At 41.7% G+C, this 288,358-nt stretch overlaps 2 protein-coding genes and 1 non-coding gene across 8 annotated transcripts; 1 reads left to right on the forward strand and 2 right to left on the reverse strand.

The window, feature by feature from the left end:
* The first annotated feature begins 32,182 nt into the window (after positions 1-32,182).
* SERTAD2 (SERTA domain containing 2) lies at positions 32,183-165,326 on the forward strand. 4 transcript variants are annotated; one of them, XM_056124889.1, is made up of 3 exons: positions 32,183-32,426; positions 136,347-136,522; positions 163,565-165,326. In XM_056124889.1, the coding sequence occupies exons 2-3, from the start codon at positions 136,503-136,505 to the stop codon at positions 164,529-164,531; spliced, it is 987 nt and encodes a 328-aa protein (XP_055980864.1). In that variant the 5' UTR covers positions 32,183-32,426; positions 136,347-136,502; the 3' UTR covers positions 164,532-165,326. The 4 variants fall into 4 exon arrangements, with proteins under 4 accessions (XP_055980864.1, XP_055980890.1, XP_055980874.1 ...); XM_056124899.1 differs by lacking the exon at positions 32,183-32,426 and adding an exon at positions 36,526-36,580; XM_056124915.1 differs by lacking the exon at positions 136,347-136,522.
* A 34,677-nt stretch (positions 165,327-200,003) lies between these two features.
* Positions 200,004-271,841, reverse strand: AFTPH (aftiphilin). 3 transcript variants are annotated; one of them, XM_056124877.1, is made up of 10 exons: positions 271,591-271,841; positions 249,679-251,636; positions 234,062-234,213; positions 231,621-231,747; positions 231,154-231,210; positions 226,806-226,928; positions 220,712-220,772; positions 219,117-219,200; positions 215,107-215,230; positions 200,004-200,886 (listed from the first exon to the last, which is right to left on the reverse strand). In XM_056124877.1, the coding sequence occupies exons 2-10, from the start codon at positions 251,602-251,604 to the stop codon at positions 200,742-200,744; spliced, it is 2,799 nt and encodes a 932-aa protein (XP_055980852.1). In that variant the 5' UTR covers positions 251,605-251,636; positions 271,591-271,841; the 3' UTR covers positions 200,004-200,741. The 3 variants fall into 3 exon arrangements, with proteins under 3 accessions (XP_055980852.1, XP_055980851.1, XP_055980853.1); XM_056124876.1 differs by having other exon boundaries at positions 219,117-219,290; XM_056124878.1 differs by lacking the exon at positions 219,117-219,200.
* Positions 271,842-277,063: 5,222 nt separating this feature from the next.
* LOC130038185 (U6 spliceosomal RNA) lies at positions 277,064-277,170 on the reverse strand. Its single transcript, XR_008794611.1, has one exon. It is a non-coding gene; the product is annotated as a U6 spliceosomal RNA (small nuclear RNA).
* Between the last annotated feature and the right edge of the window lie 11,188 nt (positions 277,171-288,358).

A 288,358-nucleotide genomic window follows, 5' to 3' on the forward strand; every position in this document is an offset into this window, starting at 1 on the left:
CGATGGTGCTGAATCCTTTGCGGAACCCTGCTTGCTCACATGGTTGTCCTTCATCTAGTGTTCTGCCAATCCTATTCAGGATGACTCGAGTGAACAACTTGTAGATGACAGACAATAGGCAGATCGGGCGATAGTTGCCAATGTCATGGATGTCTCCCTTCTTGAACAGAAGTACGGTCCTGCTGGTTTTCCATTGAGATGGAACCTTGCATTCGACCAAGACCATTCATGGTAACTCACAGTTCCAGAAGGCAGAATCTAAACGATGGACATGGGAGTCTCCCGGTGGACGATTCCACAACGAAATAGACCACATCATATTCAATCGACGGTTTTGCCTGACTGATGTCGCTGTTGTCCCAAAATTTCGAACGGGATCGGACCACCGTCTCCTTCGTGCAAAATTCTACTTCACAGAGCGGGGAGAAAGGGCTGCAAAGTTCAAAAAGAGAACTCCCAGAACGACCACCAACTGGGAACTCTTTGGTACTATTGCGGCAACATGGGAAGATGCCATTGTTGACAACATTGACGAGGAATACGATCGACTGGTTCAGTACCTCCATGAATGTGCGAGGAACGCCAAGAGAGAGATAGCCACAAAAAGTCGCCTATCTTCGAAAACTCTTGAGCTAATTCGCCAGCGTGGTTTGGCGCATGCCTCAGGCAACCGCAAGCTAACGTCCGAGCTTGCAAAGCAGTGCAGAGATGCGATCAAGGAAGACCTCAAAGAGAGAAGAGCAGAAGTACTGGTAGATGCGGCAGAAGCCGGGAAAAGTATTCGTAACGCCCGCCTGTCCTTCGCCAACTATAAGACCAAGATGACTGCCCTCCGACGTCCTGATGGATCCATCACATCCTCCAGAACGGCAATGGAGAAGATTATCCATGACTTCTACTCAAATCTCTTCGATAGCCATGTCCACTTGCCGACATACCAAATTCCACAGGATGGGTATGTCGTTCCCAACGTTCTCCCCTCCGAAATCCGACACGCCATTTCGTCAGTAAAGAAGCAAACAGCACCCGGCCCAGACAAGGTCAGACCTGAACACCTGAAGAACCTGTCGTCAGTACTCATCAATACACTGGCTCAGCTCTTCACTCGCTACCTGTCTGAATGCTGTAATAAGCAATAGAAATTAAATTAATTAGTGCCTGCTAATGGCTTGGGGCATGGATGGGAAACTAGAGACATTGGTGGAGGTAAGGCACATTGGTGGTGGGACTGGTATTGGAATATTGAATACCTGAAACAACTGTATTGTGAGAAACTTTGTAAATCATGGTATTTTAATAAAAGTTAATTTTTTTGGAAGAATTTTTAAAAAAGACTCTTTCCTTGTATCCCGTTCAATCTCCTGTGCACTGCCAGGAATGATCCCTGAGCACTGATCCAGATACCCTCCAAACAGAAAAATAAAACAAAATACAAAAATCAGATACTGGGGATGTAACTCAGTGGTAGAACATTTGTCTTACATATGTGATACCCAGGGTTTGATCCCTAGAATTACCAAAATAATAGCACTGTAGCACTGTGCCATCATTCATTCATTTGCTCAAGTAGGCACCAGTAATGTCTCCATTGTGAGACTTGTTGTTACTGATTGTTACTGTTTTTGGCATACTCCACGGGGAGCTTGCCAGGCTCTGCCAGAGATTACATTGCCAAAATAATAAAGAAGGAAAATAACCAGATTCTAAAAGGAAAGGGCTTCACCCCCCTCCTCCCCAGAACTGGACTTGGTCAAAAACTTGAACTGGACTAACAGAACCAAGTACTAAGTCTTGGTTGTGACATCTAGTATGTCTACGATACTAGCAAATGCCTATATGTATTTGCACACACATACACACACAACTGCAGAGCTTAAAAACAGACAAGAGAGCATAGTGTAAAGTTATAACCAGGTCAAAGCCATTTAAAGCAAGCGACTAGGTTATTCAACATCTACTTGCAAAGATTAATCTAATCTAAGAGATGCTTGCAGCATGGAGAAGCAAAATGACAAAGCAATAAACCATACAGCACAACAACAATTCAGTTCCCCAATCTATAACAGCTAAAATAAACACCTCACACCAGTACACTGCCAACTGTTTCTTCTAAATTAAAGAACAGAAGAAATGATTCCATTAATTGATGCTTCAATGGCTAGCTAAATATTTATACACCCCACAAGCACTGTACTCAAAATTTACAGTAGCAAAGCAGCCTGCAGCCACCAAAATATTGATTGAGTCATAAAAACTCAAGGTTATTAGCCCAAATATCTTCTTGCTTTGTGTAAAAACTAATTGCAAGGCCAGGGAATGCAATTTCTGAGACAATTACCAGGAATGGGGGCTTTAATGACTTAGTCTTAATGTTTTGCATAAATAAATAGTAGTTGCCTAATTCAGGACACTGCATGAGTTTCCTTCCACAGCTCAGAGTTAATCAAACACATTTCTCACCATGAACCCAGGTGATCCTTTACCTAAAGCTAGACCTATGCGTGCCCTAAATTCGACGTTTGTGTTCCTGAAGTAGTTCACATCCCCAGGCCAATCTCTGATGATGCACTATCAAATATAATGCCGTGTGAATAAAAACAAACGTCAACAGAGAACAAAATGTTTCTTGTTACCAAGCTTGGTATGGTCATTTGCTGCTTTGGACTCTGTTAGCTTTGGGGTTCGCTAGGGAAGGTGTCAGGGGAGACAGTAGGGGTTGTATGGCATGCTTCTTGCCAGAAGCCAAGCAACACTTTCCTCACATATGTGAGGACGTGGCCTCACTAGCCATTGCAGTGCAAAATGGACAAGGAGATTGAACCTAGACGCAAACTTTCCTCCCGGAGGAGGGGGACTTCAGGGATCACAGGTTGTTGAAGGAGCAACACAGGTCAACTGGGACCTCTGGGGCAAACTTGGGTAGTGCCATCCAACAGCCAAGATTAGGCAGTTCCAGACAGAGCAGCCGAGGGTCCAGGAAGACAAGGTATGACAACTTCTAATCCTGGAGTTGATGGTGTTCAGAAATCTAAGGAGGCAATCATCTGCAGTGAAGAGGTGAAAGATAGGAAGGATTTGCAGCCAGGTAGAGGCCCAGTTGATCAGCATACGACATAAAGTCTGATGCTTTAGTTAGGGTATAAGCAGGGTATAACTGCTATAACAAAGATGCCCACTATAACAAGGCTTAAATGATGGGGATTTTATTCTTCTCATGCCATCCCGGTAAACAGGAAGGAAATTCATGGCTCCATAAGGTTATCTAGGGACCCAGAACCCATCCCCTGCTTCAGAGTTAACATCTCTGTATCTGAGATTATTATTCCAGTTGTCCAGACTTGTTGGTCACAGCTGAGCTATCAGAACCAGGTTGGAGTTGCAGCCTGTGAAAAGGAGTAAAAATAAAACAAAGGGCAAGAAACTTGATATTGAAACTCAAGAGCAGAAGTTACACATGACACTTCAATGGGCGAATAATTGACCACTCATTGGCCTAGCCAGTTACTCCCAATTATAAAAGAAAGTGGGAAATGTAGTCTGTGTGGTCATATATTCTGCTAAAATCTGGGAAGGAAGTTGTGTCTGTTTCCTGTGGCTGCTTTTTGTGACTTAAAACTGTTCTTACAGTTCTGGGAACCAGATGTCTAAAATCACTATCACTGGGCAGGAATCAAGGTGTTGTGGTAACTACTTCCTCCTGGAGGCTCTGGAGGCTTTCAATGACTGTTGGCCTTTCTTCCTTTGCATCAGGGCTGCAATCTCTGCCCGTTGTCACATCTCTCTCCTCTCCTCTGTGGGACGTCTCCCTCTATTTCCTCTACTCCCTCAAAGACATGTCATCAAACACATGGATTTTTTTTTGAAGACCCATCCAGATAGCTGCAATCCTTAATCATATAAGCAAAAATGTTTTTTTAAAACGATGTTTCATTTATAGGTTTTGTACATTAGAACCTGATTAAAGGAAATATCCTATTGCTGAAGTATTCTATTGTGGAAGATAAAACAGACTCTGAAACACCCAGCAATCTGAATTGGAAAACAATCAGAATTGGATCAATTCTGAAAGCCTTACCAAGAACCACAGAATTTCAAAGTACCAGTCCTTCTGATTCACTTCACTGGATTCTAGATCAGATGGATCCTGGATAGGATCAAGCCCTGGCTGGGCAACCAGGTGGAATGCTGTGACCATGGGGAACACCAAGTCAAGAAGCACACAGCCAGCCACTGTGGGCCAAGTCACCCACAGTGAGGAAACTCCATGAGTGGTACCTAAGGACAAGTGTGAGGTTCTTGTGACTAGCAAATCCTGGTTGTAAGTAACATCTTGAAACAGATGGGATATCAAGGATATCTCTCCCCAATCTACATCAAAACCTCTCCTCACCACCCACCTCCTGAACTACCCCAATAGTTCAGATGACTATTAAAAAATGTGAGATTCCTTTTTACTCAATTACAACAGTTCTATACCCCAGAATTTACCACAGTCAACAGTTTAATCCTTCGTGAATTTTCTTCATAGTTTAATGAATTATTTCATGCCCCCTCCCCCTTTTCCCTTCCTTTGGTGGTGGTTCTTGCAATGACCAGGGATCATAGTCTTTTGGTGGCAGTACTCACACACTTTAGCAGTGGTGCTTACACATGTTTGCTTGTGAAGCATCAGAGATGGTGCCCATTTGCTGTGATGTTGAGCATCACACCCAATATTGTCCCCCAGATTACACTAACATGCAGGACAGGGACAGGAATCAATCCCAATCCCAAGGCCTCATGTGCGCTCTACCTTAGTGTTAGCCATCCCTGGAGTGTCTGGCTAATGCCTCTTTAAGTGATCACACACACACACAATCACACACACATTTACACACACACAAACAGGGAAAGATAGCAGCTTCTTCTTACATAAATGGAATTGTGCTCTACATGTGTTTTATTTTTTTCACTTAATGGTATATCATTGATATTATTGCTCATCGTACTAATAACACATGTTTTCTTTTTCATTTTAATTTCATGTCACAGTCACAACAACTTCATTAGGTAGCTACTGTCATTTTCCTCTCTAAAAGATGACAGATAGCCACAGGGAGTTTCAGTCACTTGCCCAGTGGGTGAGTGACAGAGCTAGGACTTGAACTCCATTTCTGCCTGCACCCCTCATGGGAGCACCTTTCTGCTCCCGACTCCCTGAGCAGCCTGCCAGGCAGCTCCTCCACTGGGGACCTTGTCAGCTGTTGCAGCAGGCACGCTCAACTTTTGCATCACCATCTCTTCGTCTTCCCTGGAAACCAAGTGGTCTCCCTGGTTACTGGGCTGCTGGCGGGCTCAGAGAGCACGTGGCTTCTGCAGCCCCAGTTGGTTTGTGCTGGGAGGGAGCCCTTGGTTCCATCCCAGGGATTGCACCTGCCCTGCTCCTTGGCTAACGGCCTCTCTGTCGTTGAACATGTCCTCTTAAGCCCGAGTGTATGTGGCCTAGCCTTGGGTGCTTCTTTTCAGATTCCCCCGCTTTGCCTGGAATCTTCTGTCTGAAAAGCTCCAGTCACGAATGGACTCATCCTCCCAAAGTCTCCAAGTGGGCACTGTACGGCTCCACTGCCCAGCAAATAGAAAGGCTTTGTAAGAGGCAGCAGCTAGCACCAACCTTTTCCAGGATCTCCCTGCTGGCCCAGAGCAGGCAGCAGAGGCCTGGCACCAGGGAGACCTCTGCCCCCCACTGGGTCATCACCATGGTGACAGATGCCATGGAGGGGCAGCTCCCTCTCCTGTCTGTTTTCATTCCCCAGGTCTCCTTCTAGGGGACTCATTCTCCTCCCTCCATCCCTTGCGTACACTTTTGTGCAGAGGCTAGATTGCCAGTACTGCAAGTAGGGCTCTTGCCTTATACACGGCTGACCCAGATTGGATTTCCTGCTCCATATGTGGGGCCCCGAGCACCATCAAGAGTGATTCCTGAGTGCAGAGCCAGGAACAAGCTCTGAGCATTGCTGGGTACGGCCCCAAAACAAACAAACAAACAAAAAAGGGCAATCTTGTACACAAAAGGTGAAAGTGGCTGGAGGGTGGCCCCTGGCCCTTGGTTTTCAGTCTCCACTGAGAACAGGATTTGGCTGTGAGGCTGAGCAGAGCAGCACGGATCATAAACACAGACCCAGACTCTGGTGGCTGTCAATAGGGCTGGGGACGCTGTTACAGAGAATTCTAAGCTGGTGAGTCTGCTCCAGGACCTTTGGAAGTGAAAGGCAGGACAGAGTGACTCATGCTGGGGTGCCAGGATGGAAGACCCAGCTGGCTGAGCGCTCCCTTAGTACACTCCTGCCCAGCTCATGGCTCCGTCCAGCTGAGAGCTGCCTCCTTGCACTTTTCATTCTTTGCCTAAGTTGCAACAGGAATTCCTTAGGCCCCACAGACTTGAGGGCAGAAAAAGCAAATAAAACCAGGTTGGGAGCCAAGAGGAGAGCTCAAAGGTCTGGTTGCTTCACATGAAAGAGGCCTAGAGGTGATTCCTGGGCACTACAGAGTGCCTGGGAGTGCCTCAGAGAGTGACCTCTGAAACAGAGCCTGGAGTAAGCTCTGTGCACCACCCCGAGGGGATGGCCCCCAAACCAAAGAAAACAAATCAGAGAAAGCAAGAGGTGCATCACAGCACAGGTCATGGAAACAACATGGTCTCAGGATAAAACTGAGGTCCCAGATGGCTCCCCCCCAGGCGCTTAGGACCCTTTCATTGGCTCCATCTAGACCTGCAGAACCCAAATCTCTGGACTGTGTGTATTGTGTGTGTGTGCGTGTGTTTGTGTTTGTGTGTGTGTATTTTGAGGGGGAGTGTGGCTGGGCTTTGGGCTACACGCAGCTGTGTTCAAGACTTACTCCTGGCTCTGCACTCAAAGATTTCTCCTGGAAGTGCTCAGGGGACCATATGTATTGCCTGGGATCAAACTGGAGTCAGCCAAATGCAAGGCAAGTGCCTAGCCACTGTACTCTCTGACCCCACTTCCCTGTTTACAGATGAGAAACCTGAGGCAGATGGAGGCTAGAGTGTGCCAATATACTTTCTGATTGTATGAAGTTTTAAGAAAGAGGATGGAGATAGGGAGCACACTTGTTTTCCAGCCTGATTGGCATCATCAGTAGAAATTGGTTGCCAGCTCTTGAAATGAGGAACACTGCCATTGAGAAGCAGATTTAGGGAAGGAAATACTGGGTTCTTCCTTGGGTTTGAAACATACAGTTCCTCAAGCCCATCTTCTTAATGTTTTCTTTTAAAGAAGTCACTGTGGTGCCATTTAAACTTTCTTATCAGAAAGGGTTACCATGAAAAATATCCAGGAGGTGGTGGTGGTGGTGGTGGTGGTGGTAGTGGTGGTGGTGGTGGTAGTGTGTGTGTGTGTGTGTGTGTGTGTGTGTGTGTGTTTGGGGTGGTGGGGGAGTTAGTCATAAGGGTTCATGAATAAGGGTTATTTTCAGGACTCCTGGGTTCAGCATATGTTTTGGGATTGTTATCCCTGAACTATGAAAGATAAAGCCTTTGTTTTTCATTAGTAGCCACTACCTCAGAGCATTAAGTTCTTTTGTTTTGCATGTAAAGTCACTTCTTTGGAAAAGGACTCTTGACCCAGGAGACCAGAATGAATCAAGTAAATATGTATTTAGACAGTTTCTAAAAATCAGTAGTTTAACCCAGGAGACCAGACAGGTTTCTGTCTCCTAGGTAAATAGCAATTAAATAGTGTATTAAAATGAATTTAATGTACACAATTGGCCCATGGGGTAATTATGTATTTTAGGAATATTTTAAAACATGTGTTCTGCCTCCCTCAGCACTGTTTCAATCCATCAAGTAATTGTATACTTAGAACATGTGTTCTGCATAGTAAGAGTCATTTTATAAACCTCCTGTTAAAGGGAGCCAAACTAAAAGGCATCAGCTACAGCCCATTTTTCAGAAGTGTTTATGCCAACCAAACATAGACAATGGAAAGCAGAACCTTCGAGACAAGCCATCCTCCTTGAAGAAACCGTGCCTGCCTATCTGCAGAAATACAAGGTGATTTTCACTGCCAAGAGCAATGAAAATTGGGGTTCCCCCGGATACCTTCTCTAGTTAGTCAAGATGCTAAAGAAGAGAAGGGTGAGGTGAATGGGCATGGATTCTAACCCCAAGAGAGGAATTCACACATTCCCTGGAGAGAATCAAAACCACGTGCCGTCTTGGCTGGCGGGCAGTCAGGAGAAGCGGTGGGCCAAGGCCAGCTTGGCGAAAAGTGTGGTGCTCGTCAGAGTACTGCACCCGAGGGCAGCTGAGTTGGGCACTGGGAGGGGGCAGAGTAGAACAGGAGTGGTGGAATCCCCTCAAACCTCGTGCCAAAAGGCTCTCCTTGACCCCCCAAGGTAGGCTTGCATGTGAGCTGAGGCTTCTGGGCAATCTAGCCAGACCCCGATTCTCAAAGAGCAACAGAACCAGCATTTTCTGTGCCTGGAATTTTACTCAGTCCTGAATATTTGTAAAGTAGGTTTGCATGTCAACTTTCAGGATGTAAGGGAGCAAGTATGCATTACACGTGCTTTTTGCCTAGTCTCACTGTCTAACTAACTCTGAGTCATCAAATAGAAGGAATCGAGGGATTAAAGATGTCAATGTAACTCAGGAATAAGGCGCATCCTCACATATGGTAGGCACTGAACTCAATTCCAGCGTGCGTGCACGCACACATACACACACACACACACACACACACACACACACACACACACGGAAACAAGGCTTCTTCTAAACTCAGTGGACTTAGTAGAAAAGGGAAGTTAGAAACTTTCTGGGCTAGGGTAACACCAACTGTATCTCAAAGACGCACAGATCTACATAGGCAGGGAGAAGATGCCAGTTAGAAGGACTGAATGGTAGGCAGGTGAAGAATAAAGCTATCCTGGGTGAGTACTAAATACACGAGGCAAAACAGAGAGGAGAGCAAAAAGTAATGATAATGAAAGTAGGCAAACAGGAAGCTGGAATAATAACAAAGAGGAGCCAAACAAAAGTAATCACTGGAGGGGAAATTTGGGGGCTGGGGGTGGGGGGGAAGGAGTGGAAAAGGAAAACTTTAAGAGGGAAAGTCAGGCAATGTCAAAGTATGGAGGTGATCCATCATCCCCTTGCTTTTAAGTTTACCGTGGTAGAGAAAATATTTGCTCTCCATCTATAAAGAGGAGAATTTGTTCTGCCAGGAAAGATGACAGCACCCTCTTGTTTTAATTGTGTTATTATAACAGCTCGGAGCAGTGGCTATTATCTGGGAACTGGGGAATTCTTTGGACGTTGTTTTTGGACCTGGTCCTAATCAGTTTTAAAGTATGACACAGATGCATTCTTCCAATGTTTAACATCTAAAGTCATTGATGCTGCTGGATGAGGAAGGATATGAGCTGCATGAAATGCCTGAGTGGGTCTTGGCATGGCCTGGCAGCCTGAAGAAATCACTGTGTCCTCAGACTCTGCAGCAGGTACAGCTGCCAAGGAGCCTTGGGCTTTATAATGAGTCACATATTCATCATTGGCAGTGTTGGAGCTTCACTGAATAGGGGCTCCTGACCACACTTTATCACCCAATAGTCCTCATTTACTGAGCACACACTACATGCAAGCTCCATCTGAGCTGCTTATCATTCATCAATCCTGATGAATACAACATATCTAAGAATTAGACTTTATCTGTGCTATTTCATGAAGTGGGGGAACCCCTAAGGGGCTTTATTCTCCAGTGCAGCATGCACAGGTCCTGTGACTGTGTTCATATGCTCATTCTTTATCAGGGGAGAGTCACAGCCAGCAGTATTGGGGAGCTGCTCCCATTGGGGGACGGTGTGTTTTGGGGGGTTTGAACACAGAAGAGGATGGACTTCTGCATACAAGCATATGCTCCAGCCTCTTGAGCTAAATCTCTGATTCCCCTTTGCACTCATTCTCTACAGGATGCCCAGAGTCACCCATCCAGACTGTATTCCTATTGGGTATGAATGGGTCAGTCCACAGTGGGCAAGTCAGAGCTAAAAAGTGGCCAAGGTGATAGATGTGGTGCAGCTTATATGCTTATGAAAGCATGAAGCTATACTTAAATGGTATTGTTTTACGAAGCCAGGATAATCAACAGCATTTAAAAAAAAATCCCTGAAGGATCAGGTTTAGGACTTTAAAAAAGTAGTGCCCCCAGATCATCTACCAGTGATCCAACACCTGCCAGTTATTCAAGGGGGACCTGAAGGAAATCTGAATGTCCAAGGAGTGCATGGCTTATACAGGAAGCGAGTTTTAAGAAACTGGTCAACCACTGTGTATTGCACGTTTATTCAACTATGTGCTGCATAGGCCCTTCCTAGGTCTTGGGATAGAGCAGAGAAGAAAGCATCTCTCTGCTCTTGTGGATTGCACAGCCTCATGGGGCAGCCAGAGAGGGAAAGAGATTAATCCCTAGGATTAATCTAGAGCAAGAAGTCTTCAGAGGTCATGAGAAGACACTAGAAGGCATGGGGTTCAGGAGAAAGACTATTCTAATATTTATTTATTTGGGCTGGAACAATAGCACCATGGGTAGGGCTTTGCCTTGTAAGTGGTCGACCCGGGTTTGATTCCTCCATCCCTCTCAGAGAGCCCGGCAAGCTACCGAGAGTATCCTGCCCGCACAGCAGAGCCTGGCAAGCTACCCATGGCGTATTCGATATGCCAAAAACAGTAACAACAAGTTCTCATAATGGTGACGTTACTGGTGCCCACTCGAGCAAATCGATGAAAAATGGGAGGACAGTGCTACAGTGCTATTTATTTATTTGGTTTGGGACCATAACTGGCAATGCTCAAGGGTTATTCCTGGCTCTGAGCTTAGGAATTATTTCTGGAGGGGCTTGAGGGACCACATGGGATGCTGGGGAACAATCCTAGATTGGGCGCATGCAAGGCAAGTGCCCTATGTGCTATATTATCTCACCAGCACCTCATTCTAATTTTAAAAGCAGACTAATCACCATATTAAAAACCCAAAGTGGTTTCTCTAGTTATTAGGAGGGTGAGAACTGATACCAAGAGACCAGACAGGAGACTCTAGAAGTTTCCACATCTGCAATCCTCTTCCCATCTAACCCATCACTAAGATTTAATGACTCTTATCCATGTTGCCTCCTCACCACTCTGTTTTGGGACTAACTGATTACAAGACCTCACCACCTTGCAGCAGAAGCATTGTCAAGAACCTTGGAAAAGTCTCTTTGTTCCCCTGAGGCTTTCTTCATATCACCGCCAGAGTCTCTGACATAGCTCAGGCTCTGTTGCTTTCCCAACTAGACACTGGGGAGATAGAAACAAGGTGAGAAGAAGATCTGTGCCTTCAAGAAACTCATAAACCAGAGTGAGACACTCAGACGTAAGGACCCATGCCACTGGGAGCATGTGCCAATAACAAGGAGGGTATCACCTCCGCCTTTTCCTTGGTGGGAAAAATCAAAATAATGGTGGTGGGAAGGTGTAATGGTGGTGGGATTGGTGGTGAAATGGTGAATGTAACCAATTAATGTGAACGACCTTATGAAAATAAAATTTAAAAATTAAAATTAAAAAAGATAACGAAAGCGACAGATACAGAATGATCGCTCTCATATGTGAGACTTACAGATAACACAGCAAGATAACAATAATGGTCAAAGGCAACATAATGGGTGAACTGATCCACACAATTGAGTTGTGGGGATAAAAAGGAAGGGTGTTGGAGCCCTTGAGAAAGGGATAGGGGTACATTGGTGGTAGATACGGTGTTGGAATTATGTCTATGAGAAATTGTTATTAATAGTACTGTAAACAAAACAACAAATATACAGAGAGTTCCTCGATCCCTGATGCTCCTGATCCCACAAACATGCTGCCTCCCCTCTAGCAACATCCTCAAAAAGTGGCATATCTATCATAACCTCTGAGCCTACACTGACGCCCTAAATTCATAGCTTCAATTAGCATTCACTCTGTTTCTTCTAGTAAGTGCACTTATGCAAAGCATGGGTATGCCATTCTCTGAGACTGTAGAATAGTTTCACATTTTCTAGTGAGTCTATTTCTGTCAGGTAGAGCTGGGCAGTCTCCAGCTGGGAAAGTTTGAAAGTATGGATAAGAAGAACTGGAAGTACGGCAGACTGACATAGGCCAATGCAGGTACCACACTGAGAGGAGGCACCACTGTCAGACCTCACCGGCCACAGCTAAAAATCAGAACAAAAACCCAGAGTCAAGGAGTCATCCTCCAATGCTGTAACCCAAGAACTAACTCTATGGCCTTCAAGTTACAATGAGGCAATCCCCAAACTTGAGAAAAATAGTTCATTGAGGTTGGACATTCTGGATCAAAGTGCGGTGGGCATGAGGGTAGAGCCAGGAGGTGCCTGAACAAGAGTTTAAGATGAGAGAGGGGAAGGCAAAAATACAGAGGCTTGACCTGCACTTTGTGCTTTGTGCTAAGTGTGCCCTGACCAGAAGGTTACCCAGCATTATCAAGAGAGAATAATATGAATGTCTTCCATGTTCCAAGTCGCTCTCTTCCTCCTGCGCAGCTTGGGTGCCAGGTCATTTGTCATGTTGACTTCTCGACCTAGGTACACATAGAATATCACGTTTCACTCAAATGAGTGGAATATCACGTTTCACTCAAATGAGAGAAGAATCCGGAGTTCCGACTTCCGTCAACAATCAAGAATCAGGGACGTTGTCTCGTTTGCCAAGGCATCAAAAATCAGATGGGCTGGTCATGTAATGAGATTTAAAGACGACCGCTGGACTAGAGCTGTTACCAAATGGATTCCACGGGATGTCAAAAGACCGCGTGGCCGCCCACCTACCAGATGGTCAGACTTCTTCATCAAGATCATGAATGATCGGTTTGAGGCTCTTCATGTTCCCAGAGCGAACAGATGCCATTGGGCTACACTAGCACGCGACAGGGACAAATGGAGATGTTACTGGCGCCCGCTCGAGCAAATTGATGACTAACGGGAAGTTAAGTGATTAAGTGATTAAGTGTCTTCGAGTAAGGGCTGGCCAATAGGATGCCCCAATAATCCAGGCCTGCCCCACACCACCATTTGGTCACATGAATGAATATCTCAGTAAAATTTATAAAAGTTATATGTATCTCTATCCCCCGATATACACATATATACTTTCTCACCTCTCTCTTACCTGTGCTTTTCTATCTTGTAAGGTCATCAATTAAAAAATAGGCTAAGCAGGTCTGTGAAACTCAAAATAGCTAATTTTACCACTATACATATAAAACTGTGGTTTAAGACCTTTTTCTGGGAATATTAAAATAACAATAATGGCAAAAATATGAACTTGTAATTTTCTGTGAATTTCAATTAACACTATGAAAGCACCATCCTCTATGACATTAATGATCAAGAATTAACTATAGTAGAACAAGAATAATGAAATACAACTACAGATATAAATATAGACACCTAGGCAGATGTTTCACACTTCACATAAAAGAGGTCTTGGAAATAAAATTATTTATTGTTTTGAGTTATCTTATGATGGCCAAAATGGCATTTTATATTGTTGAAATTTATAAATATTCAAGTAGCCTAAATTTAAAAAAAAATTTAAACAAGTCATTTTTTTAATAATAAAGAGAGGTGAGTAAGTATAGAAAACAAAAGTGGAAAACTTAATTATGCACATTATCTGTTTAAACCAAAATAAAGAAAAGATTTTACTTGTTAATTGCTAGCTAAAATTTCAAAATTTTAGCTAGATTAGCCACACTGTGGCCTCATCTTTCTAAATTCTTGTTCTTTACCAGGCCCAAATGACTAACTCTTATATTATATTGGTCATAAGGAAAAAAAAAACTGATTCATTTCCAAAACCAGGTCACGACAAAAACTGTTTAAAAGTCAATTTTTATAATTTAATGATGGATTTCCTTGCAGTTCACCAAAACACCAGCTCTTGACCTATTTACTTCTCTCATTTAGATGTAATAAAGCTATAAAGAATAATGAATTTATTAAATGAGAGTTCTTTTTTTGAAAAAAAGTTCATGATTATTCTAACCGGATCCCACAGTTCAAAAGTCCATTTAGCACAGCATTCGTTAATTTTTCCATATAAAAGTATTGACATTCATGGATCAAGGTGTGTGACTCAGTGGAAGATAACTTGCCTTGCAAACATAGTGCCAAGAGTTCAAACCCTGGCACTGTCCCACATGCCAAGTGTGGCCCTAGTACTACCACCACCACCTTGTGATCCTTGGTGACATGACAGAAGCCTGTGATCTCTGATGACCTGCCACCAAGGTGTTAACACCCAGAAAACATCATAAATAAGTGTGTGAAAGCCTCCTCATCACCATAACAACAGTAACAACCACAAAGGGGAGGGAAGAAAGCAGTTAAATATAGACATTAGAAGGGCTGGAGCAATAGCACAGCGGGTAGGGCGTTTGCCTTGCACACTGATGACCCAGGTTCAATTCCCAGCATCCCATATGATCACTCAAGCACTGCCAGGAGTAATTCCTGAGTGCAGAGCCCTGAGCATCGCTGGGTGTGACCCAAAAAGAAAAAAAAAGAGTAAACATTAGAGTTCATGGGACCTTAGAAATAGACTCATCTGCATCAGAGATTGGGGCAACCCAAATCTTTAGACTCCCTCCGATGTAGGGCCCTTGCTCAAGGCTCCCCCGACTTATACTAGGCAGCTGCTCCCCACTTGGTCTCCTCCCACTATGGCTTGCTTAGGCTGCTGCATTTTTCCTGGGTTGCTCCTCGCCTCTTCTTCAGAGGCTGCCCCTGTGCCTGTTTCTGGGACTAGATCAGCCCTTTTGCTGCTGAAAAGAGCCAATTCCCAAAGGGCAAAGAGCTCCCCAAAACCAGGATGGCAAATTCTAGAGAGCACAGCTTCCTGTCCTTTCAGGAAAGGAAGTTGTGCTCTTTCAGGTTTTCCTGAGAAAAACCTACATTAAGCTCCATATGCAAGGGGACTGTTTCAGGGTCCCTCCCTAAATCTAAACCAGGGCCCCCACGAGGCATACAAGGAGTGGCACCTCAGTTCAATTTCCCCTTAGGATGAGTTCCCAGGTCCTGGCTGTGGGGACAGCTTTTATTGCAGAGGAGATTATAGAGTTGGCTTCAGAGCCAGACTGATGTCCTGGTCCCTACCAATCACTCACCCACCTTGTAGCCTTGGGCACAATAGTTTTTAGCTGCCCTTTTGGCCTTAGTTCTCTTTTGTGTAAGGTAGGTAGTAATAGCTAGTTGCAAGTTTTGTTAACATTAAATGAGATATAGTGTTAGAATGCAGGAGAGTGCCTAGCTGAAAATAAATTTCAGTACATGATGTGATTGCATTAGAACCTTAACCCTGGTGGCTAGGTCTGACCTTTGGGCCCCCTGAGCCTAATAAATATTTTTAAGGCCAATAAGATTGTTCATGACCTCTTACTTGTTCCTGATTCACCTTCAATCCTCCCAGGCTTGAGGAAAGGCTGTTTGGTAACTCAAAAATGCAAGCAGAGTCAGGAGAAACTCTTTCCTCTGTAACTGGTACTGAAAAAGGCAAACTAGCTTATAACTCTCTATCCACTCTCCTCAGTCCAATAGTCATTCTCCTTCTCTGGTTGCTGGTTGATATTTGCTTCCCAGTTAATGGTTGTGTTGTGTCCATTTCTCAGGTCACCTGCAGAGAAATGTGATTGGTGCCATGTTCTGGCTCCACTCAACCTGAGGGTCAGCCTGGCAAACTATCTCCTGGTAAAAGCAACTCTTCAGTTAGGGGAGAAAGACTTTTGGTTCAAAGTTTAACTATTTGTTTACCTGGATTTTCTCTTTCAGGTTCCAAGACTCGATGCTCTTTCAGATTTGTGATTGATAGTTGTTGTCCTTTGCATTCCAGACCAGACACAGAGAAAAGTGCAAAGTGGGCAGGTACTCCACAGAGGGAACTGAGTGCGAGGACCCAGAAGACTGGATGTGCTGACTTCCAGTTACTGAGTGATTTGCAATTTGCTTTCAGACAAGTTGGGGGTCATCAAACCCACATTCAGAATTCTAATTTGGGAAAAAAAATTTTTTTATCCTGCAAGTCTTTTTATTGTAAACAAACAGACCTTACAGAGCTTTGTGATTTCTGCAGCTCAGATGGCTTGACCTATATATAAACATAAAAATCCCAGCTAGCCCACACTCCCTGAAAGTGGAAAGAACTACAATACATTCCCCTGAGACAAAGATGCCATGAAATCTTCTTGGTTTTTCCCTTGAGGCTTTTCGGGGACAGAACTGAAGGTGATGTGAAGAAATCCTCACTCAGATGTGGTGACTGGTAAGAGAAAAAGCAAAGAAGAACTGGAGGAAGCCTATGATGAGAGAAATTCAAATAAAATTCACACATAGGAAAAGGAACCTATGGAGGGGCCACTCCCAAGGGAGAAAAGAGCGCATGAGCATGCCCGCATTCAAAGAAAAGGTGCAAAGGGGACAAGATTGTGTATGTGGGAAAGGGAGAGAGGAAGAAGAAAGGAATGGAAGAAGGGAAGAACGAGAAGTGGAGAAGGGAGGGGGGAGGATGGGAGGGGGGGACAAAGCTGGAAGAACAGGCAGAGTAAGATATAGGGTGGGGAATCCCAGAACAATCTGTTTACAAAAAGACAGGCCTATGGAAATTCCGCAGAGTGAGTTTAGAGATTGAGATCTGAAATAGAAAATGACCCCAATACACACACACTCCGCGTGTGCACGCTCTGTGCATGTCACCGACTGCTGCTGTTCTGTCTCCCCTAGGGGCAACTCTCCCGGGTCTTCAATAGACACTTGGAGATTTTAGGTTTCAAAAGACCTTTTTTCAAACTCTTCCACGTGGCCTCCTTCTGTGCACGGAGTTGGTGGGGGGCGGGCGGCCGGAGACCCGCGGGACTCCGACCCCCCCCAACTCCCCCCCCCCCCCGCCCTCCCGCCTCCCGCATTGTCTGTGAGCGAAGGGAGTCCGGGGGTTCCCGGGCGCGCTCGCTCGAGGTTATTGTTCTCCTTCGCCCGCGGGGAGGAGGAGGGGTGCAACGGGGTGGGACGAGGCCACGGGGGCGCGCGTGCTGCCACCCGGGCCCGGGACGCCTTGTCCTTGGCGCCCCGCCGCTCCGCTGAGTGGGTCCAGCACCATCTGAGGCTGGGCTGGCTGCTGCCGCACGTCCCGGCCCCCGGGAGCTCGGAACCCGGAGCCCCGACCTCCACTCCCCGCTCCCCCGGGAGGCCGGGCCCGGCGCGGGCAGGAAGCCGCGGGCGTCCCGGGGCTGCGCGGGCGCTCCCAGCTTGGGGAGGGGCGAGGTGACGCACCCTGCGGGCATTAGAACACTTCACCTTCTATTTATAGCGGCTCTCTGACCGCAGACCCGCTGGCCCGCGCCCGCCGTCTCGGCAGGCAGTGCCCGGAGCCCAGAGCCCGGGGCGCAGTGATAAGGAAGCATCCACGGCCTGCGAGCCTCGGGGATGCCGAGGGCTTAGGGCCCGTCGGACCCGCGAGCTCCGGCCCGGGGAACTGGTCTCTTGTGAGTTCATAGACTATTCCCGAGAATTTGCCCCAAATGGCTAAAGATGCATACTCACTGAACTCAGGGACGGGTGTTTCTAGCTGGATGCCTGTATTGGCTGACAGAAACAAAAACAAAACAGCAAGGATTTATTTGGAGAGGAGCATATAAAGGAGGCCAAAAAAAAAAATGCACATTTCAAACAAAAGCTAAGTTTGTCTTCGGGTTTTGTTTTATTTTTAATTGTGGCTTTCCGGTTGTGACTTTATGCTTTTAGATGTACACTATTCATGTAATTATAGGTGATTAAAATAATTCTTACCTAGTCACATTAACATTTACAGTAATTAAAACAGGGAATTTTTAAACTGTAATTTATTTTCTCATAATTTGGCTGTTTGTGCTGCAGTCAACGCTAAAAAGGAAGCCTGATGATTATCTTTCATCTTGGTTTCTATTCAGTTTCACTTTCTAAACTTCAGAGTCCCCCAAGGAGACTTTAGATTAATCAAGACAGAGGGGGCGTGGGGGGGGAGTAAGAGAAAGATAGAGATAGATAGATAGATAGATAGACAGAGATTTCCCATACCTCCCCCCCATTCATACCCACACACATGCATGGCCCTCCCGTTGATCGTCGATTTGCTCGAGCGGGCCCAGTAACGTCTCCATTGGAGACTTTGTTGTTACTGTATCTGGCATATCAAATACTCTCGGTAGCTTGCTGGGCTCTCCGAGAGGGGCAGAGGAATCGAACTCGGGTCGGCCATGTTGGCCGCTTGTAAGGCGAACGCCCTACCCACTGTGCTATCGCTCCAGCCCATGCATAGCCTTCTATATTTTCAACCTATCAACGGCAAACTTTGTAGAGTATTTCCTGGAGAATGAGCCTGCACCAATAGCTAACAGTCATCCAAACTACAGCTTACCTCTAGACTCACTGGGTTTTGGTTTTGGTTTGATTCTAGCTTTGGAGTCACACATCAGGGATGCTCAAGGACTATTCCCAGGAGGTGCCCATGGGCTCTTGGCACTGCTTTGGGGTTCATATAGTGCTAGGAATTGAACCTGAGGTTCCTGCATGCAAAACGCTGAACTCTTCACTGCCTGTTAAACTGTCTTCTTGCCTCCAAGTTCATGCTTGGTATTGTACCTTCTATGGCTTTAAATGCATACAGAATGACAAAGATTGTTCTTTAAAACATACAAAGTAATTTTACTGCACTGAAAAACCTTTGTGGGGCTGAAGCGATAGCACAACTGGTAGGGCATTTACCTTGCACGTGGCAGACCCGGGTTCAAGTCCCAGCATCCAATATGGTTCCCTGAGCACTGCCAGGAGTAATTCCTGAGTGCATGAGCCAGGAGATGCACAGGTGTGACCCAAAAAGCAAAACAAAACAAAACAAAAAATACCTTTGTGTTCTGTGTAGGCCTGTTTTCTGTGCATTGTGTAGGCCTGTTTTTTAAAGTCTAGCTAACTCCCCGTATAGAATTACCATACAGGTAATTCTAAGACCACAAAATGCAAGCCAAAGTAATATATAACATGCCATTCTTGCTACAGTTGGTCTATAAAGTAATAGTATTATAACATGTTTTTTCTCTGGGGAGTACTTTGCCCCAGTACTATATACATAGTACTGTAGCACTGTGCTCCCATTGTTCATCAATTTGCTCAAGTGAGTACCAGTAACGTCTCCATTGTGAGACTTGTTGTTACTGTTGGCATATCGAATACATCATGGGGAGTTTATATACATACATATATATATATATATATATATATATATATATGGGGCTGGAGCGATAGCACAGTGGTAGGGTGTTTGCCTTGCACGCAGCCAACATGGCCGACCCGAGTTCAATTCCTCCACCCCTCTCGGAGAGCCCGGCAAGCTACCGAGAGTATTTCGCCTGCACGGCAGAGCCTGGCAAGCTCCCCGTGACGTATTCGATATGCCAAACACAGTAACAACAAAAATCTCCAATGAAGACGTTATTGGGCCCACTCAAGCAAATCGATGAACAACGGGAGGACAGTGATACAGTGACAATGATATATATATATATATATGTATATATATGTGTGTGTGTGTGTGTGTGTGTATTAAGAAAGTTAAGGAACAGCTACAATAACAATTATTACATGCATCCTAAAATACTCGATCACTCATTGGATGGTTCAACTCCCCCTGAAAGACAATTTGGCAGTAGCCACCATATTGTAAAATGCACATACCCTTGGACTCACCAGTTCCCTTCTTGGGAGTTTATGTTACAAATGCAAAACACATGTGAATTTTTTGATTATTGAAGAGTTTGCACTAACAGCTAAAAACAACACAAATGTCTGCATTCTAGATAAGCTATTATATAGCCTCGAAGAGTATTAATGCAGTGCTTTTCTGTACTGTTTGGGAAGTTTCTCCAAATCTACCTTGAAGTGAAAAAAGGCACAAAACAGTATATAATACTATCATTTATATTATAAAATGTATGCATGTATTGATATATATTCTTAAGCTATATTTATACCATATATGTGTATATAAAATAATTTTAAGACACTGCTAACAGTGCTTCCTAGGACGTATCTAGAACGCTAAGGTTGAAGAGAGCTTATTTTCATATCTATCCTATTGAATCTTTGAATTTTGTTCCATCAGCATGGATTAAATTAACTAGAAATACCATTACATTTCTCTGTAAATTTGCACACATGGGAAAGATCTCTCGCTCTTAACTTATTGAAGTTCTATATTGGGGATTATTGACATTTTAGAGAAGTTTATTGTGATGAAAGAAATCCACAAAGCTAAGCTAAGCTTTTCTTCTTGGCGTTCTTTTAACTTCACTCTACCTAATCTATGAATCATCAGAGAAACGTTTTGCCCAGTGGTTGCTGGAATTCTGTTACCAGCATTTTGAAAGAAGGCACTTTTGTTTATTATTTTTTCCCTTTGTCTCTGGGAGTTATAAATGGGAGCCATGGCAGAGTTAAAGATTACTGAGTAACTATTAAAAAAGTACTATGTTTTTATGATGTATCCATTTTATTTTGTGCCTGACTTCCACTGAAAGTGAAAGCCTTGTGATCAGAGTTCTTGTTTCCTACAATGACTTCTCTACTAAAACTTAAGAGGTTATATTTTAGAGTATTCCAGTAGGATAGCATGCACAGGGAGCTTTTAAAAGTCAAACAAAACCAGAGGCATTTGGGGTAGCTAAATCACATATAGACCCAAAATGTTAGCAATGGAGGACTCTCTGAAGAGTAGGGAGGATTATACACAGCTTAATAAGCAGGTTCTCCTAACTTTTGTTTTCCCATCATCCAATGTTTTCTGGGGTATGGTCGCATGTGGCACAATAGCAGGGGTAAAGGGTAAAGGTCGCATGTGGCACAAAAGCAGGACGCAGAGATCCCTTTTCAGTGACATAATTGTATTTAGACCCTCTGGTCCATTTCCAGTCCAGAGCATCATTATATCACCTATGACAGGCAGCCTGGACTTTCTTTTTTAAAAAATATTATCTCTTTTATTGTTCTTTTTAATGTTGTTATCACTATTCTTGGTGATGATTGCTATTTTTCTTCCATTTTTAAAAAATTTTTATTAGTGAGACACCATGAAGTACAGTTGTAGGCTTACGAATTTTTGTGCTTGGGTTTCAATTATACATTGATCAAGTACCCATCCCTTCACCAGTGCTCATTCCCCACCACCATGGATCCCAGTATCCCTCCCACCCCCCCATCTCCCCCATCCTACCCTGCCTCTGTGGCAGGGCATTCCCTTTTTGAAGAGTTTGCACTAACAGCTAAAAACAACACAAATGTCTGCATTCTAGATAAACTACTTTTCTCTCTTTTTGGGTGTTATGGTTTGCAAAAGAGACAGCCTGGACTTTCATCTGTTCTGTCCAAGAAGTGTCACAGATGTGCTACCCTTACAGTCACACAGGGACCCCACTCACTGGCTGGACTCTCCTTTTGCATTTAAAGTTTGCACTTTGGGGCAAACTTATTTCTCTTATCAAATTCATGTCTTATAGTTAAGTCTGATTGGGCTCTGATACATATAAGCACAGGAGAGAAGCATATGTGCTTTCTGTTTTCTGTTCCTGCTGTTTCATGAGCATGATTTCTAGGTACTTCTGCTCTTCTCTCTTTGAGGTCTTCCTTGATCGCATCTCTGCACTGCTTTGCGAGCTCGGACGTTAGCTTGCGGTTGCCTGAGGCATGCGCCAAACCACGCTGGCGAATTAGCTCAAGAGTTTTCGAAGATAGGCGATTTTTTGTGGCTATCTCTCTCTTGGCGTTCCTCGCACATTCATGGAGGTGCTGAACCAGTCGATCGTATTCCTCGTCAATGTTGTCAACAATGGCATCTTCCCATGTTGCCGCAATAGTACCAAAGAGTTCCCAGTTGGGGACTGGGAACATCAGCCAAGCAGCACAAATGCTGGCCGACTTTGACCGTGAGTGTGGAAAGGTAGGACTACAGCTGAATCTTACGAAGACAATGTTTATGAGAAACAGCCTCGTTCCTGACGCCCCATTCGCTCTCAATGGAACGACCATCTCCGAATGCAACAGCTATGTGTACCTAGGTCGAGAGGTCAACATGACAAATGACCTGGCACCCGAGCTGCGCAGGAGGAAGAGAGCGGCTTGGAACGCCTTCAAGAACGTCGAAGAAATAGCTAAGAGGACGAAGAACCTCCGGCTCCGGGCACATCTCTTTGATTCCACTGTTCTTCCTGCATTAACATATGCCTCAGAGACCTGGGCCCTACGCAAACAAGATGAGAACGCTATTCAGGTCTCCCAAAGAAGAATAGAAAGAGCTATGCTTGGAATATCACGTTTCACTCAAATGAGAGAACGAATCCGGAGTTCTGACATCCGTCGACGATCAAGAATCAGAGACGCTGTCTCATTTGCCAAGGTGTCGAAAATCAGATGGGCTGGTCACATAATGAGATTTAAAGACGACCGCTGGACTAGAGCTGTTACTGACTGGATTCCACGGGATGTCAAAAGACCGCGTGGCCGCCCACCTACCAGATGGTCAGACTTCTTCGTCAAGATCATGAACGATCGGTTTGAGGCTCTTCATGTTCCCGGAGCGAACAGATGCCATTGGGCTACACTAGCACCCGACAGGGACAAATGGAGATGTTACTGGCGCCCGCTCAAGCAAATCGATGACTAACGGGAAGTTAAGTGATTAAGTGATTTCTAGGTATCTCTGCGTTTGAGAACCTCGCCAGTAGTTTGTCCTCTCTGCTTGAGGATGTGGAGCAGTGAACGTGCTGAGTGATCATGCCTCCCATTTAGGCCTGGTTTCGAACACAGGAACGGTCAATGGCATTCTAAAAACACAGGTAGCTCTGGAAGCATTTCTATCCTTTCTTACTCTTGATACTTCCTTATATCAACCGACCGCAGATGGGAAAGTGAAGACACAAGGGAAAGGATTATAGCATACATACAGTTCCTTTTTCTTTTAGTGCTCCCTGCAGATTGCCACCTTGAAGCATAATGTTGGTGGCAGGTGCACATATCTAGAAGGGAAATAAAAGTTATTGAGTTTTTTTGGGTGGTGCCCCCTCCTGCTATTCTGTAAAAATGAATTACATATTCCATACGCAAGTTATGGAATATGAGTGATTTAAGTGATGGCATATAAGTTAAATACTCATACTTGTATTAAAATGGACCTTGCATAAAATTTTAAAAAATGAATGCTACATTTAGAGCAAATAATTTCAATTATTTTTGCTTCCTTGGATGACATTAAGTAACAGTAATGGCACAAATTCCAGTAACACAAGTTGAGAGAGGATACTTCTTATAAAAGGGGGAAACTTTATATTCAGTGATAAGATCAGCAGTTTACTGTGGGTCCCACAAATGTTTCCTAATCCTTGGCTTTTGTTGCCTTGTAGCTTATGAAAACTCAGGCCTTTATTACTGTTGTCTCTACTATGAATCTATTTTGAGAACTGGAAGTCAAGAGCTGACTCTTCTTTATTTATAAAATATCCATACCCCAAGGGAATGGAGAGGAGTATAGAAAAGCAGGGAATGGGGCAATGTCTTTTAAAATACTACTCCTTATACTAGATATGAAATCAGAGCAAAACCTAGCAATTGTGAAATCCTTAAAGATAAGGACTTGCTAGCTTTCCCCTTGTTTACCAGGGTGCTTTGCGAGAGTAGATATTACTTAGCCAGTTTTTTTTCCCCATTAAATTTCAAATGCTCTTTCATCATGCTGTTCCAGTTCTCAACAACACCTTCAGAAGCTTCCTGTGGCCTTATCTCATGAGTTAAAATTGTTTTGTTGTGGTTTTGGGGACACACCTGGCAGTGCTTAGGGCTCACTCCTGCCTCTGTGCTCAGGGATCACTCCTGGTGGTGCTGGAGTTGGGGAACCATTTCTAGTGCCAGGTTGAATGCAGGCTGACACAGGCAAGGCAAGCACCTACCCTTTGGATCTTGCTGGCCCTGATCTGAATCTCTTTAAGAGTCATTTAAAGTTCTGTATTCAGGGCTCAATCTCCTTTTCCAAAGACATCTCCCTTGATGCCCTAGAACTCACTAATTGTTGGAGAAATGTGGAATGGTTGGATTATACAGCTCCCAGAAGTTACTGAAACTACATATGGTGAAATCCTTAGACATTTTAGCATTAAATTTGTGAAACAAGGGCAGGCTAACACAGATGGCCTTTAAGGTAGCTAGTGATGAGTGTCATACACCCTCTCTGAGAATCATAAAATATGTAAGCCTGAGAACAATCATCTCTGCAACATCACATTCCAGCTTTCACAGAACTTAGGGATCCAAATCCTGGCAGTGAGCTACAGCAGCTGTTGTTGCTCAGACCAATAGAAAGGTGTGCAGGCTTGGGGTCTCCTGGTCTGCCCTATTGGCACATCTTACCAGGACTCAGGCAAGCTCCTGTAATGTGGAAGTTTGAAGCTCATAAAATCATATTCATTACTAAAAGTCAGAATTTTTAGCATGTTAGGGAAGAGTAAGGAAAGTTGGGCAGAACACAGGCTTTTAAGACTATATAATCCACATAGGAACTATTCTCAGTATACCTTTGTGGGAAACAAAAGCATATGCAAGGTGTGCGCTGGTAGAACATCCATAATCTAACAGGGCTGGGAGAAACTTCAAATATTATCACAATTCATTTTCTTCCTTAGGTTTAGATAACTTAAATCTCTATAGTTAATTACTTATTATCTTTATTTAACTTCTCCCTGTTAGTCAACATTAATTGTTTTTGTCCGTTTAAGTGAGGGGATCGAATCTCAGGCTTCTCATTTGTGACACAAGGATCTCTACCATGGTGCTCCATCCCCAGGGTTCTGTCACAATCCCAAGTTGGAGTCAAATTTAAAAGGACTTTGTATGCAGTTATGTTCGGATATTTTCAACTTAGAAATGGGAAGTGATGTGTATCAGAGTGGGGAGACTTTGCTGTGCGTCTCTGCTGCTCCAGAACCAGAATTTCTCCCCACCTAGCCTGAAAAGAAAACTTACAACCAGATGTAAGTATAATAAATATGTAGGGGGAGGGGGGAATAATTCATGGAGCAAGAGTTGCATGGAGCAGGAGACTGACCGCTGATGCATTGTATTAGATATTGGGGGTCTACAGAAAGGGAGTCAGTTTTCACCTGAGTGAAAACCTGCTACAACTTCCTATGAAAACTGGAAGAAAATATTTGAGTGAGAAGAGAGTTGTAACAGAACCTTTCTTCTCCTTCCCTCAAAATGAACCCATTAGAGCAGAAATGAAAACCACATTGATGCATACTGTAATGAAAGACATTCCGAGGCTGGGGGGCTTATGTGATTCTGTTCTGATTTTCACCTTTTTTCCCCTTGTAAAACATCGAAAAGATGTATTCATGTTGCAAGATGTAGCCTTCAAGCATTAGTTCCCAAAGCTGGACATTATTCTAAAACAGCAACTACCTTATTTCTTCGTGGCACTGCTGATGGATATACATTGTAGTGGCCTCCAATATGCTGTTTCCTCAGGTGAACACCCAAAATCCTGCCCTCTATGGCACAGGGCAGAGTTTCATAGGAGGTCAAATACCAGGAGTTTGAACTGCTGAGTCACCAGGAAAGACAGTTCATGTTTCATTGAGTATCACTAGATAATCCCCAAATAATTATACTAGGATTTTTTTGCAGGACTGTGAAGACTGAGAGTTCACACTTCCATCCTACCCAACACTTAGTATTATCCAATAGTCACAGTTTTGCTTATTTAATGGATATTAAAAAAGTGACTTTCTGATAGGAATTTATCTCATAAGTAAGGTTGTGAATATTTTTGTCTACTTAATAGTCTCTCCAGGTTCCATTTTGTAATATGCCAGTTTATTTTCTTTGTGTATTTTCCTGTTGTATTTCCTGTGTTATTTTATTCAATAATTTTCAGGAATTCCTAGGATATTCTAGATATTAATCTCTTGCTGGCATTACCTTTGGAAAAAGCTCTCAATCTATCAACTCTCTTGTCTGTTTATTTCTTGTTTGAACAGAAATCCAACTATTTTTTGGTTTGAGGACAACACCCAGCTGTGCTCAGGTCTTACTTATAGCTTCATGCTCAGGAATCACCATTGTCAAGCACTTTAAACCTTGTACTCTCTCTCTGGTCTCAGAAATGATAGTCAAATTCATCATTCTTTTGGTCTTATAGATTATTCTTTCAGTCTTATTTGAGAAGTCTTTTCCTAGCCTAAGATTACAAAATTATTCTATTTTTAATTTCTATTCACTTTTTAATTTTCCATTTTCTTTTAAAAGTATTAAAAAATCCATCAAGAGCTCATTTTTCATATGATATCAGGTATAGGCACGTCATTTTTTCCCCTTGATGAAGTAATTTCCCCAACAAACTTCTGTGTCAGGTTGGAGTCTTATGGAGTTTTGTTCTCAAGCTTTTGTGCCCCCCCACCCCATAGAGTTACATACTTATGCCCTTTGCCATGTGATTTTATAGCACTTTCCACTATTGATGTTGGACTTAATCTCGGGAACTTTTTTTAAACCAATAACTGAGAATGTTAGAATATATGTCGACTCAGGAACATCCATTGATATTTGAATGATTTGACTTCATCTCTTGAGCTTCTGTCATGGCCATAATAAGACATGTGGTAAGATATGAACTTAACCGGTGTATTGGTGCCAAGATCTGCTGAATTCAGTGGAGTTCATTCAAGTCTGGACAAGCCTAGATGTGATCAGCTCAAATGTTCACACACAGACTTACAAGGGAGAAAAAAACAAAGGCTGCTCTAAGCCACTGATATATTGGGGATATTTTTACATACTAGGGTTATGCAACCACAGTTGACTACCTCAGCATTCCCATATACATGTGTGATGTTACCTTATCATGTACCATATTCTCAAAGATAAGTAAGTTTCTTCTGTTCTATCCCACTGTTCAATATATTGGTTACTGTAACATCTAACATGTTATCATATCTAATATGTTACTAATTGGTAAGATAGATAATCTTCCCCTTTCTGATTTCATTTTTTTAAAAAAACTTGGGTATGCAGGAATTTAGTCTTCTGTGGGTATTTTCAAGATATTTAGATTCTTAAATCCTTAGCCAAGTTTGAATGGATAAGTCATATTGAGCTTATGAGTAAACTTAAGAGATTGTTGACAACTTAATATTACATCATTCTGTCCACAAACATAATGAATACCCCATATGAGTTTTCTTTGAAGTTTTTTGTTTGTTTGTTTTGGAGACACACTCAGCCATGCTCAGGGCTTACTCCTACCTCTGGGCACAGGTATCACTCTTGTTGGGTCTTGGGAAACCATATGGGATGTCAAGGATTAAACCCAGGTTAGCTGCATGCAAAGCAAGCACCTACCTATTGTATGATCACTCTGGTCCCTCCTTTGAAGTCTTTTAATAGAATTAATCTTTCATATCCATATTGCTTCATGTTAGTTTCTGAAGACTTTAAGTTTTGTTGCTACTGGAAATAGTATCTTTTCTCCTTGATTCGATTCCTCCGCCCCTCTCGGAGAGCCCGGCAAGCTACCGAGAGTATCTTGCCAGCACGGCAGAGCCTGGCAAGCTCCCCGCGACGTATTCGATATGCCAGACACAGTAACAACAAAGACTCCAATGGAGACTTGTTACTGAGCCCGCTCGAGCAAATCGAAGATCAACGGGAGGACCTTTACTTACTTTACTCCTTGATTGTCAGTGTTATCACGTAGTACTTTTGACTTTTACTAATTTATTTTGTATTTAGTAATATGTTGTATCAATTTTATTTAGGTTTACCTTTAAGTAACAATGACCACATACACACACATCCTAATATAACAGTAGCACAAAAAAAAAGTTGTTTTTTATAGAATAAAATCTAGGTAGCTACTTCAGGTACTGGGATATTGCTCTGTCTTATCCTCCTGTCTTATTGCTCTACCATATGTGTCCTCCATACGTAAGGTCTACTCATGGTCTAAAATGATTGAAGAAATGTCAACCATCATTTTTCATTTTAGATAGCAGGAAAGGGTTAGGCCCATCTTACCCTTAAGAATGTATTACACCAATTCTGCTTTTATCTTTTGTTTTGTTTTGTTTTGGGGCCATATATGGCAATGCTCAGGAATTATTCCTGGCTTTGCACTCAGAAATCACTCCTGGTAGTGCTTGGGAGAACCATATAGGATGCTGGGAATTGAACCCTAGTGGACTACATGCAAGGAAAGCTCCCTATCTGCTGTACTATCCCTCCAGCCCTCAATTCTTCTTTTAATCATTGCCTAGAAAGTGACAATGCTCTGTAAAGAGGAAAATCTAGCAAATGTCTTTATTGTGGTTGGCCAGGTACCTTCTTGTTTAAAGAAAAAGTGAAAGAAGAGAAATGTAGAAACACATGCTGTTCACTTTATTTTTCTTATTATTTTTGAATAGCTTATTATTTCTACTGAGTGTTACATGTGATTATTCGGTTTTATCTCTTTCTGTTTATTTCTTCCTAAGTTGTTATACATATATAAATATATATATATATATATATATGTATGTATTTTCTTCAGTGTCAGGAGTTGAGTCAAGGATCATACACATACAAGGCTTTACCATGGTATAACCTCCCCAGCTCCTAAATTCTTAATTTCATCTTTCTTTTACAAATCTTATTCATTTACAGAACTTACGGTATTATGTTAAGCATGATGCCTGTAGACAAGAAAGGGAAGTGATTACAAAAACGAGAAATGGAAAATATAAGAGAAAAGACATACGTGTGGGGGAAAGAGAAAAAGAAGGAATAAATCAGGACACTCAATTTTTCAAAAGAAATGAACAAACAGGAGCCCTCAAATTAAATATTTGATATGTTAATATGTATTCAAGCCACCTAAAATATCTGTTTGGAAAAAAAGCCCATGTCTAGTTTCAGCCTCCAGAAACCATGATTCAATAGAACTGAGAGGCGACGTGAAAATCTGGGTGGGTCTTAGGGAACCATTTAAGAACTACTGGAAGAGGGAGTGCACAGACTTTGAAAATGACACATGGTAGAGATTGGAGATATGCCAATAAAAACTAACAAGGCTCAACTTCTGCCACAAGATGCTAACCCTGGGTATTTGGAGGTGTTCTAAAAGATGCAAGTCTATATCTAGGTGCAAAATCTTTTCTGCTATTAGGGCCCTCCTCAGTAAGTGAGCTAACACTCACCTTTGAGTGAGCCATAAAGTGACCTCACAGTGGAATGAGAGCTTTCCAAGATGGATCAGATACATCTATAATGTAGCACAATAATCCTCCTTGTAATAGAGCTGATTTTCCCCAGATAAGAAATCTAGTTTGGGACTGTAGTGATAGTACAGTGGGTAGGGTGTTTGCCTTGCATGTGACTGACCCAGGTTGGATTCCCAGCATCCCATATGGTCCCCTGAGCACCGCCAGAAGTAATTCCTGAGTCCAAAGCCAGGAATAATCTCTGTGCATCGCCAGGTGTGACCCAAAAAGAAAAAAAATCTAGTTTGTTTGGAAATTACTTTTTGTCTTTTTGTTTTTAGTCACACCCAGAGGTGCTCAGAGCTTACTCCTGGATCTGGATTCAGGTATCACTGCAGGTTGGGATGGGAGGTGGGGTGTTTTTCTTTCAAGTCCTACTACTGTACTGTCTCTCCAGCTCCTAGTTTGTATAAATTATCACAGGATCACCTGGCTTAAGTTGTTCACCTCCTGCAGATCACCATGTCATGGAGGCAGGACTCTGAGCTTGCACTGCCAAATTCAGAATGGAAGTTTGAAAACACCAAGGGGTAATATATGCACAAGCTGGGTGCTTAAAGGAAATCTGCAGTTCAGCCTGTTTTCGTAGGTGGACCCAGGACTGCAGGCTGAAATATCAGAACTGGGCTAACTGAGAAAGGGAAGTGATAAGCGATGTTAGACTGTGTGTCACACAAAGGCTACGGAAAACAACCCCTGTCCTAAAGATAGTACATTAAGGGGAAATCTCAGTATGACTAGTGTTCACTTCTCACTTAGTATTGCTCCTCTGAATTCCAGAGCGTCTACAGGCTTCAATCCTGTAATTATGGGGGGGGGGGGGGGAAATTATGTTGTTACTTCTATATGAACCTTAGGTTACTACAGTTTACACTTCTGTAGAGAATGGATATTGGGTATTCCAAGTGGGTTTGAGATTGTCTTTTTGCAAGGATGCGATATACAATTTGGCTTTCTTTGGTTTCTTGATAGGAAGCAATTGTGGTCAATTTCAGACTAGGTGCAGAAATCCACTTTGTGGAAAAGAGGGTTGAGTTTTGCCTGAATCTATGCTTTTGTAGGTGACTGCAGTTATTTCCAAGTACATGAGAAGGATCTGCTAGATCAGAAGGCATGGCTTCAGGGACTGAGTAGCAAGTGGATCAAATGGTGAGCGCTCCGGAGCTTTGCAGTCAGGGTACAAGGTGAGTAGAGAGAGCAAAGAGATTATTAGAATGGAGGGGAGAGGGGGTTGGAGGCGTATATAGGTATTACAAAAGCAAAGCCAACTGCTTCGCTCATGCCAGGTTAAGAAGTGCCTTTTCCAGAAACTCAATAAAGAAATGGTATGTATTCAGGAGCTGTTTCAACCTGTCCACACCCTACACCGATTTCCTCGGAAAACAGACTAGCAGGGAGGCGAATGCCACCGCCAAGCCTCAGGTCTCTGGCATTTTCAGCTCTCTCACATCCCAGAGCACAGCTCCACGAGCTGTCTCCGCGTGCGGGCACTGCATGGACCTGGGGCAAAGTTTTGATCTGACCCGCTCCGAATCTGGTGGTTCCTGAGGAGGAGTGGGGTGAGTTTCAGGGACTCCCTGGCAGCTCCAGGCAGAGGCTGAGCAGCGGCCGCTACCGCCGCAGCCCCAGCCTGCAAGCTGAGTGAGGAGCCAGCCTCCGCCGCCGCCTCCTCCTGCAGGCACGGAGTCGGCAGCACAGCCAGTCCCTATCGCTGTCACGCCGCCAAGCAGCGCGGCCTCTCTGCCGGCCACCCCAGCCCCCCGCCCCTTGAGCGCACGGTCCCAGCCCTCACACTGTTATTTGCATGACTGACCCAAACCGGGCGGAGGGAGGACACGGCGGCCCGAGGGAGGGGAGGGCGTTGGCCCGCCCACCTCCTCCCTCTGGCTTGCTGCGGCACTTTCTCCTCCTCATTGGTCGCTTGCCTACGTCCATCATCTCCATGAGGCTGTCGGATTGGTAGAAGGCGCACTTCTGGAGCGAGGAAGGCAGAGTGACTCCGCCGGTCTCTCGCGCTTCATCTTTTCCCTCCACCCCCCACTTCAACGTCCACCCACCTCTCCCCACCCCCCCACTCCACTTCCCCCGCCCCGTTCGCGGCAGTGTCCTTAGAAGACTCATTGGGCCAGGGGGGAAGCCACCCGCTTATGGAGTCGCTCCGTCATTGGCCGACGCCCACGCCCATCCGAGCGGCGGGTTCTGCCATTGGGTACCGGGGCTCCGTTCCCCGCCCCCCAACGCCTGGCCCTCCCCATCGCCACCTCCCCTCCCAGCTCTTCCACTGCCCGCTTTCCCCGCCCGTCCCCGCCGCATCTACCCTGTCCAGTTGGGCGGGGACTGCCGTACGACTCTGTAAAGTCTGTGAGTCACTGCACAACCCATCAATCCAATTAAATGTCTTGAGCGAGCCGAGCAGGCGGTGCTGCCGCCGCCGCCGATCGCCCCGCCGCGGCCGCCCCAGTTCGCAGCGCCCCTCTGATCCATGGCTGTCTGTCTGTACTTGTTACAGTGTAACCTCCTCCTCCTCCTCCACCTCCTCCTCCTCTTCTTTCTCCTCCAGAGCCGCTGCAACTTCCCCTCAGCCAGCCGCCTCTGCTTGGGGACTGCAAAGGCATGGGATAGACCCAGAGCCACTTCTCTCGATCACCCCTCCAGCCCTCGTCCGTTTTCCCCCGCTTTCAATTAAAGTCTGTTCCTCCCTCCTAGTCGTTTTAGAGGTTTGTTGGTCAGTCTAGTACCTTACCCGCATTTCATTTTTTCCTGCCTGGGGCAGGGGGTGGGGGTGTCGCAGGCACCGGGGATTTATTTGGGGGGAGACTGTTGCCCACTTCCCCCTACCAATTTCTCCCCCTCCCTTTTCGGCGGTGACTTGATTTCCCCGCTCCTTTCCACTCCCACTCCTCGAACTCACCGTCCTGCACTCGAGTGACGCACCGACACCCCCCGCCCACAGCCCAGACGTTCCCTCCCTTGCTGCCACCCCGACCCGTCTTGGAGCTGGACCGGGTGCCGACTCGCAGAAGGGTGAGTACCGTGTTGGGTTTTATTTTATTTTATTTTGTTTTTTGGAGGGGAGTGGGATTCTGGGAAAATGTTGTAGCTGGTCCACTTTGGGAAGGGCAAGGGATCACTGGGCTGAAGGGTCCTGGTCCGGCGTGGATTTGAGGTGGCGACCGCCTCCCTCCCTCGTTCCTTCTTCCCCCGCCCCTCGACTCCTTATTCTCCAGGCTTGCTGTATTTCTAGGTATTGCCTGCCTTCCACCATCGGGGCATTATACTGCTGATATAATAACTGGTAATGGAACGCTTTCTGCCTTTGGGATGCATAGTGAGTGTTCCTAGTCAGCGAAGGGATTTGATAGGCTCAATGACCTGCGAAAAGTGTAAAACGGCTAATGGGTACATAATTCCTCCAAATCTGAGTCAAACTTTTATTCAATAAAGGCAAATTTGGATGTGTGGCAATAGGGCAAAGGGAGAGAGGTTGCCTAAAATGGCATGACTTTATGTATATGTAAATTTTAAAATAGCTTTATGGGTTCCCTTTTGGAGAAAAAAAAGTGAATTAATTCAGTATTAAAGTGGAGGTCACGAAGTCTTCGAACCTGTTGGAGGAAAGCAAGATAAAATGGAAATCCAGCTTGACACTTCATCTTTCCCTTACCTCAGTCAAGCATGAATTACAAAACATTTTTTTTTATGTCCCAGACACAGAGGGTATGTTAAGGATAAGTATAAATTGTTTTCCTTTGCTATGCGTCTTTGTATACTTGATTGCTCTCAAACAGTATTATGCTATATAGCATTCCATAAAAAATTGATTTGGTTTCTTGGTTGTCAGAAGCTCAGAAGTGCACATCCCTGTTCCTGTATGCTTTAGGAGAATCTTGTCTTTTGCATCTTTGATATTTGAGATAAAAGTATAAATTAGGAGACATAGCTGCTCTTGAATAGATTTCTGAAGTCACTTTTGAGAATTCAGCCTACTTAAAATGGGATGATTCTTTCTGAATCAGGTTCTGGGCTGGTTGTCCACACGATTCCAATTAGGCCAAACCAAACATGTTTTGAAATAATAAAGTACAGGAAAGACCTCTTAGTAGTTCATTCTCTCCTTTCCTTTCAGACTAACCAGAATAAGTTGTTACTAAATTTAATTTTAAAGAATAGATTGTTCCTGTACTGAAATCTGCCAAGTGTCTACAGAAAGATTTCTTTTTAAAGAACAGAAATGTGTTTATGATCTTCTCAAAGTAGTAAAGTTGACTCAACTGTAAATGCTATGGTAAGGAAATGCTTGGCCTAAGCCCCCAGAATTTGCAGAGTGTTTCGGGAAGAAACACTTACACAAGGTTTTTGTTTTTGAGTGATCTAATACGTTTTATCATGAGGCTCTTTGCATAAGTGTAAGACGGAAACATTTGGTTGCCCTAGAGTTTGAATCTTGCTGTGTCCCTTGATGACTGCCCCATCTTGGGCAAGTTTCCAACCTCCCCTATGCTGGTTTTCTCCTGGATATGGGAAGGTTTCTCCTCAAAGAGTTGCCTTGAAGATCAGTGTGAGAGTGCCTCACTGATCACAGAGCACTGGGGTGTCAGTGACCCGTGTCACCAAAGAACCAGGAGAGAAGGTCAGGTGTGGTAGTGAAAGGCGCCTCCAGAATGAAACACTGAGTTCTAGTCCATGCGGTTACTCCTGTCGTCATTGTGATTTTTGGTCAAGTTAACTTCAGATTCCTCATCTGTAAAGTGGAAATAACAGAAGTACCTGTTTCATAGAATTATTGTGAAGTTGGAATTTGTTAAAATATGCGATGATCATGGTGAGTGTTTGGTATATCCTTTCCACAGTAATTCTGTGTTAACCTCATAGGTCTTGAAGCATGGGTAATTATATTTTTTTAGAAGCAAGATTTTTGTAAGGATAATAAAGGACTCAAGGTCAGAGAGATAAGTACAGTGCACATGACCTATCCAGGTTTAATTCTCCAGCACCCTGATTCAGTTCCATGAGCCCCATCAGGAGTGATCCCTGAGTGCTGAGCCAGGAATAAGCTCTGAGCACTGCCCCGGTATGGCACAAAGCAAAAATAAGAAAAAAGAATTCTTGCTACCAATAAAATAAATAAATGTATTCTTATCAATATGCATAATTTATTGGATTTATACATTCATGAGTCTTTATGAAAATTAGTTATTGGTTGAGTTGATCTTTCCATTTAAACTTGCATAATAGAATATACATACCTCTATTATGATTATATTTATTACTCATTTGCTATTACTAGTGATTTTCTTCCTACTAAATTTAAAGCTCTTGAGGATAGGAATAGAGTTTCATTTATAATTTAACCTCCAGTAACATGTATATTACCTGGTGCATGAAACTTAATGAAAATAACTAAATATTATTCTTCTGAAGTTTATGAGTAGCCAAATGGTGTGATAAGTGACATTGTAGAGAATACTGTTATATTGAATCAATTTTTCACTTTCTCAATTATTTTACAGTAAATTGGGTGTAAATGAAGGCAATTTTTATAATACAGTTTTCATTTTAAAAAACATTTTTTAATTTTGAAGATAAAACAAAGTAGTATGATAAATTTTATCTTCCTGTATACCTATTATGTTTATGTTTTTTCTTATGTTTTTACTTGTTATGTTTATCTTTTTATTTTGACATTCTGACTTCTAAATTCCTGTCACTAGGTAGACATTATTAAAATAAAATGCATCATTTTACTAAGGATCAACGTTTTATTTCTCCTTCCATTCAAGACTAAAGCTGCTTCTTCTGAAGAGTCTTAATAAACAGACTTTGAAATAGCAATGTTAAATATTATTATAAGAGTCATAGGGGCCAGAGAGATAGCACAGAAGGTATGGTTCAATCCCTGGTATTACCTAAGGTTCCCAGAGTATTGCTAAGAGTGTTTCCAGAGTACTTCTGGGGATCGTCCACAAACAAACAAAAAACAAAAAAGAAGAATCACAAAATAGTTATATATAATAAGTAAATGAAACCCTTAAAATTTAAATTTTGTGACACATTTAATATGTATTAGAAATTGGGGAATATATATATATATATTTAATAGCAAAATTGGTGGGGCCCACTACCTGCTTCATTTCTAAAACAAGTTTTTCTGGCTGGAGCAATAGCACAGTGGGCAGGGCATTTGCCTTGCACGCGGCCGACCCAGGTTCTATTCCCAGCATCCCATATGGTCCCCCAAGCACTACCAGGAGTAATTTCTGAGTGCATGAGCCAGGAGTAACTCCTGTGCATTGCCGGGTGTGAACCCCCCCAAAAAAGAAAAAGCACAAAAAAATATATAAAAAAACAACCATTTTTTCCCCTGTTACTGAAATGCATTTTAGTTACTGTGTCCTCTGAAATTATAAAATCAGTAAGAAAATCTGAATACTGAAATACTCAGAAATTTGGAAGTGTTACATAACACTATTAGAACTTGTCAAAATGTAAGATATCTGTTACAATATGGACAATTTTATTGACTTAATTCTTTTCAGAATTAAATCATCAGCTACCCAATTTAGTTGAATATAGTTTGATTGGCTCAAGCAAATTAGCTTAGAAATCATAACTTTTTGGTCATATGCTTTTAAAGCAGTCTAATATGAAATTTTTTAAAAAAAAGTAACAGGCACTTAGAAACTACTCACAAGTATCTGGTCTGCAAGACAAGACAGAAGATCTTTTCTTTTTCTCTTGGCATATATTAGCATGACATTGTTACTATAGCTCCTATATCTTTGATTTAACTTCTGTGTGTGAAGATATTCAGGGGTTTAATAATATTTTATGGATGTATTTGGTATTGACAACTTTTTAAAAAGAGGTGTATCTGGTGACTCACATGGAAAGAAGTGGAAAGAGGGAGAGAATTATCTGTGGGGCTTTTGGTTTGTCTTCTGACACTAGGACGCTGGGTAACTATAGTTGTTTGTGATCAAAGGGAGAGAAAATAATATACACATTATCTGTTGGCATCAGCTTAGAATTAAGGTCTTGGGAGTTACAGAATGAGAGATGCTACTGATTGACGTGTGACCTTGAGCATTACACTTCACCTCCCTGACTCCGTGCTCTTCTTTCAGTAGGAAAAGGGAAGGCGGTTACCCTGCCCTCATTCACAGAGGACATTGTTAGGGGTAAGTTGTAAGTGCTTTTATAAAGCATTAGAGAAGACAGAGGCAAGCAATACAAAGTAAACATGAGTATTAGCAATGGATGTTTATCATTATTTTAAAATTGTGTTCCTTTGAATCTTTTTATCTATAGGGCATTTTTGCTTTTGACTTAATTTGAAGATATTCTTTATTGGCATATTCACAAAAATGTATTGAGGTGCTACTTAAAGAATGAAAGAACTCTGGTATAATTAAATGAGATTTTAAATGACAACTTTGAGTTTTGATACATCCTGGCTTATAGATGAGCTTGATGTAAAAACAAACGTTATTGTCTAGGAGATAATCTATCTCATTGAGTTTAAGTTTGTGAAACTTGTACTTAATGTTGCCAAAAAATTGTTCAAACAAGTCAGATTCCACTAGAAATATATTCAAAGACAAAAAATTAATTGTTTTATTTACTTTCAAATTTCAGAAGTATTACTTGGTAGGGCTGGAGCGATAGCACAGCGGTAGGGCATTTGCCCTGCGTGCAGCCTGCCCGGCTGAGCCTGGTTCGATTCCTCCGCCCTTCTCGGAGAGCCTGGCAAGCTACTGAGAGTATCTCGCCTGCACGGCAAAGCCTGGCAAGCTACCCGTGACGTATTCAATATGCCAAACACAGCAACAACAAGTCTCATGATGGAGACGTTACTGGACCTGCTCGAGCAAATTGATGAACAACAGGACCATGACGGTGATTACTTGGTAATCAGACACCTCCTAGCACTCATTTATTGTGTACCTTAAAATGTAGTGAGATGTGTACATTTCATTACATAATGGTTTGGAGGATTTTATTTATTCCATCTGTTCTTTTATTTAGAAAGGTTAGTAGAGACAGGTGTGGGAAGTCTATAGTTTAAGCGACTAACGTTTTACCCTATTCCCTAAAAGTGAGCTATGGGTCAGAAGCCCAGAGTTAGCACAGTGTTTTTCTTTGAATTCAGTAGTATTAGTATATGTTTTTTTGTTATTAGTGTAAGAGTTGCCACAACCTCATATTAGCACTTTTTAATGTGGAAATGAAATTCTGTTGTACTCAGACCAAATAAAACAAATGGGATAAAGAAATATTATTTTTTCCCACTGATATTAAGGACAGTGACCAGTGATCCATAAATGTTAGGTTTCTGAGTCAGAAGCAACTTAATATATATTTGTGTGTGTGTATGTGTGTAAATACCTATTTACATACATATTGACCTTTTCTTCATACTGTTCCAACATCCCTGTAATGGTCACTTAGAAGAATCAAATTTATTCTTTGCTTTTGAATTGATGTTTATACTGTTTTATGTGGTGGGTGGTTTGTATAACTCCTTAGGACTGAATGTTCACTTTGAATATATTAAATAAAGTGACCCAACAGTTCAGCTTGTATTTATTTTTTTTTGTTTTTATGACTCCCCTCTTCTACACTTATTAGTGTTCGGAGTATTTCCATATGAGTCAGTCTTCTAAAAATTTTATTCCAAGCATAATCTTATTTTGTCTTTATTTTACATTGTCTTCTTTATCCTTGATCACAGTAGATTCTTTTTCTCTCTTCTGCACTTGCCTCTGTCTTGAGACTGTACTATAGTTTGCCTTTATTCTACTCTGCTTTTATGAGGCTGAGGCAGAGACCTTCAATACTGAAACCTTGCTTGATCTTAAATGATGAACTTCTGTGACCATCTTTACACAAAACTCAAGAGGCCCGTTGATGAAGTTTGAACCTATGTGAAGTGATGCAAAAGGGGAAATTGCGATGTTTATATTTACTGCTTTTCCATTCATTTCTTTCACTAGGGGTGAAAGCTACCCAGTATTTTTTTTTTTTGCCATATTAGCCTTGTTGTGCCCTGCTCTGCTAGCTGAGGAGGCTGATTCAGCAATGACCATCACCACTTGACCATACTGAGGGTGTCTGTCCTGAGAGCCTCTCTAAGGAGAGGCTCTGTTGTTTGGCTTTGTTTTGTTTTTAACACCTTAAAAACCAGACAGAACATCAGACCATGTCCACTGTGAGGTTTTCTCGGGTTCACCATTGTTGAATGATTAATGGTTCCCAGTGAAGTAACCATCAGCTTTATTGTCCCTCCATGGCTTCCACTCAAATGAAATGTATCCCATTGAGTCAACTTTTGTTTCGATTTTAAGGGTTCTTTTCACCCAGAAAATCAAAGGCTAAAAAATGAATATGTATTTTTAAACAAAAAGATTTACATAAAAATCCTCTGAGTAAAAGTTTTCCAAAGGACCGAATTCATTGATTTGGAGAGGATGTTTCTCTCCATCCCCAGCATAACAAAATATATAATTTTAAAAATAGTTTCTCTAAATACCTGGCATTATTCAGGCACCAGTAGTAGAAAACATTTCAATTTGATTAATCAAAGTGAATCTTTCTCTTGATCTATAAATAACCAGTATGTTGTTACTTTTTGTTTAAACAATCCAAATGCAAGGATTCGATAAACTGTATTTTGGAGTTGATTAAGAGATTTTCCAGAAATTGTACTTTATTAGATCTCTGTCTCATGAAAGAAGACCAATTTTTATCTCATACATCATATCCCATTCCTTGTTTCCAATGCATCCACTCACTTGTTCCTTTTGTTTATTCAACAGATATTTATTGAACTTTTACTATGTTCTGCTCTTACTGGGTATATGTATTGAGGCAGTGAAGAAAAATGGCAAATATTCCTGTTCTTGCAGAAGTGGCCTTCCAAAATATTGTGGTGTAGAGAACTTATTTTTCTATCACTTGAAGTCATACTGTAACTAAACATTGTGTGAAAGAAGGTGAAGTTTCTTCTTTGTGCCCTATGGCTTTCTATAAAAGGAATCTTAATTCCTAAGGGGAAAATTCATTTTAAATGGACAATTTTCATTAGAATTTGAGATGAAATATTAAAAACTTAAAGTGCTGGATGTTTTCACCATAAATCATGAAACCATCCTCATTTATAAAGCTCTGGAAAACTTACAGTGTAAATCTTACAGTGAACTTTCCTTTCTAGCTTTTCTTTATACTTTTTAAGTTGTTTTTTCCTCTCTGTTGTCTTTGTGACAGTGCTTGAAAAAAAAAGTGTAATACTGAAAATTGCACAATGAAAATGTAGTCATTTCAGCTAAATTGCACAATTAACAAGAAAATCTGAAGTTTGCTTTTGTCTATCATATATAAAGAACTTTTTGGTATCTGATTGTAAAAACTAGTTTCTGAACCAAACTTTCAGTATATGTTTCTAACTCAGATATTAAAGTTTTTAATAATATTTAAGTATTTTGCCCTATAAATAGGAGTAACATGGTATTATGTAATGATTTTCATTAATTATTTTTAATCACAAATATTTAATAGGTGTCCAAAGTATTTGGCTTTATCAGAAACTAATAAGACATGTCACTTGTCCATGATAGTGTTCACAGTATAATTGAGAGAACAAAAGATCCTGCACATATAAATGAAATGTTTTATATTAAGCGATCTGGGATTTAACTTGCTGGGAAGTCTGGTATAGGCCTCTACAGAAAGCTTAGGCCTAAGGCAATTGGACTTGCCTTCTGGAGGTGCTGGGAGCCTTTTTTAGAACTACCTTCTTTTTTAGTTGGACAAAGATTATCGGGCCTTCTTTGGGCCTTAGGCTCTCAGAGCAGAATGGTGCACTTTCTGGCTACTAAACCTGCTCAGCAAGAAAAAGAAGGGAAAGGGAATGGAGTACACTTCCCAGCCATTTCTGTGCACATCCGCTCTCCTCACGGGAAACAGAAATTGCATCTGTAAATAGAATATGTGGACACACCATGGATATGGTTTAAGTTTCTGAAGACAAGCATCATCCATTAATTGGGGAAACTTGCCTGGTGCGTCATGTAGAAAACTGTGGACAAGGGGATATCTCTGGAAAAAAACAAACAAAAACACTAAGAAGGGCAGAAAGAAGTGTTGAGAGGGGATTTTGACAGTTCTAGATACTTAGGCCTTCTTTCCTCAAATTTGCCTGAAAAGACTCAGACCCTGAGAAGGCCATGTCCTGGGCTAAATAAACCAAATTTAGAGAGTCTGTATAAGTTGCAATATGTCAGTATAACCTTTCCAAAATGTTTTGCTTTGAAATTCCTGATGTGTGTCTTTGAATCATCAGACATAAGAGTTTGTAACTCTGACTTTTTGTTTTCCTATCTCTGAATATTTGCAAACATTAAAAAGCTCTTTGTTTTAAGAATATATTTGTTCATTTATACCTAAACGTTAGGTAGAATAACACTCTATATACTATATATCCAAAGCCACAAGTGCTTATTTTATCTGTGGATGAAAGCATTAAAAATTCTTGTGTATAAACTTTATTGTTGTTGTTTTGGATTTGGAAACCACATCCATCAGTGCTCAGGGACCCCTCCTGGCTCTGTGCTCAGAGGTCATGCCTATCAGTGCTCTAGAAACCATAAGCAGTGCCAGGATTAGAACCATAGCCCTGGCCTCAGTCGCATATTAGGCAAATGCCTTTACCTTTATACAATCTCTGGCACAGTAGTTATTTTCTAAAATTTTGTTTAATTTTGTTTTGGGGTCATTTTCAGCTGTGTTCAGAGCTCACTACTGGCTTTGCACTTGGGAGCCATATGGGGTGCTGGGGATTGAACCTGGGTCATCCAAGCAAGGCAAGCAACTTCTACCTGCTTTAGTATCTCTCGGGTCCCCAGTTTATTTTGAACAGAATTTTCTATCAAGAGTTTCTTTTCCTGGAAACTTTTTCTGTGCTATAATCTCACATAACTACATGATTTGAAAGGCCACCCAGGATACCTCTGTTTGTTCATTATTTTGATTACTGTGATAGATATATGTCAAAACAGAAAAATTTATATTTAAAGTCTATGCTTTTCTTTTTCATCAAAATAATTTCTCTTAAAAATTGTCTTAGATTATGATATTTTTCAAAATAAAATCCCTGTTTAAAAGACTTATATTTTAAGGTTTATTTTTATTTCTTTATTTTCTTCTGTCTCTCATTTATTGACCTCTGTTCCATACCTCAGACACTTTTTGTTGTTGTTGTTGTTGTTCTTTTTTTAAAAAAAATTTATTGAATCACTGTGAGATAGTTACAAGCTTTCATATTTGGGTTACAGTCACACAATGATCAAACACCCATCCCTCCACCAGTGCACATTCCCCACCACCAATATCCCCGGTATACCCCCCCTTTGCCACCCTGCCCCTGCCTCCATGGCAGACAATATTCCCCATACTCTCTCTCTACTTTTGGGCATTATAGTATGCAATACAGACACTGAGAGGTTATCATGTTTGGTCCTTTATCTACTTTCTGTGCACATCTCCGACCGGTTCCTCAAGCCATGATTTTCTTAGTGATCCCGTCTCTATTCCAGCTGCCTTTTCCCCTTTGCTCATGAGGCAGGCTTCCGGCTATGGAGCAGTCTTCCTGTCCCATGTATCTACTATCCTTAGGTGTCAGCCTCATGTTATGTTGTTTTATACTCCACAAATGAGTGCAGTCCTTCTATGTCTGTCCCTCACTTTCTGACTCATTTCACTTAGCATGATACTCTCCATTTCTATCCATTTATAAGCAAAGTTCATGACTTCATCTCTCCTGACAGCTACATAGTATTCTATTGTGTAGATGTACCAAAGTTTCTTTAATCAGCTCAGACACATTTTAAGAAAGCCAAATAGGACTCAGGAGGCCAAGTGCAATATAGGACCTTGTGACTGGGGAGATAGCTCAAAGGGCTGGAGTGCATCTTTGCATGTCAGAGACCTGGGTTCAGTCCCTAATATTGCATGATTCTCCAGGTCCTCTGGGATTGACCCCCTGAGCTAGGAGTAGTTCTAGTACACTGCCAGTTGTGCGCCCTCTCCATACCCTCAGCCCCTACTCCCCCAAAATAGGATCTTGAGCATTTTTCTTCCATATGTAAATCTTACTTGAGTTATTCTAAATTATTTGCACAAACTTGAATGTGGAGAATTGGAGTTGCATAATTTTTCAAGGAATACTCCTTTCCTTATAGTTAATGGATTATGACTCATCTTTGGCATGGAGCAAAGAACACAACTGAGTAAAACTTCAATGGCTCTATGCATCTTCCCAAATAGTGCACCCTTTATTTTTGAAAAGAAAAAATTGTGTGTATGTGTGTATGTGTGTGTGTGTGTGTTTCTGATGCTTGAACTCATGGCCACACACATGTGAGGCAAGTATATACCACTGAATCGCATTCCCAACAGCTTCTTTGTAATTTAGATGTTCTCATGTTGGATCATATATGCTGTGAGTAGGTCTTTCAGTGAAGAACTGAGTCTGCTGCATTCCTTCAGGTTAATTGACTTTGAGCATAGGACAGAAGGCCCCAAAAGGGTCTGTAAAGGTAATGTTGTAGTATTAATTGAATATTTTTCATGCCATCCAATTTATGTTTCAGGGAAATACCTTTATTGTTGAAATTAATTCTGAAGTTTAAAACACTCATTTTTTTCATGAAAAAAAATTTCGAAGTTATCATTCTAGGATTGGGACTCAGGGTATTAATGAGTTGTGATTTTTATAGTTTAAGCTATTTCTGCCATCCCTGTGGGATTCACTGGAATTTCACATGCCCAGGATGCAACCTAAGGCTGGAGGGGGAAGGGCCCTGGACCCAGTATTTTTCGAAAGTTCCTACATTATTATAGCAAACAGCCACCTTGTGTAGAGCTGTCTCCCACACCATTTCAACCTCACACTCAAACTTTCTCTTATAAACCTTTTCCAACACAAAGTAGACTTGAAAGAATAATTTGGCAAACACCTATATTTCCTCTGTTTAGATTTGGTAATCATGAACTTATGCCATATTTTCTTGATGATTCTCTCTTCCTCTCTTTCTGTCTGTATAATACTTTTTAATACCATGTGAAAGTAAATTTCACACAATGTAATTCTTCACCATTAAATACTGATGCATATGTCTTCTGAAAATGTGGGCATTCTTCTCCATTTCTACAATTCCACGAATCACACCCCAGAAAATGAATAACTTGAATGCTATCCAAAGCTCTATTCGGCTTCTTAAAGTCATAGGAATTAATATTCTACTGAAAATTTGGGGGCTGGAAATGTAGAACAGCGGGTAGGTCACTAGCCTTGCACGTGGCCTACCTGGATTTGATCTCTGGCATCTCATATGGTTCCCCCGAGCACCACCAGGAGTAATTCCTGAGTGAAGAGCCAGGAGTAACCCCTGAGTATCGCCAGATGTGGCCCAACCCTCCTCCCCACCAATTAAAAATAATATATATATGCTACTGAAAATTAGATGTGTATGAAGAATTTTATTTTATTTCTGTAGAATTTTATTTCCATAGAAAATAAAATTCTGGGATTTTTTTTTTAAGCAACATTATGTTTCTACAGTGTTTGCAAAACATGACTTCAAACATTTTAAGAGGAAAGGAGAGGTGAGGTCCTTTGTAGCTGTAACATCATGTGACCATATCACAAGGACAGACCTTTAAGGGCAAGGAGAGAGTTCCAGGGTAGGCACATGTGAGCATGGGCAAGGTCCTGACATGAGTTCTCAGCACTGAATACAAGTTCCCACCACCAGTGGGTGTGGTGCTGATCAAGGAGGGTGAGGGAGAGGAGGAGGGGGTGGTGGAGAAGGTTGGGGAGGACATGGGTGGGGAAGGCAGAGAGGGGGATTAGGAAATGCCTTTAGCTTCATAGTAAATGTAGGAGCAGGTCCGCCTGAGGGTTACCAGTTCTGTAGCTCTGGCTTTTCTGCTTTGTCTGTCTTGCTGGACTCCTTACTGCCTCTGGTATATATATATATATATATATATATATATATATATATATATACACACACACACACACACACATATATATATTATGGCATAGATAAATATGTGGAATGTATACATATATAGCATTATATGTATATATATATACACATAAATTCCAGCTTTACTTTCTGTTACTCCAAAGCCCGTGAAGAGAACAACAGTGCTATGTATTTATCAAGATTTAGATCAGATGTGAACAAAAGTCTGTTTAATTTCATGACTGATAAAAACACTTCCTCCATTTTTTTAGAAAGAAATGCTTCATGACCTGTGACCAGGTCATCAAAATAAAATGCCGTGTTTGAAATATAGTATCTTATTTTTACAGGATAGGACAGATCTTTGATATTTTGAAGGAAATTAGGCTTGCCATGTAGTTTAATTGCTCTGATTTCTCGAGAACTTTCTTTGTAAAGAACTGTATGGAGTTTGCTAGCAGCTCTTTTTTGGACTGTTTGCTCTTTAATCCTGTCATACTTAGGTGAGAAAGTCCTTTTCCTGGATGTTTTCGAGTGTATCTTAATGCCAGAGGGTCTTTGTTCAGGCATGCCCTTTTCAAAATGTGTACAGGAGGATTGTCATATTTTTTCCTTATGGGATTTCTAAAGCATTCCTGAGACACCTGTGAGGTTCTCTGGTATTGTCACAGCGCATTCACAGGGCAAGATGTTTGGCCTGTTTCTGAATTTTCTTCTGAAGCAGTAACTTGTTCTTGTTTGTTTGGGGGCCACACCTGGCTGTGCTCAGGACACACTCCTGACTCTGTGCTCAGGGGTAACTCTAGGAGTGCTTCGATTGGACCAGTGCAGTGCCAAGGACTGAACCAGGCTTTATCTCTCCAGCCAAAAGGGGCTCTCTCTCAAAGTAGAACTGTGAGTCCCTCTTGTTTGTTAATTTTTTGTTTTGGGACCACATCTGACTGTGCTCAGGTCTTACTCCTGGCTCTGTGTAAAGTGGCTCTGGTGGTGTGAAGGAAGATGGGGGTCAGCTTATGTGATGCCAGAGATTGAACCTGAGTCCCCTGCATGCAAGGCAAGTTCCCTATCCATTGTAGGGAACTATATCTGCGGCCCTTGTGGATCCTTCTTGATCTCTCTAAGTAGAATATTTTATTTCTGTCAGCCTCCATGATAAAGCAACATAAGATAAAAAAAAAAGAAAAATCTGTATTCCCTCATGATTTGGAGTATGTTGAACCGTGTCTTGTCTTGGATTTTTTTTTACTTTAAAAATCGGTGCTTTAATTTTTAGATTTAGTCTTGATGACACATCTATTGATGTAGCAACCTCTATGACTACTCATCAGATTTTTAAGATTTCATCCAAAGTGGAAAGTTTCAGCATGTATCATGTATGGTTTGAGGCAGAGGGATACTTTTTAAAGGCATTATGTGTTTGTTAATGTTTCTTCTATGTCTTGAGTGTTCTCTGAAGGTTAATTGATGAAGCGGCACAATGAAAGCCGAACCCTGAAATAAATTATAATTTTATTAAAGGAAATTGCGAGTATAATTTTAGTTAAAAGTCTAATTTTAGTTATCTTGAAAACAAAGTTTGCAGTTTGCATTGTTTTAAGTGCTATTGGTTGATTTTAAGCGTGATGTGATTATAACTGATATGAAACTTGAATATGATCATATGTGAAGCTTCTTTTGTTGGGAAAGATTTTAATTTTAGTGTCAGGAAGGAGCATTTTGTGAACAAAATTACCTTTAGCTATATAACAAACACTTTCACTGTTTGCCTCAGGTTTGCTACCAGGAATTCCAGCAAAAATAAACAAAAATGAAATGGCTATTGTTTCCCAATACTAGCTTTTAAATTTTTATTTCTATGATACTTTTTTTAAAAAATGGAAAGAGAGGGCTGGAAGATACTGTAGCTGGTAGAGTGCTTGCCTAGCACTGGCCAGCCTGGGTTTTGATACTTGGCACCCCATATGGTCCTTCAAGCCCCACCAGGAGTGATCCCTGAGTGCAGAGACAGGAGTAAGCCCAAGCATTGCCAGGTGTAGCCAAAAAAGAGATCTAAATCATCATCATCATCATCATCATCATCATCATGCAAATACCAAGATTCAAAACCTCAAAATGAAATTTTAGGGGAGGACCAGGGCCAGTGTTGGAATTTTATATTACATGTATGAGGTTTTGGGTTTAGTTCCTGGAGTGAAATAAGGGGATAGGGACATCCAAGAGTAGTTCATTGGTAGAGCATCTGCCTTACAGGCCTGAGATCTGAGTTCAGTCCCCAGTGCAGCCCCACATGCTGAATGTGATCTGAGCAGTAGTATATCAGTCAATGCTACACAACAACCAAGTGTGCATGCCCTGCGGCCAAGTATCTTGTGACCCTCCAGTCATTGCAACAGTCACAACAACAAAGGGAAGGGGGGGGGAATAAATAAAATTTAATTTCCTGACTATTATTCTAATACTGACTTTGCTATGATGTGAAGAGTCCTTAATAGGAAACAGTTGTTCATAGTTATCGAGTAGCCATGCAATTGAGTTAGAAGGGGCCAGCGTGGGTCCAACTTTGACTTCTTTTTCATCTTTTTATCAAGAAAAATTTCAGTTGATTTTCTCCTGACTTTTCCAAGAAATGGTGTGTTGGAGAGCAGCATATCCTCCTCCTCTTATCATTCAGGACTCAGCCTCCAACAGCGTCCTGGCCAGAGCTTTGTCTTTTGTCTCTTTGCTTTTGTGGTGGTACTGTTGGTGTCAGGGGTCGCACACTTGGTTGCCGTGCACCAGAATTGCACCCAGCAGTGCCAGCGATTTGCACTTAGCAATTTGGGATGATGATAGGGATCCAGCTCAGGGACTGACACATGCAAAACAGGTGCCCTACCACAGAGCTGAACCCTCAGGCCATTCTTGATTCTCTCATTTCTCTTGTTCTGCCAGAAATTTCTCATGGGCCTCGGCCTAAAGTTGTGGAATGGATTGTAAAGGCAAAATGCTTTTGTCATAGGCCATTTATTTTCATTTTTCAGAGATTTTTTATTTTTGCTGAAAATTGCAGCATAACCAAGGAAAACATACTTACCAGCTTTGAAAAATATATTTACAGTAACGTAAAATTATTTGGAAAAGAGATTATACTTACTGAATGGTTCTGTTATTATTTTTGCAAGACCTAAATACCTTGGGGAAATTTCTGGGCCATGAATCCAATCCGTCATTTCAAGCATTTTGTCAGTTTGTCCATCTTTGCATGGTATATGACTGAGACAGGAAGCATTGGGATACTTACTGGATAACTTAAGCTTCCAGAAGTAATTAAAGAAAATTTTTGTAGGGGTCTAAGTGACCCCTACCCTCAAGTGGTAGAACACATTAAAAAAAATTTTGCAAAGCACATAAACAAAGGGTAGTTTGAAGGTATTATTAGAATTATATAATGATTAAAATTTATTGTCATAAAATTTTTCAATCATTAATTTTACCAGGAACCAAGTCATAATTTCCAGTTTATCATAAAAATGATGTGCAACAAGGGCTCGCCTATTTTCTCAGCACCTCATTTCACGCACTATGACTAAGAATAGAGACTGTCAAGTGGTAGGTGACATGTGTCATTCATGACACGGACCATGGATATTTGGTGTTCTGTTTTACTTATGCATTGTAAAAACAATTTGATAAAAATGTGTTTCATTTTGGGAAAGGAAGCGCATCCCCAGCTATTCTTAGGGCTTACTCTGTGCTCAGGGATCTATAGTACCAGAGACTGAACTTGGGTGAGTTTTGTGCAAAGCAAACACCATCATTAATCTCCATGCTATCTGCCTGGAAGTAGAGACACCAATACGGAAGTGTTTCTACTTGGGCTAATTTATGATTGCTAATAGAGCGTGAGCTAAAGCACTTGACTATTTTTCTGATTGGCTCTCTCAATGTCTACATAGGTAGATGGCAAAGGATCTCGGCTGGGGGTGATGGAGAACTGGTGATGCTTGTTGCCCCCATTCCCCACTTCATATTTTGTTTATCTGTGTAATTTGTTCATCATTTTGTGTGGCTTCTCATATTTGTTGTGGTGACCTAGGTTTATAAAATTGTGACTTTTATATTTAAGTAGCTATGTGAATATGTAAGAATCTTTTGAACTAAGTAGTTTCCCTGTTTCCTAAAATGAAGTGGGAAGGTTTTCTTTGTGTTTCTGCTTCATCCTATAGCACATGTCTACTTAACAGGCATCACTGATGTGAGAATTACTCCTTTAGAAGCTTTCAGATTTCTTCTACAATTCAAGTAGCTGACATTGCAGCTAGAAGTATTCCTCCTTCTCACCTTAGGAACACAAACTGAGGATGGCTTTGAAATATTTATCTTTTCACTTTTTAATAATACTGGATACTGACTGGTATTAGGGGAAACTCAGTATATTATGATGTGATGGAAGGTTATTTTTCCTAATTAAAACTATAAATCATTATGATGATTTTAACTAGAAAAAAATTTGTGAAGAAGAGAAGTTCTTTCCATATCAGTTTGTTTCTGAAATGGAATTGAGTTTTCTTTCATAAGGTAGGCCTTTGAAATCAAAATGATTCAGTAGTCACCTATGAGCGTTAGTATAATGAGTTCTTGGAACTCTTTGTGCACCCAAGGAGGCAGTTTATGGAGTAACTTCCAAGCCAGCAAGCATATTGTGACTTTTCAAAAGCATGTACTGTAGAGCAGATGATGTTTTGGTATCCTGGAGTGTAGCAGTTAAGCCATGAGGTGTAAAGTGGAAACTCAGGCTCTTGGTCAATCTGGTTCTGTCTGCTCATCACTGTGCATTTCTTACTGCCTTACTCTGCCAGTTTGATACCTAGGAACAGTAACAAAAATAAAGTCCAAATAGTTGATTTTTTAGTTTTCAGTAAATTTTAGGGTGGAAAATTATGTCCAAGAATTAACATAAATTTGGCTTCTCTCACTATTATTCTTGCCAATTGCATTGTCTGAAAAGTTGATGACTGCTTTTCTTTACATAATGTTTTATTCCCTTTCAAAGTAAAGTTCATGCATGATACCCCACCTACTCTCTTCTGTATTCTTCAGTAAAATTTCTGCATTTCTAAAAAAATCCCTCTTTGACTACTAGATTTTCTATGTGCCGCCATTATTTTACCATTGTTTGCATCATCACTAGAAAATCTTGCTCACTTGTGTTTTCAGGTGTTTTTGTTTTGTTGTGTTTGTTGTTTTTGTTTATCACTTGAAGGAAAAAACTGGTGACAGCCACTTTTGGGATACAACCTAAAATCGTGTCCATATTGTTCCACAAGGTTTTCTGGCATCTTTTTGAGCATTCCTGTTAAGGAGGAGTCCAAGGATGGCTCTTCAGGTTTCGTCATGCATGTAAGAATGTGACCAATGTTATTTGCTGTAACTGGCCCTGAAAAAGTTGAACTCATGCCATATTTTTCATGCTACTGTTATGTCTATAAAATGAAGCAAGTGCTAATAACACTTCCTACTTGTTTAGCGTGTTTTCTTCCCCAGCTCTCAAAAAAGTTGGCCAATATCAGGCTGCATTGCCAACCCATGTTTTCATTATTTTCTAATTCCTATAAATTTATGTTGCATATGACTTTCACTTGTTAATTTTTTCTTATGTTTTCTTAACAATTTCTTACAAAAATATTTGCTATTATCACATCCCCATTTTTTGGGCTACTGAGAATAAAGGTTATCTTGACTAAGCCTTTGACCTAAGATTATCAGCTGCAGAGTCAAAGCCAGAACTCAAGATTCTTCTTCCATTTAATTTTATTACCGCGTCACAGTTTTTTCTTCCTTTTCAGCTGTACTTTCAAGACTCAAGAAAATATATTTCCAGGTACCAAAAATATTTCTCACGTCTCTTCCTCAGTGTTCCAGCATTAGGATTTACACTAGATTTATTGTCTGGAATAAAGTTTCAGTGCCAGTTATAAACATGATCTATCCCCGTATTATTCCTGATTTGACTGCTATCCCAGAAGGTGATGGATAGTTGAAGAAAGAGTATAATGAATGCAGCCCCTATTTTCTTTTTTGCCCTTCTAAATTTGATTTAAGACAAGGTTGCTTTCTGCCAGGAAATTTCATGAATGGGCATATGTTAATATGTCTCCCCCCTCCCTTTATAGTAATAAACTTAAAATAACTCTCCGAAGTAGATTCAGTTTAGAGTAGGTTAATACTTGAGTGAGGACTTCCTGAGCTTATAAGACAAGGCAGCCCCGCCGCCCTGAAAACGCAGCCGCCCCTGTAAACGTGGTTGCTGCAGTCCGCATCTATTTCGGGATTTGAAACCTACCTTCCGCAATTCTTTTTCCTAAAGAAGGTTGGTAGAACTTGAGAAGGAGTCTGTGAAAACGAGAATTGGACGGTTGTGCCTGATGACCGCTTTTAAAAAAGCAAAAGCAAACTCAAGCAGAGGGTTCAACTTGCTAGAGTGGCGGGTTTTATTAATTAATTAATTTATTTTCCCTTCCAGAGAAAACCAAAATGAAAGTTGCATTTTGATCAGTTTGGACTCATCTTCTCTGTGCCACCTTAAGACCCAAAGCCTCTGTGGGGTGCCCTCACCCAGCAGTTTCCTTGTCTGGATGCTCTGGCACGTGAACCGTGGCGCGCGCACACACGCCACACATAAAGAGTTCATTCTTGCTGCCCGCGCGGCCCAAGGAGGCCAGTCGGCCCCTGCCGTCTTCTGCTCCGTGGAAATTGGCAGCCTTTCTTCCCCTGTAAACAACAGCCTGACGTCAGCCCGTGCAGCAGTGATAGCAGACCCACTTTAGAGATCCGCTGTGGGCAGAGCTGTGGAGGGCCTGTCACTAGCTTTGATCCGCTTTAGCCACACTTGCATAAATGCAATGCAGAGACAACTCTCGCTACACTCAGAAACACCCGGGTAGCCCTTGAAAAGGGCTTTAAACGTGCTTGTCCTTGAATTTGCACATATTATGCTAACAGGAAGCTGTGTGAGGAGCAGGAGGAGTGTTGTGGTTATTCCTATCTTAGAAATGAGCCGAACTCAAGTCCAGAGAATTAAAAAAGTTCTTAGTAAGTGGTGGGTGGAATGACTGAAATTCAGGCCTTCTGAACACTGCTTTGTCCCTCCTTCCGCCACCCTCCTGCCTGAGCCCTGTATTAAATAACTTCTTTGGAATAGTAATTGTTAATTGTTCTATTCTGTTACTTCCTTTCCTCTCTAAAATGTGTGGGATGATGATTTATGAGCGGTACCCCCCCCACACACTCCCCGCCCCTCAAGTGAAGACATCTGTGCATTAAAATCAGGAACTCCTAGACAAAGGTAACTCACTCCCTTGCCTCAGAGACAGCCTTCGAAAAATCTAGCATAAGTCTATACTCACCAGATTAATTAGAAAGATTTATAAACCAGACGATCCTGTTCTTCATTTGGCTTCTGAAAGCTTTGGAAAACAGAGAGGATAGATGACCGTAATTCTTTTGTTAACTGCAAGAGACAAAACCAACATGAAAGTGTCCTTCTGTTAGTTAGAAATCAGAATTTAAGTGGGATGGATGAAAGAGCAGACCCCCTGGTTGAAATGTAGCTGATTTGTTATATGAAACAGTTGTTGTTCTCATGCACTCCTCTCCCTTTTGAGTTTATTTTCAAGTAATTATAAAAAGTGAGAGAGAAAAATTACCTTGTCAGATTTATAGCTGCACATGTAGCTTGGTAATATGTCAGTTTGTAGATAACCCTAGGTTTTCTGTTGGTGATTCTAGTGAATTTTGCAGGGTGAGCAGTAAAAATGGGCAGAAAGGGTGTTTATAAACATGGGCATTCGGTGCAGTTTCTTGAACCTTAACTTCTGTGCTGAATGAAAGTCCTCACTCCAGCCATCTTCCGAGTTTGAAGTGTATGTTTAGGAGATGCAAAGGCACATCGAATTGAAAAATAAAAACTGCCTTTCAAAAGATGCACTTTAGCTCACAAATTAATTTTAAGTAAAACTGGAAAGTTGCAGGCTGGAGAGATTGTACAAGGGTAGAACGCTTGCCTTGCATGCAACCAATCCAGGTTTAGTTGCCTGCGTCACATTTGGTTCCCTGAGCCCCACCAGGAGTGTTTCCTGAGTGCAGCTGGGTGTGGTCCACTTTCTCCCAAAAAGACCAGAAACAACAACAAAACCTCAAAAGCTGAAAACCCAGAGTTAAAGCTATTAAACACCTTCAGTAAGCTAGCCCTATTTTAGTCATTGACTAAAATAGACACAAGGAAATGTGCATTTGGGGTAAAAGAAATGTATTTCTTGAGTAACTTAAATGAAGCAAAAGAGCAGCTTATTTTGTACTTTATTTCACCAAATTAATGGCAAAAACAAACAAACCAAAAGACTTTGTTCTCTTTAAAGACAGCTTACCCATCTTTAAAGTCATTTGGGCGATGTCCATAAAATCTGCTTCAGCACCAACACACAATCATCACCACCTTCTCACCATCTTCCTTTCTCTGAGACTGACAAAGAGAAAGGAGCCAGTCACACTGCAGTGACAGAGTCTGGAGTGTGCTGTGGAGAGCGGCCCTCCCCAGCTTAGCGGGGGCCTCCCCAGCACTGTCCCTAGGGGAAACCCACGCCTGCTTCTGACAGGGCTGGCCTTCCTGACATGCTGTAAGTTAAAACCAAAAAAAAAAAAAAAACCCTTAAAAAAATACCCCGAGAAAACCCTCCTTCTAAAGTGGCCCATCTTTCATTTTACAGCAGCAGAAATCCTCTTCAACAGCAAGAGGCCCTGTGCAGTTGTAAACAAACAGTAGTAAGGGCAGAGGACAGATGTTAGATAACTGAATGGAGCCTGGACTGGACCTATGGGAGCGCCAAGCTGGGCTTAGATTTGTTAAATTAAGTAATCACCTTTGCTGCCTGCTCCATAGTGGGTACACTGTGGACCAGAAAACAAAGCAGAATTTAAATTTTAATCTTTCATAAGAGCTGTTTTCACATGGATACTTCAGTGTTTGTTGGGGGAAAAAAATCAGTTTGGCGAATCTGTGGTATTGCAAAGAATACTACCACCTGGGATTGCACAGCACTATTGCAGTTTTCTAAGCCCTCTAGGAGGTTAGAAAAGGCTCCTCTTCTAATGAACTCTGACCTCTATCTAATGCCAGGCACAAAAGTCAGGTCAAAGTGGATTAAAGACCTCAACATCAGACATGAATCCATAAGGTACATAGAGGAAAATGTAGGCAGAACCCTCCATGACATTGAAGCTAAAAGCATCTTTAAGGATGAAACAGCAGTGACCATGCAAGTGGAAGCAAACATAAACAAATGGAACTACATCAAACTAAGAAGCTTCTGCACATCAAAAGAAATAGTTACCAAAATACAGAAAGAACCCACAGAATGGGAAAGAATATTTACCCAATACCCATCTGATAAGGGATTTATATCCAGGATGTACAAGATAGTAGTAGAATTGTACAAGAAAAAAATCTCCAACCCCATCAAAAATGGGGAGAAGAAATGAACAGAAGTTTCCTCAAAAAATAAATACAAATGGCGAAAAGGCACATAAAAAAATGTTCCACATCGCTAGCCATCAGGGAGATGCAAATCAAAACAACACTGAGATGTCATCTCATACCACAGAGACTGGCACACATTCAAAAGAACAAAAGCAACCAGTGCTGGCGTGGATGTGGGGGAAAAAGGACGCTCTTTCACTGTTGGTGGGAATGCCTACTGGTCCAGCCTTTCTGGAAAACAATATGGACAGTTCTTCAAAAACTAGAAATTGAGCTTCCATATGACCCCGTAATACCACTTCTGGGGATATATCCTGAGGATGCAAATAAGCACAATAGAAATAACATCTGTACCTATATGTTCATTGCAGCACTGTTCACAATAGCCAAAATCTGGAAACAACCCAAGTGCCTGAGAATAGATGACTGGTTAAACAAACTTTGGTACATTTACACAATGGAATACTATGCAGCTGTTAGGAGAAATGAAGTCATGAAATTTGCTTATAAATGGATAGACATGGAGAGTATTGTGCTAAGTGAAATGAGTCAGAGGGACAGATATAGAAGGACTGCACTCATTTGTGGAGTATAGAATAACAACATGAGGCTGACACCCAAAGACAGTAGATACAAGGGCCAGGAGGATTTCCCGATAGCTGGAAGCCTGACTCATGAGTGGAGGGGAGAAAGCAGATGGAATAGAGAAGGGATCACCAAGAAAAATGATGGCCGGAGGAATCAGTCGGGATGGGAGATGTGTGCCGAAAAGTAGATAATGGACCAAACATGATGACCTCTCAGTGTCTGTATTGCAAACCTTGATGCCCAAAAGTAGAGAGAGAGTATGGGGAATATTGTCTGCCATGAGGCTGTGGGAGGATGGGGAGAGGGGTATACTGGGAAGATTGGTGGTGGGGAATGTGCACTGGTGGAGGGATGGGTGTTTGATCATTGTGCGATTGTAACCCAAACATGAAAGCTTGTAACTTTCTCACGGTGATTCAATAAAATTTAAAAAAAAAAGCCTCCTGTTTCTCACCTGCTGCCTTCATCAGCTCCTGAGGTTGTGGCCTTTGCTTTATTAATGAGGGAACTGAATACTAAGAGTTTACGGCTTGTCAAAGGGGACATGGCTAGCTAGCAAGCAGTCGAGCCAAGGCTGGACTTTCCTGCCTTTTGACTCTTGCTTCAGTATTTCCTTCACTGTGCTCGGAACAAGCACTTTGAGAGCATCCAGCTGCTTGGGCTTCCCCATCTCTCACTCTTCTGTCTGCACAGAAAACCACAGTCAGCAAGTTCACCATAGTGACCAGTTCATGTTGCTTACTTACAGTAAGAGCATTTCTGACATCAAAGTGCAGCTCCTTGATTGACCCAGAAGTTAGTAATCAAATAAAAACAAAGAGCCTTGCGGCCTGAGAGATGGCTGCTCGAAGAACTGGAGCGCATGCTTAGCATGTGGAAGACCTGGCTCCATTCCTGGGCACTGTGTGGCTCCCTGAGCATTGAGCTGAGAGTAGCCCCTGGGGCACTACTGGTTGTATCCCCTTAACACCCCCCCTCCACACACACATACACACACACACACGTGAAGAACCTTGTCATTTCTTCTTAGGATCTTGCTGGTAGTATAGGATAAACCAAACTATAGAGACCATTCACTTTTGGGATTAGAGGTTCCACACCTGACAGTGCTCAGGGCTTATTTCTGGCTCTGTGCTTAGGGATCATTCCTGGCAGGGTTTGGGGGATCGTATTGGTGCTGGGGATCAAATCCAGGTCAGCTGCATGTAAGGCAGCACCGTGCCCACTATACTATAGCTCCATCCCGAGACCATTCACTTTTAATATATATTTTCCAAATATATAAAGCCCTTCAGAAGTAAAGTGAAACTCCAGTTAAAATAGCATTTCAGGAGCTAATTTGACTTGAGCTTCTAGCAAATGTTCCTGGGCGTTTCCCCTGCTTGCAGCCCTGTGCTGGAGCCAGCCCTGTGGGAGGTGAAGATCTAAGGACGGAAGGTACAACGCACCCAGTGCTCGGTGTCACAGACTTGAGACGGAGCATGCCACAGATGGACTCAGGAATAACTCAGATTTGGTCTTAGTTTTCTGAAAACATTTATTAAGATGCCCTTTCTTACAGTTTTCATAGGACCAGATTGCATAAACATGCCAACTCTGACCACCTTGGAAACTTTTCAGAATCATTCTCTTCATTCCTGAGAAGTATAAAGAATAAAAAGCAAATTAGAAACAGATCAAGCTTTTAATGTTAACAAATAAAACTGAGATATCTGGGCCAGAGGGTTAGGGGTGTAGCTCTGCAGTAAAGCTTATGCCTTGCATGTGTGAGGCCCTGGGTTTGACCCTTGTTGAAGGGAAGAAGGGAGGCAAAAAAGGAAAGGAGAAAGGAAGGAAGGTAGTAAGAGAGGGAGGAAATTTTGACTGAGAAAAATAATTTATTATTGCTTGTTATAAAAGTGTTGCTAATAACTTTAATGCTTGGTGTACATTTTCAAAGACCTGATGGCAAGCAAGTTACAGGCTTATTAGCTTTCCATGAGTGCGCTGAGAACTTGATTGAGGGCCTTTCTGGAATTCCTGATAACTTGGGTGGTTTCCAAGACAAGCCAAATTGACAAGGAATGCAGAATTGATCAGAAGAGTTACAAGTTCCACTGTATAAAAGAGATCACTTTGCCAACCATAACACTCACAAGAATGCCTTTATAGAGCTAAATTGGACCACAATTAAACTTGTCTTTCTCAGTCATCCCTTCCAAAGCTGAATGAACTACATTGTGTAAACAAGTCTGCTTGTGCAATTTGCTGCATGAAATGTTCAGGTATGTACAAAGGCAGTTGGATTATAAATTTCACTGGCAGGCCATCCTCCAATAAGGTAGATTTAGAGAAAATCAATATCATATTCTTTGACAAGGGAAAAGGAATTTCTCTTTCACATAAAATCTGTGTTCAGTTTTCCAGTCTCCTGGCCCCATTAGCACTCACCCCTGTCTTTTCCAGCTTGGGCTCCTTTGGCCCAAACTTCTCTTCATTCTCTCATGCTTCTGTCTGTCCAAGTCCTTGAACCACACTCAATTGATAATAAACAGTGATTCTGCTCTCCCTCTGCCTCTAAATCCTAAGAACTTGATAGAATGATTTTTGGTTCATATTTTAAAAAAAATTATCACATCCCTCATTGACTAAGGTCTGCACAATGGCTTTTTTTTACCATAATGTACCCCACAGACTTCAAATTAGGCCAAAAACATAGGTAAAATATTTTAAGTGTTGTAATAAGAACTTTCCTAAAGAGGCTTTGTGGATCCTACCTCTTTTTACTAGATACACCCAGCAATACCCTTTATTTCATTATTGTTGTCAAGACCAAGATGGAATTTAAGTCACAATCTTTTTATATCTATGCCTTTTTATGAATTATATCACTTTTTTACTCCTAGATTATAAATGATGAGGGTTTGGGTGGGTGGGTAGTTTAATAGATTTCAGGGCAAGAATTTTATTCATTGGAATTTAATTTGTAAATTTATTGTTATAATCCCCCATGACTTGAGGCAAAAAAAAAGGCATTATGTGTCTAATTATTTGACTAAAAGTGTTAGAAAACTATTAACTGAAGACTCACTGACTGATAGAGTTTATGAAAAGTTTAGGCTCTCTAAATTGGAAAAGGCAGTATTGCAGTTGGTCTGAAGGTGGCTGGAACACTCTTTTATGCCTGTCTTGTTATGTATCTTCATGTCCTTTCTTCTCAGGGCAGACCGTTTTTTGCTATGTTACTGGAAACATGGCTACTGATTGTTAATTTTATGCCACTGAAAATTTGTGTGGGTGTTAAGTTAAAAAATTACAGGCCTGGGTCAGGAAGATGACTCAAAGGACTGGAGTGCGTGTTTTGCATGTGAGAGCCTTGGATTTTATCCCCATCAACCACATGATCTCCTAAGCACTGCACTGGGAGTAGCCATCAGCACCATTGGATATGACTATGTACAAAACAAAACCACAACAACAATACAGGCAAATAAATCATTGAACTAGTAATGGTTTCATTTCTGTCTCTGAATGTCTCAGCTAGTTTTAGAATGTCAGGGACAATGTAGAAACACAATGACATGTATGTTTACCCATTTGACTATATGGGGGTGGATGAATATTTCTCAGGAAAGGAGATGATTACTGGAAGAAAAATCCCCTACTGTGTATGCTTGCTACATGTCAAAGTTGTAATTCTAGGACTAGGAAATGTAGGAAATATATTTTATATTGAGGTATACATGTACATACACGTTTAATTAAAATATTTTTCAACCGAAAGCAGCACTTAGGTGCAAGTCATTTTAATATTTTCTATTAGTTTTCTTTTTAAGAACATTATATATAGTCCACCTAATTAATTTTTGTGACTCATTAATGGATAATGGTCTATAGTTTGAAAAGCACTTAGCTAGACCTTAAAAGTAGCAGGCAAGTGCAAACAGATTTTGGGGTATGGATATTTGAAGAAATAACTCTTGCTGAAGAAATAACTTACATTCTCTAGAAAGGTGATAAATAATGTAATGTGATTGTTCTTTCCAGTTCCCATGAGGTTATGACACCACTTTTCCTATTGAGAAATATTTTGGAACCTGATCATCTTAGTTTTCTGATATCTTCTCAGCCCTTTGTGAAGTAGAACAAGTACATTATGCAATCAGCTGTATATTCCCTTCTGTTTTGGACTTACCTTTTGGTGATAAATACTGAGATTTTGTGGCACTAGAAAATTTCCCGAAGTTCTTTCAGTTCTCTCTTAAAACATCAGCATGATTTCTTTGAAGCCTTTATTGTGGCAGCATGAAGGCCAGTTTTCCTAATCATTGTAATGCTATAAAGGGATGGATGATATTTTTATTTATTTTATTTAAGAGTTGAAGAACTAAGCTCTCTAACTCTGTGTGTGTGTGTGTGTGTGTGTGTGTGTGTGTGTGTTTTGGGGCTAATTTGGCGATGAGGTGCTGAGAGACCAGATGCAGTGTTGAGGTTGGCAGTGTGCAAGGTGAGTGCCTTCTCACCTCTACTACAGTCCCCAGCTTTGAATCTTCTGTTAAAACCTTTGAATCTCCAGCTTCTGTCTCTTCAGATGAATAGAGATACAGATGGAAACTTTACAACAGTAGTTCAGAATGACTCCTAAGTGACACCTATAAAAATTCAAAAAAGAGTGCTGAAAATTTTGGTGAGCTCTCAAAAGTGTATGGAGATCATAAATGATTGATAAGCATGGAGTACCGTGGATCTCACTGTGAAATGCAAAATAATTCAACTTTTAGAATAATATATTTGAGAATAGACAGGGTTAAGAATAGGGAGAGATTTAAAAATTAAAAGCAAGGGGGCTGGACTGATAGTACAGCAGGTAGGGCATTTGTCTTGCATATGACCAACCCAGGTTTCATCCCCAGCACCCCATATGGTTCCCCAAGCCCACCAGAAGTGATCTCTGAGCACAGAGCCAGTAGTAAGCCCTGAGCACTGCCAGAAACAAAAGGGAAAAAAGAGAGAGAGAGAAATAAATTGTGCTGATCATAAAAAGGAAAAACTAGATGAATTTGGCTAGTATTTATAACCTTCTATTTACTTTAAAGATTGGGAAAAATAAGTAGAAGGGAAGAAACCAGGATTCATATTGAGACTATATTTAAAAATTCTCAAAAGTCTCAAAAGATTCATATTGAGACTATATATAAAGAACTACTAGTGGAAGTATAAATTGGTAGAACAAAGCTAGAAAAGGGTTTGTCACTGTCTAGTAAGACTGAAGATCAGATATCCTGTGACCTGGAGTTTTGGATTTATTGATACCTTAGAGCAACAGTGTCTCAAACCTTCTGATCTCTCTCTGTACTTGATGAGCCTAACTTTTTAAAAAATTATTGAGGATCTCAAAGAACTTTTATGTGGACTATATCTGTTGACAACTGCCTTGTTAACAAAGAATTTTAAATATGTATTAAATTACTATGCATAAAGAACTTTCTATGAAAAAAACTAAAATAATGAAAACAGTAAAACTGGTGGGAAGAGTAGCATTGCTTTTCTTTACAGTTTTGCAAATCTGTTCAGTGTCCAGCTTAATAGGAAACAGATGGATTCACATATCTTCTTTTGTATTCATTCTGTTGTGGTATGTTGTTTTGGTAGAAGTATATAAAGAAAATGTGACTTAACACAGACATGTAGATGGAAAAGGAGGAATATTTTAATAGCATATCAAATAATTATATTCTTCTCTGATAATTGAACTAAAACTTGACAAATGGTAGTTTCTTAAAGGTTCTGAAATCTGAAATAGCATCAATAAACTTTTTTATTATTTACTCTATTAAAATCCTTTTTACTTGCTTTTTGTTTGGGGCCACACCTGAAAGTGTTCTGGGCTTACTCCTGGGAGTGTGCTCAGGAATCATTCCTGGTGGTGTTCAGGGAACCATATGTGGTGCTGGGGGTTAAACCTTTGTTGGCTGCATGCAAGGCATTTACCCACTGTATTATCTCTCTGGTTCCCTTATTAAAATCTTCTTGTTTACCTTTTATGTTGAAAATATTTTTATGAGTACATGAGAGCGTTCCATCTTATGTTGATTATTAGAGAAATACAGGTTTGATGAGTTCAGACTTTTCCATTTTTTGGTGTATTTCATTCTACAATATGTATTCTTTTATACCACATTCTTTAACTTCACTACTGATCTCAGCAGAAAAGTGTTTAAGAATTGGGAAGCTGTCTATCTTATAGTGGCAGGAACATGTTTTCCAAAATTCTTATTTTTACTCAAATCCCAGATTTCATTACTGGCACCCAAACTGCCGGTTGCTTTTTTGGGAAGAGATGGGCTTCCTTGTCTGTCAAAGACCTAAGTTTATTGACTCCTAGTTAAAATGGTGACCGGGGTAAGCAGCTGTCCTTAACTCAAACTCCTTAAAAAGGAGCACCTCTCCCAGCAAGCTTCATAAGTTGGCATGGGGAAGAATTTTGTGCTGAGTATTTTCTCCCATGTCCTCACATGGAGTATCAGAAAGACATGGACTCAAGAGTAGAGATTTATTGACTTAAAAAGTGAGCCTTTTTTGTTCTTCACACCCTACCAAGGTCACGAGTTGCCCCCCACGAGAGGCTCTCCAGCACGGTCATGGCTCCAGAGGCAAAAGGACTTAACCCAGAGCCTGGCAGCTTGCGGCAGAAAAGTGATGGACCATGCATTAAACTATGGCACCATGCCTCTCCAGGAGGGAAAGGGTGTTGTTCCCTTCCGCCTACCAACACCACCACCACCCCGCCCCCCCCCCCCCCACCAGCAACAAGGTGGCCACCGCCTCAGAGCATATTGGAAAGCCAGGTATGAGCCGGTGGTGACAGGGCTAATGCAGTCTCATGGGAAGGGGGACGGTACCGGCTTGTCCTTCACGCCCTGCCGAGGTCACGAGTTGCCCCCCACCAGTGGCTCTCCAGTACAACCATAACACCAGACACACAGAAACCCATCTCGTAATTATCTGGCTCTTTGCAAAAATCCAAAATCATTAAACATCAAATTAAATTAAACAAAAATAAAAAAAAATTATATGATTCTCATAACCAGCTATAGAAAACAAAGTATTTCACAATGCCTTTTCAGCAATTCTGATGGTTGGGGGGGGGGGGAAGTTCTAAACAATAATGGTGCATCTTTTGTCGAAATAATGAATATAATCAACGTAGAGAAGAATTAAGTAGAAATCATCTGCCTCACAGGCATTGGGAGGGCTGGGAGGGGGGTATATTGGGGTTCTTGGTGGTGAAATGTGAGTACTGGTGAAGGGAAAGGTGTTTGATCATTGTATGACCGAGACTTAAACCCGAAAGCTTTGTAACTTTTCCCACAGTGATTCAATAAATAAATATAAGAAGGAAAAAAAGTGAGCCTTTTTATGGATTTACCAAGAATTTTCAAACATGAACCTGCCACCCCCCCTCTCTTTTTAGTGTCTGGAGACAATGAATCCATGCCTGCACACGTTTGGTCATCCATGTCATCATGAACCATTTCAAATTTTTCATTGTTTTCCTTCCTCAGTAGATAAAGACATGGATAAGGCAGTGAAAAGTAGGAGGAGAAAACTTTTTTTAATTCTAAACTTGATTTTGCACCTATAGAAGTCTCTTTGAGACTTCAGAATAAGGAAAAGGAGCAAAATGAAAAGTGACTATGCGTCCTTACACAAGGGAAGAGTAAAGCCACTTCTATTTTTCTTTGCAATTTTAAGTCATAAAATGTTGGTGACGTTTTTAATGAAATAATAGGTGCATATGTGATTTGGGTGTTAGTGAGGCTACTTTTTTTGTGGTGATGCAAGGGCACTTTAGCTTAAGTTGTCTCAACTTACCTCAATCACACTGAATTTAGTACAGGAGGCAATAATGGTTCCCTTTCAGAAATAAAAAACTGAGGCAGGAACAGAAGCCACCAATCAATAATTCAGTAACAGAGTTTAGACTCGTGTGGGGATTTGCTTTTCCCAAAAAGCTAGATCAGTTGTGAGGAATTCACAGTACCCATCCAAACCCGGCTTTCTTTGTCCCAGCCTCAGTGGTCTGCTTGCTGCAAGCTGAGCTTCCCCACATGGATCAGGGGTGTTAGTGCCATTTACTGTGCTGTTTGCCCTCTGACAAGAATACCAAATACGCCACAAATAAAATTTGAATTTTGTTCATTAGAGAGTAAGTCCACCGAGGTGTTCAGTCTGTGCTACTAATTGTCGCCTTCGACATGAAACCACCAGCCCCAAGCAAGAGGAGTGTTTATTCTCCATTTATTAGTTGTCAGAGTAACTGGGAAATGGTGAAGGTGGGTCTCCCAACAAGACTTTCCTGTCTTATTGTTTGGCAGATATTCACATACTTTGGGTTTTTGTGTATAAGAGCATATGCACTAAGACAAAAGAAATCCCTCAGGTTGGTTGCAGGAGATTAAGCGAAGATTGCCTGGGCTTGGGAGGATACAAGGATTGGCATATTCATAGAATTATTCCTGATTCAAACATGAAAAGTGGCTAAGATGCTCTAGTAGCAAAATGAGGTAATTAGAAAGTAGATTAATTTTCTTAGGTTTTTTGGTTTGTTCAGGCTAATCTTTTTTTTTTTCCTCTGCAGGGGATGGGGGGTGGAGACATACCCTGGTAATGCTCAGGGGTTATTCCTGGTTCTGCATTCAGGAATCACTCCTGGGTGCTCAGGGGACCATATGAGATGCCAGGGATTGAACCTGGGTTGGCCATATGCAAGACAAGCACCCTACCTGCTGTACTATGTCTCTGGCCCCTAATCAATATTTACTTTTTAAAATTGAATCTCTGAGATACACAGTTTCAAAGTTGTTCATGATTGGGTTTCAGTCATACAGTGTTCCAATACCCTTCTCTTCATGAAGTGTACGTTTCCTACTGTCCCCAGTTTCCCTCCCTCCACAACCCTCCCCTGAGTCTGCCTCTACAGTAGATACTTTTCTTCTCTCGCTCTCTCTTTCTCTCTTCCTTCTTTTGGGCATTATGGTTTGTAATACAGGTAACTGAAAGGTTGTGTATATCCCTTTACCTCTTTTCAAGCACTCAGTTCTTGTCCAGAATGATCATTTCCAACTATCATTGTCATGGTGGACTGTCCCTTCTCTATCCTCACTGCCCTCTGCCCCCAACTTGTGACTAGCTAGTCCTTTAATTTTAAAAGTAATATTTACTCTGGTTAAGTGTTAGTTGAAATTCTATCAGGATTCCACTAATAAGACACAGCCCTTTATCCAAGCCTTTCACAAGTGAAATACAACAAGTCCATGGAACAGATCAACAAGGTCCACTTCTCCTGTAGCAGTTCAGATAGGGCAGACTAATGATAAGCAACCCCTGCCCGTGGCTGCTTTGGCCCGGTTCCCTTCTCACTAACCCCAGATGCTGTTGTCAGGAGAGGTGAGAGGCCTCTGTCAGCACTGCTAGAATGTCTGGGAGTCCCAGGGCAGTGGACCCCAAGGACAGACCCCCTCTGGTCATACCCAGCCTCACCTACTCACTACCAGAAGCCCTTTTTTTATTCATCCTTGCAAGTGCCAAGAGCAGAGCAACACATGTCAGTCAGCAAGAGTCCTAACCATGCAGTCAGGAAGATGAGTCTGCAGACTCCTTATACTACTTGGCCAGCTGGGCTAGAGTTCAATTCTCAGGCCCAGTGATGCGGTGCTGTTCATGTGGTGCTAGAGGTCATCAGGGCAACCCCAAAATGCCCAGGGGACCATGCACATACTTTCCTGACCTCTGAACTCTCTCCCGCAGTCCTGTTTGAATGACTTATATGACTTGTGTTTTACTCTCAATATTTAATTGCACTCTACTCTGTGAAAGACCTGACTTTGGGGCTGAGGAAGGATAGTAGGGAACCTTTAGTATGATGGTGCTAGGGAGCAGGACATGTCAAGGTGAGAAAGGCAGGAGATTTTAGTACATCCTAAGGTCCTGGGAAATGGGGAGGAGGGGAACTAGAGTATGAGAGTGCGTGTTTTCTTCCTTCAGAAAAAAAAAGGGAGAGTTCTGCTTTCCCTTTATTGCCTTACATGTGCTTTGTTGTTAGGATCACAAGCTTGGGTGGGGTTTGCTTAACTGCACCGAATAGCCTCACATTCAGCTACCTGAAGAGCTGCACCAAAGCACTTCTGGCTGGTCCTGCCCAGTTCCTCAGATCTGAGCCCAGCAGCACTCAGGTCATTGGAAGCACTTGAGCTATGTGTGGGTTAAGTAAGTCAGCTATGTAGTGTGAAGGCTGGACCAGACACCTGCCATTTCCAAGTTCTAACTAAATGGAAACTTCTTTGGGGATGTATAGGGATATATAACCCAGACCCTTGTATGTGTGAAGCATGTGCTCTAACAGCAAGTGGGAACTTTACATGCAGGCACATACACACAAGAACATACATGTGCAATCTTAACTTCACCAAAATTTCTTTTTGCTGAATCAATAGTCCTATGGTATAAATGCCATGTCAATGCTTTTTAAGTGGAGAAATGAGCTTTATCCACAAATACCTATAAATGCTTCCCCAATATCATGAATGCCATAATAGAAGTATATTTTGTTTTGAGGCCAAACCCCAGAGTGCTCAGGGCTTACTCCTGGTTTTGTGCTCAGGGATCACTTCCTAACCTCTGTGCTATCTCTCTGACACAAATAATAGAGCTATGAATTAGAATGATAGTTCAGAGAAAGGACAAAGGATCTCACTGGTGCTCGCAGGTAAGGCTTTTGGGGAAAGTATCATTTGAACTGAACCATTAAGGATGGATAGTTCAGATTTTGGATTAAGAGGATGAAAGGGAGAAAAGGCATTTCAGAGAGAGGGCATGTTGTGAGCAAACACTTGGGGATGGAAAAACCCAAGGCATATCTAGAAACAATAGAGGGACCAGCTGGGAGAGAGTGGAAGTTCCTGTTGAGGAATTGGGCAAGTTAATGCAGGTTGTGAAGAGGAGGGTGTTGTGGATAGAGCTGTCTTTTAGTAAGCTGAACCGACGGTACACTGAGGACAGAGAACTGGAAGCGGATGTGTTTTCACAGACATATGTCTTTTCTGAAGAAAGGAGGCTATGTGAAGGAGTGAGGGAATAGTTCGCATTGAACAATGAACAATGGTGGTGGGATGACATGAAGAGAATGGGAAATGGAAGGCTGGGCAGGCGGCTGGCTGGGGGGAGAGGAAGCTTGTTCTTTCAGGGCGCCTGGTGCTCAGTGTTTGCACCGCACACTGGGAGCCCATTTCAAGGCACTGTTTGGCTTTTTCCTGGAAATGCAAAGGTGTAGGGGAAAAAACTAGAAAACTTTTTGAAAACTACCTTAACCCCTGAGAATTTTTTCCCCCTTCTGAATAGAGTATTGGAAAAATTGTTTAGGATTAGGTGTTTCTGTTGCAACCCACTCATAACTGCTGGTTCCTCCCAAATTGCTTCTCAAAACCTGGCAGTAGAAAGATTTCTCTGGAAAACCATCTGCAGTTCTCACTTCTCCGAATCTCGTTCTCCCTTTGTCAGGCATTCGTTATCTAATGACCCGGATAAAATGAACTCTTTGGGAGAATCTGAGTGCACTTCCACTTATGAGACAGAAAAATACTTTATTTAGAAATAAGAAGGATTTTGTTGTGAACCAATCCATGTGGACTGCAGAGTTCTCTTATCTGCAAATTAAGGAAGGAGGGTGGGAATGCCACCACCTCTGGATTTGCCTGCATGAGCCCTGGACTCAGAATTTTCAGGATATAGCAATTTGTATTATTCTGTTAGTATAAATATTAAGAATGAATAGAACGGCTACTGTCAGTGCTGTGTTAGAAATGATACTAATTAGGCAAAACCACATATGGTAGAAGTTATAATCATAGGGATTAGGATGGAAAGTAACTTTCTTGTTGGAAGTTTCCTCCTCTGAAGATGGAAAAAAATGATATAGCATAAAGACAGAAAAAATTAAAAGTTTGTATTTAAGGAAGAAAGCCAATTACAACCATCAAACTACAGTTGTTACTCTAGACATTGCCTCAATCCATTTATGTATATTTCATGTAGGTATAAATAATATCTACAAATAAAAATGAACAATGTAAGTATGTATTTTGGAATATACTTTTAAAATAAAAAATTATAGTCGATGCCATTTTTATAATTGAGATTTTTAGTATTAAAAGTATTCTGCATGGAGCCAGAGAAATAGTACCATGGTTAAGTTGCTTGCCTTGGTCATGGCCGTCCCAGGTTCAATCTTGGACATCACATATGGTTCCTTAAGCATGACCAGGAGTAATTCCTGAGTTCAGAGCCAGGAGTGCACTCCCTCAAAAAAAAAAAAAAAAGAACTAATAAAACTTTTTTTTTTTGCTTTTTGGGTCACACCCAGCAATGCACAGGGGTTACTCCTGGCTCTGCACTCAGGAATTACGCCCAGTGATTGGTGCTCAGGGGACCATATTGGATGCTGGGAATCGAACCCGGGTTGGCCGCATGCAGGCAAACGCCCTACCCGCTGTGCTATTGCTCCAGCCCCAATAAAAAATTTTTAAATAATAATAGGCCCTCCCGTTGATCATCGATTTGCTCGAGCGGGCCCAGTAACGTCTCCATTGGAGATTTTGTTGTTAATGTGTTTGGCATATCGAATACATCACGGGTGGCTTGCTAGGCTCTGCCGTGTGGGCGAGATACTCTCGGTAGCTTGCCGGGCTCTCCGAGAGGGGCAGAGGAATTGAACTCGGGTCGGCCATGTTGGCTGCGTGCAAGGCAAACGCCCTACCGCTGTGCTCCAAAAATTTTTTTAAAATAAAATATTCTATGTTTACAACTAATAATTTATCATGAGGTTTCCTAATATGAAATGTTTTTTTTAAGACCCTGCATTGTGCATCTTCTGTATGTGGTTGTTGTTTGTTTGGCTTCTAATCCATTATTTCTCTAGATTTCATGGGGTAGATTTATTTAGTCAAAGGGAATGATATCTTTATGATCTTTGTCTTAATTCCTTTCTGAAAATGGGTATTTTTTTTGTATCTACTCTACATCAGAAACAAATACTTTATTTTACTGAAATTTTAATTTAATATTTTGGAGGGTAAACATAGTGGTGCTAAGGGGTGAGTATTCAAGTGCTCAGGGGCCACTCCTGGCAGAACTTGGGGAACTATATGCAGGGATCAAACTCAGGGTTGCCCGTAGGTAAGGCAAGTGTTTTACTTATTGTACTATCTCACCGGCCTCTGATTTTAGTTTTCAATCTCAAATTGACAGACAGGCCACAGAGATACCTCAAGAGGCTGAGCACGTGCTTTGAATATGGGAGTCTGGGTTCAGTCCCCATCATGCATGGTCTCCTAGCACTGCAAGGAGCATCCAGAGCTGGGAGCAATCTTCAAGCTCTGTGGCCCACTATCCCCCAACCTAAAATCACATTGACTTGTTGCCTAAAACTTATTATTTCATGAATACATTTCTAATGGCAGTTATAAGGATTGGAGAGATAGTACAGTGGATAGGGTGCTTGCCTGAAACAGCGAATCTGGGTTCGATCCCTGGCATCCCATGTGGTTCCCCTAACTCTGCCAGAATAATACCTGAGTGTAGAGCTAGGAATAACCTCTGGGCATGGTCGAGTGTGCCCCCCCAAAAAACTGCATTGGCAATATAAATTTGAAACATTTAATTTATGAATTTATATTGAAATTATTAAGAAGTACTCTTTATCCTATAAATCTCAAATATTGTCCTTTATTTAATATTGATAGTTCACATAATATTTTAAAAAACTATAAATCCCTTAAAATTCTTTTCTTCTTAATGTGCTTGGTAAATTAAATTATGTTTACATACCTAGAATGCCTCAAGGTTTACCTTTAAAAATCATGCATATACATGCATATTTCTTTTGTTAATTTAGAAAAGGAACAACTCCATTTTTATTTGAGCTATTATATATAGATCTGGAATATTAAGATAAATTTTATCTGCAAGATGCAGTCATTTTGTGTTCAGGTGGATCTTTTCCCAAGGACTTATTTTATGTATAGCTAGCTGTGTCAGGACTAAAATAAGTTTTGTGGCTTAGAATAGTCTTACCCATGGGTCTCTGCCATGCTTTTCTTTACCTCCAGTTCATCTTATTTACTTATTACTCTCATTTTAATTTTCCTAAAACACTGCTGGCTGAAAAACCTAACCAAAAGCCTTAGTTGACATCCTATTCCTAGACGAAGTGAGTATTATAAACTTTTCACCTTGGCATTTAAAACCTATGATAAAACATGCCTTTGCAGGCTCACAAGAACCTGCCTGGGAGATGAACGTGCTGCTGAACTTCCTCGCCTTTTTCTCTTCTTTTCCTTTTTCTCTTCTTTTCTTTTCTCTTTCTTTTTTTTGAGGGGAAAATATATATATTTCTTATTTTACTTTGTATATATATATATTTAGGGGGAAAAGAAGGGGTGAGTTTAGGCCACATTCAGCTATACTTAGGACTTGCTCCTGACTCTGTGCTCAGGGTCACACCTAGCAGTCCTTGGGTAGCTTGAATCACGGTTGACTGCATGCAGGGCAAAAGCTTTACCTGCTGTACTGTCTCTGCAGCCCCAGATACCCACCCAGAACCCCTCCAGGAAGGGATAACATCCTCTTAAGTCCCCCCCCTCACTTTCTCTCTCTCTCTTTCTGTGTCTCTGTCTCCCTCTCTCCCTCTCCTGCTCTCTCTCATCCTTCTCACTTTCCTTTCCTTTCCTCTCTTTCTCCCTCTCCCTTTCTTCCTCTCTCCTTCTCTCCCTCTCTCCCCTGTAAAGGGTGACAAACTTTGACTCTGTAAAGGACAAGCTCACATCCTGCTTTTTGTTTTTCTTTTGCTTTTTTGGGTCACACTCTTATTCCATACTGATTTGGGGCTAATATGATGCTCAGGAGTTACTCCTGGCTCTGCACTTTGGGGGACCTGGCATGCTTGGGGGACCATATGGGATGCTAGGGATTGAAACCGGGTCAGCCACATGCAAGGCAAATGCCCTACTCACTGTACTGTTGTTCAGGCACCTCATCCTGCTTTGGCCACTCATACTCAGTGATTTCTGGTCAGGGAACGAGGCTCCCTGAACATAGATTTTATCTGAAATGACTGAAACATTATCTAGTGAGAGTAATTGCAATTATGCATACAAGGATTGGTGTAGGATAAGCGTTGAGCAATTATCAGCTGCTACAATTTTATAGTAATTGTGTAATAAAAGTCATCAGCTTTGCATTCAAGCTAATGTGGGCTCAGATCACAACACTGTTCCTTCGTGCTCTAGTCTAGATCTTCTCAGATTACCTCAGTCTATGCTCTTCTGCCTCCTCGTCAGCAAACAGGGCTAAGGGTGCCTCCCTTCTATCAATAAAATATAAAATACTAGACAGTGCTATATAGGAGGCACAAAATTACACCAAATGGTTATTTGTCAGGTACCATTCTAAGATTTTTTGTTCTAAAGACTCTTCTAAAAGGCCCTTTTAGATACCACCATTATCATTGTTTTACAGACAGTTAAGTGGCTTGTTCAGGTTCACACAACTAGAAGTTGTGGATTAGAACTCAGCCCTTTTATTCCAGTGCCCGCTATAACCCACACGCAATACCTCTTCACGTTACTGTACTGCATTATCATCGACTCTCTAGCACTATTCTCCCACCTCTAGCAACCCTAGATCCTTGGAGGAAAGTGAGTAATTTTTCTTTATATCCCTTGCAGCACCTAAGTGCTTCATCAGTAGAAAATACTCAATATATGTTTTGTTGAGCCTAAAAATACTGATTTGGGGCCAGTATGATGGCTCAAAGGGCTATAGTAGACACTCTCCATGTGGGAGGTGCAGGTTCAATTCCTAGTTCCGCATGCTCCCAAGACCTCTACAGGTAGTGACCCCCAAACCAGGAGTAGCCCCTGAACATCATCACCGGGTGTAACTCAAAAAAGAAGAATAAGTAAGAAAGAAACTAAAATAAAACCAAACCCAACCAAACAATGTCATTTTTTTCCCCCTTTTTGGGTCACACCTGGCAATGCACAGGGATTACTCCTGGCTCATGCGCTCAGGAATTACTCATGGCATTGCTTGGGGGACCATATGGAATGCTGAGAATCGAACCTGGGTCGGCCGTGTGCAAGGCAAACTCCCTACCCACTGTGCTATTGCTACAGCCCTAAATTTTTTAATTACTCATTTCTTGCATCTCGACACCAGTAAAGTCCTCTTAATCGTATGTAGCTGTTGTCTGGCAGACCAGCTTCCAGCTGCAAGTCAGAGGACTTGAGTTTTTCTACTTTACTGCTTTCTCAGCCTCTTCCCTTCTGAACTTTAAAGTCTGTATTATGGGGGGGGAGGGGCGGGGAGTGTGGTTTAGTGACAAAGTCACTTTTGGATATGAATCCAATCCCTGGTAAAACACGTCCACACATGCATGCACACACAGACACACAGACAAACACACACACAATCTAATAAAGTTTGTGTCCCAAGGAAGGAGCGATGGGAAGATGGATCAGAAGGTTTGGGCAGAACTCTCTGGAGCATGAGGCACTGGGTTGAGTGTGCTTGAAGGAAACAGGGAAGGCTAAGAGAGGAAACAACTGTGTAAGGGTTAGACAGACTTAACCACTATCCGTAGTGTCCTTCCCCTATGACAGCACCAGGAAGAAGTTTCTTTTTTTCATTGATCCTGTGCTCATTTGTTTCAGACACCTTACATTTATTTCCCAAAAAATGTGATACCTATTTTGATTGGCTGTTTTGAAGTAACTCTATGAGATTGTTTTCTTCTCTGCTTTCTTTCCCATTCAATTTGCATAATGAAGATATATATTACATTCACTTTTCAATGAATACATACAAATTATGAACTTACAGGGCTAGAGGTAAAGTATAGCAGGTAGGGGACTTGCCTTGCACATGGGTGACCTGAATTTGATCCCCAGTATTATATACTTCCTCAAGCCCCATCAGTAATGAACCCTGAGCACAGAACCAGGAGTAACCTCTGAGCATGTCTCGGGACTCAAAAACCACCACCACCACCACCACCAACAACAACAAAAACATAAATTTTGAACTTACATATATAAGCACCCATCTTATTTCTTTGAGTTTTATTTTATTACAGGTATGGTTCTTTGACTTGTTTAAAAACGAATGGAACAGGATGGGAGATGTGTGCTGAAAGTAGATAAAGGACCAAACATGATAACCTCTCAGGGTCTGTATTGCAAACCATAATACCCAAAAGTAGTGAGAGAGTAGGGGGGAAATTGTCTGCCATAGAGGCAGGAAGAGGGGTGGGATTGGGGAGAGGGTATACTAGGGACATTGGTGGTGGAAAATGCACTGGTGGAGGGATGAGTGTTTAATCATTATATGGCCGAAACTCAAACATGAAAACTTTGTAAGTGATGCTCACAGTGATTCAATAAAAAAATACTAGTGGAAATGAAAGAAAAGGAGCTTTGTGTACTTTTGAAAAAAATTAACATTAGGCATTTATTATAATGCATTTTTAGGACCTAAGTATTCCTTTGTCCAGGATCCATATGGATGTTTGTCTGAAAAGTAAGAGCAAATAGAAGAAAGAGTTTGACTGGGAATTTTGAGGTGGTGTTCTCATAAGCACTGATTTTCACTGTGCCACTGAAGTTCCATCTCTGAAAACAAAGCTGGCTTTGGACTGTGGACTACTGTTTATGGCATTTGGTTGTTCTATATGCCTTAGTTTTCCACATGCCTTGCCAAATTGGTTTCCTGACCATGACCTTGTAGTTCAGCATTTCCCCTTCCCTCCACCCGTTTCCTGCCTTTACTTTTGATCATCAGGGCTTTTTTCCCCCTACATGAATCTCATGGTAGTAATGCAGTAGTCAGACTCATGGCCACGAGACCCCACCCTTCGTCTCTTGAAATTCTTTTCATAAAAGTGCATTTTACAGATTTCTGCTCAATAACTGTAATATAGAGCTTTCACACAATTGAAAGTCTTCTGTTTTTAACAGCAGATTTTGGGAAAGAAAAACATTTTTTCTTCATAAATTCTGGCATCAACATTGCTATTAAGGAGCGCTTTCAGCTCTTACCTGTGTGCACGAGTCGCACATCCTGTTCAGCCCTTCCAGTTTCCCCTCATCGCCAGTTTCATATCTCTGTGTACTCCTAGGCCATCATTCAGCCTGTCTTCTGTGGACCTCATTGTGCATATAAACTTGCTTCAGCTAAATTCTTTTTAGCAGGCAAGAGACATACCTAGTGGTACTCAGGTCCCACTCCTGATGGTGCTCACATGCAGAGCCGGGATTTTTTTTTTAATTTTTATTAGTGAAACACCAGGAGGTACAGTTGTGGACATTACAAGTTTTTGTGCTTCAGTTTCAGTTATACACTGTCCACTGTCCACTGTCACTGTCACTGTCCTCCCGTTGTTCATTGATTTGCTCAAGCGGGCCCACATCCCTCCACCAGTGCCAATTCTCCACCACCAATGATCCCAGTATTCCTCCCCCCCCATCCCCCCATCCCACCCTCCCTCTGTGGCAGGGCATTCCCTTTTGTTCTCTCTCTGCTTTTGGTTGCTGAGGTTTGCAAAAGAGGTATTGAGTGGAAGTCATGTTCAGTCTATAGTCTACTTTCAGCATGCATCTCCCATCTTGGGAGGATCCTCACAACACCCTTTACTTGGTGTTCCCTTCTCTATCTGAGCTGCCTTTTCCCCTAGCATGTGTAGCTGTCCTTCAAGCCATGGAGTGAACCTCCTGGTACTTATCTCGACAATTCTTGGATGTTAGTCTCCTATCTTGTTTTTTTATATTCCCCAGATGAATGCAATATTTCTATGTCTGTCCCTCTCTTTCTGACTCATTTCACTTAGCGTGATACTTTCCACGTAGTACCACTTGTATGTAAATTTCATGACTTCATCTTTTCTAACAGTTGCATAGTAGTCCATTGTATAGATGTACCAAAGTTTCTTTAACCAGTCATCTGTTCTCGGGCACTCGAGTTTTTTCCAGATTTTGGCTATTTTGAATAGTGCAGCAATGAACATAGAAGTGCAGATGTCATTTCAACTATACTTTTTGGTCTCTCCAGGATATATTCCCAGGAGTGGTATTGCTGGGTCAAATGGGAGCTCAATTTCTAATTTTTTGAGAATCGTCCATACTGTTTTCCAAAAGTAGAGCCGGGATTTCAACCAGGGTCACAGCCACAGCTGCATGCTAGGAAAGGACTTAACCTTTGTTAAATCTCTCTTAACACTCATTCACTCTCTTGTAGTACTATTAAAGCTGGTAAGAGGAAACAATAAGATGGCCAATGTGTAAAATGCAGCGTTCAATAGCTTTTCTCTATTTCATAAGGGATCACTTCGAACATATAATGAAATAAAACCCTAATCACCACAGCAATTAAAACTAGAAAATAGCCAAGAAAAAAATTTTAATAATTCTTGTGACAATAAAGTGTTTTTTGCTAAAGAACTAAATGTGTAGGGAAACATTCCTAGATAGAAAAATGCCAATTTTTTGTGATGATTTATCATTTTGATGCAATTTCAAAGTTTTAATGAAATTTTTCAATAGTATTTGATAAATTGGTCCCAATTGAATGAAGAGGAAAGGAATAATTTTATGATATACATGTACATATTCCTAAGCTTGAGTAATTACAGCATTATGACATTGGCACAGGAGCACAACAGAATCTAGAAAAAGAAAGAGAATCATTTAATTCATGATTTTAAAAAAAGAAACAAAGAAATACTGAAAAACCAACATTAAGACCAGAGGGATGAGGATAGTCAGTTCAGCAAATTAGTGAGTGAGGGCAAAGAGAATCAAGGCCCCTGGGTGAAGAAGCAAGAAAAGTGTATCTCCTGAAGCAAGAAATTCCCGAGTCTCTGGGGTGAAGGAATCAGGCAGTAGAAGAGGTGATATTAAGGAGATAATCAAGGGCCCTAAGTATGTTCTTCCAAAGACTTTGGATCTTTTATTTTAGTGCATTATTCATTCCCAGGATTGTACTGATATTCTCATATACTTTCTCCTAATTTTTCAGAGCCTGGCAAGCGCCCCGTGACGTATTCGATATGCCAAACACAGTAACAACAAAGTCTCCAATGGAGACGTTACTGGACCCGCTCGAGCAAATCGATGATCAACGGGAGGGCCTTTACTTTACTTACTTTACTTTTTTGATTTCATTTACACATTTTTTTCTGAAATGTATACCCATCTATTATATGAGGGTATAATTTCCATTTTTGCCAATTAAATACCCAATTATCCTAACTTCATTGATTGAGTCTTCACTCTTGGATGTTTGATGTTATTTTAAATGTCATCAAATAGAAATTTTTTTTCTGGTTTTGTTTCTGGATTATTCTCTTCCTTGAATCTATTCCTCTACCATGTACAATGTACCACTGTAAAGAGTCCTGACGCAGCTATGTAACACGACAGGATTTGCATCTATGGAGCAGTCACACCGGCCAGTTAGGTAGGATTCTGTTCCCAGTAAAATTCAGACAAAAGAGATTCACAGCTAGAGTGGAACTGGGGAGTCAGGGTAGTTGTTCAGCTTGCTTGGAACCTTGGTAGGGGGCAAATGAGGATGACGCCCAGGTTTCTGGCCTGGGAAACGGAATGGTTACTGCTAAGATTTTTCACTGGGAAGGAAGAAAAGCAGCAAGACTGAGGAGAGGCAAGTGAAGAGGCTGAGTTCAGTCTAGGACATAACGAATTTAAAATACCCATAAGACTTCTCAGAAGAGAAGCAGAGGTAGGCATTTGAATTTGTAAATCTGAATCTCATTAAAGATCTGGGTTGAGAAATACTTAGGCAGCATCAGGAGATAGCCCACAATCGGTGGTGTGGGAGTAGATGAGAATGTGCAGGGAGAGCTTGGAAGTGAGCAGGTGAGGTCGGCATCCTCAGCAGTACCCTGGGCCAGGGCAGCAGCCAAAAGGAACTGAGGCTGAGTGAGTGGCCATAGAAGTAGAAGGAGATTGAGATATTGGAGTTATTTTGGAAGTCAGGTAGAAGAAAGAATTTTCCCCCCTGGGGGATTGCAAGGGACAGGGGGTGGTTCCCAAACAGTGCTCAGAGAATGGGAACAGGGCTATCCTGGTGATTCTTGGCCACTGGGGCTGATAGATTTAATCCCAGTAGAGAGTATCTTAGAATTGGGGCCCAGGAATTGCTCAGTTGGTCGAGTACTTGCTTTGCAAGATTGGGACCATCTGTTAGATCCCTTGCTCCACCCCAACTGTGTCATGATGTTGCTGTTGGATTCTCTGTTGCCACAGCAAGAGTGTGATTTGCGACACACAGCCCAACCAGGTGTGTATGAGCACTGCATCTGAGTGTGTGTATATGTGTGTGTGTGAGAGAGAAAGAGAGAGACAGAGAGAGAAGAGAGAGAAGGCAAGAGAGAGAGAGCACTGTATCTAGGTATAGAAGAAAATTGTATCTAAGTGTGTATGAGCACTGCATCTAAGTATATAAGAAAACCACATCCAAGTGTGTACAGTCCTTCAGCTACAGAGGAAAGTGAAGACCTGGAAGACTTCTGTGAATTTGGCTAGGAGGCCCTTTCTAATGATGACATGGTTGGAAGGAGTGGCAGTATGGAAACTTGGAGTTGAGCAGTGACTCGGAAGAGGAAAAAGTGAATGTAGGTAACTTGTTGAGAGGTTGTCGGCAAAGAGGAGAGAGATAGCAGTACTGAAATTGTGAAGTTCAACAGTTTTCTAAGTTTCTCTTTTGAAAACAGGCAAGGCTTTGATATACTTAATGCTGGTGGGAAGAGCCCAGAAGAAGGAAAGAAAATAAATGATAGGACTTGTTGGACGTCCAGGATGACTGTAAACAAATATCCCAGAGGGAGTTGCAGACAGAGAAAGAGGGTGTGTGATTTTGTAGGTTGGTGACCAAATTAAGAGAGTCTAATGGTTTCTATTTTCTCTGTGAAGTAAGACGCAAAAGTTTCTGCTGTGAGCATGCTGTGATAGCGTGATTTGGGATTGTTAGAAAACTTAAAATAAAGAGATGAGAGGAAATGATTCCCAGCAAAGATGATATTATGGTGACTAAGAGTTTGAAGTAGAAGTTAATAAATAGACAGGGTCATAGAGGTGCGATTCTCAACCCTTGCTGCATTGTAGAAGCGTCCGGAGAGCTTGATGTGCATCCCCAGGTCTCTGCTAACCCAAAGGCAATTAAGTTGTTATCTGCATCTGGGTCCCTACTATCAGTATTCTCTCTCGTGGTTATCATTTGTGGACCAGGATTGGGGGGGGGGGGTAAGTAGGTGGTGATGTGTGGGGGGAGGCATGGGGAAGAGAAAGAGAAAGAGTGATTGAGAAGTGATTGAACTTGACAACCAGGTCATTAGTGGCTTCTGAGAGAGTAATTTCAGCAGAGTGGTGAGACTAGATTCCAATTTGTAGCAGGAGGGACTGGATGAGGATACAGAGTTTTGTGGCGAAAGTAAAATAAATGGAGAGAATTGATAATTCTTGATCCTCATCTTTTTATAAAGTAAATGGTGCCAGCTACTAACCATGAGTGGGGTATGGATCTATTTGAGATTCTGTGGAGAGTGGGGGATTGGGGGATGTTACCGAACAGATGCTTTGAGGAATATGAGACTACAAAACCGCAGTAATGGCCTAGATGAGCATAAATTGAATTCCACAATTATCTGGCCTCTATTACTCACTGTTACTGAAGTAACACATAAAGTGCTGATGTGTAGAGTGGAGCTGCACTGCAACTAGGGCAGAAGATGGGCCTTGAAGGGAAAAATTTTGTTTGATCAAAATTGCACGTGTAAGTTGTAAGAAAGGCACCTGGTAGGGATCAACCTCTCATTTTTCCGGTAGCTTCTTTAGTCCAGCAGCAATGGATCCATCGTGGATCCTTCAATTCAGCACCAAAGAAAAAAGTTGACTTGCATACAAGCAATGTTATATGAAAAATGTGACTCTCTGCACTCCCTGCACCTCAGCTTTATTAAATACTCTCATTAAATAGATGTGCTCCAGTTGTTAAGAAAGACACAGCTACTGAAATTGACTGAGGATCTGAAAGAATTTGTTTCCTTTCTCTGTCCTGTGCATATGATGAATGAAAGAGGGTTTGTCTGTATTACATAATTGATGTTTTCCCTTTTTATGCTTGGGGAAGGACTCTCAAGCAATGCTCAGGAGGCAGTGGGCTGAGTAGTTCAGTGCTTGGGCTGAGCAGTGCGGACAGCTTCCAGAGTTACCCCACAGTGATGCTACAGCCCACCAAGGCCACCTGGAAATTTTACTCAGTGCTGCGCCTGCAAGGCATGGCACCCTGGCCATTGAACTATTTCAACACTCCAGTCTTACTTTCCTTTTCCTCGGGGAGAGTGGTTTGTAGGTCACACCTGGCTGTGCTCAGGGCTCACTCTTGGTGGAAATCACGGAACCATTTGTGATGTCAGAGATTGAACCAGGATCAAGTGCATGCAAAAAAAATGCCCTACCTACACCCTATTTTCCTTTTTTTCAGATTGAGTGAACAGTGGCTGCATATTAGCAAATCAAATGCATGATGATGCATTGTTTTTATTTCTTGCTTATCCCGTGTTATGTTTTACAGTGTTTACTAAATGGTTAAGAACCTCTGCCCTAACCCAAACATTCTGAGTGCAAATTACATTACTGTTACTCACAATATATGTAACCTTGGTCAGGCCACTTAATTCCCTTTTTTGTTAGATTTCCCATCTGAAAAGTCATTATGAAAATATTATCTCCCTCTTGCAAATCAAAACAACAATGAGATATCATCTCACACCACAGAGACTGGCACACTTTCAAAAGCACAAAAGCAACCAGTGCTGGTGTGGATGTGGGGGAAAAGGGATGCTCTTTCACTGTTGGTGGGAAATCCTACTGGTCCAGCCTTTCTGGAAAACAATATGGACAGTCCTTCAAAAACTAGAAATTGAGCTTCCATATAATCCCATAATACTACTTCTGGGAATATATCCTGAGAGTGTAATAAAGCACAATAGAAATAACATCTGTACCTATATGTTCATGGAAGCACAGTCCACAATAGTCAAAATCTGGAAACAACTCAAGTGCCTGAGAATAGATGACTGGTTAAAGAAACTTTGGTACATTTACACAATGGAATACTATGCAGTTGTTAGGAGAAATTAAGTCATGAAATTTTCTTATAAGTGGATAGACATGGAGAGTATTATGAGTATTATGCTAAGTGAAATAAGTCAGAAAGAGAGGGACAGATATAGGAGGATTGCACTCATTTGTAGAGTATAAAATAACATAACATGAGACTGACATCCAAGTCCAGTAGATACAAGGGCCAGGCCAGGAAGATTGCTCCATAGTTGGAAGGGGGGGGGCGGGGGAGGGAGAGGGGAGAAGGCAGCTGGGATAGAGAAGGGATCACTAAGAAAATGGTGGTTGGAGGAATTGTTCGGGATGGGAAATGTGTGGTGAAAGTAGATAAAGGACCAAACTTGATAACCTCTCAGTATCTGTATTACAAACCAAAATGCCCAAAAGTAGAGAGAGAGTATGGGGAATATTGTCTGCCAGGGAGGCAGTGGGAGGGTGAGAAAGTGGTGAGGGTGGCATCCTGAGGATATTGGTGATGGGGAATTTGCACTGGTGGAGGGATGGGTGTTTGATCATTGTGTGATTGTAACTCAAACATGAAAGCTTGTAACTATATCTTACAGTGATTCAATAAAATAAATAAATTGATTTTAAAAAGAAGAAAATATTATCTTCCTCATGGGAATCATTTAGCATTAGTTGTTGTAAGTTGTCACAAGCGCAGTGCTCGGGGGAAGTCATTCCCAGCAGGCTCAGAGCAGCATGTAGTATCAGGTCTCTAGCATCATCTGTGTACCCCAGCCCTTTAAACTGTCTTCCCTGAACACACACCGACTCTGAAGTGAAAGTTCTTTCACATGTACAAGTTGCTTCACAAGTATTACTAGAACTTAGGCTATGGCCCAGTGGATAGTTTTTGACTTTCAAATCAAGAACCAAGTAAAAGAGCTGCCATCATAGTTTGGACTTTGATTACCAATAAAAAGGTGCTGACGACTTTTAACTAATTGAACATTCCCTCAAAGGGTCTCTCTTCTTTCAAGGCACAAAAATCATGGTCTTTGCAACTAAGATAAATGAGAACAATGTTAGGATATCATAGATTTGTAGTGATGTGAATTTTATAGATTTTTACCAAACCCAACAGTGCTGGTAGATAGACTCTTAGAAGGTGAAATGCTTGATGAATTGCCCAACTTTTAAGCCTCATAATTTTTACAAAATCAGAAATTTATTTTTTTTCAATAAATTTCCATTTGGAAGAGATAATGAAGTCTGATGAGATGTTAATGAAATTAGAGGATGGCCAGTAAGAAACTGTGAGTTAAAAGAAAGAAGCTTTATTTTGGTGACATAAAGATGGGAAAAAGTATGTTGGAAATAAGAAAATTTTCAGTTGTAAACTTTTCATATGGTTGAATTTTTGTAATCATTCATTTCAAGTCTGTATTATCAGTGCCATAAACTTCTCATTGTTATATAGTTGAAGTTTATGTGTCAAGTTTGCAGAGATCTTTTTTTAAAAATAAAACCTGTAACTGAAGAACAGATTCACTTTTAGAGAATGTCTATTTTTTAAAAAATAGCACATTTTGGCTTGGAAAATATAATTAAATTAAACCTTTGAGCTCTTTGAAACAATTGTACTGTGTAGCAATATGAATAACATTTACTTAAGAGTTTTAAAGTGACTCAAAGAATTAAAATTTATTATTCATCACTTTTTAAAAGTCAGAACCATAATGAGTTGAATTATAGATGCCTTAAAACTTAAATTTAGCTTTAGCAGTTCCATGACTATTCCACCACATTAGAGTACTAGAATCATTTGTGCCCCATAAACATGTAATAACTAATATTTATTGAGAAGTCTCTGTGTCAGAAATTGTTCTAAGTGCATTATAGGTATTAACTCATTTAATCACTATAGCTCTATGAATTGGATCTTAAGATTTCATAGCTGGCATGTGAAGAGCTAAGATTTATACTCCTACTATCCAATTCTAGGATCTTAACTGCTATGTGTACTATCTATATTTGAACACATAAATTCTGAGATGAATTTTAACATGCTTGAATTCCCCAGATTGCTTAATTTTTAAAGTGGGGGAGAGTTCACAGTATTAACTGGATTTTTTGTACAAGTTTGGATACCTCTTAGAGAGCTTTATATTTCAAACAAAGAATTCCTGAGAAGTTAGGCATTATGGAATATTATGGGCTATGAAAATAAGACTTTCAGAGATGCTGGTTATATTATACTGTAGTAGACTGACAGTTGTGTTGTATTACCTCTTCCTGGTATCAATCTTGCCTCCCATAGTCCATGCCAAGCATTTCATTTACTACTTTTTACATTGATTACATGTCTGAGGATTTGGGGATAAGTAGTAAGGGGATATGCCTGAGTTTGCAGCAAATCAGAGATACCCTAGTGGTGCTGGACAGAAGCACTGCATTGCATTTTGGAAATGTTTTCAAATATAGTTTTCCTTACTAATGCCCTATGAAAAACTGATATGCTTTGTTCCTTCCTTCATAGTTTCCTTGCTTTTTTGGTGTTCATTCAAAAGACCATCATTTATAAGATGAAACACTGTCTGTTCTTTTGTTTGTTTGTTTTTGAGCCACACCCAGGTATACTGAGGGCTTCCTCCTGGCTCTGCACTCAGAGATCATTCCTGACAAGAATTTATATCTAACAGGGCTTGGGAGCCATACGGAGTGCCGGGGACTGAACCTGGTCAGCTGCGTGTAAGGCAAACACCCATACCTGCTGTACAACTTCTCCAGTCCCCACTTGCTGTTTTTGGTATGCGTCGCCTACACCAGCCTGAATCTTTCCCCTGGGTCTTACATCTCCAAATGAAAAAGAGGATTTTATTCCCTCCTAATTCAGTTTGGTAAGTTTATAGGCTTATGGTGCCACAGTGGGAAGATGAAGATTCTCTCATGTCTTTTCTGTTTCCTATTGAATTTAATTCTTTTGGAAATTATACTAATTCTGTAATTTGCATAATGTATGTTATTTGTGTAAGAGAGCCAAATCACAAAAGTCTAAACCCAAACTTTCCTTATGCCCTCGACTTATCCACTGGTATAATTTTAATAAACTTGTATTTTTATCTGGGGTGGAGAGTTTGGGGCCACCTCTACAGTGGAATCACTACTGGTTGTGTGCTCAGAGATCATTCCTGGCAGTACAGGGTGAGTGACCACCTATGGTGCTGAGTATTGAATAAGGGTCAGCTGCCTGCAAGACAAGTGCCTTAATCTCTGTAGTATCTCTATAGCCCTCAGACTTCCCAATAAATAATCTTTTAGAGGGGTCCTGTCACATGAGATAGATAGAAATAATTTTATTTAACAAAGTTATAGTACAGGTAGGCTGGAGTATAGCAGGTAGGGCATTTGCCTTGCACGTGGCCGATGCTGGGTTCGATTCCCAGCATCCCATATGGTCCCCCGAGCACTGCCAGGAGTAATTCCTGAGTGCTGAGCCAAGAGTGACCCCTATGCAATGCCAGGTGTGATCCAAAAAAGAAAAAATATTATACTACAAATGCTTTTTCTCTTTGTTATTTTAATTAGCTATTTCTGTCAAAATATAGATTTTTTTAATGGCAGCTTACTATTTCAATGTGAATAGACATGTAAGACATACTGGTTTTGGGTTTTTTTTGGAGGGGAGAATCACACCCAACGATACACAGGGGTTACTCCTGGCTCATGCACTCAGGAATTACTCCTGGCGGTACTCGAGGGACCATATGCAATACTAGGAATCGAACCTGGGTCGGCCGCTTGCTAAGGCAAACACCCTACCTTCTGTGCTATCGCTCTAACCCCAAGACATACTGTTTTCATGTGTCCTTTTGGAAGCATTATACTGCTGGAAATAACACTTTCACTTACACCCGTGCCCAGTTTTTAATTTTTTTAAATGTAGGATAATTTATAAGTAAGGCCCTGCTGAATCTATTAGATAATATATTAAAACATTTGATAATGCCCCAAATTTGCTCTCCAATAACTGTGTCTATAACTGTGTGTGCTTCTACTAACAATTCATGAGGAGTTCTCTTTTATTGTATTCAGTTTATCCTTTCCAAGGTAAAGGTAAAGGTAAAGGCCGGGCGTTCGCCTTACAAGCGGCCAACATGGCTGACCCGAGTTCGATTCCTCCGCCCCTCTCGGAGAGCCCGGCAAGCTACCGAGAGTATTCGATATGCCAGACACAGTAACAACAAAGTCTCCAATGGAGACATTACTGGGCCCGCTCGAGCAAATCGACGATCAACGGGAGGGCCTTTACCTTTACCTTATCCTTTCCAAAATGGATTCACTTACTTTAGAAAAATATCTGAGTGCCTGCAGTATAACAGGGAATGCTAGGGATTCAGTACTAAGGATAGAACTGGCATTTGCCCCCAAAATGTGCTGTTTGGGAGTACAAGTTACCTTTCTGAGTTTTAAAAATCACTATTACTCTCATTTGAATACATTTAATATATATTGACTGGTATTCTTTCATGAATTGAGTATTCACTTATTTTTCTGTAATTTATATTTCCTGATTTCATTATTATTTTCAGAGTGTGACATAGTTGGATGTTTCTGGAGAGATTTTTGTCTACCAAGAGATCATAAAACTGTTTCCCCACTGGACTAGCCAAGGTTTAGTATTGCAAAAGCAGAAACTGACTCTTTCTGCCTAAGCTACAAATGGTGTCAGGTGCTCACAGAATTGCCAGGAACACCAGAACCAAGGATTCTAGAAGAACTGGGTGACCTACCGTAGAGTCGGCCCACGTGACAGAGGTGGGCTGGGCAAGACTATTCTCCCTGTCCCTAAACCTGCTGCTGCTTGGGTAAAAGCATAAGAGGGAAAGAGCATCTTCTTTTACTTTTTTTTTTTAATCATCGTCCCTGTGCAGTTTTCATTTTTAGGTAAGTTGTCCTCATGTGGCAGTGAGATTGCCAAAAGAGATAGTTTTAACTATCTCGTAACATCTTTAGCAGAAGGAGGACACTTCTTCCCCAGTTGTCTGTACAAAAGTCTTGGTGTTGGATCTCACCGGCCTATCTTGGGGCATGTCTGTGAACCAAGCCCTGAAGCAAGGGGGATGCAGGGCCTTGATTGGCGGGGCCTGTCCCTGGTGTGCCATCCCTACCACTTAAAGTAGAGTCAACTAGACTGAGTAAAAAAGGGATGGTGGACAGCACCCAAAAGGAGAGAGCGAATAAAAGAGAATGCCCTGCCACAGAGGCGGGGTGGGATGGGAGGGATACTGGGATCATTGGTGGTAGAGAATGGGCACTGGTGGAGGGAGTACTCGATCATTGTATAACTGAAACCCAAGCACAAAAATTTGTAAGTCTACAACTGTACCTCATGGTGTTTCACTAATAAAAATTAAAATAAAAAAGGGGTGGTGGTCCTCGGAAAAGTGGGGGGTACTGTTGTAGAAGAGAAGGAATAGATGCACAAAAGCAACAGATGTCCTTTGTAATGGCATATGGCATTTTGAATAATGCTGGGTTCTGAATTCTTCCAATAGTGCAAAATGCCAGTTTGTAATTTATTGTTTCAGAAAATGAAAATGTCTTTTTATTAAATCAGTTTTTTTTCACAGTACATCAGTCACTAGGGAGAGGAAATATTAAAATCCTAATAAGGAAAGATTTCATCCTTCATTTTTGAACCAATTATATTGAATGAAAAAAGTATTGAAGAATAAATAGTCTCCTCATTTATAGTGTATACATATATGTTATTTGCGTGGTTTTTAAATATACACAATTCATAAGTGGGAGATATGTACACTTTACTGAAAACCCCTGTTTTACTGAAATCTAATATAGTGTTATGAACATGTTTATGGAGTTCCAGATAGAAGCTTATGCTAGGAAAGGAAGAAGTATGCCCTCAAGCACATGGCATGAAAAGTCACTGCTTTGTTTAACAAGACATTAGTGCTGTGCCATTCAGTACCGTTTTCCCTTTTGAGTCCATGTTTGCTGTGTGTTTTCTCCTATAGATGCTGGTAACAAGCCAAAAAAGAGCAAGAAACAGTGAAACAAGAAAGGACAGTAAAACAAACCTGGGTTTTGGAATCAGTCAAACTTGGATTTCAGTCTGATTTTTACATGATGTCATTTTGACTATAGCCTCCACATCTGAAAAATGATGTAATACCTCATGAGTTTACTGACTAAATTATGTCATTCTGTAACAATAGTAGCTATTATTTTTGCTAAAATTTTTAATTATTATGTAGGGGTAAAGAAACTTTTAAAAAATCAGTCATGGACCTATCCCCTGGTCACCGGCATGTGGGTAAAGGGACCGCAACTCAAGAGCTGCTGATCCCACCTCAGCAAGTTGGTGTCCTAATGAATGGGCAAGTGGAGAGCTGTCAGGGAGACACCTGCCGCCAAGTAGGGACCCAGAGGCTGACCTCACCTCTGGCGGTCCCAAGCTGGCCTTGATGTGGGGAGTGGACTTCCCATCCTGGGTCCATGTCAATAATAAAGATTTTTGTTGCAGAAAAAAACCAAAACAGTCATTGCAATCAGCATATACAACACACAGTTGTATATATGAAAGAAATATGGTAAATTTCAAATATATGCTTGTGTTTTCTTTTAATATCTGCAGTTTGGGTACAGTTGTAAGATTTTGTGGGGGAACAGGTTGATTTACCAAAGATGAGCTGTGACATGCTGGTTTGGATTATTCCACTGTTCACGGATCTGTGAAAAATATTGCCTGTCCTCTATACTTTCAGGTATAGGAAAGAGTAGCAGAGCCTGGTCGTTGCATTATGGCTTAGCACCCTAGGAATCAAATGAATTATCTGTGTGCCAAGCCCAATCTAGCCTGCAGTGTTTGAACTCTGGGTCACAGTTTAATTTGAGTAACAATTTCACTTATTGATGCTCATGTTGTTTTGGCACTTTGCAATGGAATGATTTATACAAAGCCTTTATCCTTTGGGCAGAGTATGCATTTGTTGTCTAACTAGAATTTAGCATAGAATAATTTTATGACAGACCACATTTGGCATGCCTAGTTATTCGGGGAATTTTCAAAGAACCGTAGTGGGACTTTTTAGTCACACATCCTCTCTGTTCTTAGTCATCCATTCCTTTTATGGTAGTCATTAGCAAATATCTCTCAACCTCTTCTATAATGGTTAACAGCCAGTGTAAGCTCTCGGTCGTGTTGGCTGTTTTGAGCTCTGTGTACTTAATTATGAGACAGTCAGCATATACTTGTGAAAACATAAAGGAAATGTTGGTATAGCCTCCACATGTTTTATTTTTACAGAACCACTGTCATTAAGATACACATAGAACTATTTCAAAATTACTAATTAAAATACTTTTCTCAAAAACTAATTTAGGAATGATATTCCCCCCCACACACTTGTATCACCTTTGTAAGTGTTGTTGCTTACTTTCAGAATTAATGTACAAGAGAATTGAAAGTGTGATTCAAGGTCTTGCTGTAATGCACAGGAAAAGTGATATTGGGACAATCAGAAATCCCTTTTACATTTACATGACCCTGATGACCTGTTCAAATTCCATTGTTGCACAGTTGCATTGTACCTTCCCCTAATCCCTAGAAAATCTAATTCTTTGATTAGCACTTATTCCCTTTAGCTTTTAAAAAATTGTTGGCTATGCTTTTATTGTAAGAGCATACCAGAAGCTGAGCTTGTCACCTTTTACTTTGTTTTTTTGTAAAGAAAGTAACACTTTCCCCAAAATACGTTAACTTTCCACAACTTTCTTCTTCTTACCCTCCCTCTACCTTCTCCCCACATTCATGGCCATGTTTCTTCGAACTTAATTCAGTTAGGTTCCCTGTGACTTTAATTGAATGTGTGACCTGTAAACAACAAGGTAGTCGTTAATGAGGGTAAGGCAACCATTTGGGAAAGTGTGGGCAGATGAGTCAGATAGTAAGTAGATAGGTCCTTTCTCTAGGGAGTCTTTCCTGTGTGGCCTTCTAAGTGTCCTGCAGGCTTCTGATTCAGCACATCCTGAGTTAGATATCTCCCCCCACCCCAGCTCCTGACTTCCCTTCCTAAATGCGCTACCTCCTGTTATAGCCTCTGTCTCCCTGTCCTTCTGTCACATCTCAACTGGAACCCCGTTGCCCTCTGACGGTCTGCATCCAGATCCCGTCTGTGGTGGGGGCCAAGCGTCCTTCAGTCTTCATGGGGCTACTTCAGCGACCACCAGTTGCATCTGTCCCTATAGTATGCTGGAAAGACACCTTTTTCCTTCTGCCTTGATATAAAAATGTTGGGAAATAGTGCTCTGTTGGATACACTTCCAAAAATACTGCTGAAAAATGGCCCCAAATGACTTCTGATTTCTTCCTCTTTTTTTTGGGGGGGGGAGGCGGAGATTTGGATCATATCCACGAGTACTCAGGGTCTGTTCCTGACTTTGAACACCCACCCACCCACCCACCCACCCCACTCCCAGTTCTGCTCAGAGGGATATACATGGTGCCAAGGATTGAATTGGGTTTTGCCACATGCAAGGCAAATGCCTTACCCCTTGGACTCTCTCTCTCCTGTCCCTGATTTCTTCTCTAAAGCCCTCAGGTTTCCTAAACACATGTTGACACTTTATATTTTTTGTTATTTCCCCTCCCCTCCCCCATGTTGTTGTTGCTTATTGCTCTTTTGATGACTGAGTCCACAGGCTCTTCATGGTGCTTGCTGGGGTTTGCACCGCTATTTGCAGCACTCCCACGTTGTACCAGTGGTGCTGGGGGAGGGGGTCACAGATCAGTGACGGCAACTGCATGCGTTCTCATAGGGATTGCACTTCATTTTTTTATTCTAGGGGTCACACCCGGTGATGCTCAGGGCTTCCTTCTCACTCTGTGCTCAGGGGTCAGCCCTGGTGGTGCGCGAGTGAGATTATGTGGTGCTAGAGTCTTGTTGCACTATTTCTCTGGACCCGATTGCACTCTTTTGAGTTGGAGTATTCACACATGTGCTGGATGTAGAAGTCACTCGGAGTCACACTCCTGGTGAAGGGACTTGCACATTTTTCAGTTTTGTTGTCTGCTGGGGGTTGCATACTTCATTTGCGGTGTTCTCAAACACTTGGCAGTATGCCACAGAGCGAACACTGACACATTGCCCGTGGGTCACAGCCTCACAGCACCTCAGTTGGTGCATGTGGACGGGCACCAGGGATCAAATGGGTAGCTTCCTGCTTATGAGGCTTCTGCTGATAAGGCAGGAGCTTTGGCTAACGAACCATCTCCAGGCCCCCTACTTTAATATTTTACTCCCCAAATTTACTCATTTTGTAGTCGTCCTTCCCTGCTTCTGCCAGGTGAGAAAAAAAATTATCCTTTAAACCCAATCCAAGAGTTTTCTCTCCCATTTAGCAAAATTAATTTTTGTTACTCCAGAATTTCTACTTTCATTACTTTGACCACAGGGCTGTAGTGAGTGAGTAGATCTCTATGGGCTCCAACCCAGCTGTATGGCAGCTGTGTGACTTGGGTGATTATGAAACTATCAGATACTCAGTTGGCTTCTTTGCACAATGGACATAATAATAGCTCATGGGGTGGCTGTGAGGATTAAGCAACAAATTAAACTATCCAGTGCTTGAGTAATTATATTCTTACAATGATTATTTGAACTTCTCAAATACTATTACATTGCGCCTTGCTGTGAGTCCTTTTCTGAGTTATAGATTTCTTGGAGGAAAGTGTCTATGTCTTATTTTGTCCAAGATCCCTGATTAGGCTTGCCAGCATTATTATTATCATTGTAGTGATGAAGGTGCTAGTTAGATGCCTTATGGATCTCCCTGTGTGTGTCAGTCATGGCTCTAATAACTTGTTTAACAACATCTCCAGCATAGGTTTGTTGAGGGTCTTATGTCCTAACAGCAACCCAAGTGGCTGGTTAAATGGGTACAAGAGATAATGACAAAACTGAGGCACGGTGAGATTAAAGTAACTTGTCCAAAGTTGCAAAGCCAGTAAGAGGAAGAACCAGAATTTGAACCCCACAGCCTGACTACTGAGTATGTTTTCTTAACTAGCAGCTAGGCTCCCTTAATAGGCACAAAGAAATATCTGTTGAGGGAGTCTCAGATGAACAGGTGTGTGAGATCAACAGTGCTTGGATAATCATATTCAGTGATATATGGGCAAGAAACAGAAGCATTAGACATTTGACATTGGAGGGGGAATGGAGAGATATTATAGTAGGCACCATGCTTGCCTTGCATGTGGTTGACCTGATAGTTTAATTTGGGTTCTATCCCCAGCACCCCATATGGTCCCCCAAGCCCTGCCAGGACAGGAGTAATCCCTGAGTGCAGAGCCAAGGGGAAACCTGATCGCTGCTGGGTGTTGCCCCCTATCCCCTTCCCAAAAGACCGAAAGAGAGAGAGAGAAAAGGAGAAGAAAAAAGTTTGGTCTTGGTGCCACAACCATTTGTGCTTAAAGGAGGTTGGGTTTGTGAGATGACTCCTGTCTAGTAACTCAGGGGGACTGTGCACTGCTAAGAATCTAACCCTGGCCTTCTTTGTGCAAGGCATGTTTCTCCAAACTATCCTAAATGAATTACTTGTATGAAAAAGCATCACTAAATAGTGGTAACACTGCACGGAAGGTGGAATGATAGTGATCACACTTGCTGGGTCTTTGCAGATGTGTCCTGAGTTAGAATGCTTCTGAGTTGTAAACACTGACTTTGTACCTCAGATGAGCTCACTCTTAACCTCTTAAAATATATCATAATGAAGACTTCCGTTTCCACATGATGAAGTAATTGGTATTGGTCTTGCCCTCCTACCACAAATAACTAGAAAGCAAAAGTATGAAAGAAGAGTTTCCAACACTGGACAGTAGGATTGTGATCTCTAGGGGAAGGAAGGCAGGGTAAACCCTGAGACATCCTAGAGTCCTGAGTGGAAACATTGCTACTCCAGCTCTAGCCAAAGTGAGAACTGGAAGCCTAGATTTCTGTGAGGCTGAAGAGATTGTAATTGGTGAGTCAAAGTATCAGAGTAAGCAAGAGAAAGCTTTACATATGCGTCGGGTGCCCAGAGTTCTGCTAAGTACATAGCTCTGCGTGTCTAGGGTGAAACCCCACAAGACTCGGTCCCAGATCATCATCCATTTGGTGATTCTCCAGAATACTCACACAATATGGCTTGTCAACTTGTTCTTAAACCCCATCGCAGTGAAAGAACACAAAGGGAAACACAGCAGAGGATAAAATCCATGGGGTGAAGTCTGAAAACAACCCGGTGTGAGCTTATAAGCATCCTCTCTGGGGGCAGGCTGGGAGAAGACACACTTTATTTACTCAGCAATGATCTGTGGTAGCCTTTGTGGATGTTGTCAACTAAGGAAGCTCATCAGAGACTTAGGACCATGGTTTTGAATGGGAGCTAATCACATAGGCACATTCTCTCTGCCATACGCTAAGATCTGAGGCTTTCATAAAGATGTTCAACATATTCATATTATCAGTTTTGGGTCTGGGTTGTGCAGTGCTACCAGCAGGTCAAACTATATCCTAGGGGCAAGTACATCAACAGCCTGATGGCGCCTTCCGGCTTTCTGATACCCCAAAATTGCCACTGACTGGAATCCAACAACTTGGGACCAAGTTTCCCAAGAAATTAAATGGCTAAAAGTTAAGTATGTGGGATCTATGCCCACAAACCACCTCCATACAAGCTCATTTATCGGTGTTGCTTCAGAGACCCATAAATAAATCTTGAGAGAGATCGAAAGCAACAGTTAATCTTGGACCCACACAAAGTTGAACAGACCAGGGTAAATCAGAGGGGAGCACATCAGCCTGGTGCCTACCCAAGCAGAGCCCCCAGCAGTCACTTGCTTCCACAATCCAAAATCATTGCCATGCCCCTGGCTGGACTCCAGTCTCAGGACGGACCTCACTGGGATATAATCAGAAAATTTGGGTATGCAAGTTTTGTGACTGAAACCTCCAGGTTTTCTCAGGGTCAGGATGGGCTACCTTCCCCCACCTCTCTTCTGAAAGCCTTGGCAGTCATGTCCACACCCCAAAGCTGACACTAAGTTAAAATAAAAAAAAAAAACTACCTTCCCAATAAAAGTACTGAATGCCCTGAACAAACACGATGACCTCTTAGTACCTGTATTGAAAACTATAATGCAAAAAAGGAGAGAGAGAAAGAAAAGTGCCTGCCATAGAGGTGGTCTGGGGGGCAGGGGAGGTTTTGGAGATGGTGGGAAGGAAATGGGGGCATTGGTGGTGGGACAGTACACTGGTGGAGGGATAGGTGTTGGATCATTTTACGACTGAAACCCAGTCATGAACAACTTTGCAATGGTCTATCTGACAGATATTCAATCAAAAATTTGAAAAAACAAAACAAAGTTTTAGGCACTGTGCATCATCTCTTATGAGTTAGGGTGTTGGAACATTTCCAGAATCCAGGCTCCCAGATGCCAGACAGGGACTTACCTTTAAACAAGATTTTTAGGGACTAGAGAAAGATTACATAGGAAGTAGGACACTTGCTTTGCACATAACTTCAGTTCGATCTTTGGTACCTTGAGCACAGCTAGGAGTGATCCCTGAATACTCCTGGGTGTGGCTCCCAAAAAAGAACAAATAAAACAGACTTTCAAAAGATGGCAGTCAGGCCTGCTATGTTAGCTTTTTTCTACACACTGGGCAAAAAAAAAAAAAAACTTGGAGAGACTTGTAAGCTCAAGATTCACAGACCTCGTATTGAGGCCTAATAGTGTTTGAATCTGAGCAGTCAGAGTGACATTCAGTATATATGCAATAAATGCTTTAGAAACAGGGCTGACTCAGCCCTAGACTAGAAGATAACCCTAGAGGAGTACTTCTCCACCAACGGGGCTTTTATTTCTCCATGGACTATCTACAAATGACTGGAGACATTCTGTTCTGTTACAATAGGGAGATACTACTAGCATCTAATAGGTAGAAACCCACTAGATAGGTTCTGAACAACCTGAAATTCATAGGACAGACACCTTCACTCCCAACCAAGAGCTACATATATCCAAATGTCAGTAGAAGTGGAATTATGTAGTAGGCCATAATTTTTGGCTCAAGGCATAGTCTCAATACATTTCATTTTATTATTTTCCCCTTCCTTTGTGGTTGTTGTGATGACCAGGGGTCACATGTGCATGGTTATGGTACTCACTGGGAGGTCACATGTCTGATTGCAATGCTTTGCCCAGTTGGTGGTGCTCCCTGAGGTCACATACTTGGAGCTGTAGTGTTTGTACAGGTGCTCCCCAGGGGTCACACATCATTTAGAGTTGCAGGGCTCCTGGGGAGTTGCACACGTTAGTTTCGGTACTTGCTCACACCTGGATGTGCGTTGGCATTTCCATGTCCTGTGGTAGCACTGGGAGCCCAGATAAGAAGAGCTGCAAGGGCTGTGCAGTTTCCATGCAAGAGGCACCACAAGGGGCTTCTGGTTTCATGCTTGCTGGGTGGGCCCTCCATACATTAAATGGCTCAAATTATGAAGGGGAGAATATTTTTCTCTGACCACAATCTAGACATCAGCCACAAAAAAATATATTTAGGAAATTTTCCAAACATTTGAAAATTTATACTTTAAAAACATTGAAATGTTTTGGAAAAGAAAACACGGGAAGAAATAGAAAATCCTTTGAAATGCATGATACGGAATCACGGTATAACAAAGTTTGTGAGATGCTGTTAAAGCTGTGCATGAGGGAAATTTGTAGTTTTAAAATCTGTCACTGTCACTGTCCTCCCATTGTTCATTGATTTGCTCGAGTGGGCCCTTAAAATATACTGAAAAAAATGGGTAGGGGGACAAGAGATAATACATTAGGGAGGGTGCAGGCCTAACATCCCTGAGCATTGCTCTGGAGGAATGAGGAGGGAAGCCCTACAGGCCCTCAGCACAGTCAGAGTGACCTGGGTGATTCCCCAGGAGTGCAGGGCAAGCCATATCCACTCGCAGGCCCTTGTAGTCAACTGCTGGCCCAGTTACTGAGAATTGCCAGTGGGAACCCCAGGCTTCCTGAGCACTACTTGAGTGTCCTCACCCAATCCACTGGCTGCAAATCAATGATTTAAGTTTCTACCTGGAGAAACTAGGAAAAGAATAAATTAACTTCAAACTGAGTAGAATGAAGGAACTTAAAAAAAATCAATCAAGAAAATAGAAAACGCATACAAAACATTTGGTTCTTTTCAAAAACAGTAAAATTGATTAAATACTTCTGAAGGCCAGAGAGGTAGTATAGCGGGCAAGGTGTTTGCCTTGATTGTGACTGACCTGGGTTCCCATATGGTCTCCTGAATCTGCCAGAAGTGATTCACGAGTGCAGAGCCAGGAGTAACCCTTAAGCATTGAGGGGTGTGGCTCCAAAAGCATAAATAAATATATGTTCTGAACCTGATTTCTTTTTTATAGCATAAAGGTATAATCTTGGGAGTTGTTGAGAGCACAGCAGGCAGGATGCGTGCCTTGCACACGACCGACCTGGATTTGATCCCCAGCATTGCATATGGTCCCCCAGGTACTGCTAGGAGCAGTCACTGAGCATAAATCAAGGACTAAGCCCTGGGTACAGTTGGGTGTTGCCCAGACCACACCCTTCCCCTCCCCCCACCAACACACAAAATCACAATCTAGGACCCAAGCAAGCACCATAACTTGTTTGCCTCATTTAAGAGTATGACCCCTTCAGACCTATGCAAACATTGCAGCTAAAAGGAGTTCAGATCTCCTCGAGCACCACTGGTGAATGTGTGAGCACAACAGCCAGACATGTGTGCAGCAAATCTTGGCCATCACAATAACCTATGGGGAGTGGGGAATTATAATAGCAGCAACAAAATACAATCTCTGGTTGTCCTCTGGTCCTCCAAGGCCTGCCATGAGTTATCCCTGAGCACCTCCAGATGTGGCCCAAAAACCAAAGTCTGGAGGCTGGAGAGATAGTATAGCAGGTGAGGCACTTGTTTTGCGCATGGCTGACCCAGGGTTTGACCCCTGTCATCCCATGTGGTCCCCACTCAAACTCACCAGGAGTAATACCTGAGTGTGGAGCCAGAATTAAGCCCTGAACACTGCTGGGTGTGGCCAAAACAAAAAAAAAAAATCTTACAGTTCAGTTGCCCTTATTTTTAAATACATTGCCTTGTTTTGAGCACTGAGCTGAAATAAACTGTGTTTGAACAAGCTCATTTGAAGTTTAGTTATAATCAATTATATTTTGGTACAAATATTTCAGAAAGGTTCCTTGAAAAAATAATTGTTGTGGAGCTTAGTATTTGGGAGAAGCCCCTCGGAAACTCCATATTCAATAAATTGTCTTCAGTTTTTAACAGAACCAAGTATGAAAGCAGGTGGTGGAAATTGAGCTGAAGAGCAATAATATATATTCTAGGAAAAAGCTGAAAATCACTTGTTGGACACTTGTAAACTTTGTGTGCAAGAAACACATTCTCAGAGTGCACATTTCTATGGAGTGTTACTGATTTATCACCACTGTATGTAAGCAAATACATTTTAGGAAAAAAATGTTCATAAAACAAACCACCAACATATCAAATGATATTGTACAAACTTAATACTTGATCTCTTTTGTTATCAAATCTATTCGGTATTTGGAATGTTTTGCACAGTGATGACATTCCAATGAAATGAGATAAATATGTAAGATGTAAACTTGTTCTAAATGAAAATTATCTGTTAGTTTTATCCAGATTGTAAAATAATAACTACTTAATTGTACTGTTCAGCAACTATGGAATGCCACCCCAAGGAAAAGACAAAATCCCCTTATTGGTATATTTAATAGATTTCTATCCTTTCTCAGTTAGCCACTATCTGATTATTATATTCATGGATTATGCAGGTTTTCTGTTTTTGATTGTACGTTCTTAGAATTTAATAACATAACTAAGCCCCCTCATTTCTCTCTGTCTCTGTCTCTGTCTCTCTGTCTCTATCTCTCTTCATCTTTTAAAATACTTCACAGTTCTAAACCTACTTGATACAGGAGGAAATATTGTGAGACCAAACCAGCAGCACCATTTGTTGAAGAGAGTATCTTTACTCCCTTTCGTACTTTCAGCTCCTTGTCAAAAATTAGCTGACTATATCTGTAGAAGGTTGTCCTTGGATGTTCTATTCTGATCCATTGGTTAGAGGGTCTGTCCGTAGAACAATTACATGCCATTTTGATCTCTTTACAGTATAGCTTAAAGTTAGGTAATGAGATACCCACCCCCGCCCCCAAACCTCAGAGTCAACAACACTGAAATCCTGGTTCTCAAACTTTAATAACCAAACTTAACTGAAAAGGTACCTGTCAGGATGGTAGGCTGGGGGCTTGTGGAGTGTGGGGGCAAGGGGGTGGAGGGTGAAGGCTAGGAGAGAGAACCTGGGAACACTGGTAGAAGGAAGTTGACACTGGTGGGTGGATCAGAGATGGAACATTGTATGTCAAAAACACAACTATGAATAACTTTGTAACCCACCGTGCTTTAATAATTAAAAAAAAGAAAACAGAACTAGTATCTAGACCTAGAAACAAAACAAAACAAAACCAGTCAGTTCTGCTGTATTCTAAAGGTGTGTTCTTTTTAATGTTTCTTTGGGGACTGGAGAGATAACTCGGGGCTCAGTGCATGCATGGCATGTGGGAAGTCTTGGTTCAATCTCCAGCACCTCATGTGCCACCCCCGTCCCCCACAGCCCCCTGCCCACAGAACTGAGAACGGTCCCTGAGCACAGAGCAGAGAGAAACCCCTCAGCACCACCAGGTGTGACCAAGGAAACAAAACTAAAAATAAAAGATTTCTTCATATAGGGAGTGGAGTGTGGGGGCAAGGGGGTGGAGGGGTGGCATAAGATAAGGGAATATGATGAAAAAACTAAAGTGAGGATTTTTGAGTTATAGGAGGAATTTCATATCAAATTGTAATCACTAGCTTCATTGAGACAACTTCTAGTTTGTATATGCATGTGCACTTGCTTCTCAAGAAGAGTTTCTTTCTGCTTTTGGCAATTTTCCTTTTGAATTATGAATTTTCACCCCAGGCAAAAGATTGAGTTGACAAACTGGGTGGATTCAAAGGAAAATTTTATAAGAATTCCTTTTCTGTGAGAATTGTGATGGTTTGACTAGATAAGGTATGGTGCTCAGAGTTGAGAGACTTTTGCTGGCCCAGAGAAGAGCCAGTTTTAAAGACAGGAGTATCATTCTTACTGCTGGTTATACAGTTTCAGCTACCAACAATTCTCTAAGTGCTGTGAATCCCAGGGATTAAGTGAGACAGAATCAGTCAGACCCGTTATTGCTCGGAGTTATTTGCACTCTTGTTTTCTATATGTGTATCCTTTATTTTTTTAGTTTGCTATATTTGACAGCTGTGTATTCCTAGTATTTTTATAGTTCAAAATAGAATGTGCTATAGCTGTAACTTTGTATTTTCCGTAATTTTCTCTCTAACTTTCTAAGTAGGAGGGTTTGTTTTTGTTTGTGGTTATGTTTCTAAAATAGTGGGAAATAAACACCAAGCAAAGTTAATTCTAAGATTTATTGTTGTTGAGGGAGAATTGTAAAGCCATTATAAATTACGAGAGGCATATAAAATGAATTGACCATTTGCTTTTCTTTTTTATTTGCTATAATAACTATTTCCCTGTTGTGAGTTCAAGTTTTATACTAGTGGTTTTCTCTTTCCTAGTATTTATTCCTAAACACTTTTTAGGTGATGAAATACTTGATCATTTCTTCTCAGAACTGGATCTTCACTATTTTTTTTAAATAAGGACATGGTTTTCTCTAAAATTAGAAGAGAAGAGATTATATAGCAGCTAAGGCACTTGCCTTGTTCATGACTGACCATTTCCAGCACTCCATATAGTCCCCAGAGCACTGCCAGGAGTGATCCCCGAGTGCAGAGCCAGGAGCAAGCCCAGAGTAGCCCCAGGGTATGGCCTAAAATCAAAACCAAACAAAAAAAAAGACCTTAGCTATTTTTATAAGGTTTATTCAGTAGTAACATTTTTTAAAAGATTGAGATGGTAATTGTGAAATATATAAAGTTTCCTAAAATTAATGACTTTATTGTAATGGGCAGTCACGAATTATTTGTTTGATTATTTGAATCAATTTTTATGTTCACATTTAATTCAGAACTGTGAAATAGCAGATTGTAGGAGTCCCCAGAAAAAAAGGATCCATTAATGCCAGGAGACTAAAGACAAAGATCACATGTTCCCACTGGTTTTGTAATTCTGCAGAATGTGACAAAAATAAACCATTCCTGATTGGGTGACATTGCATAAGAGAAGTGTGTGCTGTTCATTCAGCCAGCTTGTTTACTCTCTCTCTAGTCCTGGGATGTGAGGGTAAACACCAGAAAGGTGCTTGTGCCTTGCAGGTTCCCCGAGATGGCCATGCCTTCATGCAGAGGCTGCCATTCCTTCTCTGCTCCTCATCTCTCTTCGCCTTGTGATTCAAACCAGGTCTCAGAACTTTCTTGGTGATATTCTCTTACACCATTGGTTTGGTGCTCATATCCTAGTATAGGAGCTATGTGTATAATTACTTAAGTTCCCCTCCTCCCCAAACTGTCCGGGAATGACTTTTTCATTAGAATGTTGGATGTGATTGGCCCCTCTCGGCACTCAGTGCTGTCCTGCTTTGTGGGTCAGTCTCTCAGCCTGCCCGGGATACTGGACAGAGGTGCCACACCAAAGAGTGCTAGTGCTTTTTGGAGATGTTTGGGTGTGGAGCAGCTACAAGAAAGGAATGTGACCATGAGCACATTCTGTAGCATGCCATAGGTCTATAGCAATGGAAACGGTGTCATTTAAGAATAAAGAATGAAAAGAAATTGAGAAATTTTAGCCAGTTTTCTGAAGGAGAATGAGCTTTGAAAAAATTCCTGCAGGTAAGCTTTTTTAATCTTTGATAAGAATAATCACTTGATCACTTGATACCCCGTTACTCATCGATTTACTTGAGCATGTGCCAGTAGCGTCTTCGTTCATCCCTGTTGCGTGCTAGCATAGCCCAATGGCATTTGCTCGTTCTAGGAACATGCAGAGCCTCAAACCGATCGTTCAGGGTCTTGACGAAGAAGTCTGACCATCTTGTAGGTCAGCATCCATGCGATCTTTTGACATCCTATGGAATCCAGTCAGTAATGGCTCTAGTCCAGCGGTCGTCTTTAAACCTCATTACGTGTCCAGCCCATCTGATTTTTGATACCTTGGCAAATGAGACAGCGTCCCTGATTCTTGAGTGTTGACGGAGATCAGAACTTCGGATTCTATCTCTCATTTGAGTGAAGCGTGATAACCCAAGCATAGCTCTTTCAATTCCTCTTTGAGAGACCCGAATCGTGTTCTCATCCTGTTTTCTTAGGGCCCAGGTCTCTGACGCATTTGTTAATGCAGGAAGAACAGTGGAATCGAAGAGATGTGCTCGGAGCTGGAGGTTCTTTGTCCTCTTAGTTATTTCTTCAATGCTCTTGAAGGCATTCCAAACCGCTCTCTTCCTCCTGCGTAACTCAGGTGCCAGGTCATTCATCATGTTGATTTCTCGACCTAGGTATATATAACTGTTGCATTCGGAGATGGTGGTTCTGTTGAGAGAGAATGGAACATCAGGAACAAGACTGTTTCTCATGAACATTGTTTTTGTGAGATTCAGTTGTAATCCAACCTTCCCACACTCACGGTCGAAGTCGGTTAGCATTTGTGCCACTTGGCTGATGTTTGGTGTTATTAGAACGATGTCATCAGCAAAGCAGAGGTGGTGTAGTTGCCGACCATCTATCTTCACTCCCATTCTTTCCCATTCCAGTCGTCGCATGATGTTCTCGAGGGTGGCGCTGAAGAGTTTTGGTGAAACTGATTGGCTAGGGCTTTGATGACCACTTCTGTCTCAACAGAATCAAAGGCCTTCTTTAAATCGATGAACATTAGACAGAGCGGCATCTTGAACTTCTGAGAAACCTCAATGGTTGATGGTGCTGAATCCTTTTCAGAACCTGGCTTGTTCGCATGGTTGTCCTTTATCTAGTGTTCTGTCAATCCTATTCAGGATGACTCAAGTGAACAGTTTGTAGATGACAGACAATAGGCAGATTGGGAGATAGTTGCCAATGTCATGGGTATCTCCCTTCTTGTATAGTAGTACGGTCTTGCTGGTTTTCCATTGGGACGGAACCTTGCATTCAGACAGGTAGCGTGTGAAGAGCCGAGCCAGTGTATTGATGAGTACTGACGGCAGGTGAGTACTTCAGGTGTTCAGGTCTGACCTTGTCTGGGCCAGGTGCTCTTTGTTTCTTCACCGACGATATGGCGTGTTGGATTTCGGATAATAAGGATAATAGGGTTTGTAAAATTCTGTTCTTCCTACTCTTATTTCCCATTCTGGCCTCACAACACCAGTAGTAATAGTAGTTGGCTATACAATTCTGTGAATAAGTAAAATCCATTGAATTAAGTACTTGGTCTGGGTAGGTTGTATCTTGCAAAAATAAAATTGGTTGCTCTCTGTGCAAGGGTCTATTGCAGAAAGGAGAAATTTCCAAGATACAAATATTTAAATTACCAACATTTAAATAGCTCCAAATCTGAACATTTAGAAATGCACTTCTTGTTACTGGTATCTTTCACATAAGTATCACTTGTATCACTTGTCACTTGTCATCCCGTCAATCGTCGATTTGCTCGAGCAGGCGCCAGTAACATTTCCATTTATCCCTGTCCCATGTTAGTGTAGCCCAATGGCATCTGCTCACTCCAAGAACACAAAGAGCCTCAAACCGCTTGTTCAGGGTTTTGACGAAGAAGTCTGACCATCTCGTAGGTGGGCGGCCACGCGTCCTTTTGCCGTCCCGTGGAATCCTGTCGGTAACAGCTCTAGTCCAGCGGTCGTCTCTAAATCGCATTACATATCTGGCCCATCTGATTTTCGACACCTTGGCAAACAAGACAGCGTCCCTGATTTTTTATCATCAACAGCTGTCAGAACTCCGGATTTCTTCTCTCATTTGAGTGAAGCATGATACTCCAAGCATAGCTCTTTCGATTCCTCTTTGGGATACCCGAATAGCGTTCTCGTCCTGTTTTCTTAGGGCCCAGATCTCTGAGGCGTATGTTAGTGCAGAAAGAACAGTAGAGTCGAAAAGATGTGCCCGGAGCTGGGGGTTCTTCATCTTCTTAACAACTTCTTTGTCGCTCTTGCGGCGCTCCACAAATGTATAGCATTTTATAATTCCACAGTTAAAATTCAATTCTATTATAATCAAAATACTAGTTGATTTTGGTGAGAGAATAAGAAATCTTCATACCTATTTAATAGATTTTTGCTTCGAATTAATTACTTGAGTACTTTTAAAGACTGCCTTAGTAGTGTACAAATTTTATAGCTCAAAACCAAAGTTATTTTCATTCTCTGGACAATGTGTCCCTTTCATGCTCACATAAGCAGCACCTCCAAGTTTCTAGTATGTATAAAAGCAGCCAAGCCATGACATGAATTTTATCTATGCCTTTTTTGAAATTATGATCTCTTATCATTGATATTTATTGTTTGTAATAGCTGTATTAGTTATTTACTGCTGCATAAAAACTACCCCAAAGCATAACAGCTTAAAACAACAAACATTCATCTTTTCTGCGCCTGTGATGAGGAATCTGGCTGCAGACTGGCCAAGTGCTGCTCGTCAGTGTCAGGCAGGGAGGGAGTCGCTCTTCCAGCAGGCTTGCCTAGGGAAAGAATCCCTGCCTGGCTCACCCACACCCTGTGGGCACGAATGGGTCCTGAATGGGTCCTCACAGTCTGTGGTGCTGTGGTGAGGAGTCAAGGCCTCGCTGCCTCATGAACTGTTAAATGTTAGGACTTTAGATAAAGGTCCCCTCCAGGGGGTCCTCAGCAGGAAGCGGTGGCTTATGTATGAGCAGTCAAGTCAGAGAAGATGGCGTGGTGGAAGCCACAGGCTTTTTACCAGCCCAAGTTGGAAGCTGACATTCCAGTACACTTGCTGCATCAGTTGTTAGAAGTGTCACTAAGTCAGCCAGTCCTCCAGGGAAGGGAATTTCACAAGGCCGTGAATGCCAGGCAGCAGGAATCAGTAGGGAGGATGTCAGAGTCTGTCACCACAACAGTCTTCTCAGAGTGTCACACGTGCTCTTGTTTTTTTTTTTTTTGACTCAAAATTACTGTTTTTACTAAGAATGTTAGGGTGTCTCTTGAAAACATTAGTGATCCTCAAAAGTGATATAAAGGACAGAGGTACATTACATATGCTAGACCGATCACTCACCCGCCCACGGCACCACTGGCCCCTGTGATCTAGCACCTTGGTCTAGGAGGGCTCCACATGCCTCAGACAGATGCAACAAAGAAATGTGAGTGGGGTGAAGATGGACACTGCCCAGCCAGGTGGCCTCGCTCTCACCTCTGCTCAGGTTCCATGGACCAGCACACAGTCATTAGGCCACATCCAACTACATAGCAGGCGAGGGATTTAGCTTTGGGTTGGGCAGTCATGGGTTCAATTGAAAATTCTATTACTGGAGAAAGGGAGACCATAGATGCAGGAGAAGGGAACTTAGTAGCCTCTGCCCAAAGCTTTTAACATCACTGAATTAGATATCACTCGGTCATGCACGAACACGTTCTGCTCAGAGGTGAGTGAAAAATCATGTCCGCCTCAGAGCCTATTACTATTAACTTAGACAGATTCTTATTAGCTTCATTGTAGGGCTTTTCAAGCACTGCAGACTTGGAGGAAGTGTAGTGACAGCTTGACAGCTGCAAAACTTGAGAGCAGAGTGTCTAGTAACAAATATGAATGTGCAAAAGGCCAAGGCAGAAACTAAGCGAGAAGTTCTGAGGAATTTGATACAGGGGCAGATAGACCTGTGAACTTCAGTGGCCCGAAGGCTCATTTTAATGACATTATCACATAGTAAAATACTTGGATTTCACGACGATGATCTAGAACCTTCCGGTGTGGTTAAAAGAAAAGAAACAACTTTGGCACTCTGAAAGAGGTTAAGCTTCATCAGTTACCTAGAAAATTCATTCTATAAAATGATTCTGTCAAATAAAGGCAGGGCCACTCTATGTCTTTAATTACTATCACATGAATTATACAAGAAAATTCCTTCTGCATTCCATTACTAGTATCTAGAATGATATATTATCTTAGAGGGCTTGGCATTAGTAATTTCTTTGTTTTTAAAGAAAGTGTTTATATTCATCAGTCGCCGGGTAGCCTTCAAATTATAAACAGAGAAATTACTCCCCATCTTTACCCCACCAGTCTGTGAAGAGAACAGAACTTCTCAGCAATGATATCTTTAACTGTTGCTACCTGGAGGGTTGGGGGGAGATCAGGGGGGAGAGGTGAGAGTGGTGGAAGGGATACTGGGAACATTGGTGGTAAAGAATGGGCACTGGTAGAGGGATGGGTACTTAAATATTGTATGACTAAAATGTAATTACACAAGTTTGTAAGTCTGTAACTGTATCTCATAGTGATTCATTAAAATAAAATTCAAAAAAAAGAGAGAGAGAGAGAACAAAAGTTTCTGTCTCTGTCTAGAGGAGAATTACCAGAATAGGACTGTCAAAGAGTTTTCCAATTCTCTTATTTTTTAAGTTGCCTAGTATTACAGTTCTAATATATTATACTTAGATATTCTTACTTCTTTCTTGATCTAGCAAAAACTTACTCCTTCAAGACCCTGGTTCATTTAAAAATAAGTTGTACTATATATGAAAATCATGGTCGCTGTGTGGAAGAGCTAACAAATTAGACCATGAAAACTTAAATGTGTTCTCTATGAGCAACTATATTTAAAGACAAAAAGAAATTATTGTCTTGGAGAAAATATTTGCAAACCATACAGCAGACAGAGGACTAGCACTTAGAATACATAAAGAACAATTAAAAAAAAAGAACAATCGAAATTGTTGAATTTTTTTTACTGTTGGAGTTTAAAAAAAAAAGAAGGCAAACAGTCCAATTTTCAAATGTGCAAAAGATATAAAGCAACATTTTACCAAAGATGATATTCAGTGGCAAAAAAATATTCAATAGCGGTAGATTATGGAAATGCTGATTAGAAACACGGTGAGATCCACACACCCATTAGAATGGCTAAGATGAAAATTAGCACCCCCCCACCACCACCAAATATTGACAGAGGTGCCAGGAATCTGGGTCGCAGAAACATGGCTGCTGGGAGTCGAACTATCGTTGATGTTTTGGAAAACAGCTTGGAATATTCTTTAGAAATCAAACCTGCCACAACTGCGTGACCCAGAAATTCCACACCCGGTCATTTTATCCCAGAAAAATAAAACCTTAAGTTCATACCAAAAATATATATATAAATGTTTCTAGCAGCTTTGTCATAGCCCCATAAAAAAAATAAAAATCCTTAATTGAGTATCTGATTAACCTGTAGCGTATACAGCTCTATTCAGTAATAAAAAGGAACTAATGATAAGTGATGCTGGATGAATTATGCTGAGTGGAAAATAATCCTAGAAGTTTGCATCCTGCATGGTGTGTATATGTTTTATATATAATATAATAAACATATATACTGCTTGATATGGTATACATATAGTGAATATACCTATAAATATGTCATAGATAAATATAAATATTTTTCAGAGTGACAAAATTCAACACATTTTACCAGAGATGATATTCAATTCCAAAAGGATACTCAATATCAATAGATTATGGAAATGCCAATTAATGGAACCAGATTAGTGGAGACCAGATAATGAAAGCCAATAATGGAGACCAGATTAATGACTTTCAGGGATAAAGGAAGGTGAGGAGGAATGGTACAACCTGGCTTGACATTTTTTTAAAGGTTCATTTCTCCCACTGTGTTGTGTGTGGAAAGTAAAGAAACAAGGTAAAAAGGGGAAGAGTTCTTCAGAAGTTATTTCTACTCTAGGCAAGAAGAGATGGTGATCTGGACTGAAGAGGTGTACGAATATATAGAATTTTCTCTTTTTATTTAGATTTTAATTTTAAAGACAGAGCCAACAAAGTTTGTTGCCAGATTGGATAGTGAAGCGTGGTAGAAATAGGACTCAATGATGATCATTTCAAGACCTTGTTGCTGAGACGTTGGACAAATGTGGTTGTCATAAACTGAGATGCAAAACATGCAGGAGGTGCAGCTGTGGAGGTGAAAGTGAAGAATGCATGTTGGATGTGACCCATCCAAGTGGCAGTGCAGTTCAGAGAAGAGATAGGCAGAGTACAGGTATGGATTGGCAAGGTGTCAGCAGTTATATGATCATTAAAGTCATGAAAATGAGTTGTGAGCTCTGGTGGAAAAGTGCAGTGACCTTTAGAGACAGCCCCAAATAGAGGAAGAGGAACCCTCTGAGGGAGGTCAGGAAAGTGTGGCCCATGAGGAAGAGAGCAAAGGTTCAACACTCTGGAAGCCAAGTCAAGAAAGTGTTTCCTGGAGGAATAATTAGCTATGTAGGTGGAGTTCGAGAACTGACCACCGAGTATAGCAATGTGGAGGCCTCTAGACATCAGAGGGAAAGATGTTCAGTCACTAACCATTTCTACGGCTTGTTACGAGAACAAAACTAAGGTTTAAAAGATTGATTGGTTTTTAAAAACTTATTTTCATGCCTCGAAAATTTATAGAATTGCCATATGATCCAGAAACTCTAATATATGCACCCCAAAACATTGAAAGCAGAAAAATCAAAGGCGCTATATTCATAGCATTCACTGTGTGTTATTGACTATAGTCAGGTGACAAAAGCAACCCAGTTGTCCATCAGCACATGACAGGACTAACAAAATGTGGTATATAAATACAACAGGACATTATTCATCCTTAAAAAGAAGTGAAATTCTAATACCTGCTGTTGCATAGGGGAACCTGGAAAACAGTAAGTGAAACAAGCCAGATACAAAAGAACAAAGATTGTATTACTTCACTTATATAAGGTACCTAAAATAGATTCATAAAGGCAGAATGTAGATTACAGGTCACCAGAGGCTGGGAGCAGGAAGAGAGGAGAGTTACTATTGAATGGATAAAGAGTTTCTGTTGGAAACTTTTTCATCTAAGTTCTGTAAGTGTTGTTGTAAGTGAATGTTGGTGCATCTTGCACAATTGTGGATGCACTTCATGCTTCTGAACTGTGCATTTTTTAAAAGATTAGAGTGGTAAATGCAAATACTTTAGTAAAAAGAAAGTGTAGGATGCAAGTAGAGCACTGTCTAAAGGGAATATCACTTGATCACTTGATCCCCCATTATTCATCGAATTACTCGAGCGGGTGCAAGTAACGTCTCCATTCATCCCTCTTGCGTGCTAGCGTAGCCCAATGACATCTGTTCGTTCTAGGAACATGAAGAGCCTCAAACCGATCATTCAGGGTCTTGACAAAGAAGACTGACCATCTTGTAGGTGATATATATATACATTAATATATACATGTATATATATGTGTATATATAAAATCAATGAGGCAAAAGGAAAGCTTTTTTTCCTTTTACTTATTTCTAATCTGAGCACTAAACATGTTTTAGACCTTATCTGTGACTTGGAGTCTTCTGTAGATCCATAAATCCATGTTTGTTATATTCCTTTCTTCATGGCTCAAGCCTTAGTCATTGAATATAAAGAAGGTGATAGGCCCTTATAAAGATCATTGTAATCACAGGTCAGAGGAAAAGTTAATTGTTAGAGTGACCCAACTAATTTTTTTTCTCTGAAGCTGAAAATTGAACACAGAGCCGCGTTACATCCTGGACTTCTGACTAATTACTGTTCTTTAAAAAAAAAGTTCATATTTAAAATTATATAGAGAGCGATAGCGTAGGGGGTAGCATGTTTGCCTTGTATCCAGCCGGCCTGGGTTCGATTCCTCCGCCCCCCTCAGACAGCCCTGCAAGCTACCAAGAGCATCCCACCCACACAGCAAAGCCTGGCAAGCTCCCTGTGGCATATTTAATATGCCAAAAACAGTAACAACAAGTCTCACAATGGAGACATTACTGGTGCCTGCTGGAGCAAATCAATGAACAACGGGAAGACAGGGCTACAGTGCTAAATATTATATATATGTAACACAAAATACAAGTGTGAATATAATGCATTCACATAAAGAGATAGGTAATAGATAGATCCCCCTCGAGAAAACTTTTCTCTCTTACTCATAATGATACTTAAAAATAAGCATTCTTTGGGCCCAGAGAAGTAGTGGAGCAGCTTGGAGTACCTGCCTTACAAACAGAGCCCTGGCATCCCACATGCGCTCATTCAGAGCCAGCAGTTCTGCTGTCTGTGATCTCCCCAACGAATGGTTTCTGGCCACAGTGCAGCCAGGCGACCAGTGAGCACCACAGAAAGGAATGAGACTCCTGGTGAGCACTGAAGCTCGAATGATGTACGCAAGTGTGATGTCAGGCACACGCCAGGCCAGGCCACAACTCAGAGTGTGAGCCCCGGGAGCTCATAGGCAGGCTCCACAGCTAATGGCGTGCAAAGCCCATGAGCCCCGCAGCTGAGTGTGCAAGCGTCACAACCTGATGTGCGAGCCCTGTCAGGTCCCACAGATAGTCTTGTTTGCAAGTCCCCGTTGCCACCCTGACAACATTGACGAAAAAAGGAAGGGGGAGAAGAGAGGGAATAATATTATAGTTTTATAATAAAATAGTTTTATAATAATTATTATTTTATAACATAATAGTTGTGTAAAACCCGCAATTCTTGATCACTTAGCAGAGCTGATAGGGAGAAAATCTTGAGCGCTGGAAGGTTTTGTGGCACGGCGTACTTAATAACCGTGACAACTCAAGAATGTGAAGCAGGCTCGCCTCCCTGTCTGGGATCTGTCGGCACCAGTGTGTCTCTCCTGGCAAGCCTCTAAATGTACTACTTCAGCCAAAATTGTGTTAATGATGGTCTACCAAATTTTAACAGGGTATTTTAAGACTCGATATTCTCAGGATGGGGAAAAAAAGAAAAAAGAAAAAAGACCTTCCCCCAATCCTTTCAGGAGCTGCCACTCTGAAATATGTGGCAAATTTTTAAAAAGAATCCTAAAATTGCTTTACCGCCTTGATGAAACAAAGACTAGTGTGTCGGTGTGGCTGCAGGGAGCTGTGCGCTGCTTTGTCGGATTTCAGAGGTGAATTTAGATGGCTGGAAGATAGATGGGTGCCAGATGCAGTTTGACATAGATTCAGGCAGCTGCTCCTGGACTGGGTTTCATTAGCTGGTAAGTGCGCCAGCAGAAGCAGCAGAGCAGAGCCCCAAATGCCAAAATGACAGTGAGATCAGTGGAACAATACAATATTCACTAAGTGATTTTAATCTTGGAGATTCAGTGTCACCCAATCAGTTTCCAGGTTTTAAAAAGGAATTCATAGGAAGCTGTTAGAAAGCCCAAGTTTTTGTCCTTTGGGGTGAAAAAGAAAAAGAAAAGAAGTTCAACTTTGCAAACTGTCTTACTAGTTTTGAAACAAAGATGTAACCCCGTTTGGGTCATGTACAATAAAAAATCACATTAACCTCAACACACACACACCACAGCAAAAGAATGATATTCATGGTTGTAACTAAATCATCCTTAATAAATGGTGGAGTTTTTTTTAAAAAAAAATCTTTGTTAAAATGAAAGTAGTTTTTATATTTAAACTTTTTTTTTTCAGTATTTTGGCTTTTTTTTTTCTTTTTAGGTCACTCCCAGTGGTGCACAGGGTTACTCCTGGCTTCTGCACTCAGGAATTACTCCTGGTGTGCGCAGGAGACCATATAGTATGCTGGATTGAACCCGGATCAGCCATGTGCAAGGCAAACGCCCTCCCTCCCTCCCCCTACACCCCACCCCCACTGTGCCTTTTTTTTTTTTTTTGCAGCATCAAGGATCAAACCCAGGGTCTCAGATGTGAGTTACAGCCTTTATCACTAAGCCACACCCCCAGTTCTGGGCTGAAAGTCTAGGATGAGCTTCCCAGTCTCCTTTCAGTTTTAATGCTGCACACACACACCCCACTCCCACCCCCGCAACACACACAGCCACACCCATTCTTCGAAGAAAATGATGTGGTCAAACAGAAAAAGTATATGTTTTTATTCCTGAGACTATGACCTGCATAGCTGTCATATTGATATGTGTCCAATTGCATAATTGTGATTTTTGTTTGTTTTGGGGCCACACCCAACTGTACTCAGGGCTAACTCCTGGTTCAGTGCTCAGGGCTCACTCCTAGCAGGCTCAGGGGACCATATGCAGTGCCAGGAATTTGGGTCAGCTGTGTTCAAGGCAAGCCCCTTACTTAACCTCTTTTACTGTCCCTCCAGATGGTAGAGGACACGTCTCACATGAGTGAAGGCCAGGGTCCGATCTCTGGCACCACAAAACAAAACCAGAAACACTCACCTCCTTCCCCCTGATAAACAAACTTAAAAATAATTCTAGGGCCTGGAGAGATAGCACAGTGGGTAGGGCGTTTGCCTTGCACGCGGCCAACCCGGGTTCGACTCCCAGCATCCCATATGATCCCCTGAGCACTGCCAGGAGTGACTCCTGAGTGCAGAGCCAGGAGTGACTGCTGTGCATCGCCAGGAGTGACTCAAAAAGAAAAAAAAATAATAGTTCTAAAAATAATATCACTTGAATTATTTGTGGGATCACAAGTCATTACAAAACTGATTCCCCATACTTGATTTCAGCTCACAGGTTTTTTATTTTGCTGAGAAAGGGAGCCTTTTTAATTTTATTGGAATTGTACTAAACCTATCTTTGCTTTTCTGAAATGTATTATGGCCTTACCCTCAGTGATGCAACTGCTTCATGTGGCATGGTTCTTTAAAATTAGAATTAACACAAATAAATAATTGATTGAGCATGTGCATATATTTGAAAGCAGTAAATCTAACCAGTCTCTGCTTTTCTCTCATAATTGCTCTGGGGCATTACAGAGAATCTTTTTTCCTCAAGTGAATGTGCACTCTGCTCTCTTAACAATGGGACATGTATCTGTGCTTCGAGAAAAGTAGCTTCCATGGTGCTTTATTATTCTTGCTAAGTAATAATACTCCTTTTAAAAAATGTCTACAGAATGGTAAAAGACTTAGAATTAATTTCTGATTGAGTTAGAAGTGTTCAGGAGCAAATTATAATTTTAATTAATGGCTACATGATACTGTTCTGAGTTTCAATATATTGTGGGCTTAAGTGTTTTACATGCATGTTCTCAGAAGTTTAATTTTCCTGGGACAAAGCTATCATCTGAAACTGAGGTTTGAATTAAATGTTTTCAGTGATATGATTTCAACTGTCTAACTCTTGGGAAGTTGCTTCATTGTGATTGAAGCTCTGCCTCTCACCCCTTGCCCTTCTTTTCCTCTTCCTTCCTCTTTGGGCCTGGCACTGACTATTTGTCTATGTTGACCTCAGATCTGGTTGGTTTGTTTATTCTGTTTTGTTTTGTTATGTATACTATCCACAAGGGCTATGATTCAAACCTCTTTGATAAGGCGTGAGTAGCGTGGCTTAATGAGTCTGTTTGATTTTTCATACTCAGTTTTAGTGCCTCTAACCGGACTCATTACATTTCATGAACAACATTTAAAAGCTGAACCAGCCTTTCTGAGTCTCTCACATTGTAAGGAGGAGAAAATGAAATAGCATGCGTAATATGTTTAGCACAGTATTTGACCAAGGGCTCAGTCTCTGGTCCTGCATTCCACATTTCTTTCCATAAGTTTTCTTTGAATAGTTTCTCGTTGAGTCTACTGAACTCTGTAAGATGTGTAGGGAGCATATGAAGCCCCTCAGAGAAAAGTACCATGGTTAAATCCAAAATGTTATTGTGGTTATCACTATTAATTACCAACCAGTACAAAGCCACATCAGTTTTTAATCCTTTGACTTTTTTTTAATCATTTGACATTTTAATTCACTTTTTCCCACCATGAAATAAATTTAAGCTGTAATCTCTTAACCACTCTCTGACAGATTCTATTAATTATCTATACTATGCCTATACCCGTCTTTCTTTCCTGTTTTTCTTTTTTCTTCTCTTTTCTTTTTATTTGATGGCAAAATGCATGTAACATTTATTATCTTTGCAGTTTTTAAGTGTACAGCTTAGTGTATAAATACATTCATATTGTTTTGTGAACATCGTCGTATCATCATCATCCATTCTCCCAGATCTTCATTATATAAACCAAAACCTCTATTCCCAATAAACAGCTGTTGCTTCCCTCACATGAGGCTCACACTCTCGCACTGAGACATCCCTTATACGTTTGTCTTTATGATTTTGTCTATTCCAAGTCCCTCTTGTAAGTAGAATCACAAAGTATCTTTTGCGATTGGCTTATTTCCCTTAATGTTCTTGAGGTTCTTCTGTGCTGTAACTTACTGCTGTTTCTTTCCTTTTTATGTCTGAACAAAAGTCTGTTGTACTCTTAATCTAAAGTTATGTTATTTTCCCCTTTCCCTTTTTTGTTGTTGTTAATGTTAGTCCTAACAGGGTGTTTTTGGTGTCTGCTTGAGAGGTTTTTTTTTTACATACATGATCATACCATCTGCAAACAGATGATTTTACTTCTTGCCCAATTAGAGTGCCTTTTATTAACACTTTCTTATTGTTCCTACTAAACCTTGCAGGTAGTGTTAGATACAAGTGCTGTAAGTGAGCATTCTTGCCTTGATCCAGATCTGAGAGGAAAAGGTTTTAACTATTAAGTGTGATATTTGCTGAGTTTTTCATATGTGGCCTTTGTTATGGTAGATTCTTGCTATTCCTTGTTGAATATTTGTATCATGAAATGGTACAATTTTTTTTGTAGTACTTTTTCTGCATCAGTTGAGATGGGTCTGTGAGCTTTTCCCATTCATTCTGGTGATACTTCACTGATTTCTTTTCTTTTTTTTTTTCATGTAGGAGTACTGCTATTTATTCAGCCACTGATTAGCTGGTTGAATTGGGCATGAACTCTACCTTACTTTTTTTTTTCATAATTTTATTTATTTATTTTTCTTCTTATATTTATTGAATCACTGTGGGAAAAGTTACAAAGCTTTCAGGTTTAAGTCTCAGTCATACAATGATCAAACACCTTTCCCTTCACCAGTACTCATTTTTCACCACCAAGAACCCCAATATACCCCCCTCCCAGCCCTCCCAATGCCTGTGAGGCAGATGATTTCTACTTAACTTTTCTCTACATTGATTACATTCATTATTTTAACAAAAGATGCATCATTATTGTTTAGAATTCCCTGCCCCCCCCCAACAATCAGAATTGCTGAAAAGGCATTGTGAAATACTTTGTTTTCTATACCTGGTATGAGAATCATATAATGTCATATAATGATTTTGGATTTCTGCAAAGAGCCAGATAATTATGAGATTGGTTTCTGTCTGTCTGGTATTGTGGCTGTGCTGGGGGGCAACTCGTGACCTCTGTAAGGCGTGAAGTACGAGCTGGTACCGCCCCCCTTTCCATGAGACTGCAGTTGCCCCATCACCGCCGGCTCATACCTGGCTTTCCAATAAGCTCTGAGGCGGTGGCCACCTTGTATGCAGTTCAGATGCATTTCTGCCTCTGGGTTTTGAGATTTGTTTCTGAGTTTCTGGGATCATGGTCGTTAATCAGTTTAATCAGGAGCCAGAGAGGCCGTTTGTAGGCGGCGACTTGAGGTCTCGTTGGGATGGGGAGGAAAGGGCCGGTTTCAACCCCATCTGGTGAGGCCTTGCGTGTCTTGTCACTGCGGGCCCAAACCTGACTGTCCTGTGGCCTCTGGAGGATGGTAGTCACCAGGCCACCAGGGGGAACAGGCCAAGGCACGAAACCTTTTCATTCCCACCTGGAGTGGCCCAGTTCCAGTAATCTACTGCAGGAACAGGACGCATTTCTGCCAAAAGCCTTTGGGTTCCGAGATTCGTTTCTGAGTCTTCGGGATCATGGCCATTAAGCAGTTTGATCAGGAACCAGAGAGGCCATGCCTCCAACTATATATCTGAGCCAGAGGTGGTTTGTGGGTGTGTCTCCCACATACCTAACTTTTGGCAGTTTACTTTCTTGGTAAACTTTTCCCCAAGTTTTTGGGGTCTGACCAAAGGCACAGCAGCAATTTGGGGGTATCTGAAAGTCTGACGGTGCCATCAGGCTGCTGATGCACTCGCCTCACAGGTACAGATTGACCTGCTGGTGGCACCATACCCCCCATCGATTTATTTTCACATGTTAAATAATCTGTATATTCCAATAATAAATCCCACTTGATCATGGTGCCTAATCCTTGTATTTGTAGAGGGGTCTCCCCATTGGTGCACGGTACCACACTGGCTACACCTGATGGTGTGTGTGTGTACGTGTGTGTGTGAGTGTGTGTGAGTGTGTGTGTATTCGCAGGGACCAATCACAGGGCCTCACACATGCAAGGCAAACACTCTTCTAGTGAGCTACATTTCTATCATATCCTTTTACTGTGCTGCTGAACTGTTAGCTAGTATTTTGTTCAGGAGTTTGCATCAGTGTTCACAAGGGATATTGATCTAGAATCTTCTCTTTTTTGTAGTGACTTTGGCTTTGGTGTAAGGGTAATGATAGCTTCATGGAGTGAGTAAGGATATATAATTCCTTTTGAAAAGGTTTGCAAAGAATGGATATTAGTTGTACTCATTGCTCTTTCCATCTCCATTTGAATCCACACATGAAGAATGAAGTTGGAGATTTTTTGTTGTTGTTGATTTTTTTTTAATCACTTCATTCAAATCGTAGTAAAACACCCATTCTACTAGCTTGCTAGCTTGCTTGCTTGCTTGCTTTCTCTCTGTCTCTCTCTCTCTCTCTCTCACTCTTTCATTCTTTCTTTCCCTTCAATAAACTAGAAACCTTAGTAAGTTTGTTGTTTCTGGGATCTTTGCATTTTCTCTAGGTCTTCAGTGTGCTGGAGAGATTGTTCATCTATTTTAGTGTTTCCCAAAGTGAGTGATACCACCTCAGGGGTCACGGAAACAATCCAAGTCATCAGTAGTAGCTTCAGGTGCAGTTGGAGGGCGCTTTCTGTTTGTTTGATTTAAGAAGGGAGATTTTTAGGGGGTGCTGAGTGATTTTTTTTTTCTGAAAAAGGGATGGTAACCAAGTTTGGGAACTTCTGATCTAGCTAAGGTTTTGGTATTTTGGAACTAACGTTTGGCTTAGTTAGATTTCTCTGGTTTTTTTTTTTTCTACTATTTTCTTTATCTCTCTTCTTTATCTCTGTTCTATTGTCTTTCTGCTAACTTTGGGTTTTGTTTCCTTTTTTCCTCTAATTCCACAAATTATAAGGGCCAGGAACATGGCTCCATAGTAGGGTTTGTGCTTCATATATGAGAGGCTTTCATTGGAAAAAATAAAGAAAATAATTATTTAAATCATAAAGTCAAATTGACTTGAAATTTTTTTTCCCCTAACGTAATCTTAGACAACAAATTTCCCATCTAAGCCCTTTCTTTTACTGTGTACCACATATTTTTGTGTGGTATGTTGTATTTTCATTTATATTCGTCCCTCTATGGTTAAAATTTTTTCCTTACAATGTCTTCATTGATTTGTTGATTATTTAATTTTGTTGCTTATTTTCCACAGCTTTAGAAATTTACCTTTTTTTTTAATTGTTGATTTTTAACTTTTTTATGTTTTTGTCTGGAGCGATAACACAGTGGGTAGGGTGTTTGTCTTGCACACAGCTGACCTGGGTTTGACTCCTCCCTCCCCCTCGGAGAGCCTGGCAAGCTACTGAGAGTATCCCGCCCGCACGGCATAGCCTGGCAAGCTCTCTGTGGCGTATTCAATATGCCAAAAACAGTAACAACAAGTCTCACACTGAAGACGTTATTGGTGCCCGCTTGAGCAAATCGATGAACAACCGAAGGACAGTGCTACAGTACAGTGCTATGTTTTGGTCAAAGGTACTTGTAAGGTATCTCCCTTCTATCATAGTACTATTTATTTTTCCTTTATGCCTTAAAGTTTTAATTCCAAAATTTCTGTTTTCTTTTGTGTTGAATTAATTTTGGGGGTAGTAAAATGCTTAAATTCCCTTCTCAATTTCTTTGGTGCGTATTCTATAGCTATTTTCTTTGTGGTTACCATGGGGACTGGATTTAACATTCTAAAGTTATAACACTCTAATTTGAATTTAGACCAGCCTAACTTCAGGAACATGCAACACTGCTCGTATATATCTATATCTCAAACCACTTTGTTGCAGTCACAAAATTATATCTTTATATTTTGTGCATCCTAAAACAAATTATAATACTTTCAAGTTAACTTATCTCCTGAATTGAGTATAAAGTAAAATTTAGAATTGCTAATAATTACAAATCAAAGTTAGAGTAATAATAGCTTTTATACTCATTCTTTTTAAAATGTATTAGTCTTTTATATCATGTAGAAAATTATAATTATCATTGTATTTACGTTATTGAGATCTTTATTTCTTTATTGGCTTTCAATTATTGTTCATATTATTTCCTTCTTTACCTCTCAGGACTATGGAGGACTTTTCTTTCAGAGCCTAGTGGTCCTGAATTTCCTTGGCCTTTGTCTCTTTTTTAAAATTGTTACATCTATTTTGAACCCTCAAGCTTTTATTATATTTTAATAGTAATGTCTCCAATATAGCATTATTCCAAAATGATTATTATAATTAATCACCAGTTAGTTTGCAACAAAACTTTAACATTGTAAATGCATTTTGGAATCTAATAGAATATAATTAGAAATAAACACCAATAGTCCTTCAGTGTAGTTTTATGAAAATAATTAGAAAAAGGTTTTCTACAACTCTGATTGGAAGATTTTACCAAGTTTTTTTTAATATCTGCATTTAAATTGAAATTTTTTAATTTACTTGTTATTGATTTACAGTAGTAGGAAATTATTGGAATTTGGCTTCAGACTTCTGGATGTGTGTAGTTTCTCCTTTTCCGTTGCCAAAACTCCAGGGCTGGCCCCGCACTGAAAACTCTCTGCTTCCTGCCTTCCCTTGCCCCCCTCCTTCTGGTGGTTATGTATTTTTCAGAGCACCTAGGAATTCACTTTGTTGGTCTTTTTCCTCCATTCATTACCTTCAGTAATTCATATTCCACATATGATTATTCAATAATTATCTTGTATTCCCTAACTTATTTCTTATAGCATAATGCTATACTATAGCATTTCTTACAGAATCTCAAATTTCATACATTTTGGTCCCAGGAGACACATTATTATGCCACAGTAGTATTCCTCTGAATATCTATACCACAGCTTCTTGATTCAGTCATCTGTTCATCAGCATTTGAACTGATTCCATGTTTTGACTATTGTGAATAAGAGGATAAACAGAGGATGGAGATACCATTTGAATCAGTGTTCAGTACCTAACTTGGATTAAATTTTTTTCCTCTCTTTTTTTTCTCACTTTCTCTTGCTCTTTTTCTCTCACCCTTTCTTATTATCCCTTCTCTCCCTCCCTACTTCTTTCCTTTTCTTTCTTTTCTTTTATTCTCCATACTGTGTTCCATAGCAGATGCGTCATTTTACATTCCCAACAACAGTGTTCCAGAATTTTTCTTCACACCTTTAATCATTGTTTTCAGTATTTTTGATGTATGCCATTCTTATAAGTATAGGTGATATTTCATTGTGGTTTTGATTTGCACTTCTCTAAAAACAAATGATGTTAAGAATTTTGGGGGGTCTATTGTCTATCTGTATGTTTTCATGGGAGAATGTCTATTCACGTCTTTCCCCATTATTTAGTTGTATTGCCTTTTTTGTTGTGGTGGTGGAGGTATATGAGTTCTCTCTGTATTTTGGTTCTTAATCTCTTGTCAGATGTATGATATTTAATACATTCTCCCAAGTTTTAGTTTGCCTTTTTGGTTTTGTGGTAGTTTCTTTTGTTATGTAAAATATTTTTAATTTCATGTAGTCCCATTTGTTGTTTTTTGTTTATTTTATTTCCCCTGCCATCGAAGGTGACTTTCCAAATACATCTCTGATGTTGAGATCCTTAAATGTTTCACCTGTGGTTTCTCTAAGATAACTAAGTTTTCATTTCATTTTGAGTTCATTTTTTTGGTATATGTTGTTAGTGATCAAATTTCATCCTTTTGTATAGGTTTCCAGTTGACCTAACAGATTTGCTGCAATTTGTTTTTTCTGTGTTATGAACCAACCACTCCTTTATTGTAGATTAATTAAATGTCTATATATTTATGGATTTATTCCTGGATTCTTTATCCTATCTCATTGGTTTATATGCCTGTTATTGTTCCAAGACCATACTATTTTAATTATCATTACTCTGTATTATAATTTGAGTTCAGATTGCATGATACCTGCCTTTATCTTCTTTTTTCTCAGAATTGTTTAGACTATTCAGGATCTTTTGTGACTCCAGACAAAGTTTAGAATCTTCGTTCTATTTTTTTGAAAAATGCCATTTTTAAATGAGGATAGCTTTTTGTAAATAAATTTTTAAAATATTTTTTAAGTAAAATGACTATTTTATCAATATTTAGTCTTCCAGTCTGTGAGCACACAATATCTTTCCATTTCCTTTTTTGTCTCTTATCTTTTAGTAATGTCTTACAATTTGCAACATTTAAGTCTTTGACCTCCTTTGTTAGGTTTTTGCTCAGGTATTTTCGGAATGCAGTTGTACATAGAATTATTAATTTTCCTTTTCTCTCAGACATTGTGTATAGGGAGCCATTGATTTGTGTATGTTGATATTGTATGCTGTCACTTTATTGAACTCTTTAGTTCCAGTATTTTTTTGGTATGTCTTTAGGATTTTCTATATATTATCATGTCATGCTCAAATAACTAGTTTTGATTTTCCATTTTTGATTTGGATTCCTTTCATGACTTTTACTTTCCTAAGTGTTCTTGTAAGGATCTCTAGATCTTTACTTACCAGTAGTGGTAAAAGCAATTATCCTTATCTAGTTCCAGATGTTGAGAAATTGCAACTTAAAGTCACTTGCCTGAGGTCAAATAACCCACACAAGTTGCAGCTTGCCCCAGGACTATTTGGCTCTAAAATTAGTGCTCTCAGTCATACCACAAAAGGTTGACCACTGTTGGTATGTTTATTTACATGTTGAATAATCTCAAACTCTTTTGTGACTTGATTTCTTTTAGAAGAACTCATTGTGAAGACTTTCCCACTGTTTATGCAGAAAAGAGGATTTCTGACTAAGGGTCTATGTAAGGCCTTTATATAATCCCCGCTCCTTATTTGTTTATTTACTTCTGTTTCCTGGCATGTGCTGTCGGGTAGAAAGGTGGCTTGGGGTGGATAAATAAGCTTTGATGCAGTTAAATGCAGTAGGCGGTGGGATCAGGAGCACATAAATGCACATCACATTTGGTGCATCTTTTCATCCAATAGACAGTTCTCTGAGCTGCATGTCAGTGACAGCTTATAAATCATGGCATTTTCAACTCTGTACATGTCATCAGCATGTGGACTGAAATTGCACAGAAGCAGCAGAATCCACCAGAAATTTAAAAAATACATGTAAAGTAGACCAGTGGAAATAACTTTATATAGCAAACAAATCACTTGTGGAATTTTGAAGTTTTTGTTTTTAGAACTAATAATTTTGCTTGCCAACTCATTATGTTTTGTGTATTTATTTCAGTGTTTAAGATTCTGTAATAAAATGTCACTGACTTAAAGCTGTGTATAAGAAATTGTTCAGTGTGTGGGCATAGTGAGGAGTAAAAGATAAGATTCACTTTTAAAAAATAGCTGAAGGACCTGGAGGGATGGCTCAGAGGGTTAGAATGCCTATGTGTTGGAAGTGTTAGGTCTTGAGTTGAATTCCTGGTTCTGCCACATATGCTGAGTGCGATCCCAGAAAGTTGTTCTCCTATTTATGATTAAAGCAGCTTCTGGCCACACCGCTAAATTTCATCCAGAAATTTCATCTTCTGTTGAGCCCATGTGTGAGCACCACTGCAAACACCAGCGAGCACTGCACCCTTGGTAAATTGCACAACATCTAAGTGGGTGTGAGCCTCAGTGAGCATGTGTGCAAGCACAGCAGCTGGAATGAAACTGTTGGTGAACACACAGCCAGGCATATGTGCAGTCCCTGGTCATCACAGTAACAGCAACAATGATGGAGTGACGGGGGCGGGGGGAGGGAAAGACAAAGATACTAATAAATAATGTTAGAAATGTTATAGTTAATACTGCTGCATAAACAAGTAGTTAAATAGGTCAGTTGCCCATACTTAAAATTCCCACTTTTAGAAATGTGCTTTGGCAGCATAGATGAAGTGATGAAGTAACATAAATTTAAACATGTAAGCTGTATCTTTATTTTGAAGGACAGAGGTGTATGGCCATACCTAGCCATGCTCAGGGGTCACTCCTGGCTCTGTGCACAGGGGACCATATTTGTACCAGGGACAAGAACCAGGGTTGTGGCCACTACAGCCACATGAAAGGCAATTGCCTCACCTCCTATACTCTCCTTCACACGCAAAAATTGTCTTCTATTAGAGAATCTGGTTACTAGCCAGGGTTTTGTTGCATGATCATTGTGGCAGCTTATGGAAATTTTCTCTGAACCTCAGCTCCTCAAATGAAAAACAGAATTATAGAAAGGGAAGATAGCTCAGAGGCAGTGTATATGAGGCCTGTGTTCAATTCCTAGCACCACATGAGCTATGAAGTACTGCACTGTGGGTATGGCCCTGCTGAACCCCATCACACATGACCCTAGTAACCAGGCCTGCACTACTGGCTAAGCATCACTTGTAGTGACCTCCTGACCCTCTCAACAGTGCTGGGGAGACCCTATTAAAAAATAGTAGCTGGTTCTTAGGGCTCTAAGAAGGAACAAGCCACTTAGAGGAGGAGAGTAATGTTAATATATTTCATAATGTGTAGATAAGTAATTATACTGATTTAAAGGGGTGCTGTTGTTATCGCATGTTCCCCAGCTGGCAGATCTACACCATCCTTCATCCAGGAAGATGGCAGTATCAATTTTGGTTTCCCAGACAGCACTGATTTATTGGCCGCTTACAACGTATAGGACTTTTTTCACATCAGCAGAAGTTACATATAGATTTACAGCAGCTACAGTTTATATACTAACCTACTGTCTATCAGCATACAGGCATTCTCCCCAAGTACCTTTTATAGTAAAAACTATATAATTTGGGGGCTAGAGGAAGAGCTCAATGGGCTAAACTCATGATTTTCCTGAAGGAAGCACAGGTTCAGGCCTGGCACCACATGGGCCCTTGAGCACCACTGGGAGTGGTCAAAAATAAAGAATTTTTTAAAAAGTTTAATCGTTTTAAATTTTTTCCCTTAAGTATTCAAATTTGTTTAGCATTGAGCTTGTTCAACAAAAATCTCTTCCTACATCATTATTGTGGTTATACTTCATTTGTCCACAGGGAGATCCTCTTCATCATAAAGCAGGGTCATTTTGATTACTGAGCTATGCTGATAGTCATTGATGGTACTTAAATAGCTTATCACCAGTTATAAAATGCTTCTCTACATACTCATGTAATGCTTTCTTCATCCTCACATTGTTAGACAATGGCAGGAATTATTTTATATTTTACAGTAAGAAAATTAAGGTATGGTTGGACATTATTCAGTGGGTTTTAGACAGAGATTGTGGTTGAATCTTCCAGGAAGATGTGTTCATTTATGCATGTACACAATTGCATGTATATCTGGATATTCCAATTCCATCATTGTGGGGACAGGACCCAGATAAGTATATTTTTTGGGGAAATACCAAACAATTCTAACACATATAGCTTGCCCTAACCTCATAGTGTCTAGCCCTCCCTCTTTCACTTCTGCTCCCATTGAAAACCAATGGGTTAAGATTTTCATTATAACCAATGAGTTTTAATTTAAGATACATTCACTGGCAGGTTGCAGGGCAGCCAGTGAATAGTGACTTTGAACTTCACAATGATTTTCAGTAGCTCCATAATCACCTAATGTGATCAGAATAATATCATCTCTCATCTCTGTTTTGCTTTACACAGTAAAAAAAAACTGTAAGTGTGATTAAATTAAGGATCTTGAGATGAAGATGCTACCTTGGATTATTTTGGCTGGGACTTATTTAATCTCAGAAATCTTTACAAGAGGGAAGAGAGGTCAAAGGCAGAAGAAGGAGATGGAGCAACATAAGTAGAGTTATGTTAAATGGATCAACATAAGTAGAGTTATTCAAGACACAGAGTGGTGTGTCTTGAAGCTAGGAGGAAGGGGTCACAAGCCGAGGAATGCAGGTGGCCTCTGGAAAGCTGGAAAAGATCAGGCTATCTTGAGGCCTCTGGACAGAAGGTAGTCCTGTCAACACAACAGCTGTAAACTTCTAAATTCCAGAACTGTAAGAGAATAAATTTGTCTCATTTTTACCCAGTAAGTTTTTTATAGCAGTGTTAGTAAATAAATACTAGGGGGAAGTATAAAATGCCCCTCCCAGTCAAAATTTTTTTTCACTTTTTTTTTAAGTGTACAAAAGAGCAGAAACTTTTGATAAAGTTTCAGGATTAAAATTGATTATGTAACAAAGTTTTAATATTAACATCAATAGATCTAGAAAATGAATTTATGTAAACATTGTTATATCTGATTACAGAGTTGGTAAGTCCTGTCTAAGAATTTATTAAGCTTTTTGTTGCTTCAGGTGATGTCCTGCTATATGGCCGCATAGTCCAGACACTTCCAGACCTATGATCTGGGCCAAAGATGTGGATGGTGGTTAGAGCTGCTGGATCCTCCAAAAGGATCGGGGGGTGGGGGAGAGGCTATCCACCCTGACTCTGAAAACAGTACCAGAGTTCTAAGCCTGGGCACTGGTACCTGAGATTATTGAGATTGGTTTCTCTGCAAAGAATATTCGTGAAATGGTGGAGTTGAGCCCTTGGTGTAGCTATAGTTGTACAGATGGCTACAGAGCCTTCGTTTGGCACATATTTGGCCTGCCTGCCTCCCATGGGCACTCCAGGGTTTTCAACAGCATGGAAATTACTACACAGTAATTTTGTGAGGTTTAGCTGCTTAATGTGCTTCTCCTTGGAGATTTAGTTAGGATTTGGTTGAGGAGGACCAGTGCGTGAGTTGACATGGTAGCATACACAGATGGTCAGTTGGTTTAGGGTTCAAGCATGTGTGTCCCTGAGTGATACAAGTCCTGTGCTCCTTGAATCTGTATGCCCCAGAGTTACATATGTACCCAGAAGCCATTGATTTCTCTTGAAGTCTAGAAGTGGGTAGTTGTAGCATCTGTTGTTCTCACTAGCTCGTCAGTTCCGGGATGTCATCAATGACTGACCCTCTACTTTGACCCCTACCTGGCACCATCAGTGTATTAGCGTTCTTTCACTAGGCAAGACACCCACCGCAGCTTCAGATGTGGTGTTCTTACACGACCAGGAATTGAAAGAGAGCTCTCCCAGCACATCTACATATACAAATCTGCATAAAGACCCTCTGTTTTCAAATCAAAATTCTTTCCTATGGCTCCCTACAGACACCCCTTACTCCCGAAGGATCGGGACTACATCATCTGGTCACTTCCAGCAATGGAAAGGAATTCCACATGTTTGCAGAACATTCCCGTGCTCTCCAACTCCTGAGAAACCCTCTAAGCCTACTCCAACTGTGTCCTGCCTCCTCCAAGATGATCCTCCATTACTTGCCAAGTCCTTGTACCATTTCCAGTTTCCTTATATCTCCAAGATACTGCCAACAGAACTGAGAATTGAGGTTGCCAAGAAGCAAGGAAGGCGAACAGGATCTCAGGACACAGTTGAGGGATATTGTCATTCTGGTAGTGAGTGGGGTATAATAGCATTGTAAGCAAAAATAATAATATGAATACTGTTGCAAACCATACTCCTACAATAAGGAATTGAAGATTAAAAATAAATTACCTCACATACACTTTGGAGGGAAAAAATGTATTCTCTCATTTAATCTTTACAACGCCATGGAGTGGGGGTCATAGTTCCCCATTTTTTGCAATTAAGAATCAGATTAATGGGTCAATGGGATAGTATAGTGCTTAAGACTTTTGCCTTACATTTGGCCAACCCTGGTTCGATCCTTCTCACTGCATATGGTCTCCTGAGCACAGAGCCAGGAGTAAACACTGAGCACAGCTGGTATAGCCCAAACATCGCCTGCCCCCCACAACCCCTGCCAAAAAAAAAAGAATAAAAATTCAGAATCCTGTCCAAGATTCATAGGTGAAAAACATACAAATGCCAAATCTGCTTGAACAATAGCATTAATTTTTTTTTCTTTCTTGGGTCACACCCAGCGATGCACAGGAGTTACTCCTGGTTCATGCACTCAGAAATCTCTCCTGGCAGTGCTCAGGGGACCATATGGGATGCTGGGAATTGAACCTGGGTCTGCCACGTGCAAGGCAAACGCCCTATCCGCTGTGCTATTGCTCCAGCCCCGATAGCGTTCATTCTTAACCATTACCCCAAGTCAATGGTTCTCTGTTGTTTGGGTCTAGCAGCATATTTTCAGGTATTAGAATTTGAAGCTCACTTAAAAACTAAAAACTAAAAAGTCACACTAAAAACAAACAGAGCAAAAAAAAAAAAAAGCAGGCATCATTATAACTCATCCATCCCCATTGCAGGGTTTTGTGAGAGTAGTGACATGACTTTTGTTCTAATAGTGCCACTGGCCACTAGATTGAGAATACACATCTAAGAATCAAGAATTTTGTGCTAATCGTAGACCACCCAACTCCACAGTCACTGTGCCTGCTTATGAGGCCCTCCACTGCCTGCCTGTCCCTTCCTGTCCCTCCACCCCCATCCATGCCTCCCTTGCAGATTGACTTCTGAGCTCACAGGAGACTCCTCTGTCAGGGCCCACTTGCTTTTTCTACCTTGGTCTTTATTCAAAGGTCACATCATCAGTGAGGCATTTCTTAATTCTTTCCAAAGTCATCCCCCCAGCCCTTCCCCACAGCATACACATGCAGAGTCAATGGCTCATATCTCATCCTCCTTCCCTGTTTTATTTACCCCCAAGCAACTTAATTTCCAGTACATCATGTATTGTATTCATTTATTCTAGTCTCTCTCCTTCCCCTCACTAAGATACCAGTGTTGAGAGAACAGGGATTTCTGTAACTTATTTTCACAACTACTTTCCCAGCTCCTAGAACCTCAGACACAGGAGGCATTCAATCTACACTGTTGAATGAGTATCTTCTTTATGCACAGATCTGATTAGTTCTTGGGGGTAAATTCCTAGAGATGAAGTGACCACATTGCAGGATATGGACATCTTAAAAGGATCTTGAGACACATGACCAAGCCCTGCCTTCCCAAATGGAATCCCTAATACTTCCATCAGTGACTGTAACACAGCCAGTCCATTGTGCCCGCATTGTTACCCATTTAAATGCTTCAGTAGCCAGCTTAGTATTTGGTGATTCTTTTTAATTTATTTTGCTCTAATTGGGTAAATTTGTACTTGGCTTTTCATGCAAGTCTTCTTTGGTCATCATCAGCTGTGTCTTCTGCCCATTTTCCTAATTTAGTCTTAGGATTTCAAATTTAGGTTACTAGGTCTTTGTTATCTATGTGGCAAATATTTTTCTTAAATTATCATTTTTTTAAAAATTTTGCTTGTGGTCTTGATGTATAATTTTTCAGCATACTCTATTGTAACCTTATGGTTCTTTTGCTCTATGTTTTGAAAGGAGTAATCTATCTATGAAACCAGTTATTCATCTGTCTCTTTTGTTTGTTTGTTTGTTTGTTTTTAAATAAAATTGTTTAGGGGCGGGAAAGATAGTATAGCAGGTAGAACACTTGCCTTGCTTGCACCAACTCAGGTTCAATCCCCAGCACCCCATATGGTCCCCCAAGATTCTTCAGAAGTAATCCCCCAGTGCAGAACCCTGAATGCCTCCAGGTGTGCTTCCCTTCAAAAAATTAAATTTTATTCTTTATCTAATCTCACATATCATGTCTTTTGTGTGATACAAGAATCTAGTGACTCTTTTAACTTTTAAGAAATTAACTATTGGGACTGGAGAGACAGCACAGTGACCAACCTGGGTTCAATTCCTGGCACCCCATATGCCACGAACCCCAAACTTTCCAGAAATAATTCCTGAGAGGACTTGATGCTCAGGGCTGTTCCTGGCTCTGTGCTTATGGGTCACTCATGGCATGTTTGGGGGGACCATATGTGGGGTCAGGGATTGAATCCAGGTCTTCTACTTGCAAAACAACCATGTTATCCCATGTACTCTCTTTCCAGAACCTTTAGTTCTCTTTTGATAGATCCTAGTTCTGTAAATTATTATGACTTCTAATATGTTTTAATATCTTTGATTAAAGTGTTTTTTACTCTATTTATTGGTTATTAAAGTAAATTTCAGGATAACTCTGACAAGTTCAGGAATGGACGTAGACTTAATGTCCTAAAATAAAAATTAGACTGTGCCACACTGTCACTGTCACTGTCCTCCGATTGTTCATCAATTTGCTCAAGCGGTCCCAGTTACACTGTGAGACTTGTTACTATGTTTGGCATATCGAATTTGTCATGGGTAGCTTGCCAGGTTTTGCTGTGGGGGTGAGATACTCTCAGTAGCTTGCTGGGCTCTCCGAGAGGGGCGGAGGAATCGAACTCAGGTTGGCCTAGTCGGCCGTGTGCAAGGCAAACGCCCTACCCACTGTGCTATCACTCCCAAGAAAATATTTTCCTTCCTGCACACTGATTTCAGAATACCATGGTTCCAGACCACATCTTCTGGCACCCCAGGCCTTCCTTGACCTGCCCTAACCAACACTGTAGTATTCTGGAATATTCTCCCTGCCTGCCATTGTCACTCAGATCTATACCCTTGCTCTACTCCACTTCTTACCTCTATATTTTTGTCTGCTCCTCTGTCTGAATTAAGTCCCCTTAACTAACCTTCCCCCGCCCCCTAAAATGTATTACCACTTCCCTGACTCCTTTCACTGGCTGGGCTCTGTGGACAGTAGTGTGTGTCCTTTGTCACCAGCCCCGTCTCTAGCACCACAATGTGTCACACAGTGTGTTAGTCCTCCCTGTAATCTCTATGGAGCATCTCTTGTCCCTTTTGAATTTCCAGACCTAATGGGCTACTGCAATAGGTGGCACGTGACCAGATGAGAAGAGGCCAGTGGAGACTGGAAGTAGGGAGGTAGATTTTTACAATGAATAAAATATAACTAGTGTTTAGGGCAGTTCCAGGAGAAATGGAAACATTGGATAGAAATGGAGTGCTTGCTTCAGCAGCACATATATTTAAATTGAATAGAAATGGAACAAAAGTTGAAAGTGAGTGTAAAGAAGAAGGACAATGCTTTTATTTTTTTTTTTAATTTTTATTAGTGAAACACCACGAGGTACAGTTGTAGACTTACAAATTTTTGTGCTTGGGTTTCAGTCATACAATGATCAAGTACCCATCCCTCCACCAGTGCCCATTCTCCACCACCAATGATCCCAGTATCCCTCCCACCTACCCCCACCTTGCCTCTGTGACAGGGCATTTCCCTTTTGTTCTCGCTCTCCTTTTGGGTATTGTGGTTTGCAATAGAGGTATTGAGTGACAATCATGTTCAGACTATAGTCTACTTTCAGCAAGCATCTCCCATCCTGGGCGGATCCTCCCAACACCCTTTACTTGGTGTTCCCTTCTCCATCTGAGTTGTCTTTTCCCCCAGCATGTGCAGCTGGCCTCCAAGCCATGGACCCAACCTCCTGATACTTGTCTCAACTATTCTTGGGTGTTAGTTTCCTATTCTGTTACTTTGTATTCCACAGATGAAGAGGGACAATACTTTTAATCTTATAATGTGGATACCAGTCTGGTTGTTGATCCCTTCCCCATACTGAGGCAGTGGCAGAGCAGGGATGTTTAAGGAGGGTATGATCCAAACAAGTTTAAGTAGGCCAAGAGTGGAGATACCTTTATGTTACCCAGCAGAAATGTCTCATAGTAATGGGATAGAAGTAGACTAATTATACACTTTTGTTGTTTAAACCAGAGCCCTTTTGAGATTGAAACAAGGTGCTATTAATAATTATGCCAGGACAACCAGCACAAACTAGGAATGGCCCTGACAAACCGGAATACATGGTCTCTATATATAAAGGTCAGATATGAAGCTCAAAGAGAAAGGCCTGGAATGTGGTTAATAAATTGTGAATTGTTAGCATATAGATTCTCTATGTGGGTGAGGATACCTAGGGAGAGTTTATAGAATGTCAAGGGAAGAGGAAGCAAAATAATAGGAAATACTAATATTTAGACAGTGATTATCAAGTGTCAAAATGTTTTTAAAACACTTAGGATACCCCAAATTTTCCTGAAGATTCTAATATCCAAACCACCCACACACCATTCACCTTCTTAAGCCTCTCAGGTCCCAGTTTGCAAGAAAATGTGATTTTTTTTTTTTAGGTTGAGAATCATAAGTTTTTATGGTAGGTAGAGGAAGAGGCCAGCAAAGCAAACTACAAACTACAAAGTGACCAGAAAAATAAGAGGCAGGAGACAGTAATTTGACCAAAGTTACTTGAAGAGATGACCAGAGAATTGAGAAGTACAGGAAACAAGGAACTGAGAAGAGAAGTATCCACGGACCTTTGGCATTTAGAGGGCATCAGGGCTTTTTTTCTGGGGGCAGTCATATAACTTATGCAGAAGTCGGAGGAAAAAAGGAAGGACCAAAAGTGTTGGCAATGGGTGAAAACAGTAGTGACCACTAGCTCTCCTGCAGCACTGAACGTGAAGAAGAATCATTTCTTGCTTTAAAAGTGAAGCAGAGCTCACTGAGCCTGTAATTTATTTAGTACAGGAAGGAGCCAGTAGAGAGCAGAAGGCTGAGAAAGGGAGCACTGCCAGTCTGCGGTCCTGGGTAGGCTCTCAGGCTTGGCCCTGTTGCTATGTCAGGAGTACTTGTGCTGTGGTCTGTTAATGTCACCAGCCTGTTCCTATAGAGTCACTTTCTTTGACTTTAGAAAGCAACATTCAGGTATCTTCCTTCTTGACTATGTTAGGGATCTAGATTCCCTCTCCTACCCCCGCCTTTTTTTTCTTTATAAAATCTCAAGAGGGAGCCTTTGTCTTCAAGTCACATTGATTTGCTGCAGTGTTGATAACCCATCCGTCTACACTGATGGGTTGACAGGGTGTGTCTTTATTGATAGACTTACTAATGCACACTGCCGAGGAATGTATTCCTTTAGAAAATTTATGTGCATGTGTTTATGTGACATTGGATCTATTCAAAGAAAACCTTTGTTTTAAACTGAAAATTGGTTTGTTTGTTTGTTTGTTTGATCCTGGAGTAGCTCCACTAAGAAAAAGATGTTAAGATTTGAAATAGTGGTCTGTTTTCTGATCTACGACCTCCTTGTTAGAAGTTAGTTGTACAGTTCACTTTCTCAGAGAGAAGCAAGCAAGGACAGCAGCAAAGGGAAAAGAAATGTTTAATTGCAAAGGCTCAAACAGGCTCTGAAAAGTAAAGATTTCAGGCTTAAATGTGCTTGGAACAAAAGACCGTTGTGAACTGTGTACAAGAGTTGGTGAGAGTTTGTATTCTGCCCCTTTTTTCTGTGGGAGTTATTTCCTGTTGTTGACTAGAGTTCTTTATTTAGAACCACCTAGCTTCAGAATGCCTGCCAGTGTGCACTAAAGTGTGTATTTAAACACAAACTTATTGGAAGACAATCTCTTTTAAAAAACCATACTACAGATGCCCCGAGACAACTCCACTGATTCCCAGAAAGACAAGGGGACACCAGGGCTTTATGCCTGTGACCCCTGTGTTTAGCGACACAGAATGAGAAAGACCCAAGATGCTCTGGTTGTGGCAGTTCGGTGGTCACCAGAACGCCCAGTGAAAGATACTTCATGGGGAGAGTGTGTTTCCATTTGCTCTTTTTACCTTTTCTTTTTTTTTTTTTTAAGATTTTTACCTTTTGGTGCTTAGATGAGTTATTTGGCAAATGCAGTAACAAGCAGTCATCCTATCCTGTGAGGAAGTTTTTAGCCATCCTAGTTATCAAAGTTAGCCAGGTAAGTGAGAAGTAGACCCCTGCACACAGACTTTCAAGCAGTTCTTCTCTTGCAGTTGTCTTGTCAGCCAGCCTTCCTGTTAAGAATTTGAGGCTACTTGGCTTGGCGTTGTCCTTGAGTTTTACAGTCTGCTTCCCCCCCCTGCCCTCCCCCCCCCCCCCCGCCCTTCCTTTGATGTTGCAACCCTGTGAGGATGGCCAGCCTGGTGGTGGTGCTCCAGCACATTTGGCTGCCTTGCAGAGGAGAGTTCACACACCTGGTTGTGGAACATGGGAGGTGGTGCTTATGTGACACCAGGAATCATGATAGCAAAGCCTGGGCTGCACTTGAGGAATGTGGGACAGCAGCGTGAATTGAACCTGGGACCTCAGAGGCTCTAGGCAGGCGCACGCAGGCCAAGCGCACTTCCCTGGGCCATGCCTGGGCTCTGCCCGTCTATTATCAAGAGGTATGGAGATGAAGGATGCTATCCAAAGGGGTGAGAAGTAGAGGTTGTTTACTGACATGATGAGGAATCAGTAAAAGCATGAGCTACAAACGTTATTCAGTGTTTTTATTAATAGATAGTGAAAATACAGGGAAAACCCTATGACATTCCACTTCATGGAGACCGTATATAAGAATCAAAAGATGTACTTTTACCTTAATAAAATCTAAAACAATAAATTTAGTTTATTACCGAAATTTGTTTGTTTGTGTTTAAAAAATAAACACTGTAGGAATGGAAAGGGAGAGATTGCACAGTTGCTGGAAAATGTTTTTGACTCTAGGAAGCCTGGGTCCCTAGCACTGCATGCCCCAAGAAGCACTGGAAACATTCCCCAGATCAGCATCAAGCCAGGAGTAGCCGCTGAGCACTGCCAGGTGTGACTCCCCCCAAAAAGAAAAAAAATAACTAAACAGTATAGATAAAATAGAAGTCATTTTTCTCTTCCTAATTTTATTACACTCTCCCTTTTTCACTAGAGGTAGCCACTTTCCTAGATATTTTCCTCTGATTTATTTTTATAATGCATACATAGATATTTTTAAACAATACATACTAATGTTTTAAAATAACTTAATGTGATATTATACCTACATGTTACAGCTTGCTTTATTTTACTCAACAGTAAGGTTTTTTGTCTCTTTGTTTTGAGGCTACACCTGGCAATACTCAAGGGCTCTCCTGGCTCTTCACTCAGGAATTACTCCTGGCAGTGCTTGGGGGACCATATGGGATGCTGGGGATCGAACCCGGTTTGGCTGTGTGCAGTGCAAGTGCCCAACTTGCTGTATTATCTCCCTCCAGCCCCTCAACAAGTTATTTTGATACCATGTTGATGCATAGTGTCTTTACTACTTTTTAACTACCATAGCTTTCAAGTGTATCCGTTAATTCTCATCCTAATGAACATTAGGGTGTTTTCCATTTTTGCTTCTTCCAACAGTTCTGCCTCAAACATTCTTCTGTGTCTCCATAGGGATAAAAACAAACAAAATTTTCTGTAGATTCTGGACTTAGCCCTTCTCATCCAGAAGTCTTCCCGAGAATTCAGCCTCAGTACCCTAAAGTATCCTGCCGTATGGAATGAATTAACTTCTATCGTCTAAATCTAGAATTTCGAGCTTGTGCTGGGGCTGGAGACTGATACCTGCTTCTAAGTGATTGTACCAATCTTTTCCTGACTCTTGAGTCCAATTGAGGGGCTTGAAATCAGCTTCAGGCATTGGGGCCGGAGTATTTACATCACAGACATCACACTTTCCCCATCCCCCAGCCATTTGTTAAACATTTACCAGTACACCTCTGCTTCTAACTTTATGCTTCCTTAGGAAAACTGAGGAAATAGGCACTTAACTTATTGTCTGTTAAGCTGATTATTCAACCCTAAAGCCCCAGTTGATAAAGACTAGATGTATATGGGGGAAACATATTTCTTTTTTAACTATTTATTTATTTATTTATTTATTTATTATTTTTGTGGGCCGCACTGCAGTGCTCAGGGCTTAGTCCCTTGCTTCTGCGTTCAGGGATCACTTCTGACGGGACTCCGGGAACCATATGGGATGCTGGAAATCAAACCTGGGTCGGCTACGTGCAAGGCAAGCACTCTACTCACTGTACTATCACTCTGGCCCCAGGGACAAACTATCTTTATAGTTTGCATATGTCTTATTACTAATGAGATGATATATTTTGTGGGAAGAGAGTAACACCCACCAGTGCTCCGGGCTTACTTCTGCTCTGTGTTCAGGGATCACTCCTGACAGTGCTCAGGGGACCATATGTGGTGCTGGGGATCAAACCTGGGTCATCAGTGCTCAAGGCCAACCAGCTGTATTATCTCTTCGGCCTTGAGTATCTTTTCATATATCTGTTGAATACTTGAGTTTCATATTTCACCCATTTTCTATTGGTTTTTTTCCTTTTTAATATAAATTAATATATTTTAAATTTTAAAACTGGGCCCAGAAAAACAGTGCTTAGCTTGCCTTGCATATGTCAGTCCCAGGTTTTATCCCCGGCATCCTATATGATTCCCTGAGCACTGCAAGGTGTAATTCCTGAGTTCAGAATCAGGAGTAAGCCCTAAGTACCACCAGATTATGGCCAAAAAAAAATTAATTAATCAAAAGATTTCTCTCCCCTTTTTGTTGTCGTCCTTGTTGCAGTGACATATTTGGTTTTTATAGTCCCTGGGTTCACACCCTTAGACTCTGTATACTTGCAGAACAGTTGTGGCACTGAGGATTGTACTTGTTTATGGAGCTTGATTCAGGGATCGAATTTGCAGTCTCATGCCTGCAAAGCAGGTGCTGTGTCATTGAACATATCCCTCAGCCCAATTTGTATTTTTTCTATTTATTTTAATTTTTAAAAGTATTTTCCCTTGCCGGTCTCTTTTATTGATACTTTTGTGATGACAGGGGTCACATACATGCTTGGTTGTGGCTGCTTGCAGGGGCCACACTCCTTATCACAGAGCTCGAACACATTTGGTTGCAATGCCCAGACACAGTGGGACGGGGCTTATTGTGTGTGAACAGCCCTGAGGATCAAACTCAGGCCCTTGTGCTTGCAAGGAGACGCTTGCCACTAAGTTATCCCCCAGGACCTTTTTATCTTTTAAAAATTGACTCAGGAGCCAGAATGATAGTACAGCAAGTAGAGTGTTTGCCTTGTGCAACAGACCTTGGTGTGATCCCCAGCATCCCATATGGTCCCCCGAGCACTGCCAAGCATGATTCCTGAGTGCAGAGACAGGAGTAACCCGTGAGCATCACTAAACCAAAACCTGAAAAACCTAAAAAAATTAAAAATAAAAAGATTAAAATTGACTCAAAGGACTGGAGATGTAGCTCAATGGTATAGAGTGAATGCTGTACATGTATGAAGCCCCTGGCTACCCCCCCAAAATAAATAAGTGATTAACAGTTGTTTTTAATTAATTTTAAACACTAACTTTTATCGATCACATGAAGTACTTGTATCATTGGAGCTTCCAGTTACTTTATCTTGTTCATAATATATTTTGTTTAAAGATGCTTAATTTTTAATGTATTCAAAGTTCCTGAGCTTATTGTTTCTGCCTTGAGGGTGTCCTGTTTCTTAACTCTTAAAGGGTTTCAACAGGAAATACAATTCCCCTCAAATGATTCAACAAGAGACTTTATTTAATAAAGGGACTTTTTACAGAAATGTGACAAGAGTTGAGTCATAGAAGACCAAGAGGAGTAGGAAGCTGTTACTATCCTTAGGTCTGAAGAGGAAAGGGGAGGAAATGGTGTTGCCAGAATCCAGGAGGGTTGGTACCCTGGAGGAGCCACCTAGCAGGAGCTGTGACTGTGGAGAGGTGTGGGGACAGCCCTGACGGGGCGGAAGGAGCAGGAAAGAGATACCCGGCTTCTCTTTCCTGGCTGCTTTCTGAGCCCTGCCTTTTGCTGAATCCACCTGGAAGCTAGTTGGCAACAGACCTTGGTCCCCAGGGTTCAAGATTTCAAGACACAGAGCAAAGTAGAATCAAGTAGACAATGATTCTTCAGAGACAATGATCGCAGATTCCTTAGCCTAAGGCCATAAACATATCTTATGTTTTCTCCTCTTTGTTTTCACATATTTAGTTCTTAGTCCACCTAAAGAGACTAAATGTATTTTGGAACAAAATTAGGTACCTATTTTTTTTTCTTCATGAAAGCACCAGGTAATCCTTAACTATTTCTTGGCTATTTATTCTGTTCTTTGCTGTGGTTCCATAGTCTCACTTCTGTCATAGTTAGTGCTTCCATCGATGTGTGGGTCTATTTCTGTACTCAGTTCTGTTCTCCTGGTCTGTTTATCTGATGCCAGTATCACTCTGTCTTAATTTTTAGAACCTTTTTTGGTTTGTTTTGTGGGGCCAAGGATGGAACACAGGGTCTAAAACACGTAAGACAGGATCTTTACATATCATCTCCCTCCCCAATACTTTGATTTTATTGATATCTGATAAAATAAATCCACATCTTGTTCTTTAAATTTAATGCAGCTGTCTTTGTCCTTAGCTGCTCCAGATGAAATGCTGGATTGCTTACTAAGTTCCATGGTGGGAAAATGCATAGGGATTTAAACTAGAATTATATTTATTTATTAATGAGTTCAAGAAAGAATTGGTATTTACATGGGATTAACATTATTTTCATGTACAAAAAAATATTCTTTTCCCTAATGGTATGACTCCTCTTAACTCTGTTTTTTTCATCTGATGAGTTTTTGGAAAGGTTTCTCATTTTCTCACTTTTCATTTTTGGCAGTAATATGAAAATAGTAATTCTGGAGCCTTTATCTTTATAGTTGTTTGGCTTTTTTTTAATCACTAAAACTAAAACCATAAGGTCTTATTAGTGTCAAACCAGAATGGATTGAAAATGAATGTCTGATTGATTAAAAATGTTATTGTTCTGCTGGAGAGATAGTACAGTGGGTAAGGCACGTGCCTTGATTGCGGCTGACCTGGGTTCTACGCATGGCACCACATTTGGTCTCCTAATTACCTCCAGGAATGATTCCTGAGCCCAGAGCCAGGAGTGAGCCTTGAGCACAGCTGGGTATAGCCCAAAAACAAAATAAAAAATAGACAGATCTATTTAGATAGATACATTTTTAAACATTGTTGTAATATGGGCTTTAGTTTCTTAAAGGAAGTTAAAGGAAATTCGAATGGTGTTGAAGTTGCCAATATTATTTCTACAAAAGTCATTTGCCTTCAACCCTAGTATGGACTGTGTTACACTCAAGAGTAATAAGGTCAAATAAAACAGGTAGTCAAAGTGTTCGGGAGCCTGGCACTTTCTAAGCAAGAACCTTTTTAATTTGATATGACTCTATCACATATGTTTTAAAAGAATCCTTTTTAGGAATGATTAAATGCATGTATTGTTTGAACAAACTCCTAGAGTAGATTGTACATTTATTTGTAACAGAACAGAATGGCTGTGGGCGTAGATGCTATAGATGATTTCTCGTGGTATTTGCTGCCATCCACTCTCCTTTCTAAATTTGGTGTTACAGATTCGACTTCTGTTTTTAAAAAGGGAAGTTGCATATAGCTCATTCACACTATTATTTTATCCTTACAGCCAGTTTTCCTGATAATTGTCCATTTAAGGAGTTACATATGATCCAGACAGTACTTCTTAAAGAAAACAGTTTTGAAACAAATACTACTAAGTAACATTAAATCTTTTGTTTGATATTTTAAAAAGCAACTGAGCTATTACACACACACACACACACACATATATATTTATATAAGTATCATGTGGCATTGTTTGAGATGTTTCCCTTTGTTTCTTTCTACTTCACCTCAGTATGCGTTTCTCAAATTTTCAATGCTTTTTAACGTTAAAATAATTTTAAACCAAAGGACTAGTCTTATTGGACAGTTGGGTGATTTTGGAAAAGTCTGTTTATTCTGATAAATGGTCTTTGAGAACAATTTTACATATTTTCTTTAAAAAAGACATGAGGGCTGGTGCCTTAGTACAGTGGGGAGAGTGCTTGCCTTGTGTGTGGCCAGGAGTGATCCCTGAGCTCAGAGACAGGAATAAGCCTTGAGCACTGCTAGATGTGGCCCCCAAAACAAAACAGCAGCAATGAAAAGGTGGCCATTCAAGGTAGCCAAATGTCGATTTCTTTTTAGTTGTATATTATGTTTACATTTAAACAGTATTCTGTGTCCATATTTATTTTTTTAAAGGTAACACATAACCTAATCTTAGAGTGTTTCCTGACTATAAAGCTTTGACTTTTTTTAACTTCTCAGAGTAAAGTTTTCATAGTTGAGACTTTGTAAAATTGTTTAGATTTATATTATTTACACTCTAAAAATAACCTGACTTCTCTTCAAAGATTTTTTACTCAAAGGTAATTTAAAGGTACATAATTATACATAATTTGTAAAGCATATATGATAAAATAAAATTTAGTCTAAGCAGTCTTAGAAATTTGCTTTTTAAATATTAAAAAAGAGCTGGTTGTAGAGTAATATTTGATAAATTATTTTTCTTGTCATCATTTTTGCAAGTTTTCCTGAGAATTGATATTGGTAAATGCTATGCCTAACAAGTTTTTATTTTTGTGTTCAATCACTAAGAAACCATAGTAAGCGGTTGGAGTGATAGCACAGCAGGTAGGGTGTTTGCCTTGCACGCGGCCAACCCGGGTTTGATTCCCAGCATCCTATATGGTCCCCTGAGCACTTCCAGGAGTGATTCCTGGGTGCAGAGCCAGGAGTAACCCCTGAGTATCGCTGGGCTTGACCCAAAAAGCAAAGAAAAACAAAAAAACTATAGTAATAAATGGACATTTGAACTATTCAGATAATCACTTAAAATTTTGGATAGGGGCCTGGAGCAATAGCACAGTGGGTAGGGCGTTTTCCTTGCACATGGCTGACCCGGGTTCAATTTCCAGCATCCCATATGGTCCCCCGAGCACCGTCAGGAGTAATTTCTGAGTACATGAGCCAGGAGTATGCCCTGCGCAATGCTGGGTATAACCCAAAAAGGAAAAAAAAATTTAGATAGGCAAGTCTTTTTTTTTTCTTTTGAAATACCTGTAAGCACCAAGTAATGGGCCAGAGAGATGACTCAAAGGGGACACTTTGCCTGCAGAGGGCCCACTTTCAGCCCCAGCACCGCATGGACCTTAGAGCACCTCCAGAAGAAGCCCTGTACATTGTGCCAGGTGTTTTCCCTCCCACCCCCAATAACTAAGCACCAAATACTTGTGAAATATGATTTAACTATTCTTTAAGTACGAAGAGGAAATCTTCACAAAGTGCAGAATGTTGGATAAGGGCAATAATTTGTTTATCTGCAGGGCTGTTCCCTCAAGGGTAAGTCTGTATAGATTTACTCTTAACAGTAGGTATTTTGTGAGTGCTCATTAGCCCTTTTAATTATGTTAAATTCAAATGGCATTTAGAAATGCAAAAAGAAGCAGTTATAATTACAGTGCTGGATCACTCACAGTGATCCCTCTAATTATTGAGAGCTCCCAGATACTGTGCTTGAACAATGTATGTGTTTAATGTGTTGTGGTTATTTATATGGGTGTATACATACACACCTACTTTAATGGAAAGGTAGAGGATATCTTTAGCAGGAAGGACAAACTTTTAAGTTTGTAATGCTGTCATATATTCTTTAGCAGTCCGTAATGTATTCATTCATTCCTTCATCAGAATATTTACCAAAAAGCTACTATGTCAGGTACTGTTCTAGAGAGCAAAGATAGAGTGGTCTCGAAGAACGATTATGTTATGAGTTATATTGGAATAAGTAAGAGGTTAAGCTTACTATTATTTTTGTTAGTGGGTGTCGGTTATTAATCCTGTGGATTAAAATGCACTAACAGTACTCGGTTTGAGGCCCTTCATGTTCCCGGAGCGAACAGATGCCATTGGGCTACACTAGCACGTGACAGGGACAAATGGAGACGTTACTGGCGCCTGCTCGAGCAAATCGATGACTAACGGGAAGTTAAGTGATTAAGTGATTAAGTGAACAGTACTAGGGAGATAGTACAGTGGATAGGAATGCTTGCCTTGCATGCAGCCAACCTGCGTTCAGTCTCCTCAGATGGTTCCCTAAGCTCCACCAGGAATAATCCCTGTATGTGAACCCCGAAGTAAGCCCTGACCACTGCCAGATATGACCCCAAAACAAAAAAAAAAATGTGGTGGCAGCAAGCAGGGTTGGAAATACAGTTGTTGTTCCTGGTGGACAGTTTAAGCAATGTGGTCCAGGATCCTTGTGCAGTGGCACTGCCCTGGTGGTCTCTATACAGTGGCTGTGTTTCCTGTCTGTAAACTTGGCTAGAGCTCTTCCTGGCACCACACAAAATCTCATTGAAGTAAAACACCTTACAACTTCAAGGTCTTCTTTGTCCCTAGGAGTCCTCTTGATCAAGTGAGGAGTACAGTGTGAGAACCTTCTCTGGACCTTTCTCGCTTCCTCAGGAAGACTAGAAAAGTAACACCTGTCCTGCGTGTTGGGAAGCTCAAACCAGCGAAACCATATGAAAAAGTCCTGCAAGCTCTCCTGCTTCCATGCACATGTTAGAAACAGGGTAAGGCATAAGGCAAACTTCTCAATGGGTGACTTGAGCCCTAACGGGAGAAATACAAATAAGACTGCTCAAATGTGTCTTCTGGATATAAAGAAATAATCTAAAGAAAATATCCTATTGACATAGCATATTATATTATTTGTATATCTAGCCCTTTCGTTTAGAAATGTGATGTTGTCTTTGTATTCCTCCAATCTGAGCCCTAAAATGACATCCATGAAAATAGTTCCCAATGCAGTCACTGTTTATAGACTCCTGCCTCTGGAAATGGGCTACAGAAATCTTGGAGCACACATCTCCTTTGCCCGGTGTGGAAGCAGGCTCTGTGATGGCAGACATCTGATGCAACCTCATTACTGGGTATGATGAAGAAGCTGGAACCAAAATCTCCTGGCCAACAACCTCTGTACTCTTGTAAGCAGAATCAGTGCAAACCCTAAATTGTGATAATGGAAATGAGATATGATATGGGTACAAGGGTTAAGGCCTTTACCTTGCATGTGGCCAGCCCCATTTTGGTCCTGAGCACTGCATATGGTCCTCGGGGCGCTGCCAGTGGTCAGATCCAGAAATAACCCTTGAACACTGCTGGGTCTGCCCTTCCCCTCAGCTTAAAAAACACAAGAACAAAACCTCAAAACCAAATCTGTGACATAGCATATTAAGAAACTAAAAACGTCATCAATTAATTATAGTTGGGTGATTTATTTGCACGGGATCTTTAAACCCCTTTTACTCAGATTTTCCCTCTTCCTAGGTGGTTGGCAGGGACAAGGTAAGTCTGGGAGCTGATTCCTAACATTTATTGGCGTTTTCTGTGCAAGCTAGGAGTGCAGAGTATGAACTCCCCACGAAGGGGGAGTTGGTTTCTAGACAGGAAGTAGAGCCGACAAGCAAAGCTTGGTAATGCTGTGTGGAGACATGGGGACAAGGGGTGTGGGATCGCTGGCTCAGGAGGCGCAGCTATCTGGAGGGAACGATAGCACTGCAGTTGTGGCCAGGAGAAGTCTTCACTCTTCAGGCTGAAGAGAGGGTGGAAGCAAGGGCTGGCGTCTCTCCGGAGGGCTGCTTCCAATTGGACCTCCCAACTTGAGGATTTTAACAAAACGTTGGCACATGGACTAGGAAGGAAACGCGTGTCCAACAGAAGCCGTCTTCTTTCGTACTGGCTAGAAGGGACTAATCAGAACTGCTAGGGAGAAAAGTGGCTTTAGAAGCATGCTCATCAACTATTATCCAATGTTTCTTTCAATTTAGGATTTAGTCAGAATTTTGAAAGAGAAAAATGCCTCTCACACAGAAGGTTGTCTGTCCCTCAAACACTGATGGGGTGGTTATTAACATAGAAGTCCACTGACGGTAAGGAAAGCTTGCAAAAACAGCCCCTTACTGGAATTGAAGTTCTGTGCCTTTGAATTGTGACTGCGGGGTGCTGTGGGGAATTGCTTTATAAAATAAATGGGAAACATTATGAAAAAGAGTTGGCATCGATGACAGGGAAGTTTTAACTGGTGGTAACTAAAAGTTCTAAACCTGTTTGTGTCATTTTTTGTGAGAGCAGTTCCTTTTCCAAATAATCAAACCTTGTATCAACGATAATCAATGAGATGTTACATTCAGAACTTTATTTTGAAGTAATAGCTTTTGGTTATTAGTGAATGAGAGAGAAGTGTTTTAGGATATCAGTATTTTTTAATTAAAAGATGATTTAATCCAATAGACTAGATACATTGTGTTTCATAACTAATTTTTTTTGTTTGTCTTTTATTTAGTCTTTTTTAAATGGTTTTTGGACCACAAACTGGCTATGCTCAGGATCTTACTCCCAGCTCTGTACTTAGGATCATTCCTGGCAGGTTCAGGATAAAAGAAATACATAATGAAAATTTCTAAAGTCTTTTCCATTGATATAGCCAGTTTGTCCTTGTGTCATTTCTTTGTTTTTGCTAGCTAAGTACTAAAAGTAGCCTTCAATTAGTGCAGTCACCTAATAGTTTGCAAGATACAAGGGCACTGAAATGTTCAAGAGAAGCACTGAAGTCCAGACTGTTACTCTAAACAAAAATGCAGTGTGAAAAAGTAAGTTCCTGAAATTGAATTATTTTTTTAAATTTACTTTTACTCTTTTGAGCCTCACAAGCATTACTGGGTGGGGGTGGGGAGACTCCTGATAGCTTTTGGCCTCCCTGACTGTGCCTAATGGTTCAGGAAATATATCAGGTCCGGAGCTGAGGCCCAGTGGTGCAGGGGCCAAGAAGAGATATACTGACTGATGTCTGGGGATGCCTAGGGAGCCATCCTCTACAGGGGATCAAACTCAGGACCTCGCACATGCCAGGATACCTTCCATCACTTTAAACTATCTCTCCAGCCCATGAGTCTATTTAAAAAATACGATCATACTTCTGTACTTAGAAATTCAATGTTTCTTTTCTCCCTAAACATATACAATCCTGAGAGTAAAACGGAAATGATTTGCCCAACTTATTACCTAATATGTGAATATAAGAGGGAGAAACTCAGGACCTTAGAGATGGTGCAGGGGTTAGGCACTTGCCCTGCATGCGGCTAACCCAGTTCAATCCCCAGCAATGAATATGTTCCTCACAGCACCTCCAGGAATGATTTCTAGTGATTCCTAAGCACAGAGCCAGGAGTGAGTCGTGAGCCAGACGTAGCCCAAAATCAGAAAGTAGGGTTATATTTAATGGGCTTTTAAATGTCCCAAAGAATGATAGAGTTAAAAAAGAAACTTTGGGGGCTGGAGCGATAGCACAGCGGGTAGGGCGTTTGCCTTGCACGCAGCCAACATGGCCGATACAGGTTCGATTCCCAGCATCCCATATGGTCCCCCAAGCACCGCCAGGAGTGATTCCTGAGTGCATGAGCATCGCCGGGTGTGACCCAAAAAGCAATAAATAAATAACTAAATAAATAAATAAAAAAGAAACTTTGATACTGTACAAATGATTAATGTTTTGTTGAATCAAGAATTTTTAAATTTTAACTTTAAAACCCTGCTCCCAGAAGAGAACAGCACAAAGTCTCCTGCCTCCGCACCTAGCTGTCCTCACCAGGACCCCTTGGAGGAGGGTGGGTTGAGTTTCCCTCGCCACCCCGAGCAAAGCCCCAGCAGCTGACCTCCAGTTCCAGCCACAGCCATGCTTAGGACCACTCTCCACATGTTTGAATGAGTCTCACGCATGAAGGAACAGGCAGATGAACCCAGGTGTGCAAGACCTGGGGCATAGATCTCCAAGCCTCCTCGGATTGGGACTGGGGCCTCCTCCACCCAGATCCCCCACCTTCCAGTATGTAGGCTTTATACCCACCAACTGCCTCCGCCATGTAATCCCATCAATGGCCAAGACCCAGAGACTATAAAACCCTGCTCTCAGAAGCGCGCGGCCGTATTTGTGGCCGCATGACATCTTATTATCTAGTTCTTACTCTAGAGAACATGGCAGACTACCAAAAGTATCCTGCCCACACAGCAGAGTCTGGCAAATTCCCCGTGGCATATTCAGTATGCCCAAAACCAGTAACAATAATGGGTCTCATTCTCCTGACCCTGAAAGAGCCTCGAAAGTGGCACTTTTTAAAATCTCAGGGCGGGGCTGGAGCGATAGCACAGCAGTAGGGCGTTTGCCTTGCACGCAGCCAACATGGCCGACACAGGTTCGATTCCCAGTATCCCATATGGTCCCCCGAGCACCGCCAGGAGTGATTCCTGAGTGCATGAGCCAGGAGTAATCCCTGAGCATCGCCGGGCGTGACCCAAAAGCAAAAATAAATAAATAAATAAAAAATAAAATCTCAGGGCTAGGACGAAGGAGACATTATTGGGGCCTGCTCGAGGCAATTGATGAACAACAGGATGACAGTGATACAGTGATTTGTTTTTTTAGTTTTGTAGCCACAACCAGTTGTGCTCAGGGCTTGCTTCTTATTTTATTTAAAACAATTTTTAATGAATCATCATGAGATAGTTACAGATTTACAAACTTTCGTGATCACATTTCAGTCATACAATGATCAAGTACTCATCCCTCCACCAGTGCCCATTCTCCACCACCAGTGTTCCCAGTATCCCTCTCGTCACCCCTCCATCCCCCACCCCTGCCTCTGTGGCAGGCACATTCCCTTTTACTCTTTCTCTTCTTTTGGGTGTTCATTTGATCACTTGACATCCCGTTACTTATCGATTTACTTGAGTGGGTGCCAGTAACATCTCCATTCATCCCTGTCATGTGCTAGTGTAGCCCAATGGCATCTACTTGTTCTAGGAACACGAAGAGCCTCAAACCGATCATTCAGGGTCTGACCATCTCATAGGTGGGCAGCCACACGGTCTTTTGATGTCCCGTGGAATCCAGTCGGTAATGGCTCTAGTCCAGCGGTTGTCTCCAGATCTCATTACATGTCCAGCCCATCTGATTTTCGATGCGTTGGCAAACGAGACAGTGTCCCTGATTCATGATCATCAATGGAGGTCGGAGGTTGAACTCCCGATTCTTTCTTTCGTTTGAGTGAAACGTGATTCTCCAAAGCATAGCTCTTTCAATTCCTCTTTGGGAGACCCAAATAGCGTTCTCATCCTGTTTTCATAGTGCCCAGGTCTCTGAGTCGTATGTTAATGCAGGAAGAACAGTGGAATGGAAGAGATATGCCCGAAGCCGGAGGTTCTTCTTCCTCTTAGCTATTTCTTCAATGCTCTTGAAGGCGTTCCAAGTCTCTCTCTTCCTCCTGCGCAACTCAGGTGCCGATCATTCATCATGTTGACTTCTCGACGTAGGTACACATAACTGTTGCATTCGGAGATGGTATTTCCGTTGAGAGCAAATGGAACCTCAGGAACAAGACTGTTTCTCATAAACATTGTCTTCATGAGATTCAGCTGTAGTCCGACCTTTCCACACTCACGGTCGAAGTTGGCCAGCATTTGTGCCGCTTGGCTAATGTTTGGTGTTATTAGAATGATGTCATCAGCAAAGTGGAGGTGGTGTAGTTGCTGACAGTCAATCTTCACTCCCGTTCCTTCCCATTCCAGTCGTTGCATGATGTTCTCGAGAGTAGCACTGAAGAGTTTTGGTGAAACGGTATCACCCTGCGAAACCCCTCTCTTGACATTGATGATCACTTCTAGTGTTAGGTAGTCCACTACCTCCACTACCCAGCCGCCACGCTCCAGGACGCTTTCCAGATGCTCAGGCCGAAACTCATGCACGAGTGAAGCCCCACAGAACAAGATAAGCGAAACTCTGAGACCTTGGACTCCAGGCTCAACGGACCCAGGGACAGAGATCCTCTGCCTGCTCCCACCAACCACAGGTGAAGAAGGGATTAAAACCCGGAGCCCCACCCTACCCTGCCCTGTCTGCTTCCACCAACCACCAGCGACCCAGGGATTGGATTACGCACAGAAGACCCACCCTACCGGTACCAGATAAAAACCTCACCAGCAGACCTTCACTACCTCCACTATCCAGCCAACTCCACACTCCAGGACGCTTTCCAGACTCTGGAGCCAAGACTCACGCAGGAGTGAAGCCCCACAGAACAAGATAAGCAGAACTTTGAGACCTTGGACTCCAGGCTCAACGGACCCGGGGACAGAGATCCTCTGCCTGCTCCTACCAACCACAGGTGACGAAGGGATTAAAACCAGGATCCCCTCTCTTTTGGGTGTTATGGTTTGCAATACGGGTACTAAGTGGCCATCATGTTCGGTCCATAGTCTACTTACTTTCAGCACACATCTCTCATTTCAGGGATTCCTTCTGGCTCTCTGCTCAGGGATCACTCCTAAAGGTACTGTGAAGTCCATATGTGGTGCCAGGGATCAAATCTGGGTCTGCTGTTTGGAAGACAAGTCCCTTACCTGCTGTGCTATCTTCTCCCACCCCAGAGAATCAACACTTTTCAAGCATTATGCCATTTTATTCTGAAGGGAGTTGACTTCAAACAGCTACAGAGAGCCCTTTCCTGTCACATTGGCATTGGATTCCCAGAGCCTGGCAGGAATTGCAAGTCCTGGACTGTGGGGAACTGTGCCTGGGGGCTGTGGGGGAGGGCAGTTAACCACCTGGTGTTGGACCACATTCGCAGCTGTTGTAGCTACTACATCATGCTTCAACTTCTTGGTAAAAGATGCCAGAATCTAGAAGTTAGGGTAGTAGGGATTGTCGGATAAGATGTTATGACATTCAAAAAATAGTGTAGCAAGGTGAAAACCATTTCACACTGCAACTCAGGATGCTCTCCTGAGAATGAAGACTTGCACTGTGCGTGCACAGAATGCATGCGTTAGCAGAATAGCATGTACTTGTCACTTTGATCTTAGCTCTTTTGTCCAGGAACACTGCTTTTGGTAATCCATTTGCCAGAAAATACCCAAGTGTCACAGAATTTCTTCAAGTCTCGCTTACTGCTGACTTCAGTTCATGAATAGCATTTAAAATTCATTTAAAATTCAACAGGCCCTCTGGCCTCTGCTCCAGAGATATCACAGAAAGAGATTATTATAGCTTCTGTTTCAATGACTTTTCCTTAAAATGAGCAAAGTAAAAGTGAGTGGATGGTTAGGAAACTGTTAGTGTTTGGTGTCTCTAAAAGGAAGAACTCTGGAAATGAAAATATCCTTACCCCCATGGCAAAATGTTTGAATGCTGGGCCACCCAGACTTAACTGAGTGGGACCTGAGTAGGGCTACTCCTTGGTATAAAATTTTGAATGCTTTATGATGAAACTTTCCATAAATACCCACAAGTAAATAGTTTTTGTCATATGATCATATATAAACAGGAAAAAAAAACCTGAATAAGGTTTTAAATCTACTTAGTTCTTAAAAAGAGAAGAAAAACTTTTTCCTGCTTGCCTTAAAGATAAGACATTGTCTTTTTTACCAACACTTTAGCTCAGATTCAATTTCAGTAAAGTCATCAATTTGATTGATAACAAATCATTACAGAACATTTTGAATGGGACTAAACTTGTCTTGATGTTAACGACTTACAATCACCTTTATGTTATGTCTTAAGCTTTAATATCTTTACATACAACTAATATAGTGGGTCCCTAAACGTCCAAAGTGGTCTATGATGGTATTTATTGGTGACATATGTATGTATTTATGTATATATATATATATATATATATATATATAGGCTTTGGGGCACACTATATTAGTTGTAGTGTCCAAGGCTTACTCCTGGCTCCCCAGTGCCCAGGAATCACTCCTGGCTGACCTGGAGACCATGTAGGGTGCTGAGAATCGAACCTGGGTAGACCTATTGGGGGAAAATGCCCTAGCCACTGTACTATCACTCAGCGCCCCTCGGACAGCCCACATTTTAAGGTGTCTGAATTATGTTTTGTATTAGCTTTATGCAGAATGTACGTATAACCTTTAAAGCATTTATTCATGTTCCAGGAGAGCTGTTTGCCCAGGGTTTGAAATTTTGATACATTTATGAGTATACCCAATGTCACCCGACCAATAGAAATTCCCTGCGGAACATATCTAAATCGTTCAAAGCAGAATCTTTCTTAAGGATGGAGTAGTTGGGAAGGGCTATCAAGATGAAACGTATGGCCATAGGATGGTGCCTCTGGTCCCCCCCTGAGTTTCCAAGACCGGCATGCTTACCTGCAAAGGACTCTGCCAGACTCTGCGGGTGGCCGCGGAGAGTGGGGGATCCCCCTTGTAACAGGAAGGGTGCCTGGCAGCTCGGCTTCGCCCAGCTCTCAAAGTACTGGGGACTCGTGCCCCATTGAGAGGCCATCGCGCGCTTGGGGATGAGGGGTGGGTGGCTTTTTTTTTTCAATGTCCCTGTCCCCACACGGAGCTCTCATCCTGCCGGCCTGACGTCTCTGCAGTCTCTCGTGCATCCCGGGATGGGGGGCACCGGGGTGTGTGCCCGCGGCGGCCGCCCCCGCCCTCCTCGGGCGCCCACCTCGAGAGCCCGGCGAGCAGCGTGGACTCCACGCCTCGGGGTCGGATTTTTGCCCCTGGCTGCCTCCACCCCCACCCCCGCGGGACCCTGCCCGCCCTCGCTGACCGGCCCCAAGTTGCCGAATTGCTTAGATGCCTGTCATATTTGCGGTCGCGCGACTCAGCGGGCCGTGCGCGCACTGCACTCGCCGCCGCCTTTGTCACTTGGGCGCCCCGTCATTTGCATGAGTGTTTTCTCGAGTGTGAGGGGCTTTAGGCGTGGGTCGTTGTGGTTCCCCGCCGGCCGAAGTCAGTCTCTCTCTCTCTCTCTCTCTCTCTCTCTCTCTCTCTCTCTGTGTCTCTGTCTCTCAGTCTCTCTCTCTGTCTCTGTCTCCTCCTCTTTTGAAGCCTCCCCTTCGGAGAAAATAAAGGGCGCGCCGGCCCGAGCAGGAGCCGTGGGCGGCGCTGCCACCCGGCGTCTCGGCGCTCCGCCTGCCCCTTCCTGCTCCTGGGGCGGCCGGGGCCCCGCTCGGCATTTATCGAGCCTCCTGGGACCGCCGGGGGAGGGGGCGGGGCCGGCCGGCGGGGCGGGGCGGGGCCGGGGCGGGGCCTCCGGAGCCCGGAGCCGGGAGCTCGCGGGAGGCTCGCTGGCCGCACGTCACTCCTGCACGGCGGGTGCTGGAGCACGAGCTGCCGCTCGCTCGGTCAGGGCGCCCCCTCCGCCCGCCTCCTCCCGCTTCCTCCTCTGCTGCCTGCCGTCGCCGCCGCCGCCTCCTCCTCCACCATTGTATAATGCTCCGAGCGCGCAGGCAGAGGACGGCGGAGTCTTAGCTTCGGTCTCGCCCCCGGCCGGCTCCCCGGCGCCACCCTCGGGCCGCCCCCCCCCCCCCCCCGGAGCGGGGGATTCCGCATGGAGCGGGAGTAGCTTGAGGAGTGGGCAGAAAACCCCTCCGGATGCGTTAGTTCTCAGGTGGAGCTGCATGTGGTAAGTTCTGCGGGTGCCGGACCGGAGGGGGATCCTCGGATGCGCGGGGCTCTCGATGGATGGAGGGCGGCGCTGGGAGCGGGCCAGGGCCAGGGGGGGAGCCCGGAGAGGCGGAGGAGGGGCCCGGGCGGCCGGGAGGGTTGCGGGCGCCGCGGCGAGAGGGACCTGGGCTGGAGCAGGTACCCGGAGGAGCGCGCCCCGGTCGCCCCGGGCGAGGGCTGGGGACCCCCCCGGTGTACGCCGGCAGCTCCGCGGGGGGAAGGGCCGGGGCCGGGCAGTCACGGACCGGGGTCAGGAGGGGGTCGGGAGCTAAAGCGAGCCCAGCGGCGGGGCGGAGGGAGCTCGGAGCTGTCGCTTTACAGCTGGGATGTGTGTGTGTGTGTGTGTGTGTGTGTGTGTGTGTGTGTGTGTGTCTGCGTGCTGTGGTTGTTGTGTTGTTGTGAACGTGCGAGACTCTTCCTCCCCCCCCCCCCAAAAAAAAAAGCTGGGATTGCTGGCGCGAAGGCTGCTTCGCTTCTGAGTGCCGTGGCTCGGTTTGCATCCAACTTGCTACGGTGTGTTTGTGTGGGTTTCTCCGTGTTTTGCGCCTAAAAGCACCTCTCTCCACCCTCCTTTCGCTCACGCCCCGGCGGATTGATTTTGGACGCCTCTGTCTATGAAACTTCACGTCTCGTCGGTTTTTAAGTTAGAAATCTACAAGTCATCTTCGTGGTGACCGCCTAGGACTGAGAGGGAGGGGGGCTGAGGGGAACCAGCTGTCCCAAGCCCTGGACTTTGTACCGGCAAGACAGAGGGTGCAGTCAGAGGGCCATTTATTTCATCAAGAGAAAAAAAATTTTTTTTCACAAAATCTTCTCTTTTTCTTTTTTTCTTTCTTTCTTTTTTTCTTCTCGGCCATTAGTTATCATACCTTTAGCTGGAATAGGAAGTATTAGATTGAGAGTTTTTGCTCTTTTAAGTTTGTTTCTCAAGTTCTCCCTCCCCAAAAGCGGTCAAGACGTAGTTTGGCTTAGAATACCTTGCTTTCAAGCTGGGGCGTTTCGGCATTATTTCAGGAGGTGGAAAGTAAGTTTTTCACCGGCATTTGTACCGGGAAAGGCCGCCATCAGCAGGGTACTAGCCAGCAGCCTCGAACTGTCTAATGCAGCTTTTATTTGAATCGAATCCGGCCAGCCCGGGTTGTTCTTAAGGAAGAGAGCAAATGTTTTCAGCCCTTGTTCATGAAATTATGGTGGTCTTTTTTTTAAATATATATATATATATATATATATATATATATATATTAAGAAATGCCCATAACATGTGTAACAAGCCTGGAAGTTGTAGTAGCCAGTTGGTTCCGGGAGGCCTTCAGGGAACCGAGGCACCTTTTAGAATTGGAGACCAGGCTCCTTCCCAGTAAAGGGGGCTCCTGGCTCACGCCAGCCCTGAGGTGGAGCCCACCTGAGAGCCCCTGGGTTGTTTTGCTAATGGGGGTGGGGGAGGGGTGGGAATAGTTGCTCAGCTAACCAGAAGGCTTGTCTCAGCCCAGAGCTCCTCCTATTCCTCCCCCTTTTTATAGCAGTCTATTCTGATTTGAGCGCGCTTAGGGTGTGTAGTGAGGATGAAAATACCCATCCTAAGATCCCGGCTTCGGGCATAAGCAGGAATAGCTTGTTGGTCGATCTCTTTGTTTCACCAGTTTCTTGGTGTGTGTGAGGGGGGGAGAGGGGGCAGACAAAATGTCAGAACATTTTCCTTTTGCTTCCTTGATATGCTTAGAGGCATTAGATGTCAATGTGAAATTGTTTATGTGGTCCATAGGGTTCGGAGCTGCTTAAAGTAAGTTTTTCTTCGTTCTCCTCCTTCTCCTAATTAAAAGGTGCATAACCCTGTTGGTCTACAAGAAGAAATCTTATGAAAGGGAATTACAGCCTTTTTTTTTCTTTGTTTTTAAATAAACAACACGCAGTTCCAGTCCTCATTTTATTACAAGTGGAAGAGATGCCTCAAATTTTATGCCCACTAAGTGTATGGCAAGGAGTGTCCTAGGGAACAGTTTTATTGTCAAGCAAGTGTCATGACTTCTTAGGTAACAGCTGCTCCGGCCAGGCCAGTTTCCCTTGACCAAGACAGAGATACTAATTCAGATTTAGGAAATCTCCATATTCTCTTTGCTGAATTGTCCCCCTTGGAAAGCTTTTAAAATTCAGTTGTGAAACTGAAATACACATTTTACCCAGTTTGAATGCTCTGAATTAATGAGCACAGTAAGCTAAAATAAATTTTGATATTTAAAAACTCACTTCAATTTGTATAGCGACGGGTAACTTTGGCTAACCACTGTTCTCAATAGTGTTCCATTGGCAGATGTTAACAATAGTATTTTAGAAAGACTAGGAACACCCAAAACAAAAGATGAGGGGCTGAACTGGAGAGATAGTACATGGTTTTAGATACTTGCTTGCATGCATTCCACCCTGATTCAATCCCCAGCACTGCAAACAGTTCCCTGAGCACCAGCAAGGAGTAATCCCTGAGCTCAGAGTCAGGAGTAAGTTCTGAGTACCACCAAGTGTGGCCCCAACAACCCCACCACCACCAAAGGGAATGAGAGGAGGTTGAAGACACATACAGCTACATCATTTTTAAAAGTAGCATATTACAGATCATCAGTATCAAACTGCACTACACATTTATCTGTAGTCAATATACTTTACACTTCAGTGATTAAGAAAGGTAATAGCTTCCACAGAAACTTTGAAAGGTTTCTTTTGCAGTGGTTTCTTCCTAAACACTAATAAAAGCATAAAGCCTTATTTTCTTTTTCCTTTATATTAAAAAAATTAAAGAACACTTGGCCAACATTAAATACAGATTTAAAAGGTGACTAGGTAAGTAAAGGGTCTGGGAATGTGAATTTTAATTCACTTGTAGCATATCTTAAAAGTTTTTTCCTACAAGAATTTCATGTTTACTGTTATGGCATACTCTTTAAGAGATGACTGGCATCAAAATTGTTTCTTGCAACAGGAAGGACGGGGGTGGGGGGGTGGGGGGGTGTCTCTGTTGACTGAGTTCAAAGATCAGGTGTTTGCTAAAGGTACCTGAGGACAAACTGCAGTGTGAGTGAAAATGGTTTTGTGCTAAGGGAGCAGTCACCCTGGTGGTCTACATAGTGATAGCTTTCAGCAGGGCAGAGCATGGCAGCCTTATGGGTTGAGGCCTGGACGTGTGCGCAGACCATCAATTTCTCACCTTCTGTTAATAGTTACTACTCAAACAGTTGATGGAAACCTGTCTCACCAGTAGTCTGGACGTCCTTAAGAAGTGTCCGCTTTTAATGCACTTTGGATATTCTCAAAAGATACAGCTTCTAAGGAAAATTAGGCTGCTTTTAGAAAATTGTCTCTGATGGCCAGTGCTATGGCTTGAAGAGGCCGACTCATGCCCCCTGTTCAGTTAGATGCTGGAAACCCCAGTGGCCTGCTCTGTCCCCTGCATCCTTCATCACGGGCCACAGCATCTTTCTTCATGAGCTCTGGGTAGCAATTGTTCTTTCTATGAATATGTGAATGAATAGCATGTATCAAGCAAATAAGACGACACTTCTGTTCCTGGTGATAAGTTGTTGACTTTTTTGGTACTGTTTTGTTGTTTCTCTGTTGATGATCATGGACAAACAAAACCTGCTTGGTGTTCTCTACTTTTTTTTTTAAAATACAAGTACTTTTTTTTTTTAAGTAAAAGTACAAAAATTTCAAGGCAAAAGCATCAGTTATCTTTGAAAATATCTGATTCCTAATGGGATTAAACAAAGAATTGTCATTTGAGCCATGATACAAACTCCCTTCTAGAAATGCCGTGCTCTTTGTGGGTCTGAGGGAGGGTCCTCACCGAGGAGTTCCCTGCTGTTCTCCTGAAATCTTCTGCCTGCATCTGAATTAAACTGAAAATACCTGCTAGGAATCACTGACACAGAAGCACCCCGTGGTTCTCAGCCTAGAATCCCCAGGCCTCCTAAACTGTATCTGCACCCCTTTGCCGCTTTCGGTTCAGAAGGGAGCTGGCCTCTGCCCCCACCCCTCCCCATCCTGGCCTGTCTTGTGTCCAGAGTGAGCCCCGCCTCTGAGCGTGCACAGGGCAGGAGCATGAGTGTGCCCTGAATGGAGTGCGCAAGGCGGATGCGTGGGGTGGGGGCTGGAGGGAGGAGAGTGGCCGGCAGACCAACTGCTACAGCAGGTCTGACTAGTTTGAGGTGCCCAAAGGCAGCTTTGTTTCTCTAGTAACTCCAGGTAGCAGCAAACCTAAGTTCTTAAAAAACCAGCTCAGATCTGCATTACTGTCTTTTTTGCAAGAGCCTGTAACTCTGTGGGGTCACTACTTAATAGTTCTAGGCTTTTCCCCCTCTCACCTTCAAACGCAGTTCATAGAACAGTGGGGGCAGGGGTGGAATGGAGTGGGGGGGGGGGGGCGGAGGGAAACCCTGAACCTGGTAATGTTGTGCTTCTTATTAAGGGGAGAAGGGATCCTGGCTCTTAAGGTCATTGCCTCCACGCACACATGCAGCCGGATACACATTCACAGTACACTGTGTGAGCTTGTGGAACTAAAGTTTAAAGTGTTCCTTGAATATGCTGCAGCGCAAGAAAATACTGGTAATGAAATGTCACTGGCCATAAATCAACCTTTAGACTCTGGCTCGGCTCAACTCTGCTCTGGCTGGTTGCTTATCGTTCCTCGCCACACAGCTCCTGGGGCTTCCAGCAGGCCGGTCTGTGGGACTACCCCACCCTTGCGTTTCCAAGTGTTGCCCGAGTTAAACTCAGGGAATCTGAAAGTCCCAAGGTCATCTGGAACCAGGACAGGTTCGCGTAGAATTCCAGCTCGCCTGTGAGATAGTGAGGGGGCAAGCAAGTCCTCCTCCCGGAGTGGTTATCCCCTTTAATAATAATACAAGATACAGATTTGCTTTTCAGATGTCTTTCCTTTTGGAGGAGGAAACCTCCGAGTATGTGTGTGCTTCTGTCTTCCCTGCTGTCATAGAAAACCGATCTGGCTGAGGAACTGGAGTGCCGTGTTCTGCGGCCGAGGAAGAAATGTTTGCATGGCCTCCCTCCCGCTCTGCCTGTCAGGGCCTGGTGCTGGTCTTTCCCGGGTGATTTCTCAACTTTGTTTTTTAATCTTTTTTTTTTGAAGTAGCTTTGCTATGCCCAGAAGTGTAAAATAAAAAGGATTCTACCTGGTGAAGATTGTTAGCTGTTCACCAGTTGGCTTACAAATTGAGAATATGAGTGCCTCAAATGTCTCCTTCTTGCTTACTGCTAAGCACTCCTGAAGTGAGGTGGGGGGACTGGAAGGGCATTCCCCTAAGGAGGGTGGGAGATCAGAGAACTGAAGTATTGAGACGATTCCTTAAAAATAAATATACATTATATTCAGCGGGATGCCCTGATTATTTTTATTGTATTTGACTAAATGATTCTGCGGAACATGTTACGGGTCATTAATTACCAATCTGCAGAAGTCTTTGGAAAGAAATACATTTTATCTCAAAATAGCCCCAAGTAATTATTTTGTAAAAAAATTAATGGATACTAAGGCTGGGGCTTAGCTCAGCAGTAGAGCACTTGCCTTACAGACGTGAGGCTGTGAGGCTGGGGGCGTTCTGTCCCTCCCAGCAAAAAAGACCAACCAAACCAAACCAAACCAAAAAAAAAAAAAAGTCTCCTATATTTACAAAGTATCATTTGCTGCTGTCAAGTTTAGTTTGTACCCTCATGTCCTTTTTTCAGCTTTGTGACTTAATCAAGTATATGATACAAAGTCTAAATTATCTTGGTTAAATCTTTCACTATCTGGCTGTAAGTCTAGAGTAACTGAAATAAATATTCCAAACACCGCTTACATGGGACAGGTATTTACATAGAATAGATCCTCTCCTAAGTACATTTTTTTTTCTCATCCTTTACATCCAGATTTTACCATCACATGACATAGTATAGAAATTTGATAGTTTTTTTTTAAGAGATCCAACTTTAGGCCATCCAAATTATGCTGTTTAATTTTACTCAGTAAGTAAATACGTAAATAGAGAAATGACATTTCTCTGGTTTACTGCCTTAAAGTGCATATGGCAGTTAAAGATGTTCTGTATTTATGAGGAATATTTTATAGCATGTCTTGTCTTCAGTGATTTTTCACAGTAATAATGGATTCCAAGTTTTGAAAGCAAAGATTAAAAACTAATTATAACTTTTAATAAACACTTCCATAAAAACACTTCCTGATGTAGCATACTTCATTTGTAATTTGTTTTATTCAGTGGCAAGTAGTTGGCTGGCAAACCAAGAAATCTTTAATCAAAACAAAAAACTAAGATGGTTTTATTGTTCCTAGAATTAAAAAAAAAATAAGATTTACCTGTTTTACTGTTTCTGCTATATATACCTGATAACCCTCTTGAGAAACCACGATAGAACTATCGCCTACGTTTGGCAGATCATTTGCTTTCTACCTTAAGTCTTTCCCCCTGACATTGTTTATTAAGGGTCTCTAGTGTGAGGGGAAAAACAAGATATCTTTGGGGAAAAGATGCTGCTGGAGAATTGAAACCAGAATCCCATCCAAGCAATTATAAATCCAGGAGAAAGAAAAAAATAGTTTCATTATGCACGGGAATGGGGGTAGGGCAAGGCTGCTTACTGCCTTTACAGGCACTTAATCTTAAGGGAAAGAAACTCACATCTAAGAACAACTTCCCTTAATGAGGCTTTAGAGTCAGCATGCTACACATGCGTGTCTGGCACCAAATATTTGTAAAGTAGCTTCATGATCAAAATGATTATGATAATAGATTATTTACAAAAACATACATTCATGCTATCATATTTTGAATAACAAGATCCACAATCATAGTTCATGTTTTATGAAGATTACCAAATTGACATCAGACAGTCGGCGCTTGTGATTTGAAAAAACTTCTGCCCACTGTAAAGAACTGACTTCAAGGGAGGAGCGAGTGCCCAGTGGACTGAGCACAGGCACTGAATACAGGAGGTCCAGATCCGATACCCCACATTGCATGGTCACCCAGACCCACTACAGCTGGGCCCCCAAAGCACCAAGCTGGAAGTAGCCCCTGAGTACTTACTAGGTATACATCTCCCCTCTGAGCCCCCCAATTAAATAAAAAACATTAGTATTTTTTATTATCTCTGAAAAGTTAACTGTGTAACATTTTACAATCAAATTAATCTACCTGGATATAATTTATGAAGTTTTCCCAAGTAACTGCCTGAAGTGGTAAAGGTGGGATAATTTTCTTATTGAGAAACAGCAGGAGAGTAGTCAAAGAGGTAGTATAAGGAGTAATAAGGTACTTACTTTATGCAGCTGACCACAGTTCCTTCCTCACACCACATAATGAACACAGCACTGTCAGGAGTAACCCATGATGCCTGCTGGGTGTCACTTCTCCCCCTCAAAAGAAACGGGCTTGAGGGTCTGGCTCAGAAATAAGAACCCGGGTTTGATCTTTTAGGTAATAAAAGACAAACAATAAGGTTATCGAAGATTTTTTTTAATGTGGTAACGTCCTTAATACTAATCCTAAAATTAACTGCGTGTATGGGTCTTCACTCTAGGACCACTGTTAGAAATTATGAACTCTTGGATTCTCAAAAGTCTACATTTTATGACTGGTTTATTACGTATTTAGTCCCAGTATTCTCGCTTCAGAAATCCTCTGGATTTTAACCATGACGTGTGAAAGCTGTCAGTGTTCTACTTGAACCAGCCTGAAACCGTGACATAGTCTTGTTTCTTTTGGTCATGATGAGGCTCTCAGCTTGCCTTAGCAATGCCCTGTGGAGACGTGAATTTGTGAACAATCTTGGAAATGTGTCTAAGCTGAGAGATCTATAGGTAGAAATTGCAGTGCGAAGTCTGACTTGAGCGCCTCATTGCTCTGCTGCGCCCCCACGTGGCAGATGTGGAGGTCTGTCTTTCACAATTCATCAGCAGTTAGATTTGTACTGGGCTTATGTGTTTACAGAGTACTGAATAGTTAGGGACTACCCTCGCAAGCCAGTAGTTAGCACTGATGGATGAATCATTTATTGTGTTGGTTTTCTTTTTAATATTTAGAATTTTTAAATATATATGGATGGGCTGTGTTGTGTTTTGCCTTTTTCTTATGGAAAATTCCAGACATACTCAGTAGTAAAGAGAAGAGTAAAAGGTACCTCCTCAGACTTCTCATTCCAGCTTTAGCTAGCAACACCGTCTGGTCAGTCTTGCTTCATCTACGTGGTCAGTTTTTCTCTGGAGTCCCTTAAATCAAATTCCAGGAACCATATCATAGGTTTCTGTATATTTTGTCCATTTCTGTTCAACTTAAGTTCAGACACCCTGTAATTCTACTCACTCTTTCACTTTAAGTGCTCAGTGCTTTTAGGCAAGACTCCTTAGGCAAAAGAAAAGATCTGTCAGCATATTCCTTGTCTTTGCCCGAAGATTAAGTGCTGTCCCCTAACTTTACAAGTTAGGTTTAAGCCTTAAATTTACAGCTGGCAGAGCAGCCAATGAGAGAGGATTTTTAGACCCACTTACCCTACTTAACAGTTACACTCTAAAAAGCCTATTTTTCTTTCCAGATGCTTATTAACAAGGCCATAATTTGTTCCAAAGAAATTATTTACTTGAAACATTCTCTCCTGTCTTTGACTGTGTTTCGGCTACTAAATGCAGTTTTAGCCAGACTTGTAAAACTTCCCCTTCCCCCCTACCCCGGCTCCGAGGAAAGGTTCTCCCTGACCTACCCACAGTGTCAGATTATTTTAAAAATCTTCAGTGTTGAAAGAAGAGAACAAGAAGTAGTGAGTTAACAGGCACCAGGGCTTCAGTCATACCTGTGATAGGAGTGAGGGGTATAGCCAGATATTCAACAGAACTGGAAAAAAAATGAGAACTGAGTGGTAACCACTGAAGCTTTGAAATGTGTCTGTCAGGTTGGGGTTGGCGGGTTCTGGGAACACTGGGTGGGGGGGGGAGTTAACACGGTGGAGGGATTGGTGTTGAATTATTGTATGCCTTAAGCGCAATTATCAGTAACTTTGTAAATCATCACTCTTGAGTAAAAATTAAAATTTGAAAAAAAAAAAAAAAACAGCAGCAGCAGCAGCTGGCCCAAGTCCCCGAGCGACTGTGGTCTTGAAGATGACAGCCCCCAGGCAGCAGTGTTAGCCGGTCGGCTGCTGTTGGCTTTGCAGGGTGCCGGGCCGCGCGGTGCGGGTCCGAGGCTTCCCCGCGGGCTGCAGAGCGGCGCGTGGCGGGCGCGCGGGTCCCGAGGTCTCCTCGCGCCGCGGGCCGGGCGGGCCGAGAGGTGGCGCCGGCCGCCAACAGCGGGGTCGGGTTACCGCCAGGGACCCGCGCCCCCGCGTCCCCGCGCCCGCGCCGGCCGAGGGACTGGCTGCCGGATTGCTTGGCCGATTTGTTCGGGAAGGCTACTTAACGTAGCGGGAACCTCATCCTGGATGGGCTTTGTAGTGTTGATTTTTATTTTTCTTTACCCCCCCCCAAATTTTTTTCTTTTGTTTTTAAACGCGCCCCCCCCCCCCACCTCACCCCTCCATCCGGCGGCTTCGGGGACTTGTGTGGCTGAAATGCTGCCCCTTGTCTTGTGGAAGTCCTGGCCCGGTCTGTAAATAAGCAGCGAGCCTGGCTCCCCGCTGGAATTTTACCCCTTTTGTGCCATTCCCCTAGCCCGGCAGCAGTCCCAGCGTGCAGGCAGCTGCCTTGGCAGGGTGCTGATTCCCCCGCCCCGCTGCCACCCTCTGGCTGGCCCACCCGATTGCCAGCCTGGCACCTGGGGCTTGGGGGTGCCACTGCTGCGGGCCATCGTGTGCAGTGCACAGGGGGGAGGGGAAGCGGGCCTGCCTCTGTTAGCGTCCTATGGGCCTTGCCCGCACTATCTCCCCATCTCCCACCCACGTGCTTTTCTGGGTGTGTTTTGTTGTTGTTGTTGTTGTTATTGTTCTGGATTGTTGTGTTGTGACTGGGGGGGGCGGGGCAGGTGGCAAGCCCAGGCGTTATTCGATTTCTTAGTGCTGTGTGTTTTTAAGGTGTAATTTAGTTTTTGTTTTTTTGGGGCCACAGCCAACAGTGCCCAGGCTTTACTCTTGGCTTTGTGCAGAGGAATCACTTGTGGCTCTGCCCCCTACGGTGTGGGGTAGGTGCACGTGCTGCCATAACCCCTGTCCTATCTCTTCAGCCCCCAGGGTGTAGTGATTATCCTGGGAAGGGACCTGAGCAAACATGGTTCCCCTATCACCACCACCCCAGCCCCTCCCCCAATCCCTCCTCCCCAGGAGTGACGGTGACAGCAGGACACTAGCAGGGCAGGTAGGACCCTTGAAGTTGCTGGTGGGAGGTGACTCTGGCTTCAGAACCAAGTCTCTATGTTGACAGTCTTCAGAGTGGGGTCCCAACACACTTTCACAGTAGTGCGGGGTGCAGGGAGAGGAGTGGGCAAGGTGGGGCCAGGGCCTCTCTGGCCCACTGCATTTGGCCTCAGCTGTGTGTCACACACACTCGTGACCTTGGTCAGGGCTTGCCTTTCTTCTCACTCTCCCCTGCTGCCACCTCCCCCAAAAGACACCTTCAGAAGGAATGGTTTTCCCTTACAGGGCTTTGGCGGCACAGAATGTTCAAGTGGAGAAACCACTTTTTTCTTTCTGTCTTTCTTTACCTTTTTTTCCTGGGTATGGTTGGGCCATATCCAACTGTGCTCAGAACTTGTTCCTGGCTCTGTGCTCAGGGATTACGCCTGTCGGGGCTTGGAGCACAATATGGGGTGCCAGGGATTGAATCAGGTCAGCCACACACAAAGCAAATGCCTTGCCCACTTGTAATCAGGTCCTACTTTTTTTCTTTAAAAGAGGCCCATCTGGGAGGGCAAATCACATTCAGCCTTGTCACTGTTACTGTACCCTGCTCTTCTTGGCATTTCATCGGGATGGGTTTCAGGACTCAGAGGTTACGGGGGCCCATTAGCGGCCTAGCGGAGGAGATTAGGGGTTTGGCTTTAAAGCATCCTTTTGAATTGGAAGCCTTATTTATTTATTTATTTATTTATTTTTATTGCTATTAACAAAAAAGGAAAAAAATGTTGCTTTAAAAATTTGTTTTAATTACTGTTAAGGCCCAGTAAGCACTCAAATGCCCACGGAACCAAGTGCACAAACCAGCCTGGTATGGCAAGCAGACACCTGTGTCTATGCACCCTGCAAAGGGAAACATGGTCAGTTCCCCCAGAAGCCCTGAGACTCTGCAAATAATCACCATCCCTGACTCACAGCTGCCTGTCATTGAGGGTCTGAGAGACCGTTCAATGGGTGGGGTGCTTGCTTTGTGCACCGCTGACCTGGGTTTATCCCAGGTTCTTCATAGGTCCCCCAAGAAGTGACCCCCACCCCAGTACTGCCAGGTGTGGCCCCAATGACCAAAAACAAAGAAAACCATGTTAATGAATGTGAACCTGCTGTGCTTCTAAGAAGGGGAAATACTTTGAATTTCTTAATTATTTAGTGCAAAAGAGATGAAAGTCCTGATGAGGTGGGCATGAAGGTCTTTCAAGATGACTTGAGGATTTCCACATGCTCCTTCATACCTCCCGCTATCATTTCCTCCTCTCAGAAATGGGGAGAAGCTATTAAAAAAAAAAACAAACTTGACCCTTTTTTAGAGATCAGTGGTAGCATTATTTTTCCAGATACTGAGTAGGGACAAGGCTGTTGGTAGGGGTGAAATGGGTTAAAACATAATGCAGTCTTTTTTATACTTGTTTAATTTTTTCACCAGCAGAGTCAAAATGTCTGGAGAGTAGCCTTGGTTGTGGGCTGTGGAGGACTTACCCCAGCTGTGTGAGGCTGCCCACTGAGCCTGTCAGTCAGAGACCATGGCTCAGGGCCACTTAGCCCTGGTGGCCTCAGAGGCTACTGTGAGTCTGCAGGTGACTGCCGTGGTTTTTGTTGTTAGTGGCAGTAACAGAGGAAGTCATTTGCCAAAGTAGATATAGCAGCCTTAAATTTCAAAATCCTAACGCTAATTTTGATAATCCAAATAACATTAATGGAGAGTGATGTTTTAATTTCTTAAGGCGTAGCTTTGAAATAGTTGAAAAGCATGAAAGAGAACTGTTTTGGTCATTTGTATTTATGTTTGCATCTGTTTAACCTAATGCCTTCACAATATGAAAGGCTCTCCTTTTAACACTTAGATACTATTTCAGGTCCTTTTAGCAGTTGTCAGTTGCCATCATAGGAACAATATTCTTTTCTCCTTACTTGCTTTAGACGCAAGTTGGAAAGACCTTTGGGCTTGAGATTGAGTAAAGATATTAACGGGCTTAAACATCAGATAACCCAGTGGGGAAGAGGGAAATCAAGCTTTGGGTAATAAAAGTCCTGAAGCCCAGCACGGCCTAGAAACTCGGTATAAATGCAGAATCTTGGGCCCCTTGAATTGACGAGAGAGAGGATGGACAGAACTTTTCAGCACCTGCTCCACATAAAGCCTTGGTGCCTTTTCTAGCCGGATCCGTGCCCTGAGTTGGGCCTTGCAGCTTCTCCTTTCACCTCTCACTCCCTGGCAGAGTGCACTTCCCAGCCAAAGACTCATGTTTATCTTTTTTTTTACAGTTCCCCTACGCGCTCTCATTCTTTTTTTCATTCTCTTCATTTATCACTCATTCGTTTAGCAACTATTTATGTCCTGGCCACGCTATCCTAAAAATACAGAGGCGAGTCTGTGTTGTTAGAGGCCCTACTGCCCCAGCAGGGTGGTAAACAGATTTTAGAGCCAGTCCACATTATTTAAGAGGAATTATTTAAATTTCAAATGCTGCCTCCTAAAGCCCTCCCTGATTACCCCACTCCCTGGTACTAGCTCATTTCTTGCCAAGGGAGAATCTGGATTGCAGGGCACCCCCCTACATACACATACACACACACACACACACACACACACCACCACACCACATACCACACACACACACACACACACACACACACACACACACCCCACCACACCACATACCACCCACACATAATATCTCCTGTTTCTTTGTTTCTTTTCTTCTAAGGGATCTCCTGGTGATATTTGCCACTTTTAAGCTGTGTTCGCAGGGAAATTGTAGCTAGCTTTTGGGGCCCAGTCCTTTCTAATGAAAACTGTATGATTGACTTCCAGTTTGATACATAGTGTTCTCCTTAGGATTCATTCAGCTTCCTGGAAAAACTCCCAGGTAGGGGGGAAAGGGGGAGTTTCTATATATTTTGCTAGCCATGAGTTTGGTCCATCACTTTGAGAACTTAACCTGTAAAGAAGTCAGTAGATGCTGAAACCTGTATTAAGAAAATTAGAGTGCTAAGTAAGAGTTTGTTTCTGAAAAATCCACGGGAAAAGTGACTTTCATCTTATGACAGAGCCAGTGAACGCTCTGTAGGAAAATGGCTATTGTAGGCCGGGGTGGTAGGAGGGGGTCGCCTATCACATCCCCGCAGGGCTCATGTTGGACCTTTGTTGAAGCCTGGGCTTAGGTCTTGACACACTGAGAGAGGAGATAAGCCTGTGGGTGGCCTAGGAACCCGGGTGAGACAAACCCGGACCCGAGGCCCTCAGTCCCTGTGTTAGGGTTCCACAGCTGCCCGTGGCCTTGAGCGGGGGCGCGGCAGGACCAGCAGGCACCCTCTTCCCTCCTTCCTCCCCTGGAAGTGCTTAATGAGGGCCTGCTACCGCTGGCCTTTGAGGGAGTCCTAGTGAGGCCTCTTAAGAGGTCGCGTGCCTCTCCAGTAGTGTGCTTAAAGAGCTGTTGTTATTTTTGTGGAGTGCCTGGCCCTGAGCTTCTGAGCTGCCTCCTGGCAAGTCCCGGGTTGGGGCCAGCCTGAGCTCCAGGCCTGGATGCATCTCTCCCTGGACTGAAGCTTCTGCACATCCTTCCTGCTGCTGTGAGAGTGAGGAGGGTTTTCTCTCCTCATTGGGAGGCCTCTGCGGAAGATTTGACTCTACTACACTGTGTTAAACAAACTTGGGGTAGGGGTGGAAGCACACATAAACTGTTTTTAAACTTGAATTATTTCTAAGATTTTTAAATGGCTAAATAATCAAATGGAGTAAATCTAACTCTTTGCATTTTTCATTTCCTTTCCACAACGATGTAGCTAGAATTAGGGTTACAAATCAGCAGAATGTGTGTGTGTGTGTGTGTGTGTGTGTGTGTGTGTGTGTGTGTGTGTGGTGTGTTGCAACCTTCCTGAGTGCCTGGAGCCTGTTTTGCCTCATAAAGTGAAAGAGAATTGAAAGACAAGCTGCTTTGAGACAGATTCTGTCCTGGGCCCTTGCTTAGCCATTTGAAGAGCGTCCAAGAATCGATTTGTCTATCTGGTCCTGCTCACAGATTTGGCTTCCAGGGCCCTGCCCACTCCCCTTTCAGACAGCATTACCAGCGATTTATCGAACTTTTCCTAAATCTTTGGGATTATCACACAGCTTTGACCAATTGGATCATTCTAATTGAAAATTCGATGCTTCTCCCTTTAAATCTCTCAAAGTATCTTCAAACTCCTTCAGCTAATGGGAGAAACGGTGGCAAATACTTACTGTACTTAAGACCTAGTCTTCTTTTTAAATACTCGTGTTCTGTAGATTCAGTGATTATTTCTAGAAAAATGGGAACTATTGAGAAAGTCCTCTTGTTTTTTCTGGGAAGAGATAGCCTACATCAGTGATTGAATGAAGAGGGAAAGTGTACTCTGTCACCTAAGTGTTGCCTCCCCTTTCAGTATACCAATAAAACTCCAAAGCGGTTGTGTGTGCTAATTTGTTTTTAGTGGTATGTTTAGCGTACATTTGGGAACAAAGCTGTGTTTCTCAAACTTTTCAGTGATGAGGAATCATTTGTTCCTTCCTGCCACCCTTCATGAACTAATACTTTAGTAAAACATGATAAAAAGGAATTACTGGGGGGAAATGAAATGAAAGTACAAAGAAGTAGAAAATATAAACCTCACTTTTGAGGTTTTCAGACATACAGCTACTTAATCCATTTGCTGTACAGGTTTCACAATAGGAGCTAAGGATGTAGCTCAGGGGGAGTGTGTGTTGTATGTATACAAGGTCCTGGGCTCCAAAAACAAAAACCAAAGTTCTATGGGCCAGGAGAGAGCTCAGTAGAAAGTGCTTGTCTCATGTGTGATACCCTCAGCCTCATCTCTGGCATCACAAAAACACAAAATTCTAAGTAATATCCAATTATGGACCATCTACTGACCACATTTGAAAACAGTTCACATTTATACACACACACACACACACACACACACACACACACACCTTTTTTTAAAATGTATTAGACACGATACCTTCTAGCATAAAATGAATTTTGTGTTTTTTCAATTCCTAGGATCAAACCTGGGTTCTCATACTTGCAAAGCATGGCCCCAATCAAAGAGATTTTCATATGAGCATTAAATGCACTTAGTAAGTTCTTTGACAAAAGTGGAATATTCTGGAAGTGTAAGTACAAACAATATAATTGTGAGTGTAGCTGTCTATTTCAAAACCCTTGTCTGGTAATACAACTAATGCTTAAGGTAGAAGTGTTTTGTGAAAGTGAAGTGAAATCCTCTCCTCTCTGATTCACCTTCCAGTTGAAATGGACACAGATGCTTCAGAGAGAAAATGTTCTCTGCAAAGTAAATACAGAGGAGAATTCTAGCACTAAAGAGCAGGAAGTGGTTCTCTCCTGTGAAGTTTTAGATAAGCTCTTACTATCATACCTTCTTTGTCTCAGAAAATAGTTAATTACAGAACACAACTTTGGTGCTGGTGATTGACAGCAATTTGGGCTCATTTTTTTTTTAAAGCTGTCCCATCAATGTCATATGCTTTCTGTCAGTTTTGTTTTATCTTTTATTGAATCACTATGAATTATAACATTACAAAATTATTCATGATTTGAGTTTTAGGCATGCAGTGTTGCAACACCAATCCTTTCACCAACACCAAGACCACTTCTCTCCACCAATGTCCCCTGTTTTCTCTCCCACCCTCCAACCTGCTTCTGTGGTGGGTGTTTTTCCCTTTCACCACTGTCTTAGTGTTCCCTTCTCTGATCTACCTCCCCAACTCCCATGCCAGTGGCAAGCTTCCTACAGACCATTTCTCATGCTCATAGTTTTTATTACCTTTGGACATTAGTTATTCACCTCCGATGTTTCTTTATAGCTCACATTCATTATGTGTCTGTCCCTCTCCTAACTTCGCCCACCATGATTCTCTCCAGATGCATCCATGTAGCAGCAAATTGCACAATTTCCTCTTCTCTTATGGTTGGGTAGTATTCCATTGTCATGGCAAGTTTTCTTAATATTTACAAAATGCATTAAGGAAGGGTGTTTAGTAGCAGCAACTGCACACTGCACATTCTTTATAAGCACTAACAAATCTCCAGGATGACTGCCCATCAAATGTAGTGGTCTTTATCCCTCTCAACTGGAGACCAACATCCCTGAATGCAGTCACCCCAAGTGAAATGTGTGTGCTAGGCTCAGGGATTCTGTGCAAGTCTGCCTGGCTTGACTTTCTTTAATAGTGTTGGAAAGAAGTTCTGTGAAGTTTTATTGTGGTAGGCCTTCTTCCTTTAGGGTGAGACTAATAATTCAAAATGATAATGAGGTGTAGGAGAAGATATTGAGCCTCTTGAGGACCAGGCTTTATTTATCTAAAGGACTCCCCATTGCCTGGCAGGGTGCCAATCCAGCAGAGCTATGGAATGAGTTAATAAAGAATTGAATGAGACACCATCAGAATCGACACAAGTAATTTAGTGAAAGGCAAGTCAGTTTTAGAAGAAAAATTGGGTCATGGCAAAGTATTCACTTATATATGAAGATCTCAGGACCAGCGAGCAGCACTGAGGGGAGGATTAGCATGCATCCACGAGTAAATGTTGGAGTGGAGGTGAAGGGGTGAGCTCAGGCCTGGCTAAATAGGAGCCGTGTTTCCTGGTCCGGATGGCCCACAACAACTTTTTTGATTAAGTGATTAGCAAGGGAGGTCTGTGAGACAAAGGTACATGGGCTTGTGATGGTTCTGTTCTCCTGGTAGAAGTTGTGAGCAGAAAGATACTTTTCAAAAGGCACAACCAACTGACTACTTAGCTCTAGCAGTGAGCAAGATGGGGCAGAAGTAGAAATTCAGCCCTTGACCTAATGATCAGGGTCTGAGATCAGGTTTGAAAGGCACATGTATCTCTGGAATCACAGTAGGTGTTTCGTTGGGAGATGGCGCATGTCTCCAAACAGCCATGCTTATAATCAGAGTGGATTATACTTAAATTAGTCCAGTTGAATCCAGATTAACTGCAGTGAAATCAAGCTATGGAAAAAATTTGGCCTGGGAAATTCACATTCCTCCACCTGAGTCTCCATTGAACAAGAGGCAGCAGCTCAATCATTGTGGTCATTTAAAGCAGGCCAAGTACTACAGTACCACATGTCACCAAGCAAGCAGAGGGACTATGCATAATGAGGAAGGAAAAGGCGTTTTGAAAGCTCACACAGCTCCACCAAAATTGTCAGTGTTCCTCCTTCTCTAACTTGGTTCATTTCTTCAAGAGGGAATCAGGCTGTCATGGATGTGACACCTTTGTCTGTTTAGGTCATAGCACTGGAAGTGTTTTCTTGGGCTTTAAAAATAAATCTGCTTGGGGGAGGGAAACAGAGCCTGCGTGATGTTAGGCAAGTGATCGCAAGCACACCAGCTGAGAAAGTCAAAATCACGGTTTCCATGGTAACGCTTAACTTGTCTGTGTCGTACACATTTCTCAAGAAATACATTTACCAGACTATCTGGTGGCAAAAATTGCTCCCCGGGCATACAAAGGTAGATTTCCCAGCTCTCGTATGCCGAAATGTCTCCTCCACCCCGACCCGCCCCCTTAATTCCAGGCCTCAGCCTGGGCAAGAGCTGAAGTCCTAGGCCTGATCTCTGAATCAGCAACTTTTTTATGGTTAAAAAAAAAAAAAACAAAAAAAGGAGTTTTCATGTGATCCTTTCCATTTCCTTCCTTTCTCCCCTGCAGATATATGTTGGGTAAAGGAGAAAAACGGAAGTTTGATGAGTATGAAGATGGGCTGGAAGGCAAAATTGTGTCTCCCTCTGACGGGCCATCCAAGGTGTCTTACACCTTACAGCGCCAGACTATCTTCAACATTTCCCTTATGAAACTCTATAACCACAGGCCCCTCACAGAGCCCAGCTTGCAAAAGACCGTTCTGATCAACAACATGTTGAGGCGGATCCAGGAGGAGCTCAAACAGGAAGGCAGCCTGCGGCCCGTGTTCACCCCGGCTTCCCAGCCGGCGGACTCGCTGAGTGACAGCTTCCGCGAGGCCCCGCCCACCTTCAGCCACCCGCCGGCCCCGCCCACTCACCCCTGCGACCTCGGAAGCACTACACCCCTGGAGGCTTGCCTCACCCCGGCCTCGCTGCTCGAGGCGGACGATGACACGTTTTGCACTTCCCCCACCGCCGCTGCCGTGCCGCCTGCGGCGCCCCCCAAACTGTCACCTCCAGCCCTGCCGCCGCCGCCACCGCCACCGCCGGAAAAGGACAGCTTCTCCTCGGCCCTGGACGAGATCGAGGAGCTCTGCCCCACATCTACCTCCCCCGAGGCCGCCGCCTCGGCGCCCGACGGCTCCAAAGGGGACCCCAGCCTGCAGAAACTCGAGGGGCTCCCCGAGGGCCGCGCCGACGACTCGAAACTGATGGACTCGCTGCCCGGGAATTTCGAGATCACGACGTCCACGGGCTTCCTGACGGACTTGACGCTGGACGACATCCTGTTCGCCGACATCGACACCTCCATGTATGATTTCGACCCCTGCACCTCGGCGTCGGGGACCGCCTCCAAAATGTCCCCCGTCTCCGCCGACGACCTCCTCAAGACTCTCGCCCCCTACAGCAGCCAGCCCGTCGCCCCGAGTCAGCCTTTCAAAATGGACCTCACAGAGCTGGACCATATCATGGAGGTGCTTGTCGGGTCCTAAGCCTCCCGCGCCCTGCTGGTGCCCACCCAGACCCTGCAGAGCCTTCCCGCAGCCCTGACACTTCTCCGCACTGTGCATGCACCCTTGCTTGCCTTTTTTTTTTCCCAGAGTAAAAGAACGTTTTACACAAGGATCACACTAGTTTTTGCTTTGAGCAGAGTTGGAGTGCCTTCATCCAAGTACGACCACTTTTCCTAGGCTCTTCGGGGCGGCTCCTGAAACCTACTACCCTGCAATAGGAAAGAAGACATTTGAAGACAATGTTGCTAAGTTGAATGACAAAAAAATAAACAGTTCAAGCAAAGCACAAGGAATAAGTTGGGAAAGCTGTAAATTGCATGTGCATATTTGTCTATTTTTTCTATAAGTTTTATTGCAAGAGGTAAAAAAAAAAAGAATATATATATATATTATTTAGATAATCTCAGTACCTTTTCTGGCATTTTTGCCCTTGTATAGGTTGATTGGCAATTCAGCCTTTTTAGAGGCATTAACTACTCCTCGTAAGTGTTGCATTTACATGGCTGTTTAGAAACTGCTGCCCAAATTTATTTTATATTTTTGTACAGATTCTGCAGTTTATGATATTGTTTTTCTAAAAACAAATGCTGTTTATACCTATGAGATAGCTATTTTGATAGGATTTGCTCACATAGTTCCTGCAAACTTCAGATGTACAAGTTGCACTTGTACTTTTATAGAGTTGTAATGTTTTATATGTGTTTGGTGCAAAGAGAAAATTGGATCAAATCAATCCGCAGTTGATGTTCCCCAAACACGCACTCTCTCTTTCTTCTCTCTCTCTCTCTCTCTCTCTCTCTCTCTCTCTCTCTCTCTCTCTCTCTCTCTCTGCTTTAAGAAAGGGCCAGGCAATATCATACCCAAATTACACATGCCCCTACCCCCTGGCATGAACAGCCGCCTGCTCTTTGACTTCCAAAGCCAGAGCCACTGGAGCTCATCAAATTCGTATTAAGCAGTTGGCGGTAGGAGGCCATTGAACTTGGGGGTTTAAGTGATAGTTCTCTTTAGCTCCCTCTCTTGAGAGGATGGCTACCAAGTACTCACTGTATTTATGCCAAGTTTGTGCTCTTTATTGTTTTTACCTTTTTAAATGAAACCCAAGATCATTCCTTTTTGGCATAATTTTTATGATGACCTGAAATTTTACATCTGAACAAAATTTTGTGAAAAGCAACCAACCTCTTATAAACAAAGTAGATGCAATGCTTTGGGCTTACAAAGAGGAAAATCTCCCCCAGAAGGCATCCATCATGTTGCTCAGTTGTCTTTTCCAGCTCTGCTTCCCTAGAGCTTTCCTTCCCTCTGTTGCTAAGTGCTGCAAATGGCATCTTCGCAGTCACCACAGTGAGCTCTGCTCATCTCAGCCCAGTCTGGGATGCGCTCGTGACATCCATGGCTCTTGAACCTGGAGTTGGTCCCACTACGTCATATCTTCTAATCTGGTTGCTTTCTTGAGTCGACTGCTTTAACAACACTCTATACAACTGTTTTACTGAAATACAGACAGGACTCTCTATGCATGTTTCTCCTCTTTCCCCACTCCCCTCTCACCTCCCCCCTCCCTCCAGAACACTTGAGAAGTAGCTCTGTGCTCTGTATTCCTAGCGGTGTACATTTAATTTTAAACTGTTTGCAATGTATCATGCTAGTTGCCAGAAATTGTTTATGGCTTTTTTTGTTTCAGTTTTTTCTTTCTTCCAGTGGTACTTTAGCTGGTTACAACCTATATTGTTGAAATGCAGATGGCTTCTTTAGGAATAACTTTTATATTTATTTAAGAATTTTTAAATTATGGGATTTGTGTTGTTGTCGTCTTTATTGTTGGTCATTTGTCAATATTCAGTCACCAATTCTGCTCACTTCTTGCCATGGATAAAATTGAGTCTTTCTGGCCAATTAAAAAAAAATACAGCTTTATAAAATGGCACTTTAAACAAGCCATAGATAGTTTTATTTTTATAATGCACATGGCAAAGCAAATGCATTTGTGATGAAGGAACTGCTTATCTAAGCAAAAGATTGGTGTGTGAGATGGTGAAATCTTCCTGCATTCTAATTTACTTTTATTTCCCCCCACTTGAATGTGTTTTTAAAGACTAATTATCATCTTGGTAGGGCAGTAAGGAACATATCAAATTGCACTTGTTCTACAAGGAACCTCCACCCTGAACACCTCTGTCCAACTACAAATAGGTCATTTCCTTTGCAGGACCAGGGACCATCAAGTTAGGTGAGGGCTGCTGCGGATACTTCCGGTGTCACTGTGCCTGTTCATTTTAAGAGCTTCCTTTTCCTGTAGAGAACAAGTCGGCCCAGATGCCATACTTTTGATAACTGGAGGACCCAGCAAACTCACCACATGCTGCACACATACACAGACGAATGCATACACAATAGTGTTGATGATTCTGAACAAAAACAGGGTAAGGAGGTTGATTTGCCATTGTTAAAAACTGATTTACAGTAACTTAGAACAACTGTACTTGGGTTGGATTAGCAAATCGTGTGTTTAAACAAATCCCATATGTTGGGCAACAGTTCAAATAAGCACAGCGAGTGTTGCCCAAACGTGGTTTTCTGACTCTCTTGTATTTGTAAGGCTGGGCTTCGGCATCAAAACAAAATCCTCAGCAACAGCAGGCAAATGCTTTTTAGCTCTGGACACCCTTGCCGAACACTGTTGATGTTCAAGGTCTAACAAGGAAGACACGAGAAATTAGTGGCCCATTTCAACAAGAACAAAACGATCAGTGTTCAACTTATCTCTGGGTCTTATTTTTATAAAGTAATGTCCCCACTGGGAAGAACGTGAGCCTGCATGAGAGCTCCAGATCCCAGTTCAAGTGCGGGATGTGCTTGCAGACGCCACCTGGCAGCAGTGTCTTCCCTTTCGTAAAGGACATCAAGTGGCACTAGCGTCAGGCAGCCTGAGGTGCCCGCATGAGAAAGTCATGCTGGCTGGGATTGAGAGAGGACGATTTCTGACTGGTGTGCAATGAAGTGACAAGATGAGAGCAGAATAATAAGAGCTTTGACTTTGAAGTGATTTTTTTCCCATAAGTTATTTATTCCTTTTTTTTCCTGTGTAAATATATTTATTTTACTGTGGAGCTCTAACATCTGGATCGTAACATGTGCAGAATGTACGGTAGGAATGTATTCTCTCGTAGGAATGTAAATCTGTATTAAAAGGGGGTCCAATCCAGATCCCTGGGTCTTCTCATCGTATGCGCAGTCCACATTCATTTTCACTCTCTCCTCTAATATGGGTCTATTTAAAATATGCAAAAGATATGGATGAGAAATGTTTTAATACCTCCAAATTTTTAAGAAAATCAAGCATCAAAGGGTTGATATTTTTAAACTTTTTTTTAGTAGCACTTTCTCTTTGTGACAAGAAGGGGTAACCACATGACACCCTCTCTTCTACCGAAGGGTGAGAACTACCCGGAGTCCCCACCCTACCTGAGTGTCTTTATCAATTGAGCTTTCTATTGCCATAGCCCCTTGGCTTGTCCCGACTGCCCTAAGGTCAATCAAGGAAACTTTCTTAAATAAATAAGCTCCAAAGAGCCAAAGTATCAACTTACAGATAGTTTTTAATGCTTAAATTTATTAGCCACTTTTGTGGCAAACAATGAATTATGAATACTGCAGGGCAGCCTTCTTAAATGACAGGTGTAAAATATAAATAAGAGACTCTTGTGCAGCGATTTTTTTCTCTATGAATTGTCTTAATTTCAAAACCTTGCTGTTGCAAATTGAACCTTTATATGTTTTTTCTGAAAATAGTGAAAAGATCTGATTTAACCTGTTGTGACTATCAATGGTTCACTCCCTGTAACTGCCCACGGCAGCCGGGTAGTACATGTCCTGCTTGTGAACTGTTCTCTGTGCTTCTGAGAATGAGTCCAAATGGTTCTTGAAAGTTAGCCAGGATCCTATGCTGTTGCTAACAAAGCCAATAAAAGTTGTGGACGTCTTTTGGGGATAACAAGTTTGGAAGAGAAGTGTAATCCATAAGAGCAAATAACCAAAATTTTGGAAAATATGTACATAATGACATGTTTTGGTGCATGGTTTTGAGGAGGGCTTTTGTCAAAAAAGGGGGAAAAAGGGGAGGTGTAACCTTTCCCCCACAGACCTGAGAGCTGTGCCTTTTCTATGCAATATTACAGACATCACATCGGAACCCAGATGGCTGGATCCACATGTAGGTTTGGGCTGTAATCTAAGCAATTGGACAGATTAAATGTACATGGAAATGAGCAGTCTTACTTTTGTAGTTTTATATTATACAATAAACAGTTAAAAGATGAGCAAGGCTAGTCTGCACTTTCCTTCTCGGGGGCCTGGCGAGCTTGGGTGTCACAACTGGCCGGTATTTTGTAACAGTCCACATGCAACCATGGTGGGTACTCTGGGCCTTGTCTCTTACTACTCTTAGTAAACCTGGATGGACCTGGCCCAAGTTTGGGTTACTGACCAGCTCTTACCAAGCCTTCACTCCTCCTTGCTTGCCCAGAGGACCGACTGCAAACATACTTTCTGCCTCTCCCCAGCTCAGGACCTCAGCACCTACCAAGACTTGTTGCCCATCTCACATTCAGTCCCTCTAAAACCACCTTGCTTTCCCCAAAGAGCTGACCCTTACCCTCTTGAGCCTTTCCCTGGTCTCCTTGCTCTTCTGAGCCTGGTCCCACCACCCATGCAGGGCCTGTTCCCCAAATCAAGCTACTCTATTCTCCGATGTCTGTGGCCCCTGCTGCCTCCTTACCAAACCTCCCCTCGCTTCCCTGCCCGAGCTCTTTCCCCCACTTGATTCCAATTACACCTGCTTCCTCCCCTGCCTGCCACAAGAGCGTATGCTCCAGCAGACAGTCCAGAAGGTGAGTGGTTCTCAAAGCCCTGTGATGGATACAAGACTGTATTAGCCATTTTCTGTAGGTTAACAGTGGAGATCCCAGGCAGCTGGGCCATCTTTGTTGGAATCTCAGGATCCAACCTCCTATGGTCAAGGTGGTTCTAGGTCAGCAAACAACTGAATATGAGAGATCTGTGAAAGGAGGATTCCATTCACTTGGCAGCAGAATGCCAGGGTTGGGGAGACGAATAGACAAGGAGAGTTTTGGGAAGATACTAAGGTTTGAGCTGTGTCCTCCAAAAGAGATATATGCAAGTCCTAACCCCCCATTTATCAGAATCTGACCTTTATTTAGAAACAGAACCTGTAAAGAGATAATCTGCATGGAAATGAGGTTTATTAGGGAGAGCCCTTATCCAATGTGGCTATGTCCTTCTAAAAAGGGATTTTGACACAAGCAGACAGAATACCATATAAAGATGAGGGTGGAGATTAGAGTGATACATCTACAAGCCAGGACACAGCCAAGACTGGCAGCAAAAGACCAGGAGCTGGGGGAGAGGCGTGGAACAGGTTCTTCCTCGGGCCTCAAAAGGAACGGGCCCTGTGATATCTCAGCCTCTGACTTCGAGATTCCAGAACAGTGCATTTCTGTTCTTTAAGCCCCTTAGTGGTGGTACTTAGTTAGGGCCACCCAAGCCAGCCCACAGAGGAAGATATTGGTAGGGACAAGCAGTAAGTAGGCAGTCAGGAATCAGCCATGCTCCATAGAGCTCACTGCATCTGGACTATGTGCAGCTGCTGTGAGATAGACTTGGGCGAATCATTCAGTCTCTGTGTGGGAGGACAGAATCAAGTCCTTAACTTCCTAAATCTCTCTGGAGAAGGCCGGAATAAGAGGACAGCAGGTAGGATGTTCGCCTTGCACACCGTCAACTCAGATTTGATCCCCGGCATCCTATTTGGTTCCCCAAGTTCTTCCAGGAGTAATTCTTGAGCACAAAGCCAGGAGTAACCCCTAAGCATTGCCAGGTGTGGCTCCAAAATAACAAGTATACACAAAATAACAAGTATGCACACACCCACACAGACACAATGCGCACACATGCCCAGAAATGTTACAATAAAAATGGGGGTTATGGATATTGTCTTATCTCACACCTGCATATCTAACACACAGTAGGTCCTCTGAATATCAGTTGCATCAAAAGAAGGAAATTCCCTCTAGTTTGCCCTTCCTGAGTGAGTTATACAAGCACAAAACTCAACTCTCTGCGTTCCAGGCCCACTCTCTTCCTGACTCTCCGATTCTCTCTCTTCCTAACCCGATCCCAGCCCCGACGCCACAAATTCTGCTGTTGGAAATCCACCCTTCACTTCAAGGTCAAGTTTAAGCTGCCCATGGTCTCCTGGTCCTAGGCCCTTGACAGACTCAATGAAGTGCTTCTTGTCCAAGGGAAGACGCTGTTTCTAGCACTGGGGTATGGGGTAGGACTCTGCAAGTGAGACTCTGGGCTCCCCCACAGAAAGCTTCAGACCCTGATTGACAGCCTGAGGCTCACAGGTCTTGACTGTCTCATCTGTAACCGGAAAGTCATTGAGCTGATCTTAGGCCATGATGGGGACTGAATGAGTCCAGGCGTGAGATAGACTTCGCACTTAGTTGGGCTACAGAACATTCCTAAAGGTGCTCCACCAGTGTTCATTCTAGCTGACATGACAGTCAGACATGAAAACTTGAGTGTCCACCCAGAGCAGTATTTTAGTTTGGACCAGAAAACAAAGCTGGGGTCTCAGTGCAGAAAGCCGTTGGTGTGAGGTTTTTGCCCACATCAGGCTTATTGCCATGGAATCCACATTTGATTTGCATAGGACACTATCCTCGAAGCCTGGAGTAAACTACTGTCTCTGCTACTTTTGCTTTTAACATCCTTTTGCTCCTCTTGAGTCTCACAGGGGCTCAGGAGCATTTATTCCTGGAGTTATCTCCACTGAGCACTTTTTAGTTTCGTTTCCCTGACCTTGGACGAGTCCCTTCACCTCTCCTCTTTTTCCATGATTTTTCCCTGACATACCATTGGAGGAAGTTGTCCCAGGAGATCTGCAGTGGACCAGAAGTTGGGACAAGCCTGCAGAATGAACGTGTCCCTAGTCACAGTCCCAGGTCAGTAAATTCCTGCGTGCAGGCCTCCAGGCAGTGGGAGGCCTGGCTTCCAGGGCATCACCGCAAGGCACTACCCCTGGGGCTGTAAGTGTGAATCTCTGGGTGCAGCCTAGAATCTCAGGGGACTCCACTGATAGCTTTGAGCACCAGGCTTGGACTTGGGGAGCTTTTTACCAAAGCTCTTGATGGGCTCTTGAGCTGCTGCTTTAACGCTTCAGTGCCAACCTTGGAGGTTTCTGGGCTTGTGCAGCTGTATGTGGCAGACAGTGGTGGGGTACATGCCATGGCATGGTCATGGTGTCTAGGGAAACCCTCACAGCAGCCTTTCCCCTGCCCCACACTCCTCCCCAGGCAAGGCTCCCAAGCACTGGGGACAGACAGCACAGACAGGGGTGGGTGAGCTGGGCCACTCCCCAGCATGTTCCCAGGAACACAGCAGCCAACACACTGAGCACCCCTAATGGCTCTGTCCCGGCTTTCTCTTCTGGGGGGTAACTGTTGGCAGTGGCAGTGGGCGTGTTTTCTGGCCTGGAGTCTGGCTGCCTCTGGAAAGGGTTTATGGCCTCTTATCTCCCAGCTGGAAATGGGGCTTGTGAAATGGTACAAAGGTGACCAGGAATCCTCGCTGGTGAGGGGTGGGGCAGTGTCGGGCCTGACGTGGTACTGCATGTGACTCAAACTAACCATCCTCCACATTTAGGTGAGCCTGAAGTGGAGGAAGTATTTCCCAGACCCAGGCTCTCTTTGCGACTGAGCAGGCAGAGGAAACAGGCCCACAGAGGCACTCAGCTGAAAAGAGGAGGGTGTCAAGGTCTCCTCCCTGCATTCTTCTGAGGGACTTCGGAACTTAGAGACTGTTATTGGGAAGAAATTGGGGCCCATAGTGAATCCTGGGTAAGGAGGCTTAGCTTCAGACCAGCGGGGCCGAAAGTGTGACGTGGGGACCAGGGCCTGGCTCCTGCTTCCTTTCTCTGCCTCCGTCTGTCTCCCACTTCACCACTGAAAGCCAGCTTTGCTGCTGGGAGGTGGCCGCCAGCTGGTCTTTGGCAGCTGATAGCTCAGGCATTGGCCCTCAGGTATGAGGTTTGAGTTTTTCCATTGAACCATCACGTCTGGTGGGACTGGGAGGCTGCGGGCTCTCAGGATGGACTGGGCAAGGGCCCTTCGGGGATTTCACCCGAGAGTTCAGTGCTACCCCCTGAGGAGTATTGGCCTCCACATCTGGAGCTGCCCAGCTCCTCAGTGATGGGTTCAGGTCAGAGCTGTGCCTGTTGTTTCCAGGCTGATCTGAGCAGCTGTGACAGGGCCGAGTCGGCATGTCCTGCAGCAAGGAGGGAGAGTCCAGGTGGAGGGGACTGATTGTCCTGGGACACAGGGCACCCCATTCCTTGAGTAAGGCAAGGTGACCACCTGAGAGGGCGACAGCTGTTGTGGGTGCAATGTGGCAGGAGTTGGGGACCCCAGAGGGCTGATGGCCAGAGGGTATGTGGCCACAGGGTGGCAGGGAAGGATGCCAGGCTGGATCCTCTCTGGACACTCATCTGAATGGGGAATCTGTACCCCAAGAAGTCAGGTGGTGTGGTGGGCTGCAGGGTTTTGTTTCCTGCAGGGCTCTCCGTACCCAGCATGGACACAGTTTGCAGCTGCCCGCCTGTCCTATAGGTCACAGTGGAGTCCAAGTTCTGGGTGACTCTGGAAGGACTGAGGTGCCTGGCATAGGGCCTGGTCCCCATATCTGAGCTGACTATATCCCCTAGACTTCCAGAACTCTCAGCTAGGCTCTAGGGAAGAATCTTCAGGGCAGAAGAGAACCCTGGGGCCCAGTGCCCACGAGCGGGAGCTCTGCTACCCCCAGTAACAGGCCACAGCCCTAAGACCCTCAGCCCTTGGCTCACTTGTGCCTCAGTCACTGTTTTTACACGTGGCACCACCACTCATTGAACTGACCAGTGTCATCCTTGGCACTCCCCTTCTACCATACCCCCTCCTTCCTCACTAGGCCCTATTTTCTTCTAGCTCTAGCAGAAGCTACTGGCATGTCACCACGGGCACTCGGGGGCACTCAGTCTCTTACCAGGACTAACCCAGAGGGTCCCCATGTGGACCTGCGCTTCCACTTGTCTGTAGCATATGTGTTCAGCAAAGTAGCCAAAGTATGATCCCTTTGGAGAGACAAATATGTCTCCTGCTCCAAAAAGGTGGCCTGGAGTTACCTGGGGACCTTGGGGAGCGGCCCATGTAAATCCAGCAGGCCTGGCACAGGGCTGGCACCTGCGTTTATAACTCACTTCAGGATCTGCAGTTGAAGAAGCTGCGGGTGAGATTATATTACTCCAGCGCTCCAAGTGAATTGCTGGCTTTCGTGGAGTAAGATCCAAGCATTCTTGGGTCTGGGATGTGACTCAAGTAACAGAGCTCATGCCTTGCATGTGTGAGGCCCTGGGTTAATCCCTGTATGGCACCTTCCTCTCCAAATGATAATATTCCAGAACTTCTGCCACGGTCTTCCTGGCCCCTGTCGCTTCTCGGCTCCTCTCACCCCACTGGCATTCTCCCAGCATGCCCTGCCTGACTGACTTGATCATGCCTCCCTTCCTGAGTGCTGGAGTATCAAGGTCGAGCTGTGTAGCAGTGGCTCTAGAGAGCAGACTGGAACCCCAGGATTGCAGTCTTGTTCCCAGGAGGCCATGGACCAGGGACCAAGAGACCCTCACAGGCCTCGTTCCAGCCTGACCCTGCCAGCAGGTGCCTGTCACACCTGCCTCAGCCCTTTAGGGTCTCCCTTCCTGCTGATTTCCTCTCCCTCTCCCAGTGCTGAAGCCTGAGCATCCCAGGAGGGTGAGAAGTGATGGGCCAGGGCACCCCGTGCAGAGGGGCAGGTTGGGCTGCCTGGCTCTGCACTGGAAGAGACAGTTGTAGATAGCTGACATCTTTGAAACATTTTTTATCAAAAAAAAAATAAGTAGAAGAGATTATGCCTTTATGTATAAGGCCCTGAGTTCAATCCCTGGCACCTAAATAAAGTAGTGAATAAACAATATTTTACCCTGCATGCGTAAGCCCCTACGTTCATCACAAAGAAAATTTGTTTCTACAGTTTGAAGACTTTTCACTGACGGAACTTTTAAAAAACTCTTTTAGATTTATGGGAAAATTTATCAAAAAATTAGTTGCCATATGTTCTTTCTCCCTGATCCCCCAAAGTGTATCCTACTAGTAACATTTTGCTTCAGTATGTTTTTTTCCTTTGTTTTAAATGATGAGCCGGTAACCAATCAATCCTATTGGTCTTACCTGAAGTTCACAGGTTCTCTGGAAACCCCCTCCCTGGATCTAAGAAATGCCCAACATGACATGCAGAATAGTGCTGACACCTAAACCCTCAGAGTACCACCAGAGTACCACCAGTCACTCCACTCTTCGATCCCCTGTCTATTCCTAATTGTTTTGCTCCATAGTTTTGCCTTTTTTAGAATGTCATAAAATTGGAATCATACACACACACACACACACACACACATCCCATAGCCTTCACAGACTGACTTCTTTTTATTCAGCAATACACATTCATGGTTCCTCTGCATTTTTGTTTTTGGTTTTTTTTTTTATGGCTTGACATCTCATTTATTTTAATTGCTGAATAATAGACCCCTGTTTGGATGTACCACAGTTTGTTTATTCACTTCTTGAAGGACATCTTGGTTGCTTCCAATTTTTGGCAGTTAAGAATAAAAGCTGCTATAAACATTTGTGTTAAGGTTTTTGTGTAGACATAAGATTTAAACTCTTTGGGTAAATACCTACAAGTGTGATTGTTGGATCATATGGTAAAAGGATGTTTAGTTTTGTAAGAAACTGCCAAACCGTGTTCCAGGATGGCTGGCTCCTGCATTCTCAATAGCAATGAATGAGTGTCTGTTTCTGCACATACAAGCCAGCACTTGAGGTTGTCAGCCTTTGAGATTTCAGTCATTGTAATAGGGATATAGTGGTATCTCATATGTTTTAATTTGCAATTCTCTCATGAAACAGTATGATCTATGAGTGTATGTATGTGTTGTTGTTGTTGTTGTTGTTTTGTTTTGGGGTCAACCAAGTGGTACATAGGGCTATTCCTGGTGTGGGACTCAGGATCAAATACAGCACTGTAGCACTGTCCTCCCGTTGTTCATCAATTTGCTCGGGCAGGCCCAATAACATCTCCATTGTGAGACTTGTTGTTTGGCATATTGAAAACGTCACGGGTAACTTGCCAGACTTTGCCATGTGGGCGAGATACTCTCCGTAGCTTACTGGGCTCTCCGAGAGGGGCGAAGGAATCGAACTCGGGTCGGCCATTTTGGCTGCGTGCAAGGCAAACGCCCTACCTGCTGTGCTATCACTCCAGTAGCACATATACTAAAATTGGAAAGGATCAAGTGGAAATAAATATTTTCATAGACCAAAAAAAAAAAAGTTAAATATCAGTAATTACATGTCTTCTCTTAGTACATTCCACTCCTTATCCTAGTCTGCTCAAATATCTTCTTGACCACCTACCCCACACCTGTCCAGACAGTTCTCTCCATTTGATTTTCTCTGTGGCATTGATCACTCTGGGAAACCAGCTCGCTTCTTCATTTGCTGCCCTTGTTTCTTGCCTGTTTTTCATGCTCAGCTATCAGACCTGGCCGTGGACTCTTGTTTGATCAACAAGTTCCTCAAAGACCAGACTGGCTGTGGATCCTGTCCTAGGGGAAATGTGCGAGTGATGAAGCCATAGATAGCACAGAGGGGAGGGTGCTTGCCTTGCATGCAGCTGACTCAGGTTGGAATGCCTGTAGCACACAGACCCTAGCCCAAACCCCCCACCCCAGCACCCACTCTTGACTGATCCCTGTTTGTTGGCTAACAGCTCTCCACTTGGGAATGAGCCTAGTTAACTCAATCTAGAATCAGAGCACTTATCATTTCCTCCAAGTGTTTAGGACGCAAACTAGGAGCTGTGGTTGAAGAGAAGCAAGGATTGTTCCAGAAAAGGAGGAGGCAGTGGGCTGGGTGCTGACTGGTTCTCCCAGCCACACGGGCTTGTTTGCTGGGCTCTCATCTTCTCTAGCCTGTCCCCTCATTTAGCGAAGACTTTACACTGCAGAGTTCCTTCATCTTCTGCTCTGACCCCCCACATCCCACACCCATGAGTGGCTCCCTATTGCCCCAAGAAAATAACTCCTCCACCACCACCCCCTCTTCCCAGATTGCTCCCCTCTGCCTCCCCACCCTCCGCTTCTGCCCTGCTTTTCCCTTGGAACTCTGCTGATGGCGCTCTCCTCCAGAACTTTCCTCTCTGCCTTCATGCTAGCGGGGGCAGGGGCAAGGGGGCATTTGCTCAGCTCACAGCGCTGCTTTTGGGGGCCAGGGGCCTGTTTCAGAGTTCAGTCCTGAATCCAGCGGGCCGGGAACGCCAGCCGGCAGGAGCCTGCATGACTTGTTGGCAGTGGAAGTAAGAGAGCAAGGGGCCTTTAGCAGGAGAGGACCTTTGTCTTCTCCTTGGAGGGACCCCAGGAGCTCTGAGGGAGGGCGTGGCGCCCTCGGGGAATCGGCTGCAGCCCTCCTCCCCCCTCCCCCGCCAGCCGGGTGGACTCAAGTGGCAGAAGTGCCCTCCCCCTCCCAGGCTGCTGCACATCTGTGCCCAGACAAAGCCAGCTATTAATCCTAGCTTTTGTGTGAGTGTTTGGGTGTTGAATTCCACTTGGATCTGCCGGCTTTTGGAAGGGGAGATTGGAGGGGATTTAGCGACAACAAAAGGAACCCACTGAGGATAGAGGGAGGGGGTCTGGGGAGCTAAGAAACCCAAGTGCATTCACTGGAGTCTGGAAAGGGCTCCCTGGAGCCAAACTTCAATGAGAGCCTAGCAGGGCTCCCAGATTCCCAAGGTCTGAGTCACAAGAAAACGGGGGCCACTCCCCAGGAGAAAAACATCAGCTCCTGGGCCTTCTACTCCTGATCCTATGGGGGCCCAGGCGCGGCTCCTTCTATCCGGGCATCCCACTGTCCCCAGAATCCACCGGGGTTGGAGAGCGGAGGAGATTGGGGCCTGGCACAAATCTGGAGCTGCCTGCGCCGGGGACCAGGAACTAGAAATTGCCAGGAGACCCCAGGAGCCCACAGACCGCAGGAGGCCAAAGGCAGAGGACCTGGGGAGTTGTAGGGCTCCCATACACCACAGAGAAGCTCAGGCCTGCGACTCCAGGACACATAACCAGCTTCTCAAGTACAGGGGCCCAGAACAGCCCAGAGGGGTTTACAGTAGCAGATGCTGGACTGGGCAGCTCCAGGGGAGGTGGGCCCTGCTGCTCAGAGGGGTTTGTTGGGGTAACTTGCTTAGCAGAAGCTCCATCTTGTTACCTCACTACAGGGAGAGCAGGTGGGGCGTGAACAGAACACTCTGGGGCTGCCTGGGCTCCTCCTGCTTTGTTCATTTTACCTTTTAAAAATCTGTTTTAGGGGCCGGGGCAATAATATAGCGGGTAGGGCATTTACTTTGGATGCGGCCCACCCGGGTTGGATCCCTGGTATCCCATATGGTCCCCTGAGCACCAGCAGGAGTAATTTCTGCACTCAGAGCCAGGAGTAGCCCCTGAGCACTGCTGGGTATGGTCCCAAAACAAACAAACAAACAAAAAGTGTTTTGACGAGATAGCCAGTCTGGGTTGAGTTTGATACCCCAGCACCACCGGCATGATCCCTAAAGCAGAACCAGGAGAAAGCTCTGAGCACCAACAGAGAAAAAGTTGGGGCCAAATCCAGCTCTAGGGCTACTCCCAGCTAGGGATCGAGCCCAGGGCTCCTCCCTTAAGCTCCAGGTGCTGTGCCATCTCCCAAGGCCATTGTTTTACTTTTTAAATTTTTTGGAGAGGGGTTTTTGGTCTACAGGTGCTTCGGGGCTACTGGCTCTGTGCTCAGGGGACTAGAGACTGAACCAAGGCCTCCTGCTTGCAAAACCTCAGCTCAGCCATCTGAGCTCAGGCCCCAACCACTTCACTTTGTAAACAAGTTTTCCCTCTGCAGGTGCTGAGCTCCAAGTCTCACCCAAGTGGAGAAGGACACATGGTTCGAACTCTTCGAGATGGAGACATATCCAAAGCTTTGTTCCCTTCCCGGGCCTTCTCTGAGATATTTGGGTTGCCCGTTCAACATGATCAGACAGCTGTTTACACATCGATTTCACTACTGGTGGCCAAGGCACAGTGTGGGGTCTACTGATGCTATTAACTGACAATATTCTGAGGGACAAAGAAGGTCATATGGCCCTGGGCTGAGAAACTCTGCTCTAATGGATGGTTTAATTTTATAGTAATTCAGTCTAGAAATGAAAGAGTAAATTTAATTCAATTTGCTCATTCATCCTCATTCAAAAGTGACATCAAGTTTGGCCCACAGGTGCCTTGTCTTCAGCTCTGAAGACTCTCCTAGCCCTTCTCTAGGCTTTTGGAAAGGGAATTTCACGGGAGAAATTCTACCCTCTCATTGGTTTCCAGAGCTAAGGTGAGACTGTTCCGTTCTAGAGATTGTAGCCTATTGCTGTGTCCAAGGAGTGAGCACAAATCTTCCAACTCCCAGAACCTTCTAGAACACTCTAAAGCCACTATGTGATTTTGCTAGAGGTCATTTCTGGGCTGGATGACAGGCTCAAACACAATCCTTTCTGGGGAGTTCTGTGTCGCAAGCATTGGGGGACCTTGCTGGGATTTGTCCCTGGGTGGACAGTGGCAGATGTGGAGGTGTGAAGGCCATGATGGTGAAGAAGACTGTTGTAACAGGAGGTAATGAGTGATATGGCAGGAAGGGCCAAGGGGGCACAGGCATCACAAGGCACTGAAGGCATGTGATGGGGGACAGTAGGGTCAGGAGCCTTGGTAATGTGGCACAGAGTCTAGAATCTCCCTCTATTCTCTGTTCTCTTGACTTTTCATTCCAGGTTCTCAACCAGTGTGTCCATAAGAGCCCCCACGAAGATTCTATCCAGCAGAGGTTCCATGAAGTATCTGCTCAGGTCCAATAGGCAAGGGTTTGCACTCCCAAGTCAGGAATGGTCAGAAGTGCATCCGGGCACCAGGAGATGTGTTTCATGACTGTTAGCACCTGGTTTAATCCCTTTGGTGGCTCGGGAATCCCAAACACCTCAAGGCTCCAGTGTACTCCATCTTTGCATTGAATTCATGGCCCAGGTGGATGAGAATCCCTGGTGAGGCTCAGGACCTCCTGAGTACCGCATAGCCCAGCAAAATAATGAAAGAGAGAAAAAAAATAGTGACTCTGGTTAAGTACTCAAAGATGAGATGGAGAGGAAGGGAGGTATTCAGGAATTGCCTGGGAATCTTACTGCTCTAAATGATCACAGCTTTCCCTTCCAGAACAAAACAGAGTAGAAAATTTTGTTCAAGTCAGTAAATTTTATTTATTTATTTAATTGAATCACAGTGAGATACACAATTTACACAGTTACAAAGTTGTTCGTGATTGGGTTTCAGTCATATAATGTTCCAACACCTGTCCCTTCAGGTTAGCAATTTTTTTTCCCGCTTTTTAGGTCACACCCAGCAATGTTCAGGGGTTACTCCTGACTCTGCACTCAGGAATTACTCCTGGCAGTGCTTGGGGGACCATATGGGATGCCAGGGATTGAACCCGAGTTGGCTGTGTGCAAGGCAAATGCCCTACCCACTGTACTATCACTCCAGCCATAGGTTAATGAATTTTTTTTTTTAATTGAAACATCGTGGGGCTGGAGCAATAGCAAAGCGATAGGGTGTTTGCCTTGCACGCAGCCAACATGGCCGACCCGAGTTCGATTCCTCCGCCCCTCTCGGAGAGCCTGGCAAGTTACCGAGAGTATCTCGCCCTCATGGCAAAGCCTGGCAAGCTACCCGTGATGTATTCGATATGCCAAACACAGCAACAACAAAGTCTCCCATGGAGACGTTACTGGGCCCACTAGGGCAAATCGATGAACAACAGGAGGACAGTGACAGTGACAGTGAAACATCGTGAGAGCAGTTACAAAGTTTTTGGTTTAAATCTTGGTCATACAATGATGAAACACCTGACCCTTCACCAGTGCACACTTTCCACCACCAAAAACCCCAGTATCCCCCCCATCCCACACCCTCCATTTACCTGTATGGCAGACAATTTCCATGTTACTCTCTACTTTAATTACATTCAATATTTCGACACCAACCCTCCATTATTATTTGGGATTTTACCCCAAAATTCAGATCTGCCAAAAAGGTAACATTAGACAATTTGTTTTCTATTGCTGATTATAAATTGCATATGGTGACACATGGCTGCAATAGTGGCTGTGTAATTTTGGAATTCTGAAGTTTTAACAATTAAATCTGGAGGGATTTCTGCCAAAAGCCGCTGGGTTCCAAGCTTTGTTTCTGAGTCTCTGGGATCATGGCCGATAAGCAGCTCGATCAGCAGCCAGAGGGCTCGTTCGTGGGCAGCAACTCAGGGTCTCATAGGGGCAGGGGGATGGGGCTGGCTCCACCCCATCCCATCCCACGTTCCTCATCACTGCGGCCTTCTCCCTGGCTGTCCCTAGGCATCTGGAAGATGGTGGCAGCAACCAAGCCTCCAGGGGAAACGGGCCAAGGCATGAAACCCATTCCCACCTTGGATGGTCTGGCTCCAGAAATCTAATGCATAGTCTGGATGCATTTCTGCCAAAAGCCGCTGGATTCTGAGCTTTGTTTCTGAGTCTCTGGGATCATGGCCGATAAGCAGCTCGATCAACAGCCAGAGGATTTGTTCATGGGCAAATTTTTAAGTTAAAAAATTATTTTTTTTCTTTTGGCAACACCAGATATGTTTTGTGTAGGGAAAAGTGAGAAAATATAGATAATCAAAAATGAAAACAAATGAAAGCGCTCTTATGTTTTTCAGAGGCAATGCCGGCTCAAACCCTATGCAGGTTCTCCAAGTTCCTTTCTAAGTGCAGACACATCCACATTGCACTTTTCCTGAGCTTTCTAGTTCTAACAACAACAAATTATCGTATTTATTTGGAAACACTTTTCCCACTTAATAATTTGTCCAAACATCTTCTCGATATAGTATTCAATGCTGGTATGGCATTCCACTCAACATCAGAACCATCATTGATTGCAATAATTTAAATGTTAAGTCTCTAGGAATTTCCAGGGGTTTGGGCCACAGTCTGATTAACAACTCTGGAGGACATCTCAGCACATTCTTATCTAGAATCTTGAAGTGAATAGCTGGGTCCAAAGGTGAGTGCTTGTTGCTCAAGTGCCCTCAGGAAAGTTATAGACATTTATTCTGATAAACACTTCGAGAGTCCCCTCCCTACTCCCCCCCCACACCCCCAGTGCAGCGCACATACCGACATCAGGTATCTGCTCTTGGGAATATTAGTTCATTGAAAAGAAAAGGGGGTGAGGGGTTAACAGACTAAAGTGCTTGCTGTGATTCAGGAATCCTGGATTTGATCCCCCCAATACCACATGGTCCCTTGAGCACTGAGCTGGGAGTAGCCCTGCATACCACCAGGTATGCCCCTACCCTGAAAAAGGTTGGCAATTTGATATGTGAAATGCTATCTCATTACTGTTTTATTTAGTGTGTCTTTAATTATTAACTGAGGTCAACAGTTTATGGTACTGGGGAGTGAACCAAGAGTCAATTTTGTTTCTTCTTTGTGAATTCATCATTTATATCCTTTGTACACTTTTTGTTTTTTCATTTGTTTGGGGCCACCCCCAGCTATGCTCAGAACACTATTCTCAGGGATCACTCCTGGTGGGGATCAGAGGACAATATAGGGTGCCAGGGAGCTAACCCTGTTTGTGCTGCATGCAAAGCAAGAGTCCTACCTGCTGCTGTATTATCTCACTGGCCTCTCCTTTGTGTAATTTTCCTACTGAGTAATTCTTTTGTATTTAGGAGAGACAGTCTCAGTTCTGGCCCATCAGAATCACCTAGAAGACTTTTTTAAAAAAAAAAATACCTCTTTCAAGATTTATTTATGTATCTCTGAAGCAATGCCTGTAGATGAGCTTATATGGCACTCTGAGGTGGTTCATGGGCATGACTGCCAGGGCTTCTGGAAGTACAGGGAGGTGGGGGGAGGTAACCCAGCCCAACTCTGAGAAAGTCTAGAGATTTCAGTCACAAACCTTGCATACTTGAATTTTATGAAGGTTAATTTCTCTGTGGGGTTAGTCCCAAGAAGATAGAATCTAGCCTGGGGCATGGCAGTGATTTTAGAATGTGGGAGCAAGCAGCTGCCGGGGCTCTGTTTGAGTGGGCACTGGGTTGACCCCCTCTAGGGACAAGACCTTTTTTTTTTTTAATTTTTTCCCTTTATTTTAATTTTTTTTTTACAGTTGTAGATTTACAATTCTTTGTGCTTGGGTTTCGATTATACAATGATCAGATACCCATCCCTCCACCAGTGCCCATTTTCCACCACCATGGATAATATCCCCCCACCCCCATCCCCCCATCCCCCCTGTCTCTGTGGCAGGGCAATCCCCTGTGTTCTCTCTCTCCTTTTGGGTGTTGTGGTCTGCAAAAGAGGCATTGAGTGGCTGCCTCTTTTGCAGACCACAACACCCAAAAGGAGAGAGAGAACACAGGGGATTGCCCTGCCACAGAGACAGGGGGGATGGGGGGATGGGGGTGGGAGGGATATTATCCATGGTGGTGGAAGATGGGCACTGGTGGAGGGATGGGTATCTGATCATTGTATGATTGAAACCAAAGCACAAAAAATTGTAAATCTACAACTTAAAAAAAAATAAAATAAAATAAAGGGAAAAAAATAAAATAAAAAAAAAGAAAAGAAAAAAAAAAAGAGGCATTGAGTGGCAAACATGTTCAGTCCATAGTCTACTTTCGACATGCATCTCCCCTCCTGGGAGGATCCTCCAAACATCCTTTATTTGGTCCTCCCTTCTCTATCTGAACTACCCTTTCCTCTAGGATACCCGGCTGGCCTCTAAGTTATGGAGTAATCCTCCTGGTGCTGATCTCAGCTATTCTTGGGTATTAATCTCATACTTTGTTACTTTATATCCCCCAGATGAATGCAATCTTTCTATGTCTATCCCTCTCTTTCTGACTCATTTCGCTTAGCATGATACTTTCCATATTGTACCACTTGTATGTAAATTTCATGACTTCATCTTTTCTAACAGCTACATAGTACTCCATTGTGTAGATGTACCAAAGTTTCTTTAACCAGTCATCTGTTCGTGGGCATTCCGGTTTCTTCCAGTTTCTGGCTATTGTAAAGAGTGCTGCAATGAACAAACAAGTGCAGATGTCACTTCGACTACACATTTTTGCCTCTCTGGGATATATTCCCAGGAGTGGTATTGTTGGGTCAAATGGGAGCTCAATTTCTAATTTTTTGAGAATCGTCCATACTGTTTTCCAGAAGGGCTGAACCAGTGGACATTCCCACCAACAGTGAAGGAGTGTCCCTTTCTCGCCACATCCACGCCAGCATCGGTTGCTTTTGTTCTTTTGAATGTGGGCCAGTCTCTGAGGTGTGAGATGGTATCTTATTGTGGTTTTGATCTGCATCTCCCTGATGATTAATGATGTAGAGCATTTTCTCATGTGCTTTTTTGCCATTCGGATTTCTTCTTTGAGAAAGTTTCTGTTCATTTCATTGCCCCATTTTTGGATGGGGTTGGATGTTTTCTTCTTGTGGAGTTTAACCAATATTTTGTATATCCTGGATATCAACCCCTTGTCAGATGTGTATTTGGTGAATATCCTTTCCCATTCTGTAGACTGTCTTTGTATTTTGGTCACTGTTTCTTTGGAGGTGCAGAAGCTTCGTAGTTTAAGATAGTCCCATTTATCTATCTCTGTTTTCACTTGCTCGGCCAGTGGCGTGGCATCTTTGAAGATACCATTAGCTTCAATGTTATGGAGGGTTTTGCCAACTTTATCTTCAATGTACCTTATGGTTTCTGGTCTGATGTTGAGGTCTTTAATCCATTTTGATCTTACTTTTGTACATGGTGTTAGGCAGAGTTCTGAGCCTATTTTTTTGCATGTAGCCGTCCAGTGATGCCAACACAATTTATTAAAGAGGCTTTCCTTACTCCATTTCACATTACTTGCACCTTTATCAAAGATTAGATGATCATATGATTGAGGGGAGATGTCAGTGTATTCAACCCTGTTCCATTGGACAAGACCTTTTTTTTATGGGACTACAGATGTGGGACTTGCAGGGGACTGAGTCACACCCCGCCATGTTTGGGGTCTACTTCCAGCTCAGGGGTCACTTCTAGTAATGCTTGGGGAGCCTAGCATTAGGTAGGTATTTATGTGGAATCCTACCAGGTTGGTTGCATGTAAATGCCATGGCCACTGTACTGTCTCTCTGCAATTGGAAGATTTTTGTTTGTCTGCATTGGGGTCAGACCTGGTCCAGAGTCTGATTCCCTTCCAGAGGTCCAGTGACTTGAACTCAGACACCTCCTCTCTAACAGTGTCATAAAGCAATGGAATGAACTAAGGCTGCGTGTCCAGATCCCCCTGCCCCAGAAAGGGCAGGACTGCCCTGCCTCTATCTAGAGCTGGGGCAGTGAGAAAGCAACTCTTTGGCAAAATCCCAGCTTTCCCAAAGGCTCTCAGAATTCAGGCCACCTGTGGGGAGTGTTTCACTGCTTGGCAGCTGTGGTCTTTTTTTTTTTTTCACAACATCTCCCTTGACTTCTTCAAACTCTGGCCTCCTGCAAGGGGATTGATAGAACTTGGGGTGAGCTGTTGCATTGCTTTCCAGTTCCACTGCCCAGTTTTCATAGGTGGAAACTGAGTGTCAAAGAACTAAGGAGAGATTCTGCAATTATTTTAGCATTTGGAGCCAGACTATGGCAAAGATCTTAATTTCTTAATTTACAATGAGGCTTCTCAACCATGGCTGCAAATCTGATCCCCAAGGACTCTTGAAAGACTAATGCTTAGGCTTCACTAATCACACTCTAGGATGGAGCCTTTCCCTTCTCCCTCCTGTCCTTTCTCTGTTAAAAAAAATCTTTCATGGGGGCTGGAGAGATCATACAGTGGACAGGGCCACTTGCTTGTATGAGGCCAACCCAGGTTCAACCCCCTGCAACACATATGGTTTCCCCAAACACTATGAAAAATGACCTCTGAGCACCACTAGAGGCCTCCAGCACCTCCAATTCTCTCCAAACAAACCCTCTCGACCCCTTAAAACTCAGAGGATTGGAGGCCAGCAGATTGTACAGTTGGAAGTGTGCTTGCCTTGCAAAACCACAGTTGCATCCCTCCACCTGAGCCCACAGCACCTCCCAGGTCACACCCAGTACCCCTGTCTCACCTTCCACCCTCTCCACAGGAAATCTACACCCCCCACATACTTTTCCATATCCCTTGCACTTGCCTGTCCACACTTAACTTTTTTGGTTTTTACTGCAATATTTTTACTGAGAGCTCACTTTGTACCAGGAGCATGTTTTTATTCTTTACTTGTTATTTTCTTGTATTACTTATTTATTTTATTATATTATTGTATCATATCCTGAACAAACATAGAAGTGGATTTTGTTTATGGGCCATTATTGTATCATATCTGAGGCCATTCGTGTTCCTGGAGCAAGCAGACGCCATTGGACTACACTAGCACGTGACAGGGATGAATAGAGAAGTTACTGGCGCCCTCTGGAGCAAATAGATGAGTAACGGAATGTCAAGTGATCAATTGATTGTATCATGTTTCACTTATTTATGTTTATTATCATATAATTTTTCAGTATCTTACTTATTGATCAAAGAAACCTTTCTATGATCCCATTTTACAGATGAGGGAAGTCACAGGAGCTCAACATAACTTTAGTGCCCCAAAGTCGTGAGGTATTTGGAAGGAGTTCTGGATCTACCAAGGCTGAGCACTTGACATCATGTCCTGACCTTCTGAGCAGACTGTGCCCCAGACCTCAATCCCAGCAGATGTTTGTTTCCCGCCCTGGGTGGCCTCTGCCTCTTGCTCACTCCTGTGTCTGATCACTGCCAGCCTAACAGTGGACAGGCAGGGCTGGGCGGAGCCTTCCCAAGCTGTGTCCTGTCCCCACTGGCTCCCAGTCTGCTGTCCAAAGGAAAGGAACCCATTTTATCCAGGCAGCCCTGGACCTTGCATAATGGCTGCTGATTTCAGAGATTCAGGGGTTCAGGAGAGTCTGGAAGAACATCGGCATGGTTAGGACAGGGGAAGCCTGGTTAAGGAGGACTGAAATGACTCTGGGATCAGTGGTGGTGTAGAATGGGCACTGGTGGAAGGATGAGTACTAGATAATTGTATAATTGAAACTTAAGCACAAAAATTTGTAAGTCTACAACTGTACCTCATGGTGTTTCACTAATAAAAATTTTTAAAAAAGAATCAAATGGCATTAAAAAGTTGAGTTTTAAAAAAAAAGTCGCCTTATCTCCGCCTGTAGAAGCTGCCGAGGCCACAATTTAGGCTTTAGGAATGGTTTCCTGGCCTGCGTTGGGCAAGCAGAGCCTGACTGAGCCTTCCTGGCCCCTCACCCTCCCAGGGAGTCTTTTCTCAGCACCTGACTTCCCTAATATGGTTCCATATTAGGAGGATAGAAGTGGATTTTGTTTATAGAGACCCCCCCCACCCCCAATCCTACCCCGACCGCCCATGATGGCTGTGGCTTAATTTTCAGGAATGCTCTGCCCTCATTGATCCAGGGTGCCTGCCTTGTGCTGAGCAGTGGGGGACGAGGGTGGGGAAGGGCTTTATTGGTGAAGAGATAGATTGGAAGCTAGTCTGGTTTGCATAAAGTGCTGAGAAAGCTGGACAATGAGGAAGTGAAGATGTGCCAGGGAGTGAGGTTCATGTCTGCCCATAGTGAGGACTTTCCAGAAAAATCATGTGTCTCTGTGAGGGGCCGTTGGCCAGTGCTGGTGAGGAGCATGAAGGGAGCAGAATCGCCAGCCCCTGTCTGGGGCAGGGAGGGGAGAAGCCCGGGGGTAGCTGCTGAGTGAGTGATGAGGAACGTGGGGCCTGTGGGCCAGGAGGGCTGCACCGACAGTCTCCATGGAACAGTTCTGGGCTTCTTCGTACAACGCTAGTCCTTGATCAAAGCCGAAAGAACATCTCCCAGGGAGAGGAGGGCGCAGGATCCAAACCACAAGCCGTGGCCAGTGTTTGGTTGGTTTCCTTGGTTCTAGACTGTCCCTAAGGAAAGCGAGCATCTAATTGCATGAAGTTCAGACTATTTGATTACACTTTCCCAAATGGCTACGATAGGCATTATGTGGGGGCAGGGCTAGTTAGCTGTGTGTGTGTGTTTGTGTGTGTGTGTGTGTGTGTGTGTTTATGTGTATGTGTCGGGGGGGGGGGGAGATAGTGGGCTGGAGGGGGGTCAGATTGAGCCTCCCCTGGCCACACAGATTCTCCACTGTCTTCAACCTAGAGAACAGGCCTGGTCTAGGTTCTGAGTCACTTATGTGTCCAGTGAGAACCCCTCTGTTGTGGTAGGCCTGTTGCCCATACCTACAGTTTTTAGGGTTCAGGTTTAGGGTTACTCTGCTTCACTTACTAGGGGGAGCCTGATTTCTGAAGCTCCAGAGACCCCAGACTGTATCCCATTTCAGATGCTTTGTGCTGCCTTGAGTCTTGGCCTCGAAGTGACCCCAGGGAAAGCCCCCATGGGAATTCCTCACTCTCAGGTCCCTGCTCTGCACTAGACTGTTGGCCACAGGCCGAGAGGAGAAGCAGGAAGGTAGGCACAGCCTGGACTGGAAATTCCAGCCGGGCCGGCTCTGGAGCCAGCCCTGCTGAACCCGAGCCCGCAACCCTTCCCCTGACTCACAGCCTGGCCTGCCCGACCCGATCCAGGACCCATGTTTAGGGTGTGGCTCCCCTGGGCCGAGTGTCTGAACAGTAAAGCTCCTGCCTTTTAGCTTCCAGGCCTCACAAAAGCTCTTTCAAGACTGTGGAAATGTTATTTTTAATGTAGGTTCCTTTTCCTGTAGGCTTGCTCAGTGAGTCCAAAGATGACATTTACTCTTTCTGTTTTGGAAATGCACTCAGTGGAACTGAGACGCTAACTCCATGCTCAGTGCTCCGAGGTTGCTCCTGGTGGTGGTGCTCTGGAGATCCTATGTGGCGGTGGGGTCAAATTGGGGGTCAGATTGACCATGTACAAGGCAAACACTTGGATTGAGGGCTGCCCTAATCCAGGAGGATCACATTTTGAACTCCTCGACTTATATCTGCAAGCCCCCCCAACCAGTAATTTCCTAGTCATAGGTTCTAGGGAGACAGTTTTGGGAGGGCCCCCATGTCAACCTCATAGAGTTTCTTAGAGTCAGCTGCCCATGTGTGGGATGGGATCAGACTTCCTTTGCTGCCTCCTTTGTAGGAGGATTGTGGATACTCCGGTGCCACCTGGGTGAGTAGCTGAAGCCTGGCCTGTCTTGTGATTTCCCAGAGTGTAACCCCCAGTGAGAACTGGGCCTGTGCCCCAGTTCCTTGAAAGAGGGGCTGTCCTTCAGAAGGCAAGGCAGCACTTGGTGACTGAAAGGAGGAGGCTAGGGTGGGCTTGGGTGGGTGACTGCCTTCTTCATCTTTGCTACCCATAGAAGCATCACTCAGATGCCCTCCATAGCTGATGCAGAACAGAAATTAAGCAGGAATCAGGGTTCATTCCCATCTCCACAGATGGCCCCCATGGTGCCAGGACCCCAGTTTGCGTATCCCCAGCCTATCCCCAGGACACCTGCTTCTAAGATGGGTGGACCTTCCAGGTCCCCCCAATCAGTTCCTCCTCTGGTCAGTCTTGCCCTGAGTGACCCCTTGTCCCTCTGGTTTCCGATTCCTGTACTGGTTGGGAGGATATACTGTGTGTTACCACCTGCAGAGCTGAGATCAGCTGGGGGTTCTAGGGGTACAGGTGTAAGGCCCAAATAAGAACAAGCTGAGAGGTTGCTGAAGCGCATGGACTGCAGAACAGCAGCCTGGTCCTCCAGGGCTTAAATTCAGTCTGCTGTGGGCTTGGGGGCAAGTTATTTCGCTTCTCTGGGCCAGTGTGGTGAGATGACAGTGGTGGCACCTGGCACAAAGGAGAGTGGGACCTTAAATAAGTTACAGAACGGGAAGTGCTCCCAACAGTGCGCAACTAGGCAGCTACCACTACTGTTACTATTATCACTACAATTACTACAATTACATATTATTACTACTATCCTTGCAAACCCTAGCCTAGTGATAGGCCAATAGAAAGCTTTCTCAAAGAGACTCTGAAAAAATTAAGTTGAGACCAACCTGCATCCTTCCAATGTGCTTCCAAATATTATTGTGCTCCTGGGGTGGGATGTGAGTAGACCCAGAGCATGTCAGTGTTGGGGTTCACCCTCCAACAGTGGGTTTACTGAAGAACCCCTCTACCCACCCATAACAGGCTTATGTCCCACAGCCCTTCATGCCCACCACGACAATTGAAAGAGCTGACTCAAGAGTTAGAAAAGTGCCTGGGAGTCTGTCTGAGGTCCCTGGAGCCTAAGTTTTCACTGAACAAGGTAAGAGTGGCTCACACATAGGCGGGAGATGACTCTGTGATACACTGCCACATCCCAGATGTGAAACACACACACACACACACACACACACACACACACACACACAGCACACCTACTCCTCCTCCATCATGAATACCTTTCTAATTATTACTCCACTGAACCAAGTCCTGAATCCTTAAATCTCAACTTTGTAGCCTAGAAAACTAGGCACATGACACTGTGGGTATCCAGTGAGAACTGAGTGTCAATTGTTGTAGGAATATAACATTTATTACATTACTATATTAAAAAAATAACATTTATTGAGTATAGTATTTCCAGGTGTCCTGCTTAGTGTATAACATGAACTCTCTAATTCTTCTCAGAAGTCTATTTTTTACTTTTTTTTCCCTGCTAGATTTTGGGTATATCTGGCAATCCTCAGGGGCTATTCCTCACCCAGTGTTTGGGGGTCATTCTTAACTTTTTTTGGAGCGGCGGCACACCCGTCTGTGCTCAGGGCTTACTCCTGACTCTGTGCTCAGGGATCACTCATCGAAGGCTCAGGGGGGCATATGGGATGCTGGGAATTGAACCCAGGTTGGCTGAGTATAAAGCAAGTGCCCTACCTGCTGTACTATTTCTCTGGCCCTTTTAAAATTTTTGTTGCTGTTGTTGCTGGAGGGGGGGTGTCATTCTTTTTTGAGGAAAGCACACCTGACTGTACTTGGGGGTCACTCCTAACTCTGTGCTCAGATTTTACTCCTGGTGGTGCTCAGCAGACCATATGGGATGATGGGGATAGAAACCAGGTTGGTCGCATGCATGGCAAATGTCTCTTGTACTATCTCTCCAGCAGGGGGGTCATTCTTGGCAGTACTTGGGAGGTGCCAAGGATTGATCCCAGGCCTCTCGCATGCAAAGCATTCACTCTGACCCTTAGAGCCCTTTTTCCAGGGTCACCTTTCATTCTTCTCCCTCTTTTATAGGCTGGTTCGTGGTACCATGAATCCAGAAGTTAGCGCCAGGTTCAGATCCTGGAGGTCTGGTTCCTGCTTCCCTTCCAGGAGCGATGCTCAGACCAGAATAGCAGGGGCCTGTGGAGGCTGAGGAACACTCTGACCTGGGTGGATGCTTGTGGACCTTTACCTGGGAAAGCGGCTGGCCGCCAGGGCCCGGGCTCCTGACATACCAGGTGCAACTATGCTTGTGGTTTTTGTTTGCTACCAGGTTCCACAGAGAAATGAATTCTCAAAAGTGACGCTCGAGCCCCTTCTTTCACCACCCTTCAGAGGCAAGACCACAAGACCATTAAAACTCGGGCAAATTGACAAGGGCCACCTTTGTGGAAGGGAGGACTCCATCCTCAGCCCTGGGCAGCCATGCAGGCCTCCTGTGATGGCTGGCCCTCCCCTACAGCTGCTGCTGTCAGTCCTGAGAGGAGAGGGCTGCCCATCCCACCAGCACTGCGCAGGCGGGTGACACCTTTCCTGTCTTAGCTTTCCTCCGGGTGTTGGGTTTCGGACCATCCGTCTCCCTGCCTTGGAAACCTATGAGATAAATACCGGTTGTCACCCGTGGGCTCTGCCCCGATTTTCTCCCCCTGAATGCCCCCTTTTACCAGGTGTCTGGTGACACAGAGCTCAAGGTCCCGCCTGCCTCACAGATGTTAGGTTCTAGTCACAAAACACACAAACACACACAAAGACACACACACAAAGACACACAATCACACACACACACCCACACACACACATACACACACACAGACACTAGACACCCCAGGCTGGGCAAGACGCTTCCAGATTCCACTGAAAATAAAACTTTTCTGGGCTGCTGACTAAGCAGTTTTCCTTCCAAACATCTGAAACAGCAAACAGATTGTAAATGAAGAGAGAGTTACCAGATAGGGGCTGAGAAGATACTACACCCCTGTTTCCAGGACAGAGCCGTTGCCTCCTGACAGGACAGAGGCTGCTGAGAGGTGATAAAATGGTGTGTGTGTGTGTGTGTGTGTGTGTGTGTGTGTGTGTGTTTGTGAAGGGGGGCTGCTATGACAAATATTAGGTTCTGCAGAGTTCAGGCCTCTTCTTAGGGCCCCGGAGAGCAGAAGGCTAACACGGTGTGTGCTGTTCTCTGAACTAATGATCCCCCCAGATCAGAGTTCAGGCTCTCAAGATGCCACAGCAAACAAGAGTAAACCGGTGTGTGACTCCCACTCAGGCTGCTTTTCCTGTGACTGAAGCTTCAGGCCAGAAGGTCACCAGCCTGAGGAGGGGATGGGGGTGGGGGTATGGAAGGACATGTGCAGTGGGGTGATTACTTCTGGGAAGTGCTGGTTTCAGTAAAATGTCCCCACTTTAGCAGGCTTGAATTTTTTTTTTTTAAGTTTTATTAGTGAAACACCATGAGGTACAGTTGTTGACCTTACAAGTTTTTGTGCTTAGGTTTCAGTTATACAATGATCGAGTACTCATCCCTCCACCAGTGCCCATTCTCCACCACCAGTATCCCTCCCACTCCCCATCCCCCCGATCCCATCCCGCCTCTGTGGCAGGGCATTCCCTTTTGTTCTCCCTCTCCTTTTGGTTGCTGAGGTTTGCAAGAGGCATTGAGTGGCAATCATGTTTGGTCTATAGTCTGCTTTCAGCATGCATCTCCCACTCTGGGAGGATCCTCCCAACACCGTTTACTTGGTGTTCCCTTCTCTATCCGAGCTGCCCTTTCCCGTAGCATGTGCAGCTGGCCTTCAAGCCATGGAGTGAATCTCCTGGTACTTATCTCGACTATTCTTGGATGTTAGCCTTCTATTTTGTTACTTTATATTCTCCAGATGAATGCAATATTTCTATGTCTGTACCTCTCTCTCTAACTCATTTCACTTATACTTTCCATGTAGTACCACTTGTATGTAAATTTCATGACTTCATCTTTTCTAACAGCTGCATAGTACTCCATTGTATAGATGTACCAAAGTTTCTTTAACCAGTCATCTGTTCTCAGGCACTCGGGTTTTTTTCCAGATTTTGGCTATTGTGAACAGGGCAGCAATGAACATAGAAGTGCAGATGTCATTTTGACTGTACTTTTTTGCCTCTCCAGAGGAGTGGTATTGCTGGGTCAAATGGGAGCTCAATTTCTAATTTTTTGAGAATCGTCCATACTGTTTTCCAAAAGGACTGAACCAGTCGGCATTCCCACCAGCAGTGAAGGAGAGTCCCTTTCTTTCCACATCTGCGCCAACACTGGTTGCCTTTGTTCTTTTGGATCTGGGCAGGCTTGGATTTTTGACAAAAGGGGAGCTCTGGGTATCCTTGGCGCTGGGGGTAAACATGGCCTGGGGCCATGATGGGGGAACCTGGTCCCAGAACCACAAAGTTAGGAGCAACTCCTTGCTTTATTGTGTACTATATGCAGCCAGAAATTCAGCTTCGAGTAAGAGAGCAGGGCCCCAGCAGGTGAATGAGACCTGAGCAAGCTTCTTCCTGGAGCTGGTTTAGTGCCTCAGTTTGGTGGAAACCTCACGGGAGGATACTATGTCCGTGGGCTATTCCAAGGCCTTGGAGAATGGAACTGTTAACTGATAGAATAGGCTGCTAGGGGAAAAATTCAGACGGGATTCTTGATGCTTACAGGCAAAACAGATTCTGGAAAGGTTTGCTGCAGTGCTAGGGACCACCAGGCCCACTCTGGCACTGCTCAGGATGCCCGGACTACACTGGCTGTGCTCAGGGGACCATTTGGTGCCTGGGATCAAACACAGGTCCTTGGGCTGGAATGATAGCACAGCAGGCAGGACATTTGCCTTGCACACGACTGACCCGGGTTCGATTCCCAGCATTCCATATGGCCCCCCAAATACCGCCAGGAGTAATTCCTGAGTGCAAAGCCAGGAATAACTCCTAGGCATTGCTGGGTGGGACCCAAAAAAGCAAAAAAACAAAACAAAACAAAAAACCCCACAGGTCATTGTGTATGCCAGGTATGCCCCCCTAAACTCTGAGTGATCTTGCTAGAGACCCTGAGACAATGGGAGATGGACGGTTTGGTGTTGGAAAGGTGCAGGCATGAAACGCTATCATTAACAGTACTATAAATCATGATGCTTCACACCAAAACGAAACAAAAAACAAAAACCTTGCAGAAACATAGATATAAAACTTTTTAAGATGTAAAAATTCAATGACATAAGCAGCTAATAAAGCAAAACAAATGTTTGGAAGTTACAGAGAAAAGGCTGTTCACACAATAAGATAAAGGATGTTGTTGCTATATACAGCAATTCCACTTTAGGTTACATTTATTTTTTGTAAATTATCTCTCTTCCCTTATTGTTTTTGCAGTGGTTGGGTTGCACCTAACTGTGCTGCTTGCCGGCTTTATTGTATGTCGGGGGTTGGACCACACCTGGAGGTACTCAGGGTTCCTCCTGGCTTTTGCTAACTCCTAGTGGTGTTTGGGGGATCCTATGCAATGCCAGGGATTGAACTAAGGTTGACTGTGTGCAAGACAAGAACCTCAATCCCTGTACTGTCTCTCTCGCCCCAGACTTTCTGTTTTAAACTATGCTGCTTGCACACACTTGGTGGTGGTGTGTGCTTTGTTGTGGCACCAGGGATCCAAAGTGGTGGAGCTGTTGGGATCTCACTAGGTTTAGGAGACTGGCCAGGGATCAAATTTGGAGCCTGATGCTTTCTAGGCTGGTGATGTGGCTTCTGCCCCCGCGCCTGGCTGTTCCTCGCCGAGGCCCCTTGGAGGGGAGCGGGTTGAGCTTTCCTCCCCGCCCCGACCAGGGCTCCGGCAGCCGAAGACCTCCAGGACCAGCCACCACCATGCTGAGACCACTCTCCGCACACCTGAAGGTACTGGCAGAGGGACAAAGCCACACGGGTTCCGGGGCCGAGATCTCCAAGCCTACTCGGACTGGAGTCGAGCATCTTCCACCCAGATCCTCCAAATCCCAGTAGGCAGGGGTCACACCCACCACCTGGCCCCCTGGCGCCGTGTAATCCCATCAACGGCCAAGACTCAGAGATTATAAAATCCGGCCGCGCGATGGCCAAGACTCAGAGATTATAAAATCCGGCCACTTGATGTCTTATCAGGACATCTCTTTATGACATCTTATTATCTCATTCCTACTTTGGACAAACTTGCAGGCTATCGAATGTAGCCTGCCCACAGGGCAGAGTCTGGCAAACTCCCCGTGGCCTACCAAATATGCCAAATACCAGTAACAATGATGGGTCTCATTCTCCTAAAGAGCCTTGAATATAATCTCAGGGCTAGGATGAAAGAGACGTTACTGGGGCCTGCTCGAGGCAATCGACGAATAACAGGATGATGAAATGAAAAATGAAATGAAATGATGTGGCAACATATCCAGTCTAAAGAGTACATTTTTGAAGAACTGTGGCAAGCGGACACCTTGTCTAGAGAATTATGTACATGGTAAGACTGGAAACAAGGCCAGGGAACGAGGTAACAGGGAATATGACCGGGACTTCAGACATTTAATGGAAAGGCATCAGAAAAACTTAACTAACAAGAGATTCCCGGTAATCGTTTTTTACTCAATAGAAGTCTCTATCCATGTTGACTAACAAAGCACACACCCCTGGGCTGTCTTCTGAGAGTCTGAATCCATGGGCAGTCTCCGTGAATGTTCACGCAAAGGCCGGTCTGGTCAGTAGTCAGAGCAAGAGATCCAAGAGGATGTAGGTGAAAAGGCTCAGAGTTGGGCACATAGGCTCAGGCCCTGCTTCTGGATCTAGCTGTGCACTGTGGTGTCAGTCGACTTCCTTATCTAGGCTTCAACTTCTTGAGTGGAAATGGGATTACACTTGGTAATTACACCCTGCCCCTGAGGTTGCAAGCCCAGAGTCTCACTAATGGACACACCCACCACAATCCAGGGGCCAAGTCACCCCAGAAGGCTGCAGTGGGACTCTTGGGATTCAGGCTTGCCTAAAACGGGGTCAACTAGCCCATCTTCCAGGACTGATAATTCTAGGGTTCTCTAGGTTCCTCCTTAGTTTTCTATTTTAAGATTCTAACCCCCTTTTTTTTCAGTGAAGCAAGACAGTTTTTTATTGAATAGAACTTAGAAACTAGAAGGATGTGAGAGGAGAGAAACGAGAAATATGTATTCAAAAAAGGATAGGGTGGAAATAAGCAAAGAAACAGACAAGCAAGGGACATATATATGTGTTCAAGGGAGAATCTGGGCCTAAAGATTTTTTCTATCCTAATTTTATGAAAGAAGTAAGACTTAAAAAAAGTACTCATACATGCTCTTACTGCTCAGTAGCAGCAGTTATAACACACAACTCCTGTGCCCCATGGACCACCAGACTGCTCCCCACTCTCACCAGATGGGCTTCAGCATTTATTCCCCCAAGGTCTCAACAATCCTGTTCTATCCTCCATAAATTCTTTCTCCCTTGAAAAACTTGGAAAAATACCATGAAGGCAACAGAGCCAGTTGAATTCATTGTTGCAGCCTAAGACAATGACCCTGAATTTCATTTCCCTTTGTATCACCACTTGCATAATGACACACTGTTTAAGTAAAAAATCAACATGGCCCAGGTTATCCTACATTATCTGTTCTTCCTTCCTACGAAAACTCCCTTTAGATGATTGCTAAGTATTACTCAATCTCTGGTGCAGTTAGAGATGATACTACAACTAAATTCTGGCCCACAATAGGTTGCAGTTAAACATACTGTGTCTTTCTCCCTGAAAGTGTCCGTATAGGCAGGGAGAATGCCCTCCTTCACCCTTCCTCCCATGATGGCACAATGTCTTGAGGCCATGGAGGTGGCAAGTGGATGCCTTGGCTGTAATAAGTGTATCTGAAGATCTTAAGTCTCGCAGTTAGGCCCAGACTACTTTCCTTAAATTTTATAGGTGAGAGAAACAAACTTCTATTGTTTAAACCATCGTGACCATTTTTGTTGATTCTATCACCGAGTATAAGGCAACATTATTTTCTATAGCACCAGGATAAAAGAAACCACTGACAGATATCATGCAATTGTATGACACATTGCAATTTCAGAGAAGTTCAAATGTGACAAAAGTATGAGTCTTATTCCATGCAATGCAGTATTTTGGGTTTTTGTTACTCACAGCCAAGCCTAATCCTAACCAATTCAAGAAACATGAGGGAATAAAAGGATGACACGTTCCAAATAAAGAACACGATTACTGTGTAGAGGGAAGATTACAAATCTCTATGTTAAAAAAATGATTCATAAAAACAGTAGTGACACATGACTCAGTGTAGAAAAGTTTCTTCTAAACTTCCTGTACTGGTCTGGATTAGTGGGGGAATTAGGTATGGCTACTTGGATTGGGACATCAAGTGAGGTGAAACTCAGGAGTGAAGGGCTGATTTTAAGATGTCAAGGACACACAGCTGATGGCCAACCCACTCTCTTGTGAGATTTGGCGGTGAATGCCTCTGCCCTCTTTCTTTTGCTCCTCATGTTCTCCTGGTTGGAAGACAACAGAGCAGCTTCTGCAAGAAGCAGAAATGACCAAAACTACCTTAGCCGCCTGTGACAGGTGCTTCCCAGACCAGTTACTGCCACTGCTCTCAGGTGCAGTCAGTTTTGGTCTAGTGCAAAGTTGAGTACTTTGAGCTTCTAGGCTAAAGTCCTACCTTCAACCTATGAGAGTTCAACATGAATGCACCTGGTGAAAGTCCAATATAAAAGAAAACGCTGATCTAAAATTGCCTATAAGATAAAAAAAAATAATCTGCTCTGTATCAAAAAAGTAGTCACATTCACTAAGAAGGTCTATTTTGGGGGGAGGGTGGGCACAAGGGGATACACTCATTGGCGTATGGAGCTCACTTCTGGCAGTTCTGGAGATCAAATTGGGGCCAGTTGCACGCAAGACAAAGGCTTGCAACTCTGTAAAAACCCTCCAGTGCTGAAAGATCTACTTTTAAAAACATTTCTTTGTGGGGGTTAGAGATCGCCTTGCCTGGCGTGTGGCTGATCCTGATTTGCTTCCCAGCACTGCTGGGAACCCTGAGCACCAAACTAGAAGTAGCCCTGGCACTGCTGAATGTGGCATCCCCCAAACCATTTTTTTGGGAGTGAGTGGGGAGCTATACCTGGTGATGCTCAGGGTGTCATATGGTGCTGGGGATTGAACACAGAGTTTCACATGTGCTAGGCATGTATTTACCGAGTTCTCTCCCAAGCTCTACTTGCTTCTTGTTTTGGAGCCATCCCCAGCAATGTTCAGGGTTACTCTTGGCTCTGTACTAAGGAATTTCTCTTGGTGGTGCTTGGGGAACCCTATGGGATGCTGGGAATGAGACTAGTTTGGCTACTCATAAAGCAAACACCCTACCTATAGTACTGTTTCTGGCCCCACCTTATTGACTGCTTTAAAATAGTATTTTAAAACAGTAATGTACTATATAGGACCTTTTCCCCTGTGTCTGCTTCTTGAATATACGGGACTCTAGAGGCCTACGCAGATTTTGCTATGCTCTAGCTATCACTCTGTCCTCATACAACAAGTTATACACTTTATCATTTATCAGTCCCATAAAATAGATAAAATTTCCATTTTAAAAATATGATATAAGCTATAGTGAATGTTCACAAATATTGCTCAACATTCTCATGGTCACACAAAACTAGTGACTGTGCTCTGAATGTAGGCTGGTATTATAATTTAGTTGTAATGTACTATGGAAGCAACTCTTTAAATTCCAATTACTGGCACATGTAAAGTTCTGTTGAGAATCCGTTTCCCCTTCCATTCATGGGGAATGGGCAATCCAGATTTGTGACTAGTTTGCAAGAAAGATTCTTGCAAAAGACAACAATCCAAAAGTTGAGGAGTTTTATTTGTTTTGGGGCCACACTGGGCTGTGTTCAGGGATCACTCCCGGTGCTGCTAAAGGACATATGTGGTGCTGGGGATTGAACAGGAGTCAGCTGTGTGCAAGGCAAATGCTTAAACCCTTGTACTACCTCTCTAGCCCCACAAATGGGGAAATGGTAGGAAAGACTGGAGGGTCAGCTCTGTCATTCCAGGTCATAGGTAAATTCTCCTCAGGCAACTGTTCCAATGTCCTGTGTAAGAACCTACAGAATAGGAATCAGTGTCTGAGGTGCAAATGGGCCTTACTGGGACATTCTTAGAGCAGATGAGGGGCACCACTGCTGGGCTGATTGCCTGTTTCTAATGAAATGTCACATAACTTTTCTGCTAAAGCAACTGCCAATAAATGGTAGTTAAAAAATTTTGGTCATTTTCTACAAGTTAATTTCATATGATATATGTTCTTGGAAAGAAAAGCAATTCCCTATAAACTCCTACTTAATTATGCCAATTCTGAGAAAGATATGTAATAACGAACTTTCTTTTAACTCATGGTCTACTATCAGTTACTATAGCTACTAAAAATACTGATCCAATTCTTATGGGCTGGATTCCTGATTTCTTCCTGATTTCAACAAAGTAGAAGCCTACCAAATGATTTTCTTTGGACTGAAATACATTAAAACAAAACTTTCACCCATTACATATTTCCTCAGATATCAAAGTATGGAGAGACATTGACTAAATTTCTTTTAAATTATTTTATTTTTGTGTAAGCTAAAAGGAAATTTACACACTGAAATCTCAAAGGACCTTAGGCATGCACATTAACCTTGTTAGAGGTTCTTCTACATGTCTCTTTTTTTCCATAGGAATTTCCCCAAACATTTAAAACCCATAGTTTTTACTGTATATACAGCCTAAACCATAGCAATCTATGATTATGTCATTTTACACTGTGCAAAATCCTCAAAAAATAGTGGTACAAGAGAACAAAAAATCAGTAACAAGTAAATTTTATTGTAAGACATCCATGTAATTTGGTCCTTCTCCAAACCAAACTGATTGAAAATAAAACACATCCCTTTAAACCCCTCCAATCAAGTTTGACAATGATCCATACCCTAGAACAGAAGAGCAACTGATGAAGTACCTTGCAAAAGGTCAAACAGCAATAAGCCAGATTGAAAAGATTAAAAAGGAGCACAAAAATGTTAACAAAAGCCAGATCTGAAACAAACCCACCACACATCAAATTAATAAGGAGTTTCTATGGGGACTTTGAAGCTTATTTGTTTGTGACAGCAAAAATATTTCTACATACGACATGAAAAATTAATTGTACATTTATCGTATTCTGAAAAGACTGAAGGGGGATTTCACAGACAGTGGAGATTTGAATTTTTAATTTTCTTTTTTTTTTTATTTCAAAAGTTTTGTAAGAAGGACACCACCAGTGTATTTCACAAAGACATAAATGTATACACCCCAGCAACACAAAAAGAATAAATCTTCAAAAATGTTCACCCCCAATTATTTACAATTTTTTCTAATATAAATTTAGGACTTCAGTATGTAAATAAATATACATTACTATGTATACCACTCTAGTGAGGCTTACCAACAAATCAGCTGAATTTGGATTTTTGTTTTTTAATTAGAGCAGGTATGCTTTTGGTGAAAGGGAAGGTACAGAGGGAAGGAAAAGCGATGGAAACTGTCCAGTTCATATCAGTTATCAGTCAGCTTTCTCTTGGGAGTTGGTAGCAGGCGTTAGCGTGGCTGGGAACATCAACACCTTGGCATGCATGAACGTTAAGTCAGGAAGGCTAGCGATCACCTTGATGGCTTCTTCACTCAGGTGCTCTTCTCTTTTCGGTTTCCTATTGATCAAAAAAAGAAGAAAGAAAAGTAGTCATCATGACTTTACTGTAGGAAATGGGGGGAAGTCTACTCTCAAGATGCCAGTTATTGGCACACGGGGCAATGCCTATCATGTGCCTCCTGTGGCAGACACCCAATCTCTTATGCAGACGCAGCCTGACTTAAGCATGTTCACAGGACTAAGTGTGCAATAATGATTCTCAGGTACGAGTGCACAGCTCAGGGCTTTAATTAAAGCCAGAAGCTTCGATCTGGGCATACTTTTAAAATGTTACTAAGCAGAAATTCAACGTCAAAATCATAACAACACTCCACCGACTGAAGTTCCCCTTATTGCAGGTGAAACTATCAAAATTATCTTAACAAAGAACAAGGTGGATCTGGCACTAGACCTTGTATGCCATGTGACTTCAGGTCTCCTTGGCCCTCGAGGGGGAATTCCAGGAGAGAAAATCTTCAGCTCAGGAGGACCTGTCGCAGGCCCATGGGTCACACATTGCCCGCACCTTGCCCAGACCCAGGCCCAGGGCAGTGGAACTGGGATGAGCTGCTGAAACAGGATGTAGGCAGCAGCAAGGACTCAGAGAAAGGGAATATGAGACGCCTAGAGGTCCTCCAGGTGCCCTGTAAGTACCATGTTGCTACACTGGCTTCTGATGTGAGAAGTAAGCAGTTTGGTGCTTAGCACAGAGTGGGAGAATTCCTAGTGACCCAGGTCTTCCCAGCAGGTGAGCTGCAGGACAAGACAACTGAGTCTTAAATGTAACTCAAAACAAACACAAAACTGTAATCCAAACTTTGCTATTTCCCCAGAATGTTACATATAGAATAAAATTAGAAGGCGAAGAACAGAGAATGACCGCACTCATTTGTGGGACATAGATATATACATAAAGTTAAGTATGAGACTAATATCCAAGGCCAGGAAAAACAGGGGCCAGGAAGTTGGAATGGTTGGAACCAAAGGCTGGAAGCTTGCCACTAGTGTGTGCAGGCCAAAGGGCAATTAAGGGGGGCCTGAGCAACAGTACAGTGGGTAGGGCATTTGCCTTGCACATGGTCAAGCCAGGTTCGATCCCCAGCATCCCACATGGTCTCTCAAGCACCACCAGGAGTGATTTCTGAGTGCAGAGCCAGGAGTAACACCCCTTGAGCATCACCAGGTATGACCCAAAAAGCTAGAAAAAAAGGGGGGGCAGTTAGGATAGAGAAGGGATCAGTATTACAGTAATAGTTGGAAATGATCACTCTGAACAAAAACTGAGTGTTGAAAGTAGGTAAAGGGATATACATGATAACCTTTCAGTATCTGTATTGCAAGCCATAACATCCTCAAAAGAGGGAGGCAGGAGAAAGGGGGGGGAGGGAACGAAGGGGGGGGAGGGAGGGGGAGAGAGAGTGAGAAAGAGCGAGTGAGAGAGAGAGAGAGAGAGAGAGAGCACAAGCAGGAAAAGAAAACTGCCTGCGATAAAGGCAGGTAGGGGAAGGAAACTGGGGACACTGATAGATTGCTGGTGGGATATGTACTGGTGAAGGGACAAGTGCTGGAATATTATATGAATGAAACCCAATCACGAACAACTTTTTAACTCTGTACCTCACAGTGAATCAATTAAAGAAAAACAAACTTATATACACACATACTCACACATACATATACATGTATATAAAGGAAAGTTACAATGATACAGATATTACTTTTAGACCAAATCTCTAATGGTTAGAAGCTAATCACTAATGAACTCAATTCTATGGTTCTCAGAAGAATTGAGCAGCAATAAATCAAAATAAATTAAAATCTACATTTTTAATCATTCTTAAAAGGTGGCAAAAATTTGGGTGCATTTGCTGAGAAATTGGATAGTTATATCATTCCAAGGAAAAAACACCTATTTTACTTTTTAGTTTGAGTGAAAAATACTTTGGGAGGGCGGGAGTAAATCCAGTGATGCTCAGGAGTTACTCCTGGCTCTGCACTTAGGAATTTACTCTTGGTGTTTTTTGGGTACCATATGGGATGCCGGGGATCAAGATAGGCTGGTTGTCCAAGGCAAGCGCTCTACCTGATGTACCATTGCTCCAGTTACCTGAGTGAAAAACTTTCAGTATATAATGGAATAAGTTAGTCTCTCATCAATGGTTAATCTTAGCACCATCATTGACAGAATAAACCACATGCCATTGGTCTTTTAAGATGATATATTCTAGCTAAAATGTTATACCTAATCAACAAATCTTAAGATATGATTTCCAGCTGATGGGAAACAAGGGTCATAGAGAAGCATATTAAATACCACTTAAAGGAAACAAAGAGACAAGTCCAGAGGTCAAAATGCTGCAATGTCCTGGGACAACTGGTGGTTTCCAAAACTTTAAGAACGTTTAAAACAGCTTTTAAAGGTCCTTTTTGTGTGTGTGGGTAGAGGCACACGTAGCTATGCTCAAGGGTTACTCCTGGCTCTGTACTTGGGAACCACTCCTGGCAGTGCTTGGTGTCCTACAGAGACTCTGGGATCAAACCCAGGTTGGCAGTATGCAAGGCAAATGTCTTACCCGCTGTACTATCTTTTTGGCCCCTTTTAAGCCAGCTAATATTAAACTGAAAACAAACAAAAGCCTCCAAAGAGAAAGGGGCCCAGGAGAGACTAGGAGTTAAGGTGCTTTCCTAGGGCCAGAGTGATAGTACCAGTGGGGAGGCATTTGCCTTGCACGTGGCTGACCCAGGTTCGATCCCCGGCATCCCAATCTCTGAAGCGCTGCCAGAAGTAATTCCTGACTGCAGAGCCAGGAATAAACCCTGAGCATCACTGGGTGTGACCTAGCCCCCCACCCCCCTCAAATAAAGCACTTGCTTATTAGCACACAGCTGACTTATGGCTTGATTTCTGGCACCGCACAAGGTGAATCCTAAGCACAAAGCATAAAGCTTCTGAGCCCCACCTGGTGTGGCTCAAACCATGCCTCACCCACCAAAAAACAAAGAGACGAGGGCAATCTAGCTAAAGGAGACTTAAGTGCCTTAACATTCAGTATAATGGTCAACAGATTAAATACTGGTTTCCAAAGCAGAGAGAAAAAACAGTGTTAGAGAAATCTGAAAATAGTCTAGGAATTAGATGAAATGAAAATGTGTTGAAACTAGCAAATGGAAATCACTGACTGCATGAGTAAATTCAATTTAATGTGAATTATAAAGTACAGTTTTGGGGACTGGAGCAATAGTCCAACAGGCAGGGTGCTTTCCTGGGCTCAATCCCTGGCACTACATATGGTCCCTCCGATCCCAGCTGGGAGTGATCCCTAAGAGAGCCAGGAGAAGCCCTGAACACGGCTGGGCATGGGCCAAACATTTATTTTTGGCTTAAACAGTAGGCACATGTATATATATAAGCTTAGCAAGGCATCTAAAAGAACAGCACAAAAAAATTAGAGCAACTGAGTGGCAAGAATGTGATACTCTTTTTTGTCCTGTGTCCAGGGGCCGAGGGTGGAGTTAGCATGTTTGTTTTGTTTTGTGCCGGTAACATCACTACATTGAGAGACATGTGTTCTGACTGAAAGCTATAGCCACACCTTAATTTTCATTTTGGTCTGTATTTTCTAACTTTCTGTAAGAGAACTTACTGCTTTTGTAATGACAAAAATTTACTGAAAATAGCTGCAAATAAAATTGCAACTAATAAAATTCTTTTGTGGAGTGCAGCTGAGGTGTGGGAAAGGAGGAGAGTAAAGACATTTTTACCCAAGAATAGACTATTCTGAGGTTTCTTTCAGTAGCCTGTTTCAGGGGCACTACTTGGAACTCATATGAATTTATTTATTTTTTAAAAGGTATACATAATATGTGAATTTATTCATGTTTTGATGTGACAGTAATCAAGAAGAACAACTTGAGGAATTTTTTTTAAAGTTTTATTATGTAAGTAAGTAAAGTAAAGGCCCTCCCGTTGTTCATCGATGTGCTCGAGCGGGCCCAGTAACGTCTCCATTGGAGACTTTGTTGTTACTGTGTCTGGCATATCAAATACATCACGGGGAGCTTGCCAGGCTCTGCCGGGCGGGCGAGATACTCTCGGTAGCTTGCCGGGCTCTCCGAGAGGGGCGAAGGAATCGAACCCGGGTCGGCCATGTTGGCTGCGTGCAAGGCAAACGCCCTACCACTGTGCTATCGATGATCTTAAAATTAGAAAATAAACAAACTTTTTTTTTTTTAATGGGCCACACCTGGCTCTGCATTCAGGAATCACTCCTGGTGGTGCCTAGGGGGCCATATGGAATTCCAGGGATTAAACCAGGGTCAGCTGCATGCAAGGAAATTGCCATACCTGCTGTACTTTGGTCCTAGAACACATAATTTTTATTTTATTTTTATCCATGATTTATTTCTTTTGTGAAATACAATAAAAAAAATTCAGAAATAATTTGGCTCTGTGCTCTATAGTGATCCTTGGAGGTGCTCAGGGGACCATATGTTGTGCTGAGAATTTGAACTGAGGTTGGCAGGATGCACGGTAAGAACCTTAACATCTGTACTATCTCACTGGCCCTCAAGAGTGTCAAGACCATTTAATGGGGAGAAAGAACAGATTTTCAACAGAAAATGCCACTACAACTATATATCCACAAGCAAAGAACTGAAGTGTGATTCCTATACTTCACAATGTATTCAAAATAAATCAAAGAACTAAATTTAAGGTCTTTTTAAATTTAACTCTGAAAAGAAATAAGACTCAATAAAATCCTTAGAAGAAAACCTAGAGACCAACACTCAGAGAAATAAGAGCTGAGAATTTTCCAACCCTAAAGAACTTATTTAGCTGTCCAGGAAGCTGAGAGAAGATCCACATTTCAAACCACAAAATCCACACCAAAACACATCATTGTTAAATTATCAAACATCAGTGATACCCCTTCCCTCCCGCCCCCAATACTGAAGGCTACAAAGGTAAAAAAATAAATCACATACAAAAGCACCTCTATTGGGCTTTGATCAAATTTCAGCAAAATTCCTACAGGCTAGAGAGAGTGGAATGATAAAGTCACACTACTGAAAGATGAAAACTGCCAGCCAAGAATACTTTGCCTGGCAAAATTATCATTCAGATATAGAGAAGAACGTTCTGGACAAACAACAGAGTTTGCTGCAAGACTTGCTCAACAAAAAATGTTAACACAAACTCTACATGAAAAAATAGAGACAACAAAAATTTGTACAAGAAGACAGTGATAATGAACAAAAACAGTGAGATGTGACAAAAACATACATGAGGAAGAAAGCATAAAGCCAGTTTAGCTGTTACTGATTGGTACAGTGAATTTATGATTAGCTGATTGAAGTAGGAAGATGTGCTTCATAAACAGAGACTGTATCCAGCACTCAGGCAGGAGGCCGGGCTCTCTGTGGTCTGTGCTGGGGATAGGGAGACGGAGCAATGTTGGGCACCACACCCAGGGCCTTGCACAGAACAGCCATTGCACTCTCACCTGAGCTATCTCTCTGGCTCAATAAAAGATTCTCATGGTTAGAAATAAATCCATGGCTGGGGCTGGAGTGATAGCACAGCGGGTAGGGTGTTTGCCTTGCACACAGCCAATCCGGGTTCGATTCCTAGCATCCCATATGGTCCCCTGAGCACCGCCAGGGCTAATTCCTGAGAGCAGAGCCAGGAGTGACCCCTGTGCATCGCCAAGTGTGACCCAAAAAGAAAAAAGAAAAAGAAAAAAAAATAAACCCATGGCTTGTATTATAAATCAGAGAATGGACATCTAGAAGGATGAAGAAATGGAAAGAATCACCAGCCAGGAAAGACAAAGACAAATGAAAGAAGAACAATAAAATCATACAATAGCCAGTAACTAAAAGGTAGAACGGTATAATAAACATTGTATTAATAGCACTGTAGCACTGTCCATCCGTTGTTCATCGATTTGCTCGAGCGAGCCTAGTAACATCTCCAGTGTGAGACCTGTTGTTACTGAATATGTCATGGGTATTCAGTAACAACATTAACTTGTTGTTACCCAGACTTGTTGTTATTGAATATGTCATGGGTAGCTTGCCAGGCTTTACCATATGGGCGAGATACTCTTGGTAGCTTGCCAGGCTCTCCAAGAGGGGTGGAGGAATCGAACCCAGCTCGGCGGAGCCGGCCGCATGCAAGGCAAACACCCTACAGGCAAACGCTGTGCTATTGCTCCAGCCCAATAATCACCCTAAATATGAACGGAATGGAATGAAATCATTAGTCAAAAACCACTGGATTTTTGAATGAATAAAAAGTAGGATCCACCTGTACTATTATACAGAGTCTCAAATTAGAGAGAAGAAGTAGTATAGGGATAGACTCTTGCTGCGCACATGGCTAACCTGGGTTCGATCCCCAGCACTGCATAGTCCCCCGAGCCATGCCAGGAGTTATGCGTGGATGCAGAGCCAGGAGTAAGTCCTGAATTATTGCCAGGTGTGACTCACACTCCCCCCCCAAAAAAGAAGGAAAAGTATAAGCTTTTGAAAATGAAAGAGTGAAAGCCTGGGAGCAAGGATAGAAACTGCTATTTCATATCTGACAGAAAAAACTTCCAACTAAAAAAAGTAATTAATCAGTGATAGGTATTATATATTTATCAAGGGATCAGTCTGGAAAAACATAATGTCACTAGTATATGTATGTATTCAACACAAGGGAACCCAAATACACAAAACAATTATTGATAGACCTCAAGAGACATATAGGTAGCAATATATTAACTGTAGAGAATTGCAAGACACCACTTAAAGTAATGGACAGATAGTCCAGACCAAAAAAATTATAAGAAATTATAGGAAAATAATGACATCAAATGAATTAATCAAAGAGGTGGACTAACAAATTTATACAGAAACTTTCCCAAAGAAACTTTTCCTCAGGGGCTGGAGTGATAGTACAGCAGGTAGGGTGTTGCCTTGCATGCAGCCAACCTGGGTTCGGTTCCCAGAACCCCATATGCCCCCCCCCCCCCGCCCCGAGCACTGCCAGGAGTAATTCCTGAGTGCAGAACCAGGAGTAACCCTTGTGTATTGCCAGGTGTGAACCCGGAAAAAAAAAAAAAGCAAAGAAAAAAGAAAATAAAAGAAACTTTTCCTCAAAGAAATACACAATCTTATTAAATACCATGGACTATTCTCAAGGACAGAGTATATAGAATAAAATTTAAAAAGAAAAGAATGATATCAGATAAAATAGAAAGGTTGACAGAACAAACCTACACATAAACTTCCACCACCAAAGAAGTATCTGTTCTTAAGTGCCCATGAAATCTTCTCAAGGACAGATTATATACAATAAAATTTCTTAAAAATAAAAAAAAAGAAAAAAGTGGGGGCTGGAGAGATAGTACAATAGGTAGGTGTTTGTCTTGTACATAGCCGATCTGGGTTCGATCCCTGGCATACCATATGGTCCCCAATGCCTGCCAAGAGTATTCCTAAGTACAGAGCCAGGAGCATCATTGGGTGTAGCACACAAAACAACTAAAGAAAACAAAATGGATAGATTATATGTTGGGACACACAAGAAACCTTTATAAATTTATGAAGAATAATATCATACAAGGATCTTATGTGACAACTGTATGAGACTAGAAATAAACAACAACACAAGAAAAAACCCAAATATAGAGACCAAACAACCCCTGGGTCAATGGAAAAAAATCAAGAAATACAAAAACTGAGAGAACAATGGAAACAAATTATTAGGCTCCAGAATATGAAGCAAAAACAGTATTAAGAAGGGAGTTCAGGGGCTGGAGAGAGCACAACAATTAGGCCTTGCGTTCGGCCAACCTGGGTTAATTCCTGGTATCCCATACGGACCTCACTCAGCACTGCCAGGAGCAGCCTCTAAGCATTTCTGAATGTGATCTCCAAAACCAGAAATAAACAAACAAAAAAGGAGTTCATTTCTATACAGTTCCACAACAATAAAAAAGAAAAGTCTCAAATAAATTATCTAATTTTAAACTTTAAGGAACCAGAAAAGGAAGAACCACCAACTGGAAGTCAGCAAAAGGAAGAAAATAACAAAAATCAGAGCAGAAATGAATAGAATAGAATCCAAAAAGACAGGGGTCTGTGAGATACTACAGCATATAGGGTACTTGCCTTTGTGCAGTTAGATCTCCAGCACCCCATATGGTTCCTTGAGCCAGGAGAGGTCACTCACCAAGGAGTGATCTCTGAGTGTCAAGTCAGGAGTAAGCCCTGAGCGCTGGGTGTGCCCCCCAAACAAACAAAACAAACAAAAGTAGACCTTGAATAGCTAAATCAACTCTAAGAAGAGAAAGGGAGGCACCATGCTTCCTCATTTTCAACTATATTATAAAGCAATGTTAATTAAGACAGTATGGTGCTGTAATGAAGAGGCACAGAGCATGGCTAGAACATAGAGCTCAAAAACAAATTCTCACATATAATATTTATGATAAAGGAGCTGAGTCCATAAAATGGAGAAGAGAAATTCCCTTCAACAAATGGTGCTGGGGAAAACAGCATGCCACATACAAAAACATGATCACTTATTTAATACCAAGTATAAATATTTAACTCAAAATGGAATAAAGACTTAGATACCAAAACTACATAGAAAGAAATATAGGTGACAGGCTCTAGGGACTCAATATCAACTTAACCCAAAGAAGAAATACAGATGCAGGGTGAAAACACTCAATATTACTTATTACTAGGGAAGTGCAAATCAAAACAAGATAGTACTTCACACCCATGAAAAGGGCATATATCAAAAAGATGGGAAACTATAGTGCTGGCAAGGAGATATGGAGGGAAAGAAACTCATACACAGTTGTTTGAAATGTAAATTGGTGAGGCCACTGTAGAAAATGGGCTAGAGCGATAGCACAGCAGGTAGGGTGTTTGTTTGCCTTGCAGGTAGGGTGCTTGTTTGCCTTGCACTCCGCGCAGACATGGCCAACCCAAGTTCGATTCCTCTGCCCCCTCAGAGAGCCCAGCAAGCTACCAAGAGTAGCTTGCTCGCACGGCAAAGCCTGGCAAGCTCCCTGTGACGTATTCGATATGCCAAACACAGTAACAAGAAGTCTCACAATGGAGACACTACTGGGCCCGCTTGAGCAAATTGATGAACAATGGGAGAACAGTGCTACAATAGAAAATGCAAGGGGGGGAGGGAGGGAGGGGGAGAGAGAGAGAGAGAGAGAAAGAGAGAGAGAGAGAGAGAGAGAGAGAGAGAGAGAGAGAGAGAGAGAGCGCCTAGGTATAAATCTTCCTAATCTTGACCTTGAAATAGGCAATCGTCTCTTAGATATGACGGTTTAATGCATAGGCGACAAAATATATATAATTTGGATTTTATAAATATTAAATTATTGGGTTTCACAGGACATTATCAAGAAAGTGAAAAAAAAAAGAGGCCAAGGATACAGGTCAAGGTGCTGGAGAGGAGGCCTGGTTTGGGGAGGCCCATTTGCTCCCCAGCACTGCTAGGGTCTGGTCACTGCTCTGTGGGACCAGCACAGCCAAGCTAAGTATTGCTGGGTGTGGCCCTGGGCCCTTCAGCCACTGCTAGGGAGGCATTTGTTCCCTACTACACACACAAAAAGTGGAAAATAAAAACAGCAAAGATTAAATATTTGCAAATCATTTAGTCGATAAAGGTCTGTATCCATTTTTTATGTAAATTTTTATAATAAAAATATAATTAAGAAACAGGCATGGGGCCGGAGAGATAGTACAGGGGATAAGGTGCATGTAAGTGACACTAACTAGTTCAATCCCTGGTAGTATATCTGGTCCCCTGAACAGAGCCAGGAACTGAGCACTGCCAGGTGTAACCCATCCACCTACCCAGTCCCCCCCATCCCCCAATTAAAATACAGGCAAAGGACACTGAGACATTTCTCTAAAGAAGACAGACAGGGACTGGTGATAGGGCGGGAGCGCCTGTTTTACATGTGAGAGCCCTAAGGTTTGATCGCCACACTATAGGGTTTCTTGAGTGCTGACCATCATATGCATCCTTAAAAACTAAGATATCTAAGTGGGCTAATAAGTATCTGAAAGATGCTTAATGTGAGCAGTCACTAGAGAATAAAAACAAAATGACATTCACATATATTTCATAACTATTTGAAATGCCTGCAACTAAACAGTTAGGCAGTACAAGCCATGGGGAGAAAGAGAAATTAGAACCCTCAGTTCCTTACAAAGTTAAACACAGAATTGCCATATGGCCCAGTGGTTTCACTACCAAGAAACGTAAATGCATTTGACTATACTAATATTTGTATATGAATGTTCTTAGCAACATTACTCATACTCGCCCCAAATGAAAGCGGGCTGGGGAGGATACTTCAGTGGCTGAGTACAAACCTTCTAAGAGTAAGGCTCTGAGTCTCACTTAAGTTCCAGGGCACTTGCTGAAGTGTGACTTTGGTAGCTCTGCTGATTGTCCGGCAGTTTTGCTGGCTCTGATTTTTTTTTTCTTTTTGGGTCACACCTGGTGATGCACAGGGGTTACTCCTGGCTCTGCACTCAGGAGTTACTCCTGGCGCTGCTCGGGGACCATATGGGATGCTGGGAATCGAACTCGGGTCGGCCGTGTGCAAGGCAAACGCCCTACCTGCTGTGCTATCTCTCCAGCCCATACGCAAGCAATAGCTCTAAAGGAGTGTGACTCCTAGTGAGACATGAGCAAGCACTGCAACCAACGGGGACTGATTCTCAGCAAACAGGGGTAGGGGGGTGTGTGTGTGTTTGTGTGTGTGTGTGTATGAGAGAGAGAGAACGAGAGAGCATGCACCTAATCATTTGAAAAAAGAAGTGAAAACAGTTCAAATGTTTTTTCACATATTAATAAGCAAACTGTGAAATATGCATATAATGGAAAAAAATGAAGTAAAAATAAATGACTGATTCATGATAACATGGTTGAATTTGATAATGTTAAGTAAAAGAATCTAAGCACAAAAGGGCTGAAAAGCTGTGATTCCATTCATAAAATAATCCAAATAGACAAATTTGGGTTCAATGTATAGCAAGAAAAAGGCAGATCAGTGGCTGCTAGGGGGTAGGCAGTGGCTGTTGAATAACTACTAGAGGGCATGAAGTTTCTTTTCTGGGTTGATAAACATGTTCCGGATTTAGGTAGTGGTTAGGTTATGCAATCTTGTGAATATATTGAAAATCACTCATCTGAGGAGTAAATTTTATAGTATGTGATTTTGTCTCAAGTAAAAAGTTTTAAAAAGATGTGGAGTAGGGAAGGTAGTAAGGTAGTACAGTGGGGAGGGTACTTGTTGTGCAGACAGCTAACACCAGTTTGATCCTTGACACCCCATATGATCCCCTGAGCCCCTCCAGGAGTAAGACCCAAGCACTATCAGGTGTGGACCCCACGCTCCCCCACACGACCCCACAAAAAAAAAGATGTATCATTTCTGGGAACTATTTATTAGGCTAGTATGAACGTCAGTATGACTACGAACTTGCTGGAAGCCAAACAATTAAAATCAGAAAGTAATTTCTTTCCTTTTTTTTTGGGGGGGGGGGGTGGCACACCTAGTGGTTGGTGCTCATGGGCTCACAGGTTACTCCTGACTCTAGCTTTTGTAGCTTAATTTATTTAAAAGTAAGCACAAACCTAGAAATAGCAAGGATAGTGACATTTTCTGAAACTAGGGTCATTCTCCGTTTTCTTTCTTTCCTGTATAACTGAGAATCATCATGGGGATATTCTATCATATTACCTTCTAATTCTAAGACTTGCACATGCTTCTGTTTCTCACCATTTTCAAGTAACTATTTCCTTAAAACAGAAAATACAAAGCTGGATTGGTACTGGAGAGTAATTCAATGTAGCTAATGACACTGACTCAGGAACACACACTGCAGTTTTAGTTTCCTCCATACTCAGACATAAAAAGGGAAAAAACTGAAAACAAAGCGAACAGGAGATGGTAAAGTTCCCTAGTGTGTAGCATATTTTAAGGATGAATTACAAAGTTAGGAAAGCAAGTAATTTAACAAGTGTGGTTTAGAGCTCCTCCTAATGGCATAAAAAATAAATTCTCATCGGTGGCTTTACAAACTACTAACATTCATTTGATGAGCTTGTAGATGTAAAAAGGTGAAAGAGTAGGAAAGATTACAAGGATACTACTAAGGGAAACCCCAAATAATAAAAACATCCTTTTAAAAAAATTAAATATGTGTTAAGCTTGTAGCATATATATTAAAAAATGCATGAGAAATGTATATGAGAAGAATTTCAGCTTTCTTTGGAAAGAAAAAAATTAGAGGATAAGAAAAAAAATTCATAGTGGCCTCACTTACAAGTAGGTTTGCCTAATACGATTTAAGAACTTCAGGCAATGTTACTACAAAGAAAAGGGCAAATGAGACCAACACAGAGAATCCTTGGACAACAGGAACATGCAACTGGGGCTGAAGAAATAGTACAGTTCAAAGGGCACTTGCCTTGCACCCTACCAACACTGGTTTTATATCCAGCACCACATATGGTCCCCCAGCACTGTCAGGAATGATCCCTGAGCACAGAGCCAGCTGTAAGCCTTGCACACCACTGGGTAGGTATGATTTAAAACAAAAAAAAAGTATAAGCTACAAATTCATTCCCAGGAGAAATTAAGGATTTCTATACTTAAGAAACAAAGCGGTGTGTGTGTGTGTGGGGGGGGGGGGGGGGGAGAAACAAAAAAAGCCTTTTCATAACTATAAAATTAATATTAATATCTGTTGAATGAAAACATAAATGCAGTAGCTTAAAAAGCAATTCAAGCCATGGTTTTCAAACAGGCAGGCATTATTTTATTTTATTTTTTTTGCTTTTTAGGTCACACCTGGCGATGCTCAGGGGTTACTCCTGGCAGTGCTCAGGGGACCACATGTGATGCTGGGAATCGAACCTGGGTCAGCCGCATGCAAGGCAAACATGCCCTACCCACTGTGCTATCACTCCAGTCCCCAAGGCAGGCATTATTCTTCACAAGATAAAAAGGCAGCATGATTTTCCACAGAAAAATTTAAAGATATAACTGATTTGGACGTATAAGTGGAATGCTGAAGATAGAACTATAATACTTCTGCCAACATGTGCAATAGGTAAATTTGAAAATGGAAATAAGTACAGAGTTGGTATGCCAGTCAACTAGAATTTACTTTTGTGGTAGTGGTTTCCTAAGTCATAATGATTACATTATTAGGTGCACCCCTCTGCCTCCCCCCCCCCCCCCCCCCCCCCGAACGGCTAATGTCAAACATATAGCTTCACTGAGTGCCTAATTATGTAAAGCTAAAGGTTTCCTGAATTTTAAGCATACAGTCCTGGTAACATTTCTTGGATCTGGTTCCAAGAATGACATAACTTTCCCTGAAGGCCATGCCCTGAAGAGGCTATCAGGAAGTTCGATAAAACAAGTTTTTATGTCCCAAATCAGAGATGCTGCACAGAAGTGAAAGTTTGGAAATATAATATTGGACCCCTCCCAGGCGAACTTAGCCAGAAGTGAAAAGACAGGCCTCAGTGACTCTGGAAGCACCAACTGTTTCTCAAGGAAGATCATCTCACCAGTTATGAAGGCAAAGGCGGGGCAGGGGGTGGGAGTTCCCTTAACAATGGCTTTAGGAGAATCAGGATTCTTTCTCACAAGAAAATTGTTCTAAAGAGTCAGGATTCTTTCCTACAAAGCTGGGCGGGGAAGGCAGAAGCAGCATTCAGCTGCTCTTTCTAGTCTCTTTTGAAAAAGCTTTGCTCTAATGAAGTTCATCACTGTCACTGTCCTCCTGTTGTTCATTGATTTGCTCGAGCGGGCCCAGTAACATGATGAGACTTGTTACTGTGTTTGGCATATCGAATATGTCACGGGGAGCTTGCCAGGCTTTGCCGTGCAGGCGAGATACTCTTGGTAGCTTGGCCAGGCTCTATGAGAGGGGTGGATGAATCCAACTCGGGTCGGCCGTGTCAGCCGCGTGCAAGGCAAACGCCCTACCCGCTGTGCTATCGCTCCAGCCCCAATGAAGTTCATAATTAAACATAATTTAAATCTGTTTTCTAGAATTAGGTCCAACTGCTTTAATTTTTTTTTTTTTTACAACAAATATAAAGTGAGTTTCACATGTGTTTTCCGACCTGGGCTGTTTGGTGTAACACAAATTCAAAATTAAGGTGTAATGATCACTAGCTCTTTACCTGGTAGATGTGCTTGTCTTCTCTACTGTGGACATGAGTCTCGCAAATGCATCAGTCACTTTGAGGCTTGAGGTGGAGATTTCCAGCTTAGAAGTTGTTAACTCATATAACTCTGGATCCACACCTTATAGTATAAAATGATAGTCAGTGATGGCAAGCTGCAATGGGTTACCCAATTAGCCATAATCCAAGATGCAAAAGGCAATTTATTCTGTAAACATCTGAGTCTTTTACAATCACAACACACATCTTTAGGTCATATTTATTTTTCAAATTTAAATTCCACTTTTCTGAATTCTTATAAATTAGAGGGGCGAAAACCCCAAATTCCACCCTGGTATAAAATATGATCTTAATTTTACTTTTATAAAAACCAACCTTCATATTTTACCATCCAAATATTACTGAAATTTAAATCTTTAATTAAAAAAATACCCTCCACTAGATTATTTTATAATATGAAAGTTTTATTTTAAAAATAAAATGCACATGATTCATTATAAAAGATCATGTATCAATTTTCAAAACTGACAAGTTAATCTCATTTTTTAAATCTCCCTTTCCACCCACCTTGTTGACAATTTTTCTGCCATATTATAATCTAGAAGATCCTACCAAGTTTCAACTATGGTAAAAAATTTGTTTTTGTTTATATTCCAACCACCTGAGGGCAGAAAATATTAAAGCATCAAATTATACCCCACACTGTTCTTAGGAATGGGAACAGAAAAATAGAAAAGGTGTCTAAGAGCAGCATTGGGGAGATAGTGCAAAGGCTGGAGCACAGGTCTGGCATGCAGAATTCCTGAGATAAATCCTTGGGTCTAGGGGGTTCCAAGCCTATCAATAGCAACACCCTGGGGGCCTCTAGCAGGACTAGGCCAGAGTAACACACTCACTGGGCCTGCCTCCAGGCCCTGTGAGCACTGCTTGGGAGCTCCCTCCCTACAAAAAAAAAAAAGAATAAAAAAACTCTATTTTCGGATAAAATAAAATTTGCCTCAAGGATTACATTTCTAGTGTCTCGTACATAGCTGATCTAATCTGAGTTAACAGCTCAGATATCTCATTAGAAGAGTTAAAAATAAAGCCAAGTTAGATTTATTGTAAAAATCGACCAAAATCCTTCATTTGACTTCACTAAAATATAATCTTATTTTATATTCCCACTAAATGCAGATTTACATTAAATAATTGACTAGAAAATGGAAAACAGCAGTATTTTAAACTCTAGGTAAACTTTGGAAAACAAAGATCATCAAAAAAACAATTCAATACTCTCTTTGGTACTAGTAAATTACTTGAGCTAAAAAGGGTAATTTAAGGATAACAAAGAGTGGTTTTATCAATTTTTACTTATTATTTCTAAAACAGCTCTGAAGATCAGCAGATAAAATGATTAACCAACAATGTAGATAACTAATAGATGCAAACATAGATCTCAGATGTTTACAGAAATTTAACAAAAGCAGCTTGCACAGTTAACATGTCGAATAAGGGAGGAAGGCTATAGAAAATGTTTGTTGACTCTCCCAAGTTCTTAATCTTTCATTAAGGTAGAGTTTAAAAATATTTTAAATGGCCTTTACTTTGTATTTCTATAGTAGCATATAGGCTGTGATTAAAGTATAAAAAAAAGCAGATGCCTGTAAAGGAACCAATGAACTGAAGTACCTTCCCTTTCTCCACAGTGAATGATTTAGATTCCAAGTAAGCACAATATTTTAATTGATGCCTCTGCATAATAAACAACTGCATTCTGACTGGCAACAGGAGAGTATTAGTAAAACTCAGTTGGATTCGTAAAATACTGGCTACTTGGTTGTTAAACAGAAAGGGCGGGGGAGACAAAATTCCGCCCCCCTTAAGCCCAATCAATAATAAATTAAGAAGCAATATTTTTTCAAGCTTACTACTTATTCTAACATATCATATATATATGTACATATTTTTAAGTAGAAGAGTTTTTGTCTTAACAGAACCTTAATGAGACAGTTTAGTTACATAACTAAAGCTAGTCAACCAAGTTCTATGCCAACCTCACAGATCTCACACAAAATAATTAAATAACCGCAAGCTAAGACAAAATGACTTTCCCAGAAACAAGTCAGAAAAAGTGCAAGCAAGTGTTGAAATGAAATACTAAGGAAGATGTTGATACTTGTAGCTTGATGTTAAGTTTTAACAAAACCCAATAGCAATAAAAAGAAGCCAAAGCAAATTTATAGTGATCAAGTTTATATAGCAGGTAAAGCATTATTAATAAAAATACGGAACAAAAATATTCAAAAGATTCCAAATAATGAGGACGGCATTTAAGCATGCTAATTTTCACTTTCATTACTTCTAAGCTTCTAAAACAGCTACACTCATAGAAGTTGTATATACTGCGTCTGGTTATCAGGTCATTTCTGTACTGCTTAATATGGTCAGATAATTTGTGCTCCTATGAATAGTTTTTTTTAACTGAGATTGAAATGCGACCAAAAAAATTTTAATTTAAACCATATTATAGGCATTCAAATACAGTGACCTCATTTAAGCTATAATATAGTTCATGACAAAAAGAAAGCTGAGAGCAAATTAAATAGGAACTTTGTAATTCATTAGTGGGAATACAGCGGGAAAAAAATACCCAGATACATAAGTTTTTGGTCATCTCCAACCCCCTCCCCACCATTAAGTTCTGGGAAAAGAAACACAAATTAATTAGCTCACCCAGGTCATTCCAAAGCTCAAAAGTATTTAAACATAATTTAAGAAAGTGGCAAAATATTCTGAAGACAAAAGTTGACAGAGATTGGCTTTTTTGGTATGTTTGTGAAACCTTGGAAACACTGAACTGCTAGCAGGGCTCAGATTTGAGGAATCCAGTCATTCTATGAAATGGACCTGGAGCTTCCTGAGAGTGGGCTCCCACTCCCATAACCAGATCTTGGAGGGCATTCTAGGTTTCAAGCCCACTCTTAGCTGACTCTTGTGGTCTCCCCACCACTTCCCACACCCTGAGCTGCTGAAAGTGGGAGAAAGGGTTATGGAGAGAAAGAGCCAGGCCAGCTGTGTAAGTGGCTCTCGGGGAGGAGAGAGGGACACTTGCTATGCAATCTGCAATCAGCAGCAAGAGCATCTCAACAACTGTTTGGTGATCCATGGGTGTGATTACCAAGTCACAAGTTGGGATGACAGGAATGCATTAAAATCATATTAAACAAAATATAAACATAAAAATGCCATTATATTTTAATCTTTTTATTCAGTTAGAAAATAACAAAGTACATTAGTCCTTTGGTCAATGAACTGAACTTTCGCAGGGCTAAACAATTTAACAGGCACTCCAGTAAGTTTTAATTTCTAGCTTTTAGTATCGCAGAGCAATTATTTTCTATTATTAACTTTTGTAACATTTTTTTTTCTCCATGGAAAACAGTATACTTTCTATTTAAGAGCTATATAAAACAGTAATAGTTCTATATGGACTATATAACTAAGAGCTAGACTCAAGTATTTTGGAACCTATACATTTAGCAACACTAATAAAGAACTAATTGAAGTCTAGAATTTATAAAGGTTCTATTATCACAGGTATTACAATGTAAAGTGATCTTTGTGTACTAAAATATTCTCATTTCTCTAAACTTGTATTTTCTCAAATGGCTTTACAGAATATGCCCTTAAAAATAAGCATATAAAAATTTCCACCTTCAGGAAAAAAAAAAAAGAAACAAACCCTGCCTTTAATTGTATAAGAACATTAGGGATAGTTTATTCCAAGAAACTATGCTCAGCTCTGAATATTACACTTTGTGAAAGTTTTCCTTGAAACACATTTTACATGAAGTCTTTTGTAATAGTCAGATACTAGAAAATAACAATAGATACACGAAAGTAAAGTATTAGAAGACATCATAGAGAATACAATCTAACTTGTTTCCTTGTTTATAGGAAAGTCAAGTGATGTGGTCATGCTTTTAGTAAATCAACTAGAATTGTGGTTTTAACACTCTGCTGACCTGGGATTGTGGTGCTGCTGCTAGAGCTACTGTCATCCACGGGCCCAAAGAAATCAAGGTTCAGAAGAGTGGAACCTCCACTAGCTTGAAATTCAGTGACCGTGTTGGTAGGCAGCCACACAGAAGGTAAGCCAAGGGAGGAGGGGTTATGTGTAAAAAGGGGTAAGACACACACTTGAACATGCAGGTTATAATTAGTAGTCATTACACATTTTAAAATCAACATTAAAACAATGTGTACAGTATTAGTAGTTCATTACTAAGGACATTTCTAAAATAACAATTTAATTCAATGTACATTTTCTCATGTACAATGTCAATAACTTAACACTTTGTAAGGTTTTAGTAGCGGTTCAGTTCTTTCAATTAAAAGTTGAGCCATACCAGAAAGACCAAGGGGAAAGTGTACCCGTTAAAGGGAAACAATACTTTAATCTCAACCCAATATGAAATCACCGTACATGCCCAAATCATTCTTTAATATTAGTGATGCTGGTTTCTAATTGATGACTTTTAAAAAGTGACAACTTTGTCAGTTTCAGGACATGCACCAGTACATTAGCTTAAAGTGACATAATAAAGAATGTCATAGCTGCCCTACCCTGATGTGCAACCTCAAGCTGTACTGTTCCCCTTTAACTCTGAAACAGTAATCAGAAATAGTATACATTTTATAGAACTTGTTTGTTAATAAAAAAAGCATAATGATTTGACTGAATAAGACACCAGACAACAGCAAAAGGTGCATCCAGGCTTTCCTTCAGCACTGTTATTCAATTGGATGCTTTCCAGATATTCTAGAACTCCCACTATAACGCAAAGCTGATAGAATGACATGCTTTAGACAATGGCTCAAACTGGTGAATCAGAAGGAATAAGAGTATTTGTTATCTGAGGGGCCAATTAAAACTTGTGGTGTCAACTTACTGGAAAACTAGCACTTTGTATTATTTATGTTAAAGACCCCATATTACTGGAGTAAGTTATTCCTCGTTAGGATTTTCTTTTAAAGCCATAAGTGAAAGCAATTATTTCTGGAACTACCTACTAGCATTTTGAAATAAGCTTTAGAAAAAGGATCATGAAAATTATTCATTTTCATTTGCATATAAGTGCTTTATAAAATATTATTAAATCTGAAAACTACTTTGAGTCGATAAATATGATGTATTTGCACACTGTTTTTGGTTAAATAATTGTGCTTTGTGTTTTAAAGCAGCCTCTAGCCATAACACTTTGCATCCAAGGAAGTCCATAATTAAAACTACAGAACAAAAATTCAAGTAAATTGATCCTGCCTAAAATATAATTCAAGCTACTTAGAAATTCATAAAAAATAAAGAAGCTTATTTTGACTAAAGATAAACTAAAATTTTACCTGGCTACTATTGCCTATATTTCAACATTAATACTGCTAATAGTAGTAACGCTGGTCTCTTGAGCAATTACTATTTAGAAAGAAAGCCTGAATTTCCAAAGATAAGAATAAGAAGTTATGTTCAAACAAAAAGGAAATCAGCAGAGAGAAGTTTGTCTGAACTTTGTAGCTTTCTTAACTCTAGCTCTGGTGCTAGAGGCTCTACGGAGAGACGTACCATCTAAAGGGTTAGTAAGGCCACTGCTACTCCAGTCAAACTGGACGGGTGGTAGAGACTCCTAGAGTTGAAAACCAAAAAATCACAAATTAATTGGCATCGTTTGCAGCAATATCAAAAATTCTTAAAAACAATCCCCCCTTCCAAAAAAAACTATTATAGCAAGATCATTAGGCAATAAAACACCTAAAGTACCTATGGAAAAAATTGGGATAACTTAAATTTTCAGAAAGATACCGGCAAATGTTAACATAAACTAAAATTCTAGCATGCTAGCTTGAAAAACCTGTATCTGCAAAATGAAATTATCTTTACAATATCCAAAAGAAAAGATACCTGCAAATATTAACATAAACTAAAAGTCTAGCATGCTAGCTTGAAAAACCTGTATCTGCAAAATGAAATTATCTTTACAACATCCAAAAGAAACATATAGACTTATAGAAATATATTGTCTATATAAGAATACAGACTTGACCATATGTCCAGATTTTTATTTGTTCTCAAAACTATAATTTAGATTAATACATTAAAAAAAGCTAGAGTTTTCTTCATAAAACAGTGGTTTAATCTAATCTATTTTAAACCACTTAAAATTTCTTAATAAAATAGCAACTGAACGCGTAACACTAAGAAGTGAAATATGTGGGCTATTTATTTAAGATTAACTATTAAGTTAACTAATTTTATGACTTTGTAAAATTGGTTTAGTTGGGAAAAAAAAGATTAGTTGAACTCATTTTACTAAAAATGAGAATTGTCCAAAGTTCTCTTTATAATTTTTAAATTATTTTTCCTTTTTGGGTACTACTTGGTAAAGTTCCCTGGTTACTCCTGGCTCTGCAATCAGGAATCACTCCTACTGGGTGTGGGGAACCATATAGGGTGCTGGAGATCAAACCTGGGTTGGCTGCGTGCAAGGCAAGCACGTTACCTGTGGTACTATAACTCTGGCCCTTCTGGTCAAATTCATTAATTTAGAAATTGCTTTTCATCAGTAGCAGAATTAGTTTTAAAAATATAACAAAATGCATACTGAAAACTCATTTGAATATCCTAGATTTTTAAACTTCTGTCAATCAGCAATAATAAAATGAGCAAACAGTACATGACGATGGAAGGTAGTATGAAGCATTTAATTTGCTGCTTTTTTTTTTTTTTTTTGCAGTGCAAAGAATAAAATTCAGGGTCTCCCACATTTGAGAGCGCCGAATCCTAACCACTAGATGACCAGGGAGGTTAGGGTCTCACACATTTGAGACATGAATCATATCCCTAGTCCTCTTGACATTGAAAGATGAGTAATGTTTTATCTAAAATTATTTTAGGTAAGAAAAACACTGGGTTTTTTGTTTTTGAGTTCATGTTGACAACACTTATGGAAACAACCTATTTCCAAACAATCAATAGGTCACTTTATTTGTGGGGAGGGGGAAAGAACAGCTCCTTAGTAATGCTCCAAGACCATTCCTGGGGATACCTGCTTAGCATGGTAGGTGGTGCTGGGTCCCCAGGAATTAAGGAAATTACGGTAATGGAAGAATTTTGTACCTTGACTGTGATGGTAGTTATACTGATCTACACTTGATAAAATGACAGATATATACTACACAAATGTCATATTCCTGTACAGAACTATGTAAAAGGTGGGAATAAAAGGTAAAATCATGAGAGGCACTGGTAAAGTATACAAAGCACCTCTTCTGTACCATCTTTGTGACTTCCTGAGAATCTGTAATTATTTCAAACTAAAAAAATAATGCTGATAAAATTCTACAACCTAGTAGCAAGGCTGATAATAGTATTTAGCGAAGCTCTTCAGCTTATGTAAAAAACAAAAAGCTTTAGGCATTTCAACAGATTCAATCTACATTATTCTAATTTCAAACTGGCAATATCTTTAGTCACATTCAACATAGACTGAATAGACAACACTCAGGATTATGAAAGACAAAATATTCAAATATACGGAGAAAAGCTCTTTCATTAATATGTTTTATCTAACAATCAGATAGCCTGCTGGGGCTGGAGCAATAGCACATTCAGTAGGGCGTTTGCCTTGCATGAGGCTGACCTGGGTTTGATTCCCAGCATACCATATGGTCCCCTGGGCACCGCCAGGAGTAATTCCTGAGTTCAGAGCCAGGAGTAATTCCTGTGCATCGCCGGGTATGACCCAAAGAGGGGCAAAAAAAAAAAGGAAAGAAAAGAAAAAGAGATCAGGTAGTTGGATATTTAAAAATATTTGTCATATTCCAAAACTTTAATTTTTATACAGGTACACGACATTTTGAAGACACAGTCTGTATTACAAGAACAAGGTGCCTGAAGCATGAGTTTAATGAAAGTGAGACAGATGAAAAGAAAAATACTTAAGCAATGTAGGCTAATGACATTGACAAGGCAACTCAAAGAGAAAACACTTAAGGCATTTTAAAGCAACTTGAAACAATATGGTCTGAATACTGTAGTCGCAAAAGCATGAATAAGGTCAGAATAGAAATACTTTTTGAGGGTTCTAGTACTATTTGTATCACTGGTATATAATTTTGGGTGCATTATGTAGTATTTCCAAATGTTTTCTTATAAAGAGAATATAATGTTAGCTGACTTTTCTTTCTTCTAACTCTGAAATTCTGATTTACAACTAAAATAGTCATGTCAAATCACCTGAGAGAGTAGGTTTGCTAGTAACAACACAATGGGTCACTGCTAACCAGAGACACTCAGTAGTAGATAAAGTTAAGATACTGATACTACTAGGTTGGAATAATAATACAGTGGTTAGGACACTTTTCCTTCTATGTGACCCACCTAGGTTCTATATGGATCCCTGAGTGTGCCAGGAGTGACCCCTGAGGGAAGAGCCAGGAGTAAGCCCTGAGCACTTCTGGCTGTGGCCCCAAAACAAAACAAAACATAATGGTTAAGAGGAAAATCTGTAATGACATCATAAATGACATGACTGAAATTTAGTACAGGAAGTTAGAACAATATAAATAGTCACTTCTGCTTTTCACTCATACTCAGGTTAAAAAAAGTGAAAACACCATTAACATTTGTTAGTAAATTATTAAATTCCTAAATAAGAGCTCCAGGCTAGAACAAAAGCACAGCAGTAGGGCGTTTGTCTTGCGTGCTGCCAGCCCGGGTTCGATTCCTCCGCCCCTCTCGGAGAGCCCAGCAAGCTACCGAGAGTATCTCGCCTGCACGGCAAAGCCTGGCAAGCTACCCGTGACGTATTCAATATGCCAAACACAGTAACAACAAGTCTCAAGATGGAGACGTTACTGGGCACGCTCAAGCAAATGGATGAACAACCGGAGGACAGTGACAGTGACAGTCTCCTCCTCTAAATAAGAGATGCGATGATGGTAATAATAATGATGGTAATATTAATGAATACAAGCTAATTTGAAAGAAAAAACATACGGATGGATACCAAACTTAAGATGGACTAGATATGATTCAATGATAATGGGAATCATACAACTATGCTAAGTTCGAAAATCGCTAGCATATAAAAAACAAAAAGTAAGATTTAGCATATGTAAAGTTATTTTATGTTGCAGGCCAAAGAACAGTGGTAAGAAATATCACCTTAGATAAAGGAAACCTTTACAAAGCATTTTAGATGTCTGAACTGATGAAAAGTGTTTTTAATATAAAACTGAGATATATAAAGAAATTTTGAGCTTGAACATGTATGTTCGAAGTGCAACACAGGTTCACGTAAATTCAAAATGTAAGTTTGAATAACTTCCACTAAGAAACAATTTCTGTGGTTCCTTCAAGGATCTAAAACTAAAGTTATCAAGGTTCACAAACTACCAAGAACAAGTTAAATTTTTAAAAACAATTTATGTATTAAAAAAAAAAACCCACATAATTAAAGGTTGTGTTTGATTAAAGAGAACTCCTTTGATTTAAGTGGCAAGAACACAAGCTTCATCTACCAGCAAAATAGTAAAATATGCTTATATGTTGCTGAAAACTTCTGTACTTGACAATTAGGGAAATAACAATTCTGTGTGTTTACAGAAAAGGCAGAGCTGAACACCCATCGTGGAGGTACAACTTAAACTTCACAAGGAAGTACACACCGCTTTTCACTTTCATTAAATGATTTTAGACTAAAACTAAATTATATAAAAAAAGATCAAGTATGAGTTGTGACTAGAAGGAAAAACCTAAGATGATCTACGAGTAAATGACAGGTGATAGTTAACTGATGAAAACATGCATGTGTGACATATGGAAGCGGTTGGAGAGTGGAGAAAGAGCAAAGGCACAATCAAAATTAGCAACAAGTAGTCTCATATAAGATCAGCACTATTTTCAGTAAAGGTACCAACTAATTGCTCAAATTGCTTTCCCAATATTTAGCACTGCAGGAATAAGAATGTTAACTGCGCTGGAAGGGGAAAGTGCAATTTGCAGAGATAAGGAGGCATGAGAGAGCAGCTGACAGCTAGAGGACAAGCTACATACGATAACCAAGGGCATATTCTACTTCTTGAGCCCTTCTGTCCAAGTCACCTTAAGCTGCAGTAGCCCAACCATCAACAAAGCCAGATATACATATTAGGTCCCCCAGTCCACAAATTCAATGTCAGCAACATACTGGCTCCAGACATATGCTCAAATATAAACCAAAGTGGTATAGGCAATAACATTAGCTATTTCTTGAAACGTTTCCAAGTGGCTAGACTCTTCCCTTTAACAGCACAATTTCTAAAGTACGTTCTTTGAAACATTTTCTCCAAGCCTGTGTTCTCTCTTGAAAACATATTCTTCTCTTTCTGTCCTCTCACAGTTCTCCTAAGTAAATTTCTTTAAATAAAAACTATTTTGCTTCTTTTAAAAAAAATTTAAAAATAAAAAAGTATGTTCTTTGAAATGCTAGTTCTACAGGTATTATGATTCTTCCCTGCTGGTTCCTACATAAAAGTGTCCTATGGACGAGATAACTCCAAATCCAAATTAATAGGGTTATTCACTGTAGAGTTTTTCAGAGTCCCTCAATGTGTGTGCTATAGATCTCTAAGATAGTTATGGGGAATCTTATGAAGTATTTACCACTTTTGCCACCCTGAACCTTCTTTTGTATGTAGCATCTCTAGGGATTAGTGTGGACACACTTTGGGAATGGTTGGCCAAATATAAATTTTAGTGTTAGCTATCATTTAACATGTTTAAAGTTAAGAAATGACAAACACAACTAAAATAGATTTTAGAATGGTAATGGTCACAAAAAAAAAAAGTAATCTTCTAAGGACATAACCACTCAGTTTTAAATTTGATGTGGGAAGGGTAAGCTAACCAAATAGTTATTTACTTCCAGATAAACAGTAAAAGGGAAGCTTTCATATGAAACATATTAGACTGAAATAAAAATTAGTGCTTAAACAAGGAGACAAAGAGTAAGAATCGTAAGAGAGGGGTTGGGGAGATAGAACAACGGCCTGGAGCAGAAGCTTTGCATGTGGGAGCCCTGGGTTTGATCCCTGGCACTGCATGGTTCCCCAAATAACATGAGAGGGAGTAGTCCCTGAGCACTGCTGGAGCTATTTTGATTTGACATAAAAAATTTTAAAAAATTTATAAAAGGTAAAAAAGCTTTCGTTTTTAAATAATGTTTTCTTAAAGGCCAACTCATTTTCAAGTCAAATGTCAGTCAAAGTTTCAAACAGTTTTGGATGAATAAAAACACCTAAACTAAAAGTCTTTTTTCTTATCCACAGAATCTTTTATAAAGGGCATCTCATTTTCAAGTCAAATATAAGTCTTAAACTTTCAAACAGTTTTGGATGAATAAAAACACCCAAATTTTATTATTTTGTAAAATATTTTATAGGCTTCCAGAAAGATCTAACAGCAGACTTCAAGCTTCATTCTATATAAATACAGTGTTTCCCATAACAGAGACAATTTGTTAACTATATTCTTAGAGATATCAAAAAGTACACCCACATCATGTGCATCATGAAATCAAGTTTTAAAAGATTACAAATGCTAAAAGTTATGTATTAAGGAAAACAAAAGCATGCATAAAAATGTGTAAGCTCATGCATAAATCCTTGGATATTTTTACCTGGAATTGGTCCGAAGAACATGTGTTCATTTCTGATGACATGGTGGCTGCCTGACCAATGGAAGCAATTTTTTCTGCAGCAGATAGTGGTTTCAATGGTTCCTTGGTAGGTTCTAACATACCCTGAAAAACAAATGCACCATAGCTGTTATGTTAAGTTTGGGGAGATAAACCCATAAATTTTATAGGAAAGTGAATCCAAAGAGAGCAGAAAGAAAAAAAATATTATTATTTGGAATGTAGTAAAGACAAAAGGGAATATATATATATGTATATATATATATATTTTTTTAAAGTGCTTGGGTCAGACCTGCCAATATTCAGGGGTTACTCCTGGCTCTACACTCAGGAACCACTCTTGGCGGGCTCAGATAATCTTGGAGGAACTGGGGACTATATGGGGTTCTGGGGTTTGAAAATGGGTCAGCTGTGTGCAATGCAAGCTCCTCACCCGCTGTACTATCTTTCCATCCCCAAAAGGGAATAGTCTAAATTTATTTAGAAAAAAATTTTATACAGTATAATGGAAAATGTTTCACATAACAACTTTGGATCCAAAACTTTCTGAAACAAGACTTTGCAACTGAAGAAACAGTACAGTGGGTAGGGTGCCTTGCATGTGGCTGACCTGGGTCTGAATCCTGGCATTCCATATGGTCCCCCAAGCACTGCCAGGAGAAATCTCTGAGGACAAAGCCAGGAATAAGCCCTGAGCTCTGCTGGGGATGGTCTCCAGACAAAAAACAAACAAACAGAAACAAAACTTTGTATTTTATTACTTGTTTTGGGATGCTGCTCAAACTACAGGCCTTATACTAAGAGGCAAGCACTCTGACACTGAGCTACATCTTCAGTTTTTAAAATTTGTATTTTTGATCAATTTGTTTGTCTATTATTGTCATTTAAAAGCATATGCACAATTTTGGGAAGCGGAGAATAGGAGGGGCAGAGGAAGAGGCAAGCAAAACAGCATATTTTTTTATCTAGTCCTAAGAAGCCAACACTTTTATGATGCTTCACTACTGCAAATTCAGGAAAGGGCATTCTTCAAACAGATTACACCAGAAAAATGCTCAGGGAAGAGATGATTCTAAACATTACGATGTGATGATAACTACATATTTTTCTGTGAATTTAGTTTTCATTCTATTTCCTTCCCTGAACGGGCAAAGAGGAAACAGTCATTTCAGAAAAGAAAACAAACGTTCCACTAGGTATGTTACAAATCTTACAAATACACTGACTAAAAAAGAAAAATCAGAATGGTATAAAAACAAAGAAGAAAAGCTTTTTGCATCAACACACTAAAAAACACTACTAAGATTTACTGGGTAATAATATTACCCCCAAACCTAGGTAATAATCCAGTTAATGGTTTAAAAAATGTGAAGCTTTTACGCATTTTCAAGTTATACTTGATAAGATCTTAATTATTAATCAGACAAAATTCATGGTCTAACTCATATATTATAACTGGTTCTCTAACTCATATATTATAATTGGTTCTCTATATATGCATTTGGCAATTATTAATCTAAGTCTACTTTTTTTTTCCCCGTTTTTGGGCCACACCCAGCAGTGTTTACAGCTATTCCTGGTTCTGTGCTCAGAAGTGACTCCTGGCAGTGCTCAGGTCACCACAGATGGAGCTGGGGACTGAACTGTGGCCACATGAACTAGCACTTAAACCAGAGATTCTCAAAGTGTGATCCCCAATCAGATGCTTCCGCATCACCTGGAAATTTGAGATGTGCAAATTCTGAAGTGCCAACCCAGTCCAATTAAATAACTCAAGGGATAGTGCCCAGCATTCTACATTTTAGGTGATTTGACATGTATTTCTGAAGCATAAGAAAGTGTAAGAGTCAGTGACTTAAATATCAGGTACTATTTATCCCTTTAGACAGTATTCAGAGGTATTACCTATCTCTCATATAGAGTATCAATATGAAAAATTCAGGCTTAATTAAAAATTGAAATCAGATGTGAAAAGTCTGTTTCTAAGGATAAGGTATCACAAAGATAGAGAAGAAATATTTACCAAATTAACATTGGCTTCAAAAGCTTAAAGATACTAAGATTATCACAAGTAACAATTGTTATTAAGGTTAAAAAAAAAAGTCTGACACTTTACAATATTTAAAAAAGAACTGGCTACGTGCCAGCAAACGCATAAGCAAGCACTAAGAGAGCTACTGCTCTCAACCTTGTGACTGAAACTTCCTACATTAGATGCTGATAACACTACCGACAGCTTCTAGAATATACTACTTGAAAAGATAAATCCAAATTAAAAAAAAAAGTAATAAAAAAAGGGGTCAAAGAGAGAAGGTGAAGTGTCTGCTTTGCATGTGACCAAGCCAGATTTGATCCCCGGTATCCAAGATACCACCAGGAGTGACTCCTTGGTGGAAAACCAGGACTAATCCCCTGATCACTTCTCCCAAAACATTCTGGATTATTATTTTTTATTTTTATTTTTTTTTGCTTTTTGGGTCACACCCGGCGATGCATAGGGGTTACTCCTGGCTCTGCACTCAGGAATTACTCCTGGCGGTGCTCAGGGGACCATATGGGATGCTGGGAATTGAACCTGGGTCGGCCACGTGCAAGGCAAACACCCTACCCGCTGTGCTATCACTCCAGCCCCGCATTCTGGATTTTTACCTATAACAGAAATAAGTGTAAGGATGATTTTTCAATAAATATAAAAATATTTATAAAGGAGTAGAAACTGGATTAAAAGGCACAGAAATGTTTTCATCCAATTACACAAAACTACAAAGAAAAAAAATCCTGGTATCAGTAATTAGTGCTTAATCACGGATAGTTGGAGATTAAAAAAAAAAAGATCAAGTTTCATAGCAAATTCATTTTGACATGCACGTGAAGGGTTTTATAAACTAAATTCCATGTCAATGTTTTCCTTTTTTGTCTTTTTAAAAAAGTACAATTATCCCCCTCATTTTCAAGCTACTGATGACAGATTGAAAAAAAATTTTAATTGGGTATTTTATTCACCAATAACTTGAAGACACACCAAAAAGCACAAACATGTTAAACATGTCAAAAAATATGATTAAATCTTGGTAAGGTACACAGTGAAAATTCTTCAGTTATCCTAGATTACCTGGCATATCTGGGAAAACAAAAAAATCAACACACTTACTTTTTGATTTTGTGCCACACTCAGCTGTGCTCAGGGCTTACTCCTGGCTCTGCATTCAGGGATCACTCCTGGCAGGCTGGGATGATGGAGATCAAATCTGGGTTGGCCAAGTGTGTAAGGCCAAGGACCCTACCCGATGTAATATTGCTCCAGCCCCAATTCAACACATTTAAAACATTAATGCAAAAACTAAGGATCAATTAAAGATCCTTGCTGATTTTCATTTAATATAGTTTGGTATTTCTAAGCTTTTACAGCTTCAATATTGCCTTACTTAAAACTGACCATAATTGGTTAAAACAAATGTTATCATGAGCTTCAGATCCATCTGCTTCCTCCTTTTAAAAAACAAATTCATGGGAAAAAATTTTTTAAAAAAAGGGGAGAGGGAAAAGAAGAGGATGAGGGAAGAAGGGAGGGAGGCAGGGAGAGGGGGAGGGAAAAGAAGAAGAAGAGGAGAGGGAGAGAGGAGAGAGAGAGAGAGAGAGAGAGAGAGAGAGAGAGAGAGAGAGAGAGAGAGAGCACCCTCCAAAGATGCATTTTTCAAAGAATATGAGCATTATCACTAAGGTAAATGAAGTTTTCAATCTAAAACAAGTGTGTATACAAAAATTGACTATGCAAAAACATCCTCATATCAAGGATGAATGAATTTATGACAGCAAAATGGGTATTACGCTTATTCTTTAAATGCTTCCACATTTATTGCCCTATCCCTAAGATACACAGAGGTAAAATAGAGTTAAGGCCAAGCAACAGTAGAGTGGGTACTGCGCTTGCTTTGCACACAGCCAACCTGGGTTCGATCCCTGGCATCCCATATAGTCCCCTGACCACTCTAGGAGTGATTCCTGAGTGCAGAGCCAGGAGTAACTCTGAGGACTGCCAGGTATGACCCAAAAAACAAACAAACAAATCCATATAGAAGTTAATGCACTTGCCTTGCATGTGGCTGGCCTTTGATAAACTATCCAGCACTACAGACAATCCCTCAAGCACTGTCAGGGGTGGCTCTGAGCACAGAGCCATGAGTGGCACTCCTTGAATACAGCTGGGTGTGGTTCAAAGATTAAACAACAACAACAACAATAGAAACCCACTTTCCATGTCATACTGTGTAAAATCAGTTTACAGAAAAAAATTCAGCAATGATAAATTCAGGGAAACTTCTGTACTTACCAATCCTGCTGCATACATGGGCACTATAACAGGCTGCTTCTTATTGCCCGTGAAGAGCTATACACGTGTTAGAGAGAAAGAACAGATGCTTAGAGAATGATCTGCTGCACAATAAAATAATTTTCAAAATCTTGTAATACTTTACGACATGTGTGGCAAACAATTAAGTAGAAGAAATGGTTAAACTTCCCAAATAAGTTTAAGCTTTTATCTCCTAGTCCAATTGTTCATCTTATTTCAAATACTAAAACAAAACAGTTCAAAACACCGAAACAACTCTTTCTAAAAATAAAAATCAGAGAAAAATTTATATTTGTGTTGAAACGTTTTATATTCAAAACACAAACATTAAAACAAACTAATATTTATCTGAGAGACTAGCTTATCACAGCTTTAAGAGAAGAGTAATAGAATTTTAAAACATCCAGATATTGATTAAAGAATTTTCCAAGGTACTGCTAACTCACAATATTTCGGGTGTCTATTCCTAAGGAGCACAAAAGCTTCTTGTTGCTATGGGAGCCGCCCCACTGATATCTTAAGCCATGTGCATCGTGGATATCCTGCAGCTCGGTCCACACATTCAGCAGTTCCCTGCAATGGCCAGGATAAATTCACCAACAATGGGTTACTCAAGAGCTTTCACCATAAAAACCTACTTTAAGTTTAAATATTGAAATAATGCATATTCCAGTTAATTTTATAGAAGAATATAACACTGAATGAAGTCAATAGTCAACACAGATAATTTGAAACAAATCTGAAAGTCAAACTAATTTGAAACAATATTCTAGTAATCAAGCATAAATTTTGCCTACATATTATTCTTTTAATTGTAATATAAAAACATTTTTAAAAAGAAATCACTCAGTGTCCTACTATCTCAAGACAACTTATCAATATTCTTGTTTACTCCTTGAGTCTTGATCTGAACAATGGCAGAATATACATGTGGATATTCATACTAATTTTGTGCCATTTTTCATATTTTAAACACTTCCTCATCAACATATATGACCTTTTCAAGTGATGTATTTTATCAAATTACTTAATTAGGCACAATCCTACAGCTTAAATAAGCTGTTTATACTATTTGGTGCCTACTGTCAGTAAAGCAATGAATTTCTTCTTATAAAATCACTGTATTTTTTTTGCGTTTTTGGATTTCTGAGCCACACAAACGGTGAGTGACCCCTAATGGTGCTTGAGGACAATATGTGGTGCCAGGGATTCAAAAGAGTCAGTGGGAGGATAATTAAAATTTGTAGTTAATAATTTGCAATGATTCAAACAAATGCCTTAACACCTGTCCTGTGTCTCTTGCCCCACATTCACTGTATTTGTCTTGGGGGGGAGGGGGAAGGGAGGGAGACACACCTAGCTGTACCACAAATCAAACTGGGCTGGCTGTATGCAAGGCAAGCACCTTAAACTCTGTATACCTCTCGGGCTCAAGCACTATATTTAAAAAAAGAGAGAGAGTTTTAAGATGGTAAAAATATAAACCTTTTGTTTTTCCTTCCTTCTTAGAAATTACCCCAAGACAAAAATTAGGAAGAAAAACTAATTTACGTCTTCAATAAATACTTAAAATCCTGTATCAGAAACACTGAGGTTATAAGGAAGGATAAAGGACAGGACCGAACAGAACAGAGTAGGAAAAGATCTTCCGAAGAAAAAGAATTCCTGTGGAGATAGAGAACAGGGAAATTTAAGAAAGTTCTAGAAGAAGAAAATCTCTGAATTTAAAATTAGGAAAAAATATCTGGAGAACTTCTCTAACATTCAATGATTCGTAGGGGTTGCAGGAAGAGAAAATGGATAAAGCAGGGAAGGTAATTACCAAAAATGCCCAGTGTTTAAGAATGGAAGCCTCCAAATAAATAGAAAAAGAACGGAAGACTACAAATAAAAAGGTCGTGCTCAGTCCAATGAACAAAAAAGTATTATCCACTAAGATACTTTATTCATTGGAATCCCATAACATTAGCAACAAAAATCTTAAATTATAATGTGGGGTAAAATAAAAATAAAATTCGACCTGCTATGTACCATTTTTGTCTAAGAAACCATTAGAAAATGTGCTCTACCAAAATGGGTCTAACTGCAGGGAAGTCCCAGGAGTGAATCTACTCCAGACTGGATTAGAAGATGGAGAAGATGGAAGGCAATATGAGGAAGAGCCAGTCAGGCAGGCGAGGTGGGTCACAAAAATAAAGCAGTACTAACATGCTATTAGAGTGTTAGAAAAAATTAAGTAAAAAGGAGACAATTAGTCTGGAGAAAAGGTGTACCCAAAAGGGAAGAGTGGTTTAGCAGTGAACACTATTTACATGATTATAATAATAAAAATGACAAAAATTAAACCAAGAACCACCATGAAAGAAGATGAAGGGAGAATGGAGATGTAAGATACACTCACCTACAATACTTAGAAGTCAAATGATAGTATATAAAACTGACTGACTAGAATACTGATTTAGAAATATCAAAAGAATAGCTTAGGAGGACAAGAGACAGTTAGGCTAGGCACAGGTTAGGCATGCACCTGGTCTGGGCTGATCCCTGGTACCACATGGCCTCACTGCCAGGCTCTGGAGGCCCCTGTGCACTGCTGGGTGGCCCTGAGAGCGAAAGAGCAGCACCACATCTCTGAGTCCTAGCAATGAACCACTGACCAAATTAACATCCAGGAGTCATGGGGGAAGGGGCTGGGGGGTGGCGGTACTGAGGGGGAAGGGTAGGGGATAGGTAGCATTGTTTGGGAGACTCCTTTCTCAAAGAAAATAGCTTTAAAATGGTATCAGTTTTGTCTTAGGATCTTAATATTCTAAGATGATTTTTATAAATTAGAACAGTTGAAACTAAAAAAAAAATACATACTTTCTTAAAACTGTCTAATACTTACCCACTTTCAGCTAAGGCCTCTCTTGTTTTTATTGGCAAGGTGCTTGTTTCCAACAAGTGCTTTAGGGAAGTAACTTCCTCTTCATTTTCAGGAACAAATACCGAAGGAAAACATGCTTCGAAAATTCGTTCCAGGCGGTTTAGTAAAGCTGTCTGCATCAAAACACACACACACCCCCATCAAAGCTTTATTTTCATTTTTCTAATTTTAATAACACCAAAGCTTTATTATTAAACACATACACCCAGAGTCTATTAGTGTAGCAGGGAGACACCAACTATTCTTAAGAATTACTCTAAATCGGTAGTTCTCAATCTCCTGTCTAAGAAATGATGCCAGCCCACAGGGGTGAAAAGACGGACAAATATAGATCTGGGAGTCAGGGAAATAGTTCAAGTTGGTAACGCATATGTCAGGCATGTGTGAGGCCCTGAGTTGTACCCCAGCATAACATGGTGCCAGAGCACTGCTAAGCTGAACCCATCAGGCTGGTACCACTAAGTGCTGCTGCTATAAAAAAGCAAAACCAGAAACAGCCTACTGGTTTACCTTACTCAGTTTAAATCAGTAGTCTCCTACTACAGACATCAAAGATTAAAAACAATGCTTTCCATAATTATGATGGATGGGCCAGTGGAGACAGTATGGCAGGTAAGGTACTTGCCTTGCATGCAATTTACCCAAATTCTACTGCTGGTACCACATACGGTCCCCTGAGCACGACCAGAAGTGACTCCTGAGCACAAAGCCCAGAGTACCATCAGGTGTGACCCAACCCCCCTCAAAAATTTATACAATCGTGGTAAAAACAGTAGGTGGCAAATGTAGTTACATGCCAGCACCATAGCTGGCACTTCACAAACATTGTTATGAAATTCATCACTGAAGAAAAAATAACCCGGCTGCAGTGGGAAAGCAGAACATTTTTTGGTAGTAGAGGGGATCAAATTCAGGTCTTCATACACGCAAAGCAGTTACTCTCCCACTAAGCCACATCCCCAGCCAAGGAAAAGTCATCGTAAAGTCTCAATAATCTCAAAGCAAAAACAAAATGCCAAGTTAATATTCATAGCTTTCTCACCACTCACTTTAGTTTTGGGAGTAACAGAATTGGATGCTTGTGAAAAGTACTATGCTGCTATAGCTGAACAAAACTTTTTGGGGGAGAGAACTGAAAAAAAAAAAACATGAATTTTTGAAAGTCAAATAGCTCTGTTGTTAAAAACAAATATGAAAGAATATCTTGATTTTTACCAAGAAATTCAAGAGCTACTTTATCATTCTGATGATGTGTTAGTTTATAGAAATTTCATCTCTCTACCACTTCATGGCATGCTATGCAAATTTTAAAGCAGAATGCTCACTGCCTTTTCTCAAGCAAAGCCTGTATATTTGCTATAATATTTTCACCAACAACATTGACACTTTGGCATATTTTCATTAATTAAAACTAGGTGAACTTATACTTTGGGGCCTACTAGATTTATTCTGTATGTATAACCAATAACAGCAGCTATTCCCTTTTTTCCTAACTGCATTTCAGATGTGTAAATTTTTTAAAATTTATCTCAATTTACTACTAAAACAATGACAAAGATTATAAACTGTTAATAAGTTAAGGCTTGCTGGAAGATTAAATGTCCAAATAAAGACAATCAATGTTAAAAAAAAAAAAGCTACATCATGGTGGTTACTTCCTGCCAACTAACAAAAACAAGTTAATGCTTGAGAGCTGTTGTTTAGTATTGTGAGGAACCAGGAAAGACAAAGGAAAAAAAAAATTAATGAAATTCCCAAACAAAATCTCTTTTGGAAGCTGTATTAGAGCAAAAAGCTTATGAGTGTATAATTAATCTCAGGGCACCGTGCCACTCTTGCTAGAAAAGTTACTCTAACACCTTCATTATGTTCATGCATGCGATATGGGAAAAGGCTCTTGGTATCAATTATAGAATGTACAGTAGAGAGTAAACTCAGGATCCCAAGGCTTGTGAAATTTGAGTGCATCAGGGGGACCTGCACTTACTTGTTTCAACAGAGGGAATGGACAGACTTTACTTTAAAGAGGATCAAATAACCATCTAATTGGAAACTTGATGAGCGCTGGATCCTTCTGGGCAAAGAAGGTAAACAAAAACTCAGTAAGAACAAGTTCTGTTTCTGTGTATATTAAGAGAATCTTCCTCGTATTCTCCCAGTTACTTTTTAATGGGAGAGAAAATAATTTATTTCAAGGAAGAAAAAAAAAATCCCACAATACATCTAATCATTTGGGCAATGTTATGTATCAAACCTTAGGTACAAAGATGAACAAATCCTCAAATTAATGGAAAGTACCTTAGGAAACAGAATTAACCTAATCACCTCAATTTTTTACTTCCCCATCTTTCATAAATTGCATAGAAATGTAAAAAAAGAAAGTCCCATATATCTTTAGAACTATTCTATTTGATCGCTATAAATTTTTTGTTGAAGTAGAGCAATGTGGGCATTTTTTTTCTAATTTAGGGTCAGAAAATAAATATTTTTGACTTTCTGGACATCCATAAACAAGGAAGGGTGTGTGTGTGAGTGTGTGTGTGTGTGTTTACCAAAATGGATGGCAGGGCAGATTTGTCTAGTGCCTTAGTTTACTAACCTCACAGGTGGAGCAATAAATAACAAATGAAGATTCCAAAAATACCCTAACTGAAGACCACTATCCAATACAAGGAAAAACTCCTAAAAATTCAGTAAGAAATCAGATTATATAATTAACAAACATTATTTATTAAAACTGAATTTCCTCTGAGTTTTAATTTTTAAAAAAAAATTATCAAAGGGCAGGGATGGGCTCCAAGCACTGAAGCACATGCCGTGCATGTGGGAGGCTGGGTATAAGCCCCGAAGCACTGCCAGGTGTGCCATCACACTTCCAAACAAATTAATTTCCGACTACCCATAAGGCAAGTTTGATGGTAAGAGAAGAACCTCTAAAAAGAGCTTCTTACGACTACTATGTTCATGGTAATAAATGTCAATTTCAATTAATACTGCCTAATTCCTAAGATAATGGCTCATGTAATTTTTGACACTTTTAAAGAGAGGGCTGTGATCCCAGGGCTAAGACTCATTTTCTCGATCTATGAACTGGAGATATTTGTGCTTATCTCATGGAGTGGACGGCAAATTAGATAGAAATATTTGACACCAAAGTCTGCTCAAGATGTGGTAGTTTTAATCCCCATACTACACATATGCCCAGGGACCTGCTAGAGAATAAAATAAACGTTAAAATCATGCTCTAAGTTCACTAAGGATATTTCTATAGCACAATTTAACTACTTAAGTTATAATGAAAAAGTTGTTTCAATCTCAGTTTCTACCATATTATAAAAAAAATTAAGTATTTCTACAATTTACTTCCACCCCAAGACTTTCTGAAGTGTATAAATGGCACATTGGGTTTAAGAGTGCTTTGCTCTGTAAGCAGAAAAATAAAGTTTAAAGTTCAAAAATGTGATGGAACATAGTCCAAATAACTTGGCATAAAAACGTAGTCCATGGGGCCAGAGAGAGAGAGAGTACTGGTCTTAAGATACTTGCCTTGCACAGGGCTCCAGCACGGAGTCAGAAGTAAGACTTGAGCACTAGCTGAGCATGGCCCAACTCCTCACTCCCACAGCAAAAGTAGTCCAAGAACAAATTCAAGAATATAATAAAACCAATGCTCAGAAGACCAATTAACCTATCACAAGACTAGTTCCTAGATGTTTCAAGAAACAGATTTTCCCAATCAGATTGCACATACTAAAAAAACAAACAAACAAAAAACCTAATTATTCTGAACAAATAAAACATAAATATGAAATGAAAGGCAAATTTGTGATATGGGTAAAGAATTTTTTTTGAGAGAGGATATGGAGCTATGGCTGATGGTACTCAGGGGTTACTCTTGGAGGTGCTGGGAACCGTATTTTGTTGCTCAGGACCCATGTACTAACGGTCCAGCCTCCAGGTTAAAGCTTTTTTTTTTTGGTGGGGGTGCTTTTTGAGTTACACCCGGCAATGAACAGGGGTTACTCCTGGCTCTGCACTCAGGAATTACTCCTGGCGGTGCTCGGGGGATCATATGGGATACTGGGAATCGAACCCGGGTCAGCTGTGTCCAAGGCAAACGCCCTACCCTGCTGTGCTATCACTTTAACCCCAGGTTAAAGCTTTTAAAAATTATAAATTATTTTAAACTGATTTAAAATAGGGATTGTAGAGATAATACAGCAGGTACGGTGCTGGAAAGATAGTACAGTGGGTAGGGCGTTTGCCTTGCATGTGGCCAACCAGGGTTCAATCCCCAGCATCCCATATGGTCTCCCAAGCACTGCCAGGAGTAATTCCTGAGTTCAGAGCCAGGAGTAACCCCTAAGCATCGCTGAGTGTGAACCGAAAAGCAGGAAAAAAAAAAAAGACAACAGCAGGTAAGGCACTTGCCTTGCATGTGGCCAACCCAGATTTGATCCCCAGTATCCCATAGGGCTCCCCATGCACCTTCAGGAGTATTTTCTGAGTGCAGAATCAGCAGAACCACCAAGCATCACTGGTGTGGCCCAAAACCTCAACATTACCAGCTAAGGGCCTTAAAATCAGGAACAAATATAACAATATGAATCAATATGAGTAAGCACAGCGGGTAGGGCGTTCGCCTTACAAATGGCCAACATGGCCGACCCGAGTTCGATTCCTCCGCCCCTCTCGGAGAGCCCGGCAAGCTACTGAGAGTATTCGATATGCCAGACACAGTAACAACAAAGTCTCCAATGGAGACGTTACTGGGCCCGCTCGAGCAAATCGACGATCAACGGGAGGGCCTTTACCTAATATGAGTAAAAGAAACTTTTTTTTTATATTACTCAGATTATATGGAACTCTTATTATTTCTATAAAGAGTGTGTCTAGTAATAACAGAAGGTTCAACTCTTGGCTTTTTTATTAGTATGTTAAAATATATTTTGTTTTTTTGGGTCACACCCAGTGATGATCAGGTGTTACTTCTGGCCCTGTACTCAGGAACTAATCCTGGCAATGCTTGGGGACCATACTGGATTTCAAGGATCAAACCCGGGTCAGCTGTGTGCAAGGCAAACACGCTACCCACTGTACTATCGGTCTGGCCATGTTACAGTGTATGCAGACTTGTATTAAGATGTAAAATTCCAACGATGAAATTTCATTAACTGGAAGTAATGGTAAAGTCAGACTGGAGGAACTTTACGTTTCTCTAGAGACAAGGCAGCATATATGTAAAGCCCTATCTGTATAACTAGTTCAGTAAAGGGACAAATTTAGCAAAAAATCTAAAAAAAGAACCTCTCTGACATACAGAAGCTGCACAGCCTAACACAGTGAATTGTTTTGTTCTGCGTGCTGCCAGCAATTAAACACAAGATATCACACATGCAAGGCAGGAGCTCATCTGTGATCAGCCCCTGTGCTTCATGCATTTGTCTGATTGTCATGTTTCTGTTTATAGGACACACCCAATGGTGCTTGGGGTCTACTCCTGGTTGGTGCCCTAATATTACTGCTGGTAGTGTTGGGGGAACACTAGATGCCTGGGATCAAACCTGAAGTTCCCAAATGCAAAGTATGTGTTCCAGCGCTTCTTGACCCTTAATTCTGTTTTTTCAACTTTTACGTATTGCTCTCCATGTACTAGACATTGTTCTAAATGCTTTACAACTATAGCTCATTTAGGTTGCTTAAGAACCTTTTAAGAGAAGTAGCAGTAATATTATCCCCATTGTCAGATGAGAAAAATAGACCATAGAAGACGATCAAGTTAGTTTGCAATCACATGAATATTACACAGGGAGGCCAAACCTTAACCTAGGAGGTACAGCCCAAGAGTCTGTGCTCTTAATCATCAAATAAAGTTCTCATAAGCAATTCTAAATTCAATTCCTAAAAATGTAGGAGCTTGGAGGGCTGTGTCTTATCTAGAATCTACAGTCCCTGGGGTTCCTGAACATAGTTGGTACAAGAATGTTAACTAGGGGGCCAGAACAACAGCACAGCGGGGAGAGCGTTTGTTTTGTACACAATCAACCCAGATTCAATCCCCGGCATCCCATATACTCCCCTAAGCACCGCCAGGAGTGATTCCTGAGTGCAGAGCCAGGAATAACCCCTGAGCAACGCTGGGTGTGATCCCAAAAGAAAAAAAGGAAAAAAATGGTAACTAAACCAATGTCACAATGGAGATGTTACTGGTGTCTGTGCAAGCAAATTGATGAGCAACAGGAGGACAATGCTACAGTGCTAAACCAATGTGGATTAAGTAAAAAAAAAAAAAAAAAAAAAAAAAAAAAAAAAAAAAAAAAAAATCCTAAAATCCAATCATTTTAAGACTGCAACTGCAGGGGGCGTATTTGTTCTGCACATGAAAGTACATTTTCTTATAAGTCATCTCAGTAATTTCTGTATAGAGGTTGGACACATTTTAACATATTTAAATAAAAATAGCTGAGTATCTTTGTGTGATTATAGACCATTGTACATCAGGGGTCTGCAACCACTGGTTCATGGACTGGTGCTGGTCTGCTGCAAGTATTGAAATATTAAAAACTGCTGTCTTGGTTCTAACTGCTGGTTGGATGGTCTTTCTGCAGAACAGGTGACAGTTCACGAAGACTGAAGACTGCTGCTCCACCTGTATGAAGTGGTGCACTGCCTAAAAGAAACCTTACAAGCTGAAATATTACAACCACATTACAGATAAAGAAACTAAAGTTCAGGGAAATTAAGATAATTAACCACAAACTTAGAGCAGGATTTGATTCAAAGTTCAACTCCAAGCTTACTTCTAACAAATCATGCTTTTCTCCATTTTTTTTTAATGGCCTTCCAAATATTGCTAGTTTCTAGTTTTTAGATAAGGGATTCAACTGTGACTGCTGAGGTGATGATGACTATACTTAATAAAATGATTTCACCCAACACTACAATTTACAGTTTTCAACAAGGCAAATTGTAAGTCTTTAGTGAAGAGTGAGGGCAACACTTTAAGTTAATATGAGAGCAACAAATAAGAATACACACTATACTAAATACTAAGCTGAGATTACAATAGTAGCTAAATAGAAAATAGTCACACACCAATTACTTGAAATTTAAATGTTTCAACTTCAAAGCTGAAGAAGAAAATTAGTTACTAGTTCTCCCATGAATTTGGAGCCAGGAAATAGGCAGCTAGCTAAATATCAGTTTCTATTTTTTTAAAATAAATATCAGTTTCTACAACTCAGTAATTCTGCTCCAATTAATACATGTACCAATTTTTAAGCCTTGCAAACAGAGATATATTGGGCAAAGGTTTTAAAAACTGGAGGTTCTGACAAACACGGACTTGAAAATTAAATGCTACTCAAAGCAGGTGCTAGGCTCCTTCCTCCTTTATTTTCACGAAATGCTTCTTACTGATGTGCACTTGTGCTCAGAAAAGTTTCTACCTGTCAAAAGTCTCCTAAGACCAGAAATCAATGCAAGCAGCAGCTTTGTTCTCAAAAGTTTAAGAGGAGAGGATGGAACCAGAATGTACCTCCACGGGATTTCTTTCTTACCTATTTACTTTCTACTGTTCACCAAACATTCCAGTTGTCAACACTATTTCTTGGTGCAAAACAGTGTTCATTTTTTGTTATCATTCAATAATAGCTAACATTTGTTTAGCACCTACCATGTACAAGACACTGTACTAAGCATCTTATACACATACAATTTCGTTTTATCTTCATACTGCAAGTTTTGATCCAAGTACTAGCAGTTCTCTATGAGGTTCAGAGAAATGGCTAATCCAATTTACTGATTAAACCCAGATCTGAATCTAGCCGCAAGAGACACAGACAAGACACCTGTATTCATAGGGGATGAAACACATAGGTAAATTGACCTGGGAAGTTCAAATCCATGGTGTTAAAGGGTAACTGCAATCGTGTACCAAATCATGTTACGAACCCCAAACTGTCCCAAGTAGTCTTTTGGACAGTTTAATACACGGGATCAGCAACGTAATGCTGAATTTTTTTTAAAAATGAAATTAGGACATAAGATTCTATATCTTTACAGCTCTTTATTAAAGTATTTGGAAAGCAGTTCCTTTTGTTACTTTTTCCTCCAAATCTGGTCTTTAATTCTAAAATAAAAATACTGCATCGAATTCATCCAGAAATTGTGCAGAAGGGGTCAAACTCCCCATCTTTTTATAGTATGATGAATATTGTTACAAATGGTTACTCTTCTTAAATAGCTTGAAATTGGGATTGAGAAGTATACAACTGTAGATTGCACTTGATATCTTGCTTAATATTTAATGATGATGAAGTATAAGGTATCCTCTTAAATGGAAGATTAAATTGCCCAGTGGATTTTATGTTTCTTCTAAACTTCCACTTAAGAGCAAGACCCAGTGCTATAAATATTAAAACTACTGCCATTAATAAACTTCAGTTCCTTAGGAAGAAAGAAAAAACTAAAAATATGTTAAAGGAATTTTAGAGACTCCTAAATAAGATTAAAACAAATTTTTTTTTTCTCTCCTTCCCTTCCCTTTTGTTGTTTTTGTAATGATAGGGTTGGAGTTTAGTTGTGTTCACACACACTTGGGCATAGTATACCTGAGATCACTCACTTTGGTTGCTGCTTCAGGGATCCCAAATGGCAGTGCTGTTGGGAGATGGGCTGATGACAGAGCTCTCGACCTCAGGCCTGCAGGTGCTTTACCACTGGACTATCCCTTGGCCCCCATAAAAGAAACTTTCAAAGAAATAATGCAGTTGACTGGCATAAGAACCAAGAACCAAAACATAAGGTGCTAGTTTTATGTAACCTTTTGGGAAACTAAATTAAGATTTTCAACACACTTCACTTTTTATACTTTATTTATTAAGTAGTAGGATTCATCAGAGAAACAAAATCAATGTAAGCATGGACGGATGGATTATGGAGTGGGGGAGGCTGTGTCTGATTTTGTTTTTTTGCTTAGGAGCCACAAAAAAAACAGTGCTCAGGGGCTATTTCTGTCTATGTGCTCAGAAGTGATCCCTGGCAGCGTATATGTGGTACCAGGGAATGAAGTAAGTTGACTGCATGCAGGACAAATACCTTATCTCCTGTACTATCTCTCCAAACCTTAAAAAGGAATTAGCTTACTCGATTATAGAGGATAAGTCACTAGAGCTATAATTCATGAGCGCTCTCAAATTCTTTTGACGATGTTCACTTATATTAGGGAAGGCAAGCTGCTTGACTCAATTCAACCAATTCAAACGCTGATCTCATCTAGAAACACCCTCAAAGGCACCAGAAGAATGCTTGACCAAATAAATGCCTGATTACTTCATGACCTAGTAATGCTAAAAAATAAATAATAAATAAAATTAACCATACAATGAAGGAATATCCTAGGCTCATTTGTATTCATTAATTCAACCAAGGGCTGGAGCGATAGCACAGCGGGTAGGGCATTCGCCTTACACGCGGCCAACATGGCCGACCCGAGTTCGATTCCTCCGCCCCTCTCGGAGAGCCCGGCAAGCTACCGAGAGTATTCGATATGCCAGACACAGTAACAACAAAGTCTCCAATGGAGACGTTACTGGGCCCGCTCGAGCAAATTCAACCAAATACATTTTGTTGTACTGGCTGGGGGTCCTAAAACCAATTCTCTATCAAGGAGTATCAGGGGATGACTGATAGCTATTAGGGAGACAAAAATCATATTCCCAGTTTCCAATGGGGAAAGAGGGAGGAAAGAGAGAGAAGATGGAGAGAGAGAGAGAGAGAGAGAGAGAGAGAGAGAGAGAGAGAGAGCGCACCACTAGCTCCTAGCTCCTTTTTTGTTCACTGATCAAATGTTTAACACAATCAATAGAAAGTCTAGGTAACAACGGGGCTGGAGTGATAGTACAGTGGGTAGGGCATTTGCCTTGCACGCAGTCGAATGGAGTTCAATTCCCAGCATCCCATATGGTCCCCTGAGCACCACCAGGAGTAATTCCTGAGTGTAAAGTCAGGAATAACCCCTATGCATTGCCAGGTGTGACCCAAAAAGGGGAAAAAAAAATCTAGTTAACATCTATCACCATACATACACAATATTGTATATATTAACTATGGTCACCAAATTGTGTATTACATCCCCAGGCATTTTATGTACTTTTTTTTGGGGACCACACCCAGTTATGCTCAAGGGTTACTCACAGCTCTGTACTCAGGAATTACTCCTGGTATTGCTCAGGAGATTATACGGAATGCTGGGGGCTGAACCTGGGTTGGCTGTATGCAAGACAAGCACCCTATCTGCTGTTCAAACGCTCTGGCATACCTTTATTTTATTTTTTAATTAAATTTTTTTTCACTTGTTAACGATTTTTTAATTGAGTCACTGTGAGACTTACAAAGCTGTTCATGATTAGGTTTCAGTCATACAGTGTTCCAACATCTATGCCTCCACCTGTGTACATTTCCCAGGACCAGTGTCCCCAATTTCCCTCCCATCTTTCCTCCTCTCATCCCATAGCCTGTCTCTATGGCACAAGAACTTCTCTTTGTCTCTGCTCCCCCCGCCCACCTTGGGCATTGTGGTTTTCAATATAGATACTGAAAGTTTATCATGTGTATCCCTTACTTAAACACTCAGTTCTTGTTCTGGCACAGCTTTTATATATTTTATTTGATTTTATTTTGCTTTTTGGATCACACCTGGCGATGCACAGGGGTCACTCCTGGCTCATGCACTCAGGAATTACTCCTGGCAGTGCTCACGGGACCATATGGGATGCTGGGAATTGAACCTGGGTCGGCCACGTGCAAGGTAAACGCCCTACCCGCTGTGCTATCACTCCAGCCTCCTCAGCTTTTATATTTTAATTGGAAGTCTATCTTTGAACTACTTAATTTTATTATTTTGTGGCTTATTTGTTTTTAGTAAAAGTATGCACAAATTGTACTCAAAACGAAGTGAAAAATATATTATTAGTTAGCTTTAAGTTTGTAAATGCCAACTTTTTTGAGCAAATAAATAAATATCTCAAAACATAAGACAAAGCATTAGACTTTTCCCACTTTGTGATAAAAATTTTGCTCGAGCGGGCCCAGTAACGTCTCCATTGGAGACTTTGTTGTTACTGTGTCTGGCATATCGAATACTCTCGGTAGCTTGCCGGGCTCTCCGAGAGGGGCGGAGGAATCGAACTCGGGTCGGCCATGTTGGCCGCTTGTAAGGCGAACGCCCTACCCGCTGTGCTATCGCTCCAGCACTCATCCAGTAATATTTTCAAAGCAGCATTACCAATAGTCAAATGTATATAATACATTTAATTAGAAAATGTTCAAATAAAAAAGTGTCACATAACTTCCTTTTCAGTCATCTAACTTTTAAAGCAACATAGAGAGCAGTAAAATTGTATGAAAGCTCAAAGCTTAACATTATTTCCTTCTTGTATACTGAAAAAGACATCTCCAGTACAAAAAAGGGATATTCAATCAAGGTCCCTTTTTGGAAAATCAGCAGGCTTAAGAATAGTAAAAGAAAATGAAAAATGCTAAACTCTGGGGCATTAGAAAAAAGAAAGCATCTGTCAATAAATATTTGTATGTGGCTTTTACACTGAGACTTGAACTCACAGCTAAGAAATAGGATTTTATAAGTTTGAAAGATTTCCTCTTGCTTGACTTTTCTCCACCTAAATAACAGATTATGAAAGAAAAAAGCTGAGACAACTGCTTCTCGACCCAATGAAGATTATTTATTAAAACATTAAAATGTCATTTTGATAGGATGGGAAAAGGAAAAATTCTAAAAAGTTATGGATCTAGTAAAAAGCAGAACAAATTTGTTTTGGTTTGGTTTTGGTTTGGGGGCAAAACCCAGCAGTGCACAGGACTTCTTGCTCTAATCAAGGACCACACTCCCGCAGGACAATATGACAGGATGTGGGCCAGCTGTGCCCTGCCTTCTGTACTATCTCTGCGGTTCCCCAAGTAGAACCAATTTGAAAGGACAATTATATTATTGGTCTGACTTCATATAACAGAAATTCTTAGCCATGTTTATTTAACTGAATAGATTGAGCTCTGAATTCTAATGACTCTCACAATATTCTGTCAAAGCATAATTTGGATAAAAAAATCCCTAAGATTCAGGTCAGAATTATTGCATCCAGGCATGATTAAACAATGATGAATCACTAAAATTTTGATATTAGAAATACCTTCTGTTTTACTAGTGAGAATTTCTGTGCTGTTTTCCAACATGGTAGCAACTAAGAGAAATATTTTAATAAAAGTAGACGTAATCTAAAGAGGAAGAGGTTATATATTATATAGGAATAGGTTTTTCCAGTAGAATATGGAAAGGAAGATTCAGGCCACGAGACTTCTTTACAATAGCAGCAAAATTATGAATTTTTTTCAATTCAGTTACTTATTCAGCAGAACTTTCCTATTTCTCTATGTGAACTCTTTCCTTCTAGCCCATTCTAGTAAATTCTCCTCACTCTGCACAACCCATTTCACAAAATAAAAAGCCCAAGGCTAAGCCAAACAAATATTAGGAAATCTTGCAACAATGGCAGTTTTTTAAATTTTTTTTCAAAATAGAATTTACAATAAAATTCTTATTTTTTATTTTTCAAAAACTCATTAAAAATTCTATTGTCACTTTCCCTTTACAAAGGTCCTTTGATCTTTGATCATATCTGTTTTACACACGCAACTTGTACAGAATCATAAAGCTTTGGGTCAGAGAAAGAGAGATCAGTAGTTAAGGCACTAGCTTTGCCCACAGCCAATTCTGCTGATCATTGGCAATTGCATATGGTTCCAAAACACTGCCAAAGGTGATCCCTGAGCAGAGCCAGGAATAAGCTCTGAGCACAGTCAGGTGTGCTCCCGAAACAGAAACAGACCATACAGCTTAAGAGACTCAGTTAAAGCTAAAACTTAGATCTGAAAAATTCCATAAAACCTACAGTCTTTATTACCTTCTCTATACAGCTGTCAAAATTATACACAAATATCTTCAAATTATTACTTCACAACATTAGTGCAAAATATTACTTTCTCAAGTGGTTACACTTTTAAAAAGTTACCTGTTAATGCTAAAAGCTATAAATTAAAAATTATTCAATACTAGTGTCACCCTGCAATCTAGTAAAACTAAATATGGAGGAGGCTGGAGCGATAGCATGGCGGGTGGGGCGTTTGCCTTGCACACAGTCAACACGGGTTCGATTCCCAGCATCCCATATGGTTCCCCGAGCACTGCCAGGAGTAATTCCTGAGTGCAGAGACAGGAGTAACTCCTAAGCATTGCTGGGTGTGACCCAAAAAGAAAAAAAAAAAACCTAAATAAAAAAAGAATTAGATTAAAATTGGAAGTCTTCGCTTTGGGTCTGGATTGATAGTACAATGGGTAGGGCATTGCCTTGCATGCGGCTGACCTGAGTTTGATCCCCTGCATCCCATATGGTACCCTTAGCACCAGCAGGAGTAATTCTTGAGTGCAGAGCCAGGAGTAACCACTGAGCATTGCCGAGTATGGCCGAAAAAGAAAAAAAAAAAAGTCTTCACTTTGGATTATGTATTAGTTTATAATGGTTTAAACCATTTTGCTGGTGCCAGAGAAATAATACAGTGGGTAAAGCATTGCCTTATCAGCAGCCAACTCGGGTTTGGTCCCTAATACCACATATGGTCCTGAGGCCACCACACCGGAAGTAATCCCCAAGTGTAAAGTTGGGAGTAAATCCTGAGCACTGCCAGGTGTGGCCCCAAATCACACCCACAACACCCCCCCTCAAATAAAATCATTTTTGTTTAAAATTGCAAATTTGGGCCAGGAAAATAACTCAAGGGTTTGTGTGCATGCTTTGTTCACTGGAGGCAAGTGGTTTATTTCTGGCACTTTAAGGTTCCCTGAACAATTTTGGGAGCAACCCCCTAAGTACAGAGCCAAGAGTTGTCCCTGTGCACCACTGGGTGTGGTCCCAAGGCCAAAACAAAGAAATTGCAAGATTTGTCCTGAATAACAAACTACAGGATAACACACATTAACCTACCCATGTAATAAGTGAATTAGTAAATTTAAAATCTTCAAATGCTCAAAGTCTAATGAAAAGCTGTGCATACTAACACCATAATTTCTTTAATATTTTAATGTATGTATCAAAGGCATCAAAGAAATGACAGATAACCTTGTCAATTAAAAGACTTTGGAAATAATTTCAGTTGCAAATGGTTTGCTTGGATCACTGGAGGAAAAGAATTTATAGATTCTGGTTTTAATTAAAAAAGTGGACCCAGTGTTACTAATACAAGTTATCAGTTGTCAATATAAAATTGATTTTCAACAGAGGGAGAGCTCTCTCCCACTAACTCTTGGCCGAGAAAAGGTTAAATTCAGCAAAATGGATATTAAGCTATGGATCTTTGGGGGCTAAATAAATCTAAATGAATTGGGCTAGACTGATAGTACAGCAGGTAGGGTGCTTGCCTCGCAGATGGCTAACCTGGGTTCAATCCCTGGCAACCCATATGGTCTCTCAACGGCTTGGGTTGATTCCTGACACATATGATCTATAATCACAGAGCCAGGAGCAAGCTCTGAGCACTGATGTGTGTGGCCCACCCCTCAAAAAATATCAAATACTCTTTTTTTCAGGAAAAGTCTCAATCAGATAAGGTGAAGCATAGGAAGTGCGGGTAAGAATATTCTCCCTGACACACCTATTCCCTAGAAAATTAAGCATAAATATTCATTTGTAAGAAATTACAAGCAAATAAACACAACCTCAAGTAAATCAATCTAGTACTGTTTCTTTTTGTAGTTCTAAACCTTAATCTACCTCACACACCCACACGAGGTCCTTTAGTAGCTATAAAATTAAGGGTTCAAATTTGTTGTGGGTTTTTTTGGGCGGATGGAGGTGGGTGTCCTGAAAACTCAGAATTTTTTATTGTGATATGGACTTCTGTGTTCACTGAATAACAATTCTCTATTTTTTTTAAATTTCACTTTAATCTCCTATACAGCCACTGGCATAGTTTGAGGTTTCAAATTCTACTAAATTTTAACATGTTGACACCAGTGATGCAATGTGTGCTAACCCACATTTACCTGTAAGCCACTGGGGTACACATGCCATTAATATGTTAAAAGTCACTGTAAGACTTGGGAGATAGCTTAAAGGGCTCAGAGCACATGCACTGTATGTGGGAGGCCTGGATTCTATCCCTGACGTGACATGGTCCCCCTAAGTACTGCCGGGATCAATCCTGGAGCACTGAGAGTACAGTCCTCCACAACAAAACAAAACAAAAACTGTAAAGGCAAAAAACTAAATTCACCGGATTAGTTAGGAAATTAATGACTTCTTACGTAAATTGAGAAAAATTTTACTAATAATTACAACAGAATTGCCTGTCAAATTTATTAGAGTTGTGAAAAATTACAAATCAGACAAGTACATAAAGTGACTCCTTTAAAAGACACCCAGCTTACAATTATTTTTTGAAAAGCTGAATTAGAAACTCCTATAGCAAGTAATATATTATTCAAAAGAGAAAAAGTTGGTAAATACCTGAACTGAAGTGGCTGATTCCTGTAAATGGCCACCAGCAACTGCTCCTTTGGAAGTTGCCAGAGGTACACTGTGAGTTTTAGGGGTTAATGGAGAATCAATCTTTTCATCTGTCCTATGTGACTGCCAGGCTTCCTTACGATGATGAGATTCAGTAGTCTGCTGGTCTCCAAAAGCAGCCCAAGAGCAATTATCTTTCTGTCCATCCTCAAAAGCATTCCAATCTCCAACTTGGCTTGGACCAGCTGAACTGAAGTCCGCAAAATCATCAGAGTCTTGAAAAGCACTACAGTCATCATGAATATTTGGCACAGAATCAAAATCTCCAAACTCACATTCTTGAGCAGTTTTTTGTTTTGAAACAGGTTCAGTGTCTGTTCCAGTGGACTTTCTTGCCAATTTACACCCCTCTGAAAAGCTATCAGAAGTCTGATTTGGGTCTGACTCAGTAAAGACAACTCCCTCTTGGCAAGAAACAGAATTTGTATCCCCAAATTCTCCAAAGTCATCTCCTGGATCATGAGAATGTGGAAAGTGCTCTGAGGACTTTTCAAAATTGACACTACACATTGAATCTTGAGTACCAGTAACAAAAGATGGATTTGTACCACTGGCTGTGCCAAAGTCACCAAAATCATCCTCTGTGGGATCACTGCAAATGACAAGGTTGTTACTTCTATCACCGTTTTTTACACTTACAGAATTACCCAGAACATCATCTTCTGTGAGATCAACATTGGGGTTTTGGGAATTCGTAAACTTTCTACTGTCATCTTTGGAAGAACCAACTTCATCAGCAGCATTAGAAGTTTGAACAGAATCTATGCATAGGTCAGAACATTTAGAAGTAAACAAAGCAAGTTTTTTCTCAGTTTTACATTGTCCACTCCTACTGGCTTCTGAGTTATCAGCTGAATCTACCAAACTCCAAGTCTTTGACAGAACAGTTGAATTTAAAATTTCTTCCTGCTGAGATGTGGGAAGGTCTTGCTTTTCAGTACTGAAACCTCTGTCATTCACTATGCTTATTTCTGAAACACAAACCTGCTCTTCGCCATCAGTGTCTCCTTTACTGTCATGACTTCTACCCAAAGACACTTCTTTTACAGAACTCAGTTCACTGACTCTGTTAATCTTATTATTTTCCTGAATGGTTAGTGCAACTTTATCATTTAAAATTGCACATTCTACTTCTTCTATTTGTGTCCTCTCTTTTTTGGAAAATGTGGCAAAATCTGCAAATGCCTCAGCAGGGCTAGGTGCACAGTCTTTATATTCAGCATTACATGTGATATGAGGCTTTTGTCCTTTTGAATCAGCTTCAGTGTCCAGATCATCTTTTCCCTGAGGATTTACAGTTTCCAATGCTGCAAACCCATTTGTCAGAATCTCCAGACAAGGAGGTTTTTCACTATTGCAGCTTTCTAACTGCTTGCTGTGATTAACGGCATTTATATCAGTTCTAAAATCTCCTGGAGAGAAACTTTCAGGTGTTCCAACATTCAGTCTCTGCTCCACTACTTTACTTAAATCTCCTGGGCTTGCTTTGCCATCACTGGAGGATTCTAAAGTACCAGATGAAATTATTTCTTTGCTGGTGGTAGAAAGTAAAACATCAGACTCTTTCACAGGAGAAGAAAGTTCAGCAGTGATGTCCTTGTCATTACCATTTTTAATGGTTTTCAAGCTTGTAAGGCTATCAACATTTTCTGAAAAATCATGAATTGGCATAAAATGGTTTGAAGGTACAAACTCTTCCTTGGGACGAGTATAATCTGGTGTATCAAAATCAACAAACCCTACACCAGCAGGGCTAACTTCGGAAAACCCACCAAATTCCCCAAATTCATCGTCATCGTCATCCTCAGCTCCATTGTCCAGTGGTGGTGGGGATGAAGAGTACATTCGAATAATGTCTGGCTCCATTGTTTAGTTGCTTTCAGATAATTAATTTATATCTGTGAAAAAGAAAACAAAAACATATTTTGAAGGACACATAAAATAAGGTAAAATTATCCAAAGCCATTTAAAAGCAATGCAGATTTACAGTGCTGTTTTAGATATTATAAGTCACTTTTCTCCTATGTAAAGATTACTTTACATACACAACAAACTGGAAGCATCTATTTTTCTTCTAGCTATCACTTCACACTGATAAGAACAGCTTATTAAAAAGATTGGAAGCAAGTGTTGGTGAGGTTATGGAGAAAAAGTCCACTGTTACACAGTTAGTGGGAATGTAAATTGGGGCACCCTCTATGGAAAACTCTATGAAGAGGTTTTTAAAAAATAAAAATCAGGGGCTGGAGTGATAGCACAGCGGTTAGGGTGTTTGCCTTGCACGCAACCAACCCATGTTCGATTCCCAGCGTCTGATATGGTCCCCTGAGCACCTCCAGGAGTAATTTCTGAGTGCATGAGCCAGGAGTAACCTAACCCCTTTGCATCACCAGGTGTGACCCAAAAAGCAAAAAACAAACAAAAAAAATCAAAATACTCTATATTAGTGATACCACTTCAAGACCTATATCCCAAGAATATAAAAAGACTAATTTGGAAAGACTGTCGGTCTCTCAATTTCATACAGCAATATTCACAATAGCTAGAAGAAGAAATGACATAAATGCCCCTTGACGGATAACTGTAAAGAAGCTGTGATACACACACACACACACACACACACACACACACACACGATAACACATATATACTCAGTGGAATACTATTCAACCATCAAAAAGATTAAATTGTGCCATTTGGGATAAAATGAATGGAACTGAGGTCACTGCACTGTTCAAAATAAGGAAGTAAAAAGACAACCAGACAGCTTCGCTCTTATGTGAACCAAAGCAACTTAACTGGCAACAAACAACAAAGTAACCCAAACTTCATAAAAACTACAATGGTTATGGAACAGAAAGGGAATGGGCTGGAGGACTAGAGAGAGTGGTATTTTTGGTGGTAAGAAGGTGCTGGATCTCTGGTGATGAGAGAGATGAATCCTGGATGAACAGAGGTGCTCAGCTACATCCTCCAAAACCCATTATATGGTAAACTAATGAAAATCAACTTAAAAAAGAAGGAAGAAAAGCCTCTTCTAGTGTGTTTATAAAGCCTTTGATAGTATTCAAACTGAGGAGTTCCAGAAAAAAAAATCTCTCTGAGAAGTGCTCTCATGCTCTCAGAAAGTTTGTTTCAAGTACACCGGGGACTCAAGGCTTGCCTTAAAAATCTAAATGGAGGGGCTGGAGTGGGTAGTGTTCGCCATTTGCCTTCCTTACATGCAGCTGCCCTCGGTTCAACCCCTGGCACCCCATATGGCCCTCTGAGCACGACAAGGAGAGTTCCCTGAGTGCTGATCCAGAAGTAAGCCTTGAGTACCAAGATTGGCATACAATAAACATATAAAAAGTATATATATGATGGAATAGTGATACTACTTCTTGGCATCCATCCCCAAACACCAAAACATTAATTTGAAAGGACATATGCAAACCCATGTTCACCAAACACTTAGTACAATAGTTAAGATATGAAAACAACCCAAATGTCCAACTACAGATGACTGATCATAATATTCCACACAATGAAATCACGATCACGATTATCCTGTTGTTCGTCGACTGTCTCGAGCAGGCACCAGTAACGTCTCCTTCTACCTAGCCCTGAGATTTTATAAGAGCCATTTCAATGCTCTTTCAGGATTAGGAGGATGAGACCCATCATTGATACTGGTATTTGGCATATTGAGTACGACACGGTAAGTTTGCCAGACTGTCGTGCGGGCAGGATACTTTTTGTAGCCTGCCAGGTTCTCCAAAGGAAAGATAATAAGATGTCACGCAGCCGCAAATGCGGCCGCGCGCTTCCAGGAGCTAGGTTTTATAGTCTCTGCGTCTTGGTCGTTGATGGGACCAACCTGGCACTGTCGGGAGTTGATGGGTGTGACGCCTACCTACTGGAAGATGGGGGGTGTGGGTGGAGAAGGCCCAGTCCCAATCTGAGTAGGCTTGGAGACCTCCGCCTCCTGCCCCCGCGCCTGGCTGTCCTCACCGGGGCCCCTTCGAGGGGGGGAGGGTTGAGTTTCTCCCTTCTCCCCTCCTCACCCCCCCCCCCCGAACCGAGCAAAGCCCCAGCAGCTGAGGACCTCCGGAGCCAGCCACGGCCATGCTGGGACCACTCTCCACACGTCCGGACGGGCCTCATGATGAAAGAACTGGCAGAGGAACCCAGGCATGTGGGTCCCGGGACTGAGGTCTCTACACAATGAAATACTACGTAAAAAAAAAGACCAAAAAAAAAAAAAAAAAGACAAGAAAGGACAAAAATCACATAATTTGCTGCTTCATGGATGGAAGTGGAGGGTAACACACAATGTCAATATAGATCACCTTCAGGGCTAATAGCCATGAAAATCGAAGTCTGGGATTTGAGAATTCTGATTTTAAAAGTCCTTTATAGAGGGATTAGGAGAACAATCTAAAAATACAACAGTAATCAGTAGCAGAGTCCTAAGTCCAATAACCAGGGTGACATGGCATATAAAGAATGTGGATCATAGATCATTTAGTATGAATCTCTAACTCTATTTAGGTTTTCGAGCGACACTCAGAGGTGCTCAGGGCTTATTCCTTACAGGCTCTTTTTGTATTCAGGGTTCACTCCTGGCAGTGCTCGGGATACTGTATGTGGTGCCAGAATTCAAACCTAAGTGAGCCATGTGCAAGGCAAGCACCCAACCCATGATACACTGAAGCCCCGGAGTGATAAGACCAAATCTTGACATCTGATTTCTAACTTGAATGTCAACATTTAATTTAAAATCATATAGTTATGTGGTAACAATGATACCAATGAAATGTAGTGGAGGAAATGGTCTTTTCAAACAGCGTAACATGGTGGAGGAAGCGGTCTTTTCAGTAAATGGCAATTAGATAAAATGGATATCCATATAGGAGGAAAAAACAATCTTTGATTCTCCCCAACAACAGCAACAACAAAACTGTAGACACAGAGCAAGCCTAAACATGAAAGGCAAAACAGTTGACATTCAAGAAAACACTATAAGACTATTTTAATAACCTTAGAAAAGGTAAAATGTTTTAACTAGACAGACAATTACTACCAAAGAAAATAACTGGTATATTCAACTTATTAAGGTGAAAAAGTCTTGTTCATCAAAAGAACACCCTAATGAAGGTGAAAAGGCCAGTCATCATCTGAGAGATGGTTGCTGTCCTGTGTGCAACTTGTCAAATAATTAAGAATCCTGTATATGTAAATAATTGCTAAAAAAATCAATGCAAGATAACCCAACTAAAAACAGTCTGAATGTTTTAACCAATATTTCAGGGGGAAGTGCTAAAGGAGGAAGACTGGAAGTGACACAAAGAGAGTGGTCGCGTGTTTTTGGCATCCTAGTATAGATAAAAGTGCAGAAACTTGTATATGAATAAAAAATTAAAATTACAACCATGTTACCTCAACAATTAAAATAGCACTGCACTGTAGCACTGTCCTCCTGTTGTTCATCGATTTGCTCGAGCGGGCCCAGTAACATCTCCATAGTGAGACTTGTTACTGTGTTTTGGCATATCGAACACATCATGGGTAGCTTGCCACGCATGCGGGCGAGATACTTTTGGTAGCTTGCCAGGCTCTCCAAGAGGGGCGAAGGAATCAAACCTGGGTCGGCCAGGTCAGCCGAGTGCAAGGCAAATGTCCTACCCGCTGTGCTATCACTCCAGTCCACAATTAAAATATACACACATATATTTAAAATTAATTTACAAAAGGGATATCTAAATGACCAATAAATATGAAAAGTCATCAGAGAAATGCACATTAAGACCACAATGATACTACTCCACATCCACCAGAAAGGATGAAATTAAAAAAATTTAAACTATAGTCATTAATGGCCAAAGTGTGGAGCAACTGTTACTCTCATACTTCAAAGACTGAAGTGTAAACTTGGTATATACACATTTAGAAAACCAGCTGGCAGTACTGTACCAGGTACATATACACCATACAGTGGGTACATGCTCATTTTAGCAAAACTGTTCATGCCAACCTTACTCTTGACCGAATTATTAACAGAAAAATAGTTAAAATGGATCACTGTACATACAATGGAATATATAAAAATAAAATGAATCCTTAGTACATGTAACACTATGGATAAGATGTGTCATGGGAGTTGGAAAAACACAAAACATGTATTGTATGATTTGATTCCTATGAAACTCAAAACAGCAAAACCCATCCATGGTATAATTCAAAATAGTGATTACCCACAGGATATTGAGTGTTGTCAAAAGCCAAAGCCAGTATAAATAAGGACTGCTGAATACTACCACTAATAGTATTTTTTTGAGAGGGCAAGGATTGAAGGGAAGCCTTTCAAGAAGGAGGAAGTCTAGGGCCTCTAACAGCAATACTGGGCCAAATGGGACAGAAGGGTTCAATGCTTGAGCCAAAGGTACAAAAGCTGATTGGACCTTTTGGTGCAAGGGAATACCAGAGTCTCCTTGGCATTCTCAGGGGCCACCATGACCAAACCTAGAGGTGCAGGGGAGGGGGCACATGAAACACCAGAGATAAAACTGGGGTTTCGCAAATGCCAAATATGTGTCTCTATCCCCAGTGCTATCTCCACGTCCAAATGTTATTATGGTCTGAATAGTAGCTACACAGACACATGTGGCTAATACTTGTGATCCACAGATTTTACTGTATGCATGTTGTACATACAATTAAACAATCAAAAATGTTTCTCATACTCAAACAGCAGCTGTATTAAAAGCAATTGGAAATATAAGCATGCCTTTAAAAACACAATTCTATTAAATTTATTTTTGCTTGACATAAGCAAATTTGGGACTAACCTTAGGATTTAAAGCAACTGACTAAACCAAATTTAGAAAGGGATCAGTCAAAATGGGCGGGTCTAGGCTGGGACAAGTGAGTAGGAAAGGGAATCTGGGATACTGGTGGAGGGAAGTTGACCCTGGTGATGGAATTGGTGATGGAACATTGTGTGTCAAAACCCAACTATGAATAACTTTGCAATTCACAGTGATTTAATAAAATAAAATTTGGGGGAAAAAAAAGTAAAGCAATTGACTAAATTTGGGATTTAAAACCATGTGTCTCAGAGTTACTATGGCCAGGCGCGTGGGGTGGTGATAAAGTGCATGCTTTGCATGCAGTAGGCCTACATTTGATCCTCAGCTCTGCAAAAATAGTTTGGCAAGGGGAAAATATCTTGAACTTGGAGCTGAGAGATTCCAGTTTCAAATTCCAGTGCTCCCATTTCCCTACTAGTTTTCCCTCTTTGAGTTTCAGTTTCTATTTTATCAAAAGAGGTCAGCAGTCCCTAACTCTGAAGGCTGTTGTCAGATTCCAGAAAACATTTAATACCTGGCACACTCTTATCAACTATCGTCGACTATTTTAATTTTTACTAAGTCTGCGGCTCTTAATACAATTTCCTTAACTGGTACAAACCATCTCAAGACTCAGCATCTACTTTGAAAGGTCACTGAACAATAAGTTAGCTAATAAAAATATGACTAACCCACATCCAAAAAACCCAAGAAGTTAGCTTTACTGATAATTTCTGTAAGTAATTCCTAGAAAATGTGAATTCCAAAGGCTGAAGGTCAGAGAACTCTGAACAAATTCAAGGGCCCAGTCACTGGCCTGTTAAAGATGGAAGCTTTAAAGTAGAACAAGAAAATGTAACCCAGAAGTTCTCATTACTTTGAAATAAACTGGCTGTATATTCTATGGTTACAGAAAAGACACCAAGAAGAAAGGCTTCTGAAAAAAAATGTGTCTGGTCAGGATGGAAAAGACTCCACATAGTCCTTTAAAACACAAGCTCCTCAAAGTGGGTGATACTGCCCCAGGGTGGGGGAGAGGGGTGGGAAGGGAGGCTCAAGAACCAACCAGCTGGGTGGGTAGTAGCCTGGGGGAGCAACTGAGGATGCTTTCTGTTTATCTGTTTAAAGAAAGAAGATGGGGAGAGGGGGAGGTGAGAATTATTTCCCCCCCAAAAGGGAGGCTGTAAGCAAAATAAATTTGGGAACCTCTGCTCTAAGAAATCATTAATCTTTGACCACCCATCTACCCTCCCTCAGCTGACAAAGTATTACCTATCTTTAAAAAGTCCTTGGGATCACACTGGTGGTGTTGGTGGGTCTCTCAGAAGTCCTTTAAGTACTTCCCAGAATCAAACATTGAATTCCTTCTAGACATGCTAAAAACTCACCAGAAAGAAACTCCCACCCTTTACAGGGCATCAACTAATCAATATCAATGAGTCCACCAACTTTTTTTGTTCGAAGTCAGAAAAACACAATAGATTATACAACCTAGCTTTACCTAGGATCCTTCACTATAAATTTTTTACAGGAGTTGTGATGGGAGTGGAGAACACAAGCAGGAATGTGGCAGGAATAGAAGCAGGAAGGAAGAGGAACAGACAAAATGACTTGACGTTGGGTTACTGACTTAAATAGTACAAACTATACTAGCAAGTTTACAATCCATTTAGTGGATCACAAAAACAAAACAAAAAATCCTGCTACCTTTTTTGTCTTCTTTTAAATTTAATTTTTATTAGTGAAACACCATGAGGTACAGTTTGTAGACTTACAAATTTTTGTGCTTGGGTTTCAATTATACAATGATCAAATACCCATCCCTCCACCAGTGCCCAAACCCCCAGAAGAGAAATTATTTTATTTCTGACCCTTTAGTCAACTTACAAAGAATACTTACTAGCTATTTCCCCCCCAAAATGCTTCAGCTGAAGTTGATTAAACAGTCTATTGATAACAAAGGCAACAAAATAGAAGTGGCAAAGAGGATAAACTCATTAACACTGGGAAACAATTTTCTCCCTAGAACTGTCTGCCATTATCATATAGGTGCAGGATAAGTTACATATTCTAATTTTCCACTCTAATAGCCTTAAAACTGTTTTTGTAGATACATGTTTTTAGTGTTTTGAGTCACATCTGGTGGGGCTGTGGAACCATATGTTGTGGCAGGGACCCAATCCAGACCAGCCAAGTGCAAGGCCAGTGCCCTAACCACAGTACTCCCTCTCCAGCCCCTTGTTGAAACTTTGTAAAGAAAATATAATCTAAAAAGTAGAAACTAGCATGACTTCTTCCCCTCCACAATATTGTCTAAAGATAACTATGCCTTCTGTTTTCTTTCTCAATTGCTCTCTCAGAGGGCACTCTGAATCTCCACAACTGCAGATGCTATCTCAGGACTCTTGAAACATTCAAGCCTTCCTCCCTCAAAGAAATCAGGGCAAAACAGAACCTCTCCCTGTGTGTGCCCTTCTAGCTCTCCTCCTCCTCAACACCAAGTTTCTTGAAAGGGCCTTGTATGTGCACTAACCCTACTTCCTAAACTCCCACACACTCCTCAACACAGCACAATCTGGTTTCCATCCCACCACTCTACTGAGACTGTTCTTGCAGGAGCTGCATGAGTTTAAAAGATGGGAGTTATTTAAGCAAAGGCCTCAGGAAATATCTTTATGTCCAACCAAGATAAGATGTGTGATCTGAGAGGTTGGCCTGAAACTGTGACATGTGGAGGGGGAAAAATACATTTGTTCTGCAACCTGCCTTAAGCACATATTTAGAGTAATAGTACTTTAAAAAAAATAGTACTAAAAACTAACAGAAGGATAAAATTTTGGCGTGTTTTTAACAGGCCAACTAACACAATTATCTGCATTGATCTGAGGCTCTAAGGCAGTTTCTCAGCAGTTATATAAGCTGGTATCACTAGAGTGTGAAGCTACTGGACAGTACAATTCCCTGGTTCCTGTTTTTTTTTTGTGTTCTCAGCAACCTTCTTTAGCATTTCTGTAAATTTTCAGCAGACAAAAATAACTGACAAATTTTGAAAGGAAATTCTCACTGTTAAGTGTTAAATTAAAATTCTGCTTAAAATCAAGGAGTTAAACCTCAAGAGCTTATGAAATTCTGGACACACACCAAACACACAAATACATATCCTATATTCATACATCCCAAAACGAAAACAAAAAAACCCAAAATGGGTTGGGGGGGGAATGAAGATTGGATTAGAGTTGACATAGGGAAAGTGATGGAGGGTCTTGGGCATTTGGGAGAGGTGGGTACAGTAACCATGTATAACAAATGAATGCCAACACTACTGTACTATGTTAACTAAGGTAAATTAAAAACAATAAAAAACAAACCCCCTCCACTCCTGTAGATTTTCAAAACTAAAGACAACACTAGCCTATAACTAAACAAGAATCATGGTAGCCCCTATCAGTTGGCCTCTTATAAATGCTTACTATGAGAGCAGCCCACCTTTTAGAACAAAGGATCTAGTAAAACTAAATGCAGTTAAAATTATGAGATAATCGGAAATAAAATAACATGCTAGAGATGATCTAAAACTCACAAATTTGGCCTTAAAATGTAAGGTAAAGGTAAAGGCCCTCCCGTTGATCGTCGATTTGCTCGAGCGGGCCCAGTAACGTCTCCATTGGAGACTTTGTTGTTACTGTGTCTGGCATATCGAATACTCTCGGTAGCTTGCCGGGCTCTCCGAGAGGGGCGGAGGAATCGAACTCGGGTCGGCCATGTTGGCCGCGTGTAAGGCGAACGCCCTACCGCTGTGCTATGTAACTTGTATAAAAAAAAGATCTACCTCACAGACTGCTGTTGCTATTAGTCTGACTTTAATTTATTCTCTGACTGCCTTTATTGAGAAAAAAGGTGACTTGGAGACATGTGAAATGCAGAGATAGAAAACAGAAATCAAGCTTTTTAAGAAACCAGTAGACTCTGAAGAAGCCCAAGTTCTCTCCCAAAAACATATTCCTCTTTTTCTCTTTCCTTACATCTCTCCCTCTAAGTTTCTTTCAGTGAAAGCTATTTTCTATTTTGCAGGACTGGAGAGAGAACAGTGGATAGGGCACTTACTTTGCACACAGCTAACGTGAGCTTGATTCCCGGCACCACATATGGTTCCCCAAATCCTGCTAGGAATGATCTCTGAGTACTGAGAAGTGTGTGTCCCTAGAAACTGAACAGCAACAAAACAGAGGGGCTGGGATGGTGATACAGAGATAGGATGTTTGCCTTTCACACAGCCGACCTAGGTTCTGTCCTGGCATTCCATATGATCCCTGGGGCCCACCAGAAGTGATCCCTGAGTGCAGAGCCAAGAGGAAGCCCTGAGCACAGCCTGGTGCGGCACAAAACCAAACCAACAAAACTTTTAATCTAAAAAAAAGGAAAGAAAAAAGAAAAGAAAAACCACCGTCAACAACTGGGTGTTTTCCTGCACTTATGAGTGTATGTAATTAAGTTTGAAATTTTATGTCAATAAGTGGAAGAAACATTAATAAATAAATTTCACTCATTTACTTAAAAAAAAAGAAAATAAGGAAAAATGATACTGGCACATGAATTATAGAAAAAGAATGCTGAAACAATTTATATTTGCATATCATTTTGAAACCTACAAAATAGAAATATATAATTTAATAAATAACTCAAGGAAAGTAAAAAAAAAAAAAGACAGGACTGCTTTCCAGCAGCCTCCCCGCCCCTTTAAAGGAACAAATTATTCACAGTTCATAATGACATTCTTGGGGGGAGGGGGGAGGGTCACTGTCCACTGTCCTCCCTTTGTTCATCGATTTGCTCGAGCGGGCCCATTGTGAGACTTCTTGTTACTGTGTTTGGCATATTGAATACGTCATGGGTAGTTTGAAAGGCTTTGCTGAGCAGGCGAGATACTCTCAGTAGCTTGCCGGGCTCTCTGAGGGGGCGGAGGAACTGAACCCTGGTGGGCCCCGTTCAGGACAAACACCCTACCTGATGCCCTACCTGCTGTGCTATCGCTTTCTAGCCCATCATGGGGGGGGGGGGTAGTTATCATAAAATAAAGCTTTTGCATATCTGAAAAATCAAACAGAAACACATTCCAAAACAGTGCTCAAGAGTTTATGGGTGTGTGATAAATACAAGTAATGCTGAAAGTGGGTCTACCTGTACTGATAACTCCTTGGAAACTATGGGAGGAATTGCCATAGCAAACATTTCTAGGTGGTTGACCTTTTAATGGCGTTGTTGTTTGGTTAAAAATTTTACTTCCTCCTGGAAGGTAGAAAGGCTAACGGTGATAAGAAAAAAAAAAACATTATTTGCATGTATGAAATATATTTTTAGAAACTACCTGAGAAGTAGCCTGCATATAAAGTAGATTTTCCCAGTAATTCATAGAAAAAAGGCTTTTTGGATGATGGCATATACAGAGCCTTAAACATTTCTCCAAACGATATAATTACCCTTACTCGATACCCTCTTGATGTTCTAAATTTTATTCTATTCAGTTTTTTCTAAAAGGTGGTCATGTACTCTAAGACTGACCTTATAAAATAAAACTTACAAACTAAATATAGGTCCTGATTAAAAAAAAAAAAGTCTGACAAAGTCAGGGAAATAGCTGATATGCACGCCTGGCATGTGCAAATGCTTATGCTCAATCCCTGCCACCACAGGGCTGGAGCACCACCACATCCCAAGCACTGCTAGAGAGGCCCAAAAGAGAATGACTGAAACCAACGATTTCTCCCTAAATAGTATCAACAATATGTAAAGGCACTTGGGTCCTTCCCTATCGATGCTTCAAGGTCCCATAATGAAAAGAATAAACAAAAGCTGTGAAATGTGTTCCTGTTTTTCAACCTTTGAATTATAGAAGTAATACTATAAGTTATAGGAATAACTCATAATCTTGGAGCTGCTATACTTCTTTATTGAACATACTGATAAGGGTAAATCAAACAGTGCTTTTTCTTATTAAAAGTTTTCCTTATAATGATTAGGTTGGACAAATATTTTTTATATGTTTATCTGAGAATATCAAAAGTAACTTAATACTCATGATTTCAAAAATAAGAATCTGACAATAAATCTTCAATATTTTTCTTAAATAAAAACTTAAATTTTCTTAAAGGACTAAATTTGTATTACTGTAGTAATCCTCAAAACAGATTAATAGAGTTATTTCAGAATCTGTCAGAAAAATTTAATTACTACTTCCTAACCAAAAAATAAAAATCTCAGGGAAATAACTTTCAGTATTCCTTTGTAAAGTCCCACTTATAATCATGAATATTACCCTGTTACAGAATTCTTCAGAAAAAATAAAACAAGTCTAAAATAAATGATCATTTTCACTGTAATTTTAACATTAAACTGTGAATATGTAAATAGCTGTGACAATGGAAACTTTTTTCCACTTTCAGAAACCCAGGTCACTGCTAATCTGATTAAAACCTGAACTTCTTACTGAGGTATAACACTTGCATTGTTTCTACAATCTAATGAGATAACAGTTTCATCAACAAGAGGCTCAGTATAATAGGGGGCTATATGTGAAATCTGAAAAGGAGTTAAGAGGAAATGGTGGCTAAAAAAGAAAAAAATTAATAGACACATTCTGTTTGGCTTTAGGTAAGAGAAAGTCTGAATGTGATGCCTGAAACTCTTGGTATGAATTTTTCTTTTGGGGGATTAAGATGTGTTTTAAAACGTTGAGGGTTCCTTCAATTATCTCTTAATGACAGGCTCACAGTTTTTTATAAACACTAAAAACAAAAACCATGTTTGAGGTTTGTGGGTTTTTTCAGTTGGAAAAGAAAAAACTAGGAACCAAGCTCCCAAATGTTTAAGTTTTAAAGTGTCATTGTAGCAGAAGTATTTTATCTGCAGATACCTCAGGTTAACATTTCTGCATTCCTGGGTGGAGATAGAACACAAAGGGCTGAGCACAGGCTTTGGATACACAAAGTCGGCCAGATCTCTGGAACTTCATGGTCCCTCAAGCACTGCTAGAAAGGACCCAGGAGCACAGCAGGATGTGGTTCCCAAACAAAAAAAGCATCCTAAGTATTCTACAATGGAGTTACTCACACCTCCCCTCAAGGTGTGTTCTTTTCTTGGTTCTCTGGTTTTGAGCCATATCTGGCAGTGCTCCGGGCTTATTCTGGCTGTGTCCAGGGGCCATATGAGATGCTGGGAATCAAACCTAAATGCCCCACATGCTAAACTCTCACTCCAGCCCTACTTCAGGTTAATTTATTAACTGTAGCACTGTCCTCCCATTGTTCATCGGGTTGCTCGAGCGGGCACCAGTAACATCTCCATTGTTAGACTTGTTAATTGTTTTTGGCATACTGAATACACCACAGGGAGCTTGCCAGGCTCTGCCATGCAGGCGGGAGGGATACTCTCGGTAGCTTCCCAGGCTCCCCAAGAGGGACTGAGGAATCAAACCCGGGTCGGCCGCATGAAAGACAAACACCCTACCCGCTGTGCTACAGCTCCAGCCCCCAGAAGACAATTTCTTTTGGGGGTCTTTTGTGGAAGGCACATCTGGCAATGCTCAGGGACCTTTCCAGCACAGTAATTGGGAGCCACCCTCAGTGGCATGCAATGGAACCAGGGTTCCCACATGCTGAGCAAGGTTTTACATTATGCAAACATTTCACATTGCTGAAACAAGTCTAAATCCAAAATAAACATTCAGGTAAACAATTTTAAAGCTTTCTATTTACTGAGCATATTACAGGAAGATGGGTGCTCTCAACCACTGCTAGTCAGAGGAATTTTATTTACCTCTTGTGAAACAAATAGCTTTTCCTTTGATTTAGTAAATTCCACTGCAAAGGCCCAATCCTTTGGAAATAACTGAAGACAAATAACAAAGTACAAACTTGTTCAGAGATGCTTTTGTATGATAGTAAAAACTGTAAACATCCCCCGAAACTGTGGGATACAGCAAAGATAACTTAAATTTCACTCGATGGCATTCTGCACAACAATTACAAATCATTTTAAAGAATACCGAACAACATAAGGAAAGGCTCACAAGAGTAAGCAAAGTAAAAAGCTATGCAAAATGACTCATGTACTCATAGGAAGAAAACTGTTTACAAATGATCTCTTTGTAGTGAAATGACTAGTGATATATTTCTTGTACTCTTTCTTTTAATACATGTTTATTGAGTGCTTCTCTGTGCCAGGCACTAAAACAGATGGGTCCCTGACCTCACGGAACATACCAGTTTCAAATTTTTGTTTGCTTGGTTACTTATTTATTTTTTGGTTTGGGGACCACATTCGACGGTACTCAGGGGTTACTCCTGTCACCACTCAGGAATCACTCCTGGAAGGCTTAGGAGACCATATGGAATGCCAGGACCCTAACCTGGGTCAGCCATGTGTACGGAACCTGGGTCAGCCACAAGTAAGGCAAGTGTCCTACCTGCTATACTATCTCTCTGACCCCTTTTAATTCTATTTTTGGGTCACACCTGGTGGGGCTCAGGGGACCATATAAAATGCTGGAGGACTAAACCTCGGTCAATTATTGCTATCTCGCGGGCCCCCTACCAGTTTTCAAATTCACTATAGCAACTTCAATAATTATAATAACCAGAAAAAAATACAAAGTGAACACTAATTTAGGCAAATTTAGCATAATATGATATTTGGGGGAACTGAGGAAGAGCTGAATATGGTCTTTAATATTAGTTTATATGAAGGTAAAGGTAAAGGCCCTCCCGTTGATCGTCGATTTGCTCGAGCGGGCCCAGTAACATCTCCATTGGAGACTTTGTTGTTACTGTGTCTGGCATAACGAATACTCTCGGTAGCTTGCCGGGCTCTCCGAGAGGGGCGGAGGAATCGAACTCGGGTCGGCCATGTTGGCCGCTTGTAAGGCAAATGCCCTACCTGTTGTGCTATCGCTCCAGCCCAGTTTATATGAAAATCTCCAGAAATATAAGGGATGCCTACTAGTTATCTCAAACAGATTAGGGGTGGGAGGTGGGGTTAGGGAAATGGGGGACATTGGTGGTGGGAAATGTACATTGAAGAAACCCATGATGGAATACTGTATAACTGAAACCCAATCATGAACAACTTTGCAACTATGTATCTCATGGTGGTCTAAATAAATAAATAAATAAGGGGCCAGAGAGAGAGGACAGTGGGTAAGATGCTTGCTTTGAATGTGGTAGTTTGATCCTAAGCACCTAGCTCATATAGTTCCTTGAGTACAGAGCCAGGAGTAAGGCCTGAGCAGAGCCAGATGTGACCCCAAAACCAAAATAAATAATAAAATTTAAAATAGATATACCTACAATTTCTGAGCATCATCTATTCCATACAAAACTGCTATGTTCTATAAAGGACTGAACTGACTAAAGAGAAGTCATATCTTAAAGAAATCTACAATTAATCAGAACAATATAAGTAAAAGCAGATAATATAAGGCAGAATATAAACATCAAATGAAGCAAAAAGTGACTACAAGGATACTAGGAAAAAGAAATGTCACTCCACTGGAAGGAGGAAAAATGGTGAATAAGAGAAAAAGTTCATGGAGAAAGAAGTTGAACGGGAAAGATCTAGTCAGTAGAGAAAGCAGCAGACATAAACCAAGTGGTAATTGTCAAGGAATAGTAAGTCAGGGAACAGTCTGATTTCCTAGTCTGTCGGATATTTGAGGGAAGTGGGCAAGCTGGAAAAGTAGGCTCTGAGGGCTTCAAATTTTCAATGAGAGCACCACAGGTTTGCTGTTCTTTTAAGAACGGGAAAGTCATTAGAAGTTCCCATTCAAGAAACTATCGTTCCATTTCTCATCATCTCTATTGCTAGCATCTTGGTTTAGTTAGTTCACTACCACATTTGAGCTGTAACAACTTCCTCACTGAATCTCCTGGCTTCCAGTCTAACACTTCTGCAGTCTATGTTATATCCAATGGCTAGGCAAATCCTTAAAGAATACACTTTAGGGGCTGGAATGATAGCAAAGCAGGTAGAATGTCTGCCTTGCACGCGCCAACCTGGGTTTGATCTCTAGTATCCTATATGGGCCCCCAAGAGCCACCAGGAATAATTCCCTGAGTGTAGAGCCAGGAGTAAGCCCTGAACACTGCTGTATGTGTGCCCCCTGACCCCCACCTCCCAAAAACAATTCCTTTCTGTCAAACCCTGCAATTATGTGCTATCCCAAAGTAAAAATCCAAAGGCACTAAAATTTCTACAAACCTCTCCATAACTCCCTTCTCACTGTTTACTTACTCTCTGATCGTATCTACTCTGTTTGCATTTCACTGATTATTCCAGGCACACTTCTGTTCCCATCACTCTTTTCCTCTTCAAGTCTTGAGTCTTCCTTGATCCCACTGTATATAAAACATCAACCTCCCACTGCTAGATCAGTTAAAAGATATGTACTTCCCCATCTCACAAAAATGGACTTCACCATGGGGACCAGAGAGGTAGAACAGTGGGTAAGAAATTATCTTGCATGCAGCCAATGTAGATTAGATCCTGATACAGCATAGCTCCCCCGAATCCTGCCAGGAGTGATCCCTAAGTGCAAAGCCAGGAGTAACCACTGAGCATCACTGAGAGTGGCCCAACAAAACAAAACAATACAAAAAAAAACAAACAACAACAAATATGGACTCCAACTTTTAAGCAAAATACATTATCTGTCACCTTCACATTTTTCTTGTTGACCCCAGCTCACATACATATATACTTGTAAGAAACTGAAGTTTTGATGAAGACTAATTTTGTTTCTGGCTTTTCATTTCAATATCTCCAGCATCTGAAAAAGCCATAACATACAGCAAGTGCTCAAAAAGTATATATTGTATGAAAAGAAGGAAAAAAATAGCATAGTGTCAGTAGGTACTTAGCTGAAACTGTTTGTGGTATAATGTAGCTATTTACATATATAGAACCTTATAGTGAATTTATTCTCATTTACTACTTAGATTTCTGCTGAGAACTATTAACCAAAATAGTGCTTATAAAATCAGCTTGGAGCACACAAAAAACCTTTAACTTATTAGCAATTTATGTTTATAATAAGTTTACTTAAGTTATTTAGAACAGCCTTTGTAATGATCTAGTATTGATGGATAGAATCTTAAACCATTAGCAAGCAATGACCTCCTATCTACCCATTTCCTTCCACTACAGTTTCTAATCTTTTCTCTTTGCCAGGGAGTAAGTTTAATATCTAGCTTCTTAAACTTCAGGTTAGGATTCCACAGGGAGTCATATGAGTTTTAAAATTTTTGTTTTAAAATAAAAATTTTTATGATTATCAGTAAATGTTTAACTGGTATGCTTATTTTATATACCTATATACCAAGGGCTACATAAAATGTTTTCAAGGGAGAAGGAGTTTTGAGTGGAAAAAGCTTAAGAAGCCCGGATTCAATACCTACCTCTAAGTCCCTACCCAAAGGTAATGCCAGAAATAGATACTAGAAGTGTTATAAAGAGGTACTGAGATGGCTGGTAGCAAATCAGTGGAGAGTCCAGGCAAAGGAAATTACTGTAGAGGAACCTAGAGAGGGCAACAATTCTATGCAAATACTTACAAATTTGAAGCACTTAGTATATCCTGATGGGGGAAGCAGGTGCACTAGATGTTGTTAGGGATAGAATCCAGAACCTCAAAGTCTCAAGAAGACAGCAAGGCATGTGCTCTACCATAAGTTGTATGTCCAAATCTTCCCTGTATTTTAAAAGGAGGTCAACACAAAATAAAACCAACTCCCTCCCTGCCCTCTTTTTAAAACATAAAATCTGGGATGGAGAAATAGTTGAGGGATTAAGGTGCTTGCCTTGCATCTTGCACACCTTGGCTCAAATTTCTAGCACCACATATGGTCCCCAGAGCACCACCAGAGGTCACAACCTGAGCACAACAGGAATAGCTCCTAAGCAGTGCTGGGTATGCCCCCTCCATGTATAATTAAATATATAGCACAGTGGTAGGGCGTTTGCCTTGCACGCAGCCAACAGGGCTGACCCGAGTTCGACTCTTCTGCCCCTCTCAGAGAGCCTGGCAAGCTACTGAGAGTATCTTGCCCGCTACCCGTGACATATTCAACATGCCAAAAACAGTAACAACAAGTCTCACAATGGAGACGTTACTGGGCCTGCTCAAGCAAATAAATGAACAACAGGAGGGCAGTGACAGTGACTATACTTTTAAATATTTATAAATTTATCTATTTATATATATTATAATTAAATATGTGTATATATATGCATATATATGTATATGTATAAAGCTGAGGGACTGGAAGATAAGTAGAGCATGCTAGGTATGTACCCGACCTAGTTATGATTCCTGGGACCATATAGTTCCCCAAGCATGACTGGTGTAGCCCTGGAGGCCTCCAGCACCGCCTGGATTTCCAGGGTATCACTGGATCTACCACAAGGCTTGAGCACCACAGCATCTTCGAGCCAAGCTCTTGCACTGAACCTTATTCTTGGACCAGTTGGCCAAGAATCATCAGTGGGGGCCTCGGATCTCCTAAGCATCACTTGGGAGGAGGCCTCCAAAATATATATAACATATAAATATATATTGCTGAAAGATAGCATGATACTTTATATAGTTCTTCAAGCAAACACTTTAACTTTTTACTTAACTAAGATTTCAATCATAAAATACAGTTTAGGAGAAAAAAGTAATGAATGATAAAATATTCACCACCGAGTTGTGTCAAATCTTAAATCTACCTAATGTACTTCAGATTTATTTAAGACTTTTATTATTCTAATTTGGTACTGATCCTTCCCAATGAGTTTCCATACTTGGATGTATATTCCACAACTCCCAGAACATACATTACAAAGTTTGACATGTTTCAAAACTATATAAATGAAATATTTTACCTTGGTTCTGTCACCAGTTACTTGACCTTAGACAAGTGGTTAACACCTTTCTGACTCATTCTGTCTTTAAAATAAGGTTATTACTATCTACAATCTTACAAAATTATAAGGAACAAAAAGTTGGCATACAATATAGAGGTCATTTAGAAAAACATCATATATTGATGTACAGACTAATGTACACAGTGTTAGGATCATATAAAATTGCTAAAGGATTATGTATCTGTAGATACTGTGAGGAAAGATTACCAAAATGATGTATAGCTATCAAAACTTGAAGAATTTTAAGTGCTAGCTATAAAGGGTAAAAAGTCTATTTTTCAACTAACAAATTTTAGGTGTATTAAATTTGAATGTGAGTTTTTAAAATTTAATTTGTAACTACTTACAAATACCGAAGAGAGGAATGGGAGAAAGGGGTTATTTACTCAGACCCCGACTGTTGTAGGTGGAACTTTACATTTCATACAAAAAAATTATTTGATACACAAATTTCATTACTTAACAAGTTTTAAAGTAGCTGTAAGCTGAGCAAATTATTTGTGAAAGAATTCACCTAGATAATAAGAATATAAACAATTAGATTTTGCAAAATTTATCAATGCAATTATGAACACACAATTGTTTCCACATAGGATAATAGTCTGTAAGTAAAAAAATTCAGAAAACAGCAAAATTTAAATGCTTTATTTTATATGAACTCTAGTCTATTTTTAAAAAGAACTTAAATATACCTAACATCTTGATGTCCAACTTAGCAAATTCACACATCCAGTAGATACCATTTACCGAGTTAGATATTTTACACAGGATTTGTTCTTTATTTCATATATCTTCAGGAAAAAACTTAAGAGGCCACCAAATTTTGTTTTAACACTGTAATTCTAGGCAGAATTAAAAATTACTACTACAAAGATACTTAAACCGGCAAAGCATGTAAAATGCAGAGGAGTTGTGCAAATGATATCCAGGTAACAGCGGTGAAACATTTGTTTTCTCCACTTAGGCTGATATTTCCTCCAAGTTTAAAAGGCTGACTGCAAGTAACAATGACATATAACGAACGGCAAGGATCCAACTATTCTCCCCTCCCCAACCCCTTAAAAAAAAAAAAAACCACGGAGTCCAGGAATGTAACCAGGGAAAGAGAAGATAAGGAAAAGTTGGAAAGTACATTTGACTTTTCTTTTGCAGCAAGAGAACTCGGAAACGGACCCACTGCTTCGGTTTCATTTGCCCCCAGCCGACAACCCCACGTAAAATATCTACATTCGAGAAGTGTCCGTCCTTGACCCTGGTGCAGCAGAAGATTCGGTGGGAAACTAAGCTAGAACTGGCGTAGACCAAAAGCGGGAAGCCTGGCCCCTCCGTTCTCCTTGTGGGCCGGGACAAGTACCCTCGCACCACTCACCCCACACTCTGCACCCTGCCCAAGCCACACGTCGCACCTGCCACAACGGGACGCTGAGAGCAACGAAGGTGCAACTTTTCGGAAGACGAGCTGGGGGAAGCAAACGAAAGATTAAGTTCTGGAGTACCAGAAGGGCGCAGAGAAAGGTGCTCCCGGGAGCAGCTGCAGGAGCGCTGGGGCCGTCTCCCCTGCCTGCCGGAGGCTCCCAGCCCGGCTGGCTCCGGCGCCCCACGAAAGCAGTCCGTTCCGCTCGGCCGGCCTGTGACCTGGGCCCAGGCGGGCGGTGTTTACACCTGTCACGAGGGACGGGGAGGGAGAAAGAGGAAGCCCCAGCACAGCCCCAAACTTCTCCACAGCGACCCGGAGGGAGCGGCCGGCGCGGAGGCGCGCGGGCAGGGCGAGCCTCCAGCGGCCGGGGAGGTGGGGACGGCCCCCGCTGCCGCCGCCGCCGCTGCCCGGGAGGGCGAGGAGGGGGCCGCGCGCTTCGGGCGCCGCCGGCGTCCCCGCACCGCCGCGGAAGAGGGCAGAGCCCGAGCCCAGAGTCCGCAGGCCCGGACGGGCGGCTCCGTGCCCGCGATCGCCAGCTCCGCGGCAGGCAGGTGCCCGCGGCCGGCGAGTGCCGAAGCGGCGGTCCGCACCGGCCGCCCGCACCCTGGTCCCCCGGCGCGCCTGGGGGAGCGCAGCGGTGGCGCTTACCTGGCTCGTGCGGGGCGGCCGCGATGGGCATGGCTCAGGGGCCCGGGGAGGAACTGGCTCCCCGGGGAAGGACCGGCTATTCCGACGCGAAGCAGGCGGGAGCGGAAGGCAGGCGGCTCACAGCCGTGTCAGCCACGCAGCGCCATGGATGCCCACCCGGAGTTTCAGCGTTGCCGCGGGACCCCCATCCCACTACCCTCCGCCCTCTTCCGCCGCCGCCGCCGCCGCCTCCACCTCCTCCTCCGCGGAGACCCCCCGCCCACTCCACACACTTTCCCATCATGCAGCGGGAGAACCGCTGCCGCCGAACGTCACTTCCGGGCGCAGGTGGCTAGGTCGGGGCCGGGCGCTGGTGGGTGCTGGAGGCTGGGGGAGGACACTCTTGGGGAATTGGTGTCACTGAACACTTACCCCTGCGCAGGCGCCGTCGCGCGGAGCGCCGGTCGCCATGTTGGGTGAGGGCAAGCTGCCCTTTTCTTATCACTTCCTCGCCAGTCATTGGGTTGAGGGGGAGGAGGAAGGGGGAAGACGTCCTCCCGCACCCGGCGCCCGGCTTAGGCGGCGCTCCCGGCGAGGGGACAGGTGCTGCTGGTCCCCTTAACGGGGACTTTCCGCTGCAGACTCTCACTCTGGCTCTCCAGATGAAATTGGGAAGGCTGAAATACAGAACCTTAGCAGCTTGCACGACCAAAACACCTACTGGCGAGCGCTTGTCCTTTTCGCCCCAATGAACGACTTTTCCTGTTCACAGTCTGAGTCTCCTCCTCATTTTAATTTGAGTTGACAAGAGTTTATATCCCACCAATAACAAAGATAGCGTTAGAAATCGAATTTAAGGGGGGAAGCAAGAGAGAAATCAGCCGCCGAACTAACAAATCGTCTTCCAGAACACCAAAAAAAAAAATTAAATAAATAAAATAATAACAATTGGGGGTTTTACTGTCGAATGGAGACGGGGGGGCGCGTTTTTCGTAGATATTGTGGGAAGAGTACTTGATGAAACTAAAGAAATCAAATTAACTGCTGCATTTCTCATAATTGATTTATCAAATCCTGAGCAGCTGATTAGGTGCGTTTTAATAACTCTCCCCTCTCTCCCCTATCATGAATATCACACCAGCCACTGTGAAAATCAGCCTACAGAGCTGCAAGGATTATTGTCATCCTGGGGATAATGAATCTTGCGCTGCAAATGATGAACCCCGCCGGTGCTCTTTCTGTTCACATCTCTCAAACCTGCTCCGGTAACATGAATAATTTAAAATAGTTCCAAAACAGCAAAGCTTAGTAGCTATGCAGAGAAACTAGGATAGAAAACACCCACTCAGCCACAAGAAGTGTCCACCCCTTTGAGTGGGGAAATTACACAAATCAGGGGAAAGATAAGGACAAAAGCAGTTCATCACGGTTTATCCCGCCTCTGCAATGTTCCAGACAAATTGACTCGGAGAGCTAAAATAAACCCGCATTCGACTTTTTAAAACTCAATCGCTGTAAGATATACGAAGACTGCATCATTTGAAACTGGAGTGCCAATTGCTTTGTGATGCTCTTTTTTGTTGTTGTTGTTATTTCTCAATCACTAGAGCGAGAAAAATCTATTTGTGCCTGTCAAATTTATTCCTATTGTATTTCGCCCCCTGCTGGTTTAGCTCCAGCGCAAGCTTGAATGTGTGTGATATAAATGATATATATGATATATGTATACACATATGGTACCCTAAGCTTTTGTTGACTAGGAAGGAAATAAAGATACTGTGTGCATGCAGAGAAATTGGAAATGAATTCATTTTAAACAAATGCACACTTTAATTTGATAGTTCTACTAAACAGAAATATTACAAGAAGTAGAATATATGACAAAATATTAAGGCAGACCCTACACCAAGAGATTGTTGGAACTGAAATAATGAATGTAAACATCAAAACATTATTTAAAAACCCTCTGATTTCTAAAAAGATAAATCTTGATTATATACATAACATGATTATAAATTGGTTTTTATCAGGTAAATATAGAAGTTAATTCTGTTCACTTGAAAATAATTCACAAATCAGCATCGAACTTTGTATACAAAAATCAAGTAGCTTTTTGCTGTGAATTATCTTATGAGTGCAATCAACCCAAGTTGTTAATTGGTAAAATCGTACAGATAATTCTGGAGTCAACATTTCAATGCTTATAAAATTATACTACAAAAGTCAAGTCTTTGAATGTTTCTAAGACAATGAATTGTATTAAAATGGATACTTATTAAAGTTTATTCGGTTCCAGTGATAGTATTTTAATATTTATCTGAAAGATTATAACCATGTCTATATTATCTAAGATTTGGGTCAAGGAAAGAAAAATAAATGAGAAGTTATCATTTGATTTTTTTCTAATATTTTTCTCCTGTGCAATTTTTTTTGCAAAGTTGTCATCTAATCTGAATATACTGTGAAAACTTTTATCCCGCCTAATATTTTATCAGTATTCTCTTATCAATGAACATTTAATAAAACCTTAATTTTTATCATTTACATAGTATCAAGTGAAGTGAGCATGCCATGATTGATTTACTTCTCTTTAAGTGTGTATTTTTCTATTGCAAATAATTTTTGATGAACATTTTGTGCATGTGGCTTTATCTGATTAAGAAATTATTTCTCACAAGGGCCAGGAGGATTGGTCCACAGTTGAAAGCTTGCCTTAAGTGGTGGGGAGAGAAGGCAGTTGAGATAGAGAAGAAACTACTATGACAATGATAGTTGGAAATGATCACTTTGGATAAGAACTGTGTGCTGAAAAGTAGGTAAAGGAGCAAACACGATAACCTCTCAGTACTCTATTGCAAACCATAATGCTGAGAGAGAAAGAGGGTGGGGGAGGGGGAGAAAGTGCCTGCCATTGATGCATTCTGGGGAGGGAGAAGCCACAGGAGGAAAACTGGGGACATTGGTGGGAAATGTGCATTGGTTGTGGGATGGGTGTTGGAACATTGTATGACTGAAATTCAATCATGAACAACTTTGTAACTTCGTATCTCACAGTGATTCAATAAAAAGAAAAAATAGAATAAATAAAAACAGAAAGAAAGAGGGGCTGGAGTGAGCACAGCGGGTAGGGCATTTGCATTGCATGCAGCCGACCCAGGTTCGATTCCCAGCATCCCATATGGTCCCCTGAGCACCGCCAGGGATAATTCCTGAGTGCAGAGCCAGGAGTGGATCGCCGGGTATGACCCAAAAAGCAAAAAAAAAAAAAAAAAAAAAAAAATAGAAAGAAAGAAAAAAACTATCTCAGTATATAATTACTACTGAGTCAAAGGATATCAATTTTTTACTGGTACTTACAGACTGGACTAATATAGTCAAAATCATGAGGGCTGGTATGTACTAGATCAGTAAACACTCAAGAGGACTTACCCTAATTGCAATATTTTATATTTGTAAGAAAATCTAAAGCAAATTTAACAAATTGTGTGCGTTGTTTCCTTTTTATTTTCTAGCTTTCTTGAGAGGTAAATGAAAAATTTTAAATAGTATGTATATATATGTATATGGTATACACTTTATGATTTTGATTAAACCCTATTTATTTAAAGGGTAAGTTTTTATTTATTATGGAATTCTATGACACCTTATGCATTCATTTTTTCCAAAGATTAAAGATTGTTTTTCCAGGGAAAGATAGTTTAAAATTATCAATTGTGAACAACATCCTAGAGACTGTTCCTGATGTATTACACTAATTTAGTATCTTTCTTTGACTTGTATAACTTTTCAAAATGCTTCCAAGTATATTATTGTTCTGATTCTCAAAAAAATCCCTTAGAGTCAAATCATCTTGTGGAAGAACATGTGATCATAGATTTTGGGATTTGTTCAAGATTTTTAATTTTGTTATAAAATTAGTATTAGGATTCATACTCTTTCCCTCTGTGTCATTTGGTTTTCTAAATCGACAGAATAGTAATATAGTAGTCCTCCCTTTTTTTTTCCCCATAGGAAAGGACTATTTGCCTCCTTTCACTATTTAATATGTTATCCTCATTTTCCTCAAATTTGAATTATTTTCTTCTCACATATTTTCTTCTTATAATGAGTGTGATACATAAATAGAACAAGCTTCACTATGACTTCAAATATTCTATATATAGGATTTAAGTTATTTAAAAATATGCTGAAAAAGTTTCAACAACCTTAGAAATAATTTAGTTTAAAATAGAGCTTAAGGTGTTTGCTTTGCTCACATTCAACCCAGGTTTGTTCCCAGGCACAATATATTGTCCTCTGAGCACTATCAAAAGTGATCTCTGAGCACAGAACTGAAAGTAAGCCCTGAGTACAGCTGGGTAAGACCACCCCCCCAATTTTTTAAAAATTGTTTCTTCCCTACCACCACCCCTCCAATTTTACAGATAAAGTTAATCTTGTCCAAAGAGTTTAAATGACAACCATGCCCTCAGTCACCTGATTGGTTTATAGAAAAATTGTTGCTAGGAGCCAAGTTTCATGTTCCTCAGCATAACTGTTTTTGTTTAGTGGGTTGTTGTTGTTGTTGTTGTTGTTGTTGTTGTTTAACATGTAACTGTAGCACTGTCCTCCCATTGTTCATCGATTTGCTCCAGCGGGGTAGCGGGCACATCTTACAACAAATTGTGAGACTTGTTGTTACTGTTTTTGCATATCGAATACATCGCGGTAGCTTGCCAGGCTTTGCTGTGCAGGCAAGATACTCTCAATAGCTTGCCAGGCTCTCCGAGAGGGGCAGAGGAATCAAACCCGTGTCATCCATTTCATTTCATTTTTCATCATCCTGTTATTCATCGATTGCCTCGAGCAGGCCCCAGTAACGTCTCTTTCATCCTAGCCCTGAGATTATATTCAAGGCTATTTAGGAGAATGAGACCCATCATTGTTACTGGTATTTGGCATATTTAGTACGCCATGGGGAGTTTGCCAGACTCTGCCCTGTGGGCAGGCTACATTAGATAGCCTGCGAGTTTGTCCAAAATAGGAATGAGACAATAAGATATCATAAAAAAATTTTTTGATAAGATGTCGCGCGGCCGCAAATGCAGCCGCGCGGTTCCGGGATCTGGATTTTATAGTCTCTGAGTCTTGGCTGCTGATGGGATTACACGGCGCCAGGGGGCCAGGTGGTGGGTGTGACCCCCGCCTACTGGAATTTGGAGGATCTGGGTGGAAGATGCTCGACTCCAATTCGAGTAGGCTTGGAGGTCTCGGCCCCGGAACCTGCGTGGCTTTGTCCCTCTGCCAGTACCTTCATGTGTGCGGAGAGAGGTCTCAGCATGGTGGTGGATGGTCCTGGAGGTCTTCGGCTGCCGGAGCCCTGGTCGGGGCGGGGAGGAAAGCTCAACCCGCTCCCCTCCAAGGGGCTCCGGGAAGGAACACCCAGGCGCGGGGTCAGAAGACTGCACTGTTCTTGTCCGGGATCTGTGCAAGGCAAACACCCTACCTACTGTACTATCACTCCGGCCATTTCACAAATTTGCTTGGCATCTCTGTCCAGGAGACGTGCTAATATTCTCTGTATTGAGCCAATTTTATTGCATGTGTTGCTCAAGCAAACACTTTTTTAAAAACTTAAATTTTTTTTTATTATTGAATCACTGTGAGATAGTTACAAAGATTTCATGATTGAGTTTCAGTCATACAATGATCAAACACCTATCCCTCCACCCGTGTATATTTTCCACCACCAATGTTCCCAGTAGTCCTCCCACCACCTCAAACCCATCCCACCCCCTGCCTCTATGGCAGACAATTTCCCCCATACTCTCTCTGTACTTTGGGGCATTATGGTTTGCAATACAGATACTGAGAGGCCATCATATTTGATCTTTCACCTACTTTCAGCACACATCTCCTTTCCTGAGTGATCCTTCCAACCATCATTGACTTAGTGATTCTTCTCTATCTCAGCTGCCTTCTCCCCCGGCTCATGAGGGAGGCTTCCAATCATGGGACAATCTTCCTGGACCTTGTCTCTACTGTCCTTGGTTGTTAGTCTCATTTTATGTTATTTTATATAACACAAATGAGTGTAGTCATGCCTATCGTTCTCTTTCTTACTCATTTCACTTAGCATGATACTCTCCGTGTCCATTCACTTTTAAGCAAATTTCAGCACTTCATCTTTCCTATCGGGGGACCACATGGGTTGCTGGGAATCGAACCTAGGTTGGCTGCATGTAAGGCAAATGCCCTACCCGCTGTGCTATTGCTCCAGGCCCGTACCATAGTTTCTTTAATCAGTTGTCTGTTCTCGGCACTTGGGTTGTTTCCAGATTCTGGCTATTGTGAACAGTGCTGCAATGAACATACAGGTTCAGATATCATTTCTACTGTGCTTTTTTGCACCCTCAGGATATATTCCCAGGAGTGGTATTGCTGGGACATATGGAAGCTCAATTTTTAGTTTTTTGAGGGATGCCCATATTGTTTTCCAAAAAAGGCGGAACCACTCAGCATTCCCATCAACAAAAGAGAGTCCCTTTCTCCCCACATCCCTGCCAGCACTGGTTGTTCTTGTTCTTTTTGATGTGTGCCAGTCTCTGTGGTGTAAGATGATATTTCATTGTTGTTTTGATTTGCATCTCCCTGGTGATTAGTGAGGTATTTTTTTAATGTGTCTTTTGGCCTTTTGTATTTCTTTTTTGAGGAAATTACTGTTAATTTCTTCTCCCCATTTTTTGATGGGGTTGGAGGTTTTTTTATTTTACAGTTCTACCAATGTCTTGTATATCCTGGATATTAACCCCTTATCTGATGGGTTCTGGATAAATAATTTTTCCCATTCAGTGAATTCTTTCTGTATTTTGGTCACTATTTCTTCTGAGAGGCAAACACTTTTTAAAAAAAATAATAAGATCTATATTCCTTGTTTGTTACAATTTGCTCTTTTTCACCAAAGTTCTTCAGAAACCAAAACTATTTAGGACCAAACTGTTTTCTATATGTCCTGTTGGCTGTGGCCATAATATAAGATGTGCTATAGATAAACATTCATGTTTGATATAAATAGTTTTAACCATATTGAATAAAGGTCTAAGATGAAACATGTTTTTTAACAGGAATGCTATTAAACTTTCTTTTTGTTGCTGGTGTTTTTATTGCTGATTTGTTGGGGACTTCAACATTTTACACCTGGTAAAAGTGTGAAAACAACAGAGATTTTATTTCTAAATCATTCCCACTGGTCTTTCTTGGACTAGCCTCTGAAGAATATTGTATAAATAATATAAATTACAATTTAGTGGTGTGGTATTTTATAAACCAATAGTCACTTAAGTCACTTAACTTCCCGTTAGTCGTCGATTTGCTCGAGCGGGCGCCAGTAACGTCTCCATTTGTCCCTGTCGCGTGCTAGTGTAGCCCAATGGCATCTGTTCGCTCCGGGAACATGAAGGGCCTCAAACCGATCGTTCATGATCTTCACGAAGAAGTCTGACCATCTGGTAGGTGGGCGGCCACGCGGTCTTTTGACATCCCGTGGAATCCAATCAGTAACAGCTCTAGTCCAACGGTTGTCTTTAAATCTCATTACGTGACCAGCCCATCTGATTTTCGACACCTTGGCAAATGAGACAGCGTCCCTGATCCTTGATCGTCGACGGATGTCAGAACTCCGGATTCGTTCTCTCATTTGAGTGAAATGTGATATTCCAAGCATAGCTCTTTCTATTCTTCTTTGGGAGACCTGAATAGCATTCTTATCTTGTTTGCGTAGGGCCCAGGTCTCTGAGGCATATGTTAATGCAGGAAGAACAGTGGAATCAAAGAGATGTGCCCGGAGCCGGAGGTTCTTCGTCCTCTTAGCTATTTCTTCGACGTTCTTGAAGGCGTTCCAAGCCGCTCTCTTCCTCCTGCGCAGCTCAGGTGCCAGATCATTTGTCATGTTGACCTCTCGACCTAGGTACACATAGCTGTTGCATTCGGAGATGGTCGTTCCATTGAGAGCGAATGGGGCATCAGGAACGAGGCTGTTTCTCATAAACATTGTCTTCGTAAGATTCAGCTGTAGTCCTACCTTTCCACACTCACGGTCAAAGTCAGCCAGCATTTGTGCCGCTTGGCTGATGTTTGGTGTTATTAAAACAATGTCATCAGCAAAGCGGAGGTGGTGCAGTTGCCGACCATCTATCTTCACTCCCATTCCTTCCCATTCCAGTCGTCGCATGATGTTCTCGAGGGTGGCACTGAAGAGTTTCGGTGAAATGGTATCACCCTGCCGAACCCCTCTCTTGACATCAACGATCACTTCTTTGTAGAATGGTGAGATCCTGGTAGTGAATCCGCAATACAGCTCACGGAGGATCCTGCTGTATTGGGCTTGAATGCCCTGATTGGCTAGGGCTTCAATGACCGCTTCCGTCTCAACAGAATCAAAGGCCTTCTTTAAATCAATGAACGTTAAACAGAGCGGCATCTTGAACTCCCGAGAAACCTCAATGGGCTTGGTTATCGTGTGGATATGGTCGATGGTGCTGAATCCTTTGCGGAACCCGGCTTGCTCGCATGGTTGTCCTTCATCTAGTGTTCTGCCAATCCTATTTAGGATGACTCGAGTGAACAACTTGTAGATGACAGACAATAGGCAGATCGGGCGATAGTTGCCAATGTCAATATTCTATATGTCAGGATATATTTATTCCAAAGAAAATGTTTTGAAGGCTAGGATTTTTGGAGGAATTCACATTAATCCACGACCTATATTATTTTTACCTTTCCTTCCCCTACACTGCTATTGTGATGACTGGGGTAGTGCACATTCCTGGCTGTGGTCCTTGAACATTTAGCTGGGATGCTCCCCAGTGGTCAAACATCAGGTTGTGGTGCTCACACATTCACACTCTTGGCTGTGGTGCTCATAGAGGGTTTTGTTCCTTTAGCTCAGTGCCTGCTGGGGAGTACAGCATTTGGTGGTGTTACTCATGCACATTTTGGTTATATAGTGCTCTTCAGGGTTGCTATGATGTTCACATACAAGCACACTGGGGCAGAGGTTGTGTGGTGCTGGCATGTCTTTTTTTTTTCCAATTGAAGGTTTTGTTGTTGTTGTTTTACATTTATGGTTTGTTTTTTTTTTTTGGTTTGGGGACCATACAGGTGGTGCTCAAGAGCTACTTTGAGCTGTGTCCTGGGGTGGGGGAGGTCTCACCAGATCTAGTGCTTGGGATTGAAATGGGGTGCGTGGTGCTTGGGATTGAACCAGGGTTAGTTGAATGCAAGGCAAGTAACCTTATCCCTCCCTGCGCTATCTCTCTGCCCCTCTCCTTAAAAACAAAATTAATTAAGGGGTCAGAGAGAGAGTACAGAGGTAAGGCATTTGCCTTGCATGTGTCCAACTGGATTCAATCCCCGGCATCCAATATGGTCTCCCAAACCCTGCCAAGAGTTATCCCTGAGCACAGTGAGGAATATGGCTCAAACATGGCCAGATATGGCTCCCAAATCAAAAATGGAAAGCTAAAATTTTTTTGGCAGTACTGGATATCAAACACATGTTTGCTCATACATGTTAGGCAAATGCCTTACTGTGGAGCTCCACCCTAGTCCTTCATACATCTTTCAGTTGGGTGCTCACACACATGTAGCTGCTGTGTGGCAGGAAAAAATATACAGCAACTGGAATCACAAACACCTGAGGGATTATTATATGACTCATGGTATACAAAACAAGTATACGAATCACACATTTACTGATTGTAAATCATAAATTTATCCTAAAACAAAATCTCCATGAACCCCACATTCAGGAACGTGATCCCCATGCGGTTGCAATCCATACTTTCAGAAGCTAGGAACTAGTATGTTAGCCCTGTAAAAGATTTTGATTTGATTTTAGCTCTGTGTAGGGGTAAGGGTCCAGGACATGGAACAAAGTCTTATACAATTCACATATACAACAGGACAGAGATTTTTTTTTGTCTTATTCAATTTAGTATTCCCAGATTAAGAACATTGCCTGGAGCTGGAGTGACAGTACAGTGGGTTGGGCACTTGCCTTGCATGCAGCTCATCATCGTTCTATCCCCAACTCGGTGTATAGTCTCTTGGGCATGGTCAGGAGTGATCCCTTAATGTAGAGCCAGGAGAAAGCCTTGAGCACTGCAAGATGTGGCCGAAAAACAAACAAAAGCTACCCCAAATCATTGCCTGATGTGTATGTAGTTGATGGCAGCAAATATTTGTTGAATAAGTGACATTTTCTTGAATCAGTGAAATTAGTATTTCCAGAAAAAAAAATGATTTAAACATTTGTTACAGAGTTTCTTAAGACTTTGCTCTGCAGTGGGTTTTAATGTTATCCTATACCGTTGTTTTAAAATTTTGTTTGTTTGGTTTTAGGTCACACCTGGCTGTGCTCAGGGTTTATTTGTGGCTCTGCACTCAGGATCACTCATTCCTGGTGGGGCTCAGAGAACCATATGTGATGCCCGGGACCTAACCTGGGGCAGCTGCTTGCAAAACAAGTGGCCCTTTATTTTAATTTTTTTATCTTTCAAAATTACTTAGAAATGAACTGCGTATATTTATATATTCAGCATTGTGCTTAGGGAATATTAAGAAACAGGCTTTTGCAGCTGGAGAAATAGTACGCCAGGTAAGGCTCTTGCCTTGCATGTGGCGGACCTGGTTTCAATTCCCAGCACCACATATGGTACCAAGCACCACCAGGAGTGATCTCTGATCACAGAGACAGGGGCAAACTCTGGGCACTTCGGGTGTGGTACAAAAACTAAAAAACAGGACAAAACCAAAGAAACAGATCTTGGTTCTTGTCCATAAATAAGAATTTATGGCTTAGGAGACAAGACAGCATACTTAAAATATACTTGAAACTTTGGAACTTCTTATTCTGTGAAATAGAGAAGGAATAATGCTGAACTGCATGAGCCTGACAATGAAAGTAGCAAAAAGAGGAGGATGTGCTGGAATAAACAAGAAATGAGTCATTTCAGACTGTTTGCCCCATAGTATCCAATTTGTTCTCCTGGAAGGGAACTTCTCGAGGCCCCTCCATGCCCAGTACCCCAGGCCCCACTCAAACACACCAGAACTTCCTCATTAGGTTGTTCAATAGGCTGCTTTCAACTCTTCTGTTTGAGTTAGGTTTGGCTTGTCCAGGCTCTGACCTGCAGCTACAACTCCTCAGTTAGAACTCAGGCTTCTTTGGAGGCTAAAATCTGATACATTACTTAAAGGGTTTAAGGATAATCCTACCATTGTTATTTCTCAAGCATCCATGACTTCTTTTTTCTTTGCCTTTTCTTTTTTTCCTTTTTTTAACTTAACCTCCCAACTCCAAAGCCAGGGTCTTGTAATTCTTATCAGTATTCCTTTAATATGGCTGTTCTCATGGCAAGAGCTTCATGGGCATAACCAGTGGAAACATCCTACCACCTCCCCCCCAACCTGTCCTCCCCCCAAATGCCGTTTCAATGCTCTGTGGCAGAAGCTGCTTCCTGCCTGGCATGATGCTCCTTCAGGAATGGCCCTCAAGCTTCCAGGCTGCATTAGAGCTCTGTGCCAGTGTTTTGGCGGCTGTTCTCAGCTGTCAGAAAGAGGCAGCTTGGCATGTGGCTAGAGAAAGAAAATATATAGAAAGTGGGACAGACTCGAGTCTGAAATTAGCAAGAGTGGAGAAGCTTGCTGAGAACTCTTCTCAGCTGTAAAAATCTAGATGGTGCTCCTACCTGAGACTGCTCAAGATAAGATGGACACATATATGTGAGATTTGACATAAAGCTTGTGTTAGTCTCTTAAGAGAAAACCCTGTTACCACCCAGCTGACATTTTCACCAGATTAATAATTTTATTTTCCTGGGAATTGGGCAAGGCACAGAGAGACTTTTGGTTGTCACAACTGGAAGGAGGGTGCAGCTGATCAAAGGGAAGAAGTCAGCGATATCATTGACCATCCTGCAATGCAAAGAACAGCTTCTTCCACAGTGACTGATCCAAGCCCAAAGGTCAGTAGCTTCAGACCATTCAGAGCTGCCAGTCAATGTTCTACTTCCTGGGCCAAGTGTGTCCATTTGGGCCATCCACCCTACATGCTTCAAATGTTGCTAATGCTACCCCAAATCTAAAACTCATACCAGGAGCCTTGCTGCCTCACCGGCTTTCTTGATATTGTCAGTGTAGAGCACCCTCCTGCCATTTTGGGTCTCTCATGGAGTGTTAGAGCTGACAGAGATAAAACTGCTGGCACTGGTGACAGTAAGCATATTTGACACTAAGTTCCTACAGCTATAGATCCATCTGCAGGACAGCTTTCCCTAGTAGCAAATAAGGAGAGATTGCATCCATCCAAGAATAAGGCAGGGAAGACCTTGCAGAAACTAGACCACAAATGTTCTCCTTGAGAAGAAAAAGACCCACCCCCATTTTCCAGTCAAACTCACAGCTTCCTTTTATTCAATGCAGGAGTCAGACTGAAACCCAGGACTCACAAGCAAGATGAATCCTCCATGCCTCTACTCTCATGGTGACCCTTAGACTATTTTGCTTCTTCCAATCTGGTATATATTACTTTGCTCCCCTGTGTCCCCAAATGGAAAGACAAAAACTACTGGACACAAACAGCCTCAAAGTGAAGTGCACAGGTCTCAGACTCAATACACACATCACAGTAACATATGCTATTCTTGACAAATATATTAAACTCGAATCTAAATAAGCCTTTAAACCTACCTTCCCAGGTTACAGGAAATACTGGAGGAACCGGTTAGGCAGGACCACAAAGGAACAATCACACAACTCCAGTCTCTGTGGATTATTTTATGAGCCAGGTGATTGTCTCTCTGATATAAAAGAATATATTAGATTTAAAGTGAGTTAAAAGAAATAACAGTCAAATAGAGCTCTTGACAAGAGCCTTATTTCAATTAGCCTTACCTAAAAAATATTTTAGGATAATTGAAGAAATCTGAACACAAACTAGCATCAAATACTCTTAAGAAAATATTGTTTACTTTTTAAAGATATAAAAATAAAAGTGTGGATAGGTATGCAAATGTACTTACTTTCTGAAGATACATGAAATATTTAGAATGAATATCATTTATCTTAAAATGGAACATTCATAAAAAATGACCCACGTACATAGAGATAAAGCAAATATGGCAAATGCTAGTAAGTAATTAGTTGAATCCAAGTACTAGATATCTCTGTGTTTATAGTATACTTGTTTCTATTTTGAATATTTTCACAATAAAAAGTTCAAAGATTTACAGATACGGTCTGGCTTTCTCTTACATTTTAAAATCATAGCATTCTCTAGACACTCTTTGTCAAATATATATTTGATTCTGGAGCAGATCTTGTAAAAGCATAGAGCTTGTAAAAGGTTTTAAAGAGGCAGAAAGGAAAAAAAAAGAACTGCAACTTCCAAATCAATTGTAATTAGTTTAAACCCTCTAATATGAACAAATTCAGTAGAATTACAACACTGCTCAACAAGGAGTTCTAATGCAGTGTTAAGAAGAGAACAATAGGAATTACATTATCAAGAGTAGTAGACTATTTAGTTGAAAACATTAGCTGAAGTTCTTTGTGACTTTTTAATACTGTTCTTTAACTCCAAATATCCTTATTAGTGCTTCCTTGGTTCTTACAGTAAACAATTACCCTTGGGGAGGGGGAAGGAGAGAGAGAGAGAGGAGAGAAAGAGAGAGGGAGAGAGAGGAGGTTCTCTCCTATGTTTGGAAAAACGTCCAACTTTTGAGTCTAGGCACATTTCCAGTATAAAAGCTGAAACTGCCAGCTTGGGGAGCTCAAGACAGCTGCAGATTTGTTGCTACTCTTGACATTTTCCCTTTCCTTTCCACGGTTCAGGTGGTTGTTTCAATGACCGGGGGTAGCGCATGAGCTTGGTTGCAGTGCTCACATCTGTTAGTTGGGGGTCACACCTTTTTTGAGTGGAGGTGTTTGCACATACCCAGATGCCATGTGACCAGAAATCACTTGCAGTACTGGGGACTACACAAAGTAAAACTGTCAGGATGTCACTCAGTGTATATGGACAGTACTGGTGGTGAAGCATGCAGCCTCACATTTGTGATTTCACCATTGAGCCATCTCCATGTCCTGCTCTTTGCATTTTGAAATGGAATTTGTCTCCTCATTATGAGTGCATACTTGCCTGTGGCTTGATTTGAGCAATCGATTGGGTGGAGGTGGTGCTGCCTAACATTTTGGATTGAGCATGAAGAGATTAAAAGCATCTCACTTTTTTGCTTGAAAACAGTTCTTCTTGGAAAGAAGAGCTTGGTTCCTTCTTGGAAAAGAGACACCATGAAAAGTGCACTACTCCCTTGAGAGCACCATGCTGTGGCAAACCCAATCTTAAGGAGAGGTTCTATGTGGGAACAGTGGCTATTTTAACTGAGACCCAGCCAGTAGCCAACCAGGTGAGTGAGTCACTTTACATTCCAGTCAGATGAGTCTGAAGATTTGAAACCAAACACGTACCATGTACAGATGAAGAATTGCCAGTTGAGCCCATTCAACCAGTAGAGTATTGAAACATAATAATGATGGCTAATATTTAAAGTCACTGTGGTTGTGGGTGGTTAATTTTGTAGCCAAGGGTAATGAAAATAGGCACATGCTTACTTTGTTAGCTTTCTTTGAAGCTTGGTGTAGCATATAACCTAGATTCTGATGAATGATATGCCTCTCTAAACTTTGAGTTAGGAACTAATGTCATGGAGAAGCAAGAACCATAAATAACCTTTAGACAGAGATGGTGACAGTTGAAACAAGGTTGAATCACTGATGCAGCAGGATTGGAATCTCTTTAATGGCAAGAGCCAATAACACCAGCAAAACTAGCGTTAGAAGCATCCTTACTGGACTAGGACTCTTGCAAGATTTTGGGAGAAGTTTCTGTCTGTGTAGACTCTGAACCTGGTTCTTTAGTCACCCAGGAAATTCAGTGAAATAACTAACCTAAGTTTAATAACATTTTAAAAACCTTAATCTATTTAATTATCCAATGTTCATTACTATTCTGTATGACTAAGAACTCTGGCAGATATGCTTATTTTCCCAAAAGATAAAATTCAAAATTTACTCCTAAAAAGTTTCACTGGCATCTTTTTTTTCAACTTCCCAATTTTTCTCTTTTTTATTGATTTATCTTTGGTTTACAGCTCTGAAGCCTTTTCATTCTTCTATTTCTCTTTCTCTCTCTCCCTATATTTCTCCCTCTCTTCTTCATTCCCTCCCTCCCTCCCTCCCTCCCTTCCTTCCTTCCTTCCTTCCTTCCTTCCTTCCTTCCTTCCTTCCTTCCCTCCCTCCCTCTCTTCCTCTCTTCCTTCCCCCCCCCCCTCTCTCGGGAACTAATGTACCATTGAACTGCATTTCTGATTCACATCCAAGTTTTTGCTTTTTTTAATCCTTTGTGATGCTCCGTGAATACTTTTAATATTGCTTTTCTCATATCCACTGTAATTCCTAGTTTCCTTCACTGTAGCATTAAAGGAAAAAACTATATTTTTATCTCTGCATCTCTAGTGCCTAGTACAGTGCTTTTCTAAAATTTGCTAGATGAATGAGAAATTGAATTGATATAATTGATGATATAGCAATTTAGTATGTTTATAACAGCCTTAAATATAGACACCTTTTATAAGTGTGTATATGTTTTTATCACTTACATTCTTGTCATAACATTTACAAAGTTTACTGACAATAAAAATAAAGTAATTTGAATATTGTTTTTATAAAATATCACTGTAAGTTCTTTTTGACTATTACTGATAGACATACACTTAATGGATTCTTTCCCAACTCTTTGTACACTGCCAGAGAAAATTTTATTGTGATTCCAATGATTTCTTTTATTTTTTCTGATGTAAAAATGTTGAAAGCGTGGGTTTAAAAAACCATTTAGTTGTATTCTCTAGAGTACTTTGGTATTTGAGAGGAAGCATTACATAAGAAAAATCAGTTTAGAGGTAAAGTGATAATAAATATACATGGTGGAACTTCTAGCCATATAATAGATATAAAAGTGAATGAAAATATTTGTATGATCAAAAATCCAACTAATAAGCTAGGAGTCACTGAAGTCATTGAATGTATCAAGATCTCCATGTTTGCGGCATTGACCATTCAGGGTTTCACAGATGATAGCAAAGTGCAAAAAAAAGCTGAGAAAAGGCTGTGCCAAAAGCTGGTTTTAGGACAACCAACCACTTATTTTATTTTTGCTATTATCTTATTATTTAACCACTTGACATGAACTCATATGAATAAGATACTTTTTTCCTTTAAGAATTTGTAGCCTGGTATCAAGTAAATGCACTTTTATAAATGATTGATAATTCATTCTTCTATTTTAGAAGAAAGAAGCTAAAATAGTGTGTAGACCAATAATAGTCGCTAGCTCTTGAGAAGTCTAGGTGTGATACAGAGAATGAAATTTTGAACACAGAGACATAAATATGCCTTAAAAGGGAATGGGTTAAATTCCCATGATAGAATTTAACATGATAAATAACAGCAAATTTGCTAGATGAATGAGAAATGAGATGTTGTTGATCTTGTAGTTATTTCATAGGTGTTGTACCCTGTGGGAAATAGATTTTATCTCTTTTCCTGTTGACCTTCTGGAGTTTGAGATAGACAAGTCGTGCCCTGGGGAGGACGGTGTATCTCTGACCCTGCGCCCTTCTCATGACTACTAAGCACAGGTTCTTATTGGATCCTCTATTCCAGGGTGTCAGGGTATTTCTAGCCCTTTTGT

This window comes from Sorex fumeus, unplaced genomic scaffold (assembly GCF_029834395.1).
Source record: "Sorex fumeus unplaced genomic scaffold, SorFum_2.1 ptg000006l, whole genome shotgun sequence".
NCBI classification, from domain to species: Eukaryota; Metazoa; Chordata; class Mammalia; order Eulipotyphla; family Soricidae; genus Sorex; species Sorex fumeus.

Excerpts from the sequence above, each read along its gene's own strand:
- SERTAD2 (XM_056124889.1), top strand. The coding sequence starts at position 136,503 with ATGCACATGTTAGAAACAGG. Across the intron at positions 136,523-163,564 it reads ATGCACATGTTAGAAACAGG|ATATATGTTGGGTAAAGGAG; the intron begins GTAAGGCATAAG and ends TCTCCCCTGCAG.
- AFTPH (XM_056124876.1), bottom strand. The coding sequence starts at position 251,604 with ATGGAGCCAGACATTATTCGAATGTACTCTTCATCCCCACCACCACTG. Across the intron at positions 231,748-234,061 it reads GAGGCCTTAGCTGAAAGTGG|GGAACTGCTGAATGTGTGGA; the intron begins GTAAGTATTAGA and ends TGGCCATTGCAG. Across the intron at positions 219,291-220,711 it reads CCTTACTAACCCTTTAGATG|TGTGTGTCTTACCCCTTTTT; the intron begins GTACGTCTCTCC and ends TGCATGTTCAAG.